Source organism: Mesoplodon densirostris, chromosome 4, assembly GCF_025265405.1.
Source record: "Mesoplodon densirostris isolate mMesDen1 chromosome 4, mMesDen1 primary haplotype, whole genome shotgun sequence".
Taxonomy (NCBI): domain Eukaryota; kingdom Metazoa; phylum Chordata; class Mammalia; order Artiodactyla; family Ziphiidae; genus Mesoplodon; species Mesoplodon densirostris.
In genome coordinates this window covers 47,134,770-47,364,225 of record NC_082664.1, presented here as the reverse complement: position 1 = coordinate 47,364,225, position 229,456 = coordinate 47,134,770, and the positions used below count along the sequence as shown (strand labels likewise).

Below are 229,456 nucleotides of genomic sequence, written 5' to 3'. Positions count from 1 at the left end.
TCGCCTATAGTTTTTGCTTTATGAATATTAATGCTATGTTCTTCAGTGGATAGATTTTATATCTCCATTGTGAATTTCCCCTTCAGTATTATAAAGTATCTTGTTTAATGCTTTTTTGGCCCAAATTCTGAAGTTACTACAAGTCTGGCTTTGATTTTTCTCTGAAGCGCCAATACTCTTACCAGAAAGCATCTTTCATGAACTGCACTGATGGTTGCTCCACAGACAGCTCCTCTCTTAGAATTTGCTGTTGTTGAGCCTCTTAGAAGGAACGTGGCTTGCCTTTGTCCTGAGATGCAATTTCTTCTCTTTTGATTTTTTTCATGAAATTCAAACCCATTTGCTTTCTATTTTCTAGGTAGTCCTCAAATTTTCTGGTACACTGATGATACTCTAATCACTTTCTACTGATGTGGCTTTGTGCTTTAAAAAATATCTGTCTTATTCCAGTGGGAGGGTGTGGGGTTTGTCATGTGTCACAGTCTACACCTGGACCTGGAATTCCTCTTAGAGATTTTTTTTTTTTGTTCCACACCACGCAGCTTGTGGGATCTTAGTTCCCAGACCAGGGATTGAACCCAGGCACTCGGCAGTGAGAGCACAGAGCCCTAACCACTGGACAGCCAGGGAAATCCCCCCTTAGAGAGTCTTAATAAACACCAAATTTATAGGAATATAACACTGTTTAGCGTCATCCATTTTCTTCCTCCTTCCTTTATTCTTCAACATGCATTGCATATGCACACAAAATCGTTTATCATCTGTATGCTCTTCCTTAATATTCATTAAAATTCTCAGTGCCTTAGTTCTCTTTTCTCCCCATAAATGTAAAAACTGGAAAGTGTAAAATACTGGAAAGACCTATTTGAATGATGTATCTCTAGTGAGCTTTCAAAAATTTCATTTTAAGACATATTACTATACTATTATGTGGCCATTGTAGAATGGCATAACTCCAAAGGGAATTACAGCAATCTATAGTCAGAATACAGTACAATAATTTTTAAAAATGAATAAGTTCAAAGGTTTGAATAAATTACTTGCATATAATTTTATTCTTATACTTTCCATACATTACAAGCTTCAAGGCATTTTACAGCTAGCAGCTGATATTATTTGCAATAAGTCATTTTTTTTCTTTATATGCTAAATATACAAGCAGAAAGTTATATATTCAATTTAACTATAAATATATGTGATGTCATTATCTACCTGATCTTAAATCCTCATTTTGGAAGATAAATCTTTTTTTTTTAATAGAAACGTTAGTTCACCTACTTTGTTAACTGCATCAGAATCTGTGTTATCACTTTTCATTTTGGAAATCTAATTGTTGGAGTCCTTCTTTAAAGGAACCAAGTTGCAGTACAGCAGACTGACCACGTGGTGGCACACGAAAGCCCAGAAACCAGCATCCTACAGACCTGTATCAGGCCTGTATTTAAAAATTTAGGCAGACAGCTATCTTGTAGGTAGCAACAGGAAACAAACAGAGCCGTGAAACAGTCGTATTAGAAGATGCTAGGGACTTCCCTGCTGGAGCAGTGGTTAAGACTCCGTGCCCCCCCTGGGCCTCCCTGGTGGCGCAAGTGGTTGAGAGTCCGCCTGCCGATGCAGGGGATACGGGTTCGTGCCCCGGTCTGGGAGGATCCCATATGCCGCGGAGCGGCTGGGCCCGTGAGCCATGGCCGCTGAGCCTGCGCGTCCGGAACCTGTGCTCCGCGACGGGGGAGGCCACAACAGTGAGAGGCCCGCATACCGCAAAAAAAAAAAAAAAAAAAAAAAAAAAAAAAGACTCCGTGCCCCCAATGCAGGGGTCCAGGGTTCAATCCCTGGTCAGGGAATTAAATCCCACATGCATGCTGCTACTAAGAGTTCACATGCCACAACTAAAGAGCCCTCGAGCTGCAACTAAGACCCAGCACAACCAAATAAATAAATATTTATTTATTTAAAAAAATTAAAATGCTAAAAATGTTCTATAGCTTGATCAGGGTTGTGGTTACATAGGTATATACATATATAAAAATTCATCAAGCTATATAGCTAAGATTTGTGCATTTTACTATATGTATATTATACCTCAATAAAAATTTTTTAAGTGATTATAAATGAAAAACATTTTATATAAGCCACCTTAAACTTTTCCCTATTATTGAACTCAACAACAAAAAATTTCAGAGGGAGGACTTCCCTGGTGGTTCAGTGGGTAAGACTCCCTGCTCCCAATGCAGGGGACATAGGTTCGATCCCTGGTCGGGGAACTAGATCCTGCATGCATGCTGCAACTAAGAAGTCAGCATGCCGCAACTAAGAAGTCTGCATGCTGCAACTAAAAGATCCCACGTGCTGCAACTGAGATCAGGTGCAGCCAAAATAAATAAATATTAAAAAAAAAATTTCAGAGGAGTACTATGTATTAACAATTCCCCTAAACATTATGAAAGGTTTTTTTGTTTTTTTTTTTCCAGTACACGGGCCTCTCACTGTTGTGGCCTCTCCCGTTGCGGAGCACAGGCTCCAGGCGCGAAGGCTCAGCGGCCATGGCTCACGGGCCCAGCCGCTCTGCGGCATGTGGGATATTCCCAGACCGGGGCACGAACCCATGTCCCCTGCATCGACAGGCGGACTCTCAACCACTGCGCCACCAGAGAAGCCCTGAAAGTTTTAACAATAGTTATTTTAACTTAGTGCAATAAATTTAAAACATTCTGAAACTGTCAACGTTAAAATTGTCAATTGCAGTTAAAACTGGACCATCAACAGCACAACAATACAGTGGGTGGATAAATCATGGGTATAATCACATATTAGAACATTATCCAGTAATGAGAATTAGGGAAGCACAGCTACATGCATCCTCATGGATAACTCTCACAACACAAATTAGGTGAATGAAACAAGTCACAAAAGTCACTTATATATAAACTTTTATATAAAGTTCAGAAATAGTCAGAATAAACAATATTGTTTATGGATGCATGCATAGGTGGTAAACCTAAAGAAACACCAGAATGATTATAAAAGGCAGAATAGTGGTCACCCCTTGAGGGGAGGGAGGAGGATGCCATCTGCAGAGGAGAACACAGATGGCTTCTAAGGTCCTGGCATCATTCTGCTATATTTCTTCACCTGGGTGGTGGTTACACAGGGGTTTGCTTTATAATTTCTCTTGAAGTGCAAAAGAGGTAGATTTAAAGGTAAAAATCCAATAATCAGGTTTTTTATAGTCCAGAAAGCCCAGGGATTTATCTTCTGGCAAACTGAAAGTAGTCACAGGCACCTGGCATTATATGTAGTGTTGCCAGATTTAGCTAATAAAATAAGAAACTACAGCCAATAACAATCAGGAAGCTCAGTTAAATGTGAATTTCTAGTAAACAACAACTAATTTTTTAGGATGAGTATATCCCCATTCAATATCTGATCCCATGCAATATCTGGGATACTTACTTAATCTGGCAACACCAATTATGTAGTGGCAACACTAATTATGTGGCGAGTTGCACAGGCAGAACCAGTTCTCAGTGGGCCATTGAGTGGAGTAACCAGAGGAGGATCAAGGAAAGGGAAGAGGAGGAAGAAAAGTCCTTTTTTTAAAATAATTTTATAATTTTCTTTTTATACAGCAGGTTCTTATTAGTTATCCATTTTATACATATTAGTGTATATATGTCAATCCCAATCTCCCAATTCATCGCACACACACACACACACACACACACACACACACAAACACACACTCCCCCGTCACTTTCCCCCCTTAGTGTCCATATGTTTATTCTCTACATCTGTGTCTCTATTTCTGCCCCTCTGGTAACAAAAGTCTTAAAATAAATTAGCCTGATCCTAAACCCCTATTTGAACAACAGAGTAATGGATGTGCTGAGTTTAACCATTATTGCAATAGTTCAAAAGCAATGAATCGACATAAACTATTGAATAATTTCTACCAACAAAAAGAAATATCAGCAACTATTTAATAGAGCCACCAGTGTTTCTGCTAAAAATTGCATCTCTCTCACTGCATCAGCATCTCTTCTGATGATTTTGGATGAAGATATTGTGGAAGATAGCCCTGATGATGCTCATTCTGTGACTAAAGTTTTTCTAATTCATAGGCAATGATTAGTAGGAGTGTGAAGTTGCGAGGTTGTTTTGTTTTTGTTCTACAAATATTCTCTGACAGCCAGAACCCAACTTAGACCCAAAGGACAGGATAATGAATGACACAAACATAGTCGTTTCCTGTGGAACTCAGTGTCTAGGCCCTAAGGGACTGTAAGATGATGACAGACAGGAAGACAGACATAGATAGATAGATAGATAGATAGATAATTATGTGCACTAGGGAAAATGTTATCTAGCAATATTGGATATCTGATGTTTGCTGGCCAGCATTCCTCTTTCTTTTGGGAAATCACCAGACCCAGTTCTATGTTATTTGGTTTGGGTGGAACTGACCCCAAGCCCATGACCACAATTGATGATGACTGACTCAAGGATAGGCAAATAATTCAATTATAACTGATGAACTCCTGAGAGACATTAAGTAGAGGCTTCTGGAAAAGTGAAGCATTCACTCTTGCCTTTGGTTACGGTCACTATGTTGCTAATTTGAGGGAAGCCATCCAAACAATCAGGACCATCAGATACACACCCGCAGAGAGCATCAATTACAGGTGTAAAAGATAAAGTCAGCCTCCAGAAAAAGCATCCTGGTGATACTGTGGAGCCCTGATTCAAGATGAACTGAAACTCCTCACAGACTTTTCAGTTAAATTGAGCCAATAAATTCATTCTTTTTTTTTTTTTTTTTTTTTTTTTTTTTGCGGTATGCGGGCCTCTCACTGTTGTGGCCTCTCCCATTGGAGAGCACAGGGTCCGGACGTGCAGGCTCAGCGGCCATGGCTCACGGGACCAGCCGCCCCGCGGCATGTGGGATCTTCCCGGACCGGGGCACGAACCCGTGTCCCCTGCATCGGCAGGCGGACTCTCAACCACTGCGCCACCAGGGAAGCCCAATTCATTCATTTTTAAGGGCAGTTTGAGTTGCAGTTTTCTATCATTTGCAGTAATAGAGTCCTAACTGATACAATAAAAGTCTAAGAGGAAATTAAAGACTTCTTTCCTATTCCCCAACATCCAGTTTCATCCCCTGAAGATAATCACTGTTACATTTTTTTCAGACATTTGTTTGCCTTTTCATGCAAATAAGATTGTATTCCACCACTTGCTTTTTTTAATCTTACGCTGTATTGTGGACATCTTCATTTGTCGATGCAAAGTAGTCTGTAAATGTATCATCATCAATTTAATGTCTTCCACTGATAGAAATTAATTTTTCCACAGTTTTTACCTTGATAAACAATACCTTGATACAAGTCTTTGTGCATTTATGCAATTATTAAAAACCTCTAGAAACGGAATTGCTCTTTCAAAGGAAATGTATGTTAACAATTTTGCCCTCCAGAATAATTACACAAATTCACACTCTTCTCAGAAACAGAAAATGTTTCTCCCCACCATTGCGAACACTGCGTTTTGGGAAATTTAAGAAATTTTGCCAATACGAAAATGAAAAGCAGTATTGTTTTCTTGATATGCATTTCTTTAATGAATGTATAACACACAAAACACAAATGGAGAGACCCATACATACTTAGGCTATTTTATAAATTAACTATTTTCCTATAAATTCCCCATTCATATCGTTCGCCGATTTTCTTTTGGGTCATCTGTCTTTTCCCTATTGATTTGTCTTTATAAATTAAGAAAATAAACCCTTTGAAACCTCTCTGGAGGTCCAGTGGTTAAGACTCCACGCTTCCACTGCAGGGGGCATGGGTTCCATCCCTGGTCAGGGAACTAAGATCCCACATCCCACATGCAGTGGGGCATGGCCAAAAAAGAAAGAAAGAAAGAAAATAGACCCTTTTCTAGCATATGGTTTGAATATATTTTTCCAAGTCTGTTGTTTGTCCTTCAACATTTCTTTATTTCTCTCCCTCCCCCCCCTTCTTTCTTTCTTTCTTTTACTTTCCTCCCTCCCTCCCTCCCTCCCTCCCTCTCTCTCTCTCTCTCTCTTTCTTTCTTTCTAGTATAACATTTCAAGCATACAGAAAACAGGAGAGAATTATGTAATGAGCACCTGTATGCCCACCATTCAGCTTTAAAATGTTATCCTTTGCAATTTTGTTTCACTTTTTAAAAACAAAAGAATAAAATGTTACAGATACAATCAAAACTTATTTTATATTCTCACTGATCCTATTCCTCTCCACCTCTCCCCAGAGGTAATCACCACCTTGAAGGTGATGTGCATCTGTTTTTGGAGACCCTTTTTATACTTGAAAACCCCCTCTTATGCACCAAAGGTTTAAATATTTTCCTACGTCATTCAAAAAAAAAAAAAGACAGCAATAACAAATTGACTGGTAACAGTTGTTCTCAAGTAAGTCTCATCAGGATCTGCAAGCATCTTTCTAAGATTAATTCACATTATTCCAATAGTAGGGCTTGCAAAGTTCCCGTGAGAAGCTCTTCACAAAGTGTGCCAGCCTTCTGATTAAGGTTGCTAATAAAGAACAAAGAGGAATCTACCCATCAAACTTGACTCAAATGAGGTTATGATTGGATATATTATATATTATACTATAATTTATTTTGACTTCAGGAGAATTTATTTTTTAAGGGGTCATAGTACCACATTTTGCCCATTTGAAGCATACATTAATTTGGGTCAAAGCCCTCTGTATGAGCAGTGATGGTCATGGGGGCAGGGGTGTTCAGATTCACTTGAACATATGAAAAGAAGAAATTTCTTAAATAGAGTGATGAAACCATTGTGGTCATGTCTGAACATTTTTGCAGAAAGAATTAAAAGTTAAAAAAAATCTTTGAATAATCTCTAGTCTTTTGAAAATATTCTGAAACTTCTACCTCATTGTTTATTTTTAAAAAATATTTATTTTATTAAATAAATAGTTTTAAAATATTTATTTGGTTGTGCTGGGTCTTAGTTGTGGCAGGCAGGCTCCTTAGTTGTGGCTTGAGGGCTCCTTAGTTGTGGCATGCATGTGGGGTCTAGTTCCCTGACCAGGGATCAAACCTGGGCCTCCTGCATTGGGAGAACGGAGTCTTAACCAGGGAAGTCCCATCACTGCTTATTTTTAAAAGATCACAAATTAGGCTTAGCCTAAACAAGGGAGTCAACGGTGATTTTGACAAGGGTCTTAAACAGTATACTTCTATGGCTTTTTACTTTTTTCACAGATCTCTTTTAAAATATATATAACATAACTTTGTAAAATTGTAAAGTTTGTAAAAATTACCTCTTACTGTGCATAGTCTTCTGTGGCTCATCGTGGTTATTCAGCATGACTTCAAAATTTATCCATGTTGATACATGTATTGGATAGCTTGAGTTGATTCATTTTATCTATTCAATAGTTTTCCCTCTGTGAATTTGATTTTCCATTTTTAAATTAATAAACATTTAGATTCTTTTTTCTTCTGGTAAAAAGAGTGCTGCCTTGAACATATCTCCTTGTGCACATGTCTGAGAATTTCACTAGTTTGTCTGATTACAAGTGAAACTGCTGCTTTGTGAGTCCCACATCTCTGTACTGGATATTGTCAAATTGCTCTTCCAAAAGGTTGTATCATACAATTTCTATTTTCCATGGCAGTAAATGAAGGTTCCTGTTTACCCATATCCTTTCTGTTTCTGGTATTTTTGTTTTGGGGTTGTATAATTTTAATAGAAGTACTTTTAATCAAATTATTGCCTTGTGACTTCTAGCCTCTGTGTGTGTGTATGTGTGTTGTCATGTTTGGAGGATGGGTTTTGTGTTTTGGTTTTTGTGTTATTTTGATCATGTTTAGTTTAGGTAGCTATTGCAGCTAACTTTCAAATATAGCTTTGTTGTTGTTTATTTTGTTTCACAATGAAACAAAGAATAGTGCTAATTTTTCAGAAATCTGGTAACCCTGCATCATGATGCTTTCCAGAGTGTACAACTCTTTGCCTGCCAAATATTAAGAGGGGCTAACAGTAAAATTAAATTAAATTCAGAAAACTGTGATTTGAAAACTGTGCTAACCACTATGTATAATAGCCAAATCATTGAAAGGTTTTCGCTCACTGCACAGAACCGGGTTATCTGGTAAAGCATTAATAAGTGTATGAGGTCCAGGGTGAACAGTTAATCTGGAAGGTTTCAGTACTGATGTTTCTTTCCCCCTATCTTCCTTGTCCTACTTCTTTTGAACAGTGTTCACTTTCTCTTCCTTTTCAGGTCAATCTTGAAGTTTCAGTAAAGTCTTAGATGTAACAAAGTTCAGGTTAAAATATTTTGCAGTGTAAGCTCATTCAAGGCACTGAACTTTCTCATGCCATCCCAGCTAAAAAAACCCGAAAACTCCAAACCTGTAGGATAACCAGGTGTGACATTTGCTGAACTGTCCTGTATAAATAAGCAATAAGTTACATAGTGAACAAGGACTATAGCAGGTGTGGTAAACTAGGAATGGCTTTCTGACATAAACTGATGATATTTTTACTTCTTCTGGAACAATCAGAAGTATTTTTTTTTTATTTTACATGCTCAATCTTTTTTGTGAAACATTCTTTCATAACAGTATAAAATCTAGCAACACTTTATCACAGCATCTCTGGGTGGGAGGTGTTGCTTTCTTTCACCATCTAAATGGCCCTAAATGAAAAATTTTTGCCTCAAGATGTGCATTCCTCCAAATTATTTGTGAAATTTCCTTTGAAGAGCGTCCAGCTACTGTAGAAAAGTTTAAATCCCGCATAAGGATAGTCATTTTGTTTTCCAATATTTCACGATTTTTAGAAGGTGGCAAAGTCTTTAAGCTTTTTTGTCCAGACCTGGGCTTTTTTAAATAAGAATTTGAAGAAAACCAGTCTTCACTCAAGACACATGGAAAGACATCCCTAGTTTACAAAGTCTTCTCAGACCCTTATGGTAAGGTATCCATAATCCTATTCTCTCCACAGAAAACTGCAAGGCACTTTTGGTTACAATTTGTGTTGCAACTTCTCTTATGTATTACCTTTTGGTTATTTAATTATTGGAACTCACCGTTCCATAAATCTGTGCCTGTTGTTTACCTTCCGTTTGACTCCCTGATTCTTGACTCCTACCTTCCTTCAACTTCAGCCCTCAGGTGAAATGGGTAAACTCAGACTTGAAGATATATTTAATGTCTTAAATTGCTTTTATTATCGTCTTTGATGGTATCTATAGAAAGAAGTTAATAGATCCTTTCTTTCACATTGGGGAAATTATAAGTCAATCCTGTTTAGTAGTATGTGTCTCTCCATGCTCACTAAAACTCATAGCAACTGATGGTTGGTATTAATTTCTTTCTAATTCGGGAAGCACATGCTCTCATATCATTCTGAATAAGAGCAATGGTGTTTAATTTCTCTGATCCTTCTCACTTTATTGCCATTAAGCAATATATGATGATTGTACAGCTTGTCAGAGAGAGTATGGGATGGTAGAATAACATGGGATTTGGAATATATTGCTTGGATTTGAGTTGTATACCATAACCAAGAAATTTATCCCAGGAATGCAAAGTTGGTTTAATACCTGAAGTGAATTAATGTAATATACTTTATCAATAGAATAAAGGACAAAACCATAGATGTAAGAAAAAACATTTGATAAAATTCAATGCCCTTTCATGATAAAAGCAATCAATAAACCAGGAATCAAAGGGAACTTTCTCAACCTAGTAAAGGACATCTACAGAAATCTTTCTCCTGGGAGCCCACACCTTCCTTTGTTCTTCCATTCCAAAAACTTTACTTTTACCTGATTTTATGTAGAGAGGTATGGGATAGTCCAATGTCTGGGCCTGGGTGAGATTGTCTTCTAAGTGTGGGACTCAGTTTTAAGAAGTCTACTTGCCCACAGGTATATGCCATATTATCCACTCTAGTCTTTATTAATAATAAAGTTGATATTTTGGTTCATCTCAGCCCCAAATGCCTTAGACTTTATGTTATTCCTCAATTGGCTCAGAATTGAGGCAGGAAAGAGGGGTGATAGTGTTGGGCCCCTTTAAAGACCCCAGCATGGGGCAATAGAAGGAACAATTTACAGACAAGCTTTAGACATGCACAATAGTAATCGCCAGAGTAATGACTAGAATCTTAGACTGTTTTTTAAAAGTTGGAAAGGATCCCAGAGGTCAGCTAGCGGCTAGATTCTAACCCACAGGGGTTAAGTAATGTGTACAAGACTACCCAGCCATCTAGTGACATATCACAATTAGAATCCAAATTTTCTTTCAGCCCACTGCACTTTCCACCACACCCTGCTACTTCCTTAATATACTGAGATAAAAAATAGCACATTATGCTATTTGTTATCATCTTATCTGCTTCCATGAAGGTCAGAATTTTGTCATTGCTATAGATGAAGAAAGAAATGCACTTAAGTTAAATAACTTTCCCTCGGTAATAGTGCTTATCAGAGGTAGCGCTGGAAATGAAAAATAGTACTCTAATTTTAGTTCAAGGCTCTACTCATGAGATCATTTTTTCTGTCAAAATGCCAAACTGAAATAAATAGGAGAGTGGGGCAGCATGGAAATACAGTCATTGCAGCAGAAACTCTGGTTATGTTAATTCAGCTGACAATCTTTGGTTCCTTTTCTAGCATGATGTCAGAGTATGTTGTGGTATTAAAATTTCCTCCTGTAAGAATAGAAGGAAATAAGTAGAATGGGGTGTCACTGCCTAAGTCCAAAGCCTGTGATCTTAATTAACTATGATGTTTACTGTCTCCCCAAATGCATAAGGTGCAAAGGCAAATGTTTAGACAATAAAATGAAAGTTATTCGTAAAAGGAATAGAACTTAGCACTTGGTTATTACAGCTTTCTTTACATAATTGTTCCTGTAAATTTATTGGTGGAAACACAATAATGTGAAAGGAACACATAAGACCACTGAGATGACAGCAGATCTGTTAATCAGGCCACTACTCTTTGCTTTTCTACAAAATCTACAAATGAATTTGATCTTCTACAAAAAAAAGCTCTTTAATCCTATCTGCTTGCCATGTTGAGAAGTCATTCATTCATTCATATGTAGTTTTTGAGCACCTACTGTGTATCAGGCATAGCTTTAGGCACTGGAACTGGGGTTATACATAGAACTAAGTCCCTGATCTCATTGAGAAGAGGGTATTATGAAACATGATAAAATCCCTTATTTGCTGTTGTTAGAGATAGGCATTACTCTATTTAATAAAATTGTAATATTTGTGTCCTTAGAAAAGAAAAAAAACTGTGGTCAAATAAGTTTGGGAAATAATGCAACTATAGTCTCTTCTTAATGCTTCAAATTACACAGTGGTATATTAAAGCCCCTAAGATATTAGCCAGTAAAAGAAACTCTTTAACTCCATTTCCCTGACTTATTTGACCATTTAGGCTTTTTTTTTTTTTTTTTTTTTGCATTTTTGGGATAGCACTTAAACTCCTGTGGAATGAATGTTCCAAAGAAGCCAGTTTTAGAAAATCTGAACTGTAAGAGCTCTTCGTATTGTTGTTTTTCTGTTTATATATGTTCTATGATTCTTTTTTAAAAATTATAGTTGATTTACAATATTGTGTTAGTTTCAGATGTACAGCAAAATGATTCAGTTATATATTTTTTCCAGATTATTTTCCACTATAGGTTATTACAAGATGTTGAATATAGTTCCCTGTGCTATACAGTAAATCCTTGTTACTTATCTATTTTATGTATAGTAGTTTTTATATTCTATGATTCTATAACAGTTTTACTTTTATTTTATATGGTTAAGTTTTGGAAGACAAAAATGGACCTGCCGTTGCCCAAATACATAATAATAATCAACTATATTATATAAGGGTCTATTCGGGCTTCCCTGGTGGCGAAGTGGTTAACAATCCGCCTGCCAATGCAGGAGACATGGGTTCCAGCCCTGGTCCGGGAAGATCCCACATGCCGCGGAGCAACTAAGCCTGTGAGCCACAACTACTGAGCCTGCATGCCTAAAGCCCGTGCTCCCAACAAGAGAAGCCACCACAATGAGAAGCCTGTGCACCACAACGAAGAGTAGCCCCTGCTCACAGCATCCAGAGAAAAACCCGCATGCAGCAATGAAGACCCAATGCAGCCAAATATTAAATAAATAAATAAATAATAAGGGTCTATTGGACATACTTACTTTCATACCTTTTCCAGGTTTATTTATCTCTGTAAACCACTGTAACTTTTTAAAATGTAGAGGGACTTCCCTGGTGGTCCAGTGGTAAAGAATCTACCTTACAATGCAGGGGACGCAGGTTCAATCCCTGGTCGGGGAACTAAGATCCCACATGCCGGGGCAACTAAGCTCGTGTTCCACAACTACTGAGTCTGCATGCTGCAACTACTGAAGCCCGCACACCCAGACCCCGTGCTCCACAAAAAGAGAAGCCACTGCAATGAGAAGCCCACGCACCGCAAAGAAGAGTAGCCCCTGCTCGCCACAACTAGAGAAAGCCTGCGTGCAGCAATGAAGACCCAACACAGCCAAAAAGAAAAAAGAAAAGAAAGAAAAAGAAAAAACCCATCTTGTTATGTCTTTTAAATCTCTTTTAATCTACAGGTTCTCCCTCTGTCCTTTCTTTGCCTTATATTTTATCTGTTATAAACTCAGTCTGTTTGGTACATAGACTGTTCTACCAACTGGATTTTGCTGATTGCACACTCATGATATAGTTCAGCAAGTTCCTGTGGCCTCTGCATTTCCTAGAAGCTGGCAACTGGATCCAGAGGCTTCATCAGGCTCAGGTTCGATTCCTTTGTGTTCTTTTTTCAAGAAGTCTAGTTTCTTTTTTCCTTTTAACATTAGCAGCCATTGATACTCAATATTTAGATTCATTAATTCATTGAGAGTTGCAAAAAGATGATATTCTATTTCTACCATTTTGCTTTTATGTATTACTTTAGATACATGATTGTCTAATGAGGTGCTATCTTTCATCTACTATTTGGTTATCCAATGGAACAATTTTTACAGAAAAGGCAGGAAAAATGTTTGAGTTTTCCCTTCTACTTCCCTAGTTTTTGGTACAATGAATTGATTCCCTATCATGTTTTAAAATTTTCAGTGAGGGCTTCCCTGGTGGCGCGGTGGTTGAGAGTCTGCCTGCTAATGCGGGGGACACGGGTTCGAGCCCTGGTCTCGGAGGATCCCACATGCTGCGGAGCAACTAGTCCCGTGAGCCACAACTACTGAGCCTGCGCGTCTGGAGCCTGTGCTCCACAACAAGAGAGGCCACGATAGTAAGAGGCCCGCCCACTGCGATGAAGAGTGGCCCCCACTTGCCACAACTAGAGAAGGCCTACACACAGAAACAAAGACCCAACGCAGCCAAAAATAAATAAATAAAATTAATAAACTCCTACCCCCAACATCTTCTTTAAAAAATTCTTTTTTCAATGAGATTTTTAAAATATTATAATGAACTTAAACATATTTAAAGGACTTCCCTGGCGGCACATTGGATAAGACTCTGCACTCCCAATGCAGGGGACTGGGGTTTGATCCCTGGTCAGGGCACTAGATCCCACATGCATGCTGCAACTTAGGAACCGACGAGCCGCAACTAAGGAGCCCACCTGCCATAACTAAGACCCGGCACAACCAAATAAATAAGTAAATAAACATATTTAAGAGATTTCAGTTTATTGCAACTCATCCTTTTTATTTTTTAGGCCACACCCTGTGACATGCAGGATCTTTGATCCCCGACCAGGGATGGAACCCACGCCCTCTGCAATGGAAGTTCAGGGTCCTAAACACTGGACCGCCAGGGAATTCCCCAACTCTTATCTTTTTTGAAGTTTCAATTTTCCCTTGTTTGATTGTGGGGACTCTTCAAATTGGCTCCTTGGACATGATCATAATAGTTTTCAATAGCATTCTTGCCAGCTGGTATGTCAAGATGCTCCATTTTCTGCCACGGACTTTGAACCCTAGAATCAGCCATTTTCCTGAGGACTCCTGGTTTCTTTGAAAGGGAAATGTTTCAAGACCACAACATAGTTGCTATTTCTAAGCCTCTTTAGTAGAATATATATTACCTTACAAGTTCATATTCACATTTCTGTTTTAAATTCAGAACGACATAGTTTTTACTTAACCTCTTCTAATATATTACATCTGTGTCTTCTGTCTTCCACACCAAGAACCCTGGTTCTCAAGGTAACAGGGGATGATAGAGTTAGAATATTCCATAGTTTTCATTTACTTTTTCCCACATGATACCAACAACAGTCCCGGAATAACAATCCTAGTTGTCTCAGAATAACAATACTGAGACTTCCCTGGTGGTCCAGTGGTTAAGACTCCATGCTTCCACTACAGAGGGCACACGTTCCATCTCTAGTCCCTCATGCCACACGGTGCAGCCAAAAAAACAAACAAAATAAAAACCAAAAAAAACCTCCCAAACCTAATACTACTACGGATATTAATATTACTAATATTATCACCAATTACTAAAAAAATAGAAAAGCTATCTAACCTGACCGTGGTGCTTCTTCTTGTTTTTATGCAATGTTTTAAAAAATATGACTGCTGTAGGGCTTCCCTGGTGGCGCAGTAGTTGAGAGTCCGCCTGCCGATGCAGGGGACACGGGTTCGTGCCCCGGTCCGGGAAAATCCCACATGCTGCGGAGTGGCTGGGCCCGTGAGCCATGGCCGCTGAGCCTGCGTGTCCAGAGCCTGTGCTCTGCAACGGGAGAGGCCACAACAGTGAGAGTCCTGCGTACCACAATTAAAAAAATAAAATAAAATATGACTGCTTTCTGAGATTTCCTGACCCTGTTCCCCTCAACTACTTTTTATCTAGATCTCCTTTTTACTTCATCAGTGTTGTCCCTATCCGTATCAGTTTTTATTCCAAGACCAGTAGTTTCTCCTCAGAGGTATGTCCTGGAAGGGAGGTTTGGTTGGTCAGCATTGAGAATTCATATGGGTGAGACTGTTCCCACCCTTTCAGGTCTTACGAGGACTCCATTGCACTCATCTGCTATTGGAATGGACAAAACCCCTCCCAGTTTCATTTGCTATTCTCAGATTGGCTTTCCAGCAAATATCTGTCTCTCTTTGGGATTCTCCAGTTTTCTGGTTCATTGAATATCTAATTGATTGATTCCTCACCTCTCTTGCATAGACTCTAATATCATGGTCCTGTGGTTGTTGGTGATTTGTCCCCACCTGCTCATATTTTGTGGGGATAACTTATCATCTTGTTTTGTTGTAAGTGTTATCCATGAGTTTTAATTTCGCTTTTCAATTTCTCTGTTTGTATGTAGGGTTTTGAGAAGATCCAAAAACTATGGCGTTACTTCCTAGAAGCCCAATATAACTTTCCACGGACTGAAATTTAATTTTTTTTATATTACACATTATGCTTTTTCAAAATAACAATTCTAAAATCATTTCACCCTTACAGAAAATTGTCAGAACAGTATGAAGGATTTTAGTTTGCCCTTTATGCAGATTCTCTAATCAGTTGTTAACATTTTACCATATTTGTCTTATTCTCTCTCTCTCTTATCTCTTTCTCACTCAATTATTTTGTATGTATAGTAAAATCCAGTAAAATCATTAAAATCGAGAAATTAAAATTGACACAAAACTACCATCCAACCCATAGCCTGCATTCGAATTTCACTAGTTATGTACCATTAAATCACCCGTTCCCTTCTAATCCCGGATCCAATAGAGGATCATGTGTTGTACCTAATTTTATGTGTCTTTAGTCTCCTTCTTGTAGCAGTTCCTCAGTTTTCCATGTCTTTCATGATGTTGACTATTTATTTATTTTTTGGCCACAGCACGCAGCTTGCAGGACATCTTAGTTCTCTGACCAGGGATCAAACCCCAGGCCCACAGCAGTGAAAGCACCAAGTCCTAACCACTGGACTGCCAGAGATTTCTTGATATTGACTTTTTAAAAGAGAATAGGCCAGTTACTTTGTAGAACGTCCATCAATTTGAGTTTGCCTTATACTTATTATGATTGGATTCAGGTTATTCATCTTTTTGGAGAAGTACCAGAGACATGATACTATGTTCTTCTCAGTGCACTATCAGGAGGCAAATTAACAAGTGTTAATTTGTCCCATTTCTATCAGTGTTGACTATTATCATTTCATTAAAATGATGTCTGCCAAACTTCATTGTAAAATTAATAAGTATCTTGTACTTATTAATTAATACATTGTTAATAAGTATTTTATGGAGAGCTACTTTGATATTATGTAAATGTCCTGTTCCTCATCACATTTTCACTCCCAGTTTTCATGTCCGTAGTTGGTTCTTTGCTGAACCAATTATTACTATAATGGTTGGCAAATGGTGATATTCTAATTGCATCATTCCTTCTACATTTATTAGTTGGCATTGTCGTACTCTAAAATAAAGCTTCTATTCTTGCCCCATTTATTTATTTACATATATTTACATCAGGATAGACCCATGGATTCCTATTTTATCCAAAGAATCATAATCTGTTGCTTTCATTATTCATTTTAAGTTTAAATTGCCCCAGGGACTTCCCTGGAGGTCCAGTGGTTAAGACTCCGTGCTTCCACTGCAGGGGGCTTGGGTTCAATCCCTGGCTGGGGAAATAAGATCCTGCAGGCCACACAGTGTGGCCAAAAAAAAAAAAAGAAGTTTAAATTGTCCCAGATTTAGCTAACAGAAACTCTTCAGTCTGGCTCTTGTCCTCATGAGCCTCATCATTTTTCACCACATGTCCTCATCATTTTTCGGGTACTTCTTTACTTTTATGCTCAACAAGATGTTCCAGGAACATATTGTACTTTCCCTGTCCCAGCCCTGATTTCAACCATTTTTTCAAGGAGTTCTGGATCATCTTAGTGGAGAACAATATTCAGAAGCCACCCTCTGGGTGCTAGGAGTGTTCATTACTACTAGGGGATCACTTCTTCCAGGCCAAGTTTTCTTCCTTTCCACATTAAGTCTAGCTCCCATTGTCTCACTATACTTACTTAATCTTCCTGTATGCCATCAATCTCCTGACCTAATGGCAGACTGAGACATCACGCCCCACTGAGGCCATCGTGTAGTGGAAATGAGGCCTCTCCCAATCAGCCAGCTCCATTGCTCTTCCCACTATAACGTGTGAATTGCATTATACCAATACAAAGCAGATGAGATGCTTTTTTTCAACTCATTCCTATTCTTTATGCAAAAGAGAGTGTATCTGAAACTTGGGATTCCATTAATATAATTTATCATATTTTAAAAGATTCGTTTTACTGTAGAAATTAATGTCATAAATATTATAACTCAAATTTTCTTATCTGAAATTTCTGGTTTTGTATTTATGTGTTTGTTATGACACAGTGAAATATTTGCTCAACTGCTTTCTGGGTATACATCAAACAGTCTTATAGATGACACATGACTGTAGGAAAAAATATAGTGAGAATTTAAAAAAATTCAATTAGCCACAAAAATCACTTCTTGTACTGAAAGACTGATCTTAAAAAGCTAACACAGAGCACAATGATGTGAATGTGTTTATTAATGCCACTGAACTGTACACTTAAAAATGACTAAGATGGTAAATTTTATATTATGTATATTTCACCATAATTTTAAAAATGGGGGAAAAAAAAAAGCTAACACAGGGACTTCCCTGGTGGTCCGGTGAGTAAGACTCCACACTCCCCATGCAGGGGGCCCAGGTTCGATCACTGGCTGGGGAACTAGATCCCACATGCATGCCACAACTAAGAAGCCCACATGCCACAACTAGGAGGCTATATGCCACAACTGTGAGCCCGCATGCTGCACTAAAAGATCCCACATGCGGCAAGTAAGACCTGGCACAGCCAAAATAAATTTTAAAAAGGAAAAAAAGCTAACACAAATTTAACTCAATAAATGTGTCTCTAAAATATTAACAATGCTATTGTAAGCTTTGCCATAATCGATAGCTACTGTTTGCAGATAATAACTTTTATCTGTATGAGCATTACTGCTTATAAAGCACTTAACAACTATTGATATTATCTCAGTTAATCTTTTTCCAGCTCTGTGGAGTAGATGATATTATCTCCATTTTACAGATAAGATCACAGGCTTATAGAGGTTATGCAACTTGTTAAGGACTGCCCAACTATTAGGTGGCAAAAATGGGATGTAAACATAGTTCTTTTAACACATAACTTATTGTTTCCTTTTCACTATTTCATTCTTCTGAATTGGGATTTTTCTCTCATCTCACTCCTGTCCTGTTGGCCAGATTACAAATGGATAACTACTTTCCCGAGTAATTTACTAATTACCCTGAAGTTATTCAATCAACTCAGATCTCATTTTTCAAGAGCAGCAGAGCATGATTTTCCCCCAATATTAATTTTCCTCTCATTCTACAGTAATAGAATGGTTAGCCGGGAAAATGGCCACCCAGAGTAAATTTCACTCCCTAGCCTAGCTGGCAGGTAGGTATGATCATGTGGTAAGGCAGCCATGTGTGACAGCTTCTAGGAACCTTCCTTCACATGTGCCCCTTTGCCCTTTTTTGTTTGTCACTTCCTCCATCCTGCAGCCTGCAGGAGAGATCTTCCCTTGGACAATGAGAATTAGGGCTATACCCTAGGAATGTCATTAGGGTGGTGAGCTAGAGAGAGACTTCTGGGTCCCAAGGACGTTATGGAGCAGAACTGCTGTACCAATCCTGTGCTACAAAGTTCCAGACTCTTAATGGAGAGAGAGAGATTGAAAACTTCTACTTTGTTTAAGCTAATGATACTTTGACTTGTCCAGCCACATCCTAATTCAGTATCCATTTGTGGAATCCTAGTTGTCTTCCCAACATTTGTTTAAGCCTTCTGCCATTAGGAACCGGCCTGGTGGTTGAGTGAGATTGACCATAAACCCCACAACTAGAGGTCACATGACTGATTACCAGCCAACCTGGGTTATTGAGATGTGAGGTGGTAAGAGTGATTGGTTCCATGATGAGCACCCAAGGCGATCAGCTTATGGCTTTCCCCTGGCCCTAGCAATTGGTTCAGGTGTGATACAAACAGTGTGATGTTTGGGAGAAGGATGTAACCCTAGATGTAAACACTGAAGCAGGTAGCTTTAGAGAAACTGGGGTGAGGATATAGCTGGCTTGTGGAGGAAGGTGAACCAAGAGAAATGTGGGAAAATGGTGTTTTCCCTAAGTTTGGACCAACCCTAAAGCCTGCCCATTCAGTGGTCTTTTCAGGAAAGTGAGCCAGCAAACTTTCAGTTACACTGGATAAGATAATTTGAACTGGTTTTTATGTTATCTGCATCTAAAGACATCTTAACTAATATACCTTCCAATGGCTTCAGGATTATATCAGTATCCAATAATGTAAATTAACATTTCCAGGGAAGTATTTTTGACAGGCGGTCCTAATTTAACACAACTTGTTCATATTGGTGACCCTGTTGCTTTATTCTCTAATTTTATTTTCAAAATCTTGAAGGATCCTTTTGCAAAGGCTGAGGTGTCTGTGTTAAAGTTCAAATGTAGGGACCCCCCTGGCAGTGCAGTGGTTAAGACCCCACGCTTCCACTGCAGTGGGTGCAGGTTCCATCCCTGGTTGGGGAACTAAGATCCCACATGCCCTGCAGTGCGGCCGGAAAAAAAAAAATTCAAATGTAGAGTTCATCCTTTCTGGAAACGTTCCTTGGTTTTCTTACGCTGTCTCATTTCTCACCTTTTTCTCTGCCCATTTTTCACATTGTTTCTGTACTCACCCCTTTATTTTAGTTTCTCTGTTTTCTCTTCTAACTCCCTAAAGGTGGGCATGTCCTAATGTTTAGTCCTGGACCCGCTGATTTAATACGAAGTCTTTCTCAGAGGTGCTGCTCACTCTTATGACTTCAACTCATGTCTTCGGCCCTCTCCTTTTGTTTCATGCCTCCATTTCCACCTCTACTAGGAAGTATGGGAGCCACCTAAATGCAATGTACCTAAAACCTAGATAATTTTTTATCTAACACTAGCTCTCTCTAAGAAGTTTTCTATTTCTGCCTCTGCACCATCATTCTCTCAGTTTCTCAATTTCAAAACTTGTCATCCTTATGTTCTACTTTCCCTTTTCTACCACATGTACCCTGTAACCAAAGTGTAGTTTCTTCCTTTGTGATGTTTTCAAGGACCACTACCCTGGCACAGACCTTCACACCCTCACATCTGGATAACTGTATATATTTTCTAACTTGTCATCCTCTCTCTACACCTCCAATGTATTTTATATGTGAATTCTGAAAAACTGTCTTTCTAAAAAGCTGGGACGAAGTAAGAGAGTGTCATGGACATATATACACTACCAAATGTAAAATAGATAGCTAGGTGGGAAGCAGCTGCATAGCACAGGGAGATCAGCTCGGTGCTTTGTGACCACCTAGAGGGGTGGGATAGGGAGGGTGGGAGGGAGACGTAAGAGGGAGGAGATATGGGGATGTACGTATACGTATAGCTGATTCACTTTGCTATACAGCAGAAACTAACACACCATTGTAAAACAATTATACTCCGATAAAGATGTTAAAAAAATTTAAAAAAAAATAATAAAATAAAATAAAAGCTTTAAAGACCCATTAAAGCTTTTATCCTGGCATTTAAGGCCTCCCAAATTGGTACTTGCTTACATCAACCAGCACAGTGGTGTACTCATTTCTTCCCAGCTGCTGCATTTACATCTTCTTTGCTCACATCCTTCTCCACTTTCTGAAATGCCCTCTTCCTTATCCATTGTCTAATGTTTCTCCTTTAAAACTAAGCTCGAGTAAGACGCGGAGATCACCTTCCTCCCCACAGATACACCAGAAATACAGCTACACGTGGAACAACTCCTACAGAACACCTACTGAACGCTGGCAGAAGACCCCAGACCTCCCAAAAGGCAAGAAACTCCCCACATACCTGGGTAGGGCAAAGCAGAGAGATTCCCGCACAGAGGAGCGGTGCCGAGCGGCACTCACCAGCCCGAGAGGCTTGTCTGCTCCCCCGCCGGGGCGGGCGGCGCTGGAGCTGAGGCTCGGGCTTCGGTCAGAGCGCAGGGAGAGGACTGGGGCTGGCGGCGAGAACTCAGCCTGAAGGGGGCTAATGTGCCACAGCTAGCCGGGAGGGAGTCCGGGAAAACTCTGGAGCTGCCGAAGAGGCAGGAGACTTTTTCTTCCCTCTTGGTTTCCTGGTGCGCGAGGAGAGGGGATTAAGAGCGCCGCGTAAAGGAGCTCCAGAGACGGGCGCGAGTCGCGGCTGAAAGCGCGGAGCCCAGAGACGGGCGTGGGACGCTGGGGCTGCTGCTGCCGCTGCCAAGAAGCCTGTGTGCGAGCGCAGGTCACTGTCCACACCGCCCTTCCGGGAGCCTGTGCAGCCTGCCACTGCCGGGGTCCCGGGATCCAGGGGCGGCTTCCCTGGGAGAACGCACGGCGCGCCTCAGGCTGGTGCAACGTCACGGGGACCTCTGCTGCTGCAGGCTCGCCCCGCACTCCGTGCCCCTCCCTCCCGCCCGGCCTGAGTGAGCCAGAGTCCCCGAAGAGGCTGCTCCTTTAACCCTGTCCTGTCTGAGCGAAGAACAGACGCCCTCCGGCGACCTACACGCAGAGGCGGGGCCAAATCCAAAGCTGAGACCCAGGAGCTGTGAGAACAAAGAAGAGAAAGGGAAACCTCTCCCAGCAGCCTCAGAAGCAGCGGATTAAAGCTCCACAATCAACTCCATGTACCCTGCATCTGTGGAATACATGAATAGACAACAAATCATCCCAAATTGAGTAGCCAGGAGTCAGTGCTGTGCCTCTGAGGTGGGAGAGCGAACTTCAGGACACTGGTCCACAAGAGACCTCCCAGCTCCACATAATATCAAACGGCGAAAATCTTCCAGAGATCTCCATCTCGACACCAGCACCCAGCTTCACTCAACGACCAGCAAGCTACAGTGCTGGACACCCTATGCCAAACAACTAGCAAGACAGGAACACAGGCCTCCCTGGTGGCGCAAGTGGTTGAGAGTCCGCCTGCCGATGCAGGGGATACGGGTTCGTGCCCCGGTCTGGGAGGATCCCATATGCCGCAGAGCGGCTGGGCCCGTGAGCCATGGCCGCTGAGCCTGCGCGTCCGGAGCCTGTGCTCCGCAACGGGGGAGGCCGCAACAGTGAGAGGCCCGCATACCGAAAAAAAAAAAAAAAAAAAAAAAGACAGGAACACAACGCCACCCATTAGCAGAGAGGCTGCCTCAAATCATAAAAAGTCCGCAAACACCCCAAAACACACCACCAGACGTGAACCTGCCCACCAGAAAGACAAGATCCAGCCTCATCCACCAGAACACAGGCAGTAGTCCCCTCCACCAAGAAGCCTACACAACCCACTAAACCAACCTTAGCCACTGGGGACAGACACCAAAAACAACGGGAACTACGAACCTGCAGCCTGCAAAAAGGAGACCCCAAACACAGTAACATAAGCAAAATGAGAAGACAGAAAAACACACAGCAGGAGAAGGAGCAAGATAAAAACCCACCAGACCTAACAAATGAAGAGGTAATAGGCAGTCTATCTGAAAAAGAATTCAGAATAATGATGGTAAAGATGATCCAAAATCTTGGAAATAGAATAGACAAAATGCAAGAAACAGTTAACAAGGACCTAGAAGAACTAAAGACGAATCAAGCATCGATTAAAAACACAATAAATGAAATAAAAAATACTCTAGATGGGATCAATAGCAGAATAACTGAGGCAGAAGAACGGATAAGTGAGGTGGAAGATAAAATAGTGGAAATAACTGCTGCACAGCAAAATAAAGAAAAAAGAATGAAAAGAACAGAGGACAGTCTCAGAGACCTCTGGGACAACATTAAACGCACCAACATTCGAATTATAGGGGTTCCAGAAGAAGAAGAGAAAAAGAAAGGGACTGAGAAAATATTTGAAGAGATTATAGTTGAAAACTTCCCTAATATGGGAAAGGAAATAGTTAATCAAGTCCAGGAGGCACAGAGAGTCCCATACAGAATAAATCCAAGGAGAAATACACCAAGACACATATTAATCAAACTGTCAAAAATTAAACACAAAGAAATCATATTAAAAGCAGCAAGGCAAAAACAACAAATAACACACAAGGGACTCCCCATCAGGATAACAGCTGATCTCTCAGCAGAAACTCTACAAGCCAGAAGGGAGTGGCAGGACATACTTAAAGTGATGAAGGAGAAAAACCTGCAACCAAGATTACTCTACCCAGCAAGGATCTCATTCAGATTTGATGGAGAAATTAAAACCTTTACAGACAAGCAAAAGCTGAGAGAGTTCAGCACCACCAAACCAGCTTTACAACAAATGCTAAAGGAACTTCTCTAGGCAAGAAACACAACAGAAGGAAAAGAACTACAATAACGAACCCCAAACAATTAAGAAAATGGGAATAGGAACATACATATCAATAATTACCTTAAATGTAAATGGACTAAGTGCTCCCACCAAAAGACACAGACTGGCTGAATGGATACAAAAACAAGACCCATATATATGCTGTCTACAAGAGACCCACTTCAGACCTAGAGACACATACAGACTGAAAGTAAGGGGATGGAAAAAGATATTCCATGCAAATGGAAACCAAAAGAAAGCTGGAGTAGCAATTCTCATATCAGACAAAATAGACTTTAAAATAAAGACTACTAGAAGAGACAAAGAAGGACACTACATAATGATCAAGGGATCAATCCAAGAAGAAGATATAACAATTGTAAATATTTATGCACCAAACATAGGAGCACCTCAATACATAAGGGAAATATTAACAGCCATAAAAGGAGAAATCGACAGTAACACAATCATAGTAGGGGACTTTAACACCCCACTTTCACCAATGGACAGGTCATCCAAAATGAAAATAAATAAGGAAACACAAGCTTTAAATGATACATTAAACAAGATGGACTTAATTGATATTTATAGGACATTCCATCCAAAAACAACAGAATACACATTTTTCTCAAGTGCTCATGGAACATTCTCCAGGATAGATCATATCTTGGGTCACAAATCAAGCCTTGGTAAATTTAAGAAAATTGAAATTGTATCAAGTATCTTTTCCGACCACAATGCTATGAGACTAGATATCAATTACAGGAAAAGAGCTGTAAAACATACAAACACATGGAGGCTAAACAATACACTACTTAATAACGAAGTGATCACTGAAGAAATCAAAGAGGAAATTAAAAAATACCTAGAAACAAATGACAATGGAGACACGACGACCCAAAACCTATGGGATGCAGCAAAAGCAGTTCTAAGAGGGAAGTTTATGGCAATACAATCCCACCTTAAGAAACAGGAAATATCTCGAATAAACAACCTAACCTTGCACCTAAAGCAATTAGAGAAAGAAGAACAAAAACATCCCAAAGTTAGCAGAAGGAAAGAAATCATAAAAATCAGATCAGAAATAAATGAAAAAGAAATGAAGGAAACGATAGCAAAGATCAATAAAACTAAAAGCTGGTTCTTTGAGAAGATAAACAAAATTGATAAACCATTAGCCAGACTCATCAAGAAAAAAAGGGAGAAGACTCAAATCAATAGAATTAGAAATGAAAAAGGAGAAGTAACAACTGACACTGCAGAAATACAAAAGATCATGAGAGATTACTATAAGCAACTCTATGCCAATAAAATGGACAACCTGGAAGAAATGGACAAATTCTTAGAAATGCACAACCTGCCAAGACTGAATCAGGAAGAAATAGAAAATATGAACAGACCAATCACAAGCACTGAAATTGAAACTGTGATTAAAAATCTTCCAACAAACAAAAGCCCAGGACCAGATGGCTTCACAGGCGAATTCTATCAAGCATTTAGAGAAGAGCTAACACCTATCCTTCTCAAACTCTTCCAAAATATAGCAGAGGGAGGAACACTCCCAAACTCATTCTACGAGGCCACCATCACCTTGATACCAAAACCAGACAAGGATGTCACAAAGAAAGAAAACTACAGGCCAATATCACTGATGAACATAGATGCAAAAATCCTCAACAAAATACTAGCAAACAGAATCCAACAGCACATTAAAAGGATCATACACCATGATCAAGTGGGGTTTATTCCAGGAATGCAAGGATTCTTCAATATACGCAAATCAATCAATGTGATACACCATATTAACAAACTGAAGGAGAAAAACCATATGATCATCTCAATAGATGCAGAGAAAGCTTTTGACAAAATTCAACACCCATTTATGATAAAAACCCTGCAGAAAGTAGGCATAGAGGGAACTTTCCTCAACATAATAAAGGCCATATATGACAAACCCACAGCCAGCATCGTCCTCAATGGTGAAAAACTGAAACCATTTCCACTAAGATCAGGAACAAGACAAGGTTGCCCACTCTCACCACTCTTATTCAACATAGTTTTGGAAGTTTTAGCCACAGCAATCAGAGAAGAAAAGGAAATAAAAGGAATCCAAATCGGAAAAGAAGAAGTAAAGCTGTCACTGTTTGCAGATGACATGATACTATACATAGAGAATCCTAAAGATGCTACCAGAAAACTACTAGAGCTAATCAATGAATTTGGTAAAGTTGCAGGATACAAAATTAATGCACAGAAATCTCTGGCATTCCTATATACTAATGATGAAAAATCTGAAAGTGAAATCAAGGAAACACTCCCATTTACCATTGCAACAAAAAGAATAAAATATCTAGGAATAAACCTACCTAAGGAGACAAAAGACCTGTATGCAGAAAATTAGAAGACACTGATGAAAGAAATTAAAGATGATACAAATAGATGGAGAGATGTACCATGTTCTTGGATTGGAAGAATCAACATTGTGAAAATGACTCTACTACCCAAAGCAATCTATAGATTCAATGCAATACCTATCAAACTACCAATGGCATTTTTCACAGAACTAGAACAAAAAATTTCACAATTTGTATGGAAACACAAAAGACCCCGAATAGCCAAAGCAATCTTGAGAACGAAAAAAGGAGCTGGAGGAATCAGGCTCCCTGACTTCAGACTATACTACAAAGCTACAGTAATCAAGACAGTATGGTACTGGCACAAAAACAGAAAGATAGATCAATGGAACAGGATAGAAAGCCCAGAGATAAACCCACGGACATATGGTCACCTTATCTTTGATAAAGGAGGCAGGAATGTACAGTGGAGAAAGGACAGTCTCTTCAATAAGTGGTGCTGGGAAAACTGGACAGGGACATGTAAAAGTATGAGATTAGATCACTCCCTAACACCATACACAAAAATTAGCTCAAAATGGATTAAAGACCTAAATGTAAGGCCAGACACTATCAAACTCCTAGAGGAAAACATAGGCAGAACACTCTATGACATAAATCACAGCAAGATCCTTTTTGACCCACCTCCTAGAGAAATGGAAATAAAGACAAAAATAAGCACATGGGACCTAATGAAACTTCAAAGCTTTTGCACAGCAAAGGAAACCATAAACAAGACGAAAAGACAACCCTCAGAATGGGAGAAAATATTTGCAAATGAAGCAACTGACAAAGGATTAATCTCCAAAATTTATAAGCAGCTCATGCAGCTCAATAGCAAAAAAACAAACAACCCAATCCAAAAATGGGCAGAAGACCTAAATAGACATTTCTCCACAGAAGATATACAGACAGCCAACAAACACATGAAAGGATGCTCAACATCTTTACTCATTAGAGAAATGCAAATCAAAACTACAATGAGATATCATCTCACACCAGTCAGAATGGCCATCATCAAAAAATCTAGAAACAATAAATGCTGGAGAGGGTGTGGAAAAAAGGGAACACTCTTGCACTGCTGGTGGGAATGTGAATTGGTACAGCCACTATGGAGAACGGTATGGAGGTTCCTTAAAAAACTACAAATAGAACTACCATATGACCCAGCAATCCCACTACTGGGCATATACCCTGAGAAAACCATAATTCAAAAAGAGACATGTACCAAAATGTTCATAGCAGCCCTATTTACAATAGCCCGGAGATGGAAACAACCTAAGTGTCCATCATCGGATGAATGGGTAAAGAAGATGTGGCACATATATACAATGGAATATTACTCAGCCATAAAAAGAAATGAAATTGAGCTATTTGTAATGAGGTGGATGGACCTAGAGTCTGTCATACAGAGTGAAGTAAGTCAGAAAGAGAAAGACAAATACTGTATGCTGACACATATATATGGAATTTAAGAAAAAAATGTCATCAAGAACATAGGGGTAAGACGGGAATAAAGACACAGACCTACTAGAGCATGGACTTGAGGATATGGGGAGGGGGAAGGGTAAGCTGTGACAAAGTGCAAGAGCGGCATGGACATATATACACTACCAAACGTAAGGTAGATAGCTAGTGGGAAGCAGCCGCATAGCACAGGGAGATCAGCTCGGTTCTTTGTGACCGCCTGGAGGGGTGGGATAGGGAGGGTGGGAGGGAGACGCAAAAGGGAGGGGATATGGGAACATATGTGTATGTATAACTGATTAAATTTGTAAAATAAAAAAAAATTAAAAAAATAAAATAAATCAAACCAGAGAAACCACTGAAAAAAAAAAAAAAAAACTAAGCTCAAGTTCTGCTTCCTCAAAGAAGTAGTTTTTAGGGTGGTAGGATAGAGGTCCCCTCTCCAATTCCTCCCTTTCTCTCCCAGAGTTAGATACATGTCAGGTCAGCCTAGTAGAAGACATACAGCCTTTTAGTAAACCTTCTAGCAAGTGCAGGAAACACCTACAGGATTTTTAACCGTATCCATGGATGATCTGATTATTTTACGGATACCACAACCTGCGTGCAGACAACTAAGTTCTCTTTTCTCTCTTTCCATCTTGAGCCTCCAGGGTTGGAAACCCCAAGGGACTTGGTCAAGACTGACAATTGGCACAAGAAGAAATGGGTCCCTGAAACCAGGGAAAGGGAGATTAAAAAACAAAAAACTCTGTAGTTACAGTGGAGGAGGCTTCTCTGATAAGGAGGTGGGGGAGGGAGAGGTTGAGGTCTGGCTCCAGTGAAGGAATTTGGGGAGTAGAAACTGATATAAGAAAACAGAGGGGTCACTCCTGTATCTCCAGTGCTGGATGTTAAAGGCTGTTTTGCACTTTCTTTCAGTCTGTGTGAACTGGACCTGTCTCCAAGTGGTAAGACTACTTGGGGACAAGTACAATACAATTCCCTCCTTTCTAGAATATCAATATAATGTATCGGTCAGCATGCTGGCTGGAAATAAATGGCACAGCCAATGGGGTTAACTGAAGAGTTGAAACAAGGACTATTGTCAGAGGTGTGGGCAGGGTTAAGGGCTCCGACACAGTGCTGGTGAAGTACCCAGGGATTAGCAACAGCTGAGAGCTGTTACCACCATAGATCTGAAAAGGCAAGGGAAGTGAGCAGTGTCAATAGAGACTCGGGGAGCTGGAACCATGGAAGAGAGACTCCCTGGCAGTAGGTGCGGCCATAGAGTAACATGACCTCTGCCAGAACCACGCAGGGTTGTAGGCAATGAGTTCCCGTATCTCTCCTTCCCTCCCTCCCATTATCAGGAGCAGTGCTTCTCTTTGGCTATTCCCAAGGGAGTACAGGACATGCAGTCCTTGGAGGTCATCCTTCTAAGGCACAGAAAGCAGGGCAGAGAAGAGCAGATAATGAATTTGTGGTGAGCAGACCAACCCAAAGTACCTCACACACTGGAGTTAGAACAACGATTATTCCCTATTCTGAATCCCACAGCACTTACAGCTTACATCCTCGTTTCAGTTTTCAACAAACATCTCCTGAGCACTCTCCATAAATATTATATGCTTTGGGATGAAATTAACCAGACGTGGGTCCCTTACTTTTCTCTGTTTGCTAACTGCTCATCTCTTTGTATGTCTCACTCAGATTCCCTGAGACAGGGTTATACTGTGTCACTTTGACACTCTATGTCCCTATTAGAGTCCTTCTATAAGCCACTTCAAGGGCAAATATTTTCCTTATGTTTAGTCTATAGATGAACCGTTATGTCCTGTGTAGCCAGGTCACATTATGCAAGTATGGCAACTGTAATGAGCATCTGTCATTCATGGCCGCCCCAAATCTTCTGATCATTCTCTCTCCATAATCATACTTCCTCACAGTAGAAATCCTGCCTTCTCAGTGTGGAACCATTTCTCTTTCCTAGCTTTCCTTCTTGTTAGGGTGCAGACATGTGATATAAATTCTGCTAACCAGATTCAAGCCTTTGTTTCAGAATGGAGTTCTATGTGCAAAGAGGGAGAGGTCAGGGTATGCATTTTGCAGCTGCAGATCCTAGCAAATGTGGTGTGATTCTGGAGCTGGTGAAGTGAACCATAGAAACAAAAGAAGAGATGGGCATCAACAGCTGCTCTTACTCTGTATCCCAGTTCCAAAAAGCCTTTAGTCTCCCAGAGGGTGAGGACTATGGAAAGAAAAGAAAAGGCCATCAAAACAGTTGACATCTCACAGCCAGAGGAAACTTCTTAAAATGCAAAGACTCCCTTCTGCCTCTGCTGTTGCCAAGGGAAGGTGTGACTGGGCTTTTCTGCTGTTCTAGGAGGAAGATATGGAACAGGTAGGGCAGAGCTTAGTGCACAGCAGGGTCCAATCTACATCAGCTGATTCCCATCTGACCCAGAGATACACTGAGATAGTCTAGCCCCGCCTACCCTACATCCACTCACCCCAAGACACATGAGCAAATCTAGCCAAGATCAGCAGTACTGCCCAGATCAGCCCAGCTCAGCTCACTCCCAGGTAATCTTGAGACATGTAAGCAAGACCAGCTAGGGGCCATCAGACCTACTCATCCCTGACTAGTTAAAACCAGCCAATTCCCAGACAACACACAGTTTCATTGTCAACAAGATTGAGCTACTCATTGAGCTGGACCAGACCTGGGTACCCCATGATTCAAGGACCAGGCTCTGCATTGAGGAGATGTTCACATGGCCCAATACTCCTGCCACTGAGAGGAACATCCATCCAGCACACGACAGCCCCTAAGATTCTCACTCTGAACAACAGCACCTGAAGGCCTGCTGGGCCATCAATCATTTTACCACTATATACAGGCATAGTTTGAAAATCATGCTTTCTTTGATCCCAGTTGGACTGCACATTCTTGAAACGTGAAGACTTTGAAAATACCACTTGCTTCTCCCTTGGGTTTTTGTGTTTTTTTTAAATTTATTTTTGGCTACGTTGGGTGCTCGTTGCTGCCCATGGGCTTTCTCTAGTTGCGGTGAGCGGGAGCTACTCTTTGTTGCGGTGCACAGGCTTCTCATTATGGTGGCTTCTCTTGTTGCGGAGCATGGGCTCTAGGTGCGTGGGCTTCAGTAGTTGTGGCATGCGGGCTCAGTAGTTGTGACTCACAGGCTCTAGAGCACAGGCTCAGTAGTTGTGGCGCACGGGCTTAATTGCTCCGTGGCATGTGGGATCTTTCTGGACCAGGGCTCGAACCTGTGTCCCCTGCATTGGCAGGCAGACTCTCAACCACTGCGCCACCAGGGAAGCCCCCTCTCCCTTAGTTTTAAACGTAAAATTAGTGAAGTTGAAACTCTGTAACCCCTTCAGCACTTCTCCTCACTCACATTCAAAGGCCAGCCAGACACAAACCAAGGAAGGGAGCTGAGAATAGGGAGTTTTCTGTGAGCTCTGTGGGCAGGATAAGGCCTCCAAGGCCTCAGAATAAAATGTTTACTCAAAAAAGGGAGAGCCATTGGCCAATGTTTTACTGGCTCTTCTTCCTCACCTCCATTGAGGTCTATGCCTATTGCCAGCCACTGGTTTGGCTCTGGGCCAAATGATCTGGTGTCTTCTCTGCAGTCTGAGGTAGCTGGCAGGGTCCTGGGAACATAAAGTGTTCCAAGAGATTCTCTGTGTCATACCAGTCCCAGAGACACTGTCCCAGGTGGTGGCAGCACAGACAGAGGAATGCAGACCTGGCCCAGATCCTCATGGATTCCTGGAAATGATGTACTTATATTCATAGTCATAGTTTTAATTATTAAATGCTACTTTATGCAAGTAGACAGAAAGAACTGGCTACTGGAGTCTGTGCCCTTCTGGAGAAAGACATCTAGTTTTTGACAAGCTTAGCTTCATTCAAAAAGAATTTAGAAAAGGCTACATGCTGTATGATTCCAACCACATGACATTCTAGAAAAAGCAAAACTGCAGATACAATAAAAAGATCAGTGGTTGCCAGGGGTTGTGGAGCTAAAAGGAATGAATAGGTGGAGCACAGAGGAATTTTAGACCTGTGAAACTATTCTGTATGAAACTGTAATGAGGGATACCATTTGTCAAAGCCCAAAGAATGTACAACACTAAGAGTGAAGCCTAATGTAAACTATGGACTCTCGGTGATAATGATGTGTCAGATTAGGTTCATCAGTTGTAGCAAATGGACCACTTCGGTGGGGGATGTTGATAATGGAGGGGTGTGTGTGCGCGTGTGAGAGAGAACAGGGGGTGTATGGTAACTTTCTGTCCCTTATGCTCAATTTTGCTGTGACCCTAAAAGTGTTCTAAAAAATAAAGTTTATTAATTAAAAAAAGCAATCTGAAACTTACAGAAAAGTTGCAAGTACAATAGATAACATTTTATCTTAAACCATTCGGGAGTAAGTTACCAACCTGTTGCCCCAGCATCCCCAAATAGTTGAGGGGTCTGTATAGGACATTCTCCTTCATAGTCACAATACAACCATCAAAATCAGGAAATTAACACTGATAATACAAACCAATCCTGAGAGCCCATTAAATTTTATCAAAAGTCCCAGTAGTATCCTTTAATGCAAAATAAAGGATCCAATTCAGGAAAAGAAAAAAAAAATTTAGAAGCCTCAAATCAACTTTAATGGATGCCACATTTGAGGACAAATGATCAGAAATATAAAAACTGGAAATCATGAATACAGAGTTGGGAATTTCCAATGCTTTTTGGGGGCTTAAAGAAATTGAGAAAAGAAACGAAAGAAGAGAAACGTAAACACTTAAAACAAGTTGAGCTGATGATAGACATTAAGAAAGATTCAGTCTTTAGAATGTTACCAAGTCCCAGCTCACTCTGCTCCCCACACGACAGGCCAGTAAATCGGGAGACAAGGTGTTGAGGCGAGGAAGAGCGGCTTTATTCAGAAAGCCGGCAGAAGGAGAAGATGGCAGACTAATGTCTCAAAATAACCATCTTATGGGGTCTGGATGCCAGTTCCTTTTATAGAACAGAGAGAGGGAGGAGGTGAGGAAGTAAAGTAAAAATGCCATTAGGTTTGCCTGGTTGGCCAGCATCGGGGATGGGATGTGTTACTTTCTTCTTTTCTGTAGCCACTCACAGGTGGGCAGGGTCAGATTGTCTCCCTGTGAGCTGAACAAAGGCACTTTAGTTTAAAATTCAGGCAGAGGGGCAGGGTTCCCTGAGGCAGGCCATTATGTATGATTATAATAACAGAAGCAACAAAAAGCAAAGTTAAATTCAAAGAAACAGATCCAACATGGAGTCAAAATTGGCTCTTCCCTGTTACAAGAAGAGGCATCAAAAAACAAAATTTCAAGTAACTGCAACCAAAACAGCCTTCAATATACATGACAAGAGTGAGAAACAATTTCAGAAGCACTAAAAGATGCTTTGAATGAAAATTCTGATTTTCAGGGAAACATAACTCTGTACTCACAAGAAAAGGAAGAATAGAAAGGAAGAATTACCAAACTAATCCAACAGAAAAAAAAAAAAGTTAGAATATGCTAAAATGACCATGGAACAAGTTCTGGATGATAAAGTCAGAGCAAGGCTCTGGTGAGCATGTGCTAACAATGAGCCATCAGGCTGCCATCCTTAAGACTACGTACATGGTGGGCACTTGGAATTGGATATAACAAATGCTTTAGAAAATGTTCACCTCCTAGAAGATGAATTAAAGGGATTTTGAAGAAGTGGATTGATACATCTGAGTTAAATATTTATTTAAAACTTTTTAAAGAAAAGAGAAACCAAATGTACACTGAGTTAATGGAAGAAGATACGTTACTTGATGCACTTAAGATCACATTAAAAGTCTGTAAATGTAAGTGCCTTTAAGTGAGGGAAAAAAAAAACAGGGCAAGGGAGGGGCCAACGGTCTGGCTGAAACTCCAAGTTCTTTCTGAACTGCATCAAGAAAAAGAAATGAATTTTTACCAAATAACCATTTTACCCTCGGAAGATAGAGGAAAACCTTTTCAAAGCAAGTGTGAAGATCAGCTATGCATGTGAAGAGCTGAAGTCCTACGAAATAGAAACCAAAGTTCTTTCAGAAAAATTCAAAAGAACTGCTGGCTATTATCAATGCTAGTTTATTTTCCATGAGAGAAAGGCTCATGTAATGGGTTGAGAGCTGTTGGCTGAGAGAAACTTTGATAATTTAAGAAGAGAAAAGCATGCTTTAAGATGTTTGGAAAAAGATCCTTATGTTCCTGGTCTTCCAAATAGGATATTTGGCAGAGATCCATGAGGACCAGGGTCCTATATGGACCAAATGCTACCCCCGAGGGGTTGTTACCACATGCAAGTTCCTGTGTCCCATGCACAGTGAGGCCAAGCAATCCGAAACATCGGAGTTTGGAGCAGAGAAAGGTTTATTGCAGGGCCAAGCAAGGAGAGTGGGTGGCTCATGCTCAAAACTGCCCCCTGAACTTCTTAGTGGTTTTGGGGGGAGCTTCTATAGGTAAAATTTAGGGTGAGGGCTGCAGGGCGTGTGACCGTCCTCTGATTGGTTGGTGGTGAGGTAACAGGGCTGTGCTCCAGGAATCCTGTGCTCGGCCTGAAGTTACCAGCCTCCTCCTGGGTGGGGCCCTTAGTCCTGCAGAAGAACTCAAAGATATTATTATGTATATTCCTTGAGAAGGAACCAGGACTCTGCCCCCAAGATTGTATTATTGTTTCCTGACTGCTCCTCCCTTGTTTCTGCGTTCCCTCCCTTCCCTCCCTTCCCTCCCTTCCCTGATTAGCAACTGTTTGAATCTGCCCTTTGGAACTCAGGGAAAGTCCAAGAGGCTGAATGAATCCTATTTCCTACAAACAAGAAAGGGGTGGGAGGGGAGGGGTGGACAGAGAAAGGATTTGTACCCGGAAGGACCCCACAGAGTCCTGCTCCGTTTCAGTGTTTGGATCCCAGAAAAAGGATCCACCCATAAGGCCAACTTCATCTTTTTTTTTTTTGGCCACGCTGCTCAGCTTGTGGGATTCTATTTTAGTTCCCAGACCAGGGATTGAACCTGGGCCCTCGGCAGTGAGAGCATGGAGTCCTAACCACTAGACAGCCAGGGAATTCCCAGGCCAACTTCATCTTGATACGGATCCTCTACCAGGAGCAAGACAGAGTTTTCCTGGTGCTCCTTACACTGACAGATGCTTAGGATCTTTTTTTTTTTTTTTTTGGTTCAACTTCCCACTGAACTGGGAGCCTCTGAGCCAGGCAGTTCCTCTCTCATCCTCCTTTCAGGAGTTAGATGTTGCAGGGGGGACACACGGCAATTTCTAAGAAGTAGGTCCCCCTATTCTTCCCTTATTCTGGAAGGTAAGGACAAAGCTCCCCAGGAATTCTTTCCACCCTCCTCTGGGCAAATTCCTGACCCAGCACATCCTCCACTGGCAACAAGAAAGGTCTGTACACCAAGGCTCAGTCTCTATCCACACAGCCTGAAAACAAAGTGTATCACCTTCCAAGTTGATCTGCCCTCAATGAGTCTACTTTTGAAAATCCAAAACCACAGCAGGTTACTTTTTTTCCCTCTTCTAAAGTAAATTACATTTTTTTCTTTTAGTTTTACTGCTACTAAGTGATTATACAGTGGCTCAAATGGAAGCTCGATAGGATTATAAATTCTTAGGATAATGTTTTCAACGGTAGATCTTTAAAATGTGAATCTTAAAAATCAATTGCTGCACTTCCCTGGTGGTCCAGTTGTTAAGAATCCACCTTCCAATGCAGGGGACATGGGTTCCATCCCTGGTCTGGGAACTAAGATCCCACATGCCATGGGGCAACCAAGCCTGCATGCTGCAACTACTGAGCTTGAGTGCCACAACTAGAGAAGGCCGCATGCCACAACGAAGAGCTCGCAGGCTGCAACAAAGATCCTGCGTATCACAACTAAGACCTGACACAGCCAAATAAATTTTTTAAAAAATCAATTGCTTTCATTTTACAACATTTGTAGATAGAATAATTATAATATTTTCATCTTTGTTAATAGATTCATTAAAATAATTCAAAGCACATGAGTTTTTGCTTCTAAAATAATATTTGATTTTTTATTTTGTTTAACTGATTATACAATAACTCAAATAGAAACTTAATAGGACTATAATTCTTTGTACACTACATAAATGTGAATCTTATTAATAAATTGTTTACATCTTATTTGATTTCTAGCTAGTGTATGGTACTTTTGTATTGTTTAACAAATCTCTTTTATTGATCCAGAAAGAGCATTTTTTTTTTTTTTTGGTCTCCTTACAGTGTGATTTTGAATTTTCTCATTTATTTTCTCTGCTATAGTTAAGTAGTCATACGCTTGATAGGATTATAATTCACAAGATAGTGTTTTATAAATGTATTATTTAAAAATGACTTTCACAAGTGAATGGTTTCCTTTTCTTCTATTTCTGGATGGTATAAGGACAACATTTCTGTTGTTTCTGTTTAACAAGTCTTCCATAACATGAATTGTTGTAACAATTTTATATGAGATGTCTCACAACCAGAGACATTTGAAACTCATAGTTTATTTCTCTACACCAAAGACTAAATTTACTCTAGTTGTGAGACTGATAATTCTAAATAAATTATTATTGCAAAAATGACCTAATTTCAAATATTAATTATTAGTAAAGTGGAAAAAGATATAATTCTATTTATAAGAGCGATATTTTAAAAATAAATTTTGGTTTAAAGAATAGAGTGGAGGGCTTCCCTGGTGGCGCAGTGGTTGAGAGTCCGCCTGCCGATGCAGGGGACACGGGTTTGTGCCCCGGTCTGGGAAGATCCCACATGCCGCGGAGCGGCTGGGCCCGTGAGCCATGGCCGCTGGGCCTGCGCGTCCGGAGCCTGTGCTCCGCAACGGGAGAGGCCACAACAGTGGGAGGCCCGCGTACCACAAAAAAAAAAAAAAAAAAAGAATAGAGTGGAAAAACAACAAAATAATAAATAATAATTTTTAAAAATTAAAAAAAAATAGAAAAAAAAATAAAGAATAGAGTGGAACTGAAACCGTGCACCTCAGATTGGGACTTGAACCCACGTGCCAGGACTCAAACCCAGCCAAAACCCACATTGGGACTTGAACCCACATGGCTGGGACTCGAACCCAGCCAAAACAGATCACACACCTGGTTTCAGGACTTAATGAAGCTCAGGTTCTTGATGTCTCACTGCAGAAAGAATTCAGTGAGAGACAAAGTGATAGGTAAGAAGTGGATTTATTTAGAGAGAAGCACACTCCACAGACAGAGTGTAGGCCATTTCAGAATGTAAGAAATGCACCAGGGTATGGGGTTATAGGGGTGGGTAATTTCATAGGCTAATGAGTGGGAGAAGTATTCTAGCTATTTTGGGAAGGGGCAGGGATTTCCAGGAATTGGGCCACTGCCCACTTTTTGATCCTTATTGTTGGCCTTGGAACTGTCATGGTGCCTGTGGGTGTGTCATTTAGCTTGCTGATGTGTTACAGTGAGCATACACTGAGGCTCAAGGTCTAGTGGAAGTCGACTTGTCTGCCATCTTGGACGCATTTGGTTCTAATCAGTTTATGTCATGTCCTCAGGCTATGACATTCTTTCAAAGGTTGTGCCCTGCCCCCTTCCCTCCTGTTTCAGAACAAGCAAAAACTGATGAAATTGTAGATAAGTCATGGTTTAATATAATGTTAGTTTTTCCTCATATTCTCATGAGGAAATGATCTTTGATTTAAGGCTCTATGGTATGTAAAAAAGCCCCAGGACGTAATTTATTGTTTTCTCACCCCTGACTGTAACTTCATCATCAAAAGCTCCTAAAGGTGGTTGCTGGAGCTGGCACTCAGGAGCTTGTGGGGGCCGATTATGCACGTCTCTTTCCAATTCCACGTTGTCTCTTCACATTAGTATCTTGAAATTGGCCAGGGTGGGAGTATTTACACCAAGAAACAGGCACATGCTGTATGAATCAGAATCCCTGGAATAACCCTCCTCCACCCCCAAGAAACTCCCTGGGTGATTCTAACGATAGCCAAGGTTCAGAACCACTGCCTATAAATACTTTCAACCAGCCTTTGATCTGTTTATTGTGCAAGAGACCTTTGGATGTTTCCTTAACACTTCTTTATGGAAAAATAAATCTACCTTATCAAGTCTGAGTTCTCATTTCCTGGGACCTCTCTTTCCTGAGGCAAGTAAACACAGTAGTGAGAAGATTGTAGAATGCCTTGTACAGAGCCACAGGTTTTTCTCAGCTGGAAATCCCTCCTGAGGATGCTTGGGTGTTATCAGTTCTCCTTCCCATCAGCTCTCTAACATTATCACTGCATGGTTTCTTTATACTGCACCGTTGCTTTTGACATAAGTCCCTGGCACTAACTCATTTAAATAAGTAGGGCCTTTTCATTCTTTTTTTTTTATATAAGACTTTAAAATCTTTCAGGCAAAAGTAAAAGATTTTAATGATTAATCAGCTTTTTGTTTAGAGCTTACTGAGACTTCATTAACCCTAACAATATGTTTGAAATTTATTTTGCATGAAGCATAGGGGTCAAGTGTTTGGGCACTTGGTGGGGTGACCATAGACAGTGCCTTTGCCACAGCTCCGTAAAGACCATGATGGAATCGTGTGGGTGTCTCTTTACATGCATCTTAGCTCCCTGTGCCCTCCAGAGTGCTTAGTCATTGAATGATGCTTTGTCATAAGTGAGACATATATTTCTGTGCTTTGTTTGTGTACAGCTCTAGAGGGCATGGAACTAACCAGAAAAGAAGCTGATAGGGACTTTCCTGCTGGCGCAGTGGTTGAGAGTTCACGGAGCGGCTGGGCCCGTGAGCCATGGCCGCTGAGCCTGCGCGTCCGGAGCCTGTTTTCCGCAACGAGAGAGGCCACAGCAGTGAGAGGCCCACGTACCGCAAAAAAAAAAAAAGACAAGGGTAAAAGAGAAGGGGGAGCCCGACTGGAATAAAATTTAAAGTTGGCAGGCTCAATTACTGCCTAAATGAATATTAAATTGTGCTTTTAAAACAAATAAGAAAACAACACTTGCCACAAATTCATTAAATTGTAATTTAATATTTTTTTAAAAGATTCAAATAATTCATCTTTGACAACATTGCACAAATTATAGTCCAATACAGGATAAAACCCAATGTTAATTTATAGCATCAGTGTCTCTGGAGAGAACATGTAAGTCATTTTACCTTTGAGAAGGCACTAAGGAAAAATGTGAGCCTTTGAAAGGCCAACAGGCAGCACTCCGGGCATGAAGACAAGTTAACCACTCAGGGAAGGGTAACAAAGCTATGACCATTGGAGAGGGTCATGCTCTTTAATTTGGTTCCATTTAGGTAAAATTGACAAGTTTGGCAATTTAAATAGCATTGCACTTAATGAAAAGATATTTTTACCTCTGAATATTTTTTTTTTTTTTTTTTTTTTTTTTTTTTTGCCGTACGCGGGCCTCTCACTGTTGTGGCCTCTCCCGTTGCGGAGCAAAGGCTCCGGATGCGCAGGCTCAGCGGCCATGGCTCACGGGCCCAGCCGCTCCACGGCATATGGGATCCTCCCAGACCGGGGCACGAACCCGTATCCCCTGCATCGGCAGGCGGACTCTCAACCACTGCGCCACCAGGGAGGCCCTACCTCTGAATATTTTGATATAGTCAATAATAAGTGTTCTCATAGCTCATTCATTCACTGATTCAACAAATCAGTTTATGTCTTTAAAGAGCTCACAGAGGAGGGCTTCCCTGGTGGCGCAGTGGTTGAGAGTCTGCCTGCTGATACAGGGGACGCGGGTTTGTGCCCCGGTCCGGGAAGATCTCACATGCCGCGGAGCGGCTGGGTCCGTGAGCCATAGCCGCTGAGCCTGCGCGTCTGGAGCTCGTGCTCCGCAACGGGAGAGGCCACAGCAGTGAGAGGCCCGCGTACCGCAAAAAAAAAAAAAAAAAAAAAAGAGCTCACAGAGGAGAAGGCAAACTCTGTACATAATAAAGTACATTGAAATGTTTTAAGTGAAGTAGCAAAAGTGGAACAAGTTACCATGAAACATAGATTGGGAGGATGACAAATTTTGCTTAGGGATTCAGGGAATGAGTCATCAGAGTCGTGATATTGTAGTAGGTAAATAACATGTTTGTATGAACCACAGCACTTGTGCCCTCTCTGGGCAGCTGGATAGCCACCCTAATGTAAGAGCAATGGCAAAAAAGGTAAAAGATGAAGAACACCAGTTTTATTCATTTTATGCCTCTTAGATGAAAAGTGGCTTAACCAATAATTTTGGAGCTTGAAAAACAATTTTTTTTCCTGTGATGTTCCAGCAAGGCTTTTATCATCAGAGTACAACTTCCTCCGCAAAGCAGGAAATTAAGAATCAGATGTGCCAACATACAGAAAAACACATATGTGGAAATATATTTAAGACATTTGAGAGAAGTATTTAATGAACTTAAGAATGAGATTCTTACCACACATATTAACCACACATTGATTTTATTCAGAGAGTGGAGCTCTAGAGCTTTGCCAATACTGGAAATGTGAAAAAAATAATGCATGCAGCCATGCAAAAGTAGCCCCTGAGTAGCAGGGAATGAAGGAAATCACTGAGAAAGAGAGAGGATTCAAACCTACACTCAATATGTAGAGACTCGCATGGTATCATGTATGGACCAACAGGAACCTTCTTCTCGACTAGCAATGTTTATAAAAGTCAAGTCATTTGGTAAGAAAGTCAAGAAATATGGGAGATATAGTAAGGGCAGAGGCAAAAGAGAGAAGGACAACATACAGAAAGCTGGAGAAGTGCAGCCATAGTCAAAGGAACAGATGGCAAAGCCACAGGAGCAACGAATGGGGCCTTAAGGAGCGTATGACTGTGAAAATGGGGGCTCCGAGATAGAAAGCCAGAGTGTCTCTGAATGAGAGGGAGCAATCAGATGCTCCCACTCTTTTATAAGGTCATTATGCCACTTTGAAGGCACGCTTTGGCTTTGTTGAGAGGAGGGGCACTTAAAGAAAGGACAAAACAGGATCAATTTGCTTTAACAATACATGTATGTATTGTTGATCACATGTGTCTTGCTGAAGGCACACCAAAACATTACACGTAACCCAGCATTCTTAAGAAGGGGCAAGGAGTGAGGTGTGAAAAATCAGTGGGATTCTCTTAGAGTAACGGTAAACTCTACTACAGTAGTGTGATGGGGTCCACGTGGTGGTGCATTCAAAAGAAGCCAACCACTGTATACTTTTCCAGGAAAGTATCTAGTTGATTAATTTAATATCAGTACATTACTCATTGATAAAACAAATGATTTAGCAAGGAAATGCTGGTAACTGAGCTCTGTACTTTTTGCAAAGCATCTTTGGTATTTCAAAGTAAGACTTTGCACTAAGAGCATAGTTATGCCTGGTAGAAAATGTCAGCAAATTCTAAAATTGCAGAATATGTTGGTGGCTTTTTTTTAAAGAACTCACTTTTGAGCAAAATCTATGCCCTGGACCATTTTAGCAAGCTGATGTTACTACGTTACTTTAACCAGGCAGCCTTTCCTTTGCTATAGCAGGTGCCTGTGAATTAGGTGTGCTAGAGCTGAGGAAGAATAAGGACAGGCTGGCTAGTCTTGTGCTAATGCCACAGGCTCCCCCAGATTAAATTTCAATGATTCAAAAATATCATTTTCTTAAAGATTTCAAAGTGTCACGAGTTCTTACTCATTTATTTAAAGACACAAACAGGGCTTCCCTGGTGGCGCAGTGGTTAAGAATCCACCTGCCAGTGCAGGGGACACAGGCTCAATCCCAGGTCCGGGAAGATCCTACATGCCGTGGAGCAACTAAGCCGGTGTGCCACAGCTACTGAGCCCACGTGACACAACTAGTGAAGACCACGTGCCTAGAGCCCGTGCTCCTCAAGAAGATAAGCCACTGCAATGAGAAGCCCACACACTGCAACGAAGACCCAATGCAACCAAAGACAAATAAATAAAATTAATTAATTAAAAAAATAAAAATAAAGAACACAAACATGCATTGACAGACAGAGATTCTTTTCCCACTGGTTTTATCAACTTCTAGTATCATTAGTTTAAGATTATTCCAGAAGCATAGCGAAACAAAATTATTATTTTTTTTTTTTCGGTACACGGGCCTCTCACTGTTGTGGCCTCTCTCGTTGCGAGCACAGGCTCCGGACGCGCAGGCTCAGCGGTCATGGCCCACGGGCGCAGCCGCTCCGTGGCATGTGGGATCTTCCCGGACCGGGGCACGAACCCGTGTCCACTGCATCGGCAGGTGGACTCTCAACCACTGTGCCACCAGGGAAGCCCAACAAAATTGTTTTATTATTAGGTTATGGTAGCACTTGTACCCAAAGAAATAGGTCAGTGTCTCTCCCCTCTGATTTATTTTCTATATGACAAACTCCCGCCCACAAATATATATTATATGTACCAGGATGTCTTCAGCTACTTTCAAATTTTTTAGGAAGTCCTATGAATGCCTTAAAAGTAATATAATTTATTATTTCATATAAAAAGAAGTCTCAAGGACTGTTTTAATCAGAAGTTCAACGATGTCATCAAGGATGCAAGTTACTTCCATCTTTCTGCTTTGCCATTCTCTCATGTTGTCTGCAGCTAACAACTCTCATGATCCCAAGATGGCAGTCATAGTACCAGGCACCACATGAGGACACAATGACATCTAGCAGCAGATGAGGGACTTTTTCTTCTTGTGTGTTTCTCTCTCTGTCTTATTGTCCTTAAATATAATTTTATTTAGGAAAGTAATGCATTTCAACCAAAAATGAACGTTTTTTAATTAAGGGTAAGAAAAAACATTTCCAGAAGTATCTCAGTAAACTACCCATTGCATTTTATTAGCTAGATTTGCATCACACACCTGTGCCTGAACCAAACCCTGACAAAGAGCTCGAGACCACACCGATTACTTTAGTGCAGTGTTTCTCAAGCTTAGCACCTTTGGCCTTTGGGGAGGGATAATTCTTTGTGGTGGCAGTGCTGAACTGTACATTGTAGGCTGTTGAGCAGCATTCCTGGCCTCTCCTATTAGATGCCAATAGTACGTCCCCCCAAGTTGTGACAATCAGAAATATCTCCAGGCATTGCTGAATGTCCCTTGGAGGACAAAATCAATCACCCCACTGAGAACCACTGGCTTAGGTCAATCATTATTCATCCCATGGATCTGGACCCAGCTCCCCTGAAGCACACAGAAGGTGCCCAAAACCAGGATTCTGTTAGCAAGGAAGAAAAAGGAAATTGCTATTTTATAGACAGCCAATGGACTCCTCTCTGCCCCCACCATTTTCTTTCTTGTCATTTTTCAACAAACAGATCAGAGCCTTATTAAAAATATGAAGGATAGGGCTTCCCTGGTGGCGCAGTGGTTGAGAGTCTGCCTGCCGATGCAGGGGACGCGGGTTTGTGCCCCGGTCCAGGAGGATCCCACGTGCCGTGGAGCGGCTGGGCCCGTGAGCCATGGCCGCTGAGCCTGTGCGTCCGGAGCCTGTGCTCCGTAACGGGAGAGGCCACAGCAGTGGGAGGCCTGCGTACCACAAAAAAAAAAAAAAAAAAAATGAAGGATATAAGAATGAGTTACCTGGCATTACCCAACAAACACTAGTTCCCATCTAAATGCCAAGTAGATAGTATAAATATACTTACAATCAATTGGTGAACCAGAAAATTTGATCAAGCGTAATGTGTGTTGAAGCACTAAAATCATGACTGGTTGGTTGGGTTCTGCAGGGTTCAGATGTTCCTACTTTTGGTCATTTTCTTGTACCGATACCTTAGATTCCGACTTTATTCAGGTTCTATTTCTAATGTACAATACCTTCTACTCTTGTTGCTCTTATTAGTCATCCATTGGTGATGAACATATGCATCCTGGATTAAGTTGTTTGGTGTGAAAAAGTATGAACATTTTTTTTTTTTTTTTTTGCGGTATGCGGGCCTCTCACTGCTGTGGCCTCTCCCGTTGCGGAGCACAGGCTCCAGACGCGCAGGCTCAGCGGCTATGGCTCACGGGCCCAGCCGCTCCGCGGCATGTGGGATCTTCCCAGACCGGGACAAGAACCTGTGTCCCCTGCATCGGCAGGCGGACTCTCAACCACTGCGCCACCAGGGAAGCCCAAAAAATATGAACATTTAAAATAATTCAACAGATATTATTGGGCGCCCATTATGTGTCAGGCATAGATACTGTGAAGGACAGTGACAAGACTGAAATACTCCATAGGAGAGTTAGAGAAAGCTCTCTGAGGAGGTAACATTTCAGCCAAGACAAGGGGCAGAATGGAGAGAGATTGAGGAAGGGGACATGTCTAATTATAATGTGCTGTAGTAAAGAGTTCCAATTTTATGCTAAGAGCAGGAAGAAGGAGTGATGGGCTTGGGGATGGTGTGTGTGTGATGAGCTGCTTTCCTTTTGCCTGTTGTATGTTTGTACATAGAATGTAGCATGATTCTTGAGTGGGTTTAATTTCCTTTGTGCTATAATAATTAGCAGGATATGCAAACCTCCTTTCTCCTTTAAAAAAAATATCTATCTATCTATTCATTTTTGGCTGCGCTGGGTCTTAGTTGTGTCACGTGGGATCTTTATTTGCAGCATTTGGGCTTCTTAGTTGCAGCATACAAACGCTTAGTTGCGGCATGCATGTGGGATCTAGTTCCCTGACCAGGGATCGAACCCAGGCCCCCTGCATTGGGAGAGCGGAGTCTTACCCACTTGACCACCAAGGAGGTCCCTGTATTCTCCTTTTGTGATTTTCTTTTCCTTCTGTTTCTTTAGACAGCATTGCTGCTTGGTTTCTAGTCTCTTCCCCACCCCCACCCACCATGTGGCATGCAGAACTTCCCCGACTAGGGGTCGAACCCATGCCCATTGCACTGGAAGCACAGAGTCTTAACCATGGGACCACTAGGGAAGTCCAGGCTTCTAGTCTCTTAAGCACAGCTGTTCTCCTGGTTCTGTAAGAAGCCCCACCATCTAGCTTCAGACTTGGTGTTCTCACATCAGTGGCTACAGGCTACTGAGTCTATGGTCTTATCTGGACCATCACTTTTGATCTTATTCCGCTAGCTGTGGAGAGAATATCTCCTGGGGAAAATCCCACTAAGAAGATTCTTCTAGGAGCAGGAAGATCCTTCTATTTTTTCTACCTCCCTTCAAAAATTTCTACCTCTCATAACTGCAGGAGTTAAGCCATTCTGAATATAGATCACTGCTGTCCTTGCAGAAAAATCTTTCTAGCATTTAAAAAGAAGTCAGTCAAACATTACACACTGAGTACCTTCTAAGTCTCAGACACTGCACTTGGCATTGAGACACAGCAATGAATAAAACTCAGTCCCTCTACAGGGAGTTATAATAAATAAAAAAGTAGTATAATTAGTATTATGAAGTTTTGTGAAACAATTTTGTGAAAGAGGGTAATTTGGGAGATGTTACTGAACTCAAGTTCAGTTCCTCACCAGTGGAAAGCCAATATTTGAGAGACAAGTGCTAGTAGGAAGAGAGAAGTTAAAGGGAGAACCATTTGGGGAGGGGGTAAGGGTCTTTGTTATTTTCCTTATCTTCCATTGTGTGCAGACTTTCTTCTGATTGATTGGTGGTGAGGTAATAGGGCGGTGCTCCAAGAATCTTGTGCTCAGCCTGAAGTTACCATCCTCCACCTGGGTGGGGCCTTAGCTCCTACAGAAGAACTCAAAGGTATTGTTATGTACATTCCTTGAAGAGGAATCAGGACCCTGCCCCGTGGCTGCCCTATCGTTTCTTTTTATTTTATTTTATTTTTGGTCAAGGGATCTTAGTTCCCAGGGATCTAACCAGTGCCCCCTGCAGTGGAAGAATGGAGTCTTAACCATTGGACGGCCAGGGAAGTCCTGCACTATTGTTTCTTGACTGCTACGCCTTGTTTCTGCATTCCTTCCCTACCCTGATAAGCAACTGTTTGAACCTGCACTTTGGAACTCAGGGTAGGTCAAGGAGGCTGAATGAAGCCTATTTCCTACAAACAAGAAAGAGGGTGGGGGGATGGGGGGAGACACAGAAAGGATTTGTACCTGGGAGGGCCCCACAGGGTACTGCTCTCCTTCAGAGAGACTAGATAGGATGGCTAGGGAAGTCATGGCTTGAGGAGGCTTTAGCTACCTCCCCATGGGACCCCAAATAAAAATAAAACCTAGGGGAGGGAAGGACTGGGAGACTGGGATTAGCAGATGCAAACTACTATGTATAGGATGGATAAACAACAAGGTCCTACTGTATAGCACAGGGAACTAGATTCAATATCCTGTGATAAACCATAATGGAAAAGAATATATACATGTATAACTGAATCACTTTGCTGTACAGCAGAAAGTGTTGTACAGCACAACATTGTAAATCAACTATACATCAATAAAATTTAAAAAAATATATAAAATCTAAGTAAAAACAGGATTTGCTAGGCAAAGGTACTTTAAGCCAAGTTCGCCAGCTCACCTTCCTCTCCCTCCAAGGTCCCTCTTAAATATATTGTGGCACCTCCAATGCTCTGAAGAGCTTTTAAGCCAGCATGTAAAGTAGTGTCGGAGCTAACCAGGTGCTGAGAGGGGGAGAAGGGGCCCTCCAGGCTGAGGGATGTGGAGGCCCACAGGCCTTGAGATGGAACAGAGATTGTCTGATTTGATTAAGGAGCTAGCAAAATGTTTCTTGCTGAACTACTCTTAGATTTCATTGACAGTACAGAGATTTAGAATATAGGAACATCAGGAATGCAGATTGTTGCTTATGCCTTTATTTCTGGGTAAAAGTCAGACATTAGGGAGGGAGACCATTGTGGCAGGGTATCAAATCTACCCAACTGTTAATTATGACGATAAGAATGTGAAGATTTCTGGAGGGATTCCCTTTTTTTTTGTTATCAAGAAGTGGGATACACATAGAAATTGCTGTGGATCTTTGTGTTGGTGTTGTAGAAGCTATCGTCTGAATGTTGCTGAAAGGTCAAAGGGCACTGACAACAATGGGATCTGTTTTTTATTTATTTACTTATTTTATTTATTTATTTTTGGCTGCTTTGGGTCTTCGTTGCTGTGCAGGCTTTCTCTAGTTGTGGTGAGGGGGGGCTACTCTTTGTTGCAGTGTGTAGGCCTCTCATTGTAGTGGCTTCTCTTGTGTGGAGCATGGGCTCTAGGCAAGTGGGCTTCAGTAGTTGTGGCACGTGGGCTCAGTACATGTGGCTCGTGGGCTCAGTAGTTGTGGCTCATGGGCTCTAGAGCACAGGCTCAGTAGTTGTGGCACACGGACTTAGTTGTTCCGTGGCATGTGGGATCTTCCTGGACCAGGGCTCGAACCTGTGTCCCCTGCATTGGCAGGTGGATTCTTAACCACTGAGCCACGAGGGAAGCCCAACAATGGGATCTTTTAAGGACAATACCTTGGAGAGAGGAAGTCCTGAGACCTTGATTTGGTTTTGCCTTGGCATTTCCCTGGAGGAGGCTGTTGTCTTTTACTTCCCTTTATAAGTGTGCAGGTCACCATAAAGCAAGTTGATCTAAGGGACTTTTTTTAAAATTTATTAATTCATTTTTGGCTGTGTTGGGTCTTTGTTGATGTGCGTGGACTTTCTCTCTAGTTGTGGTGAGTGGGGACTACTCTTCATTGTGGTTCTTAGGCATCTCACTGCAGTGACTTCTCTTGTCACGGAGCCCAGGCTCTAGGCAAGGGCTTCAGTAGTTGTGGCGCAGGGCTCAGTTTCTCCGCGGCATGTGGGATCTTCCCGGACCAGGGCTTGAACCCATGTCCCCTACATTGGCAGGCAGATTCTTAACCACTGTGCCACCAGGGAAGTCCCCTAAGGGATTTTGATTTTGAATGAATTAAAATTATTCTCAAAATGATTTGTGCCTATATCCGTTTTTGTTTTTGTTTTCTCCTGAGAAGACTCCTGGTTGTTAACTTTTATCAGATTTTTACAGGGGCACAAGATCCAAAAAGGAAGATAAGAACTATGATTTTCTGGTATTTTTCTGGTTTCAATACTTATTCAGCTTTCTACCCCTCACAATCCACGTCTCAGTGACGAGATATACTCTTCTCTCTTGGCAGTTTGCTGCCCTGGTTCTTCTGTTTCTCTTTAGTTGCTCTTTTATTTACTGTGAAGGAAGCTCTTTCTTGTGGCTGCGTGGCCTCTACCGTCTCCGTTCACCACCACCACGTTTCATCCATGCCCAGGCTGGGCATAAGCTCAGCGCTTCATACATGCTCCAACGACTTCATTCCAGGTGAAGTTAAGTGCGTGCCTTTGTAAACTTTAAATTTTGGAAAGCACGTTCACTTTTCTCATTTATTTGAGCTTCATGGTAATACAGTGAGTAGGTAGGGAAAGGCACGATCACACCCAGGGTTGTAGTTCTGTAGTAAAGAGACCTAGAGGCAAAGTCCTGTGGAGCCTGCCTCTTGGTTTCCTCTGTCCTGCAGTGGAGGGAGTAGGTTGGGTTCAGGATGAAGAGTTTGGGGGTGGTGAGGAAGATGAGATGGTGTTTTTCCTTTGGAGGTAGGAGTGAGCTATTGAGGAGCAAGTGGTAGGTTCTTAGTTTTTTTCTGAGCTGAGAGTCCCAGTCTATACAAAGAAACCCATTGCACTGGGTTTTAATTTAATGTGATGTTTGCTGGTTTGAGATGACTAAGTTCCAATCATTGATGAAATAACCAAAGTTATATACTATGTATATTTAGAACTTCTCTGTGGCTGTGCCATCTCAGGCCACCTTAATCTGTTCTTCTGTCAGCACCTTATCAGTCCCATGACCTCACCATACCACACTGATGCCCAACCCCACCCAAGAGCTCCCTCTCAGGCCTGAGGCACTGCACTGGCTTTACTGGCTTGTTTCAAGGATTATTCCCATTGTACAAATGGAGAAATAGAATCAAAGGAAGGACTTGCCTCAAGTGGTTTCACTGCCTCCTAGTCTGATCCTTCTCCTAGACCAGTGCTATTCGAAGTGTGGCCCACTGGCCAGCTTTAGAGCAAGTCTGTGATAAGAGCAGAAATGAGAGGAAGACTTTCAGAAACCTTACTAGCAATTTGACTAACTTTCTGTGTGCTGAGTTTAATAATCAAGAATTTGAGCTTTTATTTTTTTTCAAACAATTTCATATTTCTAGTAGTTTCAGTTTTACTATATTTTACAAAATAATCAGTTCTCAATGTATTAAATATTTTTTAAAAATCCCACAACTGGTCCTTAACCAGAGACAGTTTGAGAAACACTGCATTAGACCACACAGACTCTTTTTTTAAAAAATTTATTTTTAATTTATTTTTGGCTGCATTGGGTCTACGTTGCTGCACACGGGTTTTCTCTAGCTGTGGCGTGTGGGCTTCTCATTGCGGTGGCTTCTCTTGTTGCAGAGCATGGGCTCTAGGCGCACAGGCTTCAGTAGTTGCAGCATGAGGGCTCAGTAGTTGTGGCTTGTGGGCTCTAGAGCACAGATCCAGTAGTTGTGGAGCATGTGCATATTTGCTCTGGGGCATGTGGGATCGTCCCAGACCAGGGCTCTAACCCATGTCCCCTGCATCGGCAAGCAGATTCTTAACCACTGTGCCACCAGGGAAGCCCCGTAAACCACACCAACTCTAATGGAACTCTTACAATGAAGATGTGCTGGCCACATGGAAACCATTGTCATTTCATTTTGATGATATTTGTGTTGTGTTTTGTAGTTTCAGTGTCTTTCACCCCTCTGAAATTCCCAGTAACAATACAGTGAGTGATATGGTAAGAATTCTGGGGTCTTTGCTAACTTTGGCTCTAATACCTGTTTAATCTTGGTCAAATGGTTTAACTCTTCAAGCCTGGGTTTCCTCATCTGTATGAAAAATTTATATTCCATACATATATACATATTTTATATTCCATACACATATATATATTCCATACATTCGTACTGTGTGGAATTTTATATGGAAAATTTAATATTATATTTTGCTTAAACTGCAGAATATGCATAAGCTCTCAGTAGGTATACTTAGCTTTAAGGTTATACATTTGAAACAAGAGGCAAGGCACAGTACATTTTTTATTCTGCATTGGTTAATGTACAGAATATCCCCACTTCAGTTGAGAAACAGTATCATTTCTAAAACACACTTTGATGAACACTGAATATTGAAACATTATATAGTTGTCCCACGGATTCTGAGGGTGATTGGTCCTAGAACCCCTGGTGGATATCAAAATCTGCGGATGTTCAAGTACCTTATATAAAATGGTATGGATATGAAGGACCAACTGTACTTATCTCATAGAGGTGTTTTCTGATTAAATGAGATAATGGATACAAAACAGTTAACATAGAGTCTGGATTATACGTTGTAAATGCAATAAATGGTGGCTATTAACCAACTTCAGAAAACACTGAAAATGGAGATCATATTCATCTATTGTCATGAGAAAAGTGCAGATGATTAACATGGATTTAATTGTTAAATGTTTAAGCAATATCAACTGCAAGATCCTTTGGTGGATACTAGGGTATAATCCTTATTCTCCAGCAGTTTAGAATCTAGTAGGGTGTATTAAATACACATATGCAAGATGTGCATGGAGTAAAATAAGGGCCATAAGGGAAGAGGAATCAATTATTGATTCATTGAAATAATCAAGAGGTTTTGAGGACAGTGTTTGAGATGAACCTGAGAGGATAGATTGAACTTTGAGTCAAATATTGACATAAAGAAGGTTCAAGTGATCATGATACATTGAGCTAATATTGATCAGATATTAAATAGACATATGGCTTAATTCCAGTATGTACAATATGACCCCCTCCAACTTTGATTAAAATTATCTATACAGATAAAAGTCTAGATGGTGGTGTTATGTGGTTATTTCTTGGTGGTGCGATCATAGGAAATATTTATTTAATTTTTTGATATTTAAGGTTTTATAATATATATTTTAAGAGTAGTTATAGGGCTTCCCTGGTGGCGCAGTGGTTATGAATCCGCCTGCCAATGCAGGGGACACGGGTTTGAGCCCTGGTCCGGGAAGATCCCATATGCCACGGAGCAACTAAGCCCATGCGCCACAACTACTGAGCCTGTGCTCTACAGCACGTGAGCCACAACTACTGAAGCCTGCGCACCTAGAGCCAGTGCTCTACAACAAGAGAAGCCACCGCATTGAGAAGCCTGCGCACGCAACGAAGAGTAGCCCCCACTCACCGCATCTAGAGAAGGCCTGCACACAGCAATAAAGGCCCAATGCAGCCAAAAAATAAATAAATAAGTAAATTAAAAAAAAAAGAGTAGTTTTATAACTGGACAAAACTACTTTTTAAAAGGGCTGGCTAAAATCAAAGCTGCAGATTTAAATGAAACTTGGTACAACCTTTTAAAATGCATTTTGGCAGTTTGTATTAGTAACTATAAAAGTGGTGATACTCTTTCAACTAGAAATTTCATTTCTGGGTATTTATCTTTAAAAATTTACATTCATGAGAATGTCCTATGGTTTCTTTATAACGGCATAATGGGAAGGAAATAAGTAAGTCCAAGAATAAAGAATTTGGTAAAATTTGTATGTCCGCCTAATATAATTTTATGCAGCTGTTAAAGTGTTTATGAAGTTTATGTAGAAATAGAAGAAATAGTTATGGAAGAACCCCCCCCCCAAACCATAAAAACCCAAAACCCACCAGGATCCAAAATTTTGTGTACACTATGATCACAACACTGTAAAATAAATATGCATGAGACAAAAGGTCTAAAAGCAAATAAGCTGAATGCTGAGTGACTGTATTAGAGTGAAGGATTTTTTTTTCTTTATTGTCCTCATGTTTTATGATGTAGTTAAAATTATTTTTACAGTGAAAGCAATTAGCATTTTAAAGGCTAAGTGTAAAAGGGTCCTCACTGGCACTCTGATTTGAAAGTATTAAGTAAAATACTAAAAACTTCTTATAGTAATCATTTACAATCTCTTAAACTTCTAAAGATCACATTTTGAGACTGTCAACCTCAAAGTTTATCAGCTTGCTGGTAGATATTCCTGCCATGATTTGCATAGAAAAGAATAACATAAAGGACTCTTTCAACCCTTCATTTTACAAATGAGAACTCTGAAGCCCAGCCTTCCCAGACAGTAGCAGAAGCAAAATTTGAACCCAAGTCTACTAAGTTATCTAACAGTAATCTAACACCTTTTATAGCTCCACATCCACCCATGAGTATTATTAGTAGACTTGTCATGTCTATTGGCTGTTGAACACTGGCGTTACTACCATTCTGGCTAGCCTGAGGGGTTGATTCCTTTCTCTGGAGGTCTTACTCGAGCTTTCACTCTTCACCACTTGGGGGCCCGAAGATGCCTCACCCGGTTCTCCCTTTTTTAAGTCCCCCACTCTTCGCACCCCCAGCGTCCGAAGTGCCGCAGAATCCCGGCAGGGGCGCTGCGACTCCCTGGCTCCGCGGCCCCTCCCCTGGCCAGCCGTCGATTGGGCCGGCGCGTGACGTCACGCCGTTTTAGCCAAACAAATGGGTTTCGGGGCGAGCGTTGGGCTCCGCCGCGCCGCGCTGGGCGCTCGGTCCGCCTCAGCGGTGGGGAGCGAGCCAGGCCAACTGCCGCCGCCGCTGTATCGCGGTGTGCAGCCCCGGGCCAGGCCCCGGCCGGGGCAGGAGCGCAGGTGGGTCTGGGCCGGGGTGGGGCGTGGCGCGAGAGCGGCGCGGTCGGGGTCTGGCGGCGGCCACCGTGGCCGCTCCCCGCCCCCTCCCGCCGGCCGCCTGCGCTCTCGGGGCGCCGGGCGGGTGGGGGCGGGGGCGCCTCCCGCCGGTCCGGGGCTCGGTCTGGGGCAGGGACCTGGCGGCCCGCACCTCGTCGGGGGCGTCCTCTGCCCGCACACGGGCCGGGCGCTGAGCGCCCCCGCGGGGCACGGAGGGTCGGGCAGGCCGGCGGGCGGGAGTGGGGTCCCGGGCCAGGGCTGAAGCGGAGGAGATCCGGGATAGGCCGTGGGGAGGCTCCAGGTCGGCTCTCCCACCCCCGGGACCGGCGGCCGGTGAGGAAATCGGGCCCTGGGTGGGGGTAGCCTCGCCCTGTCGTGCCCGCCGGGGCTCGACCGCTCCGTCCTTCCCCGTACCAGCGCAGGTGAGCTGGCGCCTGTCCTTAACCTTCCTCGGGGACCTGGCAGGACCGAGGCTCGGAAGCTTCTCTAGCCTCCGGGCTGGCGCAAGTCGACTGCGGTTCCGCCCCAGTCCCGATGAAGTCATAGTGCTGTGGTTCAGCGTGTCTGTGACGTCAGGGGTTTCCAAGAGATGGGCTGTGATGTCACTGCAGACCCCGGCGGGTAGCTTGACACGCGGAAGGGCCAGGAGGACCCGGAGGGGAGAAAAAGGAAGTTAAAGCTTCTGTCAACGTCTAGCATCGCAGAGATTTTGAATTGAAAGTTGTTCGATATCAGCATTTTACAATTTTAATGTAATAGTTGTTAAGTTCTTTAACTTCCATTTCGAACATTGTTAGTACAGTTCAATAAGACCCATTTGATTTAGGAAAATCTCAATCAGGAGGGGTTTTTTTTTGGGGGGGGATGGGTGGGTGTTTAATGTAAATGCATTTGAGAAAGCTAAACTCATAGTTTGATGGCTTGTGATCGGAATTGCTGGAAAAAACAGAACCAATTCGAGTGCTGATAATTATTTGCCTTACTCTTTTTTGCTAGACAATTTAAAAATCATTTATCTGCCTATTTGCTTTTTTTGTTAGTGGTCTGGAAGAGAGAGAGGGGATTTTAAGTCAAGTTTTTCTTTTGTAAAGAGGGGAGGAGGAGTTCTGAATTAATCCAACATTCTTCTTAAATAATAATTACCTGGGGATTTAATTTATCCAGGTTGTCCCTGTCCGTGGATAATTGAGGGTTTCCTATGCTTATAGCTCAACAACAAGGATTTTCCTTGTTTTCTTAGTAAGACTGGGCTGTAACAGTATAATAACATATACCAGGACTGCTTGGCTGGACAAGTAACTAATATTTCGTCTGTAATCCTTTCAAATATGAAACTACAGAATTTAAAAAAGTGCCCTGCCTATGAATATTGCTTTTCTTCCGAAAGAGATCAGGCCAGAAGAGAAGCTAGTCACCTACCATTAATGACTCTCTTCAGGTATTGCAGCATATCAGTACTTTTGCTCATCATTTTTCCTCTCTGTAAAATTTAAATAGGATCTAGTTTGAGAGGTAGATGGCTTAAAATTGAAGCATAATTACAATTTAGTGTCTTCAGCAGGAAGCTTGGATAGGAGTCCTCAGCCCGTCCCCACTGACCTTGACTTGTAATGTTAGGGTTTTTTTGTTGTTAATACTTCCTTCTCTCATTTGCTCTTTAAAGGTGATTGATAAGGTATTGTCTGTCTAGATTCTGCATCAACATGCTGGTGGAAGTCATGCTCTGTTAGTGCATTTTTGCAGAAAATGAAAGCAAAAATTTACCCTTGTTAATTACCATTAGATTTGACTGGAAGTTTACAAAACAAGGTGTTCCTGTAAATCTCATTTTAATGCTCACTGTACTTTGGAAATTCTATAGCATTTTGTGCAGTACTTGAAAATTATTTTATATATATATTTATTTTAAGAAATTAGGAATCGTGTGGTGACAGTGTTAAGGCTCTAAAGACAAAATTTGGGTTTTTGGATCTTCAAGACATAAGTACCAAATTAACATGAAATTGCTGATTTTGAGGGTGTTAATCAACCTACTCTTTAAAATCAAAGGATCATGACAAGATATTATGTAATGAAGTTGAAGGAGGTACAGAAAGAACACTTGCAGTGTCTTTTCCAGGGAGCCTTTCTGGGGAAGGCTACGTGGATCTGTGTAAATTAAATGTACTAGGGTATATGGTGAAAGTCAAACTACATGCGAGCTGAAAGACATATAAATGCTGATAATAAAATAGCTTCTCCTTGGCAGTACATTTTTTCCTCCTCTGTGGTGTTTAGCAGTTATGATTTTTTTTAATGAAAAATGAGTTGATAGGGGCTTCCCTAGTGGCGCAGTGGTTGAGAATCCACCTGCCAATGCAGGGGACATGGGTTTGATCTCTGGTCCAGGAAGATCCCATATGCCCTGGAGCCACTAAGCCTGTGCACCACAACTGCTGAGCCCGTGTGCCACAACTACTGAAGCCCGCGTGCCTAGAACCCGTGCTCCACAATGAGAGAAGACAGAAGCCACCACAGTGAGAAGCCCTTGCACTGCAACGAAGAGTAGCTCCCGCTTGCCGCAACTAGAGAAAGCCCGTGTGCAGCAACGAAGACGCAACACAGCCAAAAAATAAATAAATAAAATAAATAAATTTATTAAAAAAAATGAGTTGATAGGTGGAGAATAAATGTCTTCATGTATTCTGATATGACCTGGGAACAATGGCAGGTGTAAAAAACTCAGCTTCTTTGTATAGTTGTATAACCGTTTCACCAGCCATAACACATAACACTCTGAAACATTTTTACAGTTTGTTTCTACTTTTGGCAGGTTATTTTTCACCCAGGCCTAGCAGTTTTGGGTCTAGGAAGCAGCTTCTACTTCTTATAAATGGAAATTTATTTGAGATCTGTATTATTTTGAAATATTTTGTCATTTTATCCAGTTATAGCATTTAAGGGACTATATCAGCCAGTCATTAGTGATATAGCATCTTTCTGACAGATAAAGGCAAATGTGAACAATGAAAGTGTTGTATTTTAGAAATTCTTTAGGATATGTTTATTGGATCAATTCTATTAACATCTAGAATTTAAATTCTTGTACAAATTGTCTACTTTCTTTTTTTTTTTTTTTTTTTGTTTGCGGTACGTGGGCCTCTCACTGTTGTGGCCTCTCCCGTCGCGGAGCGCAGGCTCCGGATGCGCAGGCTCAGCGGCCATGGCTCACGCGCCCAGCTGCTCCGCGGCATGTGGGATCCTCCCGGACCGTGGCACAAACCCGTGTCCTCTACTTTATTTTCTAATAACTTTATGCTCAGCCAGTTTAATTTGCACAGTTTTGATACTCTAGTAAACCTTAATCTTGTTTTCATATTTGTTGGGGAGAGAACGTACTAATGGTTAGAAACATCATTCAGTGTTATCTTCCAAAATTTGCAGCTGTTTAGAACCAGATACTTGAGAGAAGCTACTATGGTAGAATGAATGCCTTCCTTGTTAGGTCATGTGTGAGAAAGGCAAAATTCAGCAAGTGCATAATCTGCAGTCCTTTGGAAGCTACAGTAACAAAAAGCAAATTAACTCCCAAGTGCATTTAGGTCATTGGAAATTGAATTCCTATCAATTCTTACTGTTGCATAATTTATCTTTCCCCCTGTAGTTCATGTTTATGGCACTTTGAAGCTGATGAATGTACTGTATTATCTGGGAAAAGCATTAATAATTTAAATGTAGGTGTTTCTTAATGTCAGTTGAAAGAGTTTGTCAACCTTCCATTTCCAGCTCTGTCTTCTGGTTTGCTCTTCACAGAAGAGGCTCCAGATCTTCCCTTTTTAAATATTCAACTCCAGAAACTTAGCACACACATTTTCAACCCTCAGCACAATGTAGATTTAAATGTGAAACTAAGCTCTATTTATGTGTGTATTATATTATTATCAGGCATGGGTTTTATTCATCTAACAAACATGTTTTGAGTACCTCTGCCAGGTCCTCAGCCAGGGACTGTGTGACCTTTGTTTTAACATTCCATTGCCATGGGGGCCATGGGTCTGAAGGGCAAGAATTGGACCAAGAGGATGAACCATTTATGTTATGCAGATTGGCCAGAGGTTTTGTCTAAAGGTCAGTTAAGTAGGTATTAGAAGCTCAGGTAAAAAGAATAGGGAACAGATTATCATAGCCCAAGACAGACAAAGGGGTCAGGCTCCACAGGTTTGGATTGTGCTAGAATGAAGGGAGCTTAGTGAATGAGCATTTTTTTTTCAGGCAAGAGCAAGCGCTCAAGGCCAGAACTAGTCTGTATAGGCAGTCTAAGACTTGAGGTAGAAGAGGAACAATCCAGACATCCCTCTCTCAGAGGCATGTATATATACCTTCATTTTCTTCTCTAAGGTCAATCCTTTAATTGACAAACTTCTGAAATAATGTGAGCCTCACATTATTTCCACTCTGCTTTTTTCCCCTAACATTTTATCATGAAAATTTCAATCAGAGAAGATTTGCAAGAAGTGTTTATACATTGAATATGAATATCTAAATATCCACAATGTAGATTCTGTAATTCTTATTTTGCTGTATTTGCTTATCTATTTATCCATCCATTCTACCCTCTCTCTATGTATTTATCAATCCATTTTATATTTTGGTTGTATTTCAAAGTAAGTATACTTTACCAGTAAATACTTTTGCATGCCTATCATGAACTATTTGTTTACTTATTAAATAAGTAAACAAATAGTTTAACTTGTCCCTTAGTTTGGACAAGTTCATACATCTATTTAACCGATAACCCTGTCAAGATATAGAACATTACCATTTCTACGGAAGGTTTCTTTGTTCACCTTCCAAGTCAATTTAATTAAATTTTTAATCTCCTGCAATCTTACTTCCACCCTTCTGAAACTACCTGTTGAAAGGGCCTAGCTGTTAGCAGTACATTTGAGTGGCATTATGCTGGGTGTTCAGAATATAAAGAAATGAAGAACATAGCCCCTGCTCTCTTTAAGCTTATAATTTAGTTTGGATTTTAATTAGGTGTCTGATAAATAAATGTTACATGAATTCAGAGGAGGCAACTGGGACTGCCAGACAAAGCTTTCTAGGTGTGGGCCTTGGATTGGACTTTTATTTTGGGATCTGGAGAAGAGGTTTTATTTATTTATTTAATTTAAAAAGACTGATTAAAAGTATGGTATTAAAAAAACAAAAGACAAAGTTATGAAGCTGCAGTAGCAGACAAGGGACCCAATTATGGAGGAGGGAGTTTGAGCATTATTTTTTACTCAGGACAATCTTTGAGAAAGGAAGTAATGTGAAAAACGGATCTTTTAGTTAAATTCTTAGCCCATTTGTCATCTTTGGTATTTAGTTGTACAGAAGACATGTTCATTTTTTGAATTCTCTCCTCTCAGTTCTTTGCCTATCTCTTATTTCTTCTGATTTATCAGCTTGGCTGGCCATTCTTTCTCTTCCAGATCCAAACTATCTAAAGCTCTGTTCTCTTCTTTTTTTTTTTTAATTGAAGTATAGTTGCTGTACAATATTATACGTTAACAGGTGTAACCTGTTACCGTGTAACCTGTAACCATTTTTAAAGGTTATAGTCCATTTATAGTTATTATAAAATATTGGCTATATTCCCCACGTTGTACAATATATCCTTGTAGCTCATTTTATACCTAATAGTTTACACCTCTTACTCCCCCACCCCCAATTGGTAACCACTAGTTTGTTCTCTATATCTTGAGCCTGTCTAAAGCTCTGTTCTTGACTGTTTGTTGTGCTCCTTGTAATCTGGCCCTTAGCTCTTAGGGCTTCTCAGTTATAATGCTTTCCAGGTCAAGCCTATATCTGTATCCATAAGCTGTTAACTCTTGTTAGGTTTCTAACTGCCAATAGGATACTGCTTTTTTTTTTGGAATTTTTGAATTTTATTTATTTATTTATTATACAGCAGGTTCTTAATTAGTTATCCATTTTATACATATTAGTGTATATATGTCAATCCCAATCTCCAGATTCATCACACAGATGCTGCTTTTTTTACATCCATGTTTACTTTGTATTTATTTTTTAAGAATCTGTAGCAAGAGCATTTGCTCTAAGTAGTTGTAGCAAATGGGATTTATTAAGAAAGAGATAGGTAAATGTTGAGTAGGCTGAATGAACAGATTAGACTGAACTTCTAGAACAAACACCACAGAGACACTGTAGAACTTGCCTGATAAAGGAGCTACTGCCATTACGGGCCACCATATGTGGCAGAAATTTTAACTTCCTTGGGCAGGAACATCATTACATGTTACTTTCTGCTCTCTATATCTTAAGTGGGCTGCTTGGCCACACTTAGATCTTACGTGAAACCTTAGCTTCAAAGGCATCTGGAAAATGTAGTTTTTAGCTGTACAGCCTCTGTAAAATAGGAAGTCCATGTGAGAGTGGATTGGAGTGAGTATTGAGCGAGTCTTCAGCACAATCAGTTTGTGAAAAACTAAACTCATTTTCCCCAGATTCCCTAATGGGTAAAGTGAATCCTTTTGTAATTTTGCTGTTGCTATGCCAAGAAATGGGTATTGCTCTGGTTTCCTGAGATAGAAACTATTGCAATCAGCTGTACCATTTAGATGTTGAGTGTAGTGAGTATAACAGAAAACCAAATCAAATTTACTGGCTTCTAGTACTAAAAAGACCAAAGATGAAGCTTGATCCACTTATACTTAGGTGGTCAGAATCTCATCATCTTCTTATTTCCTTTATTTAATAAGCTCTGCTTCCATGGTGTTGTCCCTTTGTGGTTACAGTGTTTGTCAGCACCTCAAGCTCTGCATCCTTATGCCATCAAATCCAGAGGTGGGGAAGGAGAGTGCTTCTATAGAAGCTGTAGGGCAGAGCTCTTGACATTTTTTGCTCCATAGACACCTTTGGCAGTCTGAAGCCTATAGGACCCGTTTTCTGAGTAGTATTTTTTTTTTTTTTTTTTTTTTTTTTGCGGTACACGGGCCTCTCACTGTTGTGGCCTCTCCCGTTGCGGAGCACAGGCTCCAGACGCGCAGGCTCAGTGGCCATGGCTCACGGGCCCAGCCGCTCCGCGGCATGTAGGATCTTCCCAGACTGGGGCACGAACCCACGTCCCCTGCATCGGCAGGCGGACTCTCAACCACTGCGCCACCAGGGAAGCTCAGCCCCCTGAGTAGTATTTTTAAATTACATAGGATTACAAAGAAAACCAGTTACATTAAAATACAGTTACCAAAATATTTTTTTAAATTATGAGATAGTAACATGTGCTTCTGTATTAAATAATAAGATTTAGCGTGGGTCTAATAATTTCCAAGTAATGATTAACATTGTCACTGTTTGGAGGTGTCTGCAACTTATGATTGTGTGATAGGAAAATATCTATGATTTCTACCACTGACAGTGGCAGATATTGTTAATATTATTGTGGTCTGACTGAATTCCCAATAGAAGGAAATGCTAAATTTCAGTTGGAGGTTACTGAAAGTAAAGATAATTTCCCCCCTCATCTGAGTTTATAGATATCCCAAATTGAGTACTTAGCCACTTAGCACTTTAAAACTTCATTGTATACCGTTATTTATTACTCTTTGTTTCATGTGTATTAGTCTCCCCTCTTCTACTAAATTCTAAGATTTTATATCTTATATCCCCAAATTGTAGACACATAATTGAAGGCTTAGCTTTTCCCCCTTATCTTTAAGGACATACCTGGGCTATTTAAATTTGTACCTTTAAATTAAAAAAAATTTTTTTTCCATTTTTCTGTTTAACTTAGACACCTTCTAGCAGATTCAGTTATAGGACTTTGTGTATTAAAGTTTTCATTTGCTTCTTGAAAATTAAAAAATTTTAAAATAATGTATTTTAAATAATAATATAAAAATAGTCTATCTGAAGCTCTGAAATCACTCTTGGAACTACTGTAGGGAATTATTGATTAAGCTGGAGTCTCTGAAGATGAAATTTGAGTTTGGTAAGGAAGTCTCAAAGGACACATTTGGTCTATTGTCCAGAATCCAGGAGAGGCAAGCTTGTTTCCAAAGTAGGGCAAGAGATTTGATTTCAAGTTCAGTCATCAGGATTGTTCTCTGGAGGTTCTAGGTACTTTCTACACACCACTTCAGCCCTTGAGGTTAGATTTCTCTGGTTCAGGCTGTATTCTAGTTGGAAGAGCTATACCATCATCACAATAGTCAAGCTTATTTGGGATACTGCAAGGACTGTGAAAATGGATCCTGAAAAGTCCATAGAAGGTCTATAGCTTTATGCTTTAGGTATCCTGTCTTTCATTTGACATTTTCTTTGCCTATGTTTTATTTAACATGCTATGTAGTTAGCTTGATAAAATGGTTATATACCACCATTTTTAACTTGTGGAATTTCAAGGCCTGTGTATTTATTCATTTATTGAAAAAAAGGGTGGCATGTTTTATACTCCAGGCATTATGCTCAGTGCATTAGTTAACTTCTGTCACTTTTTCTCTTAGCACTATTTACAGATCTATGTATTCTTTGGCTGGCAAGTACCAGTCTTAAATTTAAGAATTTATTCTTTTGTCTTTTTATTGTTTATCTTAACACCTTGTGGGTTCCCCTGCCGTATCATTAATAGAATTGATTATTAAAGTCCAGATAAATACTAACTTTTCTGGAAAATCCACATTTTTGTTTGTATTAGTAGGAGGTTGTATATTAAAACACAGTTTTACATTCTAGTTGCATATATTTTAAGACTATATAGTACAACATATTTTTGCACTTAAAAATGACAGTATAACACATTTTAAAACTACTGATGTTTAAAAATTTCATGGCCTTGGAATTTAAGTGAGAACTTTAGCCATGTTAGTTATTGTTTTGTTTCTGAATCTAACAAATGAATTATTTCCTCTCTTCTTTATTTCATCTAGGGGCTTAGTCTCTGTATTACAAATGTTATCAGTTACCTAATATTTTTGTGTATATTACCAAAAAGTTACTTGATTCTTACTGTAGTTGTTACCTTGTTTTATTTTGTGAATCAACCTTGACTATCTTGTCTATACTGCTTGAATTTTTTTTTTTTTGGCTGTGCCATGCAGCTTGAAGGATCTTAGTTCCCCGACCAGGGATGGAACCCATGCCCCCTGCAGTGGAAACGCGGAGTTCTAATCACTGGATGGCCAGGGAATTCCCTATTCTGCTTGAATTTTAATTGTTCTATTTTAGTAGAGAATGAGGAGTTGTAAAGCCTTTTTAAAGAATTGTTCCTGGGCTTCCCTGGTGGCGCAGTGGTTGAGAGTCCGCCTGCCGATGCGGGGGACACGGGTTCGTGCCCCGGTCCGGGAGGATCCCATATGCCGCGGAGCGGCTAGGCCCTGTGAGCCATGGCCGCGGAGCCTGTGCTCTGCAAGGGGAGAGGCCACAACAGTGAGAGGCCCACGTAACAAAAAAAAAAAAAAAAAAAAAAAAAGAATTGTTCCTTTATTAAAATGTCATGGATTTTCCCTTTTTAGGGGACATGGAAAGAAGGGGACTATGCCTCTTTAAAAGATATGATTAATTTTGGAGATTAAAATTTGCTTGCCAACTCATTTGTTGGGTTACATAAATATTATGGTTTCATTTTATTAAAGGTCTTTTCATGTGTTCTCAGTGTTTCCAGGCATTTTTTTTTACCAAACACCTGTGAGTCTTCTCTTGTTAAATGGCTCTGATTTAGATACATGTTACCTCTTGACCACAGTTTATAGTCCAATGGAATTCTTAAGATTTTGGCTTTTTGAGTAAGTCCCTTAAGGACTAGTCTGACAATTACTGATCTTTGTTTCCTGTAGAATCAAGTAATAATTTGTTAGAATTGAATCTGAGTAACCCCTATCCTTGTGTTTATGGTGTTTATTTCATATTCTTTGAGAATATTATATGAAATTAATTTGATTGGTCCATTTTTCTTTCCTCCAAATTGATAGTTCAGGAGAAGTTAGGAGGAAATTAATCTTTCCCTTTTCCCTTTCCAATTTTTCAAAAACAATGAGCATAACTTCTCACCTTTCTACTTGTAAAGGATATTAGTGTTACTGGTTTACTAAGGTAATAGCAGTGCCACTTTTGAAGATTTCAGTTTAATGTTCTTGGCAGATAGCAGATCTGTTTTTTCCCCCTTTGGAAAAAGTCAAGCCTTCATTAATGAACCTCAGTATAATTACTCAGTTTTTAAGAAATTTGTCATTTGTATGCTTTTTTTTTTTTTTTTTGTGGTATGCGGGCCTCTCACTGTTGTGGCCTCTCCCGTTGTGGAGCACAGGTTCCGGACGTGCAGGCTCAGCGGCCATGGCTCACGGGCCCAGCCGCTCCGTGGCATGTGGGATCTTCCCAGACCGGGGCACGAACCCGCGTCCCCTGCATCGGCAGGCTGACTCTCAACCACTGCGCCACCAGGGAAGCCCCATTTGTATGCTTTTAGTGTAGATAACTTATTCAGAGAAGTAAAGCTTAATTTCATTTCCATGTGCATTGTCTTTGTTTCTAAACTTTTAGTGTTCAGTTCACCAAATGTTAATTCTATGCCTACTTTGAGCCTTCTACATTTGAATGTTCATTTAGTCTTTGTTGCTGAAATCTTTATAGGATAATACACAGTACTGTATTGGAAAATACAGTCTTTGCCTTCAGAAGGATTTACTTTGAAGGGCTTAATGATATTGTCTATGCCTACTTGTGTTCCAGAGGCCCCAAGAAATTTCCATAGTAGCTACTAGGAATTTCTAAAGGGTTAGAGATTTTGTTTGTGACCGTCTAACCCTGTTAGAAACAATTTAATGTTTTTACTATTATCAGCAAGAGCATGTAAATGATGCCTCCTTTTTCTGGGTTTATTTGTATGTATTTGTCACTTATGAGGTTGTTGGTAGTTGGGATCATCAGTAAATGGTTGGTGGCCTCTGACTTAGGATCTGAATAGTCATCTTCTGGAATTAGAGCAAGAGATAGGGCTTTCTTACTGAGTTACCTTTTAAAAATAAAAATACAAAATTTTATGGATTTATAAAGTGAATATTTTTTATTTCATTCAACTTAATTATCATTACATATAAATAAGTATGTAAAAATGGTATATAAAATATATATACTAATCATACACAAAAATACATGAATGTATAGGCCAAGGCTTGGGCAACTGACAAAATTAAATGGTTTATTTAAGAGTAGTAGATTTTCAGTAACTTTTTTTAAAAAATAAATTTATTTATTATTTATTTTTGGCGGCGTTGGGTGTTTGTTGCTGCGCACAGACTTTCTCTAGTTGCGGCGAGCAGGGGCTACTCTTCGTTGCCGTGCGTGGGCTTCTCATTGCGGTGGCTTCTCTTGTTGCGGAGCACGGGCTCTAGGTGCCCGGGCTTCAGTAGTTGTGGCTCGCGGGCTCTAGAGCGCAGGCTAAGTAGTTGTGGCGCACGGGCTTAGTTGCTCTGCGGCATGTGGGATCCTCCCGGACCAGGGCTCGAACCCGTGTCTCCTGCATCGGCAGGCGGATTCTTAACCACTGCGCCACCAGGCAAGTCCGAGTAACTCTTTTGTTATACTGTTTACACCATAAAAACTTAACAGGGTTTATATATACACGTTACAAAATAGTGTTGAGAACAGAAAACCACCTGTGGTCAATTTGATAAATTTCTCAGAAATCCTCATTTTATTTCAATTTCTAATCTGATACGGAGACCTTCACATTACTATTTGTAACTCTTCAGAATCTATACTTCTAACAAGAAAGAACCTTTTGTTTGATTCCTTCAGCTAATCAGAGAAAAGCCTTGTTGGCCTTTTTGATTTAGCTAGCTGCTTTTGTTTGTTTTTCATTAAAAGCAAATAATGAGAAATTAAAAGATATATAGTATATATTTGCAGCAGTAGAATGATCCCAGTGCTTCTCTTTTTGGTTAAAATGTTTTCTTGCCGTTTTCCTCAAAAGAAGAGTTCTCAGCACTCTCCTTCCCTTTTTACCCCTTCCAACACTTTTTATTCTTTTGTCATTTTTGTATCTAGTGGTCTCAGTAATTAAGTTCAGTGTGGGATCATCTTGAAACTAAAGTCAAAGCAAGTCTTCAAATCATTAAAATCTGCATATACCAAAATTTCAAAAAAATTTAACGAAATATTTAATTTTGTTTACTAGGATTAAAGAACATTTATTTTTTAAATAGGTAATGTGTTCGCATGGTTCAAAATGTGAAAGGTGCAAAAAGTGAGATAGTTTCTTTTGTATTCTGTGCCTTGGGCATACTTTTCCCTCACTAGGGCAACCACTGTTACTAGTTTCTTACATAGTCTTCTGGTGTATAGTCTATTTTCCCTACCTTTAAAAACATAAATGGTAGCATAGGGCTTCCCTGGTGGTGCAGTGGTTAAGAACCTGCCTGCCAGTGCAGGGGACACGGGCTTGAGCCCTGGTCCGGGAAGATCCCACATGCCGCGGAGCAACTAAGCCCGTGCGTCACAACTACTGAGTGTGTTCTCTAGAGCCCGCGAGCCACGGCTACTGAAGCCCACCTGCCTAGAGCCCGTGCTCTGCAACAAGAAGCCACCGCAATGAGAAGCCCGCACACCGCAATGAAGAGTAGCCCTTGCTCGCTACAGCTAGAGAAAGCCTGTGCGCAGCAACAAAGACCCAACGCAGCCAAAAATAATAAATAAATAAATAATAAATAAATTTATTTTAAAAATAAAAATAAATAAATGGTAGCATATTCTACATAACGTTATCTTGCCTTTTTCACTTGATTTTTTCATTCTTTACATATTGGCATATGAAGAGTGTATTAGTGATAGAAGAGCTAAACTAACAGTGGGTTAAACAATGAAGTACTTCTTTCTCTTATAAAAGTTCAGGTAAGTGTTCTAGGGCTGGCATAGCACTCATGGCATTGCTCTTTTCTCTTTCTTTTTGAGGCATAATAGTTACAGTAAAATTCACAGAAACACGTGGATAGTTCGATAAGTTTTGACAGTTGGATGTACCTATGTAGCAAACACTGCAGTCAAGATAGCCCTTTAGTCTATCCTCATTCCCCTTGTCCCCTGCCCGTCAGCCCCACCCCCACCCTGCAGTGATTGCCTGGATTCTTTCTATGCTCTTACTGCTCTGCTGCATGTTGCCCTTGTCCTCATTGACCTAGCTGGATCTCCAACTACTGCAGCTCATTCTAAGCAGCAGGAGGATGCAAGAAGGGGCAAAGGTTTACATGCCAGCCTTTTTACAGGGAGGTTTCTAGAAGCTGCTACTTCAGGACAGTTCCAATCACGTTTTGTTAGCCAGAACTTAGTTCATGGCCACATCTGAATGCAAGGGAGGTTGAGAAATGGAGTCTTGCTATCTTTTCCTATTAGAAACAATGTTGTAGCGAATAATTTTCTTCATGGGTTGTCTTTTCGGATAAATTCCCAGAAGTGGAACTGCTGGGTCAAAGAGTATTTGCAGTTTGAGAGTACACCTATTTTTTCGTATCCTTGCTGACAGTTTTCATATTTGCTAATCTCATTGGTAAAACATGATGACAGGGTAGCTCTAATATGCCTGATAGGCCATTTAAGTAGAAAGAGACAAAGTACTTCTGCTCTATGTATGATACCTTGAAAACATGGACTACACAGCCAGCTAATGTAATGCTAAGTTGGGTGAAGCATATAACAGCATGTTACCATTTTATTTAGGCCAGTCCTAACAGGAGACTGATGGTTGAGGTTAGAAGAGAAACGCTTCTAGCCATAAATACTTAGGAGTATTTTTCAGGATTTGTGCACTTAATTAAAAAGTAGATTAGGGCATGAGGTTAAAGTGTGCTACTCTTTTTTCTTTTGGTCCTCTGTTTTCTCTTGCATACATGCCTTAATATGTAGAAATGTGTTTTCAACTAATCTTAAAATATCCATTAACATAATTGGGGAAAAATAAGGTAATCAATAAATATATTCCACTTGGTTCCTTTTATATGATATTTCTTGTTGTGCGTCTCTTAACTTTCTAAGCTTTTACTCTCCAGTTGCTAAGTGGGATCAGATAAATGATATAAAATATATTCTGCTAAGATTGTAATTTTTTATAGTGTAAGCGTTTGTAAAATGTGTTTTCAACTCTGTAAATACAACCTTTTGGTTGGGATTTGAGGGAAAAATAGTATTTTCCTTTGCAACTAAGTGGTATTATGAGCTATACTTACTTTTGAAGTAGTAAATAGCATAAAAGATATATAATGCATATGTTTTTCCATACCACATGATAAGGTCTTGGAGAGCAGAGACCTCTTACTTAGCTACCATGGTGCATGGCATATAGCACCTTGTACTTGGTGGATCACATTTTTTCTATAATTGAAGTGGATCTTGGAAAAGTGTTAGAAAAATTATTAGACTCCCAGTAGCAATGTTTTGGCCTGTTGGAGGCAGGGGGAGAAGATGTTAATATAATATCATTGTTAGTACTTTTGAAATTATCAACTCTTTAGGTGAAGAAACTTAAGGGGCCAATATGTATGCTTTAAAGAATAGAGACTTTGAGATACTTTCAGTGTAGGTAGTATCATCCCACCTTATCTGGAGGACAGATTTCTGTAAATCTGCCTTTTTTTTTTTTTTTTTTTGAAAAGCAGTGAAGTGAAGGCCCAATAAGCTAAATAACAGAAAAAAAAACATATTTCTTACACTTCAGAACTTTGTAGTCAACCTCAGTCCCCTTGCTGAGGTCTTTATAGTTTAGAATAGAAAGTGGTGCGTATCATGTTCTCTTCTGTGTCCTTAGCTAAACATTTGTTGAATGAATTAATATAATTTTTTTTTTTTTGGTTTTGCTAGCACAGGTTTTTCTTGGGAGAAGGTGATATTATTAAGAGACAACATTTTTGCTTATTTGTTAGATCGTGGTGATGGTGTAGGCAAGTGCTTGCCTTAGGCTGTTACCTGTGCCTAGATAAATCTTCATGCCTAACTTCTTTACCTCTTCCAAATCTCTTAAGTAGCACCTTCTCAAGGAAGCCTACACTGACCACCCTGTTTAAAATGGCAACTGCCACTCTCCTCCTGCACTTCCAAGTTCCCTTACCCTAGTCTGTTTTTCCCCCATAAGTTACCTCCTTGAAACATATACTATAAAATTTACTTATTATGATTATTTATTGTCTTTCTCACCACGAAAATGTTAGTTCCTTGAGGGCTTTGATCATTTGTTTACTGTATTCCAAGAGACTCATAGATGCTCAACAAACATTTGTTGAATGAATGAAGGTCAAAAAGAAAGTAATGTAAGAAAGCTAGCTATAAAATAATTAACATTAAAAATTTATATTTAGGGCTTCCCTGGTGGCGCAGTGGTTGAGAGTCTGCCTGCCGATGCAGGGGACACGCTTTCGTGCCCCAATCCGGGAAGATCCCACATGCCCGCGGAGTGGCTAGGCCCGTGAGCCATGGCCGCTGAGCCTGCGCGTCCGGAACCTGTGCTCCGCAACGGGAGAGGCCACAACAGTGAGAGGCCAGAGTACCGCAAAAAAAAAAAAAAAAAAAAAAAAAATTATATTTAAAAGTACTTCCATTGTTTAAAAAGTTTTGCTTTTGTCTACCACTGTGTTCCATAATGATACCAAGGTAAACAAACCTGTGCAAAGTTTAAGGACTCTGTCCTCTTGGTAGAAAAGTGACTGAGTTTGGCTTGCTGAAATGCATCATCTGCTTCATGCTTCTAGCGTCTTTTTAGTGAAGTTCCTTTCCATAGCCTTCAGTGGTGGTTTAATTAATAAGAGAGTCTCTGTGTTCCACTGTGTGCAGTTGGAACATCTCTTTCCTACTGGAGGTGGCTTTCCATGAAGTAAGTAGTGACAATATTAATAGCTGTCTAATTCCCTTTCTTTCTTCCTTCTTTCTTTTTTTAAAAAAATTTTATTTAATTAATTTATTTATTTTTGGCTGCGTTGGGTCTTCGTTGCTGCATGCGGGCTTTCTCTAGTTGCGGTGAGCGGGGGCTACTCTTTGTTGTGGTGCGTGGGTTTCTCATTGCAGTGGCTTCTCTTGTTGCAGAGCACGGGCTCTAGGCGCGCTGGCTTCAGAAGTTGTGGCATGTGGGCTCAGTAGTTGTGGCTTGCAGGTTCTAGAGCGCAGGCTCAGTAGTTGTGGCACACGGGCTTAGTTTCTCCACAGCATGTGGGATCTTCCCGGACCAGGGATCAAACCCATGTCCCCTGCATTGGCAGGTGGATTCTTAACCACTGCGCCACCAGGGAAGCCCTCTTTATTTCTTTTTTTTTTTTTGGCGTACGCGGGCCTCTCACTGTTGTGGCCTCTCCCGTTGCGGAGCACAGGCATCGGACGCGCAGGCTCAGCGGCCATGGCTCACGGGCCCAGCCGCTCCGCAGCATGTAGGATCTTCCCGGACCGGGGCACGAACCCGCGTCCCCTGCATCGGCAGGCGGACTCTCAACCACTGCGCCACCAGGGAAGCCCTCTTTATTTCTTTTGACTAGGTCTTATGCCAAACATTTTATGTGTATTTAAAAAAAAATCTTGATAACAACTGTATGAGGAAAGTATTTGTGTCCCTTTTTTCTTGCAGAAAACTGAGTCTTAACCTGCTATATAAATAAATAAATAAAATTAAATTAAAAAAGAGGGCTTCCCTGGTGGCGCAGTGGTTGAGAGTCTGCCTGCTGATGCAGGGGACACGGGTTCATGCCCCGGTCCGGGAGGATCCCACATGCTGCGGAGCGGCTAGGGGTCCGTGAGCCATGGCCGCTGAGACTGCACGTCCGGAGCCTGTGCTCCGCAATGGGAGAGGCCACAACAGTGAGAGGCTCGCGTACCACAAAATAAATAAATAAATAAATAAAAATTAAAAAGGAGAAAAAGCAATTCAAAAAAAAAAAAAAGAAAACTGAGTCTTAGAGGTTATGCAGCTTGCCTAGGCAGTGTGTTGGAGCTGGATTTCAAACCCACGCAGTCTGACTATTGAGGAACTTCACAAAAAGCCTTCCTAGTGAAGAGCACCTAGAAGTGAAAAAGAAATTAGCAACACCTTAGTGAAACTCTAACTTCACAGAGATCTTTTATTTGCTCCAGCTTCTCAAGAGTTAAGTAGGTTGACTGAGACCACTGTGATTGAAGCAGTAATGTTAGGTTAAAGTTAAGCAATGCTGATTTAAATAAAGTGTATTTTAAATAAAACCAGAGCTAGCTCCTAACCAGATCCTATTTTACTTAGACTTATAGTTTAGCTCAAGAACATTTTAGCTTATCTCTGGGGCAGAACTTGTATGCTCTTCCTTCATTTTCCCTAAAAATTAGATTCAGCAGGAGGGCAAAAGTTATAATGTGGCTGTATAGTAAGGATCATTTAGTGGAGGAGTAGAGGGATAGACAGTGGGTAGGCTTTGCTGTTCTGGATTTTTAAGAAAAAACTTCCCTGTAATTTGTATAAAATTATACTAAATGAAAATAGTCATCCACTACCTACCATACAAAATAATTTGTAATTTCAAATTTTGATTAGAAAATTCTGATTCTTTAATGTGAATTACTTTTTGAACCTTAATTAACTGTCTATCTTTTTTTTCTTGTAAGATGGCATATTTTATTCCCTTTGTCATAAGAATATTTCTTCTTTGTTCCCATAAATTAATTTTAATTCACTTTTAAAACACTAGTGATTTAAGGGTAGCCTAGAATCTATAATTGCAAGAAATTATGCTTAAGGATACATATTTATATGCTGAAGCCAGTAATGTGCTTTCCATAGAAGTTGTAAGACACTATTGTATACATAGCTAGTAGAATCATTTTATTGAACAAAACTTCTCCAAAGCAAGATGTGACATACTTTTTTGGAGATACATTAAGACTGTTTTCTGGCTTGCAATGATCATTGGTGAGACAGTTTCCCTTTTAGGCTTCCAGAACTGTGATGAGAGCATCACACTTCATTAGGTACTTTTCTCGATGCTACCATTCAACTTTAGTGGGATGAAAGTACCGAAAAGATTTGTTTCTTGTACACTTCTTTTTTTCCCCTTTAAAGGAGCCAAGAAAGGCTTCTTTCTCAAATGCATGATGGTGGGGGGAAAATAATGGTTCAGAAGAGTTTATGGTGAGAACAGTAATCCTCTTGTCCTATGCCTCCCAGTTCCTTTCCTGAGGGAACTACTTCAATTGTTTCTCTATTTGATTCTTTTAGTGATAATCCCCCATATTAATGTGCTTTTACTTCCATTTCTTTTTTAAAATTAATTAATTAATTAATTAATTAATTTTGGCTGCGTTGGGTCTTCATTGCTGCTCATGGGCTTTCTCTAGTTGTGGTGAGCAGGGGTTACTCTTCATTGTGGTGTGCAGGCTTCTTATTGTGGTGGCTTCTCTTGTTGCGGAGCATGGGCTCTAGGCACATGGGCTTCAGTAGTTGTGGCACGTGGGCTTCAGCAGTTGTGGCGCACGGGCTTAGTTGCTCTGCGGCATGTGGGATCTTCCTGGCCCAGGGCTCGAACCTGTGTTCCCTGCATTGGCAGGCGGATTCTTAACCGCTGCGCCACCATGGAAGCCCTACTTCCATTTCTTGATTTGTCCATTTTAAGCATTATCTATTGACTTTCTGGAGTGATAGTCAAGATTTAGCTCCCATTTACCACCTGTCAAGAATTACAAAGGGAACTTCCCTGGTGCACCACAACGAAGAGTAGCCCCCACTCGCTGCAACCAGGGAAAAGCCCGCGTGCAGCAATGAAGACCCAGAGCAGACAAAAAATAAATAAATAAAATAAAATAAAATAAAATAAATTAATTAAAAAAAAAAGAATCCGCCCACCAGTGCAGGGGACACTGGTTCGATTCCTGGTCCAGGAAGATCCCACATGCTGCAGAACATCTAAGCCCTATGCCACAACTACTGAGCTCATGCGCCACAACTACTGAGCCTGTGCTCTAAGGCACAGCTACTGACACCGTGTGCTGCAACTACTGAAGCCTGCACCTGGGGCCTGTGCTCCGCAAAAAGAGAAGCCACTGTGATGAGAAGCCTGTGCAACGCAGCGAAGAGTAGCCCCTACTCACCACAACTAGAGAAAGCCCACATGCAGCAACAAAGACCAAATGCAGCCAAAAAAAAGGAATTAGAAAGGATCTGAGAGTTTACTCTACTTGAAGCTAACAAGTTAGCCTGCCACAGTTTCATGGGTGCTGGTGGAAGGTGAAGACTCCTATTCTGGTAGGAGGCAGAGTCAGAGATGAAGTAGAGTTTATTACTCACAGCAGTAGCAGTAGCTAGGGTATCAAGATTCATTTGTGCCAGTATCCTGAGCCACAGTTCCCACAGGGCACTGAGGGGAGGACCAGATAACACCTGTTCACATAATGAGTTTTTGTTACTGGAGAAAACTCTGAGTTTAGGGGTTGCAAATATTTTATAATGGGCAGTAAGCATGCCTGCTCTGCTCCAGAGGGAGACAGTGGTATGCTGGCTCTTCGCTCTGGAAGAAGAGTTTCTGTCTTCTAAGGTGGTTTGATATATGAACATCCTTGAGATCATATTCCAGAGCAAAGAGCAGACTGCGCCTCGCTTGCAAGACATAGAGACCCATGAAGAATTATATCCCAACACCACTACCCCATTCCCTACCTTCTTTTTGAAATAGTTATAATATCATCATTTTTAGCTCTGGTCACCTTAGTAAATACTATACGTTTATTTTTATTTCATTAACAATAGGTGGTATGTTTTGACTTCTGGCTTTGAAAGAGGAGTGTTTTGGTTAGGGATCCTTATTATAAGTGTTAGAAAACCAGTCCAGTTAGAACTTAAGTGAGAAAGGAAATTGGTTTCCAGAACTGAGAGTCCAGGGGGATAGAGTAGGATTGGATCCATGTGCTCAAATGTTACTTTGAAGAATTGGTCTCTCACTGTATCTGTGTGCTTTCCTCCTTTGGCTTTATTTTCAGTAACCTCCTACTTCACCTCTCTCCCCCACCAGCACGGATTCTCAGCTCTGTGCTTATTTCTGAACCAGTTGCTATGGCAAGGTGGAGAGAATAGATTAGAATAGTCAGAGCCTGGTCACATGCCCAGATGGAGATGGGTGTGGAGTCCGCCCCATTTGAAGCACATGTGTTGGGGTCGGGAGAAGGTAGTTCTACAAAGATAAAACAGGGTGCCACGACCTCTCCACATCAGAGTTCTCTGTTGTAGTTTTTTGGAAGGGGGGTGTTGTTAGCTTTTATAACTGACCTTAAGTTTTTCATTTTCTATAAGATAGAATGAAATTTCTGGTATCTCCCTTTTTCATAGTTACCCCTCTCTTGATGTCCTGTATCTTCTGCTCTAATCTGTTTTATTTAGAACTGCTGCTCAGTGAACATCCTGTGACTTGCCTTCATTATGCTCATTTCGCAGAGAGTCATCTTCCTTGGTTTATTGCCTTGTTTTGCTGGGGTACATACTAAGGTAAGATGTGTGGGAGGTAAATATTGAGTAATTCCTTGTCTGAAAATGTTTTTATTTTATTCTTAAAATGGAATGTTAGTGTGGCTGGGAGTAGAATTCTAGGTTGAACATAATTTTCTGTCAGAACTTCAAAGGCATTGCTTCATTATTCACTAGTATTCTTCAATATTGATAAGTCTTAGTTCAATTTGATTCTTTTTTAAAAAATTTATTTTATTGAAATATAGTTGATTTACAGTGTTGTGTTAATTTCTGCTGTACAGCAAAATGATTCGGTTATACCTATCTGTACATTCTTTTTCATATTCTTTTCCATTATGGTTTATCCAAGGGTATTGAATATAGTTCCCTGTGCTATACAGTAGGACCTTGTTGTCTATCCATTCTGTATGTAATAGTTTGCTAATCACAAATTCCCAACCTCTCCCCCATCCTTGGCAACCACAAGTCTGTTCTCTATGTCTGCGAGTTGGTTTCTGTTTTGTAGATAAGCTCGTTTGTGTCATATTTTAGATTCCACATATAGTGATATCATATGGTATTCGTCTTTCTCTTTTTTTAAATTTAATTTTTATTTTATATTGGAGTATAGTTTATTTACAATGCTGTGTTAGTTTCAGGTGTACAGCAAAGTGATTCAGTTTTACATATACATATATCCATTCTTTCTCAGATTCTTTTCCCATCTAGGTTATCACAGAATGTTGAGTAGAGTTCCCTGTGCTATGCAGTAGGTCCTTGTTGATTATTTTATATATAGTAGTGTGTGTATGTTCATCCCAAACTCCTAATTTATCCCTCCCCCCCACCTTTCCCCTTTGGTAACCATAGGTTTGTTTTCTATGTCTGTGAGTCTGTTTCTGTTATGTAAATAAGTTCATTTGTATCATTTTTTTTTTAGATTCCACCTCAAACTGATATCATATGGTATTTGTCTTTCTCTGTCTGACTTACTTCACTTATTATGATAATCTCTAGGTCCATCCTTTTTTTTTTGCCCACGCCATGCAGCATGCAAGATCTTAGTTCCCCGACCAGGGATCAAACCCACGCCCCGGGAAGTGGGAGTGCAGAGTCTTAACCACTGGACTGCCAGGGAAGTCCCTAGGTCCATCCACGTTGCTGCAAATGGCATTATTTCATATTTCATTCTTTTTAATGGCTGAGTAATATTTCATTGTGTGTGTGTGTGTGTGTGTGTGTGTGTGTGTGTGTGTCTAGACACACACACATCCTATATCTTCTTTATCCATTCCTCTGTTGATGGACATTTAGGTTGTTTCCATGTCTTGGCTATTCTAAATAGTGCTGTTGTTAACATTGGGGTGCATGTATCTTTTCAAATTATAGTTTTGTCTGGATATATGCCCAGGAGTGGAATTGCTGGATCATATGGCAACTCTATTTTTAGTTTTTTGAGGAACCTCCATACTGTTTTCCATAGTGGCTGCACATTCTCACCAACAGTGCACGGGGTGTTCCCTTTTCTCCACACCCTCTCCAGCATTTGTTATTTGTAGACTTTTTAGTGGTGGCCTTTCTAACCGGTGTGAGGTGGAACCTCATTGTAGTTTTGATTTGCATTTCTCTAATAATTAGCAATCATGAGCATCTTTTCATGTGCTTGTTGGCCATCTATAAGTCTTTTTTTGAGAAATGTCTATTTAGGCCTTCTGTCCATTTTTCTTTTTTTTTTAATTAATTTATTTTATTTTATTTTATTTATTTTTGGCTGTGTTGGGTCTTTGATGCTGTGCATGGGCTTTCTCTAGTTGCGGTGAGGTGGGGGCTACTCTTTGTTGCGGTGCATGGGCTTCTCATTGCGGTGGCTTCTTGTTGCAGAGAACAGGCTGTAGGTGTGCAGGCTTCAGTAGTTATGGCTCCCGGGCTCAGTAGTTGTGGCTCATAGGCTCTAGAGAGCAGGCTCAGTAGTTGTGGCACACGGGCTTAGTTGCTTCGCGGTATGTGGGATCTTCCCGGACCAGGGCTCGAACCCATGTCCCCTGCTTTGGCAGGTGGATTCTTAACCACTGCACCACCAGGGAAGCCTTTCTGCCCATTTTTCGATTGGGTTGTTTAGTTGTTATTGAGTTGTGTGAGCTGTTTGTATTTTTGGAAATTAAGCCCTTGTCAGTTGCATCATTTGCAAGTATTTTCTCCAGTCCGTAGGTTGTCTTTTTGTTTTATTTATGGTTTCCTTTGCTGTATAAAAACTTGTAAGTTTGATTAGGTGCCATTTGTTTATTTTTGGTTTTATTTCTATTGCCATGGGAGAAGGCCAGTTTGATTCTTGTTCCTTTGCAGATGAGCTGCCATTTCTCTGGAGGCTTTTTTGTCTTTGTTGTCTGAAATTTCCCAGTGATATAACTTGGTGTGGGTCTCTATTCATTTGAGCACTGAGTGCCCCCTATTAATTGGAAGACTCTATAAATCTATTAGTTTATTAAATCTTTTAGTTGTAGAAAATTTATATTTCTCTGAAAATTTCCTCTCTTCAAGTTTTTTTTCCTTTTAATTCTGGAATTTTTGTTAGTTAAATACTGACCTCCTGGACTGATGCTGTGTGTCGTTCGGTTAATTTCTTGTCTCTGTTTCCTGTTTCTACTTTCTAGGTTTTGTTTCTACCATATGAAACCTTATACTGCCTTTTTTTTTTTAAAGAAGATATTGGGGGTAGGAGTTTATTAATTAATTTATTTTTGCTGTGTTGGGTCTTCGTTTCTGTGCAAGGGCTTTCTTTAGTTGTGGCAAGCGGGGGCCACTCTTCATCGCGGTACACAGGCCTCTCACTATCGCGGCCTCTCTTGTTGCGGAGCACAGGCTCCAGACGTGCAGGCTCAGTAGTTGTGGCTCATGGGCCTAGCTGCTCCGCGGCATGTGGGACCCTCCCAGACCAGGGCTCGAACCCATGTTCCCTGCATTAGCAGGCAGATTCTCAACCACTGCGCCCCACCAGGGAAGCCCTATACTGCCTTAAAAAAATTTTTTTTTCAAGAGTCTTTTCTTGTACTCTTTTGCCTTTTCACAGCTTCCTGTCTTGCTTTATGAATGCAACATCTTGCCTTTCTGAGGATCTCAGAGAGCTTTTCACAAGTTCTGTTTTGTTTTATGAATTGTTTATTCCTTTGTCACATTTCTTTAATTTTTTGTTTCCTTGTCTCTTTCATGTTACAGATGTTTGATTCTGATTTAACCAATAAAATGGAAGAATGAAGCAATATGAAACTGATTGGGATCTCTATCTAGACAGGGTTCGTCAGCTGGTGAACTTTGCATTAGGGTGGGCAGTTAGGGGACCCTATTAGCCTTGGTCAGTGGTTCTAATGTAATAGCTGCCGTTAATTCTCTCCAGACTATTTAATTTCATTAAAGAAGGACCTGCCAGAGTTTTTTGGTTTTGTTAGTTTCCTTTGTTTATTTTGTTTTTTTAATAATGTAAAATCTCAAAGGTAACCAGGAATGTGAAGGGGGTCAATGATCTCTAGGGTCTAGAATGTTCAAGTGGTCACCTTTCCTGCGCTTCAGGGTGAAAAGTTAGGCTACAGAGCAGTATAGCAGAGAGTAGCCCAGATGTTGGAACCAGACTGTTTGGGTTCAAGTCTGGTTCTGCTACTTAGTTATAGGAAGCTACTTAACAAGTTACTTAACCTTTCAGTGCCCCACTTTTCTCATTTGTAATTTTTGGACAATAATAGTACCTATCTATTAGGTTGTTAAGAGGACTTAGTTAAAAATGCATATTAAATAGTGGCATTTAGTAAAATCTCAGAAAGTGTTAATTTCTTTTTCTCCCTTCCAGTAATAACAATTATGGTGGTGATTGCCCACAGCAGAAATTTTGGCAGGATTAGGTAATTTTAGATTGTGTTTTTCTCTTTAGAAACTCAAAGTGGTATCATTGGTATCATTACTTGAAGTGCTGAGATGTATATGGGCAAATGTTTTCATAAGTCTTTCAAAGGTCCTCATCTTCCCTCCAAAAAAGGATCTCACTCAAGATAACTTGATAAAAGTAGTTTTGGAGCACAGCCAGAAAACTAGCAATGAAAAAATACCATTTTCACGCCCAGAAACTCTATGTACAATCAGAATCCTATGTGCTCAGGGTGTTAGGAAGCTTTGTTTCCATACAAAACATTCACTGACAATCCTACTTCTTAAACCTGAGAAACATTGAAAGTTTCTTTATAAATGGATATCTAGGGCAAGACTGGCAGGAGGAAATAATTCTTGAAAAAAATTTTTTTTTTCTTTGCTTCGAGTGTTCCCCCAATTATGGTGGAACACTGTGAGATTCTCCTTACCATACTCTCTGCTATTTGTAAAATTCAGGTGATTTTTTTTTTTTTTTTGGCTGCTTTGGGTCTTCGTTGCTGTGTGTGGGCTTTCTCTAGCTGCAGCGAGCGGGGGCTACTCTTTGTTGTGGTACACAGGCTTCTCATCGCGATGGCTTCTCTTGTTTCGGAACACCGGCTCTAGGCGCGCAGGCTTCAGTAGTTGTGGCACGTGGGCTCAGTTGTGGGCTCACGTGGGCTCTAGAGCTCAGGCTCAGTAGTTGTGGCGCATGGGCTTAGTTGCTCCGTGGCATGTGGGATCTTCCCGGCCCACGGGTTCCTGAACCCGTGTCCATTGCATTGGCAGGCAGATTCTTAACCACTGTGCCACCAAGGAAGCCCGGCAGGTGGATTCTTAACCACTGCGCCACCAGGGAAGTCCCAGTAAAAGTCTTGTGTAGTGGTTCTTGCCCTCCTCCCCCCAAACGTGACCCTTATCTGAACTAAGATGTTTTAGTTTGGGTTATTTATCTTTTTTTTTTTCCTTCTCTCACATAGTGGAGGAAGTTCTTAGAATCTATTATTGTTACTGTTATTATAATCATATTATTTACGTTTTAAAACGGAAACACACACAAAGGTAGAGTCACTGAGCCCCTATATACGTACCAGTTAGTTTCAATATTTTGCCATACTTGTTTATTCTTGTCCCAATTAAATTTTTTTAAAGCATATTCTAGATATCATGTCATTTTAGACCTAAATACATCAATATGTGTCTTTAAAAAATGCATTTTCCCCCATAACCACAATACCATTATCCTACCTAATAAAATTAACAGATTTATCTGACACCTAGCTTCTGAATTTTACTCTCCATCTTAGTGTCATAAGATTCCTTTATGTCATCTAAAACCCAGATATGTTCAAGTTATATGTGGTATCATTTTTAAATGACTTGGTTTTCATTTACATAAAAATATTTGCATCTTGCAAGTATTTGCCTTCTAACTTGTTATGGAAAATTTTAATCACATAAAAGTAGATGAAATGCATTAGTAAAGCCCCATGTACCTATCACCCAGCTTTGACAGTAATCAAATCATGCCTAATTTTGTTTCATTTATTCCCCCTCTTCTTCCTCCTGGATTATTTTCAAGCAAATCCCAGGTATCATTTCATTTGGAGTCTAGTGCATCTTTAAAAGATAAGGACTCTTTAAAAAAAAAATCTATCTATCTATCTATCTATCTCACCCCCCTTAAATTCCTTAGTATCATCAGATATCCAGTGTTCAAATGTCTGGTTGTCTCATATCATAGTTTGAATCAATATCCATATAAAGTCCCTAATTTGCAGTTGGTTGGTAATGACTTTTAAGTCCCTTTTAATCTAGAGGTTCCCCTTGCTGCCTCTCTCATTTTCTCTCTCCCTTGAAATCTATTTATTAAAGAAATAGGGTTTTATGTCCTTTAGAGTTTCTCAGAGTCTGGATTTTGATGACTCTATCCCTGGGGCTTAGCTTAATTAACATATTCTTATGTCTTCTGTATCTCCTGTAAATTGGTGATTGAATCTGGAGGCATACTTCCTTATAGAATATATAATACATGCAAATGATAAAGGTTTAAAATGGTACAAAAGGGTATATATTGAAAAGTCAGTCATTTTCTCACAGTGTACCTTTACGTGTCTTCCCCAGAAGCAATTATTGTGTGTAGAGTGAATGATATGTTTTTATTAAGCTGTTATATCACCAGTAAGCATACTAAATATCCTAATAATTCTGAAGATATAAAGATCACTAATTTGTACATTTTAGAATTTGGTTTTTTTAAATTTATTTTTAATTTTTACTTTGTTGTTGTTTGTTTTATTTGGCTGCATTGGGTCTTATTTGCGACACGTGGGATCTTCATTGTGGCATGCAGGATCTTTTGTTGTGGTGCGTGTGCTCCAGAGCACATGGGCTCAGTAGTTGCGGTGCACGGGCTTAGTTGTCCTGCGACATGTGGGATCTTAGTTCCCCAACCAGGGATCGAACCCGCGTCCCCTGTGTTGGAAGGCGGATTCTTAACCACTGGACCACCAGGGAAGTCCCTAAAATTTTTTTATATTTTATTGAAGTATAGTTGATTTACAGTGTTGTGTTAGTTTCTGGTGTACAGCAAAGTGATTCAGTTATACATATATATTCTTTTTTATATTCTTTTCCATTATAGGTTATTACAAGATATTGAACATAGTTTCCTGTACTATACAGTAGGACCTCGTTGTTTCTCTATTTTATGTATAGTGGTTTGTATCTGCTAATCCCAAACTCCTAATTTATCCCTCTCCCCTTTCCCCTTTGGTAACCATAAATTTTTCTATGTCTGTGAGTCTGTTTCTGTTTTGTAAATAAGTTTATTTGTATCATATTTTAGAGCCCACATATAAGCGATATCATATGATATTTGTCTTTCTCTGTCTGACTTACTTAGTATAATAATCTCTGGGTCTATCCACATTGCTGCAGATGGCATTATTTCATTCTTTTTTATGGCTCAGTAGTATTCCATTGTGTGTGTGGGGTGTGTGTGTGCCTGTACCACATCTTCTTTATCCATCTGTTGATGGACATTGAGGTTGCTTCCATGTCTTGGCTATTGTTAATAGCGCTGCTGTGAATATTGAGGTGCATGTATGATTTTGAATTATAATCTTCTCCGGATATATGCCCAGGAGTAGGATTGCTGAATCATATGGTAACTCTAGTTTTTTAAGGAACCTCCATACTATTCTCCATCATGGCTGCACCAATTTGCATTCCCACCAACCGTGTAGGAGGGTTCCCTTTTCTCCACACCCTCTCCAGCATTTATTGTTTGTGGAGTTTTTAATGATGGCTATTCTGACTGGTGAGAGGTGATGCCTTGATTTGCATTTCTCTAATAATTAGTGATGTTGAGCATCTTTTCATGTGCCTGTTGGCCGGCCATCTGTAAGTCTTCTTCAGAGAAATGTCTTTTTTTTTTTTTTTAAAGAATCCATGATAAACTTTATTTTTTAAAATTTGTTTATTTATTTTTGGCTGTATTGGGTCTTTGTTGCTGCACGTGGGCTTTCTCTAGTTGCGGCGAGCGGGGGCTCCTCTTCGTTGCGCTGTGTGTGCTCCTTGTTGCAGTGGCTTCTCTTGCTGTGGAGCACAGGCTCTAGGCGTGTGGGCTTCAGTAGTTGTGGCTTGCAGGCTCAGTAGTTGTGGTTCACAGGCTCTAGAGCACAGGCTTAGTAGTTGTGGTGCATGGGCTTAGTTGCTCTGCAGCATGTGGGATCTTCCTGCACTAGGGCTCACACCCGTGTCCCCTGCATTGGCAGGTGGATTCTTAACCACTGCACCATGAGGGACGTCACAGAAATGTAATTTTTTGATTGGGTTGTTTGTTTTTTGTTATCGAGTTGTATGAGCTGTTTGTATATTTTGGAAATTAGGCCCTTGTCAGTCGCATCACTTGCAAATATTTTCTCCCAATCTGTAGGTTGTCTTTTTGTTTTGTTTATGGATTCTTTTGATGTGCAAAAGCTTGTAAGTTTGTTTATTTTTGCTTTTATTTCTATTGCGTTGGGAGAGTGAACTAAGAAAATATTGCTATGATTTGTGTCAGAGAATGTTTTGCCTGTGGTCTCTTCTAGGAGTTTTACGGTGTCCTATCTTATATTTAAATCTTTAAGCCATTGTGAGTTTGCATATGGTGTGAGGAATTGTTCTGATTCCATTGATTTACATGCAGCTGTCTAGCTTTACCAACACAACTTGTTGAAGAGACTGTCTTTTCTCCACTGTATAGTCTTGCCTCCTTTGTCAAAAATAATTGACCATAGGTGTGTGGATTTATTTCTGGACTCTATTCTGTTCCATTGATCCATATGTCTGTTTTCATGCCAATACCACACTGTTTTGATTACTGTAGCTTTGTAGTACTGTCTGGCAGGTTTATGCCTTCAGCTTTGTTCTTTTTCTTCAGGATTGCTTTGGGAATTCTGGGTCTTTTGTAGTTCCATGTAAATTTTAGGATTATTTGTTCTAGTTATTTGAAAAATGTCACAGGTAATTTGATAGGGATCACATTAAATCTGTAGATTGCTTTGGGTAGTATGGCCATTAGAATTTAATTTAAATAGTGTATAAGTATATGATGCCATTTAAGATGTGGCATTTTCTTTTTGGTGAAGCAGAATTTTTAAGGTGAGGTGGTAGCTAATTAGAAATTGTTCAAGCTTGATTCCTTGGCACTGCAGTGGACTGCTCTTCACACAGTGAACAACATGAATAGTAACCCCGTTAAGGGAAACATTAAAAAGAATCTTTATTAACATTATTCAATATCTGATAGTTAGCTTTATTTTCTTAAATATGAAGATAGTGGAGTTCTGTGGTTTCTTCATGTAAAGTGAGGGCAATATTTATATCAGTGGGCTTTGGTGGGTCTTGAGTGAGAAAGCTCCTAGCACAGTAAAGTATGGAAGAGATACTTGAATGTTAGCTTCCTTTTCTGTAAGCATGGCCATAATTAACCATGAGACTCCTCTGCTTAAGTAGAATATTTTGGGTACGAGATGGGTGGCCAGGGAAACCATACCCAGTTTAAAGGGTTAGGTTGGGTCAAGAACAGGTCTGCTAGAGTGAGCCAGGGTGTACAATCTGAGTCACTTGGTCAGGACAGGTTGTGGAACTGCTGGTTAGAACAGGTGAGTTATGCCACATGTACCCATAGTCCACTACTATTTCTTGTGGTCTCTCCCCCCCACCTCAGCCCCCTCCCCAGTGGTTTTGCTGTCTGACAGACAGTACAGTTCAGAAGATAGGCATTAGATCAGTTTTAGGCGTACAGGAAGAACAGTGATTGGATTACTGGGAAGACAAGCAGCAGGGGGGGGCCATGGGAAGCCAGGGACCAAGCAAGCTCACTGGCCAGAAGATGTAGGTGTAGCTTTAGCTGCATAAGAGCAAGCTGGTTACAAAGTTATACGCAGAAAGTCTAATGAGAACAAAAATAGGTTAACACTTTCTGGCTCCTTAAGTGATAGTTTCTTTCATGAGACCAACCTAAAAACAATTTACTGGTAAGAGTATTCCAACCAAGCTTCTAGATTTGAATTGTGGGACATCAGCTGGAGATGACTTTTGGATTTTATTTCTGTTTACCAGCTAGATCAGACATTTGGACCTGGGATAATGAACATCTGTTAATTTGCCTCTGCTTGATCATGTAGGAAATTTGTATGATGTTAGGTTAGTTAATAGGATAGAAATGTAAATGCCTTTGCTCACATCAAGTGATTCCGTAGTATTTTGTTTGGGAGAAAGTATAGAGGTAGCAGAGTGTTCTCAAGGAAACTCCCTTTAGTTATTTTTCTCATAGCTAGACGTGGGTCTGAATACTCTGTGACTAGAGTAGGCTTTATAATTAGAAAGTAGTGCTGGGACTTCCCTGGTGGCGCAGTGGTTAAGAATCCTCCTGCCAATGCAGGGGACACGGGTTCGAGCCCTGATTCAGGAAGATCCCACGTGCCACAACTACTGAGCCTGTGCTCTAGAGCCTGTGCTCTAGAGCCCGTGCTCCGCAACAAGAGAAGCCACTGCAATGAGAAGCCTGTGCACCGCAACGAAGAGTAGCCCCCGCTCGCCGCAACTAGAGAGCCTGCGCGCAGTAACGAAGACCCAACGCAGCCAAAAATAAATAAATTAATTAATTTAAAAAAATGGAAGTAGGGCTAAGTGGTTACTTACTAGATATGGGAAACAAATTGTATGGTGTTTCCTGGGTTTAGAGAAGAATTGATTGATTAAAGGAAAAGAAATTGTTTTCCCTTCTTTGGCAAGGTTCTTTCTAAATCCAATCTAATAGTCTTTGGGCAAATATGTCCAAGTATAAGGGACTTGCCTGTGATTTGAACTAAGTCTGTTTCCTTTTTCTGGTGAATAATGGAATAGTAAAGGGGCTAATAGTTGTCAGCTTGTGGAGGGATTCTGAGGCAAGTAAATCTTGCCACCACTGTTTGCTCCTAGTGTTCCTTAATTTAAGTAGGTAGTTTTATGTTCCTGTTCTAGAACAACTCTGAAAACAATATATTGGATCAGAGTGGAGTGTAAGAAATAGTCAAGGACATTGTGCATTCATTGACTGGAGTAGAAGGTACCCACATGGCCTACATTATTCTCATACAATAGAACTACCTAGTTAAAACAGATAGATAAAAAATATTTTAATACGTATTAATTTCTAGAGTTCTTTAAGACCCTCCCCCTCTTTTAAGCACAGGCTATTCATTCTTTTCGATAAAATTTATGTGTTATCATCATTACAGGAATTGCTCCAGCTGTTGAAAAATAATTATACTAGAGTGAGCACTTGTTTTGGTTTGCTTTGAACAAAGTAGACAACACCTATCTGCATGATTATAGTATCAACTGGGTATTGTGCTGAGTGATCTAATCCTCACCACAACTCTGAAATATCAGAAGTAGTGACTTGCCAAGGCCATAGAACTAAGAAATGGTTATTCTTAGAGTAGAATCCAGGCTTTACTAGAAGTGAGGTGATATTTTGCTTAAAAATTTGTGTGTGGCGGGTGTTATTTAAGTAATTTACTGTATCTAAGGCTATGATATCATAATTTACTAACTTTTACCAGGTTTTACAAATCAGAATTTGATAGCTGGGACAACACCCCCTTGTGCCCCCCAACATGGAGGTAAACTAGGATTGGAGTCTCTAGTTTCGTAGGCGTTAGCCTGTGGGGAGCTGTTGGGAAGGGAAGAATTTGAATCCCCTTTCTATTTCTGTAGTTGTAAAGTTTCTGGAACTTTTGGAGCCATGGGAACATGTTTTGTTTTTTCCTTATCCCCTTAATTTCCTTCTCCCTCATCTTTCCACTCCCACTCCCCAATAAAAATAAACATAGTTGTGAAAGAGGGCTAAGGGTATTGTGAATCCAGCAGGTTCAGACAAGTGTTGTAAGTGTGAAGGGCAGGAAGCCATGTTTGCTAGGACCAAGTTACTGCCTGAGAAGAAATGTGTCCTTAGAGAAGAGAAAGCCTGGGTACAAGGGTAGTAAAGAGGGAGACAATTTCAGTTCCTCTTGAAGACTGTCATTCACGTGGATCCTTTAGGGCTAATGTAAAGAGGAGTTGTCTCACCAGACTGATGGAAGGCCCTCGTTGTTCTGTGTCCAAGTGGATCAGAGGCATTTTCTTTCTGAACTATAGTGAGTGGTCTGTTGAGCACATAGGAGCTGAGTGTGGAGTCTTAAGTAATAGTCAAGCACATTGTACATTCATTGCCTGGAGTAGAAGGTACCCACAGTGGCCTGGGTTGTTCTGATACAATAGAATAGACAGAAGAGAACAACAAAAATGAAACAATTCTCAGTTCCTTAAATTTTAGCAGTTTGTTTTGAGATCCATTTATAATAGTAAATAAATTTATAAGTGAGTTGAATCAACAAGTTTTTGCTTGGTTGCTGTTGCAACTCTAATGGTTCCTTTCCCTACTGGGAATCCAGGTGGACATTTTTAGAGAGGGAGAGGAATTCCTCAGGTCCACACAGGGCGCGGCAGAGTGGAACTGGAAGCTCACTTCCAGATGCTTCCTCAGACAAAACTTGTTCCCTTTAGGAGGCTGCTGGGTGATGCCCACTATTCGGAACAACTAACAGTCCTGAGAACCCATAGCAGCACGTAGTAGGTGCTGAGTTGACAGACTTTGTTAATTGAATAAATGACTCTTTTGGGACACAAAAAGCAAGCCTTGAGGCTGGGAGGGGATCCTCAATCTTGTCTTCAAACAGGAGGTCTTGCTCCTTTTTGGTGTGGGTGGGTGAAATGGGGCTTGGGAAGGGAAGAGGTGCATCATGAATTCTTTTGTAAACAGAGGACAACGGGGTGTTGGGAAGAGGATGTGAGCAGGCACATCCCAGAAATTGAGCACAGAGGACTCAGTAGCTGAACCCTCACCTCTGCTCTCTCCGTATCACACTATCTCCCACCCAAGACACAGGGCCAACAGCTCACCCAGGTGGACTCTTGAGAAAAGTACTTGATTATGTCACCTGGCGTAAGTGTTCACCTGGCATTGGTGATCTGCTGAAAAATATTTGAGATGTGTCTCATATACCCCCATGAACTTGGGACTATGAATGTACCAGGGTCTAATACTACGATGATATTAAATAAATAAACTTCCTCGTTTTGCATTTAGGTTTTACAAACTTTAAGTTTGAAAAGCATGCTGTTAGTCCTTTGGCAAAGCTGTCTGAAGTTGAACAATCTTTGCTCATGGAATTACTTCCCTACCACTGGAGAGGTTCAGGATGTGTGTTCTCTTAGGGGATGGGTTATAAAAATATATTGGTACACCTGAAACTTACATAATAATTGTACATCAACTATACCTCAATTAAAAAAAACACTAAAGCTGTATGAAAGGCTGTGTTTTAAAAAGGCGCCCCAAATGATCACATCCTAATATTAAAGCTGACTGTGCAAAAAGTAAATTAAAAGAAATAATAAAAGGGACTCATTTCTTCCCCACTGATTGAACCCAACAGTTCTTTTTTACGAAATCATTTATTTATTTATTTATTTATTTATTTATGGCTGTGTTGGGTCTTTGTTGCTGTGCGCGGGCTTTCTCTAGTTGCGGTGAGCGGGGAGCTCTTCGTTGCGGTGCGAGGGCTTCCCATTGTCGTAGCTTCTCTTGTTGTGGAACACGGGCCCTAGGAGCACAGGCTTCAGTAGTTGTGGCATGTGGGCTCAGTAGTTGTGGCTTGCAGGCTCTAGAGCTCAGGCTCAGTAGTTGTGGCACACAGGCTTAGTTGCTCCGTGGCATGTGGGATCTTCCCGCGCCAGGGCTCAAACCCGTGTCCCTTGCATTGGCAGGCAGATTCTTAACCACTGCACCACCAGGGAAGCCCCCAACAGTTCTTAAGAATGAGGCTGACATTAAAATCTCAAAGGGGAAAAAAATATATATATATATCATATTGAAAATAGGTAACCTTTAGATTATATACACATTTTGTTCATTTATAAAATGTAAAAATTAAAGATTTTCCCAAATCTAGAAAAATAAAACTGGGAAAAAGCCTTTAAATTTCTTCTTTTCTCATTCCTCACCCACGTTAGGTTTTCATAATTATAATCAATACCTGTGTTTCCTTCCTATTTGGAAATATGGTTACTTCGTACATAGAGGTTTTTTTTTTTTTTTTTTTTTTGCGGTACGTGGTCCTCTCACTGTTGTGGCCTCTCCCGTTGCGGAGCCTGTGCTCTGGACGCACAGGCTCAGCGGCCATGGCTCACGGGCCCAGCTGCTCCGCGGCATGTGCGATCTTCCCAGACCAGGGCACAAACCCGTGTCCCTTGCATCGGCAGGCAGACTCTGAACCACTGCGCCACCAGGGAAGCCCTAGAGTTTTTATTAAAAAAGGGGGTTCAAACCTCCTCTGCTTCCACCATCCAAATGTAAATAAAGCTTATTTCCATTGATTCCATTTCAGTTAACAACTTTAAGTCCCTCTCCACTTACCAGGCAGTGAACTTTTTTTGAAAAGGATGGTTTTTTAGTGGGTTTATATACTCTGGTGGTATTTGCATACACATTTTATTTTTAAAATATATAGATAGCTTAATTCTAATTCATTTGTAACACAGATGTACTACTGATTTGTTCAGCTGAAGCAAACAACAGTCAAAGAAAAACAACCCTTACCCTTTATTCCAGTCGAAATTTTTGGTAGCTTTTATTCTTTGGTTTTCTGTCATATTTCAGGCTATTTGTGAGCTCTCCTGTTATTGCTAAAGTTATAAGAAACTGGCTATCTTGGGTGAAAGGGGCAGAAGTTTGCAGCCTTAAATGAACTTACTGACTTACCATTTGCCCATTCCTGCACATCTTTTCAAGAAAAAGTAGATTTGCTAACATCATTGGACAAGGGGCACAAACAAAACATTATACTTTGGAAGATAGCGGCTGTGTTACATCTTCGTCATTCTCTTTTGAAAATACTCAGAATACAAAGTAACACCAAAGAGGAGCTTTGATATCACTGTGGAGTTGAATGTCTCATTTGCAAACACTTTTAAGTAACCTTGTATATAATGAGCTTCTCCTATTAGCTTGTTTGAATATATTCGTGTCTCTTTTTTTCCCCGTTTATGGGGAAAATAAGTGTCTGTGTGAATGGCTCTATGAACAATAGACTTCTCTCACTGTTTTGTGTTGTCTCTTATCCATGGGCCAAATTTTAACTAGAAATCTATGATTCAAGTGATATAATTAACAACTTTTACTCTTCCCTTTATAAATCAACTATAAGGATCTATATACCAAAGGATATTTGAAAGAAGTAGGAATATGAATTTGAACTTAAGTTTTTAAAGTTTACCTTAGAGGGGCTTATAAACAAATTTTTTCATTTGTTTGTTTTTTTGTTAATGAAACAGCTTAAACAAATGTTGATTCTGATCAGAAACTTAAGAAGAGCCTTCAGAAGAGCTGAAATTTAAAGTGTTTACAAAGATAGCTCCCTTTTCCTGAGTGCTCACAAGTATTTTTTGCTAGGCACTTTACATGCATGTGTGTTAAGGACATAGAACAGGATTATTGTTGTCATATTATTACTAGACCCATGAGTGAGGTTTTTTTTTTTAAGCTCTTTGGGAAGTTCTAATATGCTGCTAAGGTGAGAACGATTGCTCTAGGAAGATTCACAGATTTCTGGCTTGGGCCTCTGGGTGGATAGTTGTGCCTTTTGAAGATATAATATGGAAAGAAAGAGGCTTAGTTTGTAAATATGTGGTTGGGTTGGCAGTTGGAAATAGGATCTGAAGCCCAGAGGCAAAGTCAGTTCTAAAGATGAGGTGTGGGAGAATTATTGGCAGCTAGATGGTACTCAAAGTTAGGGGATTAGGTGAAACTGCCTTGGGAGAGATTGCATGTAGAAGAGAAGACCCAGAATTCTGGGGAACCTTGAGATGTTTTGAGTGGGCAGAAGGAGAGGAACCAGAGAACAAGTGTTCAAAAAAGAAGTAGCAACAAGGGAGTGAGTGATATTTCGGAAGCCAAGGGAGAAGATAGGGTCAAGTTATAGGGGACAGACTTGCGTAGCACATGGTAGGTGCTCCATACATTTTTGTTGCAAGTAGAATTGAATTAGTTTTAAGGAGTCATAAGTTTCCACTGGATTATCAGTTAGGAGGCTGCTGGTGACCTTGGTAAAAATAATTTAATTGGACTAGTGTTTCTCCTACCTTACTGTGGCCTCTTCTTGGTCTCTTGTAAGTTTCCTATCCTAACTATCAGAGTTTTGTAGGGCTTTGCTGTGTAGGTCATTGATTCTCCAAGTGTGGTTCCCCAGACTTGCAACATCAACATCAATTTGTTAGAAATGAAAATTCTCAGGTCCCACCCAGACCTACTGAGTCAGAAACTCTGGGGATGGGATCCAGCCATCTGTGTTTTAACAAGCCCTCCAGGTGATTGTGATGCTTATGAAACTTGAAAACCAATGTTTTAAGACCTTTTCTCTGTCTGTGCTTTCTCCTTAGGTATTTAATCTATTATCATGGCTTGAGTTACCATGCTGTATGCCCAAACTTCCAAATTTATCTCCTTGGTCCAGTTCTTCTGAGGACCAGGTCCACAGATCCAGCTGTATGTTAATTCATTTTGACTTTGATATCTCATAGTCATAGGGACTATCGTCCACACAGATGTTTACACTAGAAACCTAAGTTTGATCTACTTTCTTACTTTCTTTCTACTTTCTTACTTTCTAACAAGTTCTAACCACATTCTACTTTACTGGTTTATACACATAAATGAAATAGTGATAATATTAATAATATAATGAATAAATGCCTCCTAAGTTGTGTGAAACACATCTTTCAGGAAGTCTTAATTCTCAAAGCTGCTAATAAGTGATCAACCTGTCTTGCTGAGTGTGATTCCAGAGTTTAAAGGTTAAAAGTGTTATAAAACATGGTCTCTAAACCTAAGTTAAGTACTTCACCTAGTGCTCAACCAAAGAAACTTGTGTATAAATGTATAATATATCTGCTTACTGTACAGGATTGAATATATAAAACTAGGTCAGTTGTAATTAATTGATAGGCAATTTCCAGGAAAGGGTGGGTTTTGAAGTGTTAGAGTGTGGGGCTTTGGGGCCAGAATGCTTTGGTTCAAGTCATGATAGCACCACTTGCTGTGACCTTGGGCAAGTTACTTTCCTCCACTATGCCTCAGTTTCCTTATCTGTAAAATGAGGATAGTAACTGTCCATACCTCAAAGAGTTGTTAGGCTTAAATATAATAATTAAGGGTTTGGAGTAAGAAGTGCCTGGCACATAGGTAAAGGTTCAGTAAATGCAGGCTACATTATTACCGTCTCTTCCACTTATTCACTGTACTCCAGCCATTCTTAAATTCTCTTAGCTACTAGTAGCCATTCAGACGTGCCATGCACTTTTATGTTTTAAAACGCTTATGCATCCAGGTCTTCACTAAACTCTCCTGATTCTCCAGATTAGGTTAGGATTCCTTTTATATGTTTCCTTAATACCCTGTTTTTTAAAAGTGACAGCTTTATTGAAACATAATTCACATACCACACAATTAACCCATATAGAGTGTACAGTTCAGTGCTATTCACAGAGTTGTGTAATCATCACCAAAATCAATTTTAGAACATTTGATTCAAGTCATGAGAGTACTACCTGCTATCATGAAGATACCAAAAAGAATCCTTATACTCATTAGCAGTCACACGCATTTCCCCCATCCCTCCAGCTACTAGCAACCACTAAATCTACTTTCTGTCTCTCTAGATTTGCTTATTCTGTACATTTCGTATAAATGGAATCATACATTATGTGGTCTTTTGTGTCTGGCTTCTTTCACTTACTGTAACGTTTTCAAGGTAGCATATATCGGTACTTCATTCCTTTTTATGGCTGAATAGTATCTCACTACATGAATATACACTATTTATTCATCAATTGATGGACATTTAGGTTGTTTCTACTTTTTGGCTATTATGAATAATGCTGTTATGAACATCCATGTACAAGTTTTGTGTAGATAAATGTTTTCATTTCTCGAGAGTACATAACTAAGAGTGGAATTGCTGGATCATGTGGTAGCTCTCTCTGTTTAGTCTTTTGAAGAACTGCCAAACTGTTTCCACGGCTGCTGTATATTTTACATTTCCAACCTGAGTGTATGACAGTTCCAGCTTCGCCATATTCTTGCCAACAATTATTATCTCTTTTTGATTCTAGCCATCCTTAAGTGGATGTGAAGTGGTTTCGATCTGCATTTCCTGGATGACTAATGATGTTGAGCATTTTTTCATATGTTTATTGCCATTAGTATATCTTCTTTGGAGAATGTCCTTTCCTCATTTTAAATTGAGTTATCTCTTTGTATTATTATTTCTTTGTATTTTATTGAGTTACAAGAATTCATTATATTCTAGATACATTTATCAGACATATTTATATTTATATTTATATATATTTATATATATTATATTTATTTATATATATTTATTATATATATTTATATATATTTATATATATTTATATTTATATTTATTTATCAGACATATTATTTGCTGCAAGTATTTTCTCCCATTCTGGGAGGTTGTGTTTTTTACTTTCTTGATAGTAAAAATTAAAAGTTCTAAATTTTAGTGGAGTCTATTTTTTCTTCTGTTGCTTATATTTTTGGTGTCATATCTAAGAAACCATTGCCTAATCCAAGGTCATGAACACTTAAAAGTTTTATAGTTTTAGCTCTTATTTGTTTTATAACTATTTTTCTGTCTTCCCTGTTAGAATGTCAGCACCACAGGAGGGCTTGGATGATGCTTATCTAATTTATTTGTTGTTTGGAGCTCGTTTAAATCTTGGAAAATACTAAGTGTTCAATAATGATTGTTAGTTATTTTGAAAAGGCAGACTTTAAGGAGCTATTATCAAAATGTATTTAAACACCCTAACTTGAAACACTTTTCTATTTTTTCTTTAAAAGCTAGGAACTGAAATATTGTATTTTGTTGGTGTTGCCAGGAGTTGTATTTATACTGCCGAGGTTTAGGAGACTTAAAATAAGTGTGTTTATTATGATTGCCTTCCTTAGTTCTCAGAACTTGTCTCTCTTTAGCTTACAAAATTGGGCTTTGTATCTGTACAAAATTGGGCAAATTGCATTTGCTTTTAGCCTTGGAGAGTTTTGTTTATTACTCTGGTCTCCATCAGTGATTCTAGAATAAACCAATGAGCAAGTCCCATGTTTCTAAACTTCTCTGTTTCCTTGTGATAAACAAAACTTTCATGCCACTTTCCAGGAGTCTGATAAACACCTGCAGTAGGTGTTGAAAGACAGATTCTCTTTACTGATTATTTCTACCAGGAAAGAGAATTTTGTGGGGGTTTGCTACCACAGATTGTTACTCCCTCCTGTCATACTAGATATGAGGTTAGGGTAGCATCTGAAATGAGGGCTTTGGCATATATTAAATTCAACTATTGTGACTTTCTTTCGAGGTTAATGTATACTTTGTCATTATAAAACTGAATACTTAATCTTTTTTTATATATACATTTATTTATTTATCTGTTTATTTTGGCTGCATTGGGTCTTTGTTGCTGCGCTCAGGCTTTCTCTAGTTGAGGTGAGCGGGGGCTACTCTTCGTTGCGGCGCGCGGGCTTCTCATTGCGGTGGCTTCTCTTGTTGCGGAGCACGGGTTCTAGGCACACGGGCTTGAGTAGCTGCGGCACGCGGGCTCAGTAGTTGTGGCACATGGGCCCTAGAGCACAGGCTCAGTAGTTGTGGCACACGGGCTTAGTTGCTCCGCGGCATGTGGGATCTTCCTGGACCAGGGCTTGAACCTGTGTCCCCTGCGTTGGCAGGCGGATTCTTAACCACTGCACCACCAGGGAAGCCCCTGCATACTTAATCTTTTGAGGAGGGAGAACTGACACTTTGATAATGAGTGATTTTATACCTTAGATTATAAAATCTGTTTTTAGTTTCTGTTTTTTAGTGTATTGGTGTTATAAAGTAACTTTAAAATGAAAAGTATCTTGAACTGGTGCATTAACCAGATGTAGGTATATTGCTAGACTTTGGACAGAATCCTGGAGGAATATTTTTAGGATTAAGCTAAATCATGGACGGAAATACCACCCCATCTAACTTTTTTTTTTAATGTGGGTTTAAGAAGGTCTCAGTAGTGGGTGTTTATAAAAAATGTATATGTGTTTGTATGCATTAAACAAATTTAGGGTTTTACATCAGAAAATAAATCAAGCCATCTGATACCTTCTAAGGATGCACAAAGGAAAGAATAGTATTTGGATTTATTGCTTAGTTACAGTGACATGTCTGCTGGTAAAGTGATGAAATTGTTTAATGAGTTAGTATATGTCTCAATTCTAATAAAATTGGCTATAGGTTTATGTTTATGCTTGTGATTTTAGCTTTTACTATGGTAACCTCCGTTCTACCATTTAAAAATTTAAAAAGACTTTCCAGAATTGAGTGCTGTACTTTTTATATTGGGAATCGCAGATCATCTCTAATTCTTGAAACACCAGCCCTGAGTTTCCTTAATACCATCACTGTCATTCTCATTCATGAAAAAATCTTTCAGAATATATAAGTTTGGGTTTTTTTGTTTTTTGTTTTTTGTTTTGCGGTATGTGGGCCTCTCACTGTTGTGGCCTCTCCCGTTGCGGAGCACAGGCTCTGGATGCGCAGACTCAGCGGCCATGGCTCATGGACCCAACCGCTCCACGGCATATGGGATCTTCCCGGACCGGGGCACGAACCCGCGTCCTCTGCATTGGCAGGTGGACTCTCAACCACTGCGCCACCAGGGAAGCCCTAAGTTTGGGTATTAATTAGACATAATTTCAAGTCATTTTGGGGGGTGGGGCCGGAATCTTTCAATGAATTCTTCTGTATTTCAATTTCCTTATACTCTCCCACCACTTTATTTTACTGTGAACTTGAATAATTTTATGTTTTCATATGATTTTTCTTTGATCCATAGCAGTCAGTTTTATTACAAAACAAAAGCATAAAACAAAATACCCCAAACTGAAGCTTCCACAAATGTCAAGCGATTGGCAGAGTTCCTGTACTTCAGAGTAGTGAGGGTGGGGTGAGGGTTTGATTGAAGTGAATGATTTATTAGTTTTCTATGTTCTGTTCAATTAAGCTGCTTTTTCTTTTGACCTTTAAGTAGGTTCCAAATACATAAAACAGATTGAATTCATTTGTATTTTCTTATTTTGCTTTAAAAATAATTTATTATTTATAATAAATAATTCTGAAAAGATTTACAGCATTATACTTGCTTTGGGCAGTTTTTTGGAATGCCATTTGGAGACATGAGATGTACCTCTGTTTTGCTTTTTGCAGTGCTTTGGGTAAGTGCTAAACTTCTTGCATCGTTCTCACCGAGTTTACAGGATAAGTTTAAAAGTATGGCCTCAGTCTTAATGATAAATGATTTTGCCTAAAGTCACTGTAAATAACAAATAATTTAGGTGGCCAACCGTTTATTTATTTATTTGGTTGCACCAGGTCTTATTTGCGGCAGGCAGGCTCCTTAGTTGTGGCAGGTGGGCTCCTTAGCTGCAGCATGTGGGCTCCTTAGTTGCAGCTCCTGGGTTCCTTTAGTTGTGGCTCACCAGCTCCTTAGTTGTGGCATGTGAACTCGTAGTGTGGCATGCATGTGGGATCCAGTTCCCTGACCAGGCCCCCTGAATTGGGAGTGCAGAGTCTTATCCACTGCACTGCCAGGGAAGTCCCGGTGGCCAACCTTTTTTTTTTTTTTTTTTTTAATTTTTATTTATTTTCTTTTTTGGCCATGTCGGGCAGCATGTAGGATCTTAGTTTCCCGACTAGGGATCGAACCCATGCCCCCTGCAGTGGAAGCACAGAGTCTTAACCACTGGACCACCAGGGAAGTCCCCAACCTATTTTTTAAAAAGTATTTATTTATCCGTGCCAGGTCTTAGTTGAAGCACACGGGCTCTTTGTTGCGGCATGTGGGATCTTTTACTTGCGGCATGTGGGATCTAGTTCCCTGACCAGGGATCGAACCTGGGCCCCCGTGTTGGGAGCGTGGAGTCTTAACCATTGGACCACCAGGGAAGTACCATCCCAACCTATTTTTATTGTAAACTTTTTTCTAGGTTTGGAGCTCTGTGTGAGGCTGGTTTTCAAAATACACATTTAAAAAAGATTTGTTAAAAATATGGGTTTTATCTACCTTGTAATTTTTGGCAGAAACTTTCATAAATGGTTCCTATTCTTAGAGCAAAATAGGGCAGTAGATACTGAACCTATTGAGGAGCTGCCCAAGAAGAGCTTAAACTCTGTGGGGTCTTTTAAAAACAGCGTGTCTGAGAAGATACTCCCCTTTCAGTTTAGTTTGAGCAGTAGCTCTCTCGTACTAGCTATTAACCTAAAATAGAAGTTCTAATTAATGCATTAGAATTGTATCTGAACGTAATATTTCATAAATATGGGTCTTAAAAGCAACCTATTAAAATTGTTGTATAAAAGTTTTCACTGAATTTTATCCCTCATTTTTTTTCCATTTTACTACTAATAGTACTATGTTTATGTATAAAGCTATGTTGATGTAATTATGGTAATATCATTGTTTAAGCTCTTTTTTGTCCCTTTTCTGATTTTTGCCTTGAAGCCAGTTAACAGAACGTCAACTATTGTAATTAATTTAGATTGAATACATTGCTTACAATATTGACATGCCACGATGACAGATAAAGTACCGTATTTTAAACCTGTGTAGTCTAGTAGTACAGAGTAGCTCACTGTTTTATCAGATAAATTTTACATTCTAGTTGAAAAGCCTACTTAAATATGTGTGCATGTATATAATACATAGTCCTCTTCCCAGTCATTTATAAAACAATTAGCTTATACTGTGCTTGAAAGTAAGCCATGAAGTTATGTGATTTTCAAAACAACAGATTTTCAAAAACAATTGCTTAATGTTTTGAACTTCATTATGGTTAGGAAAACGGAGTCAGGAAAACCAGTGGGAGAATAATTTGTTTCCTGAGGAATAGAGCAGTAGAATAACCACAACAAACCAAGCATTAGGTTTTATGTTACTTATTGCCTTTCTTCAGTTTCCATTTTCATTAAATGTTTGTGAAACACCTGGTTTTCTCTAGCGTTGCAGTGCCTATGTTTAAAGCTTTCTACTATAGTTGTTTCTACATAGTATCCTTTTGAAAATTATATGATGTCAAATCTAGTATCCCGTGCATATATTTTAAGTTTACAGATTATACAAGGAAATAATAAGCATCTTTGTGCTTAAAAAAAGGCCATATTTACATCTTAGTAAATGGAACCTTTCTCGACTAGTGCTTTTCAAATAGTAAAAATTTTTATTGTGTAAAGGAGGAAGGGAACTTAAGCATCGGCATTATGATCATTTTTTCCCATATCCTATTAGCTAATTCCAAGATTGTTTAATATGGTATCCACCCATTTCATTTGGCTGCAACCTTTGCTCTTATGAAAGTAAGACTGATTGTTCTGAATTGCTCTGTATATGTGCTTTGGCACAGCATGAAGGTACCCTTAATAACATTGCCATTGTCTTTAAAACAGCTTGCAGCTATGACTACAAATAAAAGGGTGTGACAGGAGGGCATGACAGATAATGGTTCTTTTTTCCGCCCCTAGTGTTTAACAAATCTGCTTTGGACTGTGAGCCTTTTGTGTTTCCAGGACTACCTACTGTATTTTCTGTATATTGTTCCTAGTCAACTAAAATGTTTGCATATAACTTTGACATGTCTACAGTTGACCACTTTTTGTGGAGGCAAGCAAAACAAAATGTGTGGGAAGAAGTTGAGTAGCCTTGCCTCTATTGGCATTTTTTTCCCGCACTTGCATACTTAAATATGTGCTTAAATTATTTTGTGTGACTGTTGTCTTCCAAATGTTTGTTTGCTTTTGTCTGGTTTAGAAATTTGGGAATGGCCTTTGGTTTTAATTCCCTTCCTTTTTCAAAGCACAGTAATACTATCTTTACTGTGTAATTTCTTTTTAAACATGGAAAAAAATTGCTGGCTCTTTGATTGGCTTTCTTTTAGATTGCTGAGAGATTCTGCACTGACCATGAATTGAGGATATTATTTGTGTCATACTTTATTCTATTTTAAATAATTTTATCAAGTGACATTGAAACAGGAGGGAAGGGGGCAGGGCACAACCTTTAAAAGAATGACATAGCCATAGTACATGGTGAAAACTAGTGAGAACCGACTAGGTCCAAGATGGCGGGAGGTTCAACTTCCAGTAGACCTTGAGCCTCATTATACACTCTTTGTAATACATTAGCATGCTAACTGACACACCCACCAGCACCATGACAGTTCTGAGGCAAACCGTAAAAGGCCAAAAAGTGGGCGGTGGCCCAATTCCTGGAAATCTGCCCCTTCGCCAAAATAATTGGAATAATCCTCCCACTCATTAGCCTATGAAATTATCCAGGCCATAAAAACTAACCACACCATATGTCAAAGCTCCTTGCCTCTTGACTTCCAAGATGGCCCACACTCTGTCAGTAGACTGTGTTTCTCTCTAATTAATTCCACTTCTTACCTATCATTTCTTCTCCAAATTCTTTTGTGATGAAGCAAGAACCTCAGATTCACCAGGAACAATATGGGGGAGAAAGTAAATATCCATAATGCATAAATCAGAAAAGCTTCCTTACTGCTTTATGAGGTTATCTGAATCCTATATTCTTCACTGACCCTTTAAAGAGAAAGGGATTGACGTTTAATTATGGCAGTCGCATATGGTTGTTAGCATTTATTCCTATTTTACTGATTGAAAAACGGAGGATCAGATAAAACAAGCAGTTTGCATAGAATTACAGGCACATAGCTTGTAAGAGTCTGACTCCGAAGCCAATACTTTTAGTTCTAAACATATTTTCTACTTGAAGTTGAAACAGGAGGGAAGGGAGCAGGGCACAACCTCTGAAAGAATGACATAGGCTGAGGACATGACATAAACTGATTAGAACCAAATGGGTCCAAGATGGCGGACAAGTCAACTTCCACTAGACCTTGAGCCTCAGTATATGCTCACTGTAACATGTCAGCAAGCTAAATGATGCAACCACAGGCGCCATGACAGTTCCAAGGCCAACCTTAAGGATCAAAAAGTGGGCAGTGGCTGAATTCCTGGAAATCCCCACCCCTTCCTGAAATAGCTGGAATACTCCTCCCACTCATTAGCCTATGAAATTACCCACCCCTATAAAAACTGACAAACCCATACCCTGGTGCCTTTCTCACCTGAGTTGGAGTGTGTTTCTGCCAAGGCCACTCTTGCCTTCTGAGATGGTCCACACTCTGTGGAGTATGTTTCTCTCTAAATAAATCCACTTCTTACCTATAACTTTGTCTCTCACTGAATTATTTCTGTGATGAGACATCAAGAACCTGAGCTTCATTAAGTCCTAAAACCAGGTGTGTGATCTCAGTTGGAAGACTGTGGGTTTTGGCTGGGTTTGAGTCCCAATCTGAGGTGCACGGTTTCAAAGTGGCTTATTTCTAGGGTCAGTTTGTCTTTTGGGAAATCCACTTGATAGCATAAAATATTTAATGTTGTAAATAAATCAGAATTTGATGATATTTAAGGTGTACTAAGGAACAAGAATAACTTGCCTTTGATTTCTCATGGAATTAATTGATAATTAGCCTTACCTTTAAAGGTACTGCTATAGTATTTTAACATGGATTTTTAAATTTGGTTTTCACATTAAGATTCTTCCAAAGTTGGATTATTATCTTTATTTTGCAGATGATGAAACTGAGATGCAAGTTTGAAGTAAGTGCTAAGTATGTTTAGATGTGAGATTCAGGTTTTCAGAAGAAAACAGTGGTTTACTTTAAATAGAACTCGGTGATTTGGAACGAAGATACTTCAGGCAAGCAGTGTCATCAATTCCTCCTTAGTTCCCTTATCTTTTAAATGAAGAGGTTGAACCAAGTGATCTCTAAATTCCTCTTTTTCGGAGGAGGTGGGCAGCCCCACACTGCACGGGACATGTGGGATCTTAGTTCCCTGACCAGGGAACCGACCTGCACTCCCTGCATTAGAAGGGCAGAGTCTTAACCGCCAGGGAAGTCCCTAAATGCCTCTTTAAATGCTCCAGAATGAGCATACTTTAAAAGCCTCAGCGATCCATGAGCTTGAATGAGAAAAATGTTAGATTCTTGTTTTCACTAATCTCTAACTGAAATGTACCATTTGCTTCAAACCACAGCAAGTCAGCAGTCCCTGTGACTTTGTCATCAATTGACAGTCAGATATTTTTATATTACATTGTATTTGTTATAGATACCTTGAAAATATCATTTATGTTGGTCATAATTTGGAAATTATGGTAGTTAATAGACTTGTCATTAGAGCTCACTATTTTATATATTAAACAAGAAGTGTATTGAATACTATATGAGTTTTAAATATTTTGATAACCGTATAATCAGTTTTCTCAGTGTATGTAGTTTTGCTTTAAAAAATAATTCCAGAGTCTATAGTGTTTGCATACCGCCAAAGAAGTTTGTAGCATGAAAAAGGTTATATACCCCTGAGCTACACGTTCTCCGCTGTGACTACAAAATGGCCCATGTTGATTCTGGTCGATGTGAAAGAACTTTTGGACATTGCTTTTTGGGGGCGCTGTGTGTGGATGGGGGCATCATCTCTGCAGTGCTCTCTCACGTTTCCAGAATGAATGGACTATGATTATGTAACTTTCCATGAATATTGAGCAAGCTAGATAGACGCAAAATGGTGATGATAGAAATACATGATCATCTCTGTTTTGGATATCTTTTTTTGCAAGAATTAAGTTTCTAAATAGTTGTTCCATTTGAGGGATATAGGAAAAGACCTTTTATTTTAGGTTATCTGCTGTTGATTTTCCAAGCCAGGAGGACTAGCTTGCCAAAAACAAAAGTTACCCGCACAACACATGTACTGCACAAAATATTTCTGAAACAGTTGATCAGTTGGAAGGCCGTATCACCTTAAAAACATTCGGGCATTTGCTGCTGAGTTTTTGTGTTGAGTGTGTGTGGTGATTTTTTTTTTTTCCTTTTTTCTTTTGTGCTTGCTTGACTCTTAGTAATTTATGTATTAATTGGTTATGAGGAAGGAAATAGTAAATTCTTCATATTAGTAAGAATTAGGATTATACACAAAAAAACTCAATAGCTTAATTGGAACACAAAGACTGCTAGAGTTCTGTCCTGTGGTGAGTCCAGTTATTCCATTTGTAATACGTTTATCTTTAGCTTGGGTAGGGTGGGATTTGCATTCCCGAACACAAAGAGTTTCCAGATTCTTATCAGTCAGTATTAGGAGTGACTTTTCAATGGTGATAATGAGGCTATTCCCAGGAGGAGACTTAGTCACTGGCAGAATTGTCAGAACCCTGAAATAGTTTGGGAAAACTTAGAATGGAAAAAGCAAGCGTTTCAAAAAACAAAATGTGACAAAAAAAGCTGCTTTTGGGAGGAGGGTTAGATGGGGATGGATGGAGGTGGCAAGAAACCAGATGAACTTTCCTAAGGCCGAGAGCTATCTAGAAGCTGGAAGAGATTAGTATTATTTACCTAAAGCACTCTAGTGTGGACAGGAAGTTTTGAGCGTCCTAAGATTAAGCTGGTTAACAGCCACTAATCTGGAAGTATGTTCTTTGTGTATATTGGCAAAGTTTAATTTCACTTTGACAAAAAAAGAAATTCTTCTGGTAGCAGCTTGTTTTTGTTGCCAGTCTGAGAAAAATTTAAGGCTTTTTTTTTTTTTTATGTCAGAGGCATATTTTATTGGCATTAGGTGTACCTGTGTAAGGAGTGTTCATGATCCTACAGGCCACATTACCTAGGCTAGGGTTTACTAATTAATAATGAAGACAAAACAATCTTTGCCATGATTAGGCAGAATGAAGATGAGAAATGTAGACCATGCCTTCAGGTATGTCTGTCCCACCTCAATTTTAAGTGCAAAAGGAATCTTTTTTAGATTAGGATTTCTTCATGGCTACCTGCCTGCCAACATAACAAGCTGTAATACCTTGTATAGTTTTCCTTAAATCCAGAAATGATTCTATACCAAATCCAAACAAATCAAATCACTCTTAAAGGAATAAGTGAAAACATGTGTAGCTGCTTGATCTGGACTACATCTGTCTACAGATAGGCTCAGTTCTCTGTGCTAAGCAAATTCCTCCTTAAATATCCTATGCTGACCATGACCACCATCATCGTTCAATCTGGAGGTGCACAGAGGATGTGACGGCATTTACTTATCTGAACGGTGTTTTGTAAACTGACTATAATAACTCTACTAGCTAGATAAGAGTCAACCTGACAGCTATATAAGGCAAGAATAAAAAATGCTAAACGCTATCCAGTTGTGTTTAAATAAGGCATCTTGTAATTTATATGTACTGAAAGCTTTTAATTTAGTGTCTGGAATAATAAAGATGTGAAAGAAATTGAATCTGTTGCCCTTACAGGCACACTCTAGAGTTTGTTGTGTTTATTATTTGAATTTCTCACAGGGTTAAATGGAAAGTCTTTTTTATAGTGTTTTGAAAGAATGTAGGCTTGCAGAGGGAAACCCATTGTGAGATAGGGAGTCATTTGCTGTGAACTGCTGTGGTAACTCCTGGGAGGTAAGCTACCACTATTTCCTGAGCTGGGCCAGGTTGGGTATCATATGATACAGGACTATCCCTAAATAGTAGTTGGAGTATCTGTAAGATGAGTATTAACTTTTTATTGTGCAAGTAGTAAATGTTGTAGAAAAATTGGAAATACAACAAATGAAAGGAGAAAAATTTCTTGTTGGGAAAACTTGTAATCTGAAAAAGGAATCATGAACTAAATCAAACTGAACTTCTGCTAGCTTTTCTCATGTTTTTATTTTGTATTTTTTTCTATCAAAGTGTTAAATGTGCATAGTTTAAAGATTCAATAGCTCTGTAAGACTTGTTTTGAAAAGCAACAGTTCTCCCACTTCATCCCTCACTTCTCCCTCTCTAGAGGCAAACACTTTAATTTCTTATAGCTGATTCTTACTGCTTTGTTCTTGCCGGGGAGTGAAAATCCTTCTTCCTGCTCCACTCCTAGGTTCTCTAGTAGGGCCCTGGAAATGGCCTGACCAGAGACATGCTGACAAAGGAAAAGCATACAAATTTATTTAATATAGGTTTTGTGTAACATGGGAGTCTTCATGAGGAAATGTAGACCTGAAGAAGTGGTTTAGCTTGAGCTTTTTTTTTTTTTTTTTTTTTGCGGTACGCGGGCCTCTCACTGTTGTGACCTCTCCCGCTGTGGAGCACAGGTTCCAGACGCGCAGGCTCAGCGGCCATGGCTCACGGGCCCAGCCGCTCCGCGGCATGTGGGATCTTCCCAGACCGGGGTACGAACCCGTGTCCCCTGCATCGGCAGGCAGACTCTCAATCACTGCGCCACCAGGGAAGCCTGCTTGAGCATTTTTATATTGGGTTTGAAAGACTAGAAAGTCATAGAAGAACGTGATAGGACAAAATAACATGAGCTAAAGTTAGTAAACTGGGGAAACAAGGCCAGTTACTTTGAATTTCTCTCCTTGTCCTTCCAGCTTCAGAAATGAGGATCCTCCCTTCCTCCAGGTATAGGGAGGGCATCTCTCACATGAGGGTCTTAGGATCTGCTTCAGGGTTGAAGAGAAGGTCAGAGAGTCCTTCCTGCACCTGTCCTTTCTCAGATTTCTTCAGCTTAAAATATTCACTATGCCAAGGCACCGTTATTTTGGGGTAGCAAGTTCTGAACCTTGTCTTCTTAATAACATTCTTGTATTCTGATTTCTTGATTTCTCAGCTTCAAGTATTATCTCTTGATTTCCCATTATGGCAGATGAGGATTTAGTTCTTTTTCCACATCCCCAGGTACCTTTTTTGTTTTCCTGTCCTGGTATAGGTGTTCATAACTGCTTAGATCAGTATTCAGTGTTTACACTGAATACTGGAGGTGGTCCAGTGGTGGTCCAGTGGTTAAGACTCTGTGCTTGGTGGTCCAGTGGTTAAGACTTTGTGCTCTCAATGCAGGGGGCTCGGGTTCGATCCCTGGTCATGGAACTAGATCCTGCATGCCGCAACTAAAGATCTCGCATGTGGCAACGAAGACCCCGTGCGCCACAACTAAAACCTGGCACAGCCCCCCCAAAAAAAGTGTGTGTGTGTGAATATATATATATATATATTCACACACACACACACACCCCTTAAAAAAGAATGACTGAATGTGCTATTCACAGTTAAGCCATGTAGTAATCTGTGAACACTTTTACTTTTCTATACAACTTTTGGTTTTCCCTGAAATTTATATTTTTCTTTGTTGCCTACTTTTATATTAACTCCTTTTATAGTTCAAATTGCAACTTGCCCAACTTTCCTTTCAGGATTCTGACACTTCAGGTGTTGCATTAGCTTCCCATCTTCCTGAAGGTGTGCTCCCATCTGGGCTGGTTGCCCACTGTTCTTATATGCATACTTCTTATCCTGGGACTTTCCTTCACCAGCATCTTGGGGTTACTCTTTGTCTCTGTGTGTTGGATTTCTTGTTTTCTAGATCTCATATCTTCCTGTGTCTTACTTTGTCAGAATGTATTCTCCAGTAGCTGCCTGAGAAAGATTTAGGGGAGTTTGATGTTTAATCACCTCTGAGAGCTTGAATGACTGAGTATGTCTTACTCTGTCCTTACTCTTAATTGTTTGTTTGGCTGGCTAGAATTCTAGCTTGCAGATCTTCAAGGCATGACTTCATTGTTTTCTAATTTCTTCCATGTTTACTGCATTGCTCTTGAAGCTGAAAGCCAGTTAAGTTCGTGATTATTTATATGATCAGTTCTTTTATTTCTAAGTGTTTAAAATTGCACAATAATATACCTTAGTGTGAGTTTGGTTCCCTCCATTGTGCTGAGTACTTGATGAACCCTTTCAATCTGGGAACTGTTTTGTTGATGACTTTCTCCCTTTTTTCCTTTTTATCCCTTCTTGAACTCTTATTATTCAGATATTGGACCTCCTGGACTAATCTTCCAGAATTCTTAATGCTATTCTGTTGAGTTTTTCATTTCAGCTGTTACATTTTTAATTACCAAGAAAGCATGCTTGTGATCACTTTCTTACTCTTTTTTGTCTTTTTTTTTTTTTTTAGCATACTCTTCTGGCTTCATGTTTGTAGTATTTTGTCTTATGTTTCTGAAAATATTAATGGTGTTTTTCTCCCCACAATTTTCTTCTGCCTACATAGTCTCTGTCAGGACTAGGTATGTAATTTGTAGGGCTGAGTACAGAGTGAAAATGTGGGGCCCCTTGTTTAACATTATTAAAGCATTCCAAGACAGCAAGAGCATAGCGTCAAACCTAACATGGAGCTCTTCCAAGTACAGGGTGCTATGTGACTCCCCAGGTCACACGCCTATGAAGCTGACCCTAGTCTCTCTCTCAGCTTTCTTTTTCTGTTTCCGTTTCTATGTTTCATACTAGAGATGTCTAACAACTCTTGGCTGTTTACTCATATTTAAGAGTGGGATCCTAAGAAGCTGACTGCGAGCTCTGAACATGCAAGTAGGACTTATCAATTGTGAGCTTTGAGGTAGGATGATCTGTCTGGTCAAATTTAGTATGGGAACTTTTCAGTGTTTTTATATTTTTCCTTGTAGACTAATCACTGGTCAAATTCCCCAGAGACATCTCTTCTAATCTCCACTGCCTGGAAGTGAAGGCCTGACTGTCAGCCTTTTGGGAAAGGTATTGATAGAGGGGAGGGGGCTGGGGTCAGTGGCTAGTACTAGCACATCAGAGACAATTGTTAAATTTTCAGGAACTTTGCGAGTGAGTTGCTACATACTACAATTATTAAAGGTTATGCAGATTTGTAATTACATGTTATATTAAAAATTAATAAGTGCTAAAACCCCACCACTTTCTGTGTATTGTATTACTTTTTTTTTTTTATTGTGGATGCTCTTGAGAGTATGTACATCTGTCTATATGGTGGGAATACTATGTAGTAATAGGCATCTCTTCTGAACTCTTCAGTGACATCATTTGGTAGCTTGAAGCAGCTATACTAGTAAACAGCAAACATTGCAAATAACTACACTTGTCCTCCCACCCCCCAAACCCCAGCCAGTTGTTAAACGTTTATTTACCAACACACTGTGGGCTGGAATCTAGTACATATGTTAACTTAAACTGCCTTCACCTTATGTGGTGATTCCTAGTCCATATAAATCTCTGTTTATTTATAAACCTCCTTAGATTACCTTCAGTCTTGCAAGGGTGAGGGAAGGGCATTTGTCTGCCTGCCTGAGAGAGTGAAAGGGAATCTGAGAATTGCATTTCAGAAAGATTTTCTGTTAATTCTTCCCATTTATCCCTGCTGAGCCTTTTGGAGAAGTATTCCCGGAAGCTTACCTTATTCGTTTTCTTGGGTCTTTGGGTCCTTTACCTTTTAATCATTTATTTTCCAGCTTTCAAAAATTTGTGGCTGTAATCTTCAGTTCTCTTCATCTCTGTGGGTTTATATCTTAAGAAAAAATGATCCCTTGGTGTTTGGGGAAGGATCAGTGAATAGCTATGTGTTTAGTCCACCATCCTTACCCAGAAGTCTCAGATCTAATTCTTGAAAAAAATAGGTAAATAGATTCAGAAATTTAAGGGAGTTCTCAGTAGGCTTAGCCAGTCTTCTGTTGGTTTGCAAATCATATATAAATGCAGTCAGGAAAAAATTCTACCGATTCTAGAATACTTTTCATTTTCATAAAGGAAGAAGTTACCTTCTGTAAGTAGATGTTGAACCAGATGACCTGCTATTAGTTTTTGATATGGATGTGTGGGGACATAAGGAAATACAGAGCAGTTTCAGGTCACATACTTTGGTATTACGGAGAATTGGAATAGAATTGGAATAGTACCTAGTTGTCTCAGATTCTGTAGCCATTCCAGTTGCCCAAGTGGCTGGATCTGGCAACCTGGTCACCTCATCCACTCTGCAGCAGACATTTATTGCTCAATCATCTAGTGAGTCTTCCAATCTTCTGACTTTGTCTCCATTCTTAACTTCTTTTGCTCAAATTCAGTGTCCCGCTTTCCCCATTAGATTTGATGTGTTTGGGTTGGTTAGACTCTCATTACCCTTAATTTCACACCAGGCCACCTCATAGTCTATTAAGTTCTCCTTTGTCGATTGATTGATGGATGGATGGATGGTTGCCTTAGGTCTTCATTGCTACGCACGGGCTTTCTCTCATTTTGGTGGCTTCTCTTGTTGCGGAGCACGGGCTCTAGGCATGTGGGCTTCAGTAGTTGTGGCTCGCAGGCTCCAGAGCGCAGGCTCAGTAGTTGTGGCACACAGGCTTAGTTGCTCCGTGGCATGTGGGATCTTCCCAGACCAGGGATCGAACTCGTGTCCCCTGCACTGGCAGGTGGATTCTTAACCACTGCGCCACCAGGGAAGTCCCCTTTGTCTATCTATTGATGGTTACCTTTTGGTTAAGGCCAGAATAGAAAGGTGTTAGGATACGAGTGTGGCAACTGAAGTGGAAGAAATTGCTTGTAATCTCTCAGAAGGGGGATGTGGGACTCTCAGGTACTTCCCCTGGATTCCTCTGTCGAGAGATGCATCTATTTACATATATTTTTAAAAAGATTTTTGTGGCTCAGGGCACTTGTGGCTAAAAGGAACAAATATCTGACAGGATATAAAAGGAATAAATATTTGACACTGTGCATGTGAAATTATATTAGATGTCCAGGTGAACCTTCTTGTTCAAAGCTGTGAAGATGGTAATAATTTCTAAAGACCGAGTGTATAGCAATATCCAATTGTTAAATATTACTACTAAAATGGCTGCTGGTAACTGCTGCTTATTGCCCCTTTTTTCAGTCTTCAGTTTTTTTCTCCTTCCCTCACCATCTTTTGTATTTTAATTAGAGAGTTTTCCCCCCTCTGTTTATGAGATACAGGTCAGACACTTTGTATGTGCTAATGGCTGGGGCATTTTTTTGGTTGTTATTTGTTAGTTTTTGTTTTTTAAATCTGTTGTAATTTTTGGTGATCTCCTGCCTGGGAAGAAATGCTTCTTTTCTCAGGATGGCTCAGGGGGATTAGGCCAGGTTTTTTCCATATGATTGTATGCTCTCTACAGAGAGTCTGAAAAGACTTTTTTTCTGGGCTTTGAACTTTATTCTTTTTTTAAAAAATATTTATTTATTTATTTATTCATTTATTTATCTGTTTTTTTGTCTGAGTTGGGTCTTTGTTGCTGCGCTAGGGCTTTCTTTAGTTGCGGCGAGCGGGGGCTACTCTTCGTTGCGGTGTGCAGGCTTCTCATTGCGGTGGCTTCTCTTGACGCAGAGCACGGGCTCTAGGCGCGCGGGCTTCAGTAGTTGTGGCTCACAGGCTCTAGAGCGCAGGCTCCGTAGTTGGCGCACAGGCTTAGCTGCTCCACGGCATGTGGGATCTTCCCAGACCAGGGCTCGAACCCGTGTCCCCTGCATTGGCAGGCGGATTCTTAACCACTGCGCCACCAGGGAAGCCCTGCACTTTATTCTTATGAAAAAGGATTTCATGAGTACGACTACTAAGTCATCTTGACTAACATATTTAACAAGGCGTCTTACGTGAAAACAATGACGTACGATGACAGTGGGACTGTCTGGGGTGTGCGGGTCCTAACTGTCATGCTTGCCGTAATCTCTTCCTCAGACACTGACCTCCATGTTCCTTGGCATTGCCCACAGCACGCACTTGAAATAGGAAATCCAAAACTGAGGGACCTTGTTGGTATGGCTTGGGGAGCATTGTGCTAGCATTATGGTTCCTTTAATAAAAGCTCATTCAGGCGGTGGACTTTGTCTAGGTGATAGTGATTGCCTGCTTAACCAGCAGCCTCAGAGGAGCTCCTTTTCTCAGCCCTAGATGATAAAGCAGTTAGCCCTAAGGTAGTGGTATAACCTGGAGCTGCTGCCACACCTCTCACATCTTTGAAATGCCCCTAAGCTGAATGGTAGGGTGAATTGTTTGCCAAAGTTACCAGCAGGTTTTTTTTTTTTCCTGCCTCCCTTCACTTAGTGGACACTTTTTTTTTTTTTTTTTTTTGCGGTACACGGGCCTCTCACTGCTGTGGCCTCTTCTGTTGCGGAGCACAGGCTCCGGACACGCAGGCTCAGCGGCCATGGCTCATGGCCCCAGCCGCTCCGTGGCATGTGGGATCCTCCCGGACCGGGGCAAGAACCCACGTCCCCTGCATCGGCAGGCGGACTCCCAACCACTGCGCCACCAGAGAAGCCCCTTAGTGGACACTTTTAAAAAATGAGTTTTAAGATGAGAAAGTTTAAAAAAATTTTATGTATAGTCATGGTCTTTAACTTTTGCTAAAACTGGGTTGCTGTTGAAATAGCAGATGGGTGTGATGAAAATGGGAACATGTCAACTGTAAAAAGAAGCCAGTGCAGATTAAATCACAATTAAAAATATCTCTAATATGATTCACTAAAATGTTTTTCCTCTGGGTTACCTATTAATATTGTGTCCTCTTTTTAGTCATCTTTTGTCAAAACCAAGGAATGAAAAAAAAAATGGACACAGAGAAAATGACCAAAGGTGGCTTTGAAATTTCTTCGTTCAAAGATTTTTAGGACATGGGGTTTCCACAGTCAAAGAATCTTGAAAACAAGACTTGCAAGAACAGGCTGATATGGACTTTTTGCTTTTCCTATTCAAGTTGTCAAAAAATGGATTATACTTATTAGCAGTGTCTGGTCCTCTTGTAAGGTAAGGAGTATCAGAAGGATATTATCCACAGAGGCCTTAAAAATGATGCCTCATGTCCGTTGTACCAGTCCCCAAAGTATTGTATATCTAGTATACTTGACCTTTTGCTGAGACAACTTGCAACATTTCTAATTGGTCCCAATGCTTAGCTCAGTGCCGAGCCCCAGTAGGTGTTCAGCATTTGTTGAATACAGAAATGAATCAATATCTGTTTCCAAACCGGTGCTTTTCATAGCCCTTCTTTGTAAAGGTTCTCCAGGGATCTGTCAAGAAAACTCATCCAACCAGGCTACTTCTCTTTGAAAAATCCTTCAGTGGCCCTCATCTACTTGAAGTTTTGCTTCTCAGACTCTTTTCCTTCTAAAATTATTTTTGATATTATAAAGTTAACATACTGTGGTCAGAAATTCAAACAGTGTGGAAAATAGATGCGAAAAAATACATGTCCCTAACTCACCTTCCAAAATATCCAGTTTGCTGGGCATTATATATTTTTCTATGTATTTGGCAAACTGTATATAGTCTTTTCAGTTTTGTTTTACACCAGTAGAATTATGCTAAAATATTGACACTCAGCTCCTTCCCCATTGGCTAGGGTGAACTGTTTAATGTCATGGAAATGAATCTTTTGTGTATATTGCAAATATTCTCCCAGTCTTTTGCTTGTCTTTTAATTTTATGGTGTCTTTTCCCCAAATAGATGTTTAAAATTTGTATTTAGTCAGATATGTCAATATTTTGTGTCTTTTGCTTAGGAAAGGATTTGCTTCCCACTAAGATTTAAAAATCATATTCTCATAATTGACAGTATTGAATTTTACAGTTTACTCAATATGGCACTTTTAAGTTTTTATGGTATAGCAGGCATCTACCTTTTCATTCAGATATTTGGTTTTCTCAGTTTATTCAAACATTCTGCTTTTCCCACTAACTATGCATCTCTAGTATTGAGGATGCTGTTATCTTGAACTCCTTACCTGTTTCTGCTCTACTGCCGTACTGTTTTGGTTACTATAGTTTTAGCATATGTTTTGGAGTTTTTATGTTTATCCCACCTCAAATCTTATTGACTGTTCTCTTCCATTTACTTTTTAAATTTAGATGTAAATCACATACTGTAAGATTCACCTTTTTTTCCTTTTAATTTTTTTTTTTTTTTGGCTGCAACACGTGGCATGCAGGATCTAGTTCCCCAACCAAGGATCAAACCCTCACCCCCTGCAGTGGAAGCATGGAGTCTTAACCACTGGACCACCAGGGAAGTCACCTTTTTAAGGTGTATAGTTCACTGGTGTTTAGTGTAGTTACAGAGTTGTGCAACCATCACCTCTAATTCTAGGACATTTTCTTTCTTGCTTTTTTTTTTTTTTGGCTGCTCTGTGTGGCTTGAGGGATCTTAGTTACCTGACCAGGGATTGAACCTGGGGCCACAGCAGCAAAAGTGCTGACTCCTAACCACTGGATTGCCAGGGAAGTTCCTCTGGGATATTTTATCACTCCAAAAAGAAATTCTATGCCCATTAGCAGTCATTTCCTATCTCTCTGTGCTCTCTCCCCTCCCACTGCCAACCAGCCCTAGGCAACCACTAATCTACTTTCTTTTTTTTTTTTTACAACTTTATTGGAGTATAATTGCTTCACAATGGTGTATTAGTTTCTGCTTTATAACAAAGTGAATCAGTTATACATATACATCTGTTCCCATATCGCTTCCCTCCTGCGTCTCCCTCCCTCCCACCCTCCCTATCCCACCCCTCCAGTCGGTCACAAAGCACCGAGCTGATCTCCCTGTGCTATGAACTAATCTACTTTCTGTCTCTATAGGTTTGCCTATTCTGGACATTTCCTACAGATGAAACAATGTAATGTGTGACCTTGTTATCTGACCTATGAGTCTTTCACTTAGCATTAATATGTTCAAGGTTCATCCTTGTTGTAGTACATATCAGTACTTCATTCCTTTTTATGGCTAGATAATAATCCATTGTATGTATATACCACAATTTATCTATTCATCCACTGGTGGAAATCTGGGTTGTTTTCCCCTTTGGCTATTCTAAGTAGCTCTGCTATAAACTTTTCCATACAAGGATTTGTTTAAGTACCTGTTTTAGGTACATACTTAGTAGAATTGCTGGGTCATGTGGTAATTCTTTTTAAGATTTGTTTTGTTTTTAATTTTGATTTTTTATCTGATAAGTTTTTATACTATTATACCAAATAGTTTTTAATTTGGTTGTTTAACTTGAAAGCCCCATAACATATAGTTTGCAAATAATGACAGATTTTTGTCTTTTCCCTCAATGTTTTAATCTTTTTTTGTAATATGATGGCTGGCATCTTTATTCTTGGTTCTAAGAGGAAATATTTTTAATATTTTGCTGTTGTGTATGCTATTTCCTATAAATTTCTGGGAGAGTGCTTTTATTAAGGTAAAGTTTTACTCTATCCCTAGTTTGCTAAGAACTTTTTAAAATCAGGAATAGACACTGAATATTATTTTCTTTTAAGAATGTATTGAGATGTGGCATCTCTCCTTTAAACTGTTAATGTTGGGGCTTCCCTGGTGGCGCAGTGGTTGAGAGTCCGCCTGCCAATGCAGGGGACATGGGTTCATGCCCTGGTCTGGGAGGATCCCACATGCTGCGGAGCAGCTGGGCCCGTGAGCCATGGCCGCTGAGCCTGCACGTCCAGAGCCTGTGCTCCACAACGGGAGAGGCCACAACAGTGAGAGGCCCACGTAAAGCAAAACAAACAAACAAACAAACAAACAAACAACTTAATCTTTTGGGAGCATTGGGCTTGGTACCACTATTTGCTTTGGTTGATTTCCTGGTTACTTCAATGGATTTTTCTTCTCATCCAGACCAATCTGAAAACCAATCTGAGAACCTCTGTTCTGGAAAATCTGTAGTGCCAGGTTCAGTGATGGTGCAGAGCTATACGTGTTAGAATACACTCCAGCATGTTTATTTTCTTCAGTTCTCTTATTCCCTTCATTTTTTTCTCGTAAACTAAACAATTTAAAATCTTGTTTTTCAGAGTTAAGAAACACACTCCTTTACATGCTTATAAATGCACTCCATAATTGCTTCTGCTGCTCCTCCTACCTTATTCCTGATAAACAAAGCTACTGGATGCTTTGAATTTTCAGTGGGAAATTACATCTGTTCCTAGGGCCCTCATGACCATAGTAACAAGGAGCCAAATCCATTGCTTTTCAAAAGGACCTAAGACAATCCAAATACCTTTTCATAGATTAGACCACAGGCCTGCTCAAGGGGGTGTCTAAATATCCTCAGCATACACAAAATACAACTGAGATATTTTGTAGAGGAGAGGAAGTAAAATCTAAAATCCCCTGAGTTGAGGTTCCATCACAGTATGAAGACTCCAAACAAATCCTGATGGGCTTTACTTTCTACCTGGTGATGATCAAGTAGCTTCCTATTAAGGCTCTTTAATATGACCACCCCACTCCACCCCCAATCCACATTGAAGATAACTGGTAGAGAAGGTCTGGGACTAAATGAGGCAAAGGTTAAAAGTGATATTTATTTAGTTTTTGGCCACACCGTGTGGTATGCGGGATCTTAGTTCCCTGACCAGTGATCGAACCCACACCCCCTGCAGTGAAAGCTCAGAGTCTTAACCACTGGACCACCAAGGAAGTCCCCAAAAAGTGATTTTTATGTTTGGGCTAAATTATGTAGGTGGGGCCCACAGGTAATCTTTGGTTTAAACATGTTGTGGTTAGATTTTTATTTTTGGCTGCGTTGGGTCTTAGTTGCTGCACACGGGCTTTTCTCTAGTTGCGGTGAGTGGGGGCTACTCTTCATTGCGGTGGGCGGGCTTCTCATTGTGGTGGCTTCTGTTGTTGCAGAGCACGGGCTCTAGGCGCACGGTCTTCAGTATTTGTGGCTCATTGGCTCTAGAGTGCAGGCTCAGTAATTGTGGCTCATGGCCTTAGTTGCTCCGCGGCATGTGGGATCTTCCCGGACCAGGGCTCGAACCAGTGTCTCCTACATTGGCAGGCAGAATCTTAACCACTGTGCCACCAGGGAAGTCCTGTGGTTAGATTTTGAAGTGCCTTGCCACCCGAAACATCTACCCTGATTTTATCTAATCTTTTAGCTTATGAATAGAATTAAAGAGCTTAGGAAAATCGAAGTATAATTCATTGTGGACTAGCCAAATAATTTTCTGTATGGATAATGATGACCAAAAAAAGCATAAGTTTAATTATTATCAGGAAAACAGGAGAGTTTGAGATGCAGGATAGAAAAACTCCCAATAATACAAACTCTGGGGAGTATTTTGATATTAAGTAAAACATCCTAAAGCAATCGGTATAATTTTTATTCAACAGTATTGAGTGTCTGTAACATATGGTTTGGGGCCTGGTAGATATAACAGTGAACAAAATTAAGTCTTTTCCTAGAGCCGATGTTCTAGCAAAGATGCACCGACATAGACACGTTAGGAGGGAAGGAGAAAGAGCTGCAGAGAATGTAAAGAAGGGGTAAAGGGAATAGGGAATGCAGGGGAGTAATACTTCTTTATGTGGATGGTCACGGAGTGTCTCTTGAGAAGATGACATTTGAGCAAAAATGTGGAAGAAGTCAGAGTGACACAGGTAAATATCTGGGGGAAGAAGCAGAGGGAACAACAGCAAGTGTAAAGGCTCTGAGGTGGGATTGTGCTTTGCGTGTTTGACAAAGAGCAAGAAGGCCAGTCGCATTGGAACAGAGTAAGCAGAGGGGGGAGAGACAAGTAAGGAATGAGAGATGGTGGGGTGTCATCGTAGGGGAAACCGTTGAACGGTTTGGCATTGAAGATGATATTGTTGAATTTCCCTTTTTCCTTATAGGATCACTCTGGCTGCTGAGTTTGAGAGTAGACCATATGGGGAGTAAGAGTAGAACCGAGAGAGACCAACAGGAGACTCATGCAGGTGAAAAATGCTAGTGGTTTAGCAGGGTAGTAGCAGTGGAGGTGGTGAACAGTAGTTGCATTGTGATTATATTTTGAAGGCAGAGCCAATGGATTTGCTGATGTGGTTGTGAGAGGAAAAAGGGGGTCAAGGATGATTCAAGGGTTTTTGGCTTTAGCAATTGGAAAAAGGACTGATGTTTACTAAAATGGGGAAAATTTTGGAAGGGTGGTTGTGCAACGTGCACAGGGAATCGGGATTTTGTCTTGGACGTTTTGAGTTTCAGATGCTTATTAGATATCCAAGTGGAGATTTAGAAAAGTCAGTTTACAAACCCGGAGCCCTGGAGAGAGGTTGGGAGCTGGCCACTTTGTGCACTGTGTAGGCTGTTTTTAGAAATGTTAGACTGGGGGTGGGGCACTTAAGGTGCCAGTTCCCAAACTGTTTGAGGAGCCCTGAGGCATCATAGCCAACTTGGGTTGCTGCAGGTTATTTTCAGATTTCCAGGAAAACATTACAGATGGTGCATGTGCTTGACGTGTGTTTTTTAAAGTTGTTAAAAAGATGTTTGAGTTGTGTGCACATGTGTGTCCTGTGCTGCTGAGATCAACAGAGTGCAGTTTTGTATGTGCACCTAGTGTTTCTCACAGAAGAAATCCTACGTAAGCAAGCACGAAATTCATATTTTACTCAAATTGTTCCCCATTATATCAGTCAATCCCGTATAGCAGAGCTGATTCTACTTATTTAGAAGTTCTTGGAGGGTGGGGTAGAGAATCTGTCCTGAAAGGTAGAGAACCACTGCCTGGAGGGCCAGGAAAGGACTGATGGGTATTTGTGCAAAGTGTCTTTAAAAAGCAGTTTATTTCAAAAATTCTTGCATATTCTGCATTCTTTCTCTAATGTATTAACCCGTTCTTAAACCTTAAAAATGGTTCAAATTAATGCCATGGAGTAACATTTGTGGCAAGAATGAATGGTTAAGTAGGCTCTTCTCTTTCAAGTTAGTATACTGTTCAACTCTGAGATAAGATGACTCTCAGAAAATTAGGGAGAGTTGAGTAGTATTGGATACAATCAGACATCTTTAGAAGGAACATAATCTAGCAAACAAGCAGTTAGATTTAAAACCGTCAACGAAACTAGTTCAAACTCAGAAGAGTAGGAACACCTAGGAAGCTAAAATCCATTTAGTTAATCAGCTGAAGAAAATATGTAATAAATGGAAGTTGATTAGGCCTTAAGGAGGAGCTTAAAAACAAAAATTTAAGCCATGTTTGTCCAGCCTTTAGGAGAGAGAGGGGTGGGGGAAGAGGCTGAATCTTCCTGTGTTGAGTGAGCTCTTTGCCGGGGGCGGGGTGGTGTATAGAAACAGATTATAGCTTGGTTGAATTCTTCCTTAGATTCTTCTTTCTTTATTTTTTTTCATGTATAACCCAAACCTCCTGGTTTAATATCAGAAAGAGGGGACGGTATGAATGGAGGACTCAGGTGTTCCAATTTCTGAAATTGGAATTTTGATCCCCATTACGACTTAATAAATTGACACTGATTTATAGCATGAGCTAGCCTTGGGAGCCTTGTCAACTCAGAGCACAGTGATAAAAGTGGGTTTCTGGTCCTCCATCAGTGTGTGAAGTTGTGGCTAGGTGGTCATCTCATGATTCCTTTGTGATTCTCAGGATTTATAATTCTAGCACTAAGGAGGTACTGTTCAGGAAACCAAATAAATATCACACAGTTTTTTGTTTTGAGCATGAAATAAAAGAATTGCATGATCTTAAAGGATATTTAACCAAGTTTTATGTTTCTTGAAATTTTTGCAATACTCCGTTTCTTTCTATTTAGTATTGTTTTGGAGAGTCACTGAATTTTCTTTGTTTCTGGGCTTTGTGGGATGTGGGTAGACATGTGACGGTGGGACAGAATTAAAATACCTGTGTAACTCTTTTTTATTTTTTTTGCGGTATGCGGGCCTCTCACTGTTGTGGCCTCTCCCGTTGCGGAGCACAGGCTCCGGACGCGCAGGCTCAGTGGCCATAGCTCACGGGCCCAGCTGCTCTGTGGCACGTGGGATCTTCCTGGACCGGGGCACGAACCCGCGTCCCCTGCATCGGCAGGCGGACTCTCAACCACTGCGCCACCAGGGAAGCCCCTGTGTAACTTTTTTTTAAAGGCATTTGGGATTTAAAAAAGAAAATTTCACAATAATTTGATTTTTCTAATAAAATTTGCCTATTTTAAGGGGATTTTCTCTTAGCCTCTTGAGCCTTCACATTTCCTCTAGTCCTAGTTTTATGCTAGGAAAAATGTTAATTTCAATGCTTTTTTTTTTTTTTAACCTTATGACTAGCCTTTGTTTTCATGTTGAGTTCAATCAAAGATAATTGTTTTCTTCTTTGATTAGCCTGTTCTTTGATCCTGTAACTACTGATGACCCTCCCTTCCCTTCCCCATCTTCCCAAATAAGAGCCTGTGGAAGGCATTTATCTGTAGTTTTGATTTGCATGTTTTCTGTAACCATTAAAGAAATTTAGAGCTGAGTGGCATCAGATAGCCATGATGTCACTTTTCTCTTTCTATCCAAATTAGTTTTTAGTATTGAAATCTGAGGAAATACTGTGCACTTAGGCTAACAGTGAGTGACCTACAGAATAATCTACCTATTTTTAACTTAATTCCTGGGTATTCTTCCTTTCCCTGTATTATCTCAACCTCTCCTTTGTTTTTTTGTGTGTGTGTCTCCATAAATATTCTTCTAAAATTTGTTTCACATCTATTTAGAGTACTTCAGGAATGGGTTGAGCACATACCAGGATCAGAGTCAGTGTCCAAAAAGACCTTGCTTTTTGTGCCATTTTGCTTCTGTGTGTTATCCTGATAGTCTCATCTCATTTCTGGATTCGTCATATAAATGGGCACTCATATTCTTTCTAATGGGTTTTATTTATTACATTTTTGTTTCATGATACAGTGACTAAACATAGCTTTCTGAAATCTTATGCCTGTATATATCATTAGTGCATGATGCATATACTTCTTGCTTCCCTTTCCCTCCATAGATAACTTTATGTATCATATGCTTTATTCATCTGTCTCCCACCTAGAACACAGGTTTGATGAGAATGGGATTTTGGTACTTGCCCACTTCTGTATCCCCAGTTTCTGGAAAAGTCCCTGGTACTATCTACTATAGATGCTCAATAATACTAAGTGAATGAATGAAAGATCTGTTCGATAACTTAGCTGTCAAACTGTGAGATTTGAATAAAAGGAGAAATAATTGCTTGAACGTTCAAATTAGAGACTAGAAATCGTTTTATACTTGTGATGTGAAATGGAAGAAAATTCACCAAGGTTTATGATTGGTGAAAATTCCCAAAGGTAAGGGGCCTGATCTCTTTACGCCCCTCCAGATGGTAGCAATTTGAGTGCAACTACCGGTGTTGCTGATCTGGATGAGGATGGGCCTACCTTTTTTGTAGTTTTAATCAAATCACTGTAGATATATACTTATATATTAATAGTTTTTCCTATGTGGCTCTTATCCTCTCTTTTACTGAATAACTTCTGGTCTTGGAGCAGTGTTTTGTAAATTTGAGAAACATGTGAATCCCATCTTAAGGAAGAAATTTACTGAGGCCCTTCAATATGAGTAGAATTGAAATTTTGGTAGGGAATTCCCTGGTGGTCCAGTGGTTAGAACTCCACGTTTCCACTGCTGAGGGCCTGGGTTCAATCCCTGGTCAGGGAACTAAGATCCCGCAAGCTGCATGGCGCAGCCAAAAAGAAAAAAATATATATTTTTTTACATTACATTATAATGTAGTTAAACATGTAATGAACAAAACTAGTAAACCTTGTATGCTTCTAGATCTTAGGCAACTATAAAGAACAAATAGGTACATAATATATACAATACTTCAATATTATTTTGATGTTAGTTTGAATAAAGTTTGAAAAACTAAATTGATACATACAATATAAATGCTGACATTCAATCTGCAGATTCTTACGTGTTTGTCGTGTTTTAAAGATACGTGACTGTGGGCTTCCCTGGTGGCGCAGTGGTTGAGAGTCCGCCTGCCGATGTGGGGGACACGGCTTTGTGCCCTGGTCTGGGAAGATCCCACATGCCACGGAGCGGCTAGGCCCGTGAGCCATGGCCGCTGAGCCTGTGCGTCCGGAGCCTGTGCTTCGCAACGGGAGAGGCCACAACAGTGAGAGGCCCACGTACCGCAAAAAAAAAAAAAAAAAAAAAAAAAAAAGATATGTGACTGTGATAACTCAACTTTTTTTTTTTTTTTTTCCTCAACTTTCTCTCCATTTGAACTGCTGCTGAAACCTTTATTCACATTGTTTGGCTTTCATTTTGCCCTCATTAAATTAGGGTTTCAAGCACATGGGAGCATATCTGTAGGTATTAAATAATTATTTTCTAAGTGAATTCAGGAACTGAAGAATATCCTATATGATTATGCTTTGGTGTTTGATAGTTTTCTCACCTAAACATTCCACTCAGTAGAAGTAAGAATTATAGTGAATGTTACTCTCCATGAGGGCTTTGTTATGTGCAACACTGAATAGACTGATTTAAAGGGTCTATTTATATGGGAACCTGGATCTAGCACTATCACCTCTCCATAAGTTCCCAGGTAATGCAGGTTAGCTTCTGGTTTGCCCCTGGGTAATTTTTAGTTCTTTGCTAATCACTGTAGAAGATTTTTCAGATACAAAGCTCTTTCTCAGATTGTCTTTTACTATACTTTTTAAAACTGGGAGGGAAGTGTTTAATACAAGATGAGACTGAATATCAGTTCCTGAAATAAAACATATTGTAGAATGTTTTCATAAGGAGAACTTGGTGAACCTCTTTATTTAAATCTTTTATAACTTAAAATGTGTGTTTAAAATTTTTAATGTGTCAGAAAATGTTGACCTCTGAAGTAATGACTACATCACTACTGTGATCTTGAGCAAGTTTCAGTTTTGGGGCTTTTATCTCCCTTTTTCAGCACAGTGGTTGCAAGCTGTGAACTACAGAAACACTGAGGAATATGAAGTTTGTGGTGACATGAGGGCCACAAGGGGATAGGTGGGCATGCAGGGATTGGGGAGAAAGAAGGAGCAGCTGGTACAAAGGCCCCAAGATGCAGATGAGCTGAGGAACAGAAAGGGCCAAGTGAGATGTTTGTAAAAGTGCTTTGTAGATACAAAACATTCCTTACAGCTCAGGTGCCGTTATGTTTAGGGAAGATGTTTGTTTTCTTTTTCCAGTGGGCTATGTTTGTTAGCTACAGGGCCATCTTGCCTAGGGAGTAGGATCCTGCTTTGAGGATAGAAAGCAAGAGTTGGACCCATGAGTCACAAATTCTAGCAGTTTGTGAATTAGGATTTCTGTTACTTTATTTGTGCTAACAATCTTTTATATAAGATTGGGCAGTAGGAAAGAGGAATAAGCTTATTACTAGAAATTTTCGGGGAGGGAGTTTTGTATCATTTCTAACTCTTACCATGTTTGGCTTTGCTTGCTGTGCATAGTTTTGCATCTATTATAAATCTGATCTTGGGTGTCAGCTTTTCCTTTGTGGTTTGGTTTGTTAACAGGTGAAGTACCTAAAGGTTCTGGGTGTGAACTCTGCATGCTTTATAACTAATTTAGAACCAGGGAAGTTAGGGTTTTCTATTGAAGTAATTAAAGCATTGTGAGATATATATATACACACACACACAGACACACACATATAAACTTTATATATATAAAAACTTACACAGATATAACCAAAACATGATAATAGGACATAATTTATGTTTTAATATACCTTAAAGATGGAAGTTTTAAAAATTTCTTGGTGTCGTCTTCTTTTCTAGTTTGGAAATTTATTATACATTTATTATACATTATACATTTTGTTAATGCTGTTTATTATACATTTTGTTAATGCTGATGTTGGTTTGGCTTTTTTTTTTTTTTAATCTATATGTAAACATGACCTTAGACAGCTGTGTTTAATATAGTAAAGAGTCATGGGGAGACTTTACAGTGTTTCTTGTTGGGACTTAGTGTCTATGTATTTTAGTATTTAAAGGATGTGGTTTGGGGCTTTGAAAATGAGGAGGAGGTTGTCTAACTCATAGCTGAATGCCTGCATATCTAGGTTGTTCTGTCCTGGAGGTTATTAGTAACATGAAAGTTTTGGGGTTTTTTTTGGTTTTTTTAAATTTCTTTTTATTAGGTGTGAAAAAAAGGAAAGTTGTTTTTATTCTAGTTAAAGTGACAGTATTAAGTATTGTGGCTCTGTGTGTTTGCGCATGGCTGAGAGTAGGATTTTCTTTAAAATCTGATGTTGCATAGGAATGTTTTAGGTAACTAGAGTGCTGGAAAAAAGCTGCTGCTCAAGCCAAACTAATTTTTGCTTTGTAGAAAAGTGGTGTGGAGAGTCTCTGTGTCTCCACCTCATGAACCTCCCATCTCTGAGAGAGCAGGGTGCTAGATCAGGAAATGATGGGTGGAGTTGCTTAATCGCATCAACTTCCTGGGCTGCCCAAGCATTGATTAGTCAGACACTCATAATGTTCCATTTAAGAGGTTCTTGCTGATTGGCTGGTTTCTTTTAAGTCCTTAGGTTTGACATTCATGCTTACGAAAACCCTTGCCACGTTCAAGGCACTTTGCTGCATGCTCTATGAGAGATACAGAAAGGAGTAAGAGTATTCTTACCCTTCAGGAGCTTACAGTATAGTAGGAGAGATGAAGACAAGATAGACCATGGCAAGTGTCCCAAGGGAGTAGTTCTGGGAATTCAAGCAAGGCTTATAGTAACCATTGATGGGTGTGGGTGGGGCTGTGGATGAGACCTGGGCAGGGAAGGGCCCAGTTGGGTTTCAGTAGTAGGTAAAGAGTGACAAAGATGTTGATAGGTAGGGAAGAAAGGTCAAATGGCTACTGTGAAGGTGAAGGAAAAAGTAGGAGGAGGCAGGAGCTATTAATCATAAGCACTGAGATTTCCCCAAAATTCTGCCCAAAATTGTTCATGTGCATACTCTGGCATTCTTCTGGGCCAGATAACTCAGACCTTTTCTCAGATTCTGAAAAGGATCCAGGGTCCAAGAAGATTGAGAACCACTGTGCTGAGTTATGAACCTTAGATGACTGAGAGGATGTTGAGGCTTTGTAGAGAAACAAGGAGGTCATGTGGAACAGTTTTCCTTGTGGGAGGTAGGGTGGGATTTGGGGCAACTGAGGTTTTGAAATGGTCCCCCTAGGGGGGCAGGTTGCCTTGTCAAACTGGGTGTCCCACCTAGCAAGTTAGGTGGGTCCATTAATAACCCTGTATGACCCTGAAGGGCAGGTGTTTTGAGGAGCTCCTTAACATTATTTCCCCCTTTATTTGGAGTTCAGATTGATGAAGATGTGGGAGACGAGGATGCTACTGTAGAATATTTCTGGCATTTACTTTTCATGAAGCTCTTCCTGTGTGTAAAGCATTCCGTACTTGATCCAATGGGGTATTTATAAAATATCAGACAGGGAATTGCCCTTAAGGAGTTGATGGTATTGTAATGCTTTTCCTTTGGCTTTTTGTTCAGCTTGGATCTGTGTTCAGTTATCTTCAGGTCTTTGACCATTTCCTGGGCAAAGAGAAACATTTCTATTAAAATGAACTTGAAGTGACTTTGGTCTGTGACAGTTATAAATATACTGTACTTATAATTAGGAACCTCTGTACAGCTGATGTAGTGACTTCTGGACAAATCATTTGACTCTTCTATTAATTGTTATATAAATGTATGTGTTTGTATACACACACATGGCCTCGTTTAAAATACTATGAAGCACATTTTAAAAATGACCTAGTGGGAATTCCCTGGCCATCCAGTGGTTAGGGCTCCACACTTCCACTGCAGGTGGCACGGGTTCGATTCCTGGTTGGGGAACTAAGATCCCACATGCTGCATGGCATGGCCACAAAAGACCCAGCACATAGTATTCATTACACTTAATTGGTCAGCTTCCACATTTGTGAAATGGGAATAATAAATAATAATAATAATTTTATGTATCTCATAGAATTGTCCTGGGCCTCCCTGGTGGCGCAGTGGTTGGGAGTCCGCCTGCCGATGCAGGGGATACGGGTTCGTGCCCCGGTCTGGGAGGATCCCATATGCCGCGGAGCGGCTGGGCCCGTGAGCCATGGCCGCTGGGCCTGCGCATCCGGAGCCTGTGCTCCGCAACGGGAGAGGCCACAACAGTGAGAGGCCCGCATACCGCAAAAAGAAAAAGAAAAAAAAAAAAGAATTGTCCCGAAGATGAAACTAATACATATACATACATAATCAAGTTCTTTAGAATAGTATACAGCTTAAGTACTCAATAAATATCAATGGCTACATTATTAATAATAACATTTTAATATTAATACTATCATTTCCCCTGCCCCATGAGTAAATGTGGGGCGACTATTGTTGTAAAAGAATTTGCAGTAAGATGTCTTTAAATAGCAAAATTCCCTATGTATTTATTTAAATATTTAATTTATGTTTATCTTTAAAGTTGTGGAAGTTAAGTGCACTTATACAAGGCAGAGTCAGGTATTAATTAGGCTGCGCATTTAGGTTACAGCATGAGGGATTGAAAGCCATATTTGTTTAATTAAGAAATGGGTTGATTGGCCTTGACCACTGTTGTCTTTCAGTTCTTTTTTATTTGACTGCCTGTGTGTTTGTCTCCCTTTTCTTACCTTTTTTGTGCCTTCTGGTTTATTTCCTGTTCAGTTTTCAGTAAAGGGTGTGGAGTAGGGCAAGAAGAACTTATGTTGGTTGGTGCCCTGGGTCTGAACCAGGAAGGAGTGCTGCGTCAGACAGCCCGGGGCTTAGTGGGGATGGACTTAACAGTGATCCCTGCAGAGCTGCCCTACCCAGGGAACCTGTGAATTCCAGTTTCTCACTCCAGATCAGATGGTATGCAGCTCCAACTGTGTGTGCATAATGAACATTTCTGGGCTCATTCATCCATTGTTTCCAAATGCTTCCATTTATTTATTTCTCCTTTTAATTATGAGAAAATTTAGTTGTATAACAAAAATACAGAGCTAGAATGATAAAACCCCACTTTGCCATTGCCCAGCTTCAACAGTTTATCACCTCATGGCCAATCTTGCTTGATTTATACTCTGAATCTCTTCTCCCCCATATTGTTTTGAAGACATCATATCATTTAAGCTAAAAAGATTTTAGGATGTATATCTAAGGGGTAAGGACTTAAAAATACATACATACATACATATATGTTAATTTTTATGGTATGTCTGTTTGACTGAGGATCCACATATTTGGTTGATTGGTTGGTTAAATATCTTAATGTATAGGCTCCCCTCTCTTTCTTTCTCCCCCAAGCCCCCCTCCCATCTTGGAATTTGCTTGAAGAAACCAGTCTTATTTTGTTCTATAGTTTCCCCTCAATCTAGATTTTGCTAGTTTGTATTCCTCAAGTTTTTAGCATATTTCTGTCTCCTGCATTTCCTCTGAGGCTGGCTCTAAAGGATTAACCAGATTAGAATAGATTTTTTTTTAAGTGTCTTCCCCCACCCCCGCATCAGGAGCATGTAATGTCTGGTTGTGTTTCAGTTTTGTGATGTTAGCAGCTACTGATGATCATTGCCTAGATCCATTAATTCGATAAAGTTTGGAAAATGGTGATGTCTATTTTTATCATTCCTTCTATTTATTTTGAATCAAAACATGTCGGGAAATAAAATTTAAGACATTTAATGTCTTTAAGTATATTTTATTTTGAATAAATATTTATTTGAATTAGTATTCTCTCTCTCTCTGACTTTGTAGCAGTGGTTAAAATATAGTGCATGATTTGGTGTTGAGATGTGCAATATGCTATATTGGGTAGCTGATAACTTCAGAATGACTTCAGACCCATGTAGTTCACCTAGTTAGGAAATTACCTTAGAGTGCTTAAAATATGTCTGCTTAGTATAGTTAACTTTGGTATTACTTACTGAAAACTTTGGTTTCAAAATTGTGCAGTTTTTTGGTAAAATTGTAGAAGGGAGGCTTGGAAGATCATCTGGTTTTGTTGAGTTTTTTTTTTTTTTTTTTTTTTTCCTTTGCGGTGCGGGGGCCTCTCACTGCTGTGGCCTCTCCCATTGCGGAGCACAGACTCCGGACGCACAGGCTCAGCAGCCATGGCTCACGGGCCCAGCCGCTCTGTGGCATGTGGGATCTTCCCGGACTGGGGCACGAACCCGTGTCCCCTGCATCGGCAGGCGAACTCCCAACCGCTGCGCCACCAGGGAAGCCCCTTGTTGAGTTTTTTAGTTCTGTTTCATAACTGCCACGTTTTACATTTGAGTATTTGTTTTTATTTATTTATTTATTTATTTATTTATTTATTTTTTGGCTGCATTGGTCTTCGTTGCTGTGCATGGGCTTTCTCTAGTTGTGGTGAGCAGAGGCTACTCTTCATTGCATTGCGGTGGCTTGTTGCAGAGCACAGGCTCTAGGTGCATGGGCTTCAGTAGTTGTGGCTCGCAGGCTCTAGAGCACAGGCTCAGTAGTTGTGGCTCACGGGTTTAGTTGTTCTGCGGCATGTGGGATCTTCCCGGACCAGGGCTTGAACCCATGTCCCCTGCATTGGCAGGCAGATTCTTAACCACTGAGCCACCAGGGAAGCCCTACATTTGAGTATTATTCACTGTTTGTGGGGCCCACTTGGTATCTTTGATGACCTTCCAAATATTCCTATTAATATTTATAATATGACAATATTTTTGTTCATGGAAAGAATTAATTTATTAGAAAAAAACCAGTCACCTCATTTGTATTTCATTTAAAGCAAGGAGCTGAAGCTGGGGACTAGAGAGTGATCTAAGGCCTAGTGGTCAGAGCAGCTCAATGAAGCTCATAAGAATATCTGTGGTGGGGTTAATAGGGGAGGTTTTCTTCAGTAAATCTAAAAGTGACCAGATAATTAACTTCTTTCCTCTCATACATTCTTACTGACTTTCTTCTGTACTCTCTTCACATCTTGTTGTCAAGCTCAGTGCTCCTGAGGTGAGCCCATTTACCTTACTATTCATAGCTAATAAGTGTGGTTGAATTTTTTCTTCAGATACATCTGCAATGGAATAAACCTGATTTTTTCATTAGTTTGCCAGATGGATCTTCAGCAAGTTAATTACCTAACTCTAAAGAGTTACCTAATTCTTTAGAAAATAATGGTGTCCCTTTAACAAATAGCAGTTTTGTTTTCTGAGGCTTTATCTTGCCACTAATACCTTGTTGGATCCAACAGGCTATAGCCATCCAGTTGAGGTGCTTGTACAGTAGAGATGGATGTTACATTCCCACTCTGTTTTCCAGATTCAGGCTGTCTCATTTAGAATACATCATTCATTCAAATTCAACAAACATTTTTTTGAGTAAAACTCTGGGCAGCAGTGGTAAACCAGGCAGATTAAGGGTCCCTGTCCTTGGGAGCTTACATCTTACTGAAATTATCCACAGAGGTCCCAAGGTCAAATTCTACATAAATTTCTCTTTTGCCCAATTGTCTGAACATGTACAAAGGTGCTTTTTGAGGAAAGTCAAAGAGAGTACCTTTGGCATAGAGAGAGTAGAATACAAGCCAGGTTTTAAAATTTCACAGCATAATGTTATCTTTGCTGGCTATGAGTTTGGTATGTAGAAAATAATGGAGCTTCTTTCACTAAACAAGACTTGCTAGTGATTTCTGCCTATTGTTATTTTCTTTTTATTCTAAGATTTTGTGCTGAATTGCAATAGGTTTTCTTAGTTTAGATTTTCTGAAATAACATTTCTTCTCTCTTCTCCCCTCTGCCCACCTTTAGTGTTGGCTAGTAAGATTAAAATTTATTCTGATATTATTTGGTTGATCATTAGCTACTTCCAGGCCTTTGGGAAGTAGCTAAATGCAAATGATTATCACATATCCTGTATTTTTCAAGATAATCTCAATTTCAACTATTTTGTTCCATTTTTGGACAAACTTTTGGACAAATTTGGACAATGCCACATTCATGCTGCAACTAAGAGTTCATATGCCACAACTAAGGAGCCCACCTGCTGCAACTAAGGAGCCACGTGCTGCAACTAAGACCCTGCGCAACCAAATAAATATTTTTAAAAATGTATGGAAGAATGATGGTTTCAAAGTTTAAAAAAAGCATCAGCACACTCAAGGAAGTAACAGCTTTCTATGTGAAAGAGTAGAGGTTTTCTTTTCCTTTGTTTTCTGTAAGAAATATTAGAATAGGAAAAATAAGTGTAAACAAAGAATGCTGCTCCAGTTCCCCTTCTACAAGGATCAAGCCATTAGCCTGAGGGGAATTCAGGATGGAGAAAAACAGGAGGCATTTTGTGCTTTGGACACATGGACCTAGATAGTTAAGATGCATAGCTAAGGAATAATTTCAGTGAACCCAGCTTCTTATATCTTCCCATACGTAGAAAAGCACTGAAAGCATTCCCTTGAGATGTCTGTTCTTTGTGATTAGCAGTAATCTTTTGCTTAACTGCATGGCTTCTCCACCCCCCCCCCCCCATGCTGATAAACCACATATATGCATCTTGGTTCCTCCCTTACCTTTCTGGAGCAGTTCCTCGGAACTATCTGAGAGGCTGTCTCCTGGGCTATAGTTCTCAGTGAGGTCCCCTAATAAAACTTAATTCACAACTTTTACATGGTGCATTTTTTTTAAGTCGATGTAAGCAGTAGGGTTTTAACAGAAATGCTGAATATCTGAAAATTTGTGGAAGCAAAATTTACTTGGTAATGCCCAGTGTACTTTTCAAAATACGTTAATGATTTTGGGGGAACTAAACTGTTTATTAGGTTTCATTTGTTTTGATGTTCATTCTAGCAGTAGATGTCTCATCAGCTTAGATAGCAGTAAATTGTGATATGCCAGAGTTTTGTATTTGGCATTATGTCACAGGAGCAATAGGAAATAATTTTGTGAACTACTGTTCACAACATGGTAAATTTAACAAAACCTAATACTTCCATTTGTCTCTATTCCCAATTGTTATTTAATAATTGATAACAGCTGCAGTGAGTGTTTTGTCTTCCAGGCCCTTCCCTTTCCTCCTTACTTTAAGAAAAGGGGGGAGGGGTCCCATGTAAACTTGGATAATACCACTAAATCAGTATTTTGCAATACAGTTAAAATGTGTTAGGTGTTGCTTCTGTTGCAGTCACAGTAGAAGAGCAAAGTAGTGGCTACCCTTCTTAATTTGTAACGTTTTCAGAATGTTTTAGATACTTTGTTGTCCCATCAAGTTCATCATAAACCTTGATTTTCTGGAAGTTTTAAATCATATAGCATCTATGTTACAGATGACTATGAAGCAGGTATGTCATATTTAAATACCATTGTGAATTCTGAGATTGATGACAGCTGTGAGCGGTGAGTTCTTGAAAACAATGCATGTGTGTTTCCAAAGGCTATTTTCTGTATTCAGTATCTATTAACAGACAGTAAAGGATTTTTCCATTAAATTGTGCACTACTAACCATCTAATCCTCCTGAGGTGAAGTTCAAAGTTCCCATGAAATGGTTTTAGGTAATATTACTTTAAAAAAAGGAGTGAACTCCCTCTCGGAAAAAAGCCAGTCCCCAATATTTTGGAACTCAGTTTGAGAAATACCGTCTTTTCTGGCTTAGAGTTTGTTCTGTTTTATTGTTAAGGTACTCTGAGAGTTGGGCGCATTCTGTCAGTGCTTAGAGGTTAATGGGAGTCTTTTCTTATGTCTCCGCCTGTATTCACACCCTCCCAGTGCTGGCATTTTTTCTGCTTTAATAGCCATAGGAGCAGTTTCTACATACTTTTAAATTGGTGTGGCTTCTTACGTTATATGATATGTCTGCTTTACATCATCACAGTTCTGTGTAGAGGTTTTATGTGGCACTTAAGAAAAACTGACCCCAGTTTGAAAGATAGAAGCTCTTTGAATAGACGCTGTCAGAATTATTTAATTATATTTGTGTCATGCTTGAACCTAGGATTTTAATTTTTATGAATTAATTAAATTTTATTAATTAATTATTAATTAATTTTTATTTATTTATTTTTGTAAGCAAGGAAAATATAGATCCGGGAGACTTATCTGATTCTAATCTTAATTCCTCTACTGTCTACCTGTGGGGCTTCAAAAGTCATATCAGCTCTGTCACCTCATCTGCAAAAAACAAGGATTTTGTTTATACGTGGAGTGCTTTGTTGCTTATCGTTTCTATAATGGTCCAGTGAAGAAGGCGGTCATAAGATGTTCTCTGGAAGCTTTTATGTTTTTAAAGAAACAGTGATTTATTTACTGTACACTTTTTTTCCCCTCTCAAGGTACCATGGGAGGGATCTTTTAGGGACTCTTCTTATGTTTATTCCTCTAACCTTTTGTAAATAAAGAGTAGCTCCTCTTATACTAATAAATGACTCCTCTTTGGAATTAGCATTCCTGAAGCTTTAATAAAGTAGAAAGAAAAAGGAAGCACCTTATCTTCTAGCCTGTTTAGATGGGCAAGGCTGTGGACTAAGAGTGACAAGTTAGGAAACAGGCCTTCGATGTTAGGCTTCCTATTAGCACTAAGTCTGTTAGCACTAAGAGAAATCTCGTCCTTTCCCCTATTCTGATCCCATATTGCCATTTGATTCCTCATTGATCGAGTTCAGTCCTCTATAGACTAGAGTTAGTGTGATTCTTTAGACTTTAGCATTTATCTAGGCCTTTTTGCAAAGTTAAATTCTCTCCCATGGCTTAAGTTTTAGATTGTACAATATGCTTAGGTTAGAGTTTTTCCAGCTTTTTTGAGCTGAAATCAGAAATTAAGAGTCAATAAAGAATACTGGAGTTATTTGAAAGCAAGATTTTGGTCTTTACTGGAGGAAAGTTGTTCAGGTTTTAATTGATTCATTACTATATCTCAGTTTATTCCTGGAAAGGATTTAAGGTGACAGGTATGTACAAAGCCTTTCTCCTTTGTAGCCAAACTTGGTGAAAAAGTTGCTAACGTTCGCTTTTTCACCTTCATTCACTCCTTCACCATGAGTTTTTGGCTCTGCCCTACTCACCCACTGCAGTTCCTCACAGCAGAGCCACCAGGGAGGGGTCTCCATCACTAACTGGACACAACTCTTTTTTTCTTTCCTTTTTTTTTGCCACACCGCGTGACTTGTGGGATCTTAGTTCCCCAACCAGGGATTGAACTTGGACCCTCGGCAATGACAGTGTGGAGTCCTAAGCACTGGACTGCCAGGGGATTCTCCCAGACAGAATTCTTTATATGACCTTGCTGTAGGGTGTGTGATTGCTCTTTATTTTTATGTACATTTTTCTTATTATAACGGTAATATATGCAATATATGTTCATTGTGAAGATTTTGGAAAAAGACATACGTAATCTCTGTCCAGAAAACTTTTTCCTCATTGAATTTCTGTCACAACTGTCTTGTTCCTTTCCTCATATTTCTCTTGGCCAGACTTGTGTCAGTCTGCCTACTAGATACCTCTAGCTTGCATGCAGCATTTTTTAAAAACTGACCTTACCTTTTCCCCTGCTCCAAATCTGCTCAGCTACCTTTGTCACCGTCTCACTAAAAGGTGGCACTCTTCACCCAGTTGCTGTAGCCTTGAGGACCCATCCTTGACTCCACTCTCTCAACCTCCATTTATAATCAGTAGCTAAAATCCTGCCTGTTCTTCCTTTCTAACCCATTTACTTCTGTCTGTCCACCTTAGCTGGGACTTCGATTATTTCTCACCTACCTCACCTACCTTTTGAATTTTTAGGACTTTATCTTCCTTCAGGGCTTTTCTGACCTGTTTCTGCACCCTCAAGCCTAAGCTTGGTGCTGGTGGTCTCCTCTCTTCCTTTCATACACTCCTTCCTTCTCTGTCCTCTCCTTCCCCCTTCCTCCCCTCGTGGACTCCCAGCACCTGTACTATCCTTATAACACATATCACATGCTGTCGTAATTGCCTATTTGATTTTCTGTCTCCTTAAGGGCAGTAACTATGTCTTATTCATAATTGCAACACTAATATCCAGCCCAGAGTGCTTAGTAAATTTCAGATAATAAATGGATAGAAAGAAATGGGTGGCAGTTAGTATGAAAAAAGTTGGAAGCTGTTCTGTTAGTTTTATGGCTCTGCCTGCCTTAAAATTTGTGTATTAGATTATATTATTGGCCTTCATCTACTTGGTCCTGTGGTAATGGTCTGTGAACAAGCTTCCAAAGTGTGAATTAGGGTAGGGCAGGAGTGAAGCTGTGATAGGTTGGCTGGAGTGGGCTCCATGACCTTGCATTTCATTGATGAAGAGGTTAGGCTTTCCTGTAGCTAACAACAGTGTAGCAGAGGTAAGATATGACAGCCAAAACTAGGGCAGTTGTGCTAGGGATGAACAAGAAGGGAGGGTGACTTGGTGATTGGATGGGAGGAGGAATCGAAGTGACTCAACTTTCTGGCTTGGTTGACCAGGTACTTGGTGCTGTCATTAAATAGTCATTTTGATTTTTGAGATTCTTTTTGACATCCAGTTGAGTATGTCTGTTAGGCATGTCATAGGATATGACGTTTGGGAGAGCATACCACTGGGGAGTCATGAATCTGTGGTCATTAAAACTATGAGGTCACTTAGATATATAGCTTAAGAGTAATAATGGTCTAGAAAAAGAAAGAACTCTGAGGAATACATCAGTGCTTAAAAGCTGGAGAAGAAGAGAGCTGGGAAAGCAGTGTCAGAGAAACTGAGGAGTTGGAGTTGGAGAGGAAATTTGGCAATAACATGGCCATTGACTTTTTTGGTGTTTTAAAGAGAATAACAGGTAAGAAGATGGGTCTGTCTTTACGCATCTTTTAGAGTAGACGCTTCAATATGGACTGTCCGATCGGCTTTTTTTTTTTTTTTTTTTTTTGCGGTATGCGGGCCTCTCACTGTTGTGGCCTCCCCCGTTGCGGAGCACAGGCTCCGGACGCGCAGGCTCCGGACGCGCAGGCTCAGCGGCCATGGCTCACGGGCCCAGCCGCTCCGCGGCATATGGGATCCTCCTAGACCGGGGCACGAACCCGTATCCCCTGCATCGGCAGGCGGACTCTCAACCACTTGCGCCACCAGGGAGGCCCCGATCGGCTTTTTGTTGGGCAGTTCCACCTCACCCCTGTCAGTAGCCCAGCCCCCCAGCCCACATCCAGAACCCCCCAACACTCTTAGATCTAACACATGACCTTTAAGTTCCCTTCCGAATTAAATCTAAGGTTAAAAACAGGGACTTCCCTGGTGGTCCAGTGGGTAAGACAGTGGGCTCCCAATGCAGGGGTCCCAGGTTCGATCCCTGGTTGGGGAACTAGATCCCACATGCCACAGCTAAAGATCCCACGTGCCGTGCAACTAAGACCTGGCACAGCCAAAATAAATAAATAAATATTAAAAAAAAAAACAAAACAAAACCAGATTGTTGGCCCAGTCCCAGAAATTCTGATTCAATGGGCCCAGGGATCTTAACTTTTTACAGGGACATTTCTGAGTGTCTAATGAACACTCGTGTGTGGGTAGGTGCTATAACCCTGCATTAAAGCAGGACTTTAATAAAGCAGGGCTTTATCGTGGCGAACTTTTAAAATACTCCTGTGCAAAGAGATTGGCAACCATGGAAACCTGGCTGGAGCTTTCTGCAGTGCCTGTCTGTATTTGAGGGGGTGAGTTGGGGGTGGGGAAAGCACCACCATCTGATGTAATCTGTTAGAGATGTAAAGTTTTTATTTTATGAATTTTTGCAGTAGATGCCCTTGATGCTCTGCATCATATCCTCATGGTCCACCATTGATTTCAAACCAGACTCAGATTTTTGCCATTTCTTTGAGTCTTGCCAGCACTTATTCTGTCTCAGGGCCTTCAAGCCCAGCACAGGAACGGGGAGAGGTTAATACTCCAGCCATCCTTCAGCCAGTGGAGGACGTGAGCCTGTGCCTAAAGGTTCTGCTTCCTCTGGGGGTCCCACCGAATCACCACTCACCCTCCAGCAGTCACCCTGGTTGCATCGAATGACCTTATTGGCTTTTTTCATTCGCTGTTGTACCTTTCTTCACTTTTGTTCCATGGGATCATCTCCTGTTTTAATCCTGCTGAAACCTTGTCTATTAGTAATGTATCAGTTGAGCTGACTTTACAGGTTAATATACGCAGACAAAAGCCACCTGCAATCACATTAGTTTCTTCCAAATGTTGCTGTCTATCAATAATGGCACCTAGAATAATTTGTGGGGGAGGAATGCGAGGAGAACATATTGTGTGATGCAGAATGGCACACACATTGCTGAAGTTTAAATTTATTCACAGACATTCTGTAATGAGATCATTATGTGAGAATTAATTGGATTTTTCAACAACCTCCATTTCTTAGATTTCACTTAGAGAGGGATTGAAGGGATATGAAAAACCAGAACATTGTTGACAGAGAGATGGCACTAGATGTGCCTCTTTTATTCATTTATTTTATTCACATATCTTTGCCTTGTTCTTGAAGAATTCTGGGTGGCTTTTATAAGACTAAATTATAGATATAGAATATAATGTTTCTATAATTCTATAAAATATAAAGCTTTTAAAAAGGCTGTAGTGTACAAAGGGGGGAGATCTCAACAGATGTAGGATATAATTGCTAAAGATCAGAAACAAATCAATCTGATCTATTTCAGGGGTATCTTTTAAAAGGTACTTTGTGTGCCTTAAAAGTAAGATTTCTGTTTACCTAGCTAGAAGATATTCATATCCATATTTCTTTCTTTTTTTTTTTTTTGCGGTATGTGGGCCTCTCACTGTTGTGGCCTCTCCCGCTGCGGAGCACAGGCTCAGTGGCCAAGGCTCACAGGCCCAGCCGCTCTGCGGCATGTGGGATCTTCCCGGACCGGGGCACGAACCTGTGTCCCCTGCATCGGCAGGCGGACTCTCAACCACTGCGCCACCAGGGAAGCCCTCCATATTTCTTCTTTTAGCTGAGACTGGACTCTAGGAATTAAATTTGAAGTGAAAGGTAAATTTGTTCTGGATGATCACTTTCATTCTTGATGAATAAAACTGATACCTGAAAGCAGTTCCCGTGGAGGCTGCCGCATTGCAGGCACTGGGTAAATGTTCTGGAGCGAATGAGAAAGTGATATGCTGGATTGCCCAATATGTATGTCTTAGACTTTGTCCCCAGGAGCGAGAGTGGGTGAGAGCCCATGTGCTTAGACCTGTGAAAGCTCTTGCTCTTGCTCCACATCTGTGACTGCAGATGTTTATTTTGGTCTGTAGGTTTACTTTGTAGGAGACCAGGCATCCCTACAAGACACTTTTTCCTCAATCCAGGGTGTTCTGTGTAGCAGTGGGATATTTTGACATATAAATTGACAAAATCATTAAATAATCTAGTGTTCCAACCCCTCAGTTAACATTTCAACTCAGACCCAGAGAGGAAGTGACTTACCCAAGGTAAAATCACCCTGTCTAGCTAATTAGTGATATAACAAGGACTAGAACACCATATCTCTGCATGTAATCATCTTTATAATTTCTAAAATGGTTACCATCTCCACCCCTAGCCAGGGAACAAAACAGGCACTGTTTTTCTGAACTAGTGAATTAATAAAGATTGTGGGCTTTGTATTTAATTTGCAGAAAATTTAACAGTTAAGAGCTTACACAAGTAGATTGTTTAGAAAATCAACACTAATAGATGAGCAAAGCAACATAAGCAGACAAGTGAAAATACAGATATCTAAAGTATTCAACAGTATGGGAATAGCTTAGAAAGCAATATAACAATTTTGATAGACCGTTTTGCAATCAATAAAATGCTAGTTGTGATGACTTAGAAAGAAATAGTGTTACTATACTAGAGATTCTGGATGGGTTCCTTTTATACTTTCGTTTCTTCTTTACTGTGCCTTGTACTGACCCTTGAGTGTTTTTAGTAAGTTCAGATTTCTTTACATTTAAAGCACTAATTTTATGTATAGAATGTTAACTAATGTCAGTCTGAAATTCACGTAGTCTAGTCAGTCTGAAATTCACCCATTTATTTTCTGGCCTGTACACCACGGAAAGTAGTTATTTTTGCTTTTGTTGTTCTTGATTTGTACGTTAAAAACTAGCTGAAATGAGAGTTGGTAAAGATTGAGTGAACTGATAAGAAAATGTTTCTATTACTTGCTAGAACCATCTGAGTTTAAGTTAAAAAAAAAAGCTTTTCTAAAAATGAAATCAGTATCTTAATCAAATGTGTATTTCCTTCTTGTAGAGCCTCTGTTATGCGCCTAAAGCCATACTGGAAACTCCAGAAGGAAGTGCGACCTTTGGAAATCAGCAAGGAAACTCTGAGAACTCCTATGAGCCACCAACAGGCTATAAATGATGAAAAATGCAAAGCTCGCTGTACGAAACCAAGTGTCTTTCCTTCAGCCTCTCTTGGTAAAGCATCATCTCGAAAGCCTTTTGGAATCCTTTCTCCAAATGTTCTGTGCAGTATGAGTGGGAACAGTCCTGAAGAGAGCAGCGTGAATGTTAAAACCAAGAAGAATGCACCGTCTGCAACAATCCACCAGGGTGAGGAAGGGGAAGGGCCGCTTGATATCTGGGCTGTTGTGAAACCGGGAAACACCAAGGAAAAGATTGCATTCTTTGCAGCCCACCAGTGTAGTAATAGAATAGGATCTATGAAAATAAAAAGCTCCTGGGATATTGATGGGAGAGCTACTAAAAGAAGGAAAAAATCAGGGGATCTTAAAAAAGCCAAGATACAGTTAGAAAGGATGAAGGAAGTCAACAGCAGATGCTACCAACCTGAGCCTTTTGCGTGTGGCATCGAGCACTGTTCTGTGCATTACGTGAGTGACAACGGGGATGGAGTCTATGCCGGGAGGCCTTTGTCGGTCATACAAATGGTTGCCTTCCTCGAGCAAAGAGCCAGTGCTCTGCTAGCCAGTTGTGCGAAAAACTGCACTAACTCACCTGCTGTGGTGCGGTTTTCCGGGCAATCCAGAGGTGTGCCCCCAGCCCCCGAGCCCTTGTCTGCCCCAGGAGCATGTGAAGAACCCATGGAAAGGAGAAATCCTGAGGTTGGTGAACCACAGAGTGAGCCAGTCCGTGTCCTTGACATGGTAGCCAGGCTGGAGTCCGAGTGCCTGAAGCGGCAGAGCCAGCGCGAGCCTGGGAGCCTCTCGAGGAATAACAGCTTCCGTCGCAACGTGGGCCGCGTGTTGCTCGTGAATGGCACGCAGGCTGAGGAAAGCAAAACAAACAAAGGCGCCTTGGAGGTACCTGACACTCAGGTGAAAACTGGGGGGTCTGTATCTGTGGACTGTGGCCCCTTAAGAGCTGACCATTGTTCTCCTAAGGGGGACCAGGCCTGGGACGGCGCTCCTCGGGGCTGTCCTTCATTGCCAGCAGGCGTGAGTTTGCACACGGACAGTGCAGAATTAGAGCCAGATCAGCAGACTGCCATGAAAAACAGCAATACACATGATGTGGAAATGACAGAGGAACTTGTTGGGTCACCTTTTCCTCCTCGCACCTGTCCCCAAGCCATTGAATTGCCCCCAGATGCTATTGATGGTATGAGTGAAGAGCTTGTGCCTCTTGCTAGCCAAAATACTGATCAGAGAAGAAAAGAATCTTTGTGCATTAGTATCACTGTGTCCAAGGTAGAGAAAGACCAGCCTTCCAGTTCAAAGTCGTGCGAAGACCCACTTCCAGGGATGTTGTTTTTTTTGCCATCTGGTCAGCACCAGTCGGGCTGTTCCCAGCTGAATGAAAGCACAACAGAAGAGTCTTCCGAGGCCAGTCAGCTTGAAGATGCTGCTGAGGGTGACAGTGCATCTGAGGAAAAAAGTGTCTCGGCTGATTCATTTGTTCCGCTGGCTTCTGTGGAAAGTACATTACCAGTGCTTGAGGCATCCAGTTGGAAGAAGCAGGTGTCGCATGACTTTCTGGAGACCAGGTTTAAAATTCAGCAGCTTTTGGAGCCTCAGCAGTACATGGCTTTTCTGCCCCACCACATTATGGTGAAAATCTTCAGGTTACTTCCCACTAAGAGTTTAGTGGCTCTTAAATGTACCTGCTGCTATTTCAAGTTTATCATTGAATATTACAATATCAGGCCAGCAGATTCTCGCTGGGTTCGGGATCCACGCTATAGAGAGGATCCGTGCAAGCAGTGCAAGAAAAAATATGTGAAAGGGGATGTGTCCCTGTGCCGGTGGCACCCCAAGCCCTATTGCCAGGCATTGCCCTATGGGCCGGGATACTGGATGTGCTGCCACCGGTCTCAGAAGGGCTTCCCTGGCTGTAAGCTGGGGCTTCATGACAATCACTGGGTCCCTGCTTGCCATAGCTTTAATCGGGCAATCCATAAGAAAGCAAAAGGGACTGAAACTGAAGAGGAGTACTAAAGTTTATGTGCGAGGCAACGGACCGATTTTTAAAACTGCAAAACACCACCTAGATACGCCGTTCCAGTGGGTGTTGCCTCTCAGTCTTCGTTCCAGGAGAATCTCTGCTACCCCATCAGGACCGCCATTGCTCAGGCATCTTAAATCTCTGAATTTACAAGCTGTACAAGAAAATCGTTCTCATCATTTCATAGTGGTGCCTCATGTTTGATCCAGGGTTGTATCCCACAGTTTGATCCACTTGGCTGTGAATAACTATGCCTGTTTTCCCAAATCAAATCCTTCTTCAAAGGATTGTTCAAAGAAGACTTGCCACCGTCAAGAATGTTCAGCAGAGTTCATCGCAGACTATGCAGGCGATCCCCAAAAAGGGGTTCTGGGCATGTTTTGAGCACTGGCACCATATCTGAAATAAGTGAATAGTGTCCTATGAACAGAATAGCAGTACTCTTGGGTGAAAAGTATGCTTACAAAGAAAAGCTAGGCACCTTACCTTAGACCTTGTATGCTTGATCTGTGAGATTGATGTTTGTGGTTGGAGATGGATTTCATGCCCTGTGGTGTTTACAGTGTATATAATGGTTGTGTTTTCATAGGGCTATGAAAGTGCACATTAAACCCGAGCGCCTTTACTTTAGATGAGTGCTTTTGGCCCCTCTGTAAATAACACTATTAAAATCCAGTTGTAAATAGCGGACAGCTGACTGAGCATAATCACCACAATGCAGCTAGGATAGTGTTGCAGCTACAACTGTGTGGATTTTTTTGTTTTTTTGGTTTTTTTTGGTCTCGTCTCAAATTTGTATAAAATAAGAATGTTTCCCAAATAAACTATGAATGTTTTCTGTATAATATATGAATGTTTCTGAGAAGAAACTCTAAATAGTTAAGAGGTTAACCTGTTGAAAGGATACCAAATATGGTTTAACTGGACAACCTTAAAAAATTAGCATAGAGAACAATCCTTTGTTATATTTTAGTGATTCACCAAGAATGAGAGAATATTATATAGTCAGATTATAACATTCTTGTCTATTTTGTTCTTTCTGTCTGGTTACAAATTTTTTTTAACTTCAATAAAAACATGCATCTTAAATGGGACCTGAGTTTTGCAGATGTGTTTTCTTTTTTGAGGTAATATTGATGAGGGATATTGTGAACTGAATCCTAATTTTAAAAAAAATTTGAGTTGTTGGAAGGGGAGAGAGAATTCTTTTCTACCACTGGAAAGAGACCATCTTCACTTAACATCATGAGCTTACATTTTTGCAACCCTTTAACACTTAGTTTGAATTCGTTGTCTGCCCAGCACCCTCTGTATTTCCTGTTGGATGAGGTATTATTATCTATGCATAATGAGTTAATTGTTTAGAAGTCATCGAGAACATATTCAGACCTATGGTCATGTAACACTTGGCAGGGCTGGAAGCCATCTGGCCCCACAAAGCTGCTGTGGAGGACCTAGAAGCTAGGTTGGCTTGAAATTGAGTACCCACCAAAAAAGCCTTGGAGCTGCATCAGCTCTGGGCTGTGGAGAAGCAGTGGTAAATGTGCCAGGGGTGGGGCTGTCGTGAAAGTGATGAGTGAAGGCTCTGGTGGTCCCACAGGAGAAAGATGGAAAGGTGGAGTAGGCTTTGGCCAGGGCTGCCAAGCAGAGTGGGGCAGGGCTGGAGTCCGGGAGCCAGGTTCACCTGTGGCTGAGGTGGTATGTGGCCACAGAGCAGCGTCTTTCTTACCTTATCCTTAGGCAGTAGCTGCTCCTGCCTGAAGAGGGGGGACTGAAACTGAAAAGTGTCTGGATGCTGAACAAGTCTGCCCTGCAGGCACATACGATGCTACCTCCGACATGCTCGGCTGGAGCCTGTCTGTGACACAGGACCAGGAGAGGCTGCAAAGGCTGACTTCCCCTTCAGGGTGTCGGTGTCCTTCCTCATGACTCACCCCAGCTGAAGTACGTGAGAATGCTTTCCATCCCCTGGGCGGAAGTTTCCAGTGCTTGTCGTCCTCCGCTGTGGTTTGCTCTAAACTGGCAAACTCTGTGTGTACCTTCCTAATGGGTTTGTTGTGACTCCTAATTTAGGATTAAAGGAGACGTGCACATGCAGGACTTGCACAGCCTGGTGCACAGACGTGCACAGCTTGGTGTGTGGAATATCAGCTTTCATTGTTATTGGCTCTTGGTTCTTCTGCATGTGCCCAGGTGGTTTTCTCAAGTCAGCCGTTCTAGATGTGGTTTTCACGTGGGACACAAGCTGTGAGTCTGCGAGGGCCTGAACTGACCAAGAGCAGAGGACAGGAAGAATGACGCCCTAACCCCATCTTGGCATGCAGTTCTCGGGGTTCTCAGAAATCACTGATGATCCCTTTTGAACCGTGATGCAAGACCCACTTCCCAGGGGTGTCTGTGTGAATGATGAGGATTTTGGCAGGTGGGGCCCAAGGGCACCCTGGTCTTCATTTCTGTTCCCCTTAGGAGAAAGATGCTGTGCTTCAGAGCCCCCTAGTGCCAAGCTGGGGAAACCAGCTCACGTTTTACTTCTGCAACAGTGCAGTGCTACCTGCCTTCGTGCGTGGCTGTAGAATCCTAGACTCACAAGAAAGGAAGTAAGAATGTGGGCTCGAAGACCCTAGGCTCAGCCCAACTCCACGCCCATGGGGACCCAAATAAAGGATTCTTACCCCTTCAGCTTTTGCTCAAAGGGTCTGTTACACCTGGCCTAGATTCTCTCCCACCCCTCACTTTACCATTTGAAAGAAAATGCAGAACCAGAGAAAATGTGGAAGAGTCAGCAGCTCCCTGCCCCCAATCCCTGGGGCAGTTTGGCTTTGTTCCCTGCTCAGTGAAAGAGACCAGATACAAGGCAGGGATGAACTGGAAAGGGAAAAAGGGCCGAGATTATAACTTTTTCTTCAGGCCTTGTCAAAACGACTCTGGAATTAAAATGGCCATGTGAAAGGCATTCACAACTGGCCACGTTCCCTGCCCTAAGGAACACACTGACAGCCTGTCCTTTGCGGCCCCTGCCCCGTCCTGTTCACCTTGGTTGGCTGCACGGTGCCTCTAGGTACCTCTCTATACTGCCACCGCCCCTTTGGTGTATGGAGCCCCCTCCGCTTGGGGCTTATGCAGCACAGCTTGGTCAGTGTCATCCCTCAGTGCCTCCCACCCAGTACACACCCTCCATAAAATGTTTATATTCCTTTCCAGTCGTCACCTTGATGTGAGGGGTGCTGGCAGGTTCTGATTGCTCTGGGCTCTACTGTAACTCCTTCTAGTATGAGAAACCTGAAGGGGGATGAGGGGATCTGGGAGGATCTTTTCCTCTGGCCACAGCTGGTCCCATGGGAGCTTTCTTGGTTAGGGTCACTTCCACAGCAGCCCTAGGAGTTTTGCTGGGTAACTGTCAGTTGTGCATTTGATATGATCTGGGCTTTGTCGTGGCTTCCCTGGCAGCAGTTGCTTTGGGCTTTCTGACTGCAGAAGGTTGTGAACTGATGGTTAAGCTTGATCTAGGAGCCCCTTCCTGGACTCTGTCCAACCACCCTTCTAACTTGGACTTGTCAGAGCCTCCCTGCCAACCTTTACGGACTGGCCTCAGGCACTATTCCTATTATGTGGGTCTTCCCGGACATTTTTCCATGGCTTCAATAGCCTCTATTCCTTCTTTACTCAGCAGACTGGCTACTCCTCCTCTCCTGCATCCCACAGCCTACCTCAAAAACAGAATAAAGCCAGTCTGCGCTAAAACGTTGCCATACACTGTAGGCTGCACCAATAACCGGAGCTGATGTTATCTAGCTCTGTCAGGTACCACGCTGCATTTACGTAAAGGCGTTCTCTGCTGTGCACAGCGACTGGCACTCAGGGAATCTGACAGTTTCTATCCCGGGTTTTCCTTTGGGTTCAAACAAGCTAGAGTTGCAATCTCCAAGACGGGTGAAAGTATCTTTGTGGGAAATGTGCAGTACCTTCTATTGACATGCACCTAAGTGTGTGGCCATAGCTAGTGTTTGCATAACCTCATGGGAACAGCAAACATCACTGTGGTTATGAACCCTCTGGGGACTTCCGGTGTATTTACACCTAACTGGTTTAAGCAAAACCCACAGTTAGGCAGCAACCCTCTTCTAGGTGGTTTGTTTGACCTGGGTGTTATTTTAGAGGCACAGGACCACTGAAGTTGATAGTTGGGAATGGACTGGGAGCAGGGAGATGGCCATCTCTTACACCACACCTCTGGGGAGACGTGGTGCTCCTCTGTTTAAAAAGCAAAATGAAACCTTCCCCTCTCAAAGGCCCCCATCCCCTCTTCAGTTTGCAGAGAACAGGCCTCAGAACAAATTAACTTTGGGATCCGTTGTTTCAAATTCTTTTTGGATTAAGATTCTTTTGGGGCTATAAAAGTTTAAAATTAGAACGCTCTACTTAAATGTTTTGTTTTTCCTCTTTGGAATGATAAAACCCAGCAGGGATTAGGTTCTAAAGTTAGCATTTAGGGGGAGAATGGCACAAAGCTGAAATTACTCTTGGAAGTCCTGTGTGTCCATCACCCACCCAGCAGAGAATGATATACACCAGGTACAGTGGTGGGAAATGTGTAAGTCCTGTAAGAGGACTTGTTCTTGGGGCTTCCCTGGTGGCGCAGTGGTTGAGAGTCCGCCTGCCGATGCAGGGGACACGGGTTCGTGCCCCGGTCCGGGAGGATCCCACATGCCGCAGAGCGGCTGGGCCCGTGAGCCATGGCCGCTAAGCCTGCGCGTCCGGAGCCTGTGCTCCGCAACGGTAGAGTCCACAACAGTGAGAGGCCCGCGTACCGCCAAAAAAAAAAAAAAAAGAGGACTTGTTCTTGCTGAAAGATGAGCAGTGTACAGACACCAAGACTCGGGGAATAGCAGATCGCATCATCTAGTTAATTGGGGCAGAATCACTTGTGCTATTTAAATTATTTCCCTCTCTTATGTCCACCCTCTGCCCACCATCAGAAAATCAAATAGCTGCTTTACTAACTTATTTTCAAATGTCTATTAAGTAGTATGAAGAGGCTGATACAGATTCAAAATCCATTAGTTGCCAATCAGTAAAATGTAGAGCAAAGTTGTATTGTGTTGGTCCCCTGTCCATTAGAAGGGGAAATGGCCCATTTGTATAACTTGAGTGTTTGCGGTCCAGTGGGAGGCTAGGGATGGAGCCAAGCCTGGGCCCGCCCGGCTTCCGTATTCTGGGACTGAGCTGTTGGCTTTCTCTGCTCTACCTCACCAAGCCTCCTGTATGGGCAGCCAAGCATGATTCTGCTGCAGGGTGCGTGGACTGCCACAAACCTCCTTCCACCCCAGCCCTGACTGATTCTTTCTTCCAAGCAGAGATGGTGCTTTGGCTGCCCTGGCATCTAAGCTGGGACCTCTTGCATGATCTTATCCTTTTCCAAGGCCAGGAGTCTCGCTTTCAGGCTTCCAGTGTGTGCTCTGCAGAGGCTCTTTATTGTGTACCTTCTCAACAGGAAACTGCTGACACACCCAAAAAGAGTGACTTCAAGGAGGGTTTATTACAAGTGTGTAGATACAGGGGCAAGCCTTTCCCAATTTTTGTGGCCCAGGGCAAGAATACAAATGAACCCTCCTGCAGCCCCTCTGCCCTCGTAATATTTTTCATGTTACTAGAGGAAATAATGTTTTTGTATATCTTGAGTTAAATTCTATTATAAAAATACATTTTACCTATTTCTTTTTACCTTTTTAATGAGACTACCAGAAAGTTTAAAATCAATGTGTGGGCTACATTAACTATTACTTTGGACGGCACTGCTGTAGGTCCATGCTTTTATTTTTTTTTTCAGACATGGCAAGCAGAGGTTCTCCAGAGAGCTCTCCAGAGAAAGGGCATTTATTTATTTACAAATATTTATTTATTTACTTATATTTTGGCTGCGTTGGGTCTTAGTTGCAGCCCACATGGGCTCTGTGGTTGCGGCACGTGGGCTCAGTAGTTGTGGTGCACAGGCTTAGTTGCCCCGCGGCATGTGGGATCTTAGTTCCCCGACCAGGGATTGAACCCACGTCCCCTGCACTGGAAGGCGGATTCTGAACCCCTGGACCACCAGGGAAGTCCTGGTCAGTGCTTTTAAAATGTTAATGTACATACGTGTTATTGAAATGATTCTGATTCTGATGGCACCCAAGATCCTTCATTTCTCACAAGCTCCCAGGTGATGCTGCAGGTCCTAGGATCACACCGTGAGCAGTAGCAACTCCAGAGAAATTAGGTGCTAAAGATCTTGGGCGTAGTATATCAGAGACCTCTGCGGGAGCTCTCCAGCTCTTAGCAGGCTTTTTCTCAAAGGCCATCAATGCAGCAGAACTCCCAACTTAAGCCAGTACCAATGCCCCTGAGCCAGAAAATAGGGGCACCAGCCTGTGGGTGGGTGCTAGACATGGTCCTTACTACTTTGAAGGTAACTATTACGCTGCTGACAAAGAAGCTATGCCCCGTTTCTATCATTCATTAATCAGCTTTGGATTGGGAGGTGTGTCCCTGCCATGTACTACTTCCAAACTACTTGCCACTTTCTTACCAAAATCTAGAGCCACCTACTTGCTTATGCTGTAGAAATGTCTTCCTGATAATGTTTTAAATTTAGGGAAATAAGTTGCTGAGGGTAGGAAAGCCCTTTCCTCAAAATCCAGGTGTCTTCTGAAGTCATACAGTAAATGCCAGAAAACCACGCCCAAAGGGGGAGATGATGAACAAGCTGATATGCACCTGGAGGTTATTAATGCCTTCATCATGACGCTGAGCTGCTTCCACTCCACTGACTCCAGCCCACTTTTCAACACTTACCTAGTGCTGGCAGACACCTCCTATTTCTCACTTTTTTAAAGGGACCATTTGAATTCTCCATCTGATTTTCTCCCCACCAGACTATCCCTCACTCCTTCCCAGAAAAAGCACAACAAAAAAGTCACTGATGTGGCTCTTGCTGTTTTACCATCCCTTTTCTTCTAAAAAGACTGTCCCACTGGTGGTTTCTGTTTTTTTGTTTTTTTTTTTTTAAAAGGGACTTCCCTCGTGGTCCAACGGTAAAGAATCCACCTTACAACGCAGGGGATGCGGGTTTGATCCCTGGTCGGGGAACTAAGATCCCACATGCCGCGGTGCAACTAAGCTGCGCGCCACAACTGAGCTCTCGCACCTCAACTGGAGCCCATGTGCCGCCAACTACAGAGCCCACGCGCCCTGGAGCCTGTGCGCCACAACTAGAGATTAAAAAACCTGCACGCCACAACTAGAGAGAAGCCCGCGCAACACAACGAAAGATCCCGTGTACGGCAACTGAGACCCTACACAGCCAAAGATAATAAATAATAAATCTTAAAAAAAAAAAAAAGAAATCCACTTCACCTATGTAAAACTCTTAAGCAGATGGTGAACCCCTTCTCCAGGGTATTTTCTCACCAGATCCTTGGAATGGGGTGCTAGTGGTGGCTTTCTCTCACTGAGTGTTTCATAGCTGGGATTCAGATAACTTGCCCGAAAGCCAGTTTCAAATTTCCTGGTACATTTTTTTTTTTTTTTTTTTTTTTTGCGGTACGCGGGCCTCTCACTGTTGTGGCCTCTCCCGTTGCGGAGCACAGGCTCCGGACACGCAGGCTCAGCGGCCATGGTTCACGGGCCGAGCCGCTCCGCGGCATGTGGGATCTTCCCGGACCGGGGCACGAACCCGTGTCCCCTGCATCGGCAGGCGGACTCTCAACCACTGCGCCACCAGGGAAGCCCTCCTGGTACATTTTGTTGAAGCAATTTTCAAATCACCTCCCAACCACTAAGGACAAAGTTATCCTTAGTTCTTTCCATCTGCTTCAACCTGATTCCTGCATCGATCATGATGTAACTTTTGAGGGCTGGGCATCTATGGGTACACACATAGATGGGAGCGTGTTTAACTGTTACCCAGGGAGGTCGAAGGACTAACACTGAAGCACATCACACCCTATTCAGGAACTCTTTCATTTCCTTGCCTGTTCTGCTGCTGCTGGCTGGCCTTCTGCAGGTAAAGGAGTAGGATGACCATGTTCCTTGGTACTTCTCTGAGTTGGTCTTGCTGTTCCACAGTAATCACTCTTGGTATCCCCCATCCACCTTGCAGGTGGCCCTCCATAATAATCTAACCTGAAAGGTACAGATTATCCACCTGGGAGAGACTACACAGTTATTAAAACAAAACAAAAAACAAAACAAAACACAGAGGGGAGGGATTCTCCAAAAATACTCTGTTCTCTCAGCTTGACAGATCCCCTCTAACACTGCCCTTTATCTCGTCCTGAAGAAAGCCTAGGCAAATTCCATACGGGCAACCTAGAAGGCCCCATCTTACCCTCCCTCCCTCCGTAAGGGGCTGTTGCAATACACCAGAAGTCACTGCCAGAGACTTGCATCAAATGATGGCTACAGGAGAAAAATGCATCTTTAGAGAAAGATGTAACTGGTAAGCGACCGATTTTCAAGCTTATTAAAGATGGACCATTATTGTTAATACCACTATAATTTTTAAAAAGTATTAACAGGCATTTTACATTACCTGGCAAAAAATTCTTAAAAAAAAATTATCCTCTAATTTGTATAAAATACTCCAGAGTTAGATCTCATTCTTGCTACCCTCAATGTATTCAGTAGAAATAATAATCAGAGCTTGAAAAAGACATACATATTTGCAAAGTACTGTTAAAAGATTTATTGCAATAATACAATAATAGTTTAGAAAACATTTGTATGACTCAAACTGGTTTGGAAGTCGCAGAGCAGTGGAGAATCCCTGCAACATGACGCCCCAAGGAGATTCTTAACAGCATGCCACCAAATGTTCCTCCCCAAATTATCAATACACGACTCCTTAAATGAATCCTGTCCACTCCCCAATGTTGACATTGTTTTTCCCCTTAACTTACACATGTGCAAAACTTTCCTTAGTTATACTCCATTACAAAAAAAGTCTTTAACAGACCATTTTAAGCAGCCTATTTGGTGCCTGTGAGTTTTTTTAGTATTACCTTGTTTCAACAAATCGTCTTATGATGGAAAACATGACCAAGTGCTATGGCTTGTTGTTTAAAAAAAATATACCAGCTTCAATTTTTTAAAAAGCTGTTTACATATGGTTCTGGCACCTACATGAAAGATTTTAATGAGCAGCAAAGAGTAGAAAAAACAGTGGTTGAAATGTATATTTAAGAATATTTACAGGGTGGATCCAGTGCAAAATAATGAAAACCAAAATATCTCAGCAGTGTAAGCCAGTATGTTGGTGTTCAAAACCATTAAAGGTTTGATCATTTAACCCTAAGTAAAGTGCCTCCAGTTGATATTAACAACAAAACATACCCTATCGATCCCTACATTTCCCATATCCTTGTAAGTTTTGTTGAATTACTCTGGTTTGCGATCTCATGGTTTCGTAAGAGGAATACTTGAGACAAATCATGACTGTTGTGCATCTTTCAGCTGCAGTCATTCCCTGCCCCCAAGCCCCGAATCCCAGTGTTCCAACTCTTAAGACTAAGCTCTTCTTTCTGAGGGTCTGAGTGCCTAGACAACTCTTATGGGATTTTAAGTTCATTTGGTATTAGTTAAAGTCTACCACAGCCTCTCTCTATGAACTACCTACAGATGGGACAATGCAACCCAGCAATCATGAAGCCCAGCACTTAAAACAGATACTGGCTGTATAAGAACCCACAAGGAGAAAAGCCTGTTTCCTCCCTAAGTGGAAAATTTACAGTCAGGAAACTTGGGACTCCTGGATAGGAATAAACACCCTTCTGCAATTCTACCCCAAACTCTACCCAAACACTAAATATACCAACAGCAAGAGCTATATATAGCACCTCGGATTTGGAGGCAAAGTATCAACTATAATAATTACAAGGAGAAAAGAAGCTACAGGGCAGGGCAAACCTCCAAGTGATTTATGAGGTACTGTCATGCTAATCACACTAACAAGATATGGTAATAATGCCTGTTAGGAATTTTTCATTGGATTTCACTTTGTAGTTGTTACATAGATTTCTTTTTGCAGTTATTAAAAATAAAAATCTACTTACATATTTGTACATAATGCCTCTCTACAGTTTTCTTACAAGATTGTCACTAAGAGAATGACAAGACACATTAGCTGAAAAGGATCTCTTGGTGAGGGAAAATTCTTTCCTTCAGAGCTTTCCCAGGATACAGAAGAGCAGTATTAGCTGTAATGCTGTGCTCTGCATTTCAGAGCAAAGGTAGTAAGTAGTGTCTTTAGAGCAACAAAGACCTCTAGGAAACAAACAAGCAGGGTGGTTTTCCTTAGAAAACCTGCCACTTACTAAATCCCTTAGAAAGAAACCAGACACCAGAAAAATGACCACAGGCCACTTCAGTGGCTTTTAACCTGTGCCCAGGCAGGAATTTAGCTTCCATAAGGGAACAACCTTAATCACTTATTTTTCACTCACAGAAAAGTTCAATTTCAAAATGCACATAGTGTGGATGGCAGGAATTCAATAATCTAGGTACGAATGAACTTAATTCCCCTCAAAATCCAAGGAAATAGTTTTTAAATCTCTAGGACATTACTGCAGCCAGGATTTCTTCTCTTCATGGATGTGGGTCCTACAGAAAAAAAAGACCTTAGTTTCTTTGCTCTGTGGGGAGAAAGAAAACAGGAATGTCCAACAGGCCACAAGAGAGCGGCACAAGTGAAATCATTTTTTAAACTACCTCTCCCCCACCAAAAAAGACCCCTACGCTTTGAAAACAAGACAAAAATCCTTGACCTAAAAACCAAGCGTGACCAAATTATAAAGAAATCAAGTGTTTCAAACTGCCTGCTTGTTCTCTGTACAAAAAATAATGGCATAAAAACAAACTCATAGTAAACAGTTTTTATCTTTCAAATCCTAACCATCAGGAATCACTTCCTTGTGATTCAACCTCTGAAGCAAAGTGTTTAGCAACAGTCTTAGCATCACAGGGACTGCCATGGCAGCCGTGTCTGTGGGACCAACGGCCTGTGGCTGGAAGGGGTTGTGTGTGTTTCTGCCTCAAAAGAACTGGCCATGCACACAGGGCCTTCCTCCACCGGTGCTGGTCTGGGAGAAGGGCCTGTGACCCCTCTGTTCTGTTAATTATCATAAGCATGTCAGTCACCACCACGGCCCAACTGACAAAGAGAAATGCTCATCTCCCTGTTTTAAAAAAAAAATCCAACAGCTTAACCTCTTTCTGTTCCAGGCACTATCTTAGCTAAACACGAAACGTTCACTAGGGCTTGGAGGAAGAGCTTTCTCCAGGCCGATCTGGTGCGTCTCAGTCCCTGCTCGTTAACGGTGTCCAGTGTAAGCTTTAAACCAGGAGGTGACGGAGGCCGCGGCCGAGGAGATCATCCCACCAGCACTGCTGCTCGCAATGGGTGGGGACGCCTGGGTGCTCTGGCTCTCGGAGACTTCCACGGGCTGGGAAGGAATGTCACAGAACCGGGGGCTGGGCAGGTTCTCCCAGTCGGTGCCCAGGTCGGTTTCCTCGTCACTTACGTGCTCGTCTCCACTCTCGTCTGATTCTCCAGCAACTCCGGGATCCACAAACTCCATGGACTCCTCCAGATCTGCTCGCACTTCAAAGGGTCCTGACCTGTGCGCAGACAGGGAGGGCCCCTTTAAGACAAGCACCCCTCTCGCAACATAAGACCCGATGGGACGAGGCAGGCCCAGAGCCGTCACCACACCCACGCCTGGTCTAGAATCGAGCTTTTCTTTACTTAATAATAATGGCCATCCAAGTAATGAAAAAAACATCACACCACACTTTCCCTCAACTCAACCTACTTGGGCAGACCCTGGATGGAAAAAACCCATCCGATGAGACTAGGCATGCTGGTCCAACATGCGATTTCCTGTTTCAAACCACCACAGTATCCATGCATGCCAAGGAGAGAATTCTGACAAAAACAGTCACTTGATGCATACACAGGCATATCAGTGGAACGATAAAACTGTACAGGTGTTCTCTGCCTCATGGAAGCCCCCAAATATTAAACTCTTAAGACTCACAGGGGCTAAGTGATAGGGTTGTATGCATGTTAGCAAAGCTTCCTTAGATTAGTGTCAATAGCAAGCTCCTGCACGCATTTTAAGATATCATTACATAATTTTCTAGGGACACATTTACAGCATTGAATGAGATACAACTATTTAGAACATATTCATCTGGAATAGTGCATATTTCTGCACTACATTTCAGGAGAAAACTATTTTTATTTCCCAAAGGTCCCTAATGACATCATCACCTCCAAGTCCGGCCTCATCCCCTGTGACCGCCCCTCAGTGCCACTGTGGAACTCTTGTGAGCAAACTCCACACAGCCCTGCTGCTCTTCCGTGCCCCCTTTCTAGCTCCTGCCTCAGGGGAGCCAGGCTGCATTTCCTTTGGGTGGGCAGTCACCCCACCTACTGCCCCTCCAGGGGGGTTCCCTGCAGCCAGCTACAGGGTGGGACCACATCACTCCAACAGCCTCCCTCCTTTTGTCCCCAAGATAAGGACACAATGCCTTGGTTCACTAAGAGTTTCACTGACAGTTACTTTGGGGAAAATGACAGACATCAGCAAAAACAATAGACATGAGAAATAACTTAGAATTGTACAGCCTGTCATTTTAGTCTATGGTCTAAACTTCTCTGCAGCCTTTATGATGATAAAAGCCTAGCGTTGGCCTCCAGCGCACCTCACCAGACCTGTACCTTCTGACTCGCTTTTCCCAGGGTCAAGCAACCTTCATTCTTCCAAGACAACCCTGCTTCCCAGCTAAAACACAGCAATAGCATATAGCCAGCATTTCTGTTCCAGGCACTGGAGTCCCCGTTGGCCTCTCACATGTCTGAGCCAACCAGTCTCAAAACACAAGCCAGCGAGGGCTCTTCCCCTCCTCCCTCACGCTCCCGCCTGCTATGACCAAATAAGCCGCCTTTCCACCCTGTGTCCCCCCAGCTCAGGCCCTCACTGCACCCCCGCCCCTCCTCCCCGGGGTCCCACCTCCTCCGGTCAGCCTCCCTCCACCCCCTCAGCTTGCTGAGAGCTGCCTCCACCCCTCTCCTCATGGCAGCTGCCTACCAAAAAATGGTCACAATGTAAGTGCCTTAGCTGGGCTCCCTCTTTTCCTGAACACAAAGCTCTTGGATTCTGTTCTGTTCAGCTTCACTGTCCAGGGGGCCTCAGCATCTACTGCCAGGTTTCATCTCCCAACCCCCCAGGCTCCCTCATAGACCCAGGCCAGCTCTCCACTGCAGTCACTTCCTTGCTGCCAGCCCAAGAGGCACAGCCTGTTTTCTGTTCCTATTTGATGCTGCCAGATCTCCTCTTGGGGTCCGTCTCGGCATGAGACTGCCATCACCCCCAGGCCCTCTCTTTAAGGGTTTTCCCAGGAAACAGGCAGGAGTGATACATGGCGGGAAATGACACTCCCTCCAGGCAGAGCTCCCTGCCGGAAGCCACGGGGACTCCAGTTCTGTGCTTGGAACTGCATGGGGCAGAGTCCAGCTGGCCTGGAGAAGGTGCCCAATTAAGTACTTCTAATGAAAAAACTATAGGGAGGGAGGGAGGGAAGCACAAGAGGGAGGCGATATGGGGACATATGTATACGTATAGCTGATTCACTTTGTTGTACAGCAGAAACTAACACAACACTGTAAAGCAATTATACTCCAATAAAGATGTTAAAAAAAAAAAGAAAAGAAAAGAAAAAACTAGTAAGTGATTCCCAAAGTGGCCAGTCTGAACAATTTTGGTTCCAACGAGTAACCTACATTTCTGAGGACCTGTGAGAGCAGAAGACGTTTCTCCACTCAGCCTCTGTCCTATCACTTCTAGCTTCGAGATCTGTTATCTGCCCAGCATACCCCAAGCCACACACACACACACCACACAAAATTAACTAGCAAAAGAATTAAGTCTTTTCACTTAATGGCTTTGGGAATAAAGATTTTCAAATCATTCCTTCAGTTTTCAGTTTAGCTGAATAATTGATATCTTTTTATTCAGGACTCTGAAGCCAAGAGTACTCATTTTTTCATGATGCTGTAGGGAGTTATTCTCATCGATTAAGGCAACAAAATGTTCTTTTTGGCTTTTAGGAAGTCTCTTTTGAAAAATATTTCAAAAATATTATATGATAGAATATACAACCTCAAGAGTGAACCCTACTGTAAACTATAAACTTTGGATAAAAATGATGTATTAGGGGCTTCCCTGGTGGCGCAGTGGTTGAGAGTCTGCCTGCCAATGCAGGGGACACGGGTTCGTGCCCCAGTCCAGGAGGATCCCACATGCCGTGGAGCGGCTGGGCCCGTGAGCCATGGCCGCTGAGCCTGCGCGTCCGGAGCCTGTGCTCCGCAACGGGAGAGGCCACAACAGTGAGAGGCCCGAGTACCGCGCAAAAAAAAAAAAAAAAGATGTATTAATCATGGTAAAGACTGGATCACGTAAGAAAAATCAATAGATATTAAATCCAGGGGGAAATTCTGATGAGGATAACTGCATGGTCTCAAAGTGTCTCCCAACTGACTGCTTATTAGTTGCAAGGAAGGAAAAATATAGGAATTGTACAGAGGAGAAGGTAGAAAGCATCTTGACTGGGTGATCAAATTAGCATCACCAATGAGGGACAGATGGCCACTGTGGGCCTCTGGATGTGATACCCAGGAGACATTCACCTAGGCAGCATTCCAGCCTGGAATGTATAACCTGATCTCATTTCAAGGAAACATCAGAATAAAAGTTCTATTAAAAAAGAAGGAAAAAACGGTAATGTCATGAAAAACAAACGAGGCTGTGAAAATGTTCCAGATTTAAAGGAGGTTAAAGAAACATAGCAACTAAACACAACCTCCAACTCAAGACTGGACCCTGTACTTGGGGTGAGGTGCTATAAAGGACATTTTTGGTCCACTTACAAAATGTGCATATGGCAGTATTGTATCAATGTTAAATTTGCTGATGTTGATAACTGTACTGTGGTTAAAAGCAAGAAAATATCCCTATTTTTAAAAAATACATATTGAAGTATTTAAGGGTCAACAGCCATGATGTATGTAACTTATCCTCATAGGGTTCAGGAGGAAAAAAGTTTTTTGGGTATGTACGTGTATTTATGAAGATAAGAGAGAGAGAGAAACTGCACAAATGATAAGCAAACATGGTAAAAATACCAGCAAAGGTGAATCTGGGCAAAGGGTATATGTGTCTTTGTACTATTTTTATTTTTTGCAATTTTTCTGTAAGTTTGAATTTATTTCAAAGAAAAAAAAAGTGTATGTTGCATTCAGGATGGGATCCTCAGTTCAGCTGGTCTCAATGGAAGCAGGAAGTCCCACCCAGGTTTATTAACAACCTCTCTAAAGCCTTGATCCTGACTGAGGCAGGTGTGAAAGGGGCCTCCTGAGGCTTACCTCCTGACCTCCTGGCTCACAGACATGAACTCGACAGCCTGGCTGTGCACGTGTACTCCTGTCGGACAGAGCCCTCTAACTGGAGAGCTGACTTGAGGGCAGCCCAAAGAAAACTTCAGACCCACCAAAGAAATCCAGCCCTAAAAGAAAGGTGTTTGTTTTCCTCAACAACCAGCAACACTGGGTTATCATCAATCCTTTCCATTTTAGCCAAACTGATGGTTGAAAACTAGAAAGCTGTTTAGAAGTGCATTTCTTTATTCTTGACTGAGGCTGAAGATTTTTTTCCATTTGAATACTGACTACTTGCACTTCTTTTGTGTGAAATGCCTGCCTGAATCCTTTGTCTATTTTTCTATTAGGTTTATCTTTCTTTTATGGATTTGAAAGATTTAAGTAGTCTAGACTTTAATCCGTTGTCTATTATAAAGGTTGCAAAACATACCTGTTGCTTGTCTTTTAACTTTGTTTATGGTATCTTTTACCAGAGACATTTTGTTTTGACACAGTAAAATGTGTAACTCCTTTCCTTTATGGTTTTTGGGTTTTGTAGCTTGCTTGGGAATTCCCTCCCCACCCTGTGATTATAAAAATTGTCTTTTCTCCTAGTTATTTTACAGGTTTTATTAAAAAATAAAGTAATAAGGTCTTTCATATCATCTGGAATTTATTTTTACATATGGAATGTAGTATGATTCCAACTTTTCCCCACATAAATACCCAACTGGCCTACCACCACTGAGCTGCTATTATTATCCGATTCAACATGCCACCCTATCATCTATTATATTCCTACACACACAAGGACCTGTTTTTGGCCTCTTTATTTTCTTCCTCTAATTGCTCCACCTATTTGCGTGCTAAAAGGAGATAATAAAGGTTTTAATTACCTTTATACTATGTTTTAAAAGGGGCCAAGCCCATCCCTTATTATTCTTTTTCAAAATTTCCTTTCAGACTGTGCTTCTAGTTGAACTTTGGAATCAGCTTAACAAAGTTCCATGAAATATCTGTTGAAATTCTGATCAGGTTTCCTTTTGGGCAGAAGTGGCATTTTTACCATACTGAGGCTTCCCATCCTAGAAAATCCTAAGGGTCTTCGCGGCATCGGGCTTACTTTCATTCAGTCCCATACCTCATACAGTGCCTGACAGACATTCAGGAAATACATGTTGAATAATTTTTTTTTAAGTTTCATATTTTCTTTATATAGGTTTACAAATATTTTGTAAGGATTATTCTTATGTAATTTATATTTTTTGTTGCTACAATAAAAGGGACCTTTTTTCCATTACATTTTCTAACTAGTTGTTGGCATATAAGAAAGCAATTGGTTTTTGTACGTTGAGCTTGTATCTAGGCACCATACTGAACTATCATTTCTTAAGAGTTTCTTAGTTCTCTTGGATAACCAGTTCAATAATCACACCATCTACCAATCTCACCTTCTTTCCAATATAAACACACCTTACTTCTTTGTAAAAATCTTTTGCCTTGGCTAGGCCTCCACAGCCATGTTAACATAGCAGTGATAGTAGGCATTTGTGGCTTTTCCTGACTGTAAGGGAAAGGTTCTATTAAATATCAATGTAGGTAACATGTCATTAAGTCTAGTAGTTTTTGCTGTAGGTTTGTAGTAAGTATCCTTTATTAATAACCTATTTTTAATTTGCTAATTGTTTTCCTTTAATTATTAATGGGAACTGAATTTTATTCATTGCTTTTCTCCCATCTATCAGGTTGATCTTATGCAGGTAAAGCAGCTGGCACAGTGTCAATAAATATTGGCTCAATAAATATTAGCTGTTATTATTAAGGATAAATTTCCTAACGTGGAATGCTTTACAAATAATGTATAGAGAGGATGGCAAGCAAACTCACAGGAATCAACCACTAAAAACGGGATGGATTTCTAACAGGCTTCTGAGGCTTATAAACTAATGAATGGGATTTGGGGTGAGGATAATGAACTCCCTCTAAAATGGCACAAAATTCTAGGTGTATGTGCAGTTTCCTGGAGAGACTTCACAGCTTTTCCCAGAGGGGTCTGTGTCCCAGGAAAGTTAACTATGGTTTTAAATGGGGGGGGGGGTGTTGAGGAAGAGAAGAAACACAAAACAAGGTTAAGGGCAGATTACCAAGATTAAGGGCAGATTACCAAGGTTAAATTCACTGCAACATGGAGGGGGTCTCCCCGTGAGCCACGGTTCCAGTGTCAAAGAAAATGAATGATGGGGAAGGGAGTCCCAAAAGAACTTTCCCACCTTTTGTTTTTCTTTCTTCTCTTTCAAAAGTTCAAATACATTAACCGAGTCATATCTGCAGAAACGTATAGAGAGACTGCTCAGAGCAAGGGAAAAAGATAAGCACCCAGAGAATGGGTCTTGTTTGGTCCCAAATATAAGCCTCATCTACGTCATGCTTTTAAGGGCTGAGAGAATAAAAAGATCCCATAGACCAGTCCTGGTTGGTCCTTTTTGTTACTTACTCCTGTTTTTAAGATAATGGATTTCAAACTAGTTCATCTCATAAACTTCTCATACCCTTTATCTCCAACAAATGGTGGCCAGATGGACTCAGTGACAAAAAGAAAATTGTGAAGAATTGTTATGATGGGGAAGAATGAACAGGCACAAAAGAAAATGCACAAGAATCGGGAGAGACACTAGGCAGAGCTAAGGAAGAATCAGATGTGGATTCAAAGTAACAGATTTTGATCTTCAGGGACAGCACAAGAAGTCCCTACTCCAGGAATATAAGGGTTCTTCTATTCTGTTTTAGGTGTTCAAAATGTTTGATACTAATTTCCTCTGAGAAATGATTATGTAAGGATCATAAGGGATCAAATATGACTAGCCCTTGTTTCCTTCCATACAGGACTGTGTTATCTTTGTCCCTTCTGGAGAGTTTGGGGCTTGGGATCAGGCCCCTGTTCTCTGCCCACACATACAGCAACTCTACTTAAAAGTCGTCATAACACCACCACTTAGAGAAAAGTAACAAACACCCTTCTTACCTGCCTAGGTGTTCAGCGTTCGGACTGACCAAGTACATTAGATTCCTGAGAGTATGCAGTGGTTGTAATTGATCTAAATTTACATGCTAAAAAAAGAAAAAAAACTGATTAATATTTTCAACCATGTAACAAATTAAAAATTAGCTCACAGTGTTATTTTCCATACCTGAGAAAAGCACAGGTAAAGAATATTTGTATTTAGTTTCTTCACTGCTCGAGTAAATTTCTGTTTGCTGAGGTTTTCTCCACAAAATTCACTGTAAAATAAATGTACGATTTGTAAAGCTGTGATTTTTGAAGAAATTCTATGTTAAAATGTTCATTTTGAAGAGTATGCTTTACACTACAGTTCAGTACAAAACATACCCCATGTCCTTTGCTCTTAATAAATTGCACTTAACAGAAACTCTTCTAAGGATGAACTACTGCTCTCATAGCAATTTCACCAAATCCGTAAAATTACAAATGCACCTATCTCTTGACCAAGCAATCCTACTTCTGAAAACTCACTCTACACAAATGCTTGCACACTAATAAAACAATGAATGTACAAGATTATTCCTTGACGTATGAACTGGGGACAGAGCAGACCAGTAGGATCTTGGTACATCTGTACGAACGAAAACTTTGCTACTATCCACATTAGGCAGAGTGACAGCCAGCGACGGCCCTGTAAGGCGCCACAGCATCTGCAGCTTCCTGTCCCTGCCGCCTCGTCCTCTCACTCTCCCCGGGCTCTGCAGCTGCCCTTCTCCTTGCCCAGGGATCCCTGTGGCCTGCTCCCGGCCTCCCCCAGGTTGACGTGTGATTCCACACCTACCCAGTCAGACGTGATAAACCCTGCCTTGCCCTCACAGGCCCGCTCTTTCACCTGCGCTAATGGTCTCCTGAGCACTCATCACCACCTGACGTACTGTTCGTTTATCACGTGTCTCTCCATTAAAGTTAAGTGTCAGAAGGGCAGAGGTTATGTTTTCATCACCACTGTACCCCCTCAGTGACTAGAACATAGCAGGTGCTCAACAAATCTTCATAAATAAATAACAAATTTAAAAAGCAAGGTGCAAAACACCTTAGTTTAGCATGATACCTTTTGTGTTTAAAGGGGGGTGGTGGTAGTGGTAATAACACACATTAATATTTACTTGAAATGCAAGGATAACTGGAGGGAGACAGGAAGGTCTTCGTAGGAACTGGGTGGACTATAAACCTTGACAATTAAAAAAAATTTTAAACCACGTGTTTTTCATTTAAAAAAAAATCGAAGTGTTACAATTTATCCAGTTCTTACACATAAGCATGCCCTCTGAATATCCTGGTTTTCCCTTAAATTATCTTTTCACATGGGAGAATTCCACGGTCTTTTCAAAGACGTCATGTGCAATTGTAAGATAATGACACAAATTTGAACATTAGGCTTATGAAATCAATCTCAATATTTCATGGTCAGACCTTTTCTCTCTTGATACTTAAATTCTTGTTTTTGTTCTAATTAGAATAAAGAACACAATAGGAAATGAGAGAGCCGTGATAAAGATGACATCACCGTCTTCAATTACTTGCCTGTTGCACAGCTTTTTGGGAAGATTTACGTCAAGTATATGAGACAAAATGTTGACCAGCTGAGTCGCATAGCACAACGCAGCACTAATCGTGTAAGCAGGGTTATTATGCTCCATATCTAAAGTATAAAAACAAGAGCCATACACAAACAGCTTTAATTTCAACAAAAATATTAATGAACCTGGATTTTTGTGATTTGTGGTTTTGTCAATACATTATTGATGGCTATGCTTTACTCTCTAGTAATAAAAGGTCCATGGCCAGACATTAATATTTCATTGTTTATGATTTTTGTTGAGTGGAATGTAAGCTAAGCAAATGGGCCTAAATGGAGCCAGCATAAATGAAACTGATGTCTGAGCTGCTTGGACCTGATAATGTATTATTTATCCGAACAATTAATGCCCAACTTAAATGTCACCTCCTCAGAGAGGCCTCCCGTGACTACCCTATGGAGAAGTAGTTCCTTCCTCTGTAGCCCCATCCCTGAAGGTGCTGGTTCCGTTGTCCACAGCCCATACTCAGTGTATGATGCCTTTGATCATTACTTGCTTCCCCTCCTCTCCACAGTAAGGCAAAGGGCTACACTTGTCTTGGTGACATCACCTTTGTAGCATCTGCACCGTGCATGACAGAAAGCACATACTCACTAAATACTTGCTGGATGACTGAATGAATAATCTTTCTCCACCAAAGAGAAGCTACTGAAGTTGTAAAGGGTTTTTCTAGTGGGGTATTTCAATCTCCATTTAGGACTGATAAAGTTCTCTACAAAGTTAGAAACTTATAAAATTTTCAGTCCATCCACTGATAAAATGTGGCATATTCATGCAATGGAGTATTATTCAGTCAAAAAAGAACGAGGGCTTCCCTGGTTGCACAGTGGTTGAGAGTCCGCCTGCCGATGCAGGGGACGCGGGTTCGTGCCCCGGTCCGGGAAGAGCCCACATGCTGCGGAGTGGCTGGGCCCGTGAGCCATGGCCGCTGAGCCTGCGCGTCCGGAGCCTGTGCTCCGCAACGGGAGAGGCCACAAGAGTGAGAGGCCCGCGTACCGCCAAAAAAAAATGAAATGCTGATACATGCTACAATGTGGATGAACCTTGAAAACATTATGCTAAATGAAAAAAAGCCAGACACAAAAGGCCACATATTGTATGATCCCATTTATATGAAATATCCAGAAGAGACACCTATAGAGACAGAAAGCACAACAGTGGTTCCCAAGGGCTGGGAAGAGGTGGGAATACGAGTGACTGCTTCAAGCCACAGAGTTTTTGTTTGGAGTGAAAAAAATGCTTTGGATCTAGACAGAGGTGATGGTTGCACAACACTGTGAATGCACTAAATGCCACTGAATTGCTTCCTCTAAAACTGTTCATTTTGTTATATAAATTTTACCTCAATTAAAAATATATATTTATAAAAGTTTTCAAAGACTACTTGCTTCTCACCAGGCCCCTGCGTGGTTTTCTTCTCTTCCACCCAACTGTAGTAGGCAGAGTAGTCCCCGTTGTTGGGAAGGCTAATCCAAGGCCCTGTAATGCTAATGCTGGTGTCCCCGTTGTGATCGTCACAGACCCATCTCCCTGAGAGGTAAGTTGTCCTCCGGGCTTCGGCAAGCTTGCTCACGGTGCTGGAGGTCATGGCACTGTCACTCTCTGAAGACACGTCTGTGGGATCTCTAAAAACCAAAGATGCATATGGATGTCAAGGGGCTGGGCTTTGAAGAGCATGCAATTACTTGGCAGATATGCAGAACATTGGGAAGATGCACGTGAGGACAGGAATTTTTTTTTCAGGTACAAGTCATAAATTTTATTAGAAGTTGAGTATCTGTTGAGGACAGGAATTTAATTGGAATATACAGAGGTAAGCAATTCCATCAGAGGTGAAGGTCACACCAGCTGTGGCACAGAAGCCCACAGCATGTGAGGAAGATGGCACCATGAACCAGGGCTTCAAGTGTTAGGTTCTCCAACTATTTGGTCTCAAGACCCCCTTACACGCTTAAAACATTTTGAGGATCCCAAAGAGTTTTCTGTATGTAGGTTAGATCTATTAATATTTATTGTATTAGAAATCTGAGAAAATTTTAAATTATTAACTGATTCAAAAATAAGAAACCCATTACATGTAACATAGCATGTTTTTATGAAAAAAATCTGTATTTTTCAAAACAAGAAAATTAGCAAAGGGTGACATTATTTGCTTACCAGCTGAGTTCACAGCACAGTGCAGCACTGATCATGACTTCTGAAAAAATCTCTTTAATACCCATGTCTTTCCATTGTGCTTTCAAGTAGATACAGTGTTCCATGGAAAAACCAACTAGTTTTGCTTACAACTCACTCAAGGGCTCTCCCTTGAGCCACCACGGCTTTCAGCATGCAGCAGATGTGCTTTCTGCAGACTTCCTATCTCGCTGCATGGCACAATCACATGTGCACGCAGGGGTCGAGACATAATTTAACTAGAATGAGTAATTTCTGCTGTTTCATCAATAGTGTTCTTGATGTGAAACTGGCTAGTTTTGTACACTGCAAGGACACTGTGGAACACAACCACGATTACTACACTATGGCGTCACTGCCTTGATATCTGTCAAGACAGAGGTTTTACCCACCACGGCTTTTGAGCCACCAGTGCAAACGTCAAGAGAGTGAAAAGGGAAAACACAGCGTTAACATGACTATGAAAACAGTTTTGACTGCACAGACCCCGTGAAAGGGCCTCAGGGGCCCAGAGGGGTCCACAGACCACACTTTGAGCACTGCTGGCCTGGAGCATGGAAGGTGAATGAGAAGGCTCGGCAGGTACCGTGCAGGCGGGGGAAGAACGTGGTATGTTTGGGGAGCAGACGGATCAGCGTGGTTGCCTGTAGGAGGCACGAAGGAAGTGCCAGGAGGTGGTGTTGGAAGAGGAGGGACGAAATGCACAGGCTGGGAAGGGCCTTCTGTGCTGCGCTAAGTTTAGGATCCATCCTCTTGGCCAGTGGCTCTCAATCCTTCTTCCTCTGCCACCAGGTGCACGTAAGTGCACTCCTAGTGGCTGTCTGGACAGGACTGGGGGAGGGCGCTGTGGCCAGTTCTAAGCTGTACCTCTACTTCCTCCTTCCACTCAAGGCAGGTTGAGAAGAAATGTGAATGAACAAGAAATCTTATGATAGGGATAACTTCAAAACTATCAGGTTAAAAAAATTCATGATATATAGTAATATATACTAACATACAAGATTTAAACAGTACAGGCATGGAAGAGAAAGATTTTCTCCACAATTTCTCTCCTGCGACTTTATATTCAGTTGTCAGTCTCCTTAGTCTCGCAAAATCTGGAACAGTATCCTAGTCCTTGTTTACTATAATGTGTTCTAACATCACTATCTGGGCCCATCAGAATTTAATTTGACAAGAGTGTTTCTGTCTGTCAGCTTTTTCCCCCTCAAAGCCCTGGCCAGCTGTCTTTACACCAATTTTTGGATAATCCAATTTTTCCCCACTGATCCAAAATGCCACCTTGGGGTCTATTTCTGAGCTTTGAATTCTTCTCTATTTTGCATCTGCCTTTTTAGTTTTATATTTGCTAACTATTACTAATGACAAATTACTTGGTAAGAGTCAGAGAGCAGGTCGTCAAGCTAGAAGCAACAGTCAGACCTTTAGGCTTTTAGGAAGCCAACTCTGGCAACAGACGAAAGGAAAGACTGAAGCAGAGGCAGCAAACACTAAGTCCTAAGTAGCAACAGTCCACTGACTGTCCAATTCCAGGGAAAGGTGCCGGAAAGTAAGGGTAACGAGAAGAGACAGGGAAATCCTCAGCTGGGACAGCCCGATGGTTAGTCAGAAAGCAATCGAAACTCTTCAGTGGAAGTTTCAGAACCTAGATGATCACCAGCATCATCTGGGGAAGTTTAAAAAATAAAGTATTATGAGATAAACTGGGAGGCTGGAGCTGTGTCCTCTGGAACCTGCCTTTTCCTAAAGTTCCTGAGTGACTCTGATGAACAGCCAGGTGGGAACCACCATCCTGTCCACCCCACGGACTCCTGAGGGTGTCTGTGCACTACAGCCAGTGAGACGACCAGTGCTTGACATGCTGGTTACCAGGAAAAGGCAGAGTCAGCATGTCCTGCCCACCAAGAGAGCCTGAGGTGTTTTCTTCCATCTTAGCTCATGACTTCTCTGTGAAGTAGGCATTTATTATCCCCATCTAACAGACAAGGAACTAAGACTTCGAGGCTCAAAAACCCGCCTCACAGCATTTGACTAATAAACAGCCCAAGCGGCCCTGCAGCCACGAGATGGTTCCTGATCAGGGATGTGAGCCTGCCCGTCATCTGGAAGCTCTACAAGTATACAAGCCTGGGCCTCACTTCTCCGAGGGCCACCATCCTTCACCCTGGCCACCTCCCCAAATTCCTGCAGTGTTTACTGTTTGCTGAAGCAGGTTAAGACTCAAGTTTCATTACCAGGAAAACCCAGAATGAGGCCCAATAAATGTGCTGACATAGTTGAAAGATACTTGATCTTTGGAACTTGTGTTTTCCTAGAGTCAAAAGACTCACTCACCGTACCTCACACCCGTCTTTACTTCCTCGATTGGAAAAATGACAGAGGTGAGCTCTAATATGTGAGACCGCCGAAGATTTGCCAGACGCTCATAATGACTTCTTAAATCAGTGTTTTTTTTTTCTACCAGGTCACCAAGTTTGCGATTGTGCCTCTGAATCTTCTCCTTTTTCTCCTGATGCCGTTGTGCTCGAGTGTAAAGTTTCTGATTCTTTTCCTTGGTTTTAAGGAGGCCTTCAGAATCTAAAATAAATAAATCATATCCAACAATGAGCTGTACAAATAGTTCCTGGGTACTGCACACTACCACTGCCCCCGCCACCCCCAAAGCATTAAGTGTCTTCCTGCAGTCTAAACTGAAAGCAAAACCTCAATAAAATTAACTACATGACATTCACTAAGTATGGAGACCGGGAGTTTAGTTCAAGTAGGTACTACGCACAGAGCAAAGGGGACCACCACTAAAATGACTCTGGGTCTCCATTTGTAATCAACATCAGGGAGCATCACTCAAGACTATCAAGTTTAAGGTTAGCACAGAAAATCCTTGACTTTCTTACAGTAAGCACTGAAGAACAGCTATGTTGGGCAGAAAAGAGATCTAGTTCTAAGTTTGAAAAATTCACTGGCTATCTGATTTTCCTTAGAAAACTATTAAGTGTCCCTTGGGCTACATTCAGAGAGCCCAGGGATAATCTCACGGCAGGTGGTCATGCAGCAAAGAAACAGACCAACGCCCTGAAAAGTCACAGTGGAGTGCAGCGCCCCCAGCAGGGTGTGAGCACCTCCCATACACCAGCATTTTAACCACTGGAAGGGTAACCAGAGCCTGGCCATACAACGAGAAAACAGACAGACACTTGTCCTTCCCAACGTACATTCTTTTTATGAAGGTCCTACAGGTTCTAGATCCCAAGACGTATTATCAAACAGATCAGGTTGTAGCTAAACTTCTCTAGTGTAGCAATAACAGGCTGTAAAATCTCAGACACCCAGGAACAACTTAAGAGGCTCAAATAAGTTTAAAACCAAGCTCATTATCTTTCCTCGACACATTTTAAGCTAGGCTCCCTACTTCACAATTATTTCTGACCTGTCCTAAATCAACCTCTCTCTTCTTTTAAATTTATTTATTTATTATTTTTGGCTGCATTGGGTCCTCATTGCTGCATGCAGGCTTTCTCTAGTTGCGGTGAGCGGGGGCTACTCTTGGTTGCAGTGCTCGGGCTTCTCATTGCAGTGGCATCTCTTGTTGCGGAGCACGGGCTCTAGGCACGCGGGCTTCAGTAGTTGTGGTGCACGGGCTTAGTTGCTCTGCGGCATGTGGGATCTTCCCGGACCAGGGCTCGAGCCCGTGTCCCCTGCATTGGCAGGTGGATTCTTAACCACTTCACCACCAGGGAAGCCCCCCTCAATCAATCTCTTGATGGTCCATTCCATGAGCTGTCCTACAGTTCCTTCCATCTAGGTCTTTCTTTTCATTCCCACTGTCACAATCCTGGTTAACTCTCACCCAAAGCCTGCCTGTCTCTAGTTGGTTCCACTCCACACTTCCAAGCCCTCTTTCACTGGCTCAGTCTTCATAAAGTACAGCCAGTGCTCAGCGGTTCTCCTCTGCCGATCAAACACAGACCTAACTTCTCAGCCTCCCAGCCACCACCAAACTGGTACACACCCCACAGTTCCCTTCTCCACACCCTTCACTCCAGTCTCATTCAATTACTAGATACTTCAAATGAACACACTAAGTAAGCGCGCAGATGGATGGATGGATGCCGGACAAGTCATTCCTTAAATATTTATCTCCATTCTGTTGTTCAAATCAACATCTCTCTAGGAACACTATTTTCTCCTATTCTCCTAATGTCCAGATTGTACTCATTCATCAAGGCCCCCTCCATAAACACTCCCCAGACCTCTTGCTTGCAGGAACTCTATGGTAATGTGCGTTTACCTCACCTATAGCACATGGCTCTTAGCTGCTTACACCAGGTCCAACTGAAGCCTTGTTGTCTCCTGACTGGGATATGAGAAGCAGATGATAAATGTGTGTGGACCAAAACCACCCTCTTCAACTGAGGACCAATGAACCTAGGTTATTTCATTGCAGGCAGAAAGTTTCTTATGTTTTCTTTCCTCCTCAGATGCATCTCTTCACCATTCCTGACCAATATGAATGACCTTAAGGTTAAGTCTCTGGTTCTATCACACACTTTCCAGCAAGTTCATTCATTTTCATGATCTCTACTGAGCTCCCTACAAGTGCTCAAATGCATCTGTCTAGCCATGGCCTAAGCCATATGGTGGTCAGATTTTTAAAGGACATTTTCCAATTTCATATCAGGACCCCCTGTAGGTGGCAGGAAATCATCATAATCACCCAACTTGCACTAGTGCAGACTCAATTTAATCCACTCTTCTCTCCATGCTATCTCCCCCTGAACATTAAAACATTTGGATACTGGGGACTTCCCTGGTGGCACAGTGGTTAAGAATCTGCCTGCCAATGCAGGGGACACGGGTTCGATCCCTGGTCCAGGAAGATCCCACATGCCGCGGAGCAACTAAGTCCATGTGCCACAACTACAGAGCCTGTGCTCTAGAGCCCACGAGCCACAACTACTGAGACCACGTGCCACAATTACTGAAGCTCACGCGCCTAGAGCCTGTGCTCCGCAACAAGAGAAGTCACTGCAATGAGAAGCCCGCACACCACAACAAAGAGTAGCCCCCGCTCACCACAACTAGAGAAAGCCCGCACGCAGCAACAAAGACCCAATGCAGCCAAAAATAAATAAATAAATTAATTAAAACAAAAACAAAAAACATTTGGATACCGTCTGTAATTCACTCTTGCTTTTTTGGACAAGTAACAGATCAACTCAACTCTGAAATTTCAAATACAATCCAACTTCCCTATCTATACCGTATTATTCTGTATCATGACATCTTAAATCAAGAGATTCTGGAGAAAATATTCATCAGGCTCTATAGTTTATAACTGATATTTCAACAAGATTCTGTTTAAAAAAAACCAACGGACTATTTATTGAGTAGCAAGCGCTTAATCTAATCCATTGACTTGAGCCCATTCATAGCTTCTGGAATCCATTAACTCCCTTAAAATTGTTTGTAAAATTTTGTGAGTCTGGTCTAGTGGGTGGCAACCAGCCTGTATTTATGTCCTAAAGAGCAGTGGTTCCTGAGCCTGGCAGGTCCTCAGAGTAGTGCTACTACTCAAGTATGATCTATGGATCTGGCCCAAGAGGAGTACAGAAATATAGACTAAGTTTAGAAACTATTTTCTTTGATACGGCTATGTGACATTGCCATGACATCCAAGTGTGCAATCATTTTTCTAGTAACTAATCTTATTGTATTTTACAAAAGTATTGGTATCGGTTTATGACACATTGGAAATGAAAGAGAAAAAAGTGGCCTTTTACTAGAGACAGTTTAAGAACCATTTACCCGGTCCCCATGCATGAGATTTTAATTTCCTAAGTCCAAAGTAGGTCCCAGGATTCTCTCTCTAGATCGTAAAAAAAGGTTATCAGGTGACTCCAATGTTTTGCTAGGGATGGAAATCACAGTTACACAGAGCCCACTAATTTAGAACCATATCTTTTATTTTCCATGGTTGTTGCTTTTGTGTTTTGGGGCTAGGAGCCTATTAAAAAGAGCTGACCAAAGTTTTAAACTTGCTCATCAGAGAAATGCACCAAGCCCAGTCAATCCAGCAATTTCAGGAGGTTCTCAGATGCCTGGTGGCAAACTCCTACTGCGAACTTCCAGGGAGGAGGGGAAAGAGGGTGAACCCATGGTAAGTAATGAGCCCCTACACTGCTATTGACCCAGAGCCTTTGGAGAGTGCAAGCCAAACTCGGTGGAAGAGTGGCTGGCTGCAGCTCTGAGCAGCTCTTCACCCAGCTACCCTGCTTCTCTAGCTTATTAATCCTGTGAAACGCCATGCAAGCACTTTATTAGGACAAGCATTTTCAAAGACAGCTTTTACACCATTACCTACCACCATAAAATACTTGTTTCTGAAAGCCATGAGTAGATAAGAAACAGATTTACAAGGTATGATGGCGACCCATTCTAAACTTTAAACACTGATCTTCAGAAATAAATGGACTACTTCTGTCTTTTTCAAGTTTATTTTTATTTATTTATTTATTTTTTGGCTGTGTGGCATGTGGGATCTTAGTTCCCTGACCTGGGATTGTACCCATGACCCCTGCATTGGAAGCGTGGAGTCTTAACCACTGGACCACCAGGGAAGTTCCAACATGGACTGTTTCTAAGGACACAGGATTTCTAAGAGGACTCTTAAAATTTGACAACCACCTTTGATGAAGTATGAAGTACACAGATGTAATGCAAGATTAATACAGATTAAAATATGTATAAGACTCACTGAGTCTTATATTCTGTGCTTCTGGCGTGAACTAACAATTATTATACCTGATTACGAAGACTGACTCTGAGCTTCCTGTCAGCTAAGGGAAACGGGACACATACATTCCTTAACTTTTTAAATTGAGAAATGTAGCAGTTTAAAGGTCATTACATTTGCGTGCGTGTGTATATGTATATACGGACATATGTGTGTGTATATATATATATATACACATAGATATATGTTTTATATACATATATCTGAAAAAATATATATATATAAATTCCTTATACAGATGTTTTACAAAGAGAAAGGCAAGCAGTAAACTTTTCCATGTTGCTCTTGCCTCCCCCCACCCCTTCTCTGTCTCCCTTCCCCTGTCTCTCTAGTTTGTTTATTAATCGCATGAAGTTCCACATGAGTCCTTCCTTTACTAGGGCTGGAGAGAGGTGGGAAAATTACTTACTTTTCTTCATTTCTTCATTTCCTTTACATATAGTTTGTTTCAGCTGTTCAATCCTCATCTTGCAGGACATTATTTTCCATCTCTTAAAAAAGGTATGAAATAAATATCACAAATGTTGGTCTCTAATGACTAATATGATTATCTACTGGGGACACTATGTATTTTGAGGTGTATCTTAGAAAATGTAATGAAGAAAAGACCAGTATAATTATATTTCTTATAGCTTTTGTAACTAGTGGATTACAAAAAAAAAAAAAATGTAACTCTGGTTCAGTGCAGAAGCTGCTAGGAAATTGAGAGAAAGAGAAATTCACATAGTTCTTTTATGTGTTAATAAGCACAGAGAAAAGTGTTGAAGGATATTCTCTTAACCTGCCCTGTCCAATATATAGCTACAGGTCCCATGTGGTTATCTGCAAGTCAATTAGATTATATAAAATTTTTAAAAAATCCAGTTCCTACTCTCACTACCCACATGTCAGGTGGTACATGTCAACACCACAAGTGGCTAATGGCTACTATATCGGGCAGTGTAGACAGAGAACATTTGCATCATCAGAGAGTTCTACGGATGTGCTGCTCTAAGTTCTCAGTGCTAGTTACTGAGGAGACAGCCAACTGTATTATCTCACTGATACAATAAGCAAATATTACTTGCAAAATAATAAAAACTGCCATATAGCAGAAGTTTTTTTTTAAGTGTATAAATTGTGTAAGATTTCTTGAAAAGCCTCAAAAAGTTACATGAAACATGCCTTTTTACATTACCAGGGTTCAGGTACAGCTTCCCCAAAGAGAATAAAGGATAAGTAAAAATCTGCCCTACTAGTTTTAAAAAAGTATTATTTATCTATTCCATAATGCCTCCATAAATGGGGATAATTGAAAGCTTACAACAACAGTCAAATGCCTATAATGTTTCACACTCGTCTAAGCAGTCTGATGGTACAAGATACAGAGTAGATTACAGGAATGTTCAGTGGGTAAAACTCTCCCCTCTCCAGTGGGGTGAGAGAAACATCTGAGAACACATGCATGGGAACCGATGGATTCAGGAATAAACTGGCAATGAGATGTCTTTACTTTTAAAGGGTATTAGTCTTTAAGAATCAATATTTAAATTTTTGATAGAAAAACTAGAAAACTTAGAACTAAGAAAAACTGGGATGAGATTCTTTATAAACAGCCTTTTATAACCTTTTTCCATAAAACTTGTTTATATAACATTCAGAGCCTAAGCAGAATTCACTTATATCACATCTCTTGAAATATTATTTAAAAATTATGAAGGATGCTTATTATTATTATGAAAAAAATTAAGCATCACAAAAGAGAAGAAAGAGATTGTTAACCTGACTCCTTCCCACTCTTCAGGGTTGATCTCAATTAAAGTTTGATATGTATCTTTTCAGATATATATTTAAAACATACACAAATGGAATCATACTTAACCCTAGCCTGCTTTTTGTCTGATTGTTTCATTAAAAAATATTCCTTGGACATCAATCCATACAAGTGCATGTAGACTGACCACATTCTTTTCAACAGCTACACAGTATCATAATCATCTCATTCTGCTTGATGAGTATTTAGATTATATATTAACTTTACTACCAATGATGCAGACAATCAGCCTCTTTATCCATAAATCTCTCCATTCAAGTATATTTTCTCAGGAGGAAAATTGCCGATATACCACATGTGCATTAAAAAAACCAACAAGCCACCACCAAATTGTCCCCCAAACAAATATGTCAACATACACTCCCACCAACAGTGAATAAAAGTATAATCACTCAAACTCCTTATTTTCATATGTTGTACTCATTTTTTCCCAGTTTATATTCATTTTGCTACAGTCTTTAACATATAGAACTTTTAAACTTTTATGTAGTGTGTCAAATGTTTTCCTTTATGGCTTATAAAGGTCTGCTCACCCCCAGATTATATAAACACTCTCCCATATTTTCTTTTAATATTTGAGTTTATTTTTCACATTCAATCATTAACCCATCTACAAAGTAGGTGTTTACGATGAGTCATCTTTTAAAAAAGGATACCTCACTGTTCTTGTATCTTTATGTCAATACCAGACTTCATAATGATTCCTTACAGTGGTTCCATAATTAATTGCCAATACCCTGTTTTTGGTACCTGGATGAAATATCTGAGAAGCCCACACTACAGATATATTCACAGAGAATTGCCAAAAAATGATCAAAAATAAATTTAAATTCGAAATGATTTTTTAAGTTCTGCTAATTTAAAAACATGTAACCTCAAGTGTAAAGAATATTATTTAAATACTTCTTATAGCTTACCAACTGATCTGTTATCCATTTTCCTTCCATAGCTTTTAACACTCTGTATGGAGAAGAGACAAAGGAAATATGCTCTTAAAATAATGAATTCGGTGAAGCTCAAAAATGCAAAATCAACAACTTTTTAGAATAAGGTCTTAGAAACAGCTGGATATACCAAAGTGGGATGTAAGCACTGAAAAATGTTTTCCAGATTCCCTGCTCTCTGCAATTTTTTCTCACCTCCTTCCTTTTGCACTTTTAATACAGCTCAGAGCCTTTCTACAAACATTCACAATAAACTTCCGTAACAGCCATAGCCTTTGTCCTCCATCATAATCAATAATTTCCATCAGTCATAATTAATAACGATGATAGTTACAAGAGAATTCATGGTCCAAATGCTATTGTCAGCTCCCCCCAAAATGGCACAAGCCATGGGACTTCCCTGGTGGTGCAGTTGTTCAGAATCCACCTGCCAGTGCAGGGGACATGGGTTCGAGCCCTGGTCCGGGAAGATCCCACGTGCCGCAGAGCAACTAAGCCCATGCGCCACAACTACTGAGCGTGCACTCTAGAGCCCGTGAGCCACAACTACTGAGCCTGTGTGCCGCAACCACTGAAGCCTGTGCGCCTAGAGCCCGTGCTCCGCAACAAGAGAAACCACTGCAATGAGAAGCCCGTGCACCACAACAAAGAGTAGCCCCCGCTCGCCACTAGAGAAAGCCCGTGCACAGCAACGAAGACCCAACGCAGCCATAAATAAATACATACATACATACATACATACATACATACATACATACATACATAAATAAATAAAGGCGTAAGCCAGCTTAGGCAAAAATCTGTTCTATGGAATGAAGTGTTCTATAGGAAAAAATAAAAGTTTCCATGATAGAGTAAGTTAGAGAAATGACTGAGTTAAATAAATCTAAGCGGGTTTTTTCTAATGCAGAGTACCTCTGAAGATTTCATCTACTCATAAATGTGTTAATCAGGTCTGGGGTGTGTATGGAGAATAGTGACTGGATCAGTTTGGGATAAAAGGTTCTACAGGACAATTCCCAAATCCAGAGGATGAGAGATTCATCTGGTGCTCATTAATACTCAGATTCCTGGGCCTCCCCCCAGACCTACTGAATCAGAATATCTGAGGATAAGATTCCAAGAATCTACATTTTTAACCAGTACCAAAGTTAATGAATTCTGATGTAGATGATCTGCAGACCACACTCTGCAAAACCCTGATACAGAAGAATAAAGATAAATAGAAGCAATAATGTCCTACAAGAGCCACCACCGCTAGTCTAATATGCCTTCTGTCCTGGCCCCATTTACCATACGTCAATTATCAGGGCCAGCGGTTTGATTCATCCATCCAGTCACTGCCTGCTGTGAACCAGGCACCAGGTTTGATCACAGTGTTTTCTAGAAACTTGATCATCTCTCCTATTTTGCTTCTCCCAGATGTACTGCTCTTCACACGGGGAGATTTGTAACCTAAATTCAATAAATTAGCAATCCACATGTATGCATACCACAGCACTGAATTAAACCATGTGATGACTAGACAACCTCCACAAACTAAAAAACAAAATGAATACTCACTCTTTTTGAAATTCTTCTTGCTTGCTCTTAAGTTGGCTTAATCTTTCTTTCTTGTCTATAAACCTGTAAGAAAAAAATTCAGTGTTTTATTTAAATGTTTATTTTTTTTCAGTTGAATGAGATTATGCAAATTCCTGAGAGCCAAACATTTCTGCAGACTCATCCGGAAATGTCACTGTCCTGAACATATCTTCTCAATGGCACACAGCTGCTTACCATTTGGTTATTTAAAACTAAGTTCAGGGGCTTCCCTGGTGGCACAGTGGTTGGGAGTCCGCCTGCCGATGCAGGGGACACGGGTTCGTGCCCTGGTCCGGGAAGATCCCACATGCCGTGGAGCAGCTGGGCCCGTGAGCCATGGCCGCTGGGCCTGCGCGTCCAGAACCTTGCTCCGCAATGGGAGAGGCCACAGCAGTGGGAGGCCTGCGTACCGCAAAAAAAAAAAAAAAAAAACAAACAAAAAACCCCCCTAAATTCAAATTCTCAGCTTTAAAACTCTTTCATGGGTTTATAAATTATGTCTATAGGTTTTTTCCACCCCTAGGTTAAATTGTCCTCCAAAACAGGTAAATCAGAGCACTAAAATGAATCGGAATTCAAGAAAAAGGAGGCTTCCATTACAAAAATAATTGTAATTATTAAGCTTAATTTAACCCTACTCTCATTTATAAATTGGTTCCTTATAATTCTTAAAGTACAATTTTTTTCTCACTAATTTTACTGTTAGCCATTATGGGCTAGCAATTTACTTAATAAAAGCTATCAAAAGGAAAGAATATCACATTGCAGTTCATTTTTGCTGTTAGTCACTATTCTACCCTTATTCTTATTTTCTGCCTGCTACCTTATGTGGGATTAGTTTGCTTTTTTGTGTTTTTTTTTTTTTTTTGCAGTTTAAGGTAGGAACTTCAATCATCAACTTTAAGCCTCTCCCTTTTTAATGTAAGTATACAGAGTTATAAATTTCCTCCAGAAGTATTGCTTAAGCTAAACCCTAAACATTTTGATATCGTGTATTTTACCATTTAGTTTGACATTTCTAATCTTCCATCAAATTCCCTCTTTGACCAATTAATTATTTAGAAGTGTATTGTTCAATTTCCAGATATATGGGTTTTTTGGTAACGTACTGTTATTTTTCTACTTTAATGCTGATGTGGTCCCAGAATATTCTCTATGAGATTTTAATCTTTTCATTTGAGACTGTCTTATGGCCTTGCATATGGTGTGCCATGTCTCAGTGAAAGTTCCATGTGCCCTTGAAAGAACGTGTTTTCTATAGCTGCTGGATACAGAGTTCTATAAATGTCAACTAGCTGAAGGTGGCTAGCAGTGATACTCATATCTTCTAGGTCTATGCTGTTCAACACGGTAGCCATCAGGCACATGTGGCTACTGAGTACCTAAGATAACTTGTGGCTTAATAAGAATTTTAGGTAAAAAAAAAAAAAAGTATGACTAACATCATGCAACTGATTTTGAACTGAGCTAATGGTGGTTCACTACTTTCAAAACAACAAAGGTAATTGCACATGCTACAGGAACATGGTGTGGAGTCCAAGATTAGGCCTTTGGCTATCTCGTGAAAAAATGAAAACAATTGAACAGAACCATAACAGCCCTAAAGATCTCTTCCTTAAAATAATCCAGACGTAAAAGTCTCTCTAACATACTATTTCTATAATCCCACATTTGAAACATACCCAGATATCTACTTCTAAATGGAAGGGATAAAATGGTCTAATTATGACCCTACCATTTAATAGTCAGTCACTGAAAATATACAATATATATTAAACAAGAAACCAAATCAGATAATATTACATGTGACAGAATTATATACTTACATGACTAAATTAAAAATTCAGTTTCTCAGTTGCACTACCCACATTTCAATAGCCACATATGGCTGGGGGCTACCTTACTGGATGGCATAGATACGGAACATCACTGCACAAAGTTGTAGTGGGTAGCACTGCAGTGGCCAGTAAGGTGGTAACTACGTGAAACAGTATTAGAAAACTCAGAAAACAGTGTGGGATGTGGACAAATTCATAGATTCATCAATTAATTTATCAGGCATTTACTATGTGCCTGCAACTTATGACAAAGCATTTTACAGAACGTTAAGAAATCGAATCTTTCATTTTTCTGCAACTGGCTGTGAACTAGACAGGTTACTTGTTATATGCTTCCATTTCCTTCTATCAAAGATGAGAAACGAATGTGGTATTTACTTCTACCTAATGTGGTGATTCATGCTCCGATGATAACCTGAAGGAGATGACAAACTCGCAAGACTCATCCACCTGTGTAAACAAAGGACTGACATGGAGGATAAAATCCTGCTTTTAGGGACTCTAAGTCAGATCTGTTGTAAAAATGCCACTTTGCACTAAAACAAATTGGGATGCTAACACTGTCCAGCTTTGTATCAAGCTGGTTAGTTCTCTTGGGTTTAAAAAAAAACAAACAAAACAAAACAACAAACTTAAAACATAAACATACAGAGGACAGCAGGAATAACAAGCAGAAGATGACAGTTCCTACTGTATCAAACACTTCATGAGTAATGTCATTCTTCATGAAGGAAATGAAAAATAGGTGGTGCAAACAAAGCAAAAGCAGATGGTTATCAAGGAATGTGGCTGGTCAGCGAGCCAACTGCTCACCAGCGCCTCATCCATCCTCTACATTCTCCATCCCAGGACTCACAGAGATAGATGAAGGAAAAAAAAGAAAAAAGAAAAAGCAAGGGGGGAAAGGCCTTTTTTATATACTGTCTTTGAAGCTGGGTTTATCCTGTAAAATGTTTTGTATCTTTTTCCACTTCAGAACATAAAGACCTACCTCATTCTTTAACAGGTACACAGAATTTCACTAAATGGACATCATATAATTTATTTACAGGAACACCTACTGATGAACATTGCCATCGCTTCCAAATTTTCACTATTATCAGCAATGTTAGAAATGAATAGCCAGGTGCATCTAGGTTTACACGGCAACTCCTGGCAGTTATCTTTAAATTTCCTCTGAATCATTTCATATTATATTTACAACCCTACCAACCTGTTTTCTTACTCGCAGCACTGCCCATTTTACTCTTTGCTAACCTGACTGGTCTCCTACTCCCTCTCTTCAAAGACAGTTCACAATTCATTTATTTGCCTTTCTTCATTTCACAGTTAGAAATGTTTAACACCTTTTCCTATCTTATTGGCTACTTTTCTTTTGTTATCCCCCTATGCCCTTTGTTCACTTTTCTATAGTTTTTTTTTTTAATTTTTGGCTGCACTGGGTCTCATTGCTGTGCATGGTCTTCCTCTAATTGCAGTGAGCAGGGTCCACTCTTCATTGCAGTGCGTGGGCTTCTCATTGCGGTGGCTTCTCTTGTTGCAGAACACGGGCTCTAGGCACGTGGGCTTCAGTAGTTGTGGCTCGCGGGCTCTAGAGTGCAGGCTCAGTAGTTGTGGTGCACGGGCTTAGCTACTCTGCGGCATGTGGGATCTTCCCTGACCAGGGCTTGAACCCGTGTCCCCTGCATTGGCAGGTGGATTCTTAACCACTGCGCCACCAGGGAAGTTCTATAGTTTTTTTTTTAAAGGGTTATTTATTAGAGAAATTAGCTATTTCCTTTCATACATCTTGAAATTATTCTTCCTCAATCTGCTTAGTGACTACTTATGTTTCTGCTCTACAAATTTTCCAAAATTTTATGCAGATATATTTATCAATTTTGTTGTTGTTGTTCAGTGGCTCTACAGTTTTCTATTGTTTTCCGAAAAGAATCTGCCAGTGAACCTATACCGTGCATCAGGGCTTTTACAACACTATTTCTTCCTTCCTTCCTCCCTCCCTCCCTCCCTCTTTCTTTCTTTACTTATTTATCTATCTAAGCTGGGTCATACTTGCGCCACGTGGGATCTTCGTTGTGGCATGCAGGATCCTTTTTTTTTTTTAGTTGCGGCATGTGGGATCTAGTTCCCTGACCAGGGACTGAACCTGGGCCCCCTGTGTTGGAAGCGCAGGGTCCTAGCCACTGGACCACCAGGTAAGTCCCTACAACACTATTTCTTATATTTTCTTTCCCAATTTAAAAATGCCTTCTTTGTTATCTAACAAATTCCTCCAGACTTATACTTGCTTTTCTTCCCTACAAAAGTACTCCCTTAAGCTGACTTTAAAAAGTGCCCCCGTGATAGAGACTGATGAAAACTAGGAGCAGATGGTCATACAGAGTCTGGGTTGTGTGCCATCTCTTGTAGTCAACAGTGCTACAAGAGATGGCACACAACCCAGCTCAGGCTTCAGAGGGAGCTCTCCAGCAGTCACGCCTGCCTGGGCTGCCCCTTGAGGACAGGTTAGAGGTGGCCTTGCTAAGGGAAGGAAGGCATTGTAGGCAGAGGAAATTCTGCTGTTTCACAAGGTGAGAAGTTAATCTGTCCTGCCCTAGAGAACCTCAATACACCAGCGGGACAGCAGGGACAGGAGTGTGCTGCTGATAAGGATCAGTTAAGAGTGTGACCCTCACCACTCCACGCTATCCCATGGCCACAGGTCGTCCTGGGTGACTGAGTGGATCTGGCTACAGGTGGGACTGGTCACCTAAGTCTGTCCCACGCAATCAGAAAAGTAGCACCCAGGCATGCACTCTATCAGGGATCCTACTATTAATTCTGTGCTAGATGATCATTAACATCGTCCTAACACCTACAACTTACTGAGCACTTACTTAGTGTCTTTCATAAAATTACTCTAATCCCCCCATCTGCCTTCTCAGTCCTTTCCCTCATCCTCTGTGCCTAGGGTAACGGCAATAGAAAAGTCCAAGAAGCACTACTAATGTATTTTAAGAAAGGTAAAACAAACAAACAAAACCCACAAAACTTTCGAATATGCCATTGAGGGCCTTAAAAATTAGTAAACCCTTTGAACCACTTATGCAGTTCAAGGAAAAGATCAGAGATGACGAAGAAGATTTATGCCAATTGTGAAATTAGTCATAATAGCAAAAACTGGAAACAACTTTAATGTCCAAAAGGAGAATGATTATCAAACGACACCATATTGCCATGAAGGACATTAAAATACTTTTGTAGACAAAGACATTAGTATGTGTTGATGAGATGTTGGGTTAAAGAAAACAAAAAAGCAGAGCATTAAACTATATACACATGGTATGATTCCAAATGAAAAAAATATATTTACAAGCACACACATACATAGAAACAAGGCTGGAAGCAAATATAACAAAACACTAACAGTTGTGAGAATATGGGTAAAATCTGTTTCCTTCTTTAGGTATTATTGTACTTTACAAGTTTCCTACAATAATCATACATACTTTTATAATCAGAAAAAAAGACAGTATTCAATCAATTAAAATTTCTCAAGCTCTGCCTCTGGGGATCATATCCACTATAAAAATATACACAATCCCCTAAAAGTATTTAAAGTCCTTAGGTCTCATGACACCAATTATATTCCTTAGGTTCCTTAAATCTAAAAGCAGAAAATGAGCATTAACAGTTTTTAGGTCAGTGGTGGAGAATTATCCCTAGCTCCAATTTGGATACAGGTTTGGTGAAAAGTTAACGATGATTCTGGCTCTAGAGATAAGGCAGAAAGGCTTCTTGGGGAAGAGAGAGCACAAATGCCCCTGGAGAAGAGCACAGCAATCTCCCTTATTTAAGCAGAAATGGTTAAAGAACTGCATATTTCTTGAACTAGGATACTAACACAGCAAGAATTACTAGCCATCAAATTTTTCTCCCTTAAATTCTTTAGGCATTCAAGAATATAATGTTTATGGACAAATGCAACATGAAAAAACAGTCCTTATCAGAATGGTTCTTCTATCTCATGTTAGAATATTTAGGTATGAGAAAATACACAGCTGACCCTTGAACAATGCAGGTTTCAACTGAGTGGGTCCACTAATATGCAGATATTTTTCAACAGTAAATACTACAGTACTACATGGTCGGAATTTGGTTGAATCTGTGGATGTGGAGGAACTGTGGATAAGGAGGGCTGCCTATAAATTACAGGTGAATTAACCCCTGTTGTTCAAGGGTTAACTGTAGTAAAAACATACTCCACTGGCAGGAATGAAGGTTAAGTGATTAGAAGAAAGTAGAAACAGAGCATTGTTTCGTTTTCTCCCTTGTAAAATGGGAATAGTGATTATCCTACTTGGTTATAGGCATTAAATAAGATAAATGTGAAAGCATCAGGTACAGGCACTTAGCACATAATATAGGCTAGTTTCCCTTTTCTTCATTGCAATGAGTGATTTTGCACTTAATCTTACTAATGTATTAAATTGAATATATATATATTTATATATATATATTTATTTATACATGTATTTCAGGTCTGGAGGTAAATTCAAGAATTAGCATAGCCCAGCAATAAGTAAGGAACAACTACTCTGAGTTTCCTCATTCTAAAAACAGATTAATAACTCATGGTTTTGTGGTAGGGAACAAATGACATAATAAACGTGAAATTCTTTTATAAATTCTAAAAGGTACACATAATGGTAAGAGTAGCCACTGATACTGATCGAAAACAAAAGTTATATTTTCTTAGCAGATCCACATGTATTGGTGTAAATACAATTAATAAGCTGCATGGGATGGGAGTTGTGACCCTTCTTGAAAGAAAATACCAAGCAGAAGTCAGGTTGATAAACCCTTGTCTAAAGATGGGGAGTCCAGCTACCTATAGAGCTTTTATTCTGCTGAGTGGGGCATACAAATGTGGGCCCAGAACCAAAATCCTATGACAATATTTTTATTAGCTACAGTGACTGACAACCAAAAAGATACTGGAGGGCAGAACAGAGATGTCTAAAGGGTAGTTTTTTGGATGTTGGCTGTGTCTTCCCCTTGAAATGTTTAGTAACATCTACATTTCTTGCTCGCCCTTTATCCCACCTCTCAATTTGTTTAGAGCCCATATTTCTGTTTCTTGGTAGAACTGTAGTCATATATTCTTAAAACTCATCAGTGAAGGTAGTGCTGCATTGTTTCTGATGCAAGGTACATATAAAAGCAACACTGGAACTTCCCTGGTGGTCCAGTGGGTAAGACTTCACGCTGCCAATGCAGGGGGCCTGCGTTCGATCCCTTCAGGGAACCTGCATGCCGCAACTAATCGTTTGCATGCCACAACTAAGAAGCCTGCATGCTGCAACTAAAAAGATCCCGCATGCCGCAACTAAGACCCAGTGCAGCCAAAATAAATTAAAAAAAAAAAAAAGCAATACTACCCATATGCTCATAAATTTTGCCTTTCTTTTTGAACCACACTTTAAAATAACTGGTTCCTAGGGCCTCCCTGGTGGCGCAGTGGTTGGGAGTCCGCCTGCCGATGCAGGGGATACGGGTTCGTGCCCCGGTCTGGGAGGATCCCATATGCCGCGGAGCGGCTGGGCCCGTGAGCCATGGCCGCTGGGCCTGCGCGTCCGGAGCCTGTGCTCCGCAACGGGAGAGGCCACAGCAGTGAGAGGCCCGCATACCGCAAAAAGAAAAAATAAATAAATAAATAAATAAATAAAATAACTGGTTCCTAAACCAGCAGGCAGATGTTCCCGGGTATCCTCAGATTATGCTCCCTGTCTCACTCCTACACTATCATAAACCAGTAAGCAATTTTTTTCAGTTTTGAGTGGAAAGATTACTTCAACTTGTTATCTATTGGGCAGCAGTCTTATTTTTGGTGTCAGATAAATGTATAATCCAGAAAATTATGTTCCTGTTAAAAGACCTGTAATTTTTTAAAATAAATTTATTTATTTATTTAATTTAAAAATTTTTGACTGCTTTGGGTCTTTGTTGCTGTGCACGGGGTTTCTCTAGTTGCAGCGACCGGGGGTTACTCTTTGTTGTGGTACACGGGCTTCTCATTGCAGTGGCTTCTCTTGTTGCAGAGCATGGGCTCTAGGCGCGCGGGGGATTCAGTAACTGTGGCACGCAAGCTCGGTAGTTGTGACTCACAGGCTCTAGAGCTCAGGCTCAGTAGTTGTGCCACACGGGCTTAGCTGCTCTGTGGCATGTGAGATCTTCCCGGACCAAGGATCGAACCCGTGTCCCCTGCATTGGCAGGCGGATTCCCAACCACTGCACCACCAGGCAAGTCCAAGACCTGTAATTTTTAAATGTTCTCCAGTACAAGATCCAAAGGAGACTGTGTTGAGAATGCTGCTTAAAATCATTCCTCTTTATCTCTTAAGGAAGCACACACATCAAAAGGCAGATGAAAAAGCAGAGAAGAAAGTGGGCACTGTTTTCGGACTGAGGCCAAGGTGGGAGATGAGGAAAGGATAGTGCTGGGAGGGTACCAAGGTTATAAGGAAGTGTTCCCACTGAACAATAACAAAAAAAGTAGCGCATTCAGGTATTTTTCAATCTAACTGCCAAACTCATACTGCCCACAAAATTATGTAAAGATGCATGTTCCCTGCTTAGGAGTCAGAAGAACTAATTATTGGGAGGCAGATTTGTTCTTTAATATCTAATTTTCCTTGAACTGCTAAACCATTACAAACTATATATTCAGCTAGTCTATTAATGAAACCTGAAAAAACTACATCTACATTTACAAGAACTTTGATATGCACATCACATTCAAGATCCTTATAGGCACAGCTAATCTGGCTAATTTACTGAAAAGAATCAGAGGTTAAACAAGAGTATTTAAATTGTGCTGTAAGCTTCCATATTTTATTTCAAAGTGGTTTCCAACAGTTAGTGAGGAGCTTTTCATAAGTAAAAGGAAAAAAGAGTCTGAAAGCAAAATTTTTCGTAAATACTGAAGACAACAGAATATCTCACAATCAACCTTTGGCCCCAAAAATTTAAGGCTTATTAGTAGTCAGTGTAAAGCTCTGAGAGCAGAGACCTGCCTTTCTCTTCTGTAACTGCCAGAATATTTTATGCAGATAACTGTACCCAAGGAGAGCTCAGTAAAACTGATTTGACCATTAGGACAGTAGTCCTGGGTCTCAACAGATCCTCACATCCTACTAGATGCTAGGCACTGTGCTGGGAACAAAGGGAAACAAACAAGCAAACTCCTCTTCCTTAGGAATACAAGGTTCAGAACGGGGAACGATGGGAAGTGAAGTGAAGCTGTCTGTTATCCCTGAACCTTAAAATTTCTTTTTCATTTCTAAATTTTGAATGGTTCTGGTACTTAGTTTTCACTTTTCTGCTTGGTCATAAAAAGAAATCCACTACAACACATCCCTCTTCTGAAAATAATTTGTATTTCAGCTTCTAAAGTTGTCTTGCCTTTACCATTCCTTCAACAATCTGCTTATTGTGTGCTACCCACTGCCGCTGCACTAAGCACTGGGGATCCAACTGAACAAAACCAGAATTCATGCCTGCGTGGAACTACATTCTGGATGCAGTTACTTTCCTCAAAAAAGTAACACCACTTATCATGCTCAATACCATGAAAGAATTGAGTATTGTGACAGAAATGGGGGGAAGAGATGGAAGTGGGGACCTATCTTAGTGAAGGTCAGGGACGTCTCACTGAGGAAGTAACATTTAAGTTGAGACATGAAAGGAAAAGTGACAATCAGGAGGAACAGTGTTCCAGGCAGAGGGAACAGCAAGGAAAAAGACCCATGGGTGGAAAAGTTTCATGTGTCTGAGGATGTGAGAGAAGGCCCAACTACTGAGCTGTGAACATGAGGGTACATGGCAAGCGTTTATTTTTTGAGTACTTAATACATGCTAGACATCATGCTAAGTACTTCAGTGCATGCTCTTATGTAATCACTACCAGAAACATGAAGTTAGATACTCCATTTTCAAAATGAAATAAGCACAGGAGAGACTAAGAAACTTCAAAATCACATAGCAAGTGGTGGAGCTTGAATCAAAACAGCTTGAATCCAAAGACCACATTTTAAACTCAACCTTACAGCCAAAGTTAGAAGGTAGGCAGTAGCCAAATCACATGGGGCTTAATATGCCATGGTAAGGAGCTTGAATTTTATTTTAAATAAAGTGGAAAGCCACTGAAAAGGTTTAAGCAAAACAGTGACATTATCTGATTTACATTTCTACTGTGGCTGTTGTGTGAAGGCCAGAGGGAGGCTAGGGAGTAGCTGTATGTGTAAAAGAAAGGAAACTAATAAGTAGCCGTGAGAGAAATGATAGTGGTCTGGACCAGAAGTAGACAGATTCAAGATCTACTCTGGAGCAGATCAAATTAGACTTGTCAATATTTTGGATACATGGAATAAGAAAAAAGGAAAAAGCTAGGATAACTCCCGGGTTTCTGGCTTTAGTGACAAATGGGTCGTGATTTATAATAATGAAGTGATTCAGAATCATACTAAGTTTGGGAAGGAAGGGTAGATTGACCCAATCATTCAACAAATCTTTATTAAGCTGCTACTATGTGAGGATACAGCAGAGTACAAAACTGCTTTGTTCTCACAGAGCTTACATCACTGGAGCAGGGGGCAGTTAGACAAATTAATATGTAAACCATAAGACGGTGATAAGTGCTATGGAAAACAATAAAGCAGGTTAAGTGGGAAAGGACGTTACTATTTCAGTTGAATAGTCCAAAGAAAGAGTTCCTCTAATGTATGAGCAGAGGCCTAAAGGAATCAAAGGAAGAAGCCCTGAAGACTTCTAGAAGAAAAGAGTCCTGGCAGTCTGAATAAGACTGCAGTGGTCCTGAAGCAGGAGTGTTCTTGGTATGTTTGAGGACTGGCACGGAGGCCAGGATGGTACTAAAGAGTGGGTAAAGGAAAAGCAACAGGAGATCAACGGAGGAACAGACAGTACAGAACTTTGGATAAGGACTCTGGCTTTTTTTTTACTTTGGGTAAAACAGGAAACCCCTGGAAGATGTGAACAGAGGCATGGAGGAGTGGTGTTACTCTGGCTGCAATATGGGAATTACACTATAAAGGAGAAAGGGAAGCAGGAACTCAAGAGGCAATAATCCTCTGGTGGACCAAACCAGGAGGGAGTGAAAGGGTTGGATTTAGGATAGGCTTTGAAGGGTGGATGGGATTTGTTGATGGGATTATATATGGTGGCATTAAGAGAGGAGTCAAGGAAGACTGGAAGGTTTCTTTGGCCTGTGCCAGGGAGTGAGGTTACCATTTACTGGGCTGGAATGAGCATGAGAGGAACAGATTTATGATGGATAATCATGAATTCAGTGTGCCATATTAAGATGGAGATTCTCATTACAAATTTAAATACAGACAGAGTATGCAGCTGTTTTCTTGATTTCACAAAGGCCTGGGTTGGAGATACAAGTCTGGCAGTGTTCAGCATATAGACGATATTTAAATTATGGGAATTAATCTTAGAAAAAGTATATGGAGAAGAGGGTCCAGAACTGAACCCATGATAAACTCCATCAGTTAGACATTTCCATCTCATACCTAGTATTCTTATAATAAGACTGTGTTAATTTTTTAAGCTATTACTTATTACATCAGCAGTTTCTAAAGTCATCAAGTACATCAAATGAGACACAGTGATGAACTAAAAGACTGTATCATACAAATCTCCTCAAAAGAAATGAACTCCATTCATGATGAGAGGACTGTCAGCAACTCAAAAAACACTTCCAAATACAGCCGTTATATAATCCAGGGGTTAAGTGCATGGCATATGGGTTCAGGCTGCCTGGAATTTAATTCTGGTCCCCACACTTATTATCTGTGTGACCCAGGGAAAGGTACTGTGCAGTTTCCTTAGCAGTAAGTTACAGAAAATAACTTACCGGGTTGTTGTAAATGAATTAATACCTGAACTTTTGCACTGAAAAAATTAGCTGGCTTAATATCATTGACACTAAGTTATTGAAACAGAAGTTGAGCCTGAGAGACCTTGCAGCTAATCACACTAATTTTTCAATTATCTTAACCAAGGACTTGTAGGTCTCTGTTTAAATTTCAAAACAAGGCCAAAACGCGTCTTTGACTTCTCTTAACTAAGGGCTTGCAGCTCCCAGTCTGGATTTTAAAACAAAGCCAAAACACATACCCAAACTCCTTAGCATCTAAAACAATCTTTGGAAAGGGGAGGAACTAGCTAGCCTAGTTCACACATTAGAGTAAGCATGTCTGATAAGATCCACCTGTGACACAGGCTACCAGGGCCCGAATCCCTCTTAACCAGTTATTTGTTTCTCCTCTGGTCTCTCCTCTAGAGAATGAACGTGCTTTTGAAAACAAAGGTTAAACCCAGCATTTGAATGGGAGTGGAACAAAGTACCGAGAATCCAACTCTATGGCAGTAATAGGAGAAGACCTCTCCACAGCCACCATCTATCCCTTTTCCCTAGTACCCAAGAGCACCGTGAGGTCAGACTCCTCTCGAGTGGATTAGGGGGAAACGGCGACCTTCTCTCTTCTGGCCTCCATCCCCGACTCCTTCCCCTGGGAGCAAAGCGCCGGCGCAAAGCAGTTACCCTCCCTACCTCCCCCTCCTCTCGCTGGGCTCCGGGGCCCAAACTCAGGCCCCAGGCTCCAGCCTCCGAGCCGCTGGAGATACCCGGGTTAGAAACCATAGGGCCGTGGCGGCTGCCGTACCTTTCACGGTCGCGGCCGTCGAAGTAGACGAAATCGCCGATCTGGACGCACTTGGCGCAGGTCAGCCGCCGGCGGGTGGTGTTGCACAGTGGGCACCGCTCGACTGCCACGTACAGTCCCTCCGCGTCGTCCACGGAGTCTACGAGGTCCCGGGCGACGGGCTGGGGCCCGCAGCCAGGAGCCTCCGGCGCCCGGGATCCCTTCCCACTGGGAGACGCCATGATGGACTGAGAGCAGAGCCAGTCACGTGGGATTTTGTTTTCAACCAGGTGCATCCTGGGCGAGGAGGAGGAGGGGCCTGGGGAGGGGCCGGAAGCGCGGCGGGAGTCCCGCGAGACCCTCGCCCGGCCTCGCCCAGCCCTCGGCAGCCGAGGGCCGAAGGGGCAGTGGCTTTTTCTGACAGCTCGGGGGCGGCCGCTTCCGAAGCAGGAATTATGTTTAGACGGGCGAGTCAGCCCAACAGAATGTCATCAGCGGCTCAATCACGCCCAGGCTACACGTTAACGCCTCCAGCTTGTGCAAGAAATAGTAATACGATGCCCTAAGGATTCTGGGAAAACAGACTGGGAACACAATGAGGGAATTTCTGTCATTCGCTCTGGATGCTTTTAAATTTGGCTAAAACTACCGCAGGGTTGGGTGAGAGAACTGGGTCTTGGAACGAGGTTGAATTTTGGCCCACCCGCCTTCTTAATAGCTGTGTAATTCGGGGCAAATTCCTCACCTCTCTCCGCCTGTGTTCTTAACTGTTAAATGGAAAGAATTTCAGTACCCACCTAAGGATTAATAAGTAAATCCGTTTAATAGTAATCTGATAAGTACTTTACCAATAATAGCTAACCAGTGGAAACAACTGTACTTGAACGTGTAAATCAAAGTTGTATCTTTCTGAAAAATAAATTTTAATGTCCAGCATTCCACCCCTTCTCTGGGCCATATCTTAAAGAATTTGAACTAAGTAGAATTTAACATGGTTAGATGACTCCAAATTTCCTTCTGTGGGGATAAATAAGGTGGGTTAGAGGATTATATCAGAGTAACTAGTGTTTGAATATGCCTGTAAACTACAGAAGAAAAAAACAGGCTCATAGGTCAAATGATCAAGACCACTGATTCTCAAGGATTATTTTGGCAGGCTGTAAATTAATGACTGCCCTAAATTCTCTCTCCAGCTAGGGCTTCTCTCCCAAGTTCCATACCCCCAAATTCATAACTGCCTACACTAGGCTTAAAGTAATGTACAGTGACCACCAACAAACTCAGCAATTGGGAAACTGAAATTAAAACTGAACTCCCAGGAATTCCCTGGCAGTCCAGTGGTTAGGACTCCAAGCTCTCCCTTCTCAGGGCCACAGTTCGATCCCTAGTCAGGGACTAAAATCCCACAAGCCTGCACGGTGCCGCCAAAACAAAAAACCCCTGAACTCTCCCTCCCCACAAATGTCTCCTCATCTTAGTGAAAGACAATCACTGCCCACTTGGGAACAAGGGCCATGACTCCTGTTAGTCCATCCCTCCCTGTTAATCTCCACCTCTCCATCAAATGCGGCTGATTCCACAACCTAATTAGGTCTGGAAGCTGAGCTCTTTGCTCCAGCCTCTTAGTCTTATCTGGGCTATTTTAATACAATTACATAGGATTATAAAAGTACCCCAAAAAAGCGCAAAATCCCTAAACTGTTTTCAAAGTAGACCTTATACTAAACCTGAATGGTTCCTGAAAGTTTAAGATTTATTTTTGGGCTTCCCTGGTGGCGCAGTGGTTGAGAGTCCGCCTGCCGATGCAGGGGACACGGGTTCGTGCCCTGATCCGGGAAGATCCCACATGCCGCGGAGCGTCTAGGCCTGTGAGCCATGGCCGCTGAGCCTGCGCGTCCGGAGCCTGTGCTCCCCAACGGGAGAGGCCACAACAGTGAGAGGCCCGTGTACCGCAAAAAAAAAGATTTATTTTTAACGGAGGGAAATAATTTTCTCTGACCATTTCAAACAAAAGGATGTTTATTTAATTTTTCTTAAGTTTTCAGACTTCCATGTTTCATTTGTATTCTGATAGGATCCTTCACAGGCCCGTCCGTACCTGATGGCCCAGATCATCTACTCAATATTTAAAAAGGCAAAAAATAGACAATTTTCTATCCTGTTTTATGCAGTTATTTGAAATTTCTATATACTGCTATGTATTTTTAGAGAACACATGTTAATGTACTACATCTTTAACAAGAGCAAAGCATTAAATTTTAATGATGTTACAGTATCGTTCTAGCAAGGCCCTAAATCTTTCAAATTCTGAAGTTTACTTTTTCCATTTTAAAAATAACATATGAGTCATTTTGAAAAAAAGTTTCTTCATTTCTTAGGCATGGTTACTCATACAGAATCACACTTTAATAACTAAAGTCAAAATGTGCATGGAATATCTATAATCCAGCTGTTTCTGTGCTGGGCTTATGCACATATTCAAACCAACATACTGTGAGATGTTGAATGATATACTCAGGTTTTTTTAAAACCCTTTAGAATAGGGTAGATGTTTTCAAATGCTTCATAGATCTCAGAACGTTCTTTGGCACCTGTAAAGAAATACAAGTTTACATAATCTTTAAAAACAATACTAAAATTTTCTTAAGACTAAAACTTCATTGTCATCTCCAGTTACTTTTAATACAATAACATCTCTTTAGGTGTACCTGAGAAGTGACATTTATTCCTGGTAAAGACAAAAGAATTTGGTGACCACAGCTACATTCCCACAAACACATACCCTAGAGCAGAGTTCTCCAGTATCAGTATGTCTTTAGCCTCCTAGGGCATAGTATGAAATAGGGAATGTTATCTCTCAGTGTATTATGAATGTGACCACAGAACACGACCTTCATCAGCATCTGTGGGCACTTAGCTACCAGCAAAAGGAACTTCCTTTCATCTACTCATGTCTAGTTAACATGCTGATTCCCTAATACTGACTGAGACAAACTATTCTAAAGTTTTAAATTTCAGTATATGGGAAGGGATTATTAGAGGGGAAAACTGTACCATTGTTACCCTTAAAGTTTCAAGAGCTCTTTAATTATAACTGCTCTAGGAGTTAAAATGGATAAAAACGTGAATTAGACAGTCCCCACCCTTGAAAGAGATTATCAGTCAGCCCTACTCATATCTCTCACCACCAACCACCACTACTAACTTTCCCCTTTCAAAGCTATGCAGGCACATTATGCTAAGGGTTAAGGACTGGTGGTATTTATGTTTATGTGGAACTGTCAGCTAATCGGGAAACTATTATCTGATATTATTGGGCAGGAGGCAAGATTAATGAAAATATAAAAACTATTAGCATGAAGAAAAATGGAGGTAGTTTAAGTTGGTAAAGACTCGTTCTTGAGAACTATAAACAAGGAGGAAGGCTCAGTGAGAGAGCAGGAATAACCTGTGAGAAGTGGTTATCTGGTTTAAGGATGGGACTAGTGAGAGGGAATTACCAAAACGAGAATCACCAGATTTGAGAAGGAGGTAGAAATCAGGATTCAGAATCCAGGATGAGCTATAATAATTTAAAAAATGGAAAATAGCAAGTGTTGGCAAAGAGACTGAGAAATTGGAACCCTCATACATTGCTGGTGGGAACTTAAAATGGTTCAGCTACTATGGAAAACAGTTTGGCAATTCCTCAAAAATGTTAAAATAAGAATTACCATGTGACCCAGCAATTTCACTCCTGGGTATCTGGGTATATACCCCCCCAGATTGAAAACAAGTACTCAAATAACAGGCATGTAGATGCATATTCATTGCCGCACTATTCATAATAGCCCCAAAGTGGAAACAACCCAGTGTCTACCAACAGATGAATGTATAAATGAATTATGGTAGATACATACAATGTAATATTATACTGCCATAAAAAGGAATCAAGCACTGAACATACTGCAATTGGATGAACCTCAAAAACATTATGCTAAGTGAAAGAAGCCAAACATGAAAAGTCACATATTGTATGATTCTGTTTATATGAAGTCTCCAGAATAGGTAAATTCACAGAGACAGAATGAAGACCGGTGATTGCCAGGGGCTACGGTGAGGGAGAAATGGGGAAAAACTGCCTAATGATATGGGACTTTATTTTGGAGTAATGGAAACGTTTTGGCACTAGATGCGGTGGTTGCACAACATTCTGAATGAACTAAATGCCCCTCAATTGTTCATTTTAAAATGGTTAAATTTGTGCTATTTGAATTTCACCTCAATAAATTAAAAAAATTTTAAGAATCAAAAATGAAGTACTTATAAGCCTAAAACCGGGGGGTGGGATAGGTAAGGGCAAAAAGTTACTTATTCATTGCCTAAGAATTTACTGAGTCTCCATCCTCAAAGATGTGGGGTGGGGAGGAAGGTGAATTATTGACATGGTTAACAGAAACTCTGTACCTCTGAGGTAGGAAAAATCCCTTAAGCCTCAGCAAATTTTAATTATAGCACTAAAATTTTAGTTTCTAAAGAGATTGGTTTTGTAGAAACCAAAAAGTGAGTTGGGGAAGCAGTTAAGTAAAACACTACTATAAAAAGATTCTCGGGCTTCCCTGGTGGCGCAGTGGTTGAGAGTCCGCCTGCCGATACAGGGGACACGGGTTCGTGCACCGGTCTGGGAAGATCCCACATGCCGCGGAGCGGCTGGGCCCGTGAGCCATGGCTTCTGAGCCTGCGCGTCCGGAGCCTGTGCTCCGCAACGGGGAGAGGCCACGACAGTGAGAAGCCCGAGTACCGCAAAAAAAAAAAAAAAAAAAAAAAAAAGATTCTCTGCCTCTGGTTTGATGGACTTTTTCAGCTTCTGGATACATTTGAACACAACAGCTTTAATTGGGAGACAGTGAAGTATAATAAGTATAGCAAACACACACACACATTCACCCAATGCCTCCCTCCCCTAAACTAAGGTTCTTTTTATATTTAATTGAGTAACAGAGTATCTAGGTCCAGCATTTTGGGTAACCATGTACTTCGGGATTTTTTCATAACACTTAAAAAAAATCATACCTAAGAGCATTACATTCAAGCCCAAAAGAGTATAATGTTCTGGCATCCCCTAGAGAGTAGAAAACACCCATCACCCAAGAGGGAATGGACGTTGAGAGTGATCATTATTTTATATCATAGAAAAACAACTTTAGACACAAAAGGGCTTTAGGGAAATTATCTAGTACAATTTTTTTATTTCCTGTGTGGGAAAACGAGGCCCAAGGAGTTGAAGTTCCCCTGAATCATGAGTATCAGCTATGAGGGAAGACCTCATGTATCCACTGTTCCTTCCTTTACACCAAAAGTCATCAAATAAACATTGCCAGGAATTGTAAATCCCAATGAGGGGATTCGGTCAATTTAGTGAAATATTTCCTCACTGAAGTATTGGCATAAAAATTTTGAGGAAACCTAAATTGTCCCCATAGTCCTATTAATAATCAATCTATAATCAAACATCCCAATTTGTAGCACCAGACTCTGATTATACATATGACTCTTGTCTTTTAAGCAAAACCTACCAGTCCTTTCCTTCAAGTAATGATGACCACCACTTAGGGGGATAAACACCATTCCTAACTGTGGCAAGTGAGGTAGAAATTCTGTGGCTGGTGCATTGGAGAAAGGACTGGCTTGAGATCAAACCATATGGGCTCAAATGCAAGGTCTACAACTAACTAGGTTTGAAATCACAGGCAGGTTGCTTAACTTCTGAGTTTCCATTTCCTTACCTATAAATAAGGACAACAGCCTTCTCATAGGGTTACTATAAGGGTTACATGAGCAAGTTTTTGCAAAAAGTCCTTTGCAAACCATAACATTTAACAAGATTTAAGCCATTATTATTGTCCTAGAAGAATGTACTTCAGGATTAGGGATGCTGGGATGGCTGGCCCACGAACACATGGCTTATTATTTGGTTCTGTGAGAACCAGTATCACGTAATTTGTCTTCTTCACCAGGGCAGGATTTTTGCCAGATGAGGGGTATGTTATATTTGCTTTGGCATCCTCAGCACCTAAAACAGTAATAACTACTTGGTAGGCACCCGAAGTTTCTTAAATATCTATCACCTGTCGATACGGTTTGTAAGCTCATCCCTACCCCTTAGCCAGCCCAAATATCACTTTCCAATACTACTTGGATTTTACAATACTATTCTTATACCAAGTCACAACTACACATCTTAGTTTTCCAAGTGATAGCATACGCGTGTGCATGAAAGTGAAAATCTTACAAATTGCAAAAAACCTCAGCATTTAATCACTCAAGGTATACATTTTACAGTATATACTAAGTCACTATTAGTGGTGAATCCCCAGTAATGATTGACGGGGATATCCTGTTCTGTCTCTGGCCCACTCACTATTAAGTCTTGCCATTTTTATGCGGCCCTCTGACCTACTCATTTCCAAGAACCACTGACATCTAACTGATTGACAGTGACCCTTGGTAACAAAGACCCAGCTTCTTTGTCCTTTATGCTGGAAGGAAGTGTGTGAAGTATTTTTCTAAAGCCTCTTTAAACTTCCTATTCCTATCATCTGGGCAAGGCATGAGAGCAAAATTTCGTCTTTTTGAATGCTAGGGAAAAAGGAAGAAGAGTGGGAGGTAACAACAGCTAACGTTTCCACCATGTTTACTGTACGCCAGGCCTCGTTCTTCTGCCTCCTCTTAACACTTAGCAGGTAGCTTCTATGGGCACCCGTCTTACGTATGTGGAAATCAAGGTGGAGAACAACCTCACCCAAGGTCAACACAGCCAATAAATGGTAAAGCTTGGATTCAAACTAGACAATTGGCTTCCCGAGCTCAGCCTCTTAGCCAGCACACCTGCTGCCTCTCACCACTAAGAGAGTATCTATCATTCCTTAGCTGACAAGGAGGATTAGGAGGAAGGGGGCCCAAAAGACCACACAGGTGTTTTCACAGACATCTAAAGAGCTGGGGGACGGTGAGTACGAGAAGATGGTGGGCTCTGAAGCCAGGCATGTGCAGCATGTATAGCTGTTGACATTGTTAAGGTTACTTGACCTCTCCATTGTCCTCATTTAACAGGTGAGGAGACTGAGACATTAAGTACAGCCTCACAGAGTTAACCAGAACCCACATAAAAGCCCTTACTTATCATAGTGCCTGGCACGAGTGCCCAACATATCTTAACTCTATTACGTCTCATCTTAGAAGTGAAAGTGGACGTATTTGCTGTTCATTGTATATTGTTGCAGCAGATCCTAGCTATACTATTCATTTTACCATGGCTTGAGAAAAAGCATTGGTCCTAAATGTCACATTAGCCATAGAAAAGCAGCACAGACCTGGAAAAGCAGTGTTAAGCTTGACCCAGGTCCCTTTGCTGTTTGCTGTCTGGGACCATGACAAAGTAGGATAGCAGAGCCTCAGCTCACTTAACCATTCATTCAGATGTAGCCTTAGACACGGTGGCTGCAGCTTTGGCACCTCAAGGGAACAAGACAATTTTACAAGGATAAATTATTTTCAAAGACCCTGCAAACGGCACGTGATACAAAAGTTTCAAATTGCCACCCATTTGTTCTATGTGCATTGGTGTTCTACAGCTCCTACCTAGGGGAGAGCTGGGATCCACTATTTAATACAGTGAAATTCAAAGTGTGTTTGTAATTTCAATACTCTAACACTTTCTAGGCAAAAGTTACTTACCCTTGTTGGGACCTTGATTTTAAAACAGCTCTGCAGAGTCTTGCCATGTTGGACTAGACCATGGGAGCCTCTAGGACTCCACTGGATGCTCTACACGACCATCCCCAGCTGAAGTTCTAGAGTCAAGGCCAAAAGGAGGCCTCTTTGGTCCCTTTCCCCACATGTACACCCCAAATTGGGTCCTTGAGTTTTTAACCCACTTGCAGGTGGAAAAAGTCTAGGTAAGTAAGGATAAGGAATAAGGAGCATTTGTCTCTAGGTTTGAAGCAAAAGCAACCTAAGCCATGTTGTTCCAGGTAAAGTACTTTAAGACAATATGGCATAAACAGGGGAAAAAATCTCAACAGATGGTAATTACCCATATTTCAGTAGTAAGACATTGGCTAGCTTTTACTTCACAATACGTATAAGCAGAAATTTGGATTTCAATCAATACATCTCTTTCCGCCTCTCCACAAAAGTGATGATCTATGTCTTACAAGACTGAAGAAATTTAGCTTTGCCTGTTGTTTGGGCTGAACGCATTAACAAATTTTAAGAGAAGTATACTGTATGTTCTTCAGGACTGTGTGTTGACCATCCTTTACTTGTGTGATTTGAAACTTCTAGCAAATGTGCACATGAAAGTTTTTTTTCCTTTTAATTTGGGGTAAGAAAGTTGGTCTGAATTAAGAATATTTAAAGAAACTTGTTCTGGTGTACCTGTAATAGGAACTTAGCCTGTACTTGGCAATTTGCACTTTTAATAAGACAGTTCATAATAATACATAGCACATAGATGAAAGCATCCTTCCAAAGGTCTTGAAGTTTATTCCCTTGAGTAGGGCCTATATTTGCCTCCAATATCTATTCTATTCCATTTACTTTGCAGACTTCTTCCCCTTCCTTCAGAACGTATAGAAGGAAACTTTATGTCAGTCACTAGGAGGTCTTAATTATTCCACACACTATATTGGTGACATCTGAGGAACTGCAGCTTTGCTGTATTCAAAAGGCTCTTGAATTCCGAACAGGCTTTCCCCACTTTGAAGACACATTAGTTACTTTTCAGAGAAAAGAAAACTATAAAACTTACTGAGCGTTCTAAAAGAAGACTTAACAGATACTCCATGTTTTTGGATGCTGAGTAATAGAAAGTTTCTCAAATTAATTCAGCTAATGCAGAAATCTCAATTGGTTTTAGATGGGGCAAGATGTTATAAAATTTTAAAGTTTATTTGGAAGAATAAATATTTGAGAGGAGCTAATAAGAGAGAAGTAAACTGGGGATATAAAGAGGGAAATAAAGAGGGGAAACTGGCCCTATCAGATATAGAGACCACTAGAATTAAAGCACATTTATAACCACAATATAGTATAAATATAATAGGATTATCATAGCATATTTCTGGAGCAAAGGCAGGACTGGAGAACAGACCCATATATAAAAATAAAGGTCAAAAGGAGTCATCACAAATTAATAATGAGGAGAACATGTAGTTTTAAGATGTCTAGCTAGCTGTTTGGGGGTGGGGTATAATCAATTTGGCTCGTACCATATAAACTTGGTATTCATCCTGGTACAGGAGACTAAAATGTGGGAAAAGACAAAATAAGGCAAAAATAGTAAACTTCAGTAGAATGGTATGGAAGAGTCTCCGGGAGAAGCAGAGGAAGATGGCGGAAGAGTAAGACGAGGAGATCACCTTCCTCCCCACAGATACATCAGAAATACATCTACACGTGGAACTGCTCCTATAGAACACCTACTGAACGCTGACAGAAGACCTCAGACCTCCCCAAAGGCAAGAAACTCCCCACGTACCTGGGTAGGGCAAAAGAAAAAAGAATAAACAGAGACAAAAGGATAGGGACGGGACCTGCACCAGTGGGAGGGAGCTGTGAAGGAGGAAAGGTTTCCACACACTAAGAAGCCCCTTCGCGGGCGGAGACTGCAGGTGGCGGAGCGCGGGGGAAGCTTCAGAGCCGCGGAGGAGAGCGCAGCAACAGGGGTGCGGAGGGCAAAGCGGAGAGATTCCCGTACATTCGGGGTTCGGTCGGATCCCAGGGAGAGGACTGGGGTTGGCGGCATGAACACAGCCTGAAGGGGGCTAGTGCGCCACGGCTGCAGGCTCGCCCCACACTCCGTACCCCTCCCTCCCCCCCGGCCTGAGTGAGCCACAGCCCCTGAATCAGCTGCTCCTTTAACCCCGTCCTGTCTGAGCGAAGAACAGACGCCCTTAGGCGACCTACACACAGAGGCGGGGCCAAATCCAAAGCTGAGACCCTGGAGCTGTGAGAATAAAGAAGAGGAAGGGAAATCTCTCCCAGCAGCCTCAGGAGCAGCGGATTAAAGCTCCACAATCAACTTGATGTACCTTGCATCTGTGGAATACCTGAATACACAATGAATCATCCCAAATTGAGGAGGTGGACTTTGGGAGCAAGATATATTATTTTTCCCCCTTTTCTTCTTTTTGTGAGTATGTATGTGTATGCTTCTGTGTGAGATTTTGTCTGTATATCTTTGCTTTCACCATTTGTCCTAGGGTTCTGTACGTCCATTTATTTTTTCTTTAAAAATTTTTTTCTTAATTATTTTTTATTTTAATAAATTTTATTTTATCTTACTTTATTTTATTTTATCCTATTTCTTTCATTTTTTCTCCCTTTTATTCTGAGCCGTGTGGATGAAAGGCTCTTGGTGCTCCAGCCAGGCGTCAGGGCTGTGCCTTTGAGGTGGGAGAGCCAACTTCAGGACACTGGTCCACAAGTGACCTCCCAGCTCCCCATAATATCAAAGGGCGAAAATCTCCCAGAGATCTCCATCTCAACACCAAGACCCAGCTCCACTCAACGACTAGCAAGCTACAGTGCTGGACACCCTATGCCAAACAACTAGCAAGACAGGAACACAACCCCATCCATTAGCAGAGAGGCTGCCTAAAATCATAATAAGGCCACAGAGACCCCAAAACACACCAGCAGACGTGGACCTGCCCACCAGAAAGACAAGATCCAGCCTCATCCACCAGAACACAGGCACTAGTCCCCTCCACCAGGAAACCTACACAATCCACTGAACCAACCTTAGCCACGGGGGACAGACACCAAAAACAACAGGAACTACGAACCTGCAGCCTGCGAAAAGAAGACCCCAAACACAGTAAGATAAGCAAAATGAGAAGACAGCAAAACACACAGCAGATGAAGGAGCAAGGTAAAAACCCACCAGACCTAACAAATGAAGAGGAAATAGGCAGTCTACCTGAAAAAGAATTCAGAATAATGATAGTAAAGATGATCCAAAATCTTGGAAATAGAATAGAGAAAATGCAAGAAACATTTAACAAGGACCTAGAAAAACTAAAGAGGAAACAAGCAGTGATGAACAACACAATAAATGAAATTAAAAATACTCTAGAAGGGATCAACAGCAGGATAACTGAGGCAGAAGAATGGATAAGTGACCTGGAAGATCAAATAGTGGAAATAACTACTGCAGAGCAGAATAAGGAAAAGAGTCTCAACCACTTACTTCAAGAATTTTAAAAACCTTCTTTATGTAAAAATAAGTCACCTGGAAAAAGTCACAAATAAAGTAATTACTTTCGATATTACGGTGAACTCATACAAATCCTTTGTGAAAATAAAAACAAAAATAAAAAAATGGGACCTAATTAAAAGCTTCTGCACATCAAAGGAAACCATAAACAAAACGAAAAGACAACCCACAGAATGGGAGAAAATATTGCAAACAAAGTGACCGACAAGGGATTAATCTCCAAAACATACAAACAGCTCATGCAGCTCTATGTCAAAAAAAACAAACAACCCAATCAAAAAATGGGCAGAAGATCTAAACAGACATTTCTCCAAAGAACACATACAGATGGCTAAAAGCACATAAAAAGATGCTCAACATCACTAATTATCAGAGAAATGCAAATCGAAACTACAATGAAGTATCACCTCACACTGGTCAGAATGGCCATCATCAAAGTCTACAAACAATAAATGCTGGAGAGGGTGTGGAGACAAGTGAGCCCTCATACACTGTTGGTGGGAATGTAAATTGGTACAACCACTATGGAGAACAGTATGGAGGTTCCTTAAACTAAAAATAGAACTACCATATGACCCAGCAATCCCACTCCTGGGCATATATCCAGAGAAAACCATAATTAAAAAAGATAATGTACCCCCTCAATGTTCACTGCAGCACTATTTACAATAGCCAAGACATGGAAGCAACCTAAATGTCCATTGACAGATGAATGGATAAAGATGACGTAGTACAGGGCTTCCCTGGTGGCGCAGTGGTTGGGAGTCCGCCTGCTGATGCAGGGGACACGGGTTCATGCCCCGGTCCAGGAGGATCCCGCATGCCGCGGAGCGGCTGGGCCCGTGAGCCACGGCCAATGAGCCTGCGCATCCGGAGCCTGCGCGTCCGGAGCCTGTGCTCCGCGACGGGGGAGGCCACAGCAGTGAGAGGCCCGTGTACCGCAAAAAAAAAAGATGACGTAGTACATAAATACAATGGAGTATTACTCAGCCATAAAAAAGAATGAAATAATGCCATTTGAAGCAACACGGATGGACCTAGAGATTATCATACTAAGTGAAGTAAGTCAGACAGAAAAGGACAAATATCATATGATAACACTCATATGTAGAATCTAATTTTACAAAAATGATACAAATGAACTTATTTACAAAACAGAAACAGACTTACAGATATCAAAAACAAACTTATGGTTACCAAAGGGGAAACGTGGGGGGTAGGGATAAATCAGGAGCTTGGGATGAACATATGCACATTACTATACATAAGATAGATAACCAACAAGGACCTATGGTATAGCACAAGGAACTCTACTCAATATTCTGTGATATCCTATATGAGAAAAGAATCTGAAAAAGAATGAATATATGTATATGTATAACTGAATCACTTTGCTGTACACCTGAAACTAACACAACATTGTAAATCAACTATACTCCAATAAATTTTTTTAATTTAAAAATTAAAACAATAGGGCCTCCCTGGTGGCGCAAGTGGTTGAGAGTCCGCCTGCCGATGCAGGGGATACGGGTTCGTGCCCCGGTCTGGGAGGATCCCATATGCCGCGGAGCGGCTGGGCCCGTGAGCCATGGCCGCTGAGCCTGCGCGTCCGGAGCCTGCGCGTCCGGAGCCTGTGCTCCGCGACGGGGGAGGCCACAGCAGTGAGAGGCCCGCATACCGCAAAAAAAAAAAAAAAAAAAAAAAAAATTAAAACAATAAAGAAATTTAAAAAAACTAAGTAGACAAGAAAGGAATAAGTTATGTACATACTATTTACAAAAGATAAATTGCTATTTATAGGATATGTTGAAAAGTGATCAATTTCTAGTTCTGAGTACCAGTGAGGTTCAAGCAGTGAGATCACTTTCACTTATGTAGTTAAAGTTTTCTTTTGTACATTTTTGTTTTGAATGCTGATGAGGTTCGTAAAAGACACTTAAGAAACATTGCTGGTAGGAATGTAAATATGATATAGGAGAACTGTATTGTATTGATATAACCCTTTTTAAAACAATTTAGTAATTTGTACTAAGAACCTTAAAAATGGTCCAATCCTTAAACAAAAGTTCCATTTCTGAGCAGTTACACTAATAAAATGATCCCACACAGAAAAAGAGCGAAAGTTTTGTGTCATTTATAAGCAGCAAAGAAAGAACATATAAACAGCTGACAATGGGAGAATAAGTTTGATGCAACAACATGTTAGAATGGAGGTCGGGAAACTTGGGTCTGCTGGCCAAACCTAGTCTGCTGCCTGATTTTTGTATAGCCTGTGAGCTAAGACTGATTTTTATATTTTAAATGGTTGGGGGAATAAAAAAAGAAGAAGAGGAAGAAAATTACTTGATAATGTAAATTAAATGAATTACATTAAAATCACACCTCAGAGCCTTTTCCTTTATGTGATGTCTACGGCTACTTTCACAATAAAATGACAGGGTTCAGTTGTTGTGACAGAGACTCTACTGCCCATAAAACCTAAAACATTTAGTATTTAGCCCTTTGCAGAAAAAGATTTGTTGACCCTTCCGTTGGAACACTGTTCAGCCGTTAAAAGCCTTCATTAAAAGTTTGTAACAATGAGTTAAGCTACATATGTTATAATGTTAAACGGCAGGATGTAAAGATGCATATACATATCAAAGTGATATAAAAACATGGAAAAAAGTTATATTGTTTGACTATTGGGACCAATTGATGATGCTATCTTTCTTTCTACTTTTCATTTTTTTCCAGGTATTCTAAAATACCAAGAATTGCTTTATAATAGTGCACAAAGCTATTTAAAAGGTAAAGCAAAGCACACACATAGCTACTGAATTTTATGAAAGTCAGAATCTTAGAACTTACCTGTCAACACAACTTTTCCAGATACAAAGATAAGCAACACAATTCGTGGTTTTACCATTCTGTAAATAAGGCCAGGAAACAGTTCAGGTTCATAACTGTTAAGATATAAAAGAAAAACGTTAAAAATAGCACTATTCAACTACTTTCTCATAATATTCGAGACCCAGTACGCAAAAGCAGTTTTCAAAAGCTGTTTTACCAAAAACCTTTTGACCATCTTGACAAAAGCAGTCTTGAGTGGCCTAGGTAATTTCTGTGGCAGTCAAGAACAGAATTCACTTTTGGTCATAATATTTTTCCAAGTGAAAGTCAGTTCACTTGGAAATGAAATTAAAATTAGAAATTAAGCTATAGATCAAGGTAATTTAGGACATCAGATCTAATGTTTTAAGATCTTGTTAGTTAAATGTTCTCCATCTGTCAAAAAAAGTCTATCAATAAAAATACATAACCCATTTTCCAAATTTTCCAAGTTCTACAATAATGAGCACATTTTGTATGTATTTATAAACTGCAAAAGTTAACATTTTTAGTGGATAGAACCTAAAAAAATTTCTAGACCACTGTAATTTGTCTTTGGACAGATGCTGTATAAAGAAAGAAAACTAAACCATCCCAAGTTTTAAAAATTCAGGATTTGTTCCTATACATAGTAACTCACTCATGTTTACTATTAAATGTAAGCTGGTTTCTCTGAGGAACAAAGGGTGACTGGGCTAAGAACTGCTTCCCCACACTCCACCACAGAGAAGAGGAGAGATTCCTAGAAAGGCCTGAGAAGCTTACAAAAAAGAAGTCAGTGATTAAGAAGAAGCTGATGAAATAAAACTATTCTCAAAACAATGGCTAATGGAGATATAAGAAAATGAAGAAATCTGAGAAATGGAGCACTGTATATAATACACATGAATTTTTGCACTTAAAGGGTGAATCCAGGTCGCATAGAAAAACTCCATTCCGTTCTAAAATGAATAAGACCCATACCACAGCAGATGTGAAACTTCTTATTGGCACCAGCAAGATGTATCACAGTGGTGAGGCTACCTATCTGAAGGATGTGGAGGTCATTACGGGTGGACATGTCTTCCTGGGGCCTCACTCTATCTTACTGCAGAAAGCCTGTCAGGACTTCTACCCACGAACCACTTCTGGACACTGGGGACACAATGACAGTAGCTGAAGCCCTGCGGAACTTCTATGGGAACTACAAGGTTTGAGCCAAGAAAGTGAAGTCTGGGGCACAGAAGAAATGTTTCCATCTAATCTTCCAGCCAAATCTTATGACACTAAAAGGGAAAAGAGAAAATAAAAGTCTTTGGTATGTAAATACCTGTAAACTTCCCTAGACTGGGAAAGGAAACAGACATCTAGGTCCAAGAAGCACAGAGACTTCCAAACAGGATCAACCCAAAGAGGACCACACCAAGACACACTGTAATTAAAATGGCAAGAATTGGGACTTCCCTGGTGGTCCAGTGCTTAAGAATCTGCCTTCCAGTTCAGGGGATGTGGGTTTAATCCCTGGCCAGGGAACTAAGATTCCACATGCTGTGGGGCAACTAAGCCCATGCACTGCAACTAGAGAGCCCTTGTGCCGCAACTACTGTGCTCATGTGCTGCAACTACTGAGCCCATGCACTCTGGAGCCTGCACGCCACAACTAGAGAGAAGCCCACGCACCACAACAAAAGATCCCACCTGCCGCAACGAAGATCCTGTGTGCTGCAACTAAGACCTGATGCAGCCAAATGAATAAATAAATAAATATTTTTTAAATGGCAAAAATTAAAGATAAAGAGAATATTAAAAGCAGCAAGGGAAAAGCAACAAGTTACATACAAGGAAACTCCAATAAGGCTATTACAGCTGACTTTTCAGCAGAAACTCTGCAGGCCAGAAGGGAGTTACACAATGTATTTAAAATGATTAAAGGGAAAAAGCTACAACCAAGAATACTCTACCCAGCAAGGCTGTCATTCAGATTTGATGGAGAGAGCAAAAGTTTTACAGACAAGCAAAAGCTAAGAGATCAGTACCACCAACTCAGCTTTACAAGAAATGTTAAAGGAACTGCTCTAAGTGAAAAAGAAAAGGCCACAACTAGAAATGTGAACATTACAAAAGGAAAAACACCCTGGTAAAGGCAAATATACAGTAAAGGTAGTAAACTAACCATGTACAAAGCTAGCAGGAAGGTTAAAAGACAGAAGTAGTAAAATCATCTATATCCACAATAAGTAGTTAAGGAATTCACAGAAGAAAAAGATGTAAAATATGATGTCAAAACCAGTAATCATGGAGGGGGAGAGAAGTAAAAATTCAGGGTTGTTAAAATCCATTTGAACTTAAGAGATCAACAACATAAAATAATTATGTGTGTGTGTGTATTGCTATATATAAACTTCATGGTAACCACAAACCAAAGATCTATAATATCAATAGATACACACAAAAAAGAGAAAGGGGCCTCCCTGGTGGCGCAGTGGTTGAGAGTCCGCCTGCCGATGCAGGGGATACAGGTTCGTGCCCCGATCTGGGAGGATCCCATATGCCGCGGAGCGGCTGGGCCCGTGAGCCATGGCCGCTGGGCCTGCGCGTCCGGAGCCTGTGCTCCGCAACGGGAGAGGCCACGACAGTGAGAGGCCCGCATACCGCAAAAAGAAAAAAAAAAAAAAGAGAAAGAAATCCAAACATAACACTAGGGATAGTTATCAAATCACAAGAGAACAAAAGGAAGAAGAAACAGAAAAGACCTACAAAAACAACCCCAAAGCAATTAACAAAATGGCAATAAGAACATACTTATCAATAATTACTTTATGGGACCTAATGAAACTTAAAAGCTTTTGCACAGCAAAGGAAATCATAAACAAGACAAAAACACAACACTCAGAATGGGAAAAAATGTTTGCAAATTGAAGCAACTGACAAAGGATTAATCTCCAAAATATACAAGCAGCTCATGCAGCTCAATATCAAAAAACAAACAACCCAATCCAAAAATGGGCAGAAGACCTAAATAGACATTTCTCCAAAGAAGATATACAGATTGCCAACAAACACATGAAAGGATACGCAACATCACTAATCATTAGAGAAATGCAAATCAAAACTACAATGAGGAGTTCCCTGGTGGCGCAGTGGTTGGGAGTCTGCCTGCTAATGCAGGGGACACAGGTTCGAGCCCTGGTCTGGGAGGATCCCACATGCCACGGAGTGGCTACGCTCGTGAGCCACAACTACTGAGCCTGCGCGTCTGGAGCCTGTGCTCCGCAACAAGAGAGGCCGCGATAGTGAGAGGCCCGCGCACCGCGATGAAGAGTGGCCCCCGCTTGCCACAACTAGAGAAAGCCCTCGCACAGAAATGAAGACCCAACACAGCAAAAATAAATAAATTAATTAAACTCCTACCCCCGACATTAAAAAAAAAAAAAAAAAAAACATCACTGCAGGTAAAACTCTGAACTTAAAAAAAAAAACCAAAAAACTACAATGAGGTATATCACCTCACACCAGTCAGAATGGCCATCATCAAAAAATCAACAAACAATAAATGCTGGAGAGGGTATGGAGAAAAGGGAACCCTCTTGCACTGTTGGAGGGAATGTAAATTGATACAGCCACTATGGAGAACAGTATGGAGGTTCCTTAAAAAACTAAAAGTAGAACTACCATAGGACCCAGCAATCCCATTACTGGGCATATAGCCTGAGAAGACTATAATTCAAAGAGAGTCATGCACCACAATGTTCATTGCAGCTCTATTTACAATAGCCAGGACATGGAAGCAACCTAAGTGTCTAGCAACAGATGAATGGATAAAGAAGATGTGGCACATATATACAATGGAATATTACTCAGCCATAAAAAGAAACGAGATTGAGTTATTTGTAGTGAGTTGGATGGACCTAGAGTCTGTCCTACAGAGTGAAGTAAGTCAGAAAGAGAAAAACGAATACTGTATGGTAACACATATATATGGAATCTAAGAAAAAAAATGGTTCTGAAGAACCTAGGGGCAGGACAGGAATAAAGATGCAGACGTAGAGAATGGACTTGAGGACACGGGGAGGGGGCAGGGTAAGCTGGGACAAAGTGAGAGAGTGGCACGGACATACATACACTACCAAATGTCAAACCGATAGCTAGTGGGAAACAGCCGTGTAGCACAGGGAGATCAGCTCTGTGCTCTGTGACCACCTGGAGGGGTGGGATAGGGAGGATGGGAGGGAAATGCAAGAGGGAGGAGCTATGGGGATATATGTATATGTATGGCTGATTCACTTTGTTTTAAAGCAGAAACTAACACACCACTGTAGAGCAATTATACTCCAATAAAGATGTTAAAAATAATAATAATAACAATAATACTTTAAATGTAAATGGACTAAATGCTCCAATCAAAAGACACAGAGTTGCTGGACTTCCCTGGTGGTGCAGTGGTTAAGAATCCACCTGCCAATGCAGGGGACACAGGTTCAAGCCCTGGTCTGGTAAGATCCCACATGCCGTGGAGCAACTAAGCCTGTGTACCACAACTACTGAGCCTGTGCTCTACAGCCCATGAGCCACAACTACTGAGCCTGCGTGCCACAACTACTGAAGCCCACGCAACTAGAGCCCATGCTCTGCAACAAGAGAAGCCACTGCAGTGAGAAGCCTGCACACCGCAACTAAGGGTAGCCCCCACTCACCGCAACTAGAGAAAGCCTGTGGGCAGCAACGAAGACCCAACACAGCCAAAAATAAAATAATAAATAAAATAAATAAACTTGTTTAAAAAAAAAGACACAGAGTTGCTAAATGGATACAAAAACAAGACGTATATATGCTGCCTACAAAAGACTCACTTCAGATCTAGAGACACATACAGACTGAAAGTGAGGGATGAAAAAAATATTCTATACAAATGGAAATCAAAAGAAAGCTAGAGTAGCAATTGTTATATCATACAAAATAGACTTTAACACAAAGACTGTTACAAGAGACAAAGAAGGGCATTACATAATGATCAAGGGATCAATCCAAGAAAAAGATATAACAACTGTAAATATATATACACCCAACATAGGATCACCTAAATACATAAAGCAAATACTAACAGACAAAAAGGGAGAAATCAACAGTAACACAATAACAGTAGGGGACTTCAACACCCCACTTACATCAATAGGTAGATCATCAAGACAGAAAATCAATAAGGAAACACTGGCCTTAAATGACCCATTAGATCAAATGGACTTAATAGATATATATAGAACATTCCATCCAAAAGCAGGATACACATTATTTTCAAGTGGACATGGAACATTCTCCAGGATAGATTACATGCTAGGCCACAAAAGAAACCTTGGTAAATCTTTAAAAACTGAAATCATATCAAACATGTTTTCTGACCACAATGCTATCAGACCAGAAATTACAAGGAAAAAACTGCCCAAAACACAAACATGTGGAGGCTAAACAACATGCTACTAATCAACCAATGATCACTGAATCAAATGGATCAAAGAAGAAATCTTTTTAAATACCTAAAGATAAATAAAAATACAATGATCCAAAATCTATGGGATGCAGCAAAAGCAGTTCTAAGAGGGAAGTTTATAGCAATACAAGCCTACCTCAGGAAACAAGAAAGATCTCAAAACAACCTAACCTCACACCTAAAGGAACTAGAAAAAGAACAAATAAAACCCAAAGTTAGAAAATTCCCTGGTGGTCCAGTGGTTAGGAATCCATGCTTTCACTGCCAAGGGCCCAGGTTCAATCCCTGGTCAGAGAACTGAGATCCCACAAGCCATGCAGCACAGCCAAAAAACAAAACAAAAAACAAAAATACCCCCAAAACAAAAAATACAACCCCCCCCAAAACAAAAAAATCCCCAACAAACAAACAAAAAACCTGAAGTTAGTAGAAGAAAAGAAATCATAAAGATCAGAGCAGAAATAAATGAAATAGAGACTAAAAAAACAGTAGAAAAGATCAATGAAACTAAGAGCTGGTTCTTTGAAAGGTTAAACAAAATTGATAAAACTTTAGTCAGACTCATCAAGAAAAAAAGAGAGGTGCCCATATCAATAAAATCAGAAATGAAAAAGAAGTTACAACTGATACCACAGAAATGCAAAGGATCATAAGAGATTACTATGAACAACTATATGCAAATAAAATGGACAACCTAGAATAAATGGACAAATGGACAAATTCCTAGAAATGCATAGTCTCAAGACTGAATCTAGAAAACATGAACAGATGCATTACCAATAATGAAATTGAATGAGTCATTAAAAAAACTCCCTAAGGGCTTCCCTGGTGGCGCAGTGGTTGCCAGTCCGCCTGCCGATGCAGGGGACGCGGGTTCATGCCCCGGTCCGGGAAGATCCCACATGCTGCGGAGCGGCTGGGCCCGTGAGCCATGGCTGCTGAGCCTGCACGTCTGGGGCCTGTGCTCCACAACAGAAGAGGCCACAACAGTGAGAGACCCGCGTACCACAAAAACAAAAACAAAAACAAAAAAAACTCCCTAAAAACAAGTCCAGGACCAGATGGCTTCACAGGTGAATACTACCAAACATTTAGAGAAGAGTTAACACCTATCCTTTTCAAACTATTACAAAAAACTGCAGAGGAAAGAACACTTTCAAACTCATTCTACAAGACCAGCAACACCCTGATGCTAAAACCAGACAAAGATATCATCACATACACACACACACACACACACACACAACAGAAAAATATCACTGACAAATGTGGATGCAAAAATCTTCAACAAAACATTAGCAAACCAAATTCAACAATACATTAACAGGATAATACACCATGATCAAGTGGGATTTATTCCAGAATGCAAGGATGATTCGATGTCTGTTAATCAATCAACGTGATAACCACATTAAAGAATGAAAGAATAAAAATGAAAGAATTAAAGAATAAAATCATATGATTATCTCAATTATGCAGAAAAAGTTTTTGACAAAATTCAATATCCATTAATGACAGAAACTCTCCACAAAGTGGGTAGAGAGGGAACATACCTTAACATAATATGTTAACAATGTATTATAAGCCCACATCTAACATCACATTCAACAATGAAAAGCTGAAAGCATTTCCTCTAACATCAGGAACAAGACAAGGATGTCCCTTCTTGCCACTTTTATTCAACATAGTATTAGAAGTTTTAGCCACAGTAATCAGATGAGAAAAATAAATAAAAGGAATCCAAGTTGGAAAGGAAGAAGTAAAACTGTCACTGTTTGCAGGTGACATGATACTATACACAGAAAATCCTCAAGCCATCACCAAAAACCACTGGAGCTCATCAATGAATTCAGTAAAGTTTCAGGATGAAAAATTAACATACAGAAATTTATTGCATTTCTATACACTAACAATGAACTATTAGAAAGAGAAATTAAGAAAACAATCCCATTTACCATTGCATCAAAAAGAATAAAATATCGGGACTTCCCTGGCTGTCCAGTGGTTAAAGCTCCGTGCTTCCAATGTAGGGGGCGTGGTTTTGATCCCTCGTTGGGGAACTAAGATCCCACATACCATGTGGTGTGGGGAAAAAAAAAAGAATAAAATACCTAAGAGTAAATCTAATAAAGGAGGTAAAAGGCCTGTAGTTGGAAAACTATAAGACACTGATGAAAGAAATTGAAGATGACACAAACAGATGGAATGATACCATGTGTTCTTGGACTGGAAGAACTAGTATTGTTACAATGACCAAACCACTGAAATAAATCTACAGATTCAGTGCAATCTCTATCAAAATACCAATGGCATTTTTCACAGAACTAGAACAAATAATTCTAAAATTTATATGGAAACACACAAGACTCCGAATAAGCCAAAGCAATCTTGAGAAAGGAGAACAGAGCTGGAGGTATCACACTGTCTTCAGACTATACTGCAAAGCTACAGTCCTCAAAACAGTATGGTACTGGCACAAAAACAGAAATATAGATTAATGGAATAGGATAGAAAGCCCAGAAATAAACCCATGCGCTTATGGTCAATCAATCTGCAACAAAGGAGGCAAGAATATACAATGGGGAAAAGACTGTCTCTTCAACAAGTTGTGCCGGGAAAACAGAAAACTACATGTAAAGAATGAAATTAGAACGTTCTCTAACACTATATACAAAAATAAACTCAAAGTGGATTAAAGATCTAAATGTAAGACTGGAAACTGTAAAACTCCAGAAGAAAACATAAGCGGAACACTCTGAGATAAATTATAGCAATATTTATTTTGGATCTGTCTCCTAAGATGAAGGAAACAAAAGCAGAAATAAATGGGACCTAATTAAATTTAAAAGTTTTTGCACAGCAAAGGTAACCATTGACAAAACAAAAAGACAACCTACTGAATGGGAGAAAATATTTGCAAATGATATGACTAATAAGGGGTTAATGTCCAAAATATATAAATAGCTCATACAAATCAATATCAAAAAACAAACAACCCAGTTAGAAAATGGACAGAAGGGGCTTCCCTGGTGGTGCAGTGGTTGAGAGTCCACCTGCCGATGCAGGGGACACGGGTTCATGCCCCGGTCCGGGAAGATCCCACATGCCACGGGACAGCTGGGCCCAAGAGCCATGGCTGCTGAGCCTCTGCGTCCGGAGCCTGTGCTCCGCAATGGGAGAGGCCACAACAGTGAGAGGCCCGTGTACCGCAAAAAAAAAAAAAAAAAAAGACAGAAGACCCGAATAGAAATTTTCCCAAAGAAGACATGCAGATGGCCAACCAGCACATGAAAAGATGCTCAACATCACTAATCGTCAGAGAAATGCAAATCAAAACTACAATGAGATTATCACCTCACACCAAAATGCCTATCATCCAAAAGTCTATAAATAACAACTGTTGGTGAGGTTGTGGTGAAAAGGGAACCCTTGTACACTGTTGGTGGGAATGGAAATTGGTGCAGCCACTGTGGAAAACAATATGAAAGTTCCTCAAAAAAACTAAAAATAGAACTACCATATAATTCAGCAATTCCACTCCTGGTTATACATCCAAAGATGAAAACATTAATTCAAAAAGATATATGCACCCCGAAGTTCACAGCAGCTTTACAATAGCCAAGATATGAAAGCAACCTAAGTGTCCCTCAAAAGATGAATGGATAAAGAAGATGTGATATATGTACACAGCAGAATACAACTCAGCCATAAAAAAGAATGAAATTTTGCCATTTGCAACAACATGGATGGACTTGGAGGGTATTATGCTAAGTGAAATAAGTCAGAGAAAGACATATGCTGTATGATAACACATATGTGGAATCTAAAAAATACAACAAACTAGTGAATATAACAAAAAAGAAACAGAATCACAGATACAAAGAACAAAGTATTGGTTACCAGTGGGGAGAGAGAAAGGGTGAGGGGCAAGATAGAGGCAGGGGATTAAGAGGTACAAACTACTATGTATAAAAGAAATAAGCTACAGGGATATATTACACAGTACAGGGAATATAGCCAAAATTTTATAAGAACATTAAATGTATAATCTATAAAAATTTTGAATCACTATGTTGTACACCTGCAACATATAATATTGTAAATCAACTATACCTCAATAAAAAATAAATACATACATACATTAAGAAAAAGTCTTTGGTATGTAAATCATGGTGAACTGCTTTTGCCTTTCAGAACCATGGTTTTAAGGTACCAGCATGATGAACTCTCAATCAGAGACTTACTTCATTTTATTTACTCTCTATCTCATTTCAAAAGAAGGTTGAGGCAAAAAAAAAAAAAAAGAGGTTTTGCTTACAGATGGAGAACATTTCATGAACATCAAGAACAACAAACAGCTGCCAACCTCTTGGGCCAACCCAACTGTTCAAGTCTCAGTTTAAATGTCATTTCCCTTAAGAAGTCTTCCTTGACCTTAACAGCCCCCCATTACATTAATTATCCTGATTGATGGTACCAAAACACGCCAAGGGGTGTTCACCTTCATAGTCACACCTTCATAGTTACATTTCATTATTGTCTTTGGTTTCTGTTTTCCCTTTTAGACTGTGGTTCCATAAGGCCAAGGGACCATGGCTGTACTGATTGTCACTGTCACCATAGCATCTGCTACACAGATTTCACTCATTTAAGAAATATTTAAGGGGGCTTCCCTGGTGGCGCAGTGGTTGAGAGTCCGCCTGACAATGCAGGGGACGCGGGTTCGTGCCCCGGTCCAGGAAGATCCCACATGCCGCGGAGCGGCTGGGCCCATGAGCCATGGCCGCTGAGCCTGCGCGTCCGGAGCCTGTGCTCCGCAACGGGAGAGGCCACAACAGTGAGAGGCCCACATACTGCAAAAAAAAAAAAAAAAAAAAAAAGAGAGAAATATTTAAGATATCTTTCATTTAAAAATTGAATGCAAGGGAGAAAAATGCTCAAGGAAAACAAAATAATTATAGCATAGAAAGATTGATGGAGAAGGTGCCCAGAAACAAGGGAGACATTAGTATTATTGGATGCTGATATAGATATTTATAGAATCAGGGGAATTAAATGAACTTGAGTTTTTAACATAAGGCAAACCTGACCTGATAATTATAAGTGATAAGTTGCCATGGTTCCCCACAGGGCTACAGGCAATTAAAGAAAGTCCTAATTTTAAAGACACCAACCTACTGAGAAAGAGATGTTTTAATGACCCAATGTCACAAATACACACATTGGAGTTGTAATCCATAACCTAAGGATGGAAAGCATTTGGGAGAGGCAAGAATGAGACTAGAAAGAGATATCTGTAAGAGTACAAAGCAAGCTTCCTGACCAAATATTTTTAAAAGACGGATGAGATCATAAAACTGGCTTAGGAGGAAGAAAAATCAGTGCTGGACCCACCCCAAGTGACTAAAAGCAGTGCATCTGATGAATTCTCATCTTGCCCTACTGACAATTTCATCTTTCAGAGGTAGAAGTAGTGACAAGGGGCACTCCCACTCCAGATTTAAATCTGACCTACAAAGAAGACAACCTTGGTGAAAAAGAAATGAAATTTGAGAGGAATTCCACACATCATTTTAGAGCCCTAAATGTCCAGAAAGGGGAATGCTAAGTCTAATCTGGACATGTACCTTAGAATTGAGGCAGACATCTTTCCCATGTTCAGAAAAAGTTGGTTCAAAGAAAGATAGACAGGAGGTGCAAGGCTGAGGAACTGGAAGATAAGATGGAGCATGAGTTGAGAGACTCTTAAAAATGAAGGTTTTACTATGAATCTAGGAGTTATTCCAAGATTGAAGAAAGAAAAGGACACATAAAGAGGCAATACGTCTTGCAGGGGGGACTTCCCAATGAACTCAATGGGTACCTCACAGGCACTTAATAAGCTTATGCTGAAAAAAACTGATGCAGAGGAAAAAAGAAAATATAATCAAGGGGAAAATAAATATTGCCTGAAAAGTATCATAAAAGCTAAATCTCAGAATGAACTAATTTTTTTGGTAAGTTAGGGGAAGAAAAAGGCAATTTTTAACTTCTGTCTAGGTCATGTCTCAAAGGAGAGCTAACAAATGTCAGCTCACAAATGTTAGAGAAAGCAGAGCCATGTGATCTCTCTCTACTCTATTAAACAAAATGATTGCTCAAAGGCCAAGGGGAGGAAAAGTAGAATGAAAGGACTTCAGTTCAAGCTAGATCATGAAAATTTAAGAGCATCTGTGACTCGAAGGCAATTCAAGTGCCCTGGCCCAAGTGTATATCCCAAGGTGTGGCGGCATTTGGTGTTTGTCAGTCACCCTCCATCACGGCTCTCTGAGGGCCTGAGCAGGCTGGGAGAAGCACCGAAGCAGCTGAGGGAGGAGGAGGAGGAGGCGCATTTGCTGTTGAGATGGAGAGTTATATGTGAAGAAGCCAGGCAGCCTAGAGATACTCCCAAAGGATATGAATCTGTGAAAGAAAAAACTATAGTGGGGGCTACAGCTACACACAGAAAAAGAAAACCCTTGAACAAACTCAACAGGACAAAAACTAGATAGGATTGTCTTCCTAGAACGTGCTAGGGCCATTCTTTTTTTCACCTTCTCTCCAGCCCTTTCTCCCCTCACCAGCTGTCAGCCCTTCCTACTTACCTAATCCATGTCATACCCCTTGCTCTTCCGGCCACTGCCACCACTCCCCAGCCAGATTTGTTTAGAAATCTATACATCAGGGGGTCTCAAGATGTGGGCCTCTGGACAGCAGCACTGGCATCACCTGTGAGCTTGTTAGAACTGCAAATTCAAGCAGAATCTCTGCATACCACAGCCCAGGCAGGAATGTATATTGATAAGCTGTCCAGGTGATTGCTATGCAATTTCGTTTTGAGAACCACTACTGCAGAAGACTGGACACACATGGTAACCAGTGAGGACTTAGGTAGAGCATCTTAACCTTTTCACTTATTGTAGTTTTTAAAAAAATTATATTTCTCTGAAAATACATTATATAAGCAGCCCATAATAGAACTTTAATAACTTAGGAAACTCAAAGTTAAGTTATGCAACAATCATACCTACTGAACTGCTGATGGGTTAGCACCAAACCTTCCAGCCTGATAGGAAATCTCACATCACAGCTTCCAACCATGTTCTGAATTTTAAAATCGAGGAATCTGGCGGGAAAGCCCAGCTTCTGCACCACACGAGCATACTTTCTTGCTGCAAGTCGAGACAGCTCTTCGCTGGGGAATGGCAAATGTAATTAAAGATGTCTTAATCACTACGACTGCTAACTAGCTGGGCTGTATTCACACACTTCCCTGATTGTATTTTTAGCATATGTACCATGTTTATCTTTCAGTGTATACTAGGAAGCTATAGACTTTGAGGAGAAGGAATTACCTCCCCTACTTTGGTCCCTAGCACCTAGAAAAGGGTATGGTACAATGTACAGCTGTTGAACTGAATCATAAACAGATTTTTGTCTTCATTTGCCATCTTTCACATATAAGGTAGTTTTTTCTTTTACTTGTTTTAAGTGTTATTAGATGAAATTAACTATTCCACTGGTTCTCAGAAAGTGTCCTCAGGCCAGCAGCAGTATTACCCCCTGAGAACTTGCTAGAAATGCAAAGTCCCAGGTCCCACATCAGACATGCAGACATTCTGGGGTTGGGGCCCAGCAATCTATGTCTTAACAAGCCCACCAGCGATTGTGATGCTCACTAAGGTTTTAGAATCATGCTTCTGGTCTAAAGGTGTGTGCCATTTAGATGGGAACAGCAGTAACAAAAATAAGGACACATACATACATACAAAAAAAAATCAACACAAGGAAGTAAGTTATGTGCCAACTGAGTGGCATAGATAGGATGCCAGGACTTGGAGCTTTATGGGACAAATTATATACTTAAAAAAAACCATGAAAATACCTCAAAATCTGCCCAATGTTGCTCACGTTTTCTCACACAATTATCATTCAACTCATACTCAATATGAGAAAGAAATAGATTCATCCAACTGTGTGGCTATGTTCTTCTAAATGTTTGTCCTACTCCACACTTAAATCCATGGCAGAGAATGTGAAATCCTGAGATTTGGGGCTTTATTTTTCATTAGGTACTTTTCAATGGTCACTACCAAAATAAAAACAGTGAGTAGCAGGGGTTGCCCAACAGGGGCAACACCTGGTGGGTGAATCCTATGAATTCCACCCTCTCTTTATGGGTTATCCCCACCTTTAAGTTGAAAATCAGACATACGTTAAAGAAAAGCCAGATTGAACTTATTTGCCTGGACAAAAGGGAGCGAGCGGTAGAGTCTCTTTCCAGTCTAGATCTGTCACAACACTGTGCCATTTTCACATCACCTCATTTCATGGTGATTCTCCTCATCCATTACCAACTCCTGAAAAGTCCCTAGCAAGGCCGTGTCCCCAAGATAGCAGTGAAATAAGTGGTTTCCATTTTGAAAAACCACATTTTGCCTAAATGACCCGTTACATCTCCCATAGTGCTAATATTTATAAGGCCAAATTTCAAGAATTTGCATAGCCTTATAGTTTCTTGTATCACACAGAAATTCCCATTCAAACAACTAACGGTTAAAATCTACATGCATTTTCTTGTACAAATATTAGAAAATAGGTTAAGAACCTTGAAATTTCACCACCAGTGGTAATTACCACTGATAAATTTGGCTCCTCTGCACTTTTCTGTGCAAAGGCAGGTATCCTGCACTACGCAAACTCTGATTATTTCAACTAAAGAGAATACGTTTGGTTAAATTTTTGGAGATAATTCTGATATCTCTTACACTAACCAGACTTTTACAACTCTCTGTCCAAAACTCAACAACCACATAGATTTGGATAACAAATATCTCTTATAATCTGAACTCACCATCCAAGCTTTCACTATCAGATTTTGGGAACCAAATAAATTCAGATAGGAAAAAAACACTCATGAATTAGGAAAAAAACACACATGAATCTGTGTGTTCTCCCCTCCCACAACTTAACATCCTTCCAACTCAATATACTATACATGGCTAAATAATTTTATTTTATGATTTATTCAAAACTGTATTGCTAGAAATTTGTTCCCTCTGCCCCTGTTTTAAACAACGCTGAAATGAACATCCTTGTAGTTATCTTGCAGAGTTGTCCAAAAATGACTTAAAAATGGAGATTTCTAGGTCAAAGGATACACAGATCAACAGAAGAGAAAGGCCAGAAACTTACTCAGACACAGGTAGAGAACTTAACATGTAAAAACAGGTGGAGGAGAAATACAGCAAAATAGATTCTTCTATAAATGTACTGGGACACTGACTGGGCATTTGAAAAAAATTATCTTATATTGAAGTAAAATTCTAGACCTGCTCTGCCCAATATGGTGGCCACTAGCTACATGTGGCTATTTAAATTTAAATTAATTAAAATTAAATAAAAAGTTCAGTTCCTCTGTGGTATTAGCTTATTTCAAGTGCTCAAAAGCCACATATGACTAAAGGCTACCACACTGGACAGCACAAATACAGAACATTTCCATCATCCAGAGAAAGTTCTAGATGAGTCAAAACATTAACCTCCTTTCTTCAATACAAAGCAGGACCTGAAAAACACCAGAAAAATATATGGAGGTCAATACTTATATCATGTTGTGTGTGGAGAACGCCTTCCTAAGCATGAAGCCAAACACTGAAACCATAAAGAAAAAAGCTGGATAGACTAACCATACACACACAAAATTAAATTGCATTAAAAAAAACCCATAAAATATCACTAACATTAATATGGGAAAAATATTTATGGTATAAAATGGTGAAAATACTTAAATACCAAAAGACAAATATCTCCATAGAATATTGGGCAAAAGATACAGTACGTAGTTTATATGCTTACGAAAAGTTAGTCTCACTACTAAATCAAAAGAAATGTGATTAAAACAACTTTTTGCCAATCAATTTAGCAACTATAAAATACAATATTAACACCCACTCTTTACCAGAGAAAATGAACACTAGGTGCATCTCTCGAGCGAGGAGAAATTGGTACTATCTTTCAGGAGGATAATTTCCTACTCATCCTCCAACACTTAGAGGGAAGAGCAGCTCTCCCACTAGTTCTATGGTGAAAGGATCTACATCAGCACAGGGCTACCTCTGCATGAGAACCAGGAAAGACGAGCCTGTAAGAGATGCCTCCTGAGTGAATGCTCAAGCTAGTGGTCAAGAAATGTCTAATTTCCCTCCTGTAAAAAGTTCTATCCATTCTTCTAGCTGCAATGAGGAAAATACACAAGAACTACTTTCCCGGGTTTATAACAGGTTTTACCACTAGTATAGCCTTTTTGTTTCTTCTTTTAAAATATACCTTAGAAACAAGTTGTAATAGCCTAGTAAAGCCCCCTTCACTATGGGGGACTGTAAAGTGGGATATAAGTCCGTATTATGAGGCTGAATGTTTTTAACCCCAAATTTGGCATTTCATGAATTTAACTCCTTAGCAAAGTATTTTGCGTCTACGATGTGTTTTAGAGCCTTAATGCCACCCTTCCTTGCTTTACATAGTGGATTATTTGTCTGATAGTGCGGGAGGACAGCTTCTCTTACCTTTTGGCTCCTGTGCAGACCATTTTCCCAGAGCTAAATATGAGGGCTGTAGTCCTGGGTTCTCGGATCCTCATTATGACGGCAGCAAACCTCTACACACAGAAGCCAAAAGGACAATTAGCCTCTGCTAGGGGTTAACACTATTTCAGCTGACCAGCTGAGCTGGACATGAAAACAGTGTTGAATAAATTGAAATTTAATGGGAAAACTAAAAAATGTCTGGGTCTATTCTCCCACATTAAGGTTAACAAAATGATCATGATTCTAAAATGTACATACTTAGAAAAAACAGGTAAGAATAAAAATAGTAAAGCTAAAATTTAAGTACCGGTTATGTTTCAGACCCTATGCTAAGAGCTTTATAGGTTTTATCGCATTTAACCTCATGACAGGACTGAGTTGAATCCATTATAATTCCCACTTAGTGCACAGGGAAGCGAAGTGGTTATTTAACTTCCAACATTATACAGTAAACAGTTGAGTTGAGATTTAAAACCACGACTATCAGACTCCATGCTTTTTGCTTTGATATACTTTTCTTTCAAAGACTCTTTGAGAAAAAAAAAAGTATGAAGTATGTTACAGCCTTGCCAAGACTCTAGAATGTACTAAAAAGCAGCCAAAATATAGAACAGAATACATATATTGATAGGCATTCTGAAGATGAATGACAAAAAGTTGATTTGTCAAGCTCTTGCCCACCATAGTCCTCAACGTGGTCCCCAGGCCGGCAGCACTGGTAAGTCCTCCAAGTGTTGCTGACGCAGGGGAGGGCTGAGAACCACTGGCCTGCCACATCCACTTCCCCCATTAAGCTGGGAAGGGAACTGGGGTGGGTACCATGCAAGACCAAAGTTCCATGGGTTAGAGCCACTCCACAGGACAACAGATCACTCCAAGGCCGGACTGGCAATTTCAGATATGAAGTGTTAACAGCAAAAGAACCCTGAGTCAGTACTACACAGAGCCGAGCAAGGACTATTAACGTTTTCCAGGTGTTCACTAAAAAGGTAGTGCTCTCACCTGGCATTCATTTTGTTAAATTCTTAAGGCAGCTTAAGTGCCAAGTCAGAATTTTTCTGGCTGTCAAGTCCAAGTTTGGACAGATCGTGTATACCAAACTGAGAGGAGAGAGGAGGATGGTGGAGAATAAAATATGCTTAAAATGTTGATTGCTCAATAGTGGGGTCCATCATAGCTACAGCCATAAAAATCCTATAGCTCATCATTGCCTGTCTGTCCTCATCATAGCCGGCTACATGAAATATAAATAGGAAAGCTTAGCTGCATTCGGTAACACTCAGGTAACACTTCAGAGGTCAGCAACAACACTACACAACAGGAAAAACAAATACTTAATCCATAAAGAGTTGATGTTGGCAAGGTCCTCTGGGTTCCGACTAATATGGCCTTTTTCATCTAACTCCATAAATCCTCCACCACCCAAGACAGTGAACTTTTTCCCAGCAGGGACCAGGCCTCACTTATCTTTGTACTAAGTACAGAGCCCACCAAATCGTTAAATGTTGATTGAATTAACAAATCCACTTCCTAGGTAAATAGACCATTGAATATGGGATGCCTGGCCTTGGGAGGACACAAAAAAGAATAGATTTTATTGAACTTTGAGGGAAAACAAAAAATCCCTGAATATTACACTTGAACTTTACACTTTAAACAATTGAGCTTTCTCAGGTAAGAGAAACTGTAAATGGAAAAATACACAGGTGTCAGGAGATAGGACAAAAATTAGAAAAAGTTATTTCCAGGAATATGATGACATTGTAAGAAAGTTAGCATTTCCATAGTCAGGTTGAAAATAGTCATACTGAAAGGTTTTTCTGAATGACAAGGGAAAGAACTTTTAGGAACTGCTCAATAATTACTGTATTCAGCACAGAAAATGAGATATTTTTTATAAGTTCAAAACAGAGAATGAGCCGATTAAACTTGTGTTGCCAAAAGCTTTTCACTAACAAATTTTTTCTTTTTTTAAAATATAAACAAAGGAATGAGTCAATATCATGATCATATGAAGGAAAGAAAATCTAAATAGAACCTAACTGTGGAAAAAATTACTGGGAAATCTTACCTTTGGGTTATATTCTGCATTTTTTGCATGCAAAGCTATTTTCTTCAGATCCAATTTACAGGCCAGGTTTACAGTGGAAACTATATTCCTAAAGAAATAAGTCAACCTATGTGATGAACTCGGAGATTGGGATTGACATATATACACTAATATGTATAAAATGGATAACTAATAAGAACCTGCTATATCAAAAAATAAAAATAATAATTAAAAAAAAGAAATAAGTCAACTTAAGTTATACCAGATATAAAAAGTAAAAAATAATGAAAACGTATTAACTTCCTCATTTCATAGGTTTGGGTGACTTCCTGGGGGAGAATTATTCTAAATGTGAAATGTATAATAACACATTTAGTGGTTAAGACTCCTTGCTTCCACTGCAGGGGGCGCGGGTTTGATCCCTGGTCTGGGAACTATGATCCCACATGCCACAAGGCCAAACAAACAAAAAAATAATTTTTTCTAAAATTTCCTGACTAGCTGACTAAAATTAAGTTTTAGATCTTTTTCAAAATGTCTCAAAATAGAAATCACAATATCAAATCAACGTGCAAATCAAATTCAATTTTACATCTTTATATCCTTTGTGTTATTCCAACTCCAGCCACAATTTTCAACTAAAGTGCTTTACTATAAACAGTACAATCCTTCAAGAAGGTGTATACTCACCTTTAACTCCCTCTTAGGAGATCAAGAGTTAGTGCTTCATTTTACAGATAACCAAACTGTCTAAAGTCCATTACGAACTAACAAAATCAAGGATAATGACATCTGAAATTCTCTTCCCTACACTATTACCATCCCATTCAGGAATATATTGATGAAATGTGTACTCAGAAGCATCACCCATTTAAAACAACAACAACAACTTACTGTAGTTGAGGCACAATTCCAGAACATTCTGAAACAGGGGTCACTGGTGTCATCGGAGTTATGGATGCCAGAGGCAAGGAGTGTGGTTTCTCAGGAGAGGGCTGGGCTGAGTCAGCATCACCAGGGTGGAGATGTGAATGGGAATTTGACCCACCGCTGCTGTTTAAGGCCAGGCCAACATCCTGTTGGCTGGGTAATGGCAACCCACTTAGCCAACTTTTAGTTTTACAATTTTCTTCAGTTTCATGCTTGCTTCTAATGACAGTCTGGTCTTTATTTTCTTGGGTAAGCTCATCTGGTAGGAAGCTGAGATCCATAGATGAGAAATTGCCAGATGTTTCTGTGACTTCTTCAAGCTGTGAATTAAATGTAGTCTCTGGATTGGATGAATTAGGTATGTACACATCATAAGGCACAATTGGGCTGAGCAGGGGTGATCTGGGTAGAGCAAGGTCATCCTAGGCCATTCCCAAAACAGACAAACAAAACACAACAAACAGAACATCATGTCACACCAAAGGGATGCCACCTTGGCTGGCAGGCAGTGTGCTCAGGATGAGGCAGTTCAGGTAGCTTATATTCATGCCCCACTCTTTCCACAAAATATCATTAAAATTCTACTGTAGGGTTACAACACACTTAATGAAAACAGGAAAGTATATCTTAAAATGCAGAAAAAGCATTTTTCATAAAATGTTTTCCCTACTTTGGTTAGACCTGTAGTAAGTCGCCACTCTAAATCCAATTTTGTAACTGAGGCAATTTGGCAACCATGCTCTAAACTGTGTGTACTTTGAAGAGTACGGATTTTCTGTACTCCTTAAGTTGATTTAAAGATTTTTTTGGAGTTTTAAATTCGTATTTTAAAGAGAAGAGCAGTAAGTGAAGGAAGCTGAGGAGATAGCTTTGAGTGCTAATCAAGCCTCCACAAGGAGCCATCTTTATTCCTTCTAGTCAAAGGAAGGAAAAGAAATCATTCCATTTACGTGAATGTACAATAGGGAAAAAGTTATTGAAATTTAAATGGCAAGACTAGTTTAAATCAATGTATTATACTTCCAGTCCGGGGAAGGCTGCTCAACTTCCATTACCATCAACCGAGGGAAAGAGGCGTGCAACTGAGGGAAGCAGCTAATGTAAAATTCATGGCCTTTGTTATGGAAAAAAATCCTTGGTACATATATTACCATCCACGTCACCCAAGTTGCAGGCCTGGATTCTAGATTTTGACCACTGCTGGCAGGATAACCTCATCCCTTAGAAGATCATACTTCTGACAATTGAACTCACCAGTGCCTTGTGCTGCATCTTCTCCATCACAAAGCTATTTAGCTAATGTCTGGCTAGATCCTGTTAAATTGTGCTGTTACCACAAGTCCAGCAGATGGCAGGGGTGACTAAATGTTAGAAGAAAACACTTAAGAAGAATGCACTTATTCTCTGGAAATAAGATTTGACCTTATTTCATTTTGAATTATGTTATTAGTCTCTAACTCCCTCCACCCCCATCCCATAGATGGGCCCTGAGGGACACTGAGGTGGGGACAATGGCCCAGATTCCTCTCCATTGTTTTTTTTGCCTCTTCTGTTCTAGCCAGAAAAGATTCCATCAGGCAACTTACACTAAAGCACTAATATCTGCAACGTCAGTGTCTCCCCTCCTTTTTCCCATTATGGCATTTTAGCAGGGGACAAAGCCTCCACCCAAAGAACTAAACTTCAACAAGGAATTTAAGGCAATGTCAACAAGATATCAAAGGGTAATGTTTTACGGCAGTGGAACCCTGACAGCCTCCTTTCGAGAGAATATGCTTACAGAGTATTCCCTGCATCCTTGGCCTTATACCTGAAGAAACTTTTTGTTAAACTGTCTTTGCAGAGTCATTAACTCATCTTTCTCAGAACCTTTCCAGCGTGGGCTCTCCTTTTGCAATGTTAAACACTGTGGGACTTCACTATTTCTACCTCATTGCTTATCATTGTCTATTTAAAAATCCGGGGACTTCCCTGGTGGCGCAGTGGTTAAGAATCCACCTGCCAATGCAGGGGACACGGGTTTGAGCCCTGGTCCAGGAAGACCCCACATGTCGCAGAGCAACTAAGCCCGTGTGCTGCAACTACTGAGCCCGCGTGCTGCAACTACTGAAGCCCGCACCTAGAGCCGGTGCTCCACAACAAAAGAATCAACCACAATGAGAAGCCCGCGCACCACAACGAAGAGCAGCCCCCGCTCACTGCAACTAGAGAAAGTCTGCGCACGGCAACGAACACCCAATGCAGCCAAAAATAAATAAAATAAAATAAAATAAAATAAAAAAGAATCCGGGGCTTCCCTGGTGGCGCAGTGGTTGAGAGTCCGCCTGCCGATGCAGGGGACACACGTTCGTGCCCCACTCCAGGAAGATCCCACATGCCGCGGAGCGGCTGGGCCCGTGAGCCATGGCCGCTGAGCCTGCGCGTCCGGAGCCTGTGCTCCGCAACGGGAGAGGCCACAACAGTGAGAGGCCCGAGTACCGCGCAAAAAAAAAAAAGAATCCGACACCCCCCCCCAGCTGAAAGTTTTTCCCTTGCTTTTCTTTCTGAAGACTCCTTCCTCTCGTTTCTACAGTTCTTAAATTAAAAAACAAAACCCAAAAAACGTAAGAATCACAAACTGAAAGAAGCCACAGGTGCCTCCAACTTGTATTCATACTAGACAAGGTTCGAGTTCTGTTGGCAACCTTGGGTAAGTTATTTCAACTCTCGAACCTTCTATTTTTTTCAACTGAAAGACAGGGATAATCAAGCCCACCTCCTAGGGTCGCTAGGAGTTTTACGAGAGATAAAATGAAGGCAGAATCCTTAGTGCGCAGGACCCAGCGCCCAGCAATGGGGCGGGATGCGAACCCTGACTGTGGGACCGTGGCGGCGGCTTCCAGGCTCACCTGGGTGGCGCACCGGGCCAGGAAGAGCTCCAGGTACGTTTCTTCCCCCTCCATGGACGGAGGGCTCACTGTAGGGAGCTGGGAATCGAAGGGAAGAGCCAGCGCGAATCGAGCTGCCGCTAAATCCGACGACGCGCGCGGGGCGCGGAAGCCGTTTATCAGCCCGCGGCCGCACGTGGCGAGGCGGGGCCCGGGCCGGGGGCGGGGAGCCGGGGACCAGGGGCCGGGCGGGGGCCCTTGTGCCGGGCCTGCGCAGTCCACGCTCCTGTAGACGGCGCGAGGGAATAGATGCTGATCCAGGGAGCTGGGTGCAGAGCTCAGCAAGGGGCCCATGGGTCGCGAGCAAGGGAAGAAGAGCTGGGGCTGGGAGGGGAAGACTCTCCTCGCTGGGGTGCTGTCACCACACCCGCCCACAGGCGAGAAGCAACTCGGCCTGCAAATCTGGAGATTTCCTTCCACCTGCGAGTGCTGCCTTTGCCTCCTGCAGGAGAAAAGTTATCGGTGTTCGCAGCATGAAAGATGAACGAGTTGGACGGTGAGAAAATAAATTTTTTAAAGATAATTTTTTTATTTTCTTGAGCAGAGCGAGTGGAATTTGAGGCGCTTTACCCAGTCAGGTGTTGCACTTTTATGTCATAATTACTTCTCACTTTCAAATCCGAGCTGGCTTTTTTCCAGTCTCAGTCTAAAGCCACATATAAAAGAATGTGTTGCTACAGTTAGGGTTGATGCAGCTGAAGAAGGTAATGTAAAACCAAATAATCAGAGGATTTCCACCTTTTTTGAAATTATTTTAATTTTTAGTGCCTCAGCTTTCATAAGAACTTACATGTGCAGAATGGTTCTATAAATATAATTGGTACCTTTTATGTAAGATATTTCAAAATGTACGTGGAGACGTACACGTAAAATACGTCTTCCCTTCTAGCCTATACTCTCCGAGAGCAGGGATTTTGATTACTAACCTTTGTGCCTCTGTACCAAACTCATAGATGATCAATAAAATTTGATCAGTGAATGAAAAACTGCCCTCAGAATGGAGCATAGTAGAGACAGAGAACTCTAAGAATCAGGTCAATAAAAATTGTGTAGAATTTCTTTTTTTTTTTTTTTTTCTTTTTGTGGTATGCGGGCCTCTCACTGTTGTGGCCTCCCCCGTTGCGGAGCACAGGCTCCGGACGCGCAGGCTCCGGATGCGCAGGCCCAGCGGCCACGGCTCACGGGCCCAGCCGCTCCGCGGCATATGGGATCCTCCCAGACCGGGGCACGAACCCGTATCCCCCGCATCGGCAGGCGGACTCTCAACCACTGCGCCACCAGGGAGGCTCTGTGTAGAATTTCTAATCAAGAACATAGGAAATATTTTGATAAAGCTAGAATTTTTTTAAATAAATTTATTTATTTTATTTTTGGCTGCGTTGGGTCTTCGTTGCTGCATGCAGGCTTTTCTCTAGTTGCGGTGAGCCGGGACTACCCTTTGTTGCGCACGGGCTTCTCATTACGGTGGCTTCTCTTGTTGCAGAGCACGGGCTCTAGGCACGTGGGCTTCAGTAGTTGTGGCACATGAGCTCAGTAGTTGTGGCTCCTGTGACCTAGAGCAAGGCTCAGTAGTTGTGGCGCACGGGCTTAGTTGCTCCACGGCATGTGGGATCTTCCCGGACCAGAGCTTGAACCCGTGTCCCCTTCATTGGCAGGTGGGTTCTTAACCACTGCGCCACCAGGGAAGCCCAAAGCTGGAATTTTATATAATGGTTATACTGATATATAACTAATCTAATGATTTATGTTAAGTGAGATAGCCTATCAAAAATGTTTAGCATAATACCTGCTTAGTAGCTCAAATATTAGCTCTTAGTTTTGTTATTAGACAAATATGGACCAAATTGTGTCTGCCCCTCCCCCAAAATTCATATGCTGGAACCCTAATCCATGTAATTGGTGTCCTTATAAGAAGAGAGAAACACCACGGCACAGAGAAAAAGGCCATGTGAGGACACAGGGAGAAGGTGGCCATCTTTAAGCCAAGGAGAAGGGCCTCAGGAGAAAACAGACCTTCTGACACCTTGATCTGGGATTTCCAGCCTCCAGAACTGTGAGAAAATAAATTTCTGTTTTTTAAGCCATTCAGTCTATGGTATGTTGCTATGGAAGCACTAGGAGGCTAAAATATATGCTTATAAAGTATCTCATCGTATGTGGTAGGTGGAATTCTGAGATGGTCCCCAAAATCTCCACCTTCTCCAGTTATGCAAACACTAATCTAGGTGCTGCTGCGAAGGGATTTTGCAGGTCTAATTAAGGACCCTAATCAGTCAACTTTAAGAAGAGAGACATTAACCTGAGTGAGCCTGACCTAATCACCTAATCAGGCGAGCCCTTAAAAGGAACTGAGCTCTTCCTGGAGAGAAAGATTCAGAGCTAGAGAAAGAATTACCATGAGGGAGATTCTCCATTGCTGCTTTGGAGATGGATGGGGTTATGTTGCAAGGAAGGTGGGTGACTTGGAGGAGCTGAGAGTGGCCCATAGTTGACACCAGCAAGGAAAGCGAGACCTCAGTCCTGTAGCTACAAGGATCTGAATTTGGCCAAGAAGAAAGAAAGGAGGCCTTAAAAGGTGCTCAGCCTGGCCACTACCTTCATTTCAGCCTTGTAAGCTCTGAGCAGAGAACCCAGTCATGTGGTGCTCAGACTTACAACCTATACAACTGTGATCTTATAAATAGGTGTGGTTTTAAGACACCAAACTTGTGGTAATTTGTTACTCAGAAATAGGAAATGCATACATCATAAGTTATGAATAAGAATTAGGGACACAGATTTGCAGTGATCTGAAGGGCAAATGATAAGGCAAATAAATAAAATGTGATGAATTCTAATTTTGAAGTTATTTTCAAATAAAAAGTTTCAAAATAAAAGATGAGTGACTTTTGTGGAAGTTTTCAGCTTTGGTAAGAGTTAATTTATTCAGAATCTTAAATTGTTCTGTTTCTGAGAATCAAAGATTGGTATGGTTTGGTTGAATAATAATTAATTGCTGGCATTCATTGAACTCTTACTATGGGCCAAATGCTATTATAAGTATTTCAAATCTATGAACTCACTTAAACATCACAATAACCCTGTGAGGTAAGTACTGTTTTATCCCCATTTAACAGTTTAGGATACTGAGGTACAGAGAGGTTAAGTAACTTGTCCCAGGTCACTCAGCTCCTATTCAGAATATCTAACTCTGGACCCACATGCTGTGTATTGTCCCCCCCTCAAAGTCTACATATGCCATTTCAAATTAGTAGTTTGTTTTCATTTGAACTGCACTTGTTAATCTGTTTTGATTCTGAGGTTTTTTGTTTATTTGTGCTTGAGAATATGTAATATTTTGTACTTTGGCAAAAAAAACCAAACCAAAACACACACACACACACAAAAACCCTACTGTATCCAGACATTTTAATTCATTATTTCTTTATTTACTATTGTAAAGATTAAATGAGTTGAATGGGAGTATGTGTAAATTTTTATCAAGGACTTTGCACAAATAAAGTATTGTTTTTAATGTCTTTAAGAGAGTAATGCCAAGACTTAGATGGACCATGTCAATGACCATGAAGACTCTTTAAGAGAGGTCAACTCTATGAAAAAAGGCTTTCAACTCTTATTTTAAGAGGCCCTGTCCCTCATCATAGAAAATATTTTTAAAAACTCACATCTCACATTAAATGTAATTTGTATGTAACTACTTAATAGTTGAATTGCTGTGACTACTTGATATGTCACATGTTGTAGACATTTAATCAAATATACTAGTTTCAGTTTTGAATTTTAAAAACTTTGGAGCCAACAGATTTTTCTCAGCTCTCAAACAATTTATTTATTTATTTTTGGGTGTGTTGGGTCTTCGTTTCTGTGCGAGGGCTTTCTCTAGTTGCGGAGAGCAGGGGCCACTCTTCATCATGGTGCGCGGGCCTCTCACTGTCGCGGCCTCTCTTGTTGCGGAGCACAAGCTCCAGACGCGCAGGCTCAGTAGTTGTGGCTCACGGGCCTAGTTGCTCCGTGGCATGTGGGATCTTCCCAGACCAGGGCTCGAACCTGTGTCCCCTGCATCGGCAGGCAGACTCTCAACCACTGCACCACCAGGGAAGCCCTCAAACAATTTTTTTTTATTGGCCTTTGAAAAGCTTGTAGGCCCTAGGCACTGGGCCTTAGCCTCTAAAATGCGATCACACTGCTATAAAATGGAGATGGAACTTCACTGTTGCAAGACTAATAGGAAACATTGTTTCACTAGGGGGTGCTCTTTCCTCTCCATGAAGGGAATTTCTTCTCATTTGGGGAGCAAACAAGCTTCTGGAGTGAGTACAAAGCGGTCCATGCATCCCCTAGATGTTAAAATAAAAAGTGAATATTTCTCTGTGTCAGAAGACCAGGGGGTACTTCCAAAAATAATTGGGATTAGGGAATTCCCTGTTCCCTACCCAGTTCCGGAGAGAAGGCTGCCAAGGGCTACTGAGTCACTTTTCCCTTAAACCAGGAGTCAGCCCCCTCACTCACCCCTTTTTTCCCTTCTATTTCATAGTCACATCAGTGCTAAGAGGTACAATGAGCATGATAAAATACAATTACCATGATGACAAATCCACAGATGATGTTCTTTATGAAAATGAATTCTCCTTTGGATATGCCGTGCTTACTTAGAAGGGCCACAGAGTGCCAGATCTCCAGGTCGTGCTTCCTGTAAGTCAAAGGGAGCGACTGTTGGGAGAAATGTCCTAGGAGTGGCTAAGAAGAGACTCCCCACCTTTGGGAAAGACCTGAGCACTTCCCTGCTGATGGAGAGCTGGATGGAGCACTCATCCCCTTCATAACAGTTCCAAATATGTCTCTGTGTTGACTATTTTATTTCAAGACAACTTATCTGTCATCTGCCCTCAATACGGTTGCTCATCCATTACTCTGTGCAAGACACTTTTTAGCTGCCATGGAGCATACAGAGATGACTGTCTTTAAGGAACTTACAGTATAGTAGGGAATATGGTAGCCACCACCACAATAAAGATAATAACACTTACTGATAACTTACTATGTCCAGGAACTGCTTTAAGTCCCTTAAAATGTCTGTTTCTCTGGACTTCCCGGGCAGTCCAGTGGTTAAGACTCCATGCTTCCACCGCAGAGGGCACGGGTTCGATCCCTGGTCAGGGAACTAAGATCTGGCATGCCGCCTGGCCAGAAAAAAAAAAAAAGTCTTTTTATCAAAACAATGCTATAAGTAGATGTCATTATCATCTCAGTTTCAGAGATGAGGAAACTGAGGTCTGTGGAAGTTAGGCAACTTACACAAAGATAAGTCCTGCATACAAACAGAAAGTAACACCAAGTGGAATTTAGTTGTGTCCTGGAAGTTTATAGGAGGGAAAGATTACTTCCTGTGGATTGGCATCAGGGCATTCTTCACAGAGGAAGCAGTGACAGAGCCAAATATTGAAGGGCATAGGGGGTTGAATTGTGGCCCCTCCAAAAGACAACTCCTCCCAAAACCTGTGAATGTGACCTGATTTGGAAAAAGAGTCACTGTAGGTGTAATCAAGTTAAGGTGCTCGAGATGAGATCATCCTGGATTGAGGGTGGGCCCTAAATCCTATGATAAGTGCCCTTATAAGAGAAAGGCAGAGGGAGATTGGAGACACAGATGCACAGAGAGAAGAAGGCCGTGGGAAGATGAAGGCAGAGATTGGCAGCCCTAATCCAGGGATGCTGGCAGCCACGAGACGCTAGGAGAGAGGCATGGAACAGATCATTCCTGAGAGCCTCCTGAAAGAACCAACCCTGCCAGTACCTTGATTTTGGACTCACGGCTTCCAGGACTGTGAGAGAATAAATTTCTCTTGTTTTCAGCCACCCAGTTTGTGATAATTTGTTGTGGCAGCCCTGGGAAACGAATACAAAGGGTATGTGAGAATCGCTGGGAAACAACAGCTCAAGCTAAGACACTAAAAAGAAAAAATACAAGAGATTTGAGCATGTGTCTATTTCGGTTTGGCTAAAGCACCAGGACCCTGAAAGGGAACAGGCTGTTGAAAATGGAGGTCATATCATATGATGGGGGACTCTGAATGTCAGGTTAGGAAATCTAGATTTTATATGCTGAGCAATGAGGAACTTGATGAGAGTTGTATATTTAGAATATTAAGGTGTCCTTGAGCTGGCAAGAGGTAATAGGGGCCTGAAATAGGGCAAGGGCATCGGGAAGGAAGAGAAGGGACGGAGGAAGGTATCTTGGAGGAACCTGAGAGACTTGGCAATCGATGGATCTCAGTCTGACTTGCTAAGTAGCTTGATTCATATTTTACCTGTTATTGTTTATGTGCTTTTGTATTCTGGGCTGCATCACACCCACGTGTTACATGAGCTACCCCGTCTTTTGACCGCCTGTCAAGTTGGATTATTAACTTGTTCTGGCTTCCTGGCAGTCAAGTTGCGTTCTATGTTGGGGACTTTTCTTTTTCTGAATCTTAGGGCTGTTTCCTTGGCTTGCTTTGCCCCTGCTTCTCCTACATGAGCCGAACCTTTGGAAGCTTCAGAAGCTGTTGCAATACCGTCAAGTCACCTCTTCGGGGCTCCCATCCTGCCTGAGCTGGGAGCAGGGGCAGGGTTTCCAGACTGCTGTGCTGGCCTCACTCCGGCATTCTATAATAGATCCTGTCTTGACATTTGATGCTAAGTGTGATGGAGAGGCGGCGTTGATGAAGCCGTGACACCTGGAACAGATGCAAATCTCAGAGCCATTTCAGAAGGTGGACCTTGACCATACCCTGGACACCTTTAATGTGGTCTGAGTCTTCAAGCCTCATTAGCATCAAATTCCTTTGGTTAGTTTCCACAAATCACACTGACCCTCTTGATCTGGCTTTATACTATGAGACCAATGGGAGGGAAAGAACCAGAGTTTACCCAGGGCTGACTCAATGCCAATTATCATGTAAGGTGCTTTGCATATCATCTTTGAGTCAGAACTATGAGGCAGGTGCTATTATCTTCATTTTACAGATGAGGAAATTGAAGCTGAAAGCAATTAGGTCATACAGCGAGTGGTGCTGCCAGGATTCAACCTTGGGACTTTCCCAGAGACCACACTACCTCCTACATAAGAGATTATTTTTAGTCAATGCCACTAAAGTGGTAGAATTCAGTGTTGGGCACATGTGCAGGATTTTCTGGGTACATGCTGGGTTTTCACTGTGTGTCATGATTTTGTATGATTATTTCTCCCATGGTTCCTTCTAGAGCCTAGGCACTGACGTAGCACTTCCTGGACATCAGCTTCAAGAATGTTTGAGGACTTTCTAGGCTGATGAACTTGTGCTGTTTCCCAAAAGAACAATAGTGTGTTTCAGCATCAGGTTGCTGTTTGCAGTCTTCTGGTTGCATCTCTGGGTTTGGTTGTATTGGAAAGAGTGAATGCAATGGTTCCTCTTATGTAACCTGCATCTCCGCATTGGTCTGGGGAAAGGAAATGGCCTTGATGGTGTCATGGTGGTGCTGCTTGCAAAACCCGTGACACTAGGGCCTCTGTTCATGGTTTCTAAACCCAGGCCAATACCCCCAAGTCCACTACTCTAACAGCCTTTATGTGAGCTGTTTCGTCCCACCTTCCTCCTGTTCAATCCCAGAACATGCTTCTCCCTTCTTTCTGCAATTCCAATCCTACACTTTGTTCTTGGCTCAGTCCCAGTTCACTTCCTCCATGAAGTACCTCATGATTTTCTTTCCCTTTCTGGATTCCTGCAGCCCGTTTGCTTCTATGATCCTCCTCCCCAGCTCTCCTTCTGACTCTGGGTCCGTGCATTGGCCCTTTAATTGATTGCAGCCTCTTAGAGTAAGGAGTGTGGTCTTCTGTTTGGCGCCATGGTGCCTGGCAGAATGCAGGGCGTACAACCAGGGCATTAATTGTTGATTGAGTCCATAAGTTTCACATACATTTCTAGAACACAGACTACCTTGCAAAATCTGCATTGCTTTCCCCACTGTGCAGAGAATAAAGTGCAAATTCCTGAGCATGGAATTTTTAAAAATAAATTTATTTATTTATTTTTGGCTATGTTGGGTCTTCGTTGCCTGTGTACAGGCTTTCTCTAGTTGCGGCGAGCGGGGGCTACTCTTCATTGTGGTGCATGGGCTTCTCATTGTGGTGGCTTCTCTTGTTGCAGAGAATAGGCTGTAGGCACGCAGGCTTCAGTAGTTGTGGCTCATGGGCTCAGTAGTTGTGGCTCGCGGGCTCTAGAGCACAGCCTCAGTAGTTGTGGCGCATGGGCTTAGTTGCTCTGTGGCATGTGGGATCTTCCCAGACCAGGGCTTGAATCCGTGTCCCTGCATTGGCAGGCAGATTCTTAACCACCGCGCCACCAGGGAAGTCCTGAGCGTGGAATTTTTGTTTTAAGGAAAAACAAAAGGAACAAAAACAAAAACAAAAAATCAAACCTCTCCATCTTCAGTTTCCAAACTATACTTCAGCCTCTGAAAAAGCAGTAAGTTATCATTGCTTCTACAGTTCTCTCAGCCGGGAATACCATTTCCAGATTCTCTGTCCCTGGAAATTATTCCTAGTCTTCAGATGCTGCCTTCTGTGTGGAGCCCTTCTTGATCTCCCGAGACACAGCTAAGACAGTTTTTCTTCTGAACGCCCTATACCATATCACTTTAGCTCCATTTGGCCTGTATTTCATTTAACCTTGTCCCATATTTTATTGTTTCCACTCCCTCTGGACTGCACACTGCTTAAGGAGCAGAAGGCTGTTGATTCAGTTTTGTACCCAGTTAATGCCTAACATAGGATAAGTAGCCTTTCATAAAGCCTGGCTATGCTTGGCACAGTTCCTACCTGATAGGAATCAGCAGCAGCTCTTAACGCTCTTGCAGCAGCTTGCTTGTAGAGGAGCTAAAAGGGGAGGGTTAGGAGGAAACGCACCTGATCCTTCCTTCTTTCTGTCGCCCTCCCTGGTGGCAGAGACAGGGGTCTTAGGTCTCCTTTCTGGATGCTTAGCTGGCCATCCTTAGCAACCTCTCTTTGCTGGAGAGGAAATGGCAAATCATTCCTGGTTCAAGTGTTCATATCACATCAGAGGCAGGCCAGGGCCCCTATGTCTTATGAGTCAGCAGGCATTAGACCAAGCTCATCTCTTCCCTTTCCTCTAAAAGCCACAAAGCAGCAAACTCATTATCGCTGCGCAGGGAATCATGAGCATTAGGCCAAGGTCAGAGCAACCTGGATTGTTGCAAGGGCTGCATTTTTTCAGGGATGGTAAAGTGAGCCAGTTTCCTTCAGTTGCTCACTGACAGTGAACCAGAGACATCCACTTGACATCATTAGTCAGGTGAGCCAGATGTCAGCTACTAGCTGTTTCTAACTTCCCCAGCTTGCCGTGCTCATCTGGTCCTTTATGATTTAGTAAAAAATTGTCTCAGATCTTCATCGCTTATTCAGCAAGTAGCCCAGATACTTTCCCAGTAGCTCTGAGAATGCTTTCTGGCAACACAAACAGACGGAGCCTGTGTTCCCTCTGCCACTTCTCTCTGTTTCCACTGCTTTCTTGGTCTCCACTCTGCATTCTGCCCCCTGTTATGCCCTGTTTCTTCTGCATATACTGTCTACTTACTGGACTCCTTGCAAACCCTCGGTACCCAGAGTGCCACTGTGCATTGCTGTGGATGCTGCAGACTTTACTGAAGACCTGGGCAATGGAGTGCTTGTGTGCGTGTGTGTGTGTGTGTGTGTGTGTTTCCTAGGACTGTTGTAACAAAGTAACACAAACTGATTGGTTTAAACAACAGAAATTTATTGTCCCACAGTTCTAGAAGCTAGAATTCTGAGATCAAGGTGTCAGCGGGACAGTGTGTCAGCTCAGAAGGCGCTAGGGAAGGAGCATTCCAGGCTAGTTTCTGGTAGTTTCTTGGGTTGTAGCTGTATTAACTCCAGTCTTCACATGGTGTTCTCCCTGTCTGTGTCCAAATTTTCTCCTTTTGTAAGTACACCAGTCTCACTGGATTAGGGGCCCACCCTTCTCCAGAACCACCTCATCTTAATTATATCTGCAACAATCCTATTTCCAAACAAGGTCACATTCTGAGGTACAGGGTTGGGGGCGGGTGTTAGGATTTCAACATGAATTTGGGGGGGATATAATTCAACCCATAACAGAGTATGTGTGGGTGTGTTGTGTGTATTAGGGTTAGGAGTGTTACATTACAGAACAGAAAGGCAAAACACTTGCAACTGAATACTTAACCATCTCAGTTTTTTAAAGTCCCTCAGCCATTCCATCCTCTGGGGAACTTCCTGTGGTCATCTCTTCCCCTTGGCCTCCTGCCATGTTGCTGGACCCCTTCTGACCCTCTTCTTGGACTTCTGTTTTCTTCATTGTGGTTCATTCAACAACAACTCCAAAAATTACTGTGTGTTTCTGATGTAAAACAGTTGAACTGTTTTCCTCTCTCTTCAAACCATATAGATGTGGCCTAGAGTGCCATACTAATAACCAAAAAGTCCATTTAAGATGTTTCTAGCAAACACAGTTCTCTGCCTGAGAAGAAATTCTGTGATCAGCTCTGATAGAAACCTTTTTTTCTCCTTCCATCAGTAAATAAAATGAAATTATTTATTGTTCTAAATATTTTGGTGAACTAGCTTTTGTTTATTTCTTGGTGTATTAAAAAAAATAATGCCTCCTATACAAAATGAGAAAAATACCAAAAATGATAGTGAGCATAGGTTGTGCATCTTAGGCCAGGGATGGACAGCTCATTACCCCTCCTTCTACTGGAAGACATACTGATAAATATGGTACTCTTTTCTGCTGAGCAAGGACATGGCTTCAGGATCCTTCTCTACAGAGCTGATTCAGGCTGGCGTTATTAAGTCCATTAGAGTGGATGGGAGAGATGAAACCAATTTTCCACCACTGTTCTAGACATTCCATGGAGGGAGTTGTATGCTTCTGGTGATTACTTCTATTTCTGTTCATTAACAGTTGCCATTCTCCGGAAATGAGTAGGGTGTGGAGAATGGGATTTCTGCATTGGTCAGTATAAACTGGGTTATGCTGTGGTAACAAATGACCCCTAAGTCTTGGTATTTCTTGCTCATGCCACTTGTCCTTTCAGAATTAGCTGAAAGTTTGATCTGTGTCACCTATTTTTTATAAATTTATTTTATTTATTTTATTTTTGGCTGCATTGGGTCTTTGCTGCGCGCAGGCTTTCTCTAGTTGCGGTGAGCGGGGGCTACTCTTCTTTGGGGAGTGCAGGTTTCTCACTGCGGTGGCTTCTCTTGTTGTGGAGCATGGGCTCTAGGCCCGTGGGCTTCAGTGGTTGTGGCTCGTGGGCTCTAGAGTGCAGGCTCAGTAGTTGTGGTGCACGGACTTAGTTGCTCCGCGGCATGTGGGATCTTCCCAGACCAGGGCTCAAACCCGTGTCCCCTGCATTGGCAGGCGGATTCTTAACCACTGCGCCACCAGGGAAGCCCCTGCTCTGTGTCACCTTTATCCAGGGATTCAGGCTGACAGAGCAGCCTCTATCTGGGATATTGCTGGTCTTGTGGCAGAAGGAAACAGATCATGGTGAACCATGCACTGACTCTTAAAGCTTCTGCTTGTAAGTAACTCATGTCACTTCTACTCACATTTCAACAGCCAAGACTAATGTCAGGGAGGTGGGCAAGTATAATCCTCCCTTAGGGCTGGGCAGCAAACACATTAATTCAGTTTACATCAGATACTTACATTTTATTGTTCTTAAATAAATGTAGTGAAAGAAAATAGAGACCTTTCTATTTATCAAATTTTAATGACTATTCCTTATTCTTCTTACTATATATAGTAGAAACCTTATTTTGAGGTTTAAAGAGTAGAAATACACATTTGATGTGATTTACATCAGGACCTTTATTATTCAACGTCTTTTCTTCAGCTGGGATATAATTAGTTTTAACAGAAGCCTGCTTAATGGTCAAAATGAGGTATAATATTAAAGCAGACTAAGATAATAATCTTAGTGCTTAAATTTGGACTCATTATCCAACACAACAGTGCTGCCTTTTATTTACCTTCATAGCAGAATAAGGTCAACCTAACAGTATTAACCTCATGAGCCATACCCCCTTTAACCTTCTGAAAGTATGTTGTACTCTTTTTCTTTTTTAATGGTTGTTTTGTTTTGCTTTTTTTAAAAAGTATTTATTATTTATTTATTTATTTTGGCTGTGCTGGGTCTT

The 229,456-nt window shown here is 40.9% G+C and overlaps 3 protein-coding genes across 9 annotated transcripts; 1 reads left to right on the top strand and 2 right to left on the bottom strand.

The window, feature by feature from the left end:
• Positions 1–51,912: 51,912 nt before the first annotated feature.
• On the top strand, positions 51,913–136,221 carry FBXO34 (F-box protein 34). 6 transcript variants are annotated; one of them, XM_060096176.1, is made up of 4 exons: positions 51,971–52,059; positions 72,440–72,544; positions 103,657–103,744; positions 133,021–136,221. In XM_060096176.1, exon 4 carries the CDS (start codon positions 133,031–133,033, stop codon positions 135,167–135,169), a length of 2,139 nt encoding a protein of 712 aa, XP_059952159.1. In that variant the 5' UTR covers positions 51,971–52,059; positions 72,440–72,544; positions 103,657–103,744; positions 133,021–133,030; the 3' UTR covers positions 135,170–136,221. The 6 variants fall into 6 exon arrangements, with proteins under 6 accessions (XP_059952157.1, XP_059952162.1, XP_059952159.1 ...); XM_060096179.1 differs by lacking the exon at positions 103,657–103,744 and having other exon boundaries at positions 51,925–52,059; positions 72,494–72,544; XM_060096175.1 differs by lacking the exon at positions 103,657–103,744.
• Positions 136,222–143,889: 7,668 nt separating this feature from the next.
• On the bottom strand, positions 143,890–181,367 carry ATG14 (autophagy related 14). Of its 2 annotated transcripts, XM_060098096.1 has the most exons (11): positions 181,146–181,367; positions 168,557–168,619; positions 166,967–167,009; positions 164,646–164,727; positions 159,783–160,020; positions 156,664–156,893; positions 155,213–155,330; positions 153,816–153,906; positions 153,650–153,735; positions 146,729–146,825; positions 143,890–145,808 (listed from the first exon to the last, which is right to left on the bottom strand). In XM_060098096.1, exons 1-11 carry the CDS (start codon positions 181,364–181,366, stop codon positions 145,794–145,796), a joined length of 1,284 nt encoding a protein of 427 aa, XP_059954079.1. In that variant the 5' UTR covers position 181,367; the 3' UTR covers positions 143,890–145,793. The 2 variants fall into 2 exon arrangements, with proteins under 2 accessions (XP_059954079.1, XP_059954078.1); XM_060098095.1 differs by having other exon boundaries at positions 143,890–146,825.
• A 2,271-nt stretch (positions 181,368–183,638) lies between these two features.
• TBPL2 (TATA-box binding protein like 2) lies at positions 183,639–217,263 on the bottom strand. The gene is made up of 7 exons (XM_060098094.1): positions 217,195–217,263; positions 214,271–214,728; positions 213,398–213,485; positions 211,306–211,397; positions 207,765–207,932; positions 195,235–195,329; positions 183,639–183,715 (listed from the first exon to the last, which is right to left on the bottom strand). Exons 1-7 carry the CDS (start codon positions 217,246–217,248, stop codon positions 183,639–183,641), a joined length of 1,032 nt encoding a protein of 343 aa, XP_059954077.1. The 5' UTR covers positions 217,249–217,263.
• Positions 217,264–229,456: the final 12,193 nt, after the last annotated feature.

Bases quoted from the DNA above. Each gene is read 5' to 3' on its own strand.
- TBPL2 (XM_060098094.1), bottom strand. From the start codon at position 217,248: ATGGAGGGGGAAGAAACGTACCTGGAGCTCTTCCTGGCCCGGTGCGCC. The intron at 211,398-213,397 runs GTAAGATTTCCC...TTCTGTGTGTAG, and splicing joins ATGCAGAATATAACCCAAAG to AGGTTTGCTGCCGTCATAAT. The intron at 195,330-207,764 runs GTATGATTGTTG...ATATCTTAACAG, and splicing joins ACCCATCAGCAGTTCAGTAG to TTATGAACCTGAACTGTTTC.
- FBXO34 (XM_060096174.1), top strand. From the start codon at position 133,031: ATGCGCCTAAAGCCATACTGGAAACTCCAGAAGGAAGTGCGACCTTTG.
- ATG14 (XM_060098095.1), bottom strand. From the start codon at position 181,366: ATGGCGTCTCCCAGTGGGAAGGGATCCCGGGCGCCGGAGGCTCCTGGC. The intron at 168,620-181,145 runs GTACGGCAGCCG...TTTTTCTTACAG, and splicing joins GACGGCCGCGACCGTGAAAG to GTTTATAGACAAGAAAGAAA. The intron at 164,728-166,966 runs GTAAGCTATAAG...ACCTTTTTTAAG, and splicing joins AATGGATAACAGATCAGTTG to AGATGGAAAATAATGTCCTG.